General features: G+C 38.4%; 19 protein-coding genes across 35 annotated transcripts; 11 read left to right on the forward strand and 8 right to left on the reverse strand.

The window, feature by feature from the left end:
- Nucleotides 1-752: 752 nt before the first annotated feature.
- Nucleotides 753-3,718, reverse strand: LOC307126379 (heat shock 70 kDa protein). The gene is made up of 2 exons (XM_079816860.1): nt 3,578-3,718; nt 753-3,159 (listed from the first exon to the last, which is right to left on the reverse strand). The coding sequence occupies exon 2, from the start codon at nt 3,141-3,143 to the stop codon at nt 1,212-1,214; it is 1,932 nt and encodes a 643-aa protein (XP_079672986.1). The 5' UTR covers nt 3,144-3,159; nt 3,578-3,718; the 3' UTR covers nt 753-1,211.
- Nucleotides 3,719-5,100: 1,382 nt separating this feature from the next.
- LOC307126838 (heat shock 70 kDa protein) lies at nt 5,101-8,612 on the forward strand. Its single transcript, XM_079817626.1, has 2 exons — nt 5,101-5,234; nt 5,695-8,612. Exon 2 carries the CDS (start codon nt 5,718-5,720, stop codon nt 7,647-7,649), a length of 1,932 nt encoding a protein of 643 aa, XP_079673752.1. The 5' UTR covers nt 5,101-5,234; nt 5,695-5,717; the 3' UTR covers nt 7,650-8,612.
- Nucleotides 8,613-10,255: 1,643 nt separating this feature from the next.
- Nucleotides 10,256-13,119, forward strand: LOC307126839 (heat shock 70 kDa protein-like). The gene is made up of 2 exons (XM_079817627.1): nt 10,256-10,345; nt 10,818-13,119. The coding sequence occupies exon 2, from the start codon at nt 10,841-10,843 to the stop codon at nt 12,770-12,772; it is 1,932 nt and encodes a 643-aa protein (XP_079673753.1). The 5' UTR covers nt 10,256-10,345; nt 10,818-10,840; the 3' UTR covers nt 12,773-13,119.
- Nucleotides 13,120-15,287: 2,168 nt separating this feature from the next.
- On the forward strand, nt 15,288-18,209 carry LOC307133832 (heat shock 70 kDa protein). Its single transcript, XM_079829133.1, has 2 exons — nt 15,288-15,446; nt 15,907-18,209. The coding sequence occupies exon 2, from the start codon at nt 15,930-15,932 to the stop codon at nt 17,859-17,861; it is 1,932 nt and encodes a 643-aa protein (XP_079685259.1). The 5' UTR covers nt 15,288-15,446; nt 15,907-15,929; the 3' UTR covers nt 17,862-18,209.
- Nucleotides 18,210-30,237: 12,028 nt separating this feature from the next.
- On the forward strand, nt 30,238-42,555 carry atp2a1 (ATPase sarcoplasmic/endoplasmic reticulum Ca2+ transporting 1). Of its 2 annotated transcripts, XM_079822608.1 has the most exons (25): nt 30,238-30,348; nt 30,532-30,670; nt 31,319-31,336; nt 31,473-31,555; nt 32,681-32,785; nt 33,314-33,452; nt 34,781-34,861; nt 34,961-35,046; nt 35,136-35,433; nt 35,565-35,731; nt 35,847-35,935; nt 36,016-36,118; nt 36,207-36,338; nt 36,611-36,736; nt 36,810-37,028; nt 37,114-37,225; nt 37,481-37,704; nt 37,914-38,134; nt 38,233-38,435; nt 38,561-38,646; nt 38,926-39,059; nt 39,158-39,275; nt 39,581-39,698; nt 41,731-41,770; nt 42,269-42,537. In XM_079822608.1, the coding sequence occupies exons 2-24, from the start codon at nt 30,553-30,555 to the stop codon at nt 41,733-41,735; spliced, it is 2,985 nt and encodes a 994-aa protein (XP_079678734.1). In that variant the 5' UTR covers nt 30,238-30,348; nt 30,532-30,552; the 3' UTR covers nt 41,736-41,770; nt 42,269-42,537. The 2 variants fall into 2 exon arrangements, with proteins under 2 accessions (XP_079678734.1, XP_079678733.1); XM_079822607.1 differs by lacking the exon at nt 41,731-41,770 and having other exon boundaries at nt 42,269-42,555.
- Nucleotides 42,550-53,953, reverse strand: rabep2 (rabaptin, RAB GTPase binding effector protein 2). 2 transcript variants are annotated; one of them, XM_079822631.1, is made up of 12 exons: nt 53,602-53,953; nt 52,972-53,121; nt 49,838-49,926; nt 49,246-49,614; nt 48,809-48,904; nt 47,132-47,230; nt 46,917-47,027; nt 45,947-46,029; nt 45,526-45,581; nt 45,004-45,102; nt 44,806-44,922; nt 42,550-44,140 (listed from the first exon to the last, which is right to left on the reverse strand). In XM_079822631.1, exons 1-10 carry the CDS (start codon nt 53,645-53,647, stop codon nt 45,092-45,094), a joined length of 1,110 nt encoding a protein of 369 aa, XP_079678757.1. In that variant the 5' UTR covers nt 53,648-53,953; the 3' UTR covers nt 42,550-44,140; nt 44,806-44,922; nt 45,004-45,091. The 2 variants fall into 2 exon arrangements, with proteins under 2 accessions (XP_079678757.1, XP_079678756.1); XM_079822630.1 differs by lacking the exons at nt 42,550-44,140; nt 44,806-44,922; nt 45,004-45,102 and having other exon boundaries at nt 45,551-45,581; nt 45,720-46,029; nt 53,602-53,790.
- Nucleotides 53,954-54,672: 719 nt separating this feature from the next.
- On the reverse strand, nt 54,673-59,213 carry LOC307133899 (uncharacterized protein). Its single transcript, XM_079829229.1, has 13 exons — nt 59,153-59,213; nt 58,925-59,061; nt 58,459-58,570; nt 58,249-58,342; nt 58,080-58,134; nt 57,827-57,967; nt 57,551-57,711; nt 57,017-57,115; nt 56,768-56,913; nt 56,486-56,657; nt 56,288-56,400; nt 55,358-55,442; nt 54,673-55,278 (listed from the first exon to the last, which is right to left on the reverse strand). Exons 2-13 carry the CDS (start codon nt 59,040-59,042, stop codon nt 55,222-55,224), a joined length of 1,353 nt encoding a protein of 450 aa, XP_079685355.1. The 5' UTR covers nt 59,043-59,061; nt 59,153-59,213; the 3' UTR covers nt 54,673-55,221.
- Nucleotides 59,214-59,674: 461 nt separating this feature from the next.
- ypel3 (yippee-like 3) lies at nt 59,675-62,793 on the reverse strand. 3 transcript variants are annotated; one of them, XM_079829238.1, is made up of 5 exons: nt 62,412-62,793; nt 61,081-61,199; nt 60,938-60,981; nt 60,733-60,841; nt 59,675-60,630 (listed from the first exon to the last, which is right to left on the reverse strand). In XM_079829238.1, the coding sequence occupies exons 2-5, from the start codon at nt 61,195-61,197 to the stop codon at nt 60,541-60,543; spliced, it is 360 nt and encodes a 119-aa protein (XP_079685364.1). In that variant the 5' UTR covers nt 61,198-61,199; nt 62,412-62,793; the 3' UTR covers nt 59,675-60,540. The 3 variants fall into 3 exon arrangements, with proteins under 3 accessions (XP_079685364.1, XP_079685366.1, XP_079685365.1); XM_079829240.1 differs by having other exon boundaries at nt 61,081-61,200; nt 62,415-62,549; XM_079829239.1 differs by lacking the exon at nt 62,412-62,793 and adding an exon at nt 61,578-62,071.
- A 780-nt stretch (nt 62,794-63,573) lies between these two features.
- On the reverse strand, nt 63,574-69,447 carry gdpd3a (glycerophosphodiester phosphodiesterase domain containing 3a). The gene is made up of 11 exons (XM_079836336.1): nt 69,009-69,447; nt 67,634-67,839; nt 67,179-67,221; nt 66,142-66,277; nt 65,187-65,232; nt 64,985-65,103; nt 64,729-64,818; nt 64,484-64,617; nt 64,345-64,404; nt 64,223-64,274; nt 63,574-63,899 (listed from the first exon to the last, which is right to left on the reverse strand). Exons 2-11 carry the CDS (start codon nt 67,770-67,772, stop codon nt 63,771-63,773), a joined length of 948 nt encoding a protein of 315 aa, XP_079692462.1. The 5' UTR covers nt 67,773-67,839; nt 69,009-69,447; the 3' UTR covers nt 63,574-63,770.
- A 6,275-nt stretch (nt 69,448-75,722) lies between these two features.
- On the reverse strand, nt 75,723-83,628 carry mapk3 (mitogen-activated protein kinase 3). The gene is made up of 9 exons (XM_079836034.1): nt 83,191-83,628; nt 81,573-81,755; nt 81,254-81,443; nt 80,597-80,713; nt 80,403-80,517; nt 79,521-79,652; nt 77,468-77,577; nt 77,204-77,332; nt 75,723-76,358 (listed from the first exon to the last, which is right to left on the reverse strand). Exons 1-8 carry the CDS (start codon nt 83,400-83,402, stop codon nt 77,213-77,215), a joined length of 1,179 nt encoding a protein of 392 aa, XP_079692160.1. The 5' UTR covers nt 83,403-83,628; the 3' UTR covers nt 75,723-76,358; nt 77,204-77,212.
- nudt9 (nudix (nucleoside diphosphate linked moiety X)-type motif 9) lies at nt 83,217-86,967 on the forward strand. Its single transcript, XM_079836044.1, has 8 exons — nt 83,217-84,241; nt 84,464-84,697; nt 84,919-85,008; nt 85,399-85,485; nt 85,645-85,756; nt 85,951-86,097; nt 86,271-86,355; nt 86,472-86,967. Exons 1-8 carry the CDS (start codon nt 84,150-84,152, stop codon nt 86,615-86,617), a joined length of 993 nt encoding a protein of 330 aa, XP_079692170.1. The 5' UTR covers nt 83,217-84,149; the 3' UTR covers nt 86,618-86,967.
- A 1,112-nt stretch (nt 86,968-88,079) lies between these two features.
- Nucleotides 88,080-93,500, reverse strand: ppp4ca (protein phosphatase 4, catalytic subunit a). 3 transcript variants are annotated; one of them, XM_079822349.1, is made up of 9 exons: nt 93,459-93,500; nt 92,215-92,493; nt 91,987-92,038; nt 91,848-91,898; nt 91,612-91,713; nt 91,328-91,501; nt 88,951-89,077; nt 88,666-88,855; nt 88,080-88,544 (listed from the first exon to the last, which is right to left on the reverse strand). In XM_079822349.1, exons 2-9 carry the CDS (start codon nt 92,322-92,324, stop codon nt 88,415-88,417), a joined length of 936 nt encoding a protein of 311 aa, XP_079678475.1. In that variant the 5' UTR covers nt 92,325-92,493; nt 93,459-93,500; the 3' UTR covers nt 88,080-88,414. The 3 variants fall into 3 exon arrangements, with proteins under 3 accessions (XP_079678475.1, XP_079678474.1, XP_079678473.1); XM_079822348.1 differs by lacking the exon at nt 93,459-93,500 and adding an exon at nt 93,040-93,146 and having other exon boundaries at nt 92,215-92,430; XM_079822347.1 differs by lacking the exon at nt 93,459-93,500 and adding an exon at nt 93,040-93,139.
- Nucleotides 93,501-93,559: 59 nt separating this feature from the next.
- atad5a (ATPase family AAA domain containing 5a) lies at nt 93,560-110,429 on the forward strand. Its single transcript, XM_079821880.1, has 23 exons — nt 93,560-93,896; nt 94,105-94,178; nt 94,281-95,956; nt 96,045-96,123; nt 96,371-96,529; nt 97,005-97,146; nt 97,264-97,342; nt 97,459-97,640; nt 97,734-97,882; nt 99,247-99,397; nt 99,547-99,897; nt 100,345-100,441; nt 100,563-100,645; nt 100,749-100,879; nt 100,985-101,156; nt 101,248-101,424; nt 101,963-102,196; nt 102,279-102,343; nt 102,445-102,625; nt 102,732-102,889; nt 107,082-107,935; nt 108,974-109,132; nt 110,068-110,429. Exons 2-23 carry the CDS (start codon nt 94,128-94,130, stop codon nt 110,144-110,146), a joined length of 5,409 nt encoding a protein of 1,802 aa, XP_079678006.1. The 5' UTR covers nt 93,560-93,896; nt 94,105-94,127; the 3' UTR covers nt 110,147-110,429.
- On the forward strand, nt 110,068-118,030 carry adap2 (ArfGAP with dual PH domains 2). 2 transcript variants are annotated; one of them, XM_079821892.1, is made up of 12 exons: nt 110,068-110,794; nt 110,908-110,977; nt 111,580-111,710; nt 111,880-111,971; nt 112,414-112,496; nt 112,786-112,895; nt 113,149-113,298; nt 113,474-113,557; nt 114,756-114,818; nt 116,775-116,852; nt 117,012-117,240; nt 117,335-118,030. In XM_079821892.1, exons 1-12 carry the CDS (start codon nt 110,789-110,791, stop codon nt 117,361-117,363), a joined length of 1,125 nt encoding a protein of 374 aa, XP_079678018.1. In that variant the 5' UTR covers nt 110,068-110,788; the 3' UTR covers nt 117,364-118,030. The 2 variants fall into 2 exon arrangements, with proteins under 2 accessions (XP_079678018.1, XP_079678017.1); XM_079821891.1 differs by having other exon boundaries at nt 110,739-110,977.
- Nucleotides 118,031-118,352: 322 nt separating this feature from the next.
- Nucleotides 118,353-141,813, forward strand: rhot1a (ras homolog family member T1a). 5 transcript variants are annotated; one of them, XM_079835891.1, is made up of 21 exons: nt 118,353-118,786; nt 120,066-120,124; nt 120,214-120,295; nt 120,445-120,488; nt 120,583-120,636; nt 120,758-120,810; nt 121,323-121,431; nt 123,852-123,953; nt 124,122-124,220; nt 124,397-124,505; nt 125,236-125,356; nt 129,022-129,106; nt 129,209-129,354; nt 129,459-129,559; nt 129,646-129,776; nt 129,856-129,939; nt 130,027-130,149; nt 133,135-133,337; nt 134,180-134,302; nt 139,010-139,156; nt 140,442-141,510. In XM_079835891.1, exons 1-21 carry the CDS (start codon nt 118,750-118,752, stop codon nt 140,557-140,559), a joined length of 2,130 nt encoding a protein of 709 aa, XP_079692017.1. In that variant the 5' UTR covers nt 118,353-118,749; the 3' UTR covers nt 140,560-141,510. The 5 variants fall into 5 exon arrangements, 4 of the variants coding, with proteins under 4 accessions (XP_079692017.1, XP_079692020.1, XP_079692018.1 ...); XR_013817967.1 differs by having other exon boundaries at nt 118,443-118,786; nt 139,080-139,156; nt 140,442-141,502; XM_079835892.1 differs by lacking the exon at nt 139,010-139,156 and having other exon boundaries at nt 118,437-118,786; nt 140,442-141,506.
- Nucleotides 141,814-141,912: 99 nt separating this feature from the next.
- Nucleotides 141,913-148,535, forward strand: LOC307137943 (uncharacterized protein). The gene is made up of 10 exons (XM_079835982.1): nt 141,913-142,082; nt 142,287-142,364; nt 142,606-142,638; nt 142,746-142,832; nt 143,057-143,154; nt 143,255-143,385; nt 144,998-145,105; nt 145,293-145,355; nt 145,445-145,510; nt 147,240-148,535. Exons 1-10 carry the CDS (start codon nt 141,972-141,974, stop codon nt 147,344-147,346), a joined length of 882 nt encoding a protein of 293 aa, XP_079692108.1. The 5' UTR covers nt 141,913-141,971; the 3' UTR covers nt 147,347-148,535.
- LOC307137914 (sterile alpha motif domain-containing protein 9-like) lies at nt 148,003-155,585 on the forward strand. Of its 5 annotated transcripts, none has more exons than XM_079835928.1 (4): nt 148,003-148,107; nt 148,896-148,989; nt 149,995-150,045; nt 150,352-155,585. In XM_079835928.1, the coding sequence occupies exons 3-4, from the start codon at nt 150,042-150,044 to the stop codon at nt 154,938-154,940; spliced, it is 4,593 nt and encodes a 1,530-aa protein (XP_079692054.1). In that variant the 5' UTR covers nt 148,003-148,107; nt 148,896-148,989; nt 149,995-150,041; the 3' UTR covers nt 154,941-155,585. The 5 variants fall into 5 exon arrangements, with proteins under 5 accessions (XP_079692054.1, XP_079692056.1, XP_079692057.1 ...); XM_079835930.1 differs by having other exon boundaries at nt 148,003-148,103; XM_079835931.1 differs by lacking the exon at nt 148,896-148,989 and having other exon boundaries at nt 148,005-148,107.
- A 27-nt stretch (nt 155,586-155,612) lies between these two features.
- Nucleotides 155,613-160,786, reverse strand: cUnh17orf75 (chromosome Un C17orf75 homolog). Of its 2 annotated transcripts, XM_079836000.1 has the most exons (10): nt 160,441-160,786; nt 159,812-159,886; nt 159,381-159,506; nt 158,947-159,077; nt 158,451-158,506; nt 158,202-158,321; nt 158,027-158,091; nt 157,799-157,938; nt 157,578-157,681; nt 155,613-156,754 (listed from the first exon to the last, which is right to left on the reverse strand). In XM_079836000.1, the coding sequence occupies exons 1-10, from the start codon at nt 160,587-160,589 to the stop codon at nt 156,539-156,541; spliced, it is 1,182 nt and encodes a 393-aa protein (XP_079692126.1). In that variant the 5' UTR covers nt 160,590-160,786; the 3' UTR covers nt 155,613-156,538. The 2 variants fall into 2 exon arrangements, with proteins under 2 accessions (XP_079692126.1, XP_079692127.1); XM_079836001.1 differs by lacking the exon at nt 159,812-159,886 and having other exon boundaries at nt 158,451-158,508; nt 158,949-159,077.
- Nucleotides 160,787-163,797: 3,011 nt separating this feature from the next.
- Nucleotides 163,798-170,957, forward strand: rps15a (ribosomal protein S15a). Its single transcript, XM_079812226.1, has 5 exons — nt 163,798-163,851; nt 164,447-164,584; nt 164,674-164,753; nt 167,061-167,146; nt 170,824-170,957. The coding sequence occupies exons 2-5, from the start codon at nt 164,452-164,454 to the stop codon at nt 170,915-170,917; spliced, it is 393 nt and encodes a 130-aa protein (XP_079668352.1). The 5' UTR covers nt 163,798-163,851; nt 164,447-164,451; the 3' UTR covers nt 170,918-170,957.
- The last annotated feature ends 40,598 nt before the right edge of the window (nt 170,958-211,555 follow it).

A 211,555-nucleotide genomic window follows, 5' to 3' on the forward strand; every position in this document is an offset into this window, starting at 1 on the left:
CCAGCTGTGGTAAAAAATATGAAAAACCAATCATTTAAAGATTTTATTTGATGCCACAAAAACATGATTTTTGGTTGGTTAGCAACTTACTTCATTAGACACATTCACTGTGTGGGTCAATATTTAAGCCCTTTTCCCATTCTTCTCCAAAAATATTTTGGTAATAACCAAATCATTGTTTTTTTTATTTGTTTATTTAAATAAATGTTTCCTAAAGAAGCATTTTCTTGGTGTTTTGACAGCTGAAGACAGATAAAATGTTAACAGCACTGTAAAAATATTTTATGAGGTTGTAAATAAAACAAGATTATTTGAGTATATTTGAATATGAGAGAATTTGAATATGAGAGAATACCCTTACAAGAACTATTTCAGTCTGTCTACTTCAAATTTTCACATTTAATTGAATGGGTTACTTGCCGTTCCTCTAATTGTGAAATTTGCTAGCATTTCTGAGTGAGAATTGTTTTACACCTATTTTTTTTCAGTGAGTTTCTTTTTAACTGTATACTGTGTTGATCGTCAACTTTGTTGAGTGTTGACATCCGTGTCTGACTTGCATGAAGCTGTCATACTTATCTACTCACCTGTGCTATATTTCATCTCACTAGTCCCTCTTTAAGATTTATTTTTGACACATTCTGCTGAATATTTTCATTAACACGATCTGTCTTGGAGTCTGTAGTTTAGAGTGAGATTGGATACATTTCTACCACTTCATCCAACACCTCAAAAAAGGCCCAAGTTTTTTTAAACACAATACATAATTTATTAATTTCCTTCACAATTAAAACTCTTCTCAGGAACACAAAACGCCAAGTTCAGTAAACTTATTTGAAATCTGTTTAGGAACAGCTACACCTTAAAAAGTAGAATAAACAGTCAAAATAAATAACATCAACAGAACAAAATAACTTGAATATAAAAATATTACACATAACCAGAAAAAAAAACCCCAGCAGACCTACTAAATGAGTACACATTTCATATTTAATTAAAAAAACTTGAACAATGTTCATTATCCATAAAAGATAATCATGGTTGTATTATTTACATCGTTACAGTATATACAAAATGAGTACACAAAATACAGTGCTTTATGGATAATAAATAACAAAACAGGACTGTTAGAGCAGCAATGTCATTAAAAAAATCCTTGCTCAAAGTTTTAAGTGAGTTCTAACTGACACGACATATGTTAGTCCATAACTTTAATCCACCTCTTCAATAGTTGGTCCCTGGGAAGCGGCCCCTGATCCGCCACGTGCCTGAGCTCCACAGCCTCCAGCTGGCATCTCTCCCTGATAAAGCTTAGTGATGATTGGGTTGCAGACTTTCTCCAGCTCCTTCAGCTGATGTTCATACTCCTCCTTATCAGCCAGCTGGTTGTTCTCTAGCCAGCTGATAGTCTGGTTGCACTTCTCTGTGACTTTCTTCTTGTCATCCTCACTGATCTTGCCTTTCAGGTTCTCATCTTCCACACTGCTCTTCATGTTGAAGGCGTAAGACTCCAGGGAGTTTTTAGCAGCAATCTTCTCTCTTTGCAGATCATCTTCAGCTTTATACTCGTCTGCCTCCTGCACCATTCTCTCAATGTCCTCTTTGCTCAGTCTGCCCTTGTCATTGGTGATGGTGATCTTGTTCTCTTTTCCAGTGCTTTTGTCCGCCGCTGACACGTTTAGGATTCCGTTGGCGTCAATGTCAAAGGTCACTTCAATCTGCGGGACTCCACGCGGTGCAGGTGGAATTCCTGTGAGCTCAAATTTACCCAGCAGGTTGTTGTCTTTTGTCATGGCCCTCTCTCCCTCATACACCTGGATCAGGACCCCGGGCTGGTTGTCTGAGTAGGTGGTGAAGGTCTGGGTCTGTTTGGTGGGGATGGTGGTGTTGCGTTTGATGAGGGCCGTCATGACTCCACCTGCGGTTTCAATACCCAGGGACAGTGGAGCCACATCCAGCAGCAGCAGGTCCTGGACATTTCCAGATGTGTCACCCATGAGGATGGCGGCTTGCACCGCTGCACCATAAGCCACTGCCTCATCAGGGTTGATGCTCTTGTTCAAGTCCCTGCCGTTGAAGAAATCCTGCAGAAGCTTCTGGATCTTTGGGATTCTTGTTGATCCACCAACCAGAACGACGTCATGGATCTGAGACTTGTCCATCTTGGCGTCTCTCAGGGCTTTCTCCACAGGCTCGAGTGTTCCCCTGAAGAGGTCTGAGCACATCTCTTCAAAGCGGGCTCTGGTGATGGACGTGTAGAAGTCGATGCCCTCGTACAGCGAGTCGATCTCAATGCTGGCCTGAGAGCTGGAGGACAGGGTTCTCTTGGCTCGCTCACACGCTGTACGCAGCCTCCTCAGTGCCCTCTTGTTCTGACTGATGTCCTTCTTGTGCTTCCTCTTGAATTCCTCTACAAAGTGATTCACCATGCGGTTGTCAAAGTCCTCGCCACCCAGATGAGTGTCTCCGGCTGTTGACTTGACCTCAAAGATGCCGTCTTCAATGGTCAGGATGGACACATCAAAGGTGCCTCCGCCCAGGTCAAAGATCAGGACATTGCGCTCTCTTCCTTTGCCTTTGTCCAGGCCGTAGGCGATGGCTGCAGCTGTGGGCTCGTTGATGATTCGGAGGACATTGAGCCCAGCGATTACTCCAGCGTCTTTAGTGGCTTGCCTCTGGGAGTCATTGAAATAGGCAGGAACTGTGATAACTGCATTTGTCACCTTCTGCCCCAGATAAGCTTCAGCAATCTCCTTCATCTTCACCAGGACCATAGAGGAAATCTCTTCGGGATTAAATGTCTTGTTTTCTCCTTTGTATTCGACTTGAACCTTTGGTTTTCCACCATCACTGACGACTTGGAAGGACCAGTGCTTCATGTCAGACTGCACTACTGGGTCATCAAACTTCCTGCCAATCAGCCTCTTGGCATCAAACACGGTGTTGTTGGGGTTCATGGCCACCTGGTTTTTAGCTGCATCTCCAATGAGCCTCTCTGTGTCTGTGAAGGCAACATAGCTGGGTGTTGTTCTGTTCCCCTGGTCATTGGCGATGATCTCCACTTTTCCATGCTGAAACACCCCCACACAGGAGTAGGTGGTGCCCAGGTCAATCCCAATAGCTACTCCTTTTGCTGATGACATGTTTGGTTTCAAGTAACTAAAACACAAAAAAGAACAATCAGATTATTTCTACATGTATACAAATTAGTGCGCAAAAGCAAAGTCTTGTGATCACATAGTTTAATAATAACAAAAAGTAAACAACATAATCTTCTATTTTACAGTGAATACAGTGGCTAGCTGCTATAAGCAGTTAATCTAAAAAAAATTCTTCAAGACAGGATTTAGATCAGTCTAATTTTAATTAGAAAATTAAGAATGATTACCACGTGGTTAACTGCTAGTTGGTCAAATTAAACACAGTTTAAACAACCCTGCCGGTTTATTTAGGAGAATATGTATATGTGTCTGCATGTAATAAAATAGTGTAATATTGAAAAAAGCTAATATGTAAACATATTAAGTACACAATGCATTTTGCCTAACCTCTACAGTAAAATAAAAGGCAGACTTACCATAGAGTGGATCCTTCAATTGAATTTACACCTCGGAAAAAGTCCGGTTAGACTGGGGTTTTTATCGTTTGCTTTACAGGTCGCTCCTCTGCAGATGAGTTTCGTCAGTGTATGACTTCAACTCTTTAAATACACCAGAGCGCGCACCCGTTCAAATTCTTGACAGTTCTGGAAAAGTCCAGTGAATCAGACCAATCAAAACACCGCGTCACGTCAGCGTCACGTCAGCTGTCACTAAGACAACTGAGAGGAAGTTTCTGGACGCTTCCAGAACTATCCAGAATTTACGCCAAAAAAAAATTCGCTATCATATTTGAGTGCATTGATACACAAATTACGTGAAATATGGCAAGTCTGGCATGGCTATTCAAAAGTTTATTAAAAATATAAACTTTATGGTTTCAGTTTGTAATATTGTAAATCGCGTAAGGATGCTCACGTTGGTGTGGCCTGTCTATGGTGTAGCCCGAGTAAACAATGTTCACTTCAAATGGAACTTTTTTTGTTGGGTAGTTACACAAACCTAAATTTCAAGTTATTTGAATAAAACAATTTGTGTTCACTATAATTATTCCAATTTGGAGTAAAGCTTCAAGGCTATTGGTTAATTTCCCACAATTTCAGTATTGTATTGTATTACCGGAAGTCTGAAATACCAAATACAACTACATCTAGGATTAATATACACCATTTGAACATGCTTGGAACATACCCAGCTATTTTATTTTGGCTACTGATGCATTTCACAGCCCAAAGTTCATTCAGTAGCTTTAGATGAACTGTGCGTTTATAAATTCATCAAGAGACACATGACGTCTTGTGTGCCACAATCGCTCAACATTTGAGAAAGAATAATGATGGGTGAAATGGGAGAACGAAATAATAAGCCCTGAATGCAGTTAACAGTGACCTCTGTTGACAATAGAGCAGAATGACAAAACGTGCCACAGTCACCAATGTTCCAGAATCATCTCTTTATTGTAAATCAAATAACTCATTCCCACAGTCCTACCGAAACGTAAACCTTAGGGTAAATAACAAAAAGAAACATGCAAGGAATGCAGGAACTGAAAAGCACAGTTGTATCCCACAAAAATACTTTGTTATCGCTATATTATCAAAGGAATGTAATAAATGAATTTGCATAGACACACATTTCTTTTGAGACTTTGTTTCACTGCAAAACACAAATATTATTGATTATTTCTAAACATTTAAATGTATTTTGGCATACGAACATGAGTGCTTATAAATAATCAAAGAGTGTTGTTTGTATTACTGCATTTCTGTATAAATACACAGATAAAACTGTTCAGCGTTCACGAGAAATAGTCTGAATGTTGAAAAAATAACATCATCACAGACTACGAGGTTCACTAAAAATCTGTTTAATATCACAGAAAGCTCCAGAAATAGCTAGAACTGCACTGTATACAATGACGCAGCGTAGTGGGTGGAGCCATTCCGCTGTGCTGGTTTTTGATTGGTCGAACTCGCTGGCGCTTTCGAGAAACTTCAACAGCACTGTACTGGAGAATATAAAACAGGACTGGTTCCAGTGCTCAGTTATAGACTTCGGGATAGTTGAGAAAACAGCGGAGAGAGCGAGACAGCGAAGCCACAATACGCCTGTCAGAAAACATCTAAATCATAAAAGGTACGTGCAAAATTAAAACTACCGCTGTTCTTTTTCTATTGAGTTTATATATGCCATAAATCTGTACATTTACAGCTAGCTTTATATCAGACACGAATTGCTTACAGTAAATTGTTTTGTCCTATAGCCTACTCCTCTGTTTCATGGTTAAATATTAACACTAATATGTGATGAAGAGCCACCTAATGAATTAAATAGGAATTTATTTACGTTTGTTAACAAATAATTATATTTGACTGTTTATTATACATAGTCCTATTAAACATTATTCATAATAATAATAATAATAATATGGTCTTCTCATTTTTTAAATCATTAGTGTGAACATGCAACAAATGAAAACTTTTTTTTATAAAAAGACAACTATTGTTTGACTACAAAAATAATATTAATTTTGTGAATGAGTAAAGTGAGTGGTTTTACATTGCAGTTTCCTATTTCTTTTGCTTGTTAAATACAGGTAGACATTAAAAGAAATCCAACATGTCATCAGCAAAAGGAGTAGCTATTGGGATTGACCTGGGCACCACCTACTCCTGTGTGGGGGTGTTTCAGCATGGAAAAGTGGAGATCATCGCCAATGACCAGGGGAACAGAACAACACCCAGCTATGTTGCCTTCACAGACACAGAGAGGCTCATTGGAGATGCAGCTAAAAACCAGGTGGCCATGAACCCCAACAACACCGTGTTTGATGCCAAGAGGCTGATTGGCAGGAAGTTTGATGACCCAGTAGTGCAGTCTGACATGAAGCACTGGTCCTTCCAAGTCGTCAGTGATGGTGGAAAACCAAAGGTTCAAGTCGAATACAAAGGAGAAAACAAGACATTTAATCCCGAAGAGATTTCCTCTATGGTCCTGGTGAAGATGAAGGAGATTGCTGAAGCTTATCTGGGGCAGAAGGTGACAAATGCAGTTATCACAGTTCCTGCCTATTTCAATGACTCCCAGAGGCAAGCCACTAAAGACGCTGGAGTAATCGCTGGGCTCAATGTCCTCCGAATCATCAACGAGCCCACAGCTGCAGCCATCGCCTACGGCCTGGACAAAGGCAAAGGAAGAGAGCGCAATGTCCTGATCTTTGACCTGGGCGGAGGCACCTTTGATGTGTCCATCCTGACCATTGAAGACGGCATCTTTGAGGTCAAGTCAACAGCCGGAGACACTCATCTGGGTGGCGAGGACTTTGACAACCGCATGGTGAATCACTTTGTAGAGGAATTCAAGAGGAAGCACAAGAAGGACATCAGTCAGAACAAGAGGGCACTGAGGAGGCTGCGTACAGCGTGTGAGCGAGCCAAGAGAACCCTGTCCTCCAGCTCTCAGGCCAGCATTGAGATCGACTCGCTGTACGAGGGCATCGACTTCTACACGTCCATCACCAGAGCCCGCTTTGAAGAGATGTGCTCAGACCTCTTCAGGGGAACACTCGAGCCTGTGGAGAAAGCCCTGAGAGACGCCAAGATGGACAAGTCTCAGATCCATGACGTCGTTCTGGTTGGTGGATCAACAAGAATCCCAAAGATCCAGAAGCTTCTGCAGGATTTCTTCAACGGCAGGGACTTGAACAAGAGCATCAACCCTGATGAGGCAGTGGCTTATGGTGCAGCGGTGCAAGCCGCCATCCTCATGGGTGACACATCTGGAAATGTCCAGGACCTGCTGCTGCTGGATGTGGCTCCACTGTCCCTGGGTATTGAAACCGCAGGTGGAGTCATGACGGCCCTCATCAAACGCAACACCACCATCCCCACCAAACAGACCCAGACCTTCACCACCTACTCAGACAACCAGCCCGGGGTCCTGATCCAGGTGTATGAGGGAGAGAGGGCCATGACAAAAGACAACAACCTGCTGGGTAAATTTGAGCTCACAGGAATTCCACCTGCACCGCGTGGAGTCCCGCAGATTGAAGTGACCTTTGACATTGACGCCAACGGAATCCTAAACGTGTCAGCGGCGGACAAAAGCACTGGAAAAGAGAACAAGATCACCATCACCAATGACAAGGGCAGACTGAGCAAAGAGGACATTGAGAGAATGGTGCAGGAGGCAGACGAGTATAAAGCTGAAGATGATCTGCAAAGAGAGAAGATTGCTGCTAAAAACTCCCTGGAGTCTTACGCCTTCAACATGAAGAGCAGTGTGGAAGATGAGAACCTGAAAGGCAAGATCAGTGAGGATGACAAGAAGAAAGTCACAGAGAAGTGCAACCAGACTATCAGCTGGCTAGAGAACAACCAGCTGGCTGATAAGGAGGAGTATGAACATCAGCTGAAGGAGCTGGAGAAAGTCTGCAACCCAATCATCACTAAGCTTTATCAGGGAGAGATGCCAGCTGGAGGCTGTGGAGCTCAGGCACGTGGTGGATCAGGGGCCGCTTCCCAGGGACCAACTATTGAAGAGGTGGATTAAAGCACCTCATGAACTGAATGGTGCAGGGACTGATATAAATCTTTTCTTTTTGGTTGTTCCATTTTTTTTCAGGCCTCATTACATTATGAATCTTTTTTACCCCCCTAATGCTCACACCTTTCTTCAGTTCAAAAATGATATGTAAACCAAGAGATCTCATTGCACAGTATATTAGTTAACTCCATCTGCTCTTGAAAACATTTTGCTACTAATGTCAATATGTTTTGTTTTGAAAATAAGCTTGAAATTTCTAAGAGTTGATTTTACATCATGTTTTATTAATGGATTTTTTTACTGTTACTTGTTGATACATTTTGTAAAACTATGTAAATAAAATGTTTAATATTTATTTCAAATTGTATTTTTTTAAGTATTCTAAAACTAAATCTAAGCAGTTGCCTTATATTTCTTCAAATAAATAGACCAGTAGATGGTATCCTCTAACATGAGTCAGGCAGTCTCCATTGCATATATTAAATAAATATCTCAAAATAACTACAGGCCATAAAGACTAGTGGTGTCAACAATAATCGATTCGGCAATGCGGGGCATGCACGATTCAGCATCGATGCGGCTAAGTGCCATAATCGATTATGTCATCGTTTATTTTCTGGCCTTGAGTTGGACAATAAAGTTGTGAAGTTTCAATTACTTCCGGGGTCATAACAACAACAACAATCAAGATGGCTGAGGCGGAGGGAGATTACTGATTAATTAAAACACTTATGTTCACTGCTGGAAAAAGTTGGCTGTTATTATTGCTCTATTTAATTTCAAATGGTTATAAAGCAGAGAAGAGAAACATTTCTCATTCAAAGCAGTGATTTATGTTTTCTTTTTTAGGTTTGAAAATGCCATATCCAATACCCTGTACCATTCAATTTTATTTTATTTAATGACATTTATGTCAAAGATACAGGAGAGTGATAATACACACATAGCAGCCAATAAAATCTGTTGTTCAATATCTGACTGCTTGTATTGACTCATGACTGATTAAAAATTTGCCTTGTTGTGTGCAGTAGAATTGTGATGCATCGCAATGCATCGTAGAATCGAATTGAATCGAATCGTTACCTGGTGAATCGTAATCTAATCGAATTGTGAGGGCAGTCCCAATGCACACCCCTAATAAAGACTGACATAATAACACAAAAGGCACCAAGAATATAACCAGACAGCGGTTTTGAGTCAACAGTGCAGATTCACTAATGACTTGGGGCTAAAATCTTTCTACACATTTATGCTGTAGTTACTGCCATAAGCAGCAGGGGTCAGTATGTCCTGACTGTAAAACAGACAACCACAAATCCCTGTGTCTAGTGAAGCTAATCCTGGAAGGCTTTTTAGCTGAACCCTAATATGAGCACAGCAAAAAAGAGTCTATGACATAATCTTCCTCAACTTTAGATGCTGATTCCTCATCCCAACACCAATTAACTGGCTTCTTCATATGGAACACATAGTCCCTCACACATACACACACATACTATGTTTAATTACCAATAGTAGAATTATGTCATTCATCTGGAGTGCGACACCATCTGGAGTTACTAAAGGAATATCGAATGTCAAACTGTAGAACACACTGCAAAGATGCACAAAAGTACATGAGGTGACACTTTACTGATCATATCCTATTTCAATGATTCAGTGTCAGATGTGTGAAGTTATTTTGACGTTCAATACATCCTCAAGATTAAAACAAGACAAGGACCACAGGTGACACTGTTCATCATGGCTATGTGACTGCAAACATGTATATTCTGAGGAAACACCTGTGTGAAGTTATCTCTCTCTCTCTCTCTCTCTCTCTCTCTCTCTCTCTCTCTCTCTCTCTCTCTCTCTCTCGTTAAAGAAAAAATTCCAAATGATGGATAAATGCACTGTTTAAAAAAGTGATGGCAAATAACCTTTCAGTGAACAGTTCTTGAAAGAACCTTTTTAGTGTGATGATCATTTTAATAATCTTAATAGTCTTTTACACTATAGAACCTTTTGGGTTATGTAAAGTTTTTATAGATTTTAAAGGGTAACCATAGATTCCAATAAATAGCTTTCATTTTTAAAAGTGTAGCAGTTAAAGAAATATTCTACGTTCTATATAAGTTAAGTTCAATTTACAGCATAGCATATGTTGATTATAACATAATCATACATCAAAGTATTACCATTATATAAAATATAAACTATACTATGATGCAATTATTTATTGATTATTTCTAAATATTTAAATTTGTTTTGACATACGAACATAATTGAAACAAACGTTTCTACACGAGCGCTTATAAATAATCAAAACTGTATTTGTATATTACTGCATTCCCGTATAAATAAACAGCTAAAACTGTTCAGCGTTCACGAGAAATAGTCTGAATGTTGAAAAAATAACAGCATCACAGACTACGAGGTTCACTAAAAATCTGTTTAATATCACAGAAAGCTCCAGAAATAGCTAGAACTGCACTGTATACAATGACGCAGCGTAGTGGGTGGAGCCATTCCGCTGTGCTGGTTTTTGATTGGTCGAACTCGCTGGCGCTTTCGAGAAACTTCAACAGCACTGTACTGGAGAATATAAAACAGGACTGGTTCCAGTGCTCAGTTATAGACTTCGGGATAGTTGAGAAAACAGCGGAGAGAGCGAGACAGCGAAGCCACAATACGCCTGTCAGAAAACATCTAAATCATAAAAGGTACGTGCAAAATTAAAACTACCGCTGTTCTTTTTCTATTGAGTTTATATATGCCATAAATCTGTACATTTACAGCTAGCTTTATATCAGACACGAATTGCTTACAGTAAATTGTTTTGTCCTATAGCCTACTCCTCTGTTTCATGGTTAAATATTAACACAAATATGTGATGAAGAGCCACCTAATGAATTAAATAGGAATTTATTTACGTTTGTTAACAAATAATTATATTTGACTGTTTATTATACATAGTCCTATTAAACATTATTCATAATAATAATAATAATAATAATAATAATAATATGGTCTTCTCATTTTTTAAATCATTAGTGTGAATAGGCAACAAATGAAATTTTTTTTTTATAAAGAGACAACTATTGTTTGACTACAAAAATAATATTAATTTTGTGAATGAGTAAAGTGAGTGGTTTTACATTGCAGTTTCCTATTTCTTTTGCTTGTTAAATACAGGTAGACATTAAAAGAAACCAAACATGTCATCAACAAAAGGAGTAGCTATTGGGATTGACCTGGGCACCACCTACTCCTGTGTGGGGGTGTTTCAGCATGGAAAAGTGGAGATCATCGCCAATGACCAGGGGAACAGAACAACACCCAGCTATGTTGCCTTCACAGACACAGAGAGGCTCATTGGAGATGCAGCTAAAAACCAGGTGGCCATGAACCCCAACAACACCGTGTTTGATGCCAAGAGGCTGATTGGCAGGAAGTTTGATGACCCAGTAGTGCAGTCTGACATGAAGCACTGGTCCTTCCAAGTCGTCAGTGATGGTGGAAAACCAAAGGTTCAAGTCGAATACAAAGGAGAAAACAAGACATTTAATCCCGAAGAGATTTCCTCTATGGTACTGGTGAAGATGAAGGAGATTGCTGAAGCTTATCTGGGGCAGAAGGTGACAAATGCAGTTATCACAGTTCCTGCCTATTTCAATGACTCCCAGAGGCAAGCCACTAAAGACGCTGGAGTAATCGCTGGGCTCAATGTCCTCCGAATCATCAACGAGCCCACAGCTGCAGCCATCGCCTACGGCCTGGACAAAGGCAAAGGAAGAGAGCGCAATGTCCTGATCTTTGACCTGGGCGGAGGCACCTTTGATGTGTCCATCCTGACCATTGAAGACGGCATCTTTGAGGTCAAGTCCACAGCCGGAGACACTCATCTGGGTGGCGAGGACTTTGACAACCGCATGGTGAATCACTTTGTAGAAGAATTCAAGAGGAAGCACAAGAAGGACATCAGTCAGAACAAGAGGGCACTGAGGAGGCTGCGTACAGCGTGTGAGCGAGCCAAGAGAACCCTGTCCTCCAGCTCTCAGGCCAGCATTGAGATCGACTCGCTGTACGAGGGCATCGACTTCTACACGTCCATCACCAGAGCCCGCTTTGAAGAGATGTGCTCAGACCTCTTCAGGGGAACACTCGAGCCTGTGGAGAAAGCCCTGAGAGACGCCAAGATGGACAAGTCTCAGATCCATGACGTCGTTCTGGTTGGTGGATCAACAAGAATCCAAAAGATCCAGAAGCTTCTGCAGGATTTCTTCAACGGCAGGGACTTGAACAAGAGCATCAACCCTGATGAGGCAGTGGCTTATGGTGCAGCGGTGCAAGCCGCCATCCTCATGGGTGACACATCTGGAAATGTCCAGGACCTGCTGCTGCTGGATGTGGCTCCACTGTCCCTGGGTATTGAAACCGCAGGTGGAGTCATGACGGCCCTCATCAAACGCAACACCACCATCCCCACCAAACAGACCCAGACCTTCACCACCTACTCAGACAACCAGCCCGGTGTCCTGATCCAGGTGTATGAGGGAGAGAGGGCCATGACAAAAGACAACAACCTGCTGGGTAAATTTGAGCTCACAGGAATTCCACCTGCGCCGCGTGGAGTCCCGCAGATTGAAGTGACCTTTGACATTGATGCCAACGGAATCCTAAACGTGTCAGCGGCGGACAAAAGCACTGGAAAAGAGAACAAGATCACCATCACCAATGACAAGGGCAGACTGAGCAAAGAGGACATTGAGAGAATGGTGCAGGAGGCAGACGAGTATAAAGCTGAAGATGATCTGCAAAGAGAGAAGATTGCTGCTAAAAACTCCCTGGAGTCTTACGCCTTCAACATGAAGAGCAGTGTGGAAGATGAGAACCTGAAAGGCAAGATCAGTGAGGATGACAAGAAGAAAGTCACAGAGAAGTGCAACCAGACTATCAGCTGGCTAGAGAACAACCAGCTGGCTGATAAGGAGGAGTATGAACATCAGCTGAAGGAGCTGGAGAAAGTCTGCAACCCAATCATCACTAAGCTTTATCAGGGAGAGATGCCAGCTGGAGGCTGTGGAGCTCAGGCACGTGGTGGATCAGGGGCCGCTTCCCAGGGACCAACTATTGAAGAGGTGGATTAAAGCACCTCATGAACTGAATGGTGCAGGGACTGACATAAATCTTTTCTCTTTGGTTCTTCCATTTTTTCAGGCCTCATTACATTATGAATCTTTTTTACCCCCCTAATGCTCACACCTTTCTTCAGTTCAAAAATGATATGTAAACCAAGAGATCTCATTGCACAGTATATTAGTTTACTCCATCTGCTCTTGAAAACATTTTGCTACTAATGTCAATATGTTTTGTTTTGAAAATAAGCTTGAAATTTCTAAGAGGTGATTTTACATCATGTTTTATTAATGGATTTTTTTACTGTTACTTGTTGATACATTTTGTAAAACTATGTAAATAAAATGTTTAATATTTATTTCAAATTGTATTTTTTTAAGTATTCTAAAACTAAATCTAAGCAGTTGCCTTATATTTCTTCAAATAAATAGACCAGTAGATGGTATCCTCTAACAAGAGTCAGGCAGTCTCCATGTATTATGGACTTGTCACATTGCATATATTAAATACATATCTCAAAATAACTACAGGCCATAAAGACTAGTGGTGTCAACAATAATCGATTCGTCAATGCGGGGCATGCACGATTCAGCATCGATGCGGCTAAGTGCCATAATCGATTATGTCATCGTTTATTTTCTGGCCTTGAGTTGGACAATAAAGTTGTGAAGTTTCAATTACTTCCGGGGTCATAACAACAACAATCAAGATGGCTGAGGCGGAGGGAGATTACTGATTAATTAAAACACTTATGTTCACTTCTGGAAAAAGTTGGCTGTTATTATTGCTCTATTTAATTTCAAATGGTTATAAAGCAGAGAAGAGAAACATTTCTCATTCAAAGCACTGAAAGCAGTGATTTATGTTTTCTTTTTCAGGTTTGAAAATGCCATATCCAATACCCTGTACCATTCAATTTTATTTTATTTAATGACATTTATGTCAAAGATACAGGAGAGTGATAATACACACATAGCAGCCAATAAAATCTGTTGTTCAATATCTGACTGCTTGTATTGACTCATGACTGATTAAAAATTTGCCTTGTTGTGTGCAGTAGAATTGTGATGCATCGCAATGCATCGTAGAATCGAATTGAATCGAATCGTTACCTGGTGAATCGTAATCTAATCGAATTGTGAGGGCAGTCCCAATGCACACCCCTAATAAAGACTGACATAATAACACAAAAGGCACCAAGAATATAACCAGACAGCGGTTTTGAGTCAACAGTGCAGATTCACTAATGACTTGGGGCTAAAATCTTTCTACACATTTATGCTGTAGTTACTGCCATAAGCAGCAGGGGTCAGTATGTCCTGACTGTAAAACAGACAACCACAAATCCCTGTGTCTAGTGAAGCTAATCCTGGAAGGCTTTTTAGCTGAACCCTAATATGAGCACAGCAAAAAAGAGTCTATGACATAATCTTCCTCAACTTTAGATGCTGATTCCTCATCCCAACACCAATTAACTGGCTTCTTCATATGGAACACATAGTCCCTCACACATACACACACATACTATGTTTAATTACCAATAGTAGAATTATGTCATTCATCTGGAGTGCGACACCATCTGGAGTTACTAAAGGAATATCGAATGTCAAACTGTAGAACACACTGCAAAGATGCACAAAAGTACATGAGGTGACACTTTACTGATCATATCCTATTTCAATGATTCAGTGTCAGATGTGTGAAGTTATTTTGACGTTCAATACATCCTCAAGATTAAAACAAGACAAGGACCACAGGTGACACTGTTCATCATGGCTATGTGACTGCAAACATGTATATTCTGAGGAAACACCTGTGTGAAGTTATCTCTCTCTCTCTCGTTAAAGAAAAATTTCCAAATGATGGATAAATGCACTGTTTAAAAAAGTGATGGCAAATAACCTTTCAGTGAACAGTTCTTGAAAGAACCTTTTTAGTGTGATGATCATTTTAATAATCTTAATAGTCTTTTACACTATAGAAACTTTTGGGTTATGGAAAGTTTTTATAGATTTTAAAGGGTAACCATAGATTCCAATAAATAGCTTTCATTTTTAAAAGTGTAGCAGTTAAAGAAATATTCTACGTTCTATACAAGTTAAGTTCAATTTACAGCATAGCATATGTTGATTATAACATAATCATACATCAAAGTATTACCATTATATAAAATATAAACTATACTATGATGCAATTATTTATTGATTATTTCTAAATATTTAAATTTGTTTTGACATACGAACATAATTGAAACAAACGTTTCTACACGAGCGCTTATAAATAATCAAAACTGTATTTGTATATTACTGCATTCCCGTATAAATAAACAGCTAAAACTGTTCAGCGTTCACGAGAAATAGTCTGAATGTTGAAAAAATAACAGCATCACAGACTACGAGGTTCACTAAAAATCTGTTTAATATCACAGAAAGCTCCAGAAATAGCTAGAACTGCACTGTATACAATGACGCAGCGTAGTGGGTGGAGCCATTCCGCTGTGCTGGTTTTTGATTGGTCGAACTCGCTGGCGCTTTCGAGAAACTTCAACAGCACTGTACTGGAGAATATAAAACAGGACTGGTTCCAGTGCTCGGTTATAGACTTCGGGATAGTTGAGAAAACAGCGGAGAGAGCGAGACAGCGAAGCCACAATACGCCTGTCAGAAAACATCTAAATCATAAAAGGTACGTGCAAAATTAAAACTACCGCTGTTCTTTTTCTATTGAGTTTATATATGCCATAAATCTGTACATTTACAGCTAGCTTTATATCAGACACGAATTGCTTACAGTAAATTGTTTTGTCCTATAGCCTACTCCTCTGTTTCATGGTTAAATATTAACACAAATATGTGATGAAGAGCCACCTAATGAATTAAATAGGAATTTATTTACGTTTGTTAACAAATAATTATATTTGACTGTTTATTATACATAGTCCTATTAAACATTATTCATAATAATAATAATAATAATATGGTCTTCTCATTTTTTAAATCATTAGTGTGAACATGCAACAAATGAAAACTTTTTTTTATAAAAAGACAACTATTGTTTGACTACAAAAATAATATTAATTTTGTGAATGAGTAAAGTGAGTGGTTTTACATTGCAGTTTCCTATTTCTTTTGCTTGTTAAATACAGGTAGACATTAAAAGAAATCCAACATGTCATCAGCAAAAGGAGTAGCTATTGGGATTGACCTGGGCACCACCTACTCCTGTGTGGGGGTGTTTCAGCATGGAAAAGTGGAGATCATCGCCAATGACCAGGGGAACAGAACAACACCCAGCTATGTTGCCTTCACAGACACAGAGAGGCTCATTGGAGATGCAGCTAAAAACCAGGTGGCCATGAACCCCAACAACACCGTGTTTGATGCCAAGAGGCTGATTGGCAGGAAGTTTGATGACCCAGTAGTGCAGTCTGACATGAAGCACTGGTCCTTCCAAGTCGTCAGTGATGGTGGAAAACCAAAGGTTCAAGTCGAATACAAAGGAGAAAACAAGACATTTAATCCCGAAGAGATTTCCTCTATGGTCCTGGTGAAGATGAAGGAGATTGCTGAAGCTTATCTGGGGCAGAAGGTGACAAATGCAGTTATCACAGTTCCTGCCTATTTCAATGACTCCCAGAGGCAAGCCACTAAAGACGCTGGAGTAATCGCTGGGCTCAATGTCCTCCGAATCATCAACGAGCCCACAGCTGCAGCCATCGCCTACGGCCTGGACAAAGGCAAAGGAAGAGAGCGCAATGTCCTGATCTTTGACCTGGGCGGAGGCACCTTTGATGTGTCCATCCTGACCATTGAAGACGGCATCTTTGAGGTCAAGTCAACAGCCGGAGACACTCATCTGGGTGGCGAGGACTTTGACAACCGCATGGTGAATCACTTTGTAGAGGAATTCAAGAGGAAGCACAAGAAGGACATCAGTCAGAACAAGAGGGCACTGAGGAGGCTGCGTACAGCGTGTGAGCGAGCCAAGAGAACCCTGTCCTCCAGCTCTCAGGCCAGCATTGAGATCGACTCGCTGTACGAGGGCATCGACTTCTACACGTCCATCACCAGAGCCCGCTTTGAAGAGATGTGCTCAGACCTCTTCAGGGGAACACTCGAGCCTGTGGAGAAAGCCCTGAGAGACGCCAAGATGGACAAGTCTCAGATCCATGACGTCGTTCTGGTTGGTGGATCAACAAGAATCCCAAAGATCCAGAAGCTTCTGCAGGATTTCTTCAACGGCAGGGACTTGAACAAGAGCATCAACCCTGATGAGGCAGTGGCTTATGGTGCAGCGGTGCAAGCCGCCATCCTCATGGGTGACACATCTGGAAATGTCCAGGACCTGCTGCTGCTGGATGTGGCTCCACTGTCCCTGGGTATTGAAACCGCAGGTGGAGTCATGACGGCCCTCATCAAACGCAACACCACCATCCCCACCAAACAGACCCAGACCTTCACCACCTACTCAGACAACCAGCCCGGGGTCCTGATCCAGGTGTATGAGGGAGAGAGGGCCATGACAAAAGACAACAACCTGCTGGGTAAATTTGAGCTCACAGGAATTCCACCTGCACCGCGTGGAGTCCCGCAGATTGAAGTGACCTTTGACATTGACGCCAACGGAATCCTAAACGTGTCAGCGGCGGACAAAAGCACTGGAAAAGAGAACAAGATCACCATCACCAATGACAAGGGCAGACTGAGCAAAGAGGACATTGAGAGAATGGTGCAGGAGGCAGACGAGTATAAAGCTGAAGATGATCTGCAAAGAGAGAAGATTGCTGCTAAAAACTCCCTGGAGTCTTACGCCTTCAACATGAAGAGCAGTGTGGAAGATGAGAACCTGAAAGGCAAGATCAGTGAGGATGACAAGAAGAAAGTCACAGAGAAGTGCAACCAGACTATCAGCTGGCTAGAGAACAACCAGCTGGCTGATAAGGAGGAGTATGAACATCAGCTGAAGGAGCTGGAGAAAGTCTGCAACCCAATCATCACTAAGCTTTATCAGGGAGAGATGCCAGCTGGAGGCTGTGGAGCTCAGGCACGTGGTGGATCAGGGGCCGCTTCCCAGGGACCAACTATTGAAGAGGTGGATTAAAGCACCTCATGAACTGAATGGTGCAGGGACTGACATAAATCTTTTCTCTTTGGTTCTTCCATTTTTTTCAGGCCTCATTACATTATGAATCTTTTTTACCCCCCTAATGCTCACACCTTTCTTCAGTTCAAAAATGATATGTAAACCAAGAGATCTCACTGCACAGTATATTAGTTTACTCCATCTGCTCTTGAAAACATTTTGCTGCTGATGTCAATATGTTTTGTTTTGAAAATAAGCTTGAAATTTCTAAGAGGTGATTTTACATCATGTTTTATTAATGGATTTTTTTTACTGTTACTTGTTGATAAATGTTGTAAAACTATGTAAATAAAATGTTTAATATTTATTTCAAATTGTATTTTTTTAAGTATTCTAAAACTAAATCTAAGCAGTTGCCTTATATTTCTTCAAATAAATAGACCAGTAGATGGTATCCTCTAACAAGAGTCAGGCAGTCTCCATTGCATATATTAAATAAATATCTCAAAATAACTACAGGCCATAAAGACTGACATAATAACACAAAAGGCACCAAGAATATAACCAGACAGCGGTTTTGAGTCAACAGTGCAGATTCACTATCACTAATGACTTGGGGCTAAAATCTTTCTACACATTTATGCTGTAGTTACTGCCATAAGCAGCAGGGGTCAGTATGTCCTGACTGTAAAACAGACAACCACAAATCCCTGTGTCTAGTGAAGCTAATCCTGGAAGGCTTTTTAGCTGAACCCTAATATGAGCACAGCAAAAAAGAGTCTATGACATAATCTTCCTCAACTTTAGATGCTGATTCCTCATCCCAACACCAATTTACTGGCTTCTTCATATGGAACACATAGTCCCTCACACATACACACACATACTATGTTTAATTACCAATAGTAGAACTATGTCATTCATCTGGAGTGCGACACCATCTGGAGTTACTAAAGGAATATCGAATGTCAAACTGTAGAACACACTGCAAAGATGCACAAAAGTACATGAGGTGACACTTTACTGATCATATCCTATTTCACTGATTCAGTGTCAGATGTGTGAAGTTATTTTGACGTTCAATACATCCTCAAGATTAAAACAAGACAAGGACCACAGGTGACACTGTTCATCATGGCTATGTGACTGCAAACATGTATATTCGGAGAAAACACCTGTGTGAAGTTATAGAAAAACGTCCTAATGATGGATAAATACACTGTTTACAGTTCTTGAAAGAACCTTTTTAGTGTGATGATCATTTTTATAATCTTAATAGTCTTTTACACTATAGAACCTTTTGGGTTATGGAAAGTTTTTATAGATTTTAAAGGGTAACGATAGATTCAAATAAATAACTTATTTTTAAAACTGAAGCAGTTAAAGAAATATTCTACGTTCTATAAAAGTTAAGTTCAATTTACAGCTTGGCATAATGTTGATTATAACAATAATAAATCAAATTATTTCCATTATTTCAAATATAAACTATGCTATGGTGTGGCAGTTACAATGGAAGCAAATGAGGCCAATTTGTGAAGGATTTAAAAGCAGATATGTGAAGCTCATAATTTTATAAAATAACTTACATTCATTCTTCTGTTAAAACGTGTATTATTTGAGCTGTTTTTCACACTAAAATCATGTCTTGTGGTGATACTATTGAAACATATTTGAACATTTATGGATTGGTCTCATTCACTCTACTTGTAACTGACTCACAACCTAGACTTAAAGGAGGAAAACGTTTTTTGTTATTTTTTGTTGTGGAAATCAACATTATGCCAAATGCTTTCAATTGAGCTTAACTTGCAACTGAAGCTATTAGTTTTAGTCCTCAGTAGTGTTGTAGTCAAATCCGAGACCAAGACCAATGTGTGTTGAGACCAAGACAAGACCAAGGCAGGGCGAGACCAGTACTCCTTAAATTCATAAAGATCCATATTACCGCCTAAGAAAGGACTTATTTTTAATCAATAAATATACTTATAATAAGACACTATATAGAGCGGTTACCAATCAAATGAAATTACCTAATTATATTAATGATGTTAATAAATAAATCAGACAATGCACTGGCAATTTATTAATATTTGGATTTATACAGTTGTGGTCTTGACTCTTGAAACAAAATCCAGAGTCCTCTAAGTCTGAGGCCGAGTACAAATGTGTTTGAGACCCGAGACAAGACCAAGACACTAGTCTTCAGTGACACATTCGACCGTCATTGTAACAGCTGATGAGGAGTTATAATGAGCACTGTAGGGCAATTACGTTGGCATCAGGGATGTGTGTCTCTGCTGTGACTGGAGCCATAAGCCATGGCATGTGCATGAATGTGAGTGTCAGGAAGAGTGTGAGACCACCACGTGTGAAATACAGCATTTCAGAGCCTTTGCCAATCAGTGTCCCTGGCATGACAAGGACAGTCCTTTTGGGCAGAGCATGCCAAACAAAACATTCTCCACCACAGAAAGAACAACCTCAAGAATGAAGGGACAATAAAAACAACAACAAAAAAAACACCTCATAAAACCAGAGCGGGACAGTAAAGAGATCCATATAGCATTGACATATGACATGCTCTTAAAAACATCCTGGTACAGCTCCACGATCCTCACACATATACGGTTTGTTTTTTTGTTCCATAGTAACCCTAAATCTCATCCTAATTGTATGGGAACAAATATCATAACTCTATAGTGGACAACCGCACCTTGTAATTTATTATCAGACAAACAGATACCCATCACAACCACATGCTGTAAAACTGAATAAGTTGGCAAAACAAAAAAAATGGGGGCAATCAGTTACATAATTTTTTTTAAGTCAAGAAATGTAAAGTTTAAGTAAGCAGAACGTTTTATTTTGTACTCATACATTTTAATTGCTCTTGACTTCAATTATTTGAGTAAGCTAATTCATACATTTAACCCTAAAACGTGTAGTACGAGATAGATAAACTCTTCAGGGTCTTGTTTGGGGCATAAGAAATATTTTTTCATCAAATCCTTTTATCATTTATCATAGCCTGGTCTGTCTTGAGTATGCTGGTCACATGATTTGTTTCAAGTTTTCGGTGATCAATTAGTCAGCCTGACCTAAACACAACATGGGCGCCAATGGTGCAGGACATTCAGATTTTGTGATGATAAGTAAATATACATTGATTTAACTTTCAGCAAAAAAGGCAAAACAACTGCTAATATTAATTGTCAACATTGTTTTAAGACGTTGAAAAAGAAAATTAAGTTGCTCATGCTGTTATTTACCGCATTTTGAAAAGTATGTATCTCCCAGTACACGTTGCCTGTTTAGGGTATAAAAAAAGGATTATCCACAGTATTGACAATGAATGGTGTTTCAAGGTAAACTGGGTTCCCTGTACTGGTCATTGCATTATTGCAAATTCCGGGGTGACTAGTGAGGGGTCGGTTGTGGGTGGTGGGAGGGCCAGTAGAAATCTCGTTCCAGGACCGGGGCCCTTAGGGAAGACCCTTATAGGCCCTCCAGGCCCACCTCTACACAGCCCCCATTCTCAGTCTATGTATTTTGAGCTGAATGTTTTTTTGCAAATGTTAATATTCACATTTAAAACTGATATTATTACTTTTTGTTGAGGACATCTTTGCAATACTGCAATGACCAGTACAGGGAGCCCAGTTTACCTTAACACCATTCATTGTCAATACTGTGGACAATCCTTTTTTTATACCCTTAACAGGCAACGTGAACTGGGAGATACAACTCATAAAATCCAAACTACATAAAATATTTCAAAACATTCCTTTGGATATGTTTTACTTAAGTCCAGATGATATAAAAAATGTCATGAAATAATTTTTACTGATCATTTTCCAGTCGTGCCTGTTTAAGGGTTAAATTAAAATACATCAACTAAATATTTTTTTGTTTTGTTTTTTGTTCATATTTTTTGAAACTTGTCTAGCTTTAACTAGCTAATTCAATAAATGCTACCTTGCTAATTGGCAACACAATGCTTTGATGGCATTAGCCTAGCATAGCATAGTACTTGCTGAATGAGTACAGCAATATAGAATATTTAACATACTGTACATCTGTTCTCAAACTAAACTCAAGCTCCACTCATCACCATGATGGTATAACCCCCTTAACAGTTTTTTACATAACAGTAAAAAACCTCACATAACGGAAACCCTTCTAAATAGCATAGCAAAACATTAAACACCGCTAAATCTATTAAAAAAAACCAACAACCATTAATCCTATAAAAAACACACACAAAAAAACCCCATATAATTTTTATTTTAAATTTAATTTACTTTTTAGCATTTACTATCCCTGAGTGTCATGGCAAAGCACACTGGGAAATCCCAGCCCAGTTTCAGATAAATTTAAGTCTAAATGAAAAATAACAAGTTCATAAAACTCAAAACAATGAAACAATTCAGATTACTTAAATTCTGTCAGTATTGTGAACTCAAAAGAAAATTCTAAATACTCATAAAAGTTAATTTGATTGAACCAATTTGTTTAATTTAAGTTGGCTCTACTCAAGCCAATGAATTATTTTGAGCGTTAGGATTTACAGTATAGGTGCACATGCTCAATTCTGCTGCTGCTGATGGTGATGCTTATAGGATGATTAGCTGCTACTGTAGCACATTGGTGGACCCGTCCACTTAAGTGAAAACATCAAGTGTTGCTAAGAAACGGTACTTGTGGTTGGGCCTTGTAAGGCTACAGCTTGCAGCAGAGCAAGAGGTCGACACCCCTAAAGCCGAGCTAAATATAACCTGGAGGGAAGAGAGAGAGAGTGAGAGAGGTTTTTGAGTTAGAGTGTTGGGCTTTCTTTGGGATATCCTCTGCCCTCTCCTCTTTCAAGAATACCCAAGGACAACCCTCGCTATAATTAATAGCGGTCAAAAGCTGTTCCCACAGAAATGTTCCTTCACTGTAAAAGCTGATAACTGTTTTTTTTTTTTTCACAGCTGTGACATCTGATGTACACAACCACCCATATAGACAATGTTTGTCCCTGTCATTATGAAGGTCGGTACGTCTATTATTTCACAGAGTGCGATGTGTCAAACCACATTAAATCATAATGGTTTAAAATGTGCTATTATTATTTTCAACTTAAATAACAAAGGAACAGGATTTATTACATTAGCTGCTAAGATACGTTGTGAATAAAATGTACAGTATAACACTGGCAAAATGTAATAGAAGTTGCCACATGATGCACATTTTTGCTTTAGGGGCAGAACATTTTCAAAGCAAGCAATACATCGCTTACTAACGTAAATGTACAAAACATCATGGTTAAATAACAATTAATTGCAAAAAGTGCTTTTCCATGTCCATCCAGATGTATCCACGCGCCATCTGCGTGTGTATATAGAGGCGTTAGTCATTAAAGACTGGATTACGGCACCATACTTTGGAGCCAGAGATTCAAATAACCAGGAATAGGGACAGTGCTGAGAATTTAACACCATTCCTGTCCAACACCTGTCACACACTTGTTTGGCACACACACATGTACACAACATACTGTACACGTGTGTAAAATTACATTGGCCTCTGCATATGTTTCACTCTTAAAAATAAAAGTTCCAAAAGGGGGTTTACGCAGCGATGCCATTGAAGAACCATTTTTGGTTCCCCAAAGAACTTTTCAGTGAAAAATTCTTAAAAGAACTGTTTTCTTAGTTTGAATAAACTAAAGAACCTTTTGTGGAATGGATAAGTTCCACGGATGCTAAAGGTTCTTTATAGAACCATTGATGCCAATAAAGAACGCTTATATTTAATGAAGTGAAAGTAAAAAATGAAGTGAAAAAGTGACTGACAGAGAAAAGCCACAGTAATTACTTCATATACAAGCATTTTTTTCTTGCAGTTCACACTTTATAAGCTATTTGGCAAACAATCTCTATGACTCCATTCCCTTTGTGGATTATTCATTTATTATATTGATATTGATATAGATATTGAATTTGCCAGTGGCAGTTAACTAAAACTATAACAGCTGAACCACTGTCAAATCTTCTCATGCAGTTGTTCCCCTAAATTACTTTCTTAATTCCCCAAGTGCATATTTTTTTACCCTTTCACTCCAAATCTTTTTCTTCATATTAGTTTCATATATCCATTCTACACTCCTCTCACGCGTCACTGTATATATTTAACCTTCAATTCATCCCTGCATCTTGGCTTTCCTGAGTCCCTCTTCTCTTACCCTTGATCCGTCTTCCTGTCATCAGCAGTGCCTCTGTGTCATTGTGTATGTCTTCCCATTTAGGACTACACTTACCCTGCGGAACATACAGTTATAGAAGGATAAATATATTCATAAAATGAGGGAATGTACTAACCTGTCAGATCCATGTGTCCCATCTCTTTCCAGTACAACATCAGATGTCCTGCTGTCCCATCAAACTGAATGAACCCATTTCTATCTAACTGTCCTTTTCTTTCACATCTAGCAGTTGGTTTACCGATAAAATGTAATGATATTTCATAAATATAATTTATTTCAGTAATTCATTTTAAAAGGTGAAGCTAATACATTATATAGACTTATTACATGCAAAATGAGATATTTCAAGCCTTTATTTGTTATAATTTTGATGATTGTGGTTTACAGCTTATGAAATCCCCAAACTCAAAATCTCAGAAAATTTGAATATTACATGAAATAAATAAAAAAAGGATTTTAAATACAGAAATGTCAGCCCTCTGAAAAGTATAACCATGCATATGTACTCAGTACTTGGTTTGGGCCCCTTTTGCATGAATTACTGCCTCAATGCGGCGTGGCATGGATGCTATCAGCCTGTGGCATGGCTGAGGTGTTATGGAAGACCAGGATGCTTCAATAGTGGCCTTCAGCTCTTCTGCATTGTTTGGTCTCATGTCTCTCATATTTCTCTTGGCAATGCCCCATAGATTCTCTATGGGGTTCAAGTCAGGCGAGTTTGTTGGCCAATCAGGCAATCCCATGGTCATTGTACCAGGTTTTGGTACTTTTGGCAGTGTGGGCAGGTGCCAAGTCCTGCTGGAAAATGAAGTCAGCATCTCCATAAAGCTTGTCTGCTGAAGGAAGCATGAAGTGCTTTAAAATGTCCTGGTAGACAGGTGCGTTGACTCTGGACTTAATAAAGGACAGGGGACCAACACCAGCCGATGACATGGCTCGCCAAACCAACACAGTTATTTTTTTCTTTAGCCCAGGAAAGACGCTTCTGACCACATTTGAAGCCCATGTCCAGGATCCGTCTGTGTGTGGTGGCTCTTGATGCAGTAACTCCAGCCTCAGTCCACTACTTGTGAAGCTCCCCCACACATTTGAATGGCCTTTTCCTGACAATCCTCTCCAGGCTGTGGTCATCCCTGCAGCTTGTGCACCTGTTTCTTCCACACTTTTCCTTTCCACTTAACTTTCTATGAATGTGCTTTGATTACAGCACTTTGAGAACATACAACTTCTTTTGCAATTCCCTTTTGAGGCTTTCCCTCCTTGTGGGGGATGTCAATGATGGTTTTCTGTACAACTGTCAGGTCAGCAGTCTTCCCCATGATTGAATTCTCCTGAACCAGACTGAGAGACCATTTAACCCTCTGGTGCTCTTTGTTTGGGGGTTCCTTTGGTTGTCTTCCCGGTCATAAGTGACCGGACACCTACAAATTAAACTAGCTCCACCCCAGTAAAACCAATGTAATATATTTTTCAATTTTCTTTAGTATTTTGAGATGACTTGATGGTACTTATTAATATTTATGCAATAATTATGGTCTATTTTTGCCATTGAAAATAATAAAAAAAAAAAAATAATTATTTTCAGTGGTTCATAGATGTGTGCGTGTGTTTAAGTGTGTGTGTGTGTGCGCTGGTGTGTAAGTGGATGTGTCAATATCACACTCTTTTAGAGTGTCACCCCTTTACTGCTGTGTACTTTTTTCAGCATTGTGGCCGATTTGAAGATTATGCAGACAAATATTCTGTGAATTTTTGTGTTTTTACCGATTTCCCATTAATTTCCTATGGCCGGTCATTTGGGACCTAAGATAATGAGAGGTAAACCTTAAACCAATTAGCATGCTTGAATCATGCCCTCATTTTTTGTGTGTGTTCACATACCTAATGCCAATAAAGTCACCAAGTTTCATATCATTCCGATGAAGCTGTGAATTTTAGAATTTCAAAACCGAAAATGTTCCAGTCAGAAATGACCGAAGAGCACCAGAGGGTTAAAGGCTCAGGAACACTTTGTTTTGGAAACACCCAGATGTTTTGGATTAATTAGCTGAAGAGAGTGACACTTTGAGCCTACAATACTGAACCTTTTCACAATATTTCTGAGATTTTCATAAGCTGTAAGCAATAATCATCAAAATTATAACAAATAAAGGCTTGAAATATCTCACTTTGCATGTAAAGAGTCTGTATAACATACTAGTTTCACCTTTTAAGCTGAATTACTGAAATTAACTTTTGCACTATGTATGTATATATGCTTTTGCATATATCAAAATTTTGGGGTAGATTTTTTTAAAAGACATTTGAAAGACATGTTTTCACCACGGCTGTGTTTATTTAATAAAAAATAAAGTAAAATCATATTTTTGCACAATATTGCTAGAATTTAAAATAACTTTCCTATTTTAATATATTTTTAAAATGTAATTTATTCCTGTGATGGTAAAGCAGAATCTTCAGCAGCCATTATTCCAGTCTAAATACATTTTTGCTGAATAAAAGTATTTTTTTCTTGAAAAATATATTAAGTGATTTGTACTTTTACTTCAGAACAATTTAAATTACAATTAAAGCTGCAAGCAGCAATGAAAGGGCCCTCACACCTGGGACCACCACCACCCGGTGGCCTCAGGAAAACAGCAAATAGTGGGTGGCATGCATTTAAGCGGGTGAATATAGAAGAAAAATGGCAAAGTCACTTCAATGTGCCACACTTCCTTCTGCCAGCAGGTGGCGCTTTGACTGTAACTGAATATTGTCATGTAGAGTCTTCAGGCCAGGACTATTATCAAACATGTGAAGTTTGGGGCAGATCGGACATTGTATGCCTGAGTTACAGCAACTTCCTGTTTCGTGGCGTAAATCGCATACATTAGCACTTGAATTGACTTGAATGTGTTTCTAGCATGTTTTGGACTTGATGGCATATCTTAATGTGTTTCTGGGAGTGAATTACAGTGTAATGCATGCCATTTCCTGTTGCCAGCAGGTGGCGCTATGACTAACTGAATATTGACATGTAGATGTTCTCAGGCCAGGACTCTTATCAAACATGTGAAGTTTGGGGCAGATCGGACATTGTGTGCCTGACTTACAACAGCTTCCTGTTTCATGGCGAAATAACAGATTTTGTCAGGCCACCACGGACACGCCCTTCAGGCAAAACTCAAGATCTTCACAGTTTAACATCACCAAGGCCTTAAGATTAGACTGACCTAATATGATGTTGATCTGGTTAAATCTCAATGAGGAGTTAATCACAGTGTGAAACATGCCACATCTCAAAGGCCTTTAGATTAGACTGGCCAAATAAGATATTCATCTGATTAAATCTCTAGTTGATTAAAGTACAATGTCTGGAAATGGCAAAATTTACAACAAAATATCTCACTTCCTGTTGGTTTTCAGATTTCGTACCAGGAGACCTTTTTTAAAGGTATTGGGCTGTTACATGTGTCTACTGAATTTGTCTAATTTGTTACATGTGTCTACCTGTACATGAAATGTGGCGGGAGGGGCACTTCATTGAAATTTTGTAGGTGGTGCAATCGAGCCATTTTGCCACACCTAATTCTGAATCCCATAACAGAGACGTAAATTTTCGCCACTTCTGGCACGTGTGCAAAGTTTCCGAGCGTGTTTAGGCCCTCAAAAATGTGATTCATTTGGGAGAAGAAGAATAATAGGCTGAGCAATTCCAATAGGGTCCTCACACCATGGGTGCTCAGGCCCTAATATTTAAATTAAATTGCATTTAAATTAACATATGTAAATAATTTTAAACAGCACTGTTTTGTCCCCCAAAATATTGAATTTAGACTTGTATCCTTCATATATCAGGGTCAGTGAGTACTATAAATCTTTATATACAGATTATTTTGTAATTTTGAATGTAAGAAATAGCACAAGTCCAATGACTCTGAATGGTAAGAAATGGTCTACCGCTTTTTTTTTGGAAGCAATGTGACACATGTTGCAACATGAGCACATACATGCCAGCAGCACCGGGACACATTCTGCGGGACGACAGGGAGGGACGTCAGAATAATGACACACAAGCACACCTGATGGGGCCCGGGTCATAGAGGGAGCAAGAGGTGAGAGTTGAAAAGTCACAGAGAGTCAGTGGTGAAAAATATATAAAGTACTTTGAAAAAAATGAAATAACAGGGGAGAAAGACAAATGAAACAAAACAGGATGTATGAGACCTGTAAGAATGCCTAAATATCAGCTGTACCCCTCATGCTTTCCATCTCTTCAGCGGCACTGGAGCAAAAATCCAACAATTGGGTTGAGCTGCTGCTGGTCCACATCACTCAGATCTATTTATACAGGACACACACAACTGCGGTTCAATCTACAGTTACACAAGTACCAAAAGAACCACCAGCCCCCACCGACACAGACAAGAGGGTCTTGTTCCACTGTAACACCTAAATAACAATAGTTGAAATAGGAGAACAAATCTTCACACATATATTACAGCGGGGAGAGGCAGAGACTACTATAGAGTACCAGCATGAACATACGGTGTTAAATAAAGCAAAATTGATAGACGGGAAGTCATTTTTAATGTGGGCAGTATTATTTATATACTATTTTGAATATTCATATTTTTATATTTTCAGTTTTCATTTTTAGTCAAGTTTTCAAGTTTTAGTTGTTATTTTTCTATGTAGCTGTAATTCATATTTATCTCAGTTTATTTAGTTTTTAGTCATTTTAATACTTAAACTTAGCAGTATTTCTAATTTTCAAGTTGTACAACACTCCACAAAGGGAAGGAGTCAGAGATTGTTTGTCAAATAGCATACAAAGTGTGAACTGCAAGAAAAGAAATTATGAATGAAAACATTATCATAAATTATCATGAATATTATTATTTATAATAGACATTTACTTACCCGCCTGACAATCTTACAATACTCTGGTATGCTTGTAGATGTCATGCACAATGGACTGCATGACCAAGTGCCAAAACATATGGTAAAACTTTGCATTACAAAACCTATGCAAATACATGTAGCCAATAAAACTGAATAAATATATTACACATTGTGAATTTTTAAAATTGATCATGTCATGTTGGCTAAAGGTACGGATTTATTTTCAGCCTTCATGATGATGATAGGATGAAAATATGAATCCAAATGTCTTAAACCACTCATACAATAGTATTTTAAACAACTAAAGATCTCCACTACACAATACAGAGGGGGAAAAATTATAAATATTAAATGCAAAAACATGTTTGTCCTACTTTACCTATTGCTTTACTTTACTTACAGTATGTTTACCCTAATTATCAATTTTATAGTAATTAATTGAAATTGCATTTGAAAGAAGAAGAAATAATGGACATTAAATGGACTAAAATCACATGTTGGTTTCTTCCTGTCCCTGATTTGGTTTGGCAAAAAATATTTAACCCATCCATCTCTGTCTATTCATCCAAACAATCTGTCAACAAGATAAAGGATCTTCCTTAACGGTCCTCCTTCCTACTTACTTCACCTCTTTCTTTCACTCTTTATATACTCTTGCTATTAATCCCCCCCCTCAGACTGTTTTACAGCACATTTGCCATGCCTGAAGTGTTGCTTTACCCTCACACACTTTTTCCATTACTGTTCATCCCAGGTGCTAATCCTCTCTGAGGATGGAGACTTGACAGTCTTCATATATTTTCAAACGTACCCTCACATTATAGTTCTTATAGAATGGATAGATATTTTAATCTCATACCACATAATTATAACAGAGCCATGTGAGTTTTTAATCCCCACAAAAAGCCAAGCCATTGGCCATGCATATCAACATCCCAAAACCATTTGAGCAATCATTCTTCCAACCCCCTACCGCCATCATCCCAACACCACAATTCCCCATTCACTGTCTCCATCCTCCTGTTGGTGCATGTTCCAAAAACAGATCCCAATTTCAACCCCGCTTTCAAGGCTGCTCACCCCTGCTGCAGTTGTCACCCAATTGCTCCAATCACACCTCTTCATCTCTCTTTCCAAGGCCATGCCCCTTCCCCACCATATTTGTCTTGTTTTAGCCAATAGGGGGGCTCCTCTGGGTGTAACCTGGGTGGTGGTTTGCCTGGTGTCTTTATAAAACTCTACGGAGATGAGTGAAAGTTTGCACTTTCTGTCAGACCTGCGCTCCAGAGGAAGGAGGAGAGAAAGAGAGAGGGGAGAGAGAATCAAGGGGCCATCTGTTTTGTCCCTATCCTACACTTTTAAAAAGTGTTGGTGCGTACTCTCTTTTGCTCTCAATCTTTTTTTCTTTTCTTTTAATAATTAAGGGATTCATTAGTTTCTCAATGACCTGTAAAAAAAGTGTTAAAACCGGACTTTTCTCAATATTTCTGAGTGGAAATCCTTATCTACTTAAGGTGGAAAACTTATCTACATCTTTGTGTTGTTTTTGTGAAGTCCCCCCTTTGAGCAGACAGGATGGAGAACGCACACAGCAAGGAAACAGCAGAATGCCTGGCCTACTTCGGCGTGAGTGAGAGCACAGGCCTCGCTCTAGAACAGGTCAAGAAAAGCCAAGCCAAGTACGGATTCAACGGTGAGGAAAGCATGGACAAGTGGATGGAGGCTTCTTAAAAATATGAATGGATGTTTGATTACAATGAAACAATGATGAAGTGAATTAACAGAACAAGGAATTTTGAAGCAAGAATTCCCAATTTAGTATTGAGAACATGTTTTTCGTGTAGAAAGATTATTTGTGATTAGTCAGTTGAGAACAGACATCAGACTTAATGGAGTAACACTGTATCTTAAGACTTATTCAAATGCATTCAAAATTGAGAGAACACAATTCACATTTTCTTGCCAGAACTTTACATGCTGTATTTAGCCCTCAGCCTGAACAGATGCACTGATCCATGCTGCACAATAACATTAAATTGCAAAAGCAAGATTAGAAGATAAAGAAGGCAAAATGACAGCTGAGCCACAGGAACCATTCCAGGCCTACAGGGACTTCAGTAGAAGGTCAAACAGAAGGACACATTGCTAGACTACTAATAGAATAGTTTTATATTTCTGAGCTCATTTAATTTCAGAATGAACCATATTATACACAATCATTAAATATGCTATGTTAAGGTGATTGTTGATGGGAACGATATTGATGGCTAATTCTAACGGTTCTGTTTTGACCACCTCCCCCCATTCATTTTGCCAACTGGACCAAATCAACCAATCACAGAGCTGCCCGCTGAAGAAGGTACGTTTTCAGTTTACTGTATTTTACGCATACTGAAAATCGAATACTTTGAAAAAACGTACAAAGATCATGCTTACGGATTGTCAAATTGATTGCCTGAATTGTCATATATATTTAACATTACCTTCTCTCTCAGGTAAGACCATCTGGGAGCTTGTGGTTGAGCAGTTTGAAGATCTCTTGGTCAGGATCCTGCTGTTGGCTGCCTGCATCTCTTTCGTAAGTAAATAGAAACGGCATAACATCATAATGTAGTTTAAATCTTCAGAAACCTCACTTTCCACAGGTAGTGCTTCAGTAATTCACTAATTTCATTGCCTGGGTTACGCTGACTTAGGTTAAGTCTATAGTCACAGAGCTGTAACATTTTAATGAATGAACGGGCTTTCATTTATGGGTGCAGACAACGATTAATAATGTACATGAGAAGGACAGGGACACATTTCCCACATTCCCATCCGTTCCTGTCAATCAAGTTAAGCGCTAACCCTTCAGCCCTGTGTATATAACGGGTAGACCATAATCCAGCTGTTTATCTGTGCTGGGTAGTATGGAAACCTTATGGCTGCATGAAACAACACCACTAGCATGAGGTGCTATAGGCCTCTTTTCTTAGTCCCAGATGCACATATGCCCTCGCTCTTGAAATTTGAGTACATGCCGTCCTGATAATGAAACAGTGTCGGCACATAGAACTGCCTTTCTTTCTTCCAAATCTGTTTTGGAATAAATGAAGCAGGCAGCATTAGTTCTGCTGTTTCGTTCAGGCCCGTGACATCACAGCTGTCATTATGGCCTTAGAAGGCCAGGAAAGAAGCTTTGAAGAGAATCAAGGACAGAGAAACAAAGGAGAGACAAAAAGAAAAGAGAGAGAGAGTGTGTGAGTGAGGAAGAGAGTGTTATTTTAAGGTGGTCTTAAGCCAGTCCAAGAAACTGAATCCACCCACAAAGGTCAGAGATGGAAGGAATGAAAGACAGATCAGTGGAGAGACTGTAAAGGTGAAGCAAAGAAAGACAGACAGCAGGTGCTAACGTGCCGTAAATCGAGTAAAGCATGCACACGCGTGAGAATAACTGGAAGAGGATCAGCTGTACACTTCAACCATAACTCAATGTGCAAATTAAGTGTGTGCGCGTGTGTGTGTTTGTGGGGGGGTCACTTAACTGAGAAAAAATTTCAGAGGGTATGCACACACACACACACATTCACAATTTCACATAAACCCACTGGCTCTTTAATTAGACTCTAATGAAGTGGATAGTTGATCTTAAATTAATTTCTTTTCTACCTCTCGTATGGATCTTGGATGTCTCTCTCACACTCCAACTCTCTCTGTTCATCAGGTACTGGCCTTGTTTGAGGAAGGTGAGGAAACCGTCACCGCCTTCGTCGAGCCTTTAGTCATTCTCCTCATCCTTATCGCCAATGCTGTGGTTGGAGTATGGCAGGTGAATATGCACATGGTTTTTACATTCCCCGTACAGTGGCCCCAAATGGTATTTGGACTCTAAAGGTAACCTCAAAACAAAATAATTAAATCATTCTATAACAAAATGTCAAAACAAGAGGCACTTATTTTTGAATAAAGAAAATCAAAAATGGCTAAAACTAATCTTTAGTTTTAGACATTTTCACTGAGATGCCACTTGGTTCGATATTTTGTTATCTAATACAATAAAATACATACATTTCAAGAGAAACTTAAGAGCCTAAAACTATAGAACTCAAAGTGGTGTAATTGACATCAGGGGTTAAAGGTTAGGCACAGCTGTATTCACCCTAAGGGCCACAGGAACACGAATGACGACAAAGGTCCAATGGTAAAAATACTAAAGGCTGGTCAGATTTCATCAAGAGTCCATGGGGCTGACACAACAGTCATTTGGAAAGTATGCGCACACCCTTGGAAGGAGAGGACTGTCAAGGTGTAAAATCCTAAGGGGAGAAAGAGCTGATCTGGATGTTTGTTTTCACAGGAGCGGAATGCGGAGAGCGCCATCGAGGCTCTGAAGGAGTATGAGCCAGAAATGGGCAAAGTCTACCGTGCTGACAGAAAGAGTGTACAGATGATCAAAGCCAGAGAGATCGTTCCTGGAGACATTGTGGAAGTGTCAGGTATACCAATAGATCGGATGCATCTGACAGCAGAGCATCGGTAGCACAGAACAATCCCATAACTCTCACATACACACATCAGAATAGCACAAACGTCTGAAAATAGATATGCAAAGTAAGCAACACCTTCAAGCCAACTGTTACACTGTGTAGCCACAACAATGTCACGTAATGTCAAGGGGACAGGACTATATGGGACTCATGCCCTTGAGAAAGTATGACCATCCTTTTAAGGCAATTACAGGGTGTGTGTGACAGCGGGAGGAAGAATATAGAGTAATGGGATCAGAAAAGGCTGAAAGAACCCGCGAGAGCACAGGCAAAGAAAAGGCCTGTATATAAATACATCCCAGCACCTGTTGCTCTACTTGCCCTCTCTCGATCCCCAGCCCCTTCTCTTTCCCTCTTCCACCTGTTCCTTCCTCATCACTCATTTTTCTCTCCAGGCCACTTGTTTGCACCACTATGAAAGTCAACTTGTCCTTGCCATTGTTTTTCATTCATTTGCCCCCTGATCCTCCTTTTGGAGTTTGAATCTTTCAACAAAAGATCTGCAAACATTATTGACAGTGACATCGTTGACAAACGTTTTTAATAATCCTAAAGACCTTGGTTAGCTGGTTCATGTGTGTTTTAGTAGGGTTGTAGCTAAACTCTGTAAGAAGGTAAACCTCCAAGAACAGGATAGGACAGCCCTGGACTAGAAAAAATTAATCATTGTCAAACCATTAATCAGATAGATATACTAGAGAAGCTTAGAATATACATAATTTTAGAAACTTTTATAATAAAATATTTAAAGAAAGATACCTTAACCCCTAACACTAAGGGCCAGATTTACTCAACTTTTACTAAACAAATTAGTGTGAGAGCGCAATTCCAAAAAAGTGCAGATGGGAGTGGAAAATTCTGCGGGTGATCTACTGACGACACGCAAATTAAAGCACACAGACGCAGCCGGATCATTTCCATAATAACCAACACAATCAACCAGTTAGTGTCTGGTTTAAGACATGCTTTTTTTGGGCGGTAAATAATGGTGCAAACACAAGGAAATTGACAAGCGCAAACCTTTGTATATACTCTCTTCCCATAAATTTAGCATCTGAACAGGAAGTTCAGCCACAAAAATAACTGTCCACGCCTTTTGAACGATCTTTAGTAAATCAATAACAGTTGTTGTTAACGCCAAAAGAGGGCTTTCGCTGGCCCAAGCCGTTATCAAATCATGTAATGCCTAAATGTCACTAAGCCTTTCTATTACTTTGTTAGTATTAGTTAAGCATGTATTGTTCTTCATATACAATTCTCAACTTTTTCCTGTGTAGTTGGTGACAAAGTCCCTGCTGATATCAGAATCACCGCCATCCGCTCCACAACCCTGCGTGTGGACCAATCTATCCTCACTGGTTAGTCTCTGATTTACAATAGCTGGCCTCCCAAAACTCACAAAAACTTTGCTTACATCTTTTGCCCTTCTCTGACCTCCTTTATCACTTTATTCTCAGGCGAGTCTGTAAGTGTGATTAAACACACAGATTCTGTTCCTGACCTCAGGGCTGTCAACCAGGACAAGAAGAACATGCTTTTCTCAGTCGGTGGACCTTTCTTAAGCCTTTTGTTGCTCCTCACCTATGTCTCCAGCACTAGCCCTGAAACATGTTCTCCCTCTCGTTTTTCCAGGGCACCAACATCGCTGCTGGCAAGGCTATCGGAGTTGTGATTGCCACCGGTGTCTCAACTGAGATCGGTAAGATCCGTGATCAGATGGCTGCCACTGAGCAGGAGAAGACCCCCTTGCAGCAGAAGCTGGATGAGTTTGGTGAGCAGCTCTCCAAAGTCATCTCCCTCATCTGTGTGGCTGTCTGGCTCATCAATATTGGCCACTTCAACGACCCCGTCCATGGCGGCTCCTGGATCCGTGGTGCTGTCTACTACTTCAAGATCGCTGTTGCTCTTGCCGTAGCTGCCATCCCCGAAGGTAAGATACAGGAGTCATTGTGAAATCAAGAGTAAAATGCAGGCAAGATTCAGGACTCACCTTTTCAATGCAGACTTTGTAAGTTGAGCAAATCCAACAGCACGTATTTGACTCTTTTCTTTTCCGAGCAGGTCTGCCTGCTGTCATCACTACCTGCTTGGCTCTGGGAACCCGCCGCATGGCTAAGAAGAATGCCATCGTCCGTTCTCTCCCCTCTGTTGAGACTCTGGGCTGCACATCTGTCATTTGCTCAGACAAGACTGGCACCCTTACCACCAACCAGATGTGCGTTACAAAGGTTTGTAAGAGTCTTACTCCAAAAGCAATCCCCAACATACCAGTCATCTCGCTACAACCACAAAACCCTTCTCCTTCGTTCACATTGTTTTAAGCTTCGTTCTCTTCGTATTTAGATGTTCGTCATTGACAAGGTGGAGGGTGAATCTGTGTCTCTTGACCAGTATGACATTTCTGGATCCAAGTACACACCTGAGGGAGAAGTGTAAGGGATTTTATTACTATGAAGTGACACTCACGCACAAGCACACACAGACTCACCATTCTTCTCAATTTACTTTGCAGTACTAAGGGTGGACTTCCTGTCAAGTGTGGCCAATACGATGGGCTTGTTGAGCTGGCAACAATCTGCGCCTTGTGCAATGACTCTTCTCTGGACTACAATGAGGTAAACAAACCTTTATTCTGTCTCCATCTCATCTATTCCAGTTGTGGAGCAATAATCAAGCTTAACTCTCACTCTCTTTGTTTTACAGTCTAAGGGAATCTATGAGAAAGTGGGTGAGGCTACAGAGACTGCCCTGTGCTGCCTGGTTGAAAAGATGAACGTGTTCAACACTGATGTCCGTGGTCTGTCTAAGGTTGAGAGAGCCAACACATGCTGCGCTGTAAGTATCTCAGTCTCTTCAGAGCCCTTTAAGTTCATGTTGGCCAGCTGTTTTGAGTCCTTTCGAATTTTTTGCAGTTCTAAGTTAAAATCTTTAGTCTTAATTTCATGACTGAAATATCACTAGGACAGCTATGATAGTGGTATTTATTTCTACACATTTCATTGGTTGGAGTTTTGTACTGGTTCAAATGTCATGTGCCAAGATTTAAGTTTCATTAAATTCCATATCGGACATTATATCAATGTAGTTTGCTGCTTTTGGTTTCCTAGGTGATCAAACAGCTTATGAAGAAGGACTTTACTCTTGAGTTCTCCCGTGACAGGAAGTCCATGTCCGCCTATTGCTCTCCTGCAAAGGCCTCCAAGGCCGCTGTTGGAAACAAGATGTTTGTCAAGGTAAGACAATTCCTTAAAATTAACTAGTAAAAATTAATACCTGAAAAATAATCTAAAATCATTATCGTTGTAGGGTGCTCCTGAGGGTGTGATTGACAGATGTGCCTATGTGCGTGTTGGCACCACCCGTGTGCCCCTGACTGGTCCAGTTAAGGATAAGATCATGGCTGTGATCAAGGAATGGGGAACTGGCCGTGATACCCTGCGCTGCCTGGCTCTGGCAACCCGCGACAACCCTCTGAGACGGGAGGAAATGAACCTGGAAGACTCTACCAAGTTTGGTGAATACGAGGTATTTTTGTTAGAGAGATAAACATGGACATTATTTGTATTCCATCAAACATGATTTAACCACCCCTTTTTTGCTTTCCTCACAGACTGATCTCACCTTTGTGGGTTGTGTTGGTATGTTGGATCCTCCTCGTAAAGAGGTTGTCGGATCCATTGAGCTGTGCAGGGCTGCTGGCATCCGTGTGATCATGATCACAGGTAAATCATTTTCAAAATCAATAATTTTCGAATGTCAGAGGTGACATTCCTTAAAACATTTTCTGAAAAAAAAAAGCTGGTCATATTGTGTACAATAGTACACTTGCTTGTGATGTTAACTTCATAAATTAGCATTCAATCACCCACAATGATACTTGACTGACACAGAACATGTGAAAAAATGCATACTAGTTTAATATAATGCAGTAATCCTGAAAATATCAATACTCAATTCTCAACTTTTCTACTTCCCAGGTGATAACAAGGGTACCGCTGTTGCTATCTGCCGCCGAATTGGCATCTTCGGTGAGGATGAGGATGTGACAGGCCGTGCTTTCACTGGCCGTGAGTTTGATGACCTGCCACTTGCCCAGCAGAGAGAAGCTGTGCGTAAGGCCTGCTGTTATGCTCGTGTCGAGCCCTCCCACAAGAGCAAGATCGTGGAGTTCCTTCAAGGTTTTGATGAGATCACTGCCATGGTAAGTGAACTGAATGGAGCAAATGAAATAGGACAAAAGACCAAAGACCTTATTTTACCAGACAGGATCTTGGTCACTTCCTTAAGTTGAAGACCTACCTGTGGACTGCATAGTAGTTTAGAATCCACTAAACTTAACATGCTTGGTTTACTTTACTATAAAATGTCTTACCTTTTTAATATCCCCTTCCCCCACTAAACATACTCCAGACTGGTGATGGTGTGAATGATGCTCCTGCCCTGAAGAAGGCAGAGATTGGCATTGCCATGGGCTCTGGCACCGCTGTTGCCAAGTCAGCCTCCGAGATGGTCCTGGCCGATGACAACTTCTCCAGCATTGTGGCTGCTGTTGAGGAGGGCAGAGCCATTTACAACAACATGAAGCAGTTTATTCGCTACCTCATCTCCTCTAACGTCGGTGAGGTCGTCTGGTGGGTGACAGTCTCTTGTTCTCAAACACGCATAAATCTATTTACCTTCCGAAATCAGGCATAGGTTTCTAAATCCTTATTTTCGCCGCCTTCTTCAGTATCTTCCTGACAGCTGCTCTTGGTCTTCCTGAGGCTCTGATCCCAGTTCAGCTTCTGTGGGTGAACCTGGTGACTGACGGCCTCCCTGCCACCGCTCTGGGCTTCAACCCCCCTGACTTGGACATCATGGGCAAGGCTCCCCGCTCCCCCAAAGAGCCCCTCATCTCTGGCTGGCTGTTCTTCAGATATCTGGCCATTGGAGGTACGCTACTTTCCACTCTTCTGATTTATTCTTGATCCATTATAGGTCACCATGCATTAATTGCTATTGTACCTACCCTGATTACTTCAGATTGCATTACATATTCTGTTCAATCTCTCTCTCAGGTTATGTTGGTGCTGCAACCGTTGCTGCTGCTGGCTGGTGGTTCATCTACTGCGATGAGGGCCCCATGGTCTCCTTCTACCAGCTGGTGAGAGTCTAGCATTATCTTAACTAATGCTACTGCAGGCAGTGTTGCAGTACTCAAGACAGAGTCCAAGACCATATTTTCTATGACAAGTAGAGATCAGCTCTTTTGAGTCAGAGTGTAGGCTGAGTCCAAATGCCCCTAAAAATATGGTCTTGGACTTGAGTACTTCAGCACTGGCTACAGGGATACAATAGTCTCTGAATGTTGAGAATTAAGCAAGCAACAACGTGGTACATTTCACAGTAAAATAATAATGCTGTACCCATTCTCTGTCCCCAGTCCCACTTCATGCAGTGCACTGCTGACAACGAGGACTTTGCCGGCATTGAATGCGAGGTGTTTGAGGCCGCTCCACCCATGACAATGGCTCTGTCTGTGCTGGTCACCATTGAGATGTGCAACGCTCTGAACAGGTCAGAACTTACCTACTCCAAATCCAAACATCACAAAGCAGCTCAACACAAGTTTTTTTTTTGCCGATTGTAACATACATTGGTGCATGTTTTTGTAGCTTGTCAGAGAATCAGTCTCTGCTGCGTATGCCTCCATGGAGCAATTTGTGGTTGGTGGGAGCCATGTCTCTCTCTATGTCTCTGCACTTCATGATCATCTATGTGGACCCTCTGCCTGTAAGTACTGCCTCCATTCAGCATGTCAAATTTTGTTAAGCAGTATCGCAGGTTAAAGGGTCTGCCATTAGGGGGCGACCAAAGACATATGCTTCCAGGAGCCTCTGGAGAGACCATGATCAGGCCCGGCCCATAAGACACTTACATTTCCCAAACACTGCTCGATTCAATTGCAAATGCATAAAAGTGCCAATATTTTATATTCTTTAATTAATTTTACGTGTATTACATCATTCAGCTTCAATCCAATTGCTTTTTATCAGCTGTCATTTTTCATTTGCTAATCTCTGCCTTTTTTCAAACAGATGATCTTCAAGCTAACCCATCTCAACGTCGAACAGTGGCTCGTTGTACTGAAGCTTTCTTTCCCCGTCATCCTCATTGACGAGCTGCTCAAGTTTGTTGCTCGCAACTACCTGGAGCGTGAGTAACCATTTAACAAACAAAAAAACTATACTGCCAAATGTTCCTACATTTTAATATTTATAAACTAAACACTAAGCATATTTAAAAAGTAACATACAAAAACAAAACTAAATGTTAGTTAAAACAAATTGATGCATGTAATAGGGATGCAACGATACATCGTATGTCGAGATATCGTGATATAAAAATGCGACGATATGTATCGTCGATGTAAACGATATGATTCGCGCTATAGTTCATTTTATCCAAGGCTCAACTTACTGTATTTATAAAATATAAATCATTCAAAAATGTAAATTCTGTCATCATGTACTCACCCTCATGTTGTTTCAAACCGATAAGATTTTCATTTAAATTAAAAAAACAAATGAAGATATTTTTCAAGAAACCAGAGAAAGATTTCTGTACCTCCATGCAAAGTCCATTCCTCTCAAACTTAAAAGATCCAAAAAATGTCATAAAGGCATAGTAGAAAATAAATAAATAAATCGAGTGGTCTAATCCAAATCCAAATCTTCTGAAGAGACACGATGGCTTTATATGATGAACAGATTTACAACGTCGCATGGGCCTACTGTAGTCGGACGTTCAAATGATTGTTTGAAAATAACATGAGTGAGTAAATGCAGAACTAACCATTTACAGTTTAGGAATAGTTATTTTGACACGCTTTCTTGCAATTAGAACTGTGACTGATTGCATTGATCATCTAAAGCTCACGCACTGCCGGAATGACACTCCTCCATTTAAAGCGGCACTCCTTATAGTGAAAGTGCAAACATCATTTAAATCACCATCTCACATTTAGTTTTAGTAGTATGATTATTCAAAGCATTTTAGATGGTTTATTCTTATATGTATAGTGCATTAATAGCAGGAGAGGCAGAACATAGAAAGCACTGGGAGAGTCTGTGTGCACGGCGCAAGGACTGCATGAGAAAAAAAACTTTCAGTTTCAGTGACATAACTACATTAAACTACTATATATCATTTTAAATATCATGTCTAGTAATGTAATGGGGGAATATTTGCAGGGTTCGTACAGATACTGTAAAATGAAATTCCAGGAGTACTACTATTCCACTACTACTTTTTTAGTAGTGACTATAATCAGAGATCACACTTATCAAAATAAACAATGTCTTTATTATCTTTCAAATTCTAAAAAAGGTCCACAGATAAATAAAATGTACTAATAAAATAAAATGGTACAAGTGCAGCACATGCAAAGTACGCAATGACTGTGACAACTTTAATCATTAAAAGGTTACTATGACAAAGATATCGCTTTTCTTTTTCAAACTGATTTTCGTGAATACATGATGGATCTAAAGAACGAAAGCTGTATCATATACTTGGATATTTATGAGCAATATTACTCACAGTCAATGGAAATTTCTTTATATCTATGCAGCATTAAATTTGCATGAAAAAATTTGTTTCGTCGGAAAAATTAAACGCTAAGTTTCACATATATTGTCTTTCAATAATTCAAGCACTTTGCAAGTACCTCTTCATAAATATGGCTGTTTTCAAGGGTTTTCCAGGTCTTAAATTTCAGAGTCAAATTTAAGTACTTCAAGCACTTTAAGCACCTTGTACGAGCCCTGTATTTGTGTGTCCCTAATAATAATAATAATAATAATAATAATAATATTTAAATAATAATAAAAAACACCTTTATTTTGGCTTAAAATAATCACAATAAATATCGTATTGTGAGTTTAGTATCGTGATACTATCGAATCGTGATAGCATAGTGATTAGTGTTGTATCGTTACACCCCTAGTTTGTAATGAAGACCTGATTTACTAATTGAATATTAATAATAAGCGAATATAAATTCCTATGATGATTTATTAATTTCCCACTTAAAATTGTATTTTCCTATACTTATCACTTGTCCTATTTTTTAAACCCTCCTCTCTGCACCCCATTTTTTTCCACGGGTGTGAATATTCCTCCTCATTTTCCCTTCTTCTTACTCTCTATACTCAATCCCCTGTAACTCCTCTTCATCTCATTCCAGCCTAATCCTGTTCCCCTCCATATTCCTGTAACAAAGCAAGGTATCCCACAATCCTCTCCGCCTCTGCCTGCCTGCGTCCCTGTGTCTGTTTGTGTATGGACAAATTGTGCCATGTTCTTTTTGTTATGTTCTTTGGCTTGTTGATTGACGTATTTATATGATACTGTCAGTCATGGAGATCCTCAGATCTGAATCAGTGATGTGACTGTACAGCAATGCTCCATATAGCAATAGATGCCATTGTAGATGCTTAAATGGATAATAAATGCTAAATTTATCCTCATATATGTAGCTTTGTCTGGTTAAAAAAAAGTACAGATTCTGTTCCATTGAAGCAATTAGTTTAAATAATATTTGAATAATTAATTATGACTGTAAAGACATTTAGGATTACGATTTGAAGCACATAATCCCAAATGTCTTTACAGTCATAATTAAATTGTCATTGTGTGCCTAGATTATTTAAACTTTACAAATGGTGATGTTGTGGACTAATCTTTAAGCCATCCTGCCTCACATAACTGATTTACTTCAACAGTGAAAGATGAGAATCTAGTGTCCAAAAAGTGGGACTGAAAAAGAGAAGAAGAACTGAGAAAAACAGCACTCCAACGCGGAAAATTCGCCAGGAGTGAAAAAGAGAACACTGTGAACCAGTGAAAATCACCCAAAAAATGTTAAACCTTATAGAACAAAGAAAAAAAATATTTAAGTAAAAAGTGTTATGTATATGTATTAAGACTTAATATATATATTGTTATGAACAGTATATTCCAATGAAAATGCTATTCTTAAAATAAAGATGTGAAAAACAAGTGTGGTCTGATACCGGTTTTTTTTGTTGTTTATTGTTAATTTTTCATATGCAATGCAGTCAGATTTGTTACTAACATTGTGCTAGATTTACATTAAAATGTATTAGCCCCATTCAAACCGATTTAGTGTTTTATCATACATTATTAACATATCATTGATCTTCCACTGCTCATTGGCTCAGGCACCAGATACATCATAAATGAAATGATATTTCTTTCCAGTAAAGTGACTTTGGCCATTAACAATGCACAAATCATTATAGTAGGGTAGATAGTACTACAGTAGGGGGGAACAGACAAAATGTATGCAGTCAGTTTTCAGCATACGCTTTACCTGAAAACAATAAGTATGAACATTTTAATTTGAGACAAAGTTTCAACAAACCTTTTGAGGTATAAAAATATTTTTGAGTTATAATATTTTATGCTGTTTAAAGTTTTAATGTATTCACTTTAAAGTGAGATATATTTTATATTTTGGTTTTAAGTTAAGAAGGAATATGCTAACACTGTTGCTGGTGGTAATCATAAAAGATTTCATCATGGCCGGGGGCAATTGTAACTAGTTATAAATAAAAATGGTAGGAATTGAATGATTTAAAAATCACACAAATAAGCATGATTTCACTAGTAATTTCACTAAACATCAGTAGCCTCGTATCTAGTCAAAAACTAGTTACACTTATATTAAATAATAAGATATTTTAGCAAAAAAGGATGCATCTAATTTCCAACCATAATAATTAATTACCCACTAAGACTTTTTTACACAAGTAATAAAAAAGATTAGCACCATGTAAAGGAGAAAAATATTCAGTAATTAAAGCCATAAGTAATAATATTTTATATATTATTATAGTCTTTTTTATCAATACATGTTTTATAACTGTACTGTTACTTTGGCACATAGATTTTTTTTCTTGTAGCAAAAGATTGCAGGTAGATCTATAGTAGCTTATTATAAAGGAAATAAAATATTTGAAAAAGTTACAATTGCCCCCAGTCTCCATCGCCAGCATGTTTTTGGCTTTGATTTTGCTGGTGACAGGTGCTGATATACATATATATATATGTGGAAAAAATTAAGAGACCACTTAACATTGATTTCTCAATGTTAAGAGGTCTCTTCATTTTTCCATATCTGTCAGTGTCTATTAGGAAAGAAGGATTAGGCCAACAAGATAAAACTTACACTGCCGTAGCACTAAATCTGGTACAGACAGTAGTTAGCATTTCACAAAATTCAAGTATTAGCAATTGCAATTTGTCCAGATTGATAAGGAATCATGTTTAGCCCATATGTTTTGAGATCATTAGAGGAATTGTGAACCCATGTGTCAGGAGCAGCTGTTTAGTCTTCATATCAATGCAGTTTCTTTTTAAATGTAGGCAGCCCACCTCAGCTTGGCCTTTTCTGAGGACCACCTCTTTGCCCGCAGCCTCTTCCTTTTGGACTGCCCAAAAAGTCACCTGTTCTTATATGTATGGTTTCATGTGGCATCTGCTGGAAAATCAGTGTATTCTTCAATCTCCTCCCCCAGAATCTGCTTGACTTGGTTCAATGATTCTGCTTGCCGAATCTGCTCCAATTTCACCTGAGAATGCAGAGAGGAAATAAAAACAAAAACTGTTTAAAAACCATGTGAACTTTTATACAAAATCAACAAGCTAAAAAACACAAAGGTCACACAGTTATAAAGTAAAGACTTGTGATTTCACTACACAACTCTCAGAGTCAAAATTCCCTACAAAAGGGCAATTTTAGCATAATTTTGTATTTTTGTACTTTTATGAGGGCACAATGTTTTGATATATAAGTTTGGAATGTTTTTTTTTTTTTTTTCGGCCGAAAGTTTACTTGATAAAGTTTTAAATATGGATATTTTTCTTACACAAACGCATCGATTCGCTTCAGAAGGCCTTTATTAACACCCCGGAGCCGCGTGGAGCATGTTATTTGATGGGCAGATGCACTTTTTATGGACTTCAAAAACAGAACAACTATGAATCCAATTCTAATGCTTGGATTAGCCTGGACTTTTGTAATATAACTCAGATTTTATTTGTCTGAAAGAAGAATGTCATATACACCTCGGATGACTTGAGGGTGAGTAAATGATGGGCTAATTTTCATTTTTGGGTGAACTATCCCTTTAAGTGTATCATCAACAATTGATTATGTCAACAGAGACTGCAGTGTTTATGCAGAATAGATAAAGAAGAGCAAGAACTTCATGCTGATCCTAAATCTGTGTAGTACCTGCAGCGATTGTGACAGCTGCACAAAATCCTTCTGCACAGCCTGACTAGTGTCTAGTTGAGAGCGCAGACTGATCACCTGACTGCGAAACTCTAAACACTGCTGCTGTAACACCCCCTGAAAGATGTAGAGAGAGGTGAACTACTATATAATCAAATTCAATCACATTCAACTATATACACCAAGATGCAGGTCTACCTTCTCCTGGACGTGAGATTTGTTCTCTTTCTGAAGGTGAGCAAGCGCCACCCGCAGACCCTGCACCTCCATGCGACACTCCTGCAGCTCAGCCTCCAGCTGCACACACAGATGGAATAATGGCTACGTTCGTTCTCACTGGAATACTGGCATACCTCATAGTATGACAGTGAATAGCATTTGAAACAGTTATGTATTATACAACAAACATTATCAACAGCACTATGCTACATTGTTGTCACATGGCCTCATTATGTGAATGTTTTATTTTGTGAGTGCATCCAATTATAAGGGATGAAAGGGATTATTTTTCCATTTCGTAATCTTGTAAATCGTGTAAAAATGTCTTAACTCTTCGTAGTGCGAATAAATAATGAGACAAGCATGTTATAAATGTGTGCGTGTGTGTTATATAACACACAACAACAAAAACACAAAGATGATATTACAATGGCACTGAAAAAATGTGAATATCAGCTGGTCCCACAAGAAATAACAGCTAAGAATGAAAGGCAGGCATACCTTTTCCCTTTGGATCTGTATGCGGTCCGTCTCTACTGTCAGGCTGGCAAGTTTGACTGAGGGAGAGAGATTTTTATCACAAGGTGATGCTGGGCAAACAGTTTCATGGTAATACACTAAAATGTCAACACCTACCCTACAATAACCACTGGGATCTACACCACTTGCTAAAAGACAAAGTATATATGACTTACCTTCTAAAATCTCTGGAGGAGCAGATGTGACGAGAAAGATGAGGAGAGGATGCGAGAGAGGAGAACACATGCGTCAATGCAGAGAAAACACAAACAAAAGCTTCAACAAACAGGATAAATGGTAAAGCACACGCGATTCAAACGTAAATGTGTAGCTTGAATGCGATGCAGGTAACTTTGGATAAAAGCATCTGCCAAATGCATAAATGTAATAATATGTAAAAGACAGACCGCTCTCCTCTGTGCGTGTCTCCAGCTGTTCCTGTAGGTTGACTATTTCAATACGAAGCCTCTCCTCACAGTGAGCTGCCTATGTATAGAGATATACATTGACTTAAAGACTCATTAAGACACATACACACACAACATTCAGTTCTTCCAGACCTCAGGGGGGTATTCCAGAAAGCAGGTTATGTGGCATACCTGGGTATAAAGTAAGCGGATAACCTCAACTTTCGGTTCCAAAAACGGAGGTAACTTTCAGGGTATGTAAGTACCATTGCATTGCAACTCACTCTCTGAACATAACCTGCTCCGGAGCAGCTCATGTTCAGGGTTAGTTTGAAACAGAGGTATTCAGATGTGTTTTATATAATTAATAGTTATATTAATATAACTTAATGGATTATATGGTTACAGTTATAATATACAACAATATCATTTATTAAGTCTAAAGTACTATTATAACAAGGTAATGTTTAAATGTTAATTCGATTTAAATATATGTATTATTTATATATTGTCATCTCACACATGGATCTGCATTCGATTAATTAGCATCAAACAAACAATATAATCCTTATTATCAGTGAATAAAGATTACTTATTATATGAAAAGATTTTAAAAAATGATTGCACAACCAACAAATAGGTGGCAATGTGCACTAAATAGGTTCTATAAATCTCCATTAAATAAAAGAAGAAGGAAGTAGTATGGCATACTTGTTTGTTTCCATGGTGACTCGACGATTCGTTGCTCTGTTGAGAAGGTCTTGTGCGTTCACGGTTAACATACTCTGGGTTGTCTGAACTTACTTGAGGTATGCTGGTTCCAAAAATGTGTCAGAGAGTAAGCAAGGTTTGGGTTAATCAACCAGGAGTTCAGGGTATATGTGACGGTAAGTTAACCTTGCTTTCTGGAATACCCCACTGGTCTCCTTTAGTCAAATCTGCTTGTAAACATACACACTCGCATACCTCTAGTGTTGGACTGTGGGGTGGAATGCTATTTTCATCCACATCAGTTTCTTCACCTTTCAACTTGGAGAGTTCATTACAGACTCTCTTCTGAGAGTAAGACAGCTCTGCCTGGGTGAAAAAAAAATACATCTCATGTATTTGTCATCTCATTAGGATTTTGGCTCATGGAGTCCTGCTAATGTTGCCATTTGATTGGACAACCTGCTACTCACCAATCTGCTCTGAACGGCATTTTGTGACTGGCTAAAAGATTTCTGTAGGTCTTGAAGGAGGGCCTCGGAAGTCTGCACCTGAGACTGAAGCAATGACAACTGCAAAAAACAAAAACACCAAGATATCATTACATGAGAATTTGTTTTGCATGTCATCATCTGCAGACATGCTATATCAGGGTAGAGAAATTAAACCACATTAGAATAATTATCATATTATATTATATTAGTTCAAAAGTTTGGGGTCAGTAAGATTGTTTTTTTTAATGTATACTTTTATTAAGCAAGAATACATAAAATTGATCAAAAGTGACAGTAAAAACTTTTATAATGTTAAGAAATTATTTCAATGAAATTATGTTCTTTTGAACTTTCTATTAATCAAAGAATATTTAGTTTCCATAAGAATATTAAGCAGCTGTGGGATTACAAATTTAAGTATCTGTTTTATCAGTCTCTGATCTTCCTACTGAGAGCCAATCCGTGTGTGAATGTTGACAGTCTTAGTTCTCATGACCAGGTGCTGTTTATACCATTTGGGGGTACTATTATCTTCACAGTCGGGGGTAAATGCCTGTATTGTCTTTAGATGCTTTTGTTTTAGTAATCACCTTTCCAAATACCTTGCGGTCTTTGCACTTGACCACTTGTCTACTTACATGACGTATTTCCTGTATTTGGCCCATATGTTCAAGTAGGCATGAAGACTGCAAGTGTGTGTAGAACTTTTGATTACCCAATGGGACACACTTATAGTGTTGCAAATTTAAATTTTAAATATAAAAACAAAATACACTTCTAAATGTCTGTTCAGTAGTCGCTATGTAACTAACAGAAGACACAATTTTAAAATTGTGGTGCTTCTAATTAAGTGATGAAAAAAAGCAGTTGCAAATGTTGTACAAAATACAAACAATAGCCTACTCTTTGCACCAATAAAATGTGCAACAATTTATGTTTGACTACCAAATTATATGTAATATCTAATTAATTTAACTTACAGCGGAATGTTTTCCTCTACATATCGCGATTTCGGCGCACAAGAGTTCCCGAACAATGCATGATGGGATACGCTTAGCCAGTGTATAGTGTGGGTTTAGTGTGCATTAAGGGCACTGCACTTAGGCACTTTTAAGACATGGGACAGCCTGCACACTCACTTCCTGTCGCGTACACACGCTCTCAAGTGGCCAAGACAGCCGCAAGTGTGTGTATTTGCTCAGTACGTGTGTAAGGTCAACACCTTTAAGGGCTGCCAACGGAATGCCTATAAAATACAATGTACAGCTCCCTTAGTCAGACTTGATGAATGCAGCGACCAACAGCACATTCTCAAAGAATCCTGCTGAAGATACAGCCGAGTCTCCTGCTCTTCGCTTCTGAGTTTCCTACACAGCACAACTGTTCTCAGCATGAAATAAGGAATTGAGCAGCAAATCATCATGATTTCTGAAGGATCGTGTGACACTTAAGACCGGAAAAATTATGCTGAAAATTCAGCGTTGCCATTACAGGAATAAATTACATTTTAAAATAGACTAAAGTTAAATCTTACCGACCCTAAAGTTTTGAACAGTAGTGTATTTTATAAAGCTGTATCTCAGACCATTTCTGTATCTTACAAAGAGTCTTGTCTCTTGATCTGTGGCGAAAGATGGGAACTGAGAGTTTCTGTACCTGTTTTTGTGTCTCTGTGCTTTGCACATCCAGTTCTCTCTCGAGATCAGCTTTCTGCTTTCGAAGCTCTGTGACCTCCTCTTGAAGCTCTACTAGCTAAAAATGGTATGGTAAAAGATTCAACAAGTTAGTTGAGAGATGGTGGCATCACGCATTGACATCAATGATCTCTAATGCACTGATTAACGAACAACAAGATAGAAATGTCCCACACTTTTTGAACGATAAATGTCCATTATGTTTTAAACCGTTTGCAAATTACTGGATAAGGACTGCACTCATGAGGAGCAATTTCTAGTTGATAAAAGTGTAACTACAAAAACTTTCCATTACTTTTTAGTATTTTGTAAATTGCCAGGCCTGGTAACTGCGGTTTTAAAATTTTCTGATACAGTTGTCCATAGGAAACCTGCTAGAAAGACTAGGAATATACTGACTTGTCCTTGCAATTTGTCCCAGTCGGCATGCATGACCAGCCTGTGTCCTGGTGGTGGCAGGTAGATTGCTTCAGGCACCAGCGTTCCAGTGGACACCAGGGAGGCGGTGTCATCTTGAGGAGGTGGATGTCGGGGCATGGAGGGAGTGTCCAGAGAGAAAGAAGACATGGAGGCAGAGTCACAGTGCTGAGGAAAGTAGTCCATCATAAGGGCTGTTGTTTCTGTATCTGACGCCTCTGCCAACAGCTCCAGTGGATCAGAATCTGACCCTGAGCCCTCATGGTCAGAACCTCGCGGAGGAGAGGAGTAACCCTGTACTCCCTCACTGGGGGGAGAGGTACCCTCTAGCTTGCCCTTTTTAAAGATGCCCTACATGCACAATGAGAAGTGGAAAAGAATGTGCAAGAGGGACATTGTGCATTATAGAAGAAGTGCATTGTAATACATAAACTGAAAGGAGTTATATAAATAAAATGACTAGAGAAAAAAGACTTGTTTCCCTTTTTGAGACGTATAACATGTCAAAAAACCCCAGTACTTATGTCCTTGGATAACAGAGGGAAAAAAAGAAAAAGAGGAGGGACACACTAACCTTAGTGTCATGGGGCAGAGCAGCTCTCCTCCACTGTGCTCGCTCTGACTGCAAAGTAGATATTCTGGCCTCATACTGAGCAGCTGTTTCTAAGATGGGAAAATAACAGAAGAACTGGATGTGAAGGAAATGGAATCAGTCATAGAGTAATAATGAAACATTTCCTGTCGCTTCTAGCTCTTTGGGTAAAATTCCACTTCATGACATTCAAGTTAGCAAATTAAATAGAAAATGCAACCGACTTGTGAATTGTGACATACATCTGAATGCGACGGCTTATCAAACAAAATTGCATTTACATTTATGCATTTGGCAGATGCTTTTATCCAAAGTGACTTACATTACATTCAAGGTATACATTTTTCATCAGTTCAGTTCCATGCTCCACTGCTCCTGAGCAACAGGAATGCAGTTGTTAATCGGATTGTGGAAAGCGAGTGTTGCATACAGGAATGGAGACAGAATTAGAGCCACTGGCTTTAAATACGTCAGCAGCACATTTTGATTGAAGATAACAAGGTCATTCTGATGCCAATGCAAAAGGCTCTACCTTTTACAATTTCATTTAAAGTGGAAACACACCCTACTCTTAATATATGGATTTAAGTGGGGGCTGAAGAAAATTAGATTCTCACTCACAGGATCAATAATGGCTTCTTTAATATAGCCTATATTTACATTATGTGTTTTATCTAATATTCTGTTCTAATTTTATTTGTTTGCAAGTTATTTTACATACTTTATTGCACATAATGGGTCGGGTTTATTTTAATAATATTGTAGAGTCTCAACTTGTGGTGACTGAGTGAATGGGCTTGTTATCTGTGCACTTGATATTCTGCGTAAAAAATAAAAAAAGATAATGAGGTCATAAAATAAGTATATGCACATTTCACAATAAAACCAAAAAACTGCATCGAGAAAAGACCAAAAAAATAAAGGAATTGTTCACCCAAAAAATGCATACTCTCTAATCATTTACTCTCCCTTATTTCAAACCTGCATGCTGTTATTTGTCTGTGAAACACTAAAGTAACTTAAGTAGTCCAAATGACTTGTGTCAGAAGTCTTCTGATGTATTATAACAGCATTGTGATGAACAGACAAAAATGCAAGACATTTTTCGATTACATTGACTGGCTCGCAAAGAAGAACTGCTATAAACCAGAAGACGGAGAATACAGTTCCAAATTCTACAGACTCCTTTAAAGACACCATAAAACCAAAACTGACCATTCTTATTTTTCCGTCTGTCTCAAAACATGTTTCCGTTATATTTGTCATTTTCCGGCACTTTGCAAAAACACAACCTTGTTTCTGAAGCGACTTTCAGCATGTTTCCTATAGGCTAATTATAGGTTTGTAAACATTCGCGCGTGCATAATGGTTGCAGAAAACCAGATCGCCACTGGGTATACAATATAGTTAAGATTTAAAAAGATTATAGTTTATATTGATTAGATCAGTTTTTCCCAACCACGCTCCTGGAGGCACACCAACACTGCACATTTTGCATGTCTCCTTTATCTGCCACGCCCATTTCAGGTCTTTGTGTCTCCACTAATAAGATGATCATTTGAATCAGGTGTGTTTGATTAGGGACATATGCAAAATGTGCGGTGTTGTTGTGCCTCCAGGATCGTGGATGTGAAACACTGGATTAGATGTTATTTTCAAAATATTCTCCACATATTACAACAGCTTGTCACCCAGCGATAAGCACTGTTATTCAACTAAATTAACGTTAGTGAGTGGGATACGTCTGACAGATCCGTTTGCCATTGCACCTTGACAATGGCTAAACGCTGAAACAGAATGGCCAAGCACCCAGTGGCCAGAGATATATAATTACCTGATCGACACTCCAAGTGTATAGACCTATTCTGTGTTTGCAAACAGCAATGACTTTTTTTCTCACAAATCCGAGTTTATATCTCACAATTCTTGGAAGGAAAAACAGAATTGTACTGTGATTTTGTCTTTTCCCTCAGAATTGAGAGTTTATATCCCGCAATTCTGACTTTCCCCCTCTCACAATTGCGAGTTATAAAATCAGAACTGGGAGATATAAACATGCAAATGCAAGAAAAAAACTTATAGGTTATGTTTAAAAGTTATATATGCAAAATGTTAAAATAATGTTTTATATTATTTCATGCTGTAACTGCATATGTGAATATTATGTAGACTTACTGTTTAGATCAAATTCATGTTTTAATAGTAGACTAATCATTGCAGGTTGCATCAGTCCAGTCTGTGACTTGCAACATAATTAAACGCCTGCGTTTAGTCTTCAACAACTGTATTCTATAAAAATTAAGACTATATTTTTGCATTCCGATTCCGAATGAAAAAAAAGTATCTTATTCTGTGGGTTTTGTCCATTTTCCTCCACTTGTTACCGCTATTTGTCTGCCACCACTATGCGCACGCAGATGCAAGTGATGTAACTGCGAGGTCTGCTCCAAATTGGTCTATATCAACATTTGAAGTTTACGCTTTCCGTGGCGTGAGTAAGTCATTTCAAAGGATTTCAAACCACATATGAATGTAGCTTGAAACGGATTTGTTAAAAATGGCATTTCATGTGATTTTAGCAGTTCACACTTGCTAAATCTGATCGGATTTCAATCAGTTTGGCGCAAAAATTGGATTTGGACTGACAGTCTGAACATAGCCAAAATCAAGTCCTGTCCTACATGTTGTCTTGATCGAGAAGCTGCTTCACTCAGATATAAGTTTATGATTTATGATTGTTTATTCTGACTAAACGTAACTGTGACCTTATATTTTTTATACTATTTTTCATATTTTTATTCTTAGAATTTGTATTACTATGTTCTTGTTGTATTTGTATTTGTATTGTATATGTGCACTGGAAGCTTCAGCACCAAGAAAAATTCCCTGTGTGTGCACAACACAACTTTCCAATAAAGCTCTTTCTGATTCTGATATATACGTCACCATAGAGTAGAAAAGACTATCACAAATTCCATTTCATGCTGACTTTAAAGCCAGTCTGAGTTTGACACATACACAAGCTCCACTTAGCCAATCAACAATCCCCAAACAGACTTGTGCTTTCCCTCCACCTTAGGTATACTCCATAGGCCATCCTCCTTCTCACCCCTCACCTCTCAGAGCCTCCTGCAAGGACTGAATCTCCTGGTCGCATTGTTTTTGCAGGTCCTGCAGCTCCTCCTGTTTGCTAAGCTCACAGATCTTCGCCACACCCTGCCAGTGCTCCAGCTGAGCTCGGCAGTCGATTAGCTCCGTCTGTAGGTCTGCAGGGAAACAATACAGAAGGGCTTCTGAAACTCTTCTAAATAGCATTTGTTCCCTTTCAGTCTCATTTTTAAATGATTGTTCAAAACAGGTGCATAATATGAAAACAGGTGCGTGACAGAGAAGTGACACACATAAAGGAGCTCTACTTCATTACCAAGAGCAGATTAACCCTAAGAGTACTTGATTTGATTTGCCCAATGCCTGACGCGACATGTCAGTGAGTCTCATGTTGATTCTAGTCGTAAACACCTGTTGAGTTATGCTGCACCGCTTTACTGTTGTTATTCTTCTTATCAATAGAAAACTGTCCACAATTAAATACACATAATATAATGAGGTCTGTACGCTTTATTTAAGAGCATCGGCAACATGATTACTTGCGGATTTAATCGCAAAAATCTTGTCAACAATGTTTAAATCGACACAACCGTTTATATTTAGACTGTATGTATCTAACATGTACTGGTCGTTCATACCATCATTCTCCTCACTGCGCGACGCTGCTGTGCCCGACACTTCCATGGTTTCACGTCATTTGTCTCGATGTTTTCTTTTCGTTTCGATCTTTTTCCCTTCGTCCGCATCCGTCTTCCCTTTCCTGTGTGAAGTGCAGCAGGGCCGGGCTTCAACAAACTGCACCAAGAGTTCAGGAAACAACTTTCCCCGGTTCAATCCTGCGGATATTACCTAAGCATCCTCCCTAGAGCCACACACGCGCGGGTTGTCTTCAAATCTAGTGAGCCGGCTACACAGAGCGCGCTTCTGGGCCTCATAGGCGTCTGAAGACTGGGGGCGCGCCTGTGATGCTGTCTAGATAGGCAGCTCACTAGATTTTGAGACGGATCCAGAGGGGATGTGGACGATCCAAGCGATCCCATGCGGTTTTCGTTGAAAAAAATATGCAAATTCATGACGTTGAATGTTTTTCAAATCTCATTTTATGGTGGAAAACGAATGAGAAAAAAAAATAAGTCAACCGCATGTTGTCGATTACAGACGGTTGGTTTTTATATATAAATAGCCATGGTAACAATTTTCCGCTATAAATATTACGTATAATTTACAAATTAATATAATGTTTATTTATACAGCGCCTTTCCAACACCCACGGTTGCTTTACAACAGTGAGATTATTATCGAGACGGTTTTACTATTATAAGTGGCAACCGTTTTACTATATTTGGCTGATTAATTATTCTTAGAGCTGAGAAATATATTCACTATAGAAATTTCCATGATAAAATACTTCATTTTAAACACTAAAGGCCTGGCTAAGAAATTTAACTCCACCATTTGTGCTCATTACAATGATGGGCACGTGATTTTGTTTTTTAAAAAAAACATTCTGATTTCATAAGATCTAAATTATATACAAATTACAGCAAAAAGACTGTGTTTGTGTATATATATATATATATATATATATATATATATATATATACACAATCCATAATGAAACATGGATTTCAGGGAGGATTTGGCTGTTGAATTTGACCTAGTTAGGAGTCTTTCAAGTCTTTGCTTTTAAATGTTCCTGAATGGCAATTAAAGCAAATACACATACATTTATTATATTTTATTAGCGTAACAGCAAGACGTTGACATAAAAATGTAGGAAACCATGGTATACAAAAGTCATCTTCAATATTTCTATTAAAATTGACAATGATGTGAAAAAATACCAAATGTTGATATAATCTCATGCCATTTATGAAGGGCTCCTCACTCTTCAGTCATTGTGGTAATTTACCATTAAGTACACATTATTTTAGGTACAAGGCAGAGAAGAGGATGACTTTAAAAATGCTAATTCACAACAATATGATATTTCAGAGCATTTGGCCCAATCTCATAATATGTGGCCCTTCAATTAACATTTACAGTACAATTGTATTGCAATGAGACTTATTGGTCCACAGCTCCATCATTATTTAAGGCTGGAAGACAGAGCTTACAGGGAGCAGCAGTGTGTAACTAAGTGCCCATAAAATAGCTTATCTGCGTCAACTACATTAGATGAATGATTAGATGCAGTTTAGTGGTACTTCTGGGTGTTGTGTTCTTCCTATCCAAATCCTTGATGTGTAGATTCCCTCTCAGTTCATGTCCTGATCACCCACACTCTGACGCAGGTACTCCTCATAGAGATTTTTCTGCAAAAACATACAAGCGAATCATTAGATTCGTAGTCAGTCCCCACTGTAGCCATCTTTGCAAAAATGCACACTATACCTTTTTGGTCTTGACCACCTCCTGGACATACTGCAGTTTTTCCTGAAGCTGTCTCTTTTGTTTCCCAGAGAGTGTTGTTTTAGTCCTAAAAGTGGAATGAAAAGAAAAAGAACATGCACACACTTAGCAAAATGCTGAAGCTGCTCTTTTCAACACAATAAAAGTATATGGTGTACAGAGGCATACATTAGAATTAGAGGGACAGAAAAACAGACCATACAACTTGTACACTATATTCCAAAAGTCATGTAATAACTGAAATTAGATTTTTATTTATTTTCCCCCACAACATTATTGCTGCAGTTCTAAAATAATTATATAAAAAGCTTCTGCACCATATTCCAAGACTCGCAAAATTATTCACTAATATTTCCCTCTGCTGCAGGTAATTAAATAAATATATAAATAGCTAGGATCATTTTTGTACCCCAACAAAATTCACTAAAAAAAACATTATTATACAAGTCCATAAAACATCTGCACTATATTCCAAGAGCCACAAAATGAGTCTTCCCCTCTTTTGCACACATTTATATAAATAACTAAACTTAAACTCTGCTGAAGGTCTTTAATAATAAATTATAATTATTATTATTATGTAATAGTCCATAAAAACTCTGCACTATATTCCAAGGCTCACAAAATTATAAAAAATAAAAATAAATAAACCATCATCAAACTAAACAATCACAATATTGAAATTATTAATTCCCTTCTGCTGCAGCTCAAACAAAAGAAAAGAAAAAGAAAATTAATAATAAAACTGCTTTTTGGAGCTTGACTCACATTCTGATAAATAAATCACATTTTGGGCACCACAGAAAAAGCAAAACTTAATGAGTAAATGAGGCCATTTTTATTTTTGGCTGAACTACGCATATCCCTTTAAACTACAAGTGTCTGCGTGTATAAGTTTATGATTTTTTTCACCTGAAAGAGAAGCGTGCAAGGAGGAGAAAGATGAAGGACAACAGCACCAGTCCAGCACAACTGTACAGCTGCACTTCCCCTGACAGGGTCTCAAACGCCTTCACTGCAGGAGCCTGAACACACAAACCCACACTTACATCAGTATCTACAGAGAGAGATCACAAACACACGTACACATGAATGCACATACATACTAACCACATATAGTGAGAGTGCCTCTGTGCCTTTATCACCCAGCATGAGCTCCAGTATTTCTTTGGAGAGGCTGCCAAGCACCAGGGCGCCAAGCAGCAGCAGGGGCACAGTGAAACCCAGCATGCCCAAGAAACAACCCTTAAAACGTGCTCGACGGTTCTCTATACTGCATTGCCTATAGAAAGTAAAACGCACAACGGCAACTGTAATAGTACACATTTGCAATCTAATAAACATTATACCCATTGAAATTGCATAGGAAAATCCCATCTGAGAATGCACTACCTGTCATTATCAAGTGTCTCAGTGATGGCCTCAGTGATGAGATTACAGTCCTTCTCCAATGAGTTAAGCGTGTTCTGCACAGTCTGATTAATGGTCTTTTCTATAGTCCGACACACCTCTTCAATCTGATTGACACATCGGCTGGGCTGATGGAGACAGTGAGCAAAGGTACTTTAATGTTATTTAATTACAAAATAAGATAAAGCTGTTGTTGCATAAAATGACGAGGAGCCGAAAGGTTTATGATACCTTATTAGGGTTGGGAACGTAGATGGTGGGCATGTCAAAGCCACACTTGTTGAGTCCCGGACGCTTGCAAAGCTCCTGCACAATCTGCATCATAACTCTCTGAAATAACCAATAACAACCATTAATGTGCCATAATCAAGCAGTCAAACAAAGACTTTTTCCCTTAAAGGATATTCTCCTTTACAGTCCCTTAAAACAGTCACATGCAGTACCTTTCAAAAGTTACATGTCCGTAAGATTTGTTTTTAAATAAAATTAGCTTATTCAGCGAAGACATTTTAAACAGGTGGAAATTATAGTAAAGACATTTATAGTGCTTCTATCAAAAAATATATATATTTCAAATAAACACTGTTTATTCAGTGTCTAGACTAGAATCTAGACTTTCAGCTTTGCCATCACAAGAATAAATTACTTATATATATATATATATTAAAAATATGAGCATTGGTGAGCAGTAAAGAATGGCGATGGTAGTGAACATGCAAAAATAAAACACAACAGTGAAGATTAGTGTGTATAAGAGCAGTTTACTTGTCGATCAGACTCTCCTCCAGCCTCATCCGCTTTACTGAGATAAAAACGGAGACGGTCCCCTTGCTTCTCATTCAGTTTCTCTACAATGCTGAGTGTGCGCTTGCATAAAGCCTGTCCCATTGGGTCAAAGAAGACCAGGATCAGGTCACAGAGCTCACCTAGTGTAGACGGGTAGAATCGTAATACAAAGACATGTATTAGGATCATAAACATACATTTAGAATGCTAAATATATAGACGTGCATAAAACAATGTCAATTCCTAAACACACACCGAGCCACAGAATAGCTTGCTCCACGTCAAAGGGGTACTTCATATCCCCATCCACCAGACCAGGAGTATCAACAAAAGTCACCAAGCTGAAACGTTTCTGTCGTGAAGTGCAAATCTCAGTGCCGAGGTATTCTGACACCCCTGAAATTGAGAGAAAGTTGTGTTTTAGACACGGATTCACGCACATATGCAACGTAAACCTAAAAGCTTGTAGCCCTGCTTTTAACACACTGTCCAAAATTCAACAACAAACCTTTAAACTCTTGCAGTGGTTTGAAGTGCGGATAAAGATGGAGCGTTGCATTTCCCTAAAACCAAGACAACAGTTGTTATACAATAAAAGGTGAAATACACTTATATCAATGATGCCATTTTCATGGCCACGCCACGTCACACAAAATGTATGGGAGGGTCGAACTTACTGTGAGCGACTCCCTCTTTCGCCCACTGGTAACAAAGCTGAAGCCCTGCGTCTCTATAGCGACCCCAGTCCTTTGTATATGCTCCTCAACATACCTGCAAAAGCAATAAAAATATGGGCTACTGCTTGAAAACTAAAAGTGTGAACACACTACACACTACCAGACACACTAATCTGAGTACATGGTTGTAAGGCATGTATATTAGCCTACCAATTGATAAAGCTGCTCTTTCCAGCTGAGTGGTTCCCCATCAACATCACAGTGATCTTTTTCCGGGGAGGCAGCAACGTCACCCCAACAGTTTGAGCGATTGTTATTAGTCCTATAGGACAACATAATTAGTGGTTAGAGAAACTGGACTGGAAACGAAAGTTTATTTTAATCCAGGTTCAGGGGCTGAGTAAATGGAAATTTCAGAAGAGAACTTTATACAATGAATTAAAAATAAATGTTATATAGTACCGCTTGCTTGGGCTGCAGGGCAATGAATTTAAATCAAAGCAAACAGGTGTTTCTGGCACTAATAAACGTTACATGTCAAACCAACAGGCGTTTTAGCTATCCGGCTACCGTTAGCACCTCTCATTCACGCCTGGAGATATATCTAATTCCTTAATACCTGACTAAACCACATAAATGAGAGAGAAATAGTCGTTAAAAATGTTTTTTTTCTAACCGCTCTCCGGATGGATGTACATCTGATGACAGTCCCGTAAGATGCGCTCGTCGCAGGACACACTGCCAGATATTGAGTCGGCATTTGCAGCACTCCTGCTTTTGATTTTCCCGGACATCTTGATGTTAAATTGTGGGCTGTAATAAAGCACCGTGTTTTATCGTATACCACGTAAAATCGACAGGCAAAATGTATGAAATGTAAGAAACGACAGATTATATTACTCACATCCAAATGAAGTTCAAATCGCCCCGGTCTGCTGGGTAACGTTGGCCACGTCACCGGTGTCCGCGTAGCATTGTGGGAGTTGTAGTCTTTATTATTCCGTTTCGCTCGCGCTGTTTCTGATAATTAGGGCATAAAGGCGGTTTCTTGTTTCCGTCTCCCTAGGCTATTTCTAAACCACGTCGCCTGTAGACCATTAAATAACTGTTAATCATTTGGGAGTTGAGCCCTTTGTACTTCAAGAAGCTTGTGAAGAGTCATTCCATTATTTGAAAAAGTTATTTCATTACAACTGTAGTATGAATGTGCCACGTTTACACACACACGTCAATATATGTGTAAATATACCAGTAAACATGTTTCCTTATAAAAATAAATAAATACATCATACTTGTGATCACTGCACACTATTTATTGCACCTTAATTGTTAAAAATGCTAAAACGTTCTAACCTAATTTCAAAAGAAAGTTTAAAATAATTAAGTGATTATCAAGTAGGGGAAAAAAAGAACAAGACAAAAGTTTCATTTATACCCCATACTTTAATGTAAAGAATTCAGGTTAATGTAATACACATTAATGGTTTAGCATTCAAAGAAATACATTGCTACACAATCATAAACATTTACATGGCATGTCTGCTCTAGCATGATCAGATCAGTGTCTCTGTACATGCTCCTCAAATGTTAGATTATACTTACAACATTTCTCAGACAAAATGCATGAAACAAGACACACATAAAAATGAATTATATCTTATAAGCAAAGTGTCTTAAGAATGTCAGACAACTGTGGAGCATCTCTATTCTACAGCCAATAAGCCTGACGTTCACTCTCTCTCACACACACACACACACGTTCATTTGTTGGGATTCCTCAGTGACTTAAATTAAACTTTTAAATTAAAAGATGAATTCAACCGAAATGACTGAATTTGGAGGCATGAATCATCCTTTATGCAAACTCTCACACGCATATTGCACATAATCCTCTCTAAGCCACACACACACATACAAAACACATAGTAAAATAATTTCACTCACACTACCTCGTTCACATAGACCTCGTTCTTTAAAGTAAAAATGAATTAAATAAAAAGTCATTGGATCTTGGCATTTTGATCACACTTTGTTTAAACCTCATGAATTGCACTTAATTGGGAGAATTTGAGGGCTTGTCAAAATCCCAAAAAAATCAAGAATTCGTTGAAACTGGATTTAAGTGGTTGATAAGAATTTTAGCACAGTTTCTCCTAAGCCCGCACCTCCAAACACATAAAAACACACACACACACACACACACACACACACACACCCAAGATATATATAAAAGAAAACATGTCTCATGCTGTTGCAAGTGGTGACAGCAAGTAAAAGCAAAGTCTGAAGGCTTCAGTCCCAGCCATTATCCTTAATCATGTGAGATAATTCAATAATAAACTTCCCCTCCTTATACTTCTGACTTAACTCAAAAGCCTGCTCCTGTAGAGGAAGGGAGAAAGAGCACACACACAAAAAAAATTTTTTTAATTGTGGTCAGACAGTAGGGCAAGGATAAGAAATTTAAGCATGCGTCATACTTACATATTTCCAGCCCAGTGTGGTGTGGCAATTCTCACAGTAAATATCAGCCACAGCATGAAGACCGGTCAGCAGCAGCCTTTCCTCTGCTGGACCACAACCTACGTTCACCCTGAAATCACAAAGTGACAGTTAAACAAAATAATTCCTCTATCGCAATGGGAGCTAATTTCCGTGAAGGTTTTCTTCTTCCAGAAGTGATACTCACACAGAATTGAACAGGTAGGCACGTCCTTGACTGCCTTGAAATGACTGAAATGGACAAACAACAAACATGCGAGTCTAACGCAAACAGCATCACGATTCACAAACCTAGCTGTAAATGTCCCACAAAGTCACAGTAACTCTCACCTTTGAAATGAGGTCATCATGGTTAGCCAGGTGTGCGCGGCAGTGGACGCAGCTGTAGCGACGGTGACAGGAGTCCAGATAGGCCTGGAAAGTTTTGGCCTTGGTCTGCTTCACCATGTCTTGAAGAACACACACACAGACAAAAACAATGTCAGATCATACCTGTCCTGCAAGGATAAAAACCAAACAAAAATCCCGCTGCCCTTTCTTGTCTGAATCTGTCCATGAAAACTTGAAGGCAAATGCTACAAAACAGCTTTGACTGCCAAAACATTTCATGGCGAGGTTGCCAAATAGTCTTGCGTAGCTAGGAAGCATGGCATTGACATCAACCAGTAATGTTGTGAACATGAAAGCAGACTAAATGCTTTGAGATTGATTTTATGGACGTGACATTTACAGCTATTTTGTCTAGACAATCGAAAAGCGTTTTAATCTCATCTTATATCCTTCTTCAGAGATATACCAGGAAAAAAGGAAACATCCACATGACCTACTTTGCTTGGCTGCCCACACTGTAGTTACCCCATATATGGCCCGTCAGGCACGAGGATAAACAGGAGTGAGAGGCAATGGAGAACTATGACATGCTGTAATAAGGCAGCTTTTGATAAAATATCGGGTTATAAAATCTTTAAAAAGTTATGCTAACGATTTTAGTTTCGTTTATGGACTTCAATGCTACAGCCTGGCCCACAATGCAGCTGAAAAATAGATGCAAGAGTCATGAACGAATCGTTCATACGAGTCGGGTGCTTTCAACGATTTGGTTGAACCGGTGTACAAAACCGATTCGTAATGAGCCGAATTTGACTGATGGGGCAAAAGTGATTTTGCAAATCGCAAAAATGACAAATAAAGAAATAAATGACATATTAAAAAAATTATTTGCGTCATAAAACATGGCAAACTTAAATGCAAATTATTATTATTATTATATCCCAAATATTAGTTTATTAGATGAATCACCGCTGCAACAAAATTAAGACATGAAATTACAATAATAACAACAACATTCTATACATGACACATTTAGGAGGGAACCCGCTTAAAAGAACCAATGAATTGTTTTTTTTTTAACGAACTGTTCGAAAGAACCGAATCCAGGAATTAATTCGGAGTTCCAATCGCTACTGGAAAATCTCTCCAGCTCGCGCGGCTAGATGCCCGCTAAATTAACCTTTCGATCGAACCTCCTCTAAATATTCAAGTAATAGTCTCTTCACAATTTCAGCATAGTATACAGCTTCTTAGCCCATGAATGGAGCCGTTTTACATTAGAACCGTTCTCGCTCCATTTGCAATGCTACGCAACAATAAAAAGGACCCACCTATATATATGAATGCTTTCTTCAAGACAAACGCTGTTCGCAGTATTGTCAGCACAAGAGAAGCGTGCTCAACTCAACGACATGAAGCCTGGGCATTCACGGAGCTCACTTTGAGCGCACTCAACCAAACAAACGTGCGGCACGCTGCGCTTTTCCTACAGTTCCTTCCTTTGTGTCCCTCCTGTCGACCTGCTCTATTGCCCAAACCGTGCGATATTAACCGAAAGCCTCGTAGTTTCCAAAACTCAAACAAGCCACCGTGCAGAATATGTCGCAGCCGAATATAATCCGTAGATTTGTTTACTGTATTTTTTGAGGAAGTGTCTTATACGTCATATGGCGCAAAACAAACCGCAGTCGACCAATCACAATCCAGAAAGGGACGTCCAGAATATAGGTCAGCCAATCGCATGCGCTCTTCCCGTGCGTTTGAAGTCACCTGAACTATACAGTTGCGTTGAGACTGAGAACGTCTCAACGAGCAAAAACAACAAAGACCTCGTGTTTTCGTTATCTTATCGCTTTTTTTGGGAAGTGGCGATTTTTGTGTCCTCTGACAATTAATAAGTCACGTAGACTATTTGAAATTAATTACATGTTTTATGAACCTCGGCCGACGTTTTGCATGACAAAAATGTTTCACTTAAAAAGATAATGTAGGCCTATTTTTGGATGTAAATCAGGACAGGGCAGCCTTTGTTGTCGACTGATCCTATGTTGGGCACAGCTGGGTGGACTTTCCCTCACAAAAGTCGGTAATGTTTGTTTGCAAACATGGACAGGGAGGCGCTAAACTTACACGGACTCACTGAAAACCACACACATGAAATGGACACGGGGTAACACTTTACAATAAGGTTCATTAGTTAACATGAACTAATAATGAACTGCACTTATAAAGCATTTATTTATCTTTGTTAATGTTCATTTCAACATTTACTAACTAATGCATTATTAAAATCTTAACATTAGATAATGCACTGTGAACTAACATGAACAGCTGGATTTATATTAACTAACGTTAACAAAAAAACAGTAACAAATGTACTGCTCATGGTTAGTTAATACACTAATGTTAACTAATGAGATCTTATTGTAAAGTGTTACTGGACATGGTTATATAATAATGCAAGAAGCAAAGAATACGCCCTCAAAACAGTACAATTGTAGAATATACGAGTTCCATTTATTGTTATATGTTCACACAAATTGTCCCAAGAAGATTGCGTAAAGCCAGTTTCATCTGTAGACTGTGCTTTATTGCCAGTGTTGATAAAGTAAAAGTGGCATTAAAGTAAACTTTAAAGGCAAACAGCATTTGTTTTGTACAGTGTTTGACTAGACAAAGGTACACTTTGATCATGTGGCTTGTTTGCACCTTCTGATATAGTTTGATAACAGGGTGGGATAGTCAGACATGACTCCAGTTGCTCCTGCGGCAAATGCAGCCTCAATATCCTGTTCCGCATTACAAACAAAGAGATGAATCTAAAGAGAAACAGAAAGAAAAACATGCTGTTTGTAATTTTGACGCATGTTCCAGTTGCATGAACACAGCCATTATGTTAAGACTGTATTTAGAGCTAGTCTAGTAATAAGTCTTACTTTTTGGATTCAAATAAGACCAATGTACTTTTTCATGTAACTGACAAAAAAAGTTAAAGAAAAAAAAAAATAGACGACTAGCTTGTAAGACAAGTCTAAGTAGTTTATGCAACCAGACAGTTTCCCATGAAAACCGGTTACTCAATATACTATATGCTGTTTCTTAATATTACAAAAACGGGACATGATATAGCATGGCCACAAACCTGAATTCCTCTGTCTCTGAGGTGCTTGAACATCCCTTTTCTCAATGTCAGCCTGCAACAGAAACATGTAAAACACTGCATTTTTCAAGGTTTATTTTGACACCACAACTAAGATAAGTTACCTTTCAATTAAAAAGATGATCAGACTGCTTCTCAAAATCCCCATATCAGGTATATACTCTCTGTAAGAAAGAGTTTGGTTAATATGCATCTGCGGGATTACCAAGCACACAACATTGGACATTTTTAGTGAATACAGACTTGTTGAAGATTTGTGGCAAGTAGAACTGCAGGAAACTCTCTCCGAGGGGAACAAATGGCAGAAGACCGGTGTAGTACAGCAGGAGCAGCTGTAAACCTCGCTTTACAGTGAACATATAGGGCATAGAGGAGTTCTGCCATTGTCAAAAAAAGGAGACAAAGATGTAGGAAAGAGTAACGTATGTGGAGTGGACTATTTATTATTTAAACAAAACAGGTAGAGTGGGACATGAATGCACACGCACTGTTTTGCAACAATTTTTCATGATGGTGTTATCAAAAGAAGCCCAAACTGAGTTGCCTTCTCTGTTGTATTTTTTCACAAGATCAGAAATCTGAAAGAGAGAGAAAGAGTGCATAAAACCCTAATGTTATTGGAATAAATGAAAATAGGGCGGTTTAGTAAATAGATGTAGTTAAATATGGTTGAAAAGTTGAAAAAAACATTAGGAGCCATTATGTGGCTCAAAGTATTGAAGTATGTATCGATCCTGCTCTTGCCTTCTCAATCAGCATGGAGTTATTTTCTTTCACTTCGATGTTCACAGCTGTATGAGGAAATTTGCGGAAAACATCCTCTAATAACGCAAATTTTCTATCTGATCCAGTGCTGAAGTAGCCTGTGCAAGGGGAATTAATATGAGTCATTATGCATTAATAAAGATGTTAATGTGTGTTGGTAATTTCATTGCTAAAAACACACCTGTCTTGAAGGTGACCTCGAGTGTCTCTTTATAAGGTGGCAACTCCTGAAGAGGAAAAAAAAGGAAAATAGAAAACATAACTTAACCAAAAAGTTTGGTTTATAAATGTAACGCTGGTGAGAACTCGACAAGGGAGGGTGGGATCAAAATGCAGTTTATTTGAACAAACAACAATCCCAGGAAAAGGAGCAGAAACCAGGAAACACAGGAGCAGAACTGAGGACACCAACACCACATCCAATAATGGACAAGACCCAACAGGGAACACAGGGGTTTATGTACACACGGGGCAATTGACAAACATGACACGCATAGGAACAATCAGGGAACTAATCAACATGAAAACTACAAACAGAAACAGGAAACAAGAAAAGAAACGGGCAGAATACAACCTAAAAGTCCAAAAAATAGACACACAAGGTCCACAAAACAACAATGGAATATCATTCAAAATTTCATAACAATTTGAAATGTCTTTGAAAGAAGTCTCTTGTTCTCACCAGGCTGCAATTATTTGATTATAAATACAGTAAAACAATAATATTGTGACAGTTTAAAATAATTAAAAATATATTTTAAACTATTTCATTCCTGAATTTTCAGCATCATTACTCCAGTCTTCAGTGTCAGCTTTCAGAAATCATTCTAATATGATGATTTGATGCTTAATAAACATTTCTTATTATTATCAGTTGAAAACAGTACTGCTCAATCCTGGGAAAAGTCATTGTTTTCAGGATTCTTTAATGAATAGAGAAAAAAAAGATTTATTTGAATAAATCTTTTGTAACATGATAAATGTATTTAATGTAACGTTTGATCAATTTAATGCGTTTTTGCTGAATAAAAGTTTTTTTTTCATTTATGACAAAGTGTAATTAAAGAATTATTTGTAATAACACAGTATAGAGCAGCACAGTGTATCAGGAGAAAATGTTAACCTTGACCTCTGACCTCCAGGTTTAAAGAGGAGACGGTGACATCTTGTCCAGTCTGTCTCAGGAGGTCCTCATCATGTGACACAATCACATGACCATCTTTAGTCAAGTGACAGTCCAACTCCAGCATCTCTGTGCCCACTTCAACAGCACTGAGAGGTAAACAGAGAGGAAATTTAATCAATGCGGCAAGAACAGTTGGGGCAGATGTTTTCAGTGAATAATGACTTCATGGGAACACTTTAGGGTCCAATTCTCATTAAGAACTAGTTGCTTATTAGCATGCATATTACTAGGATATTGGCTGTTTATTAGTACTTATAAAGCACATATTAATGCCTTATTCTGCATGACCATATTTTACATCCTTAATCCTACCCAATGCCTAAATTTAACTACCATACTAAATGAATAAGCAGTAATTAGGAATTTATTGAGGCAAAAAGGTTTCTAGTTAGTTAATAGCGAGAACTGGACCCTAAAATAAAGTGTGAGCGGCTTTATTTATATTTTATTCTGTTCCTCACACAAAGCTATCATATGACTTTAGACCAGTGTTCTCAAACATTTTGACTCCAAGGCCCATCCTTTTGTCCAATATTCAACAAAGCCCCCCTATGTAAGCTGATATGTCATGTTGTACATATTTATTTGTAATGTGTGTGTTTTTTTTTTAGCATTTCATTTAAGATTATGTTAATATAACTACATTTAAATAATTCTAAAACTTTTTGGGCCCCCTTGTTGAAAAAACACTGCTTTAGATTACTTTAAATATAATGAAAAATTTGTATAAACCATACTTGATACTTTTGAGGCACTTTTTGTCATCTTGGAGCACGTGTTCTAATAAAATCATACACGTTTGGAAAAACATAAGGATGAGTAAATAGTGAGAGAATGTTCTTTTCAGGGAGACTTATTCCCCTAAAAGGATTGTGAAAAGACAAGCATTAGAAGGACTGACCAGTCATACAAATATAAGATATTGATCTAATGTTCAGTCCGAGAGCATTGAGGCATAGGCTTCCATAAGACCAGCTTCCCACTCACTGTGTAAAGGCCTCCATAGTGTTCTCAATTCTTTCACCACAGCCTGAGGACAGAAAACAGGAGGTCAGAAACTGTACACACAAAGATAAAAATTCCTCAAAGAGTTAATCACTCACTCAGTCACATATTAACTAGCACTTTAAATACAAACCCCATGAGGAAAACATTCGCACATGCTGTCACAAACACAGAATCTTATCTAATGCTGTTCATTGACAGGTTTATGAAATAGTCACAAGATTTCTCTAAAAGGTTTATATAATTTTCGATGCTGTATAATAGGCCATCTGTCAGAATTTGGCTGTGACATGCACAGAGCAACAAGTGCAGTCAGAAACGTTTTGGTTCATTTTAGTAAACTGCAGCAATATTACAATTAGATTTAATGTTGCTTACAGTTTAAACACAAGCAAGGGCAAGAATCTCAAGCCCCAGGCATGAGGTGGATACTGTACCTCCCCTGTGAGAGATGTGGGTGCAACAGAAGGCTGTCTGCTTCTTCTTGTGCAGAATATGAGGGTTCTTCAGAAAGTACAGTGACGTGAGAGCGTAGCCCCCTACTGCTGGGAGCAGGTAGTACAGGTAGCTCGCCATATTCCCAAGATAAATGGAAAGATGAGGTCTCAGGGACAGCAGGTGAATGCAAAAATGGAAATCTGATCTTTGAAGGAAAGGTGGGACATTTTATTATTTGATTTTATTAAATTAAAATGTGAATATTGCACAATAATAACATTACATAAATGCTGTTATATTCAGGCCCAGTTTCACAGACAGGGTTTAAGATTAAGACAGGATCAGGCCTCAGTTCAATTAGGAGATGCAAGTCTTTTATAAATGTGCCCAAGAAAAAAACATTGGCTGCATGCGAAATCGCATACTTCCCTACTATATAGTAGGCAACAGTATGTGACAAAATAAGTATGTCTTTCTTCACAGTACTTAAAGAGTTGGCAAAAAGCAGAGCCGTCGTACCCGGATGACCTACTACTTCTTATGAATGGCAGTGAAGCGACATAACTGACGCTGGTATGTCACATGACAACATGGCACATGTACAGTAATATACTACGTTTAGCGGTCGTGAAGTGATTACATATTCAAAACAATTATCTACTCAACAGAGTATACGATTTCGGACGCAGCCTTCACTGGTTTGCATCTTGGGACAAACCAATGGCAGTGACATATTTTAAGATTATAAAATTATGTCAGTGAAAGTTGCTTTGAATTAAAACAGCTCAAACATGCATTTTAGTCTAGGACTAGGCTTAAGCCTGGGCTATGATACCGGGGTTAAGTATTACAAATATACTCATCAAAGCAAAAGTGTCAATTAAATATTTTAATGTATGCTTGCGTAGGCCTATATATTGAATATTACACAATAATAGTATTAAGTATTATATATACTCATCAAAACAAAAGTGTAAAAAGAAATATTTTTATGTATGCATGTGTAGGCCTATATATTGAATATTACACAATAATAATATTAAGTATTATATATACTCATCAAAACAAAAGTGTAAAATAAATATTTTTATGTATGCCTGTGTAGGCCTATATGTTGAATATTTATATTGAATATTACACAATAATAATATTAAGTATTATACATACTCATCAAAACAAAAGTGTAAAATAAATATTTTTATGTATGCATGTATATAAAAATCTAAAATGTAGAAATGTGAAAATGTATATATACGTGTGTGTGTGTGTGTATCACATACAGACTAGTAGTCCATCATTTTTGGAGAAAAAGTACAATTATATAATAAAAACAACAAATTATGGACCCTTAATTATCATGGGAAAAAAACTTACCAGGACTATTTGTTCCTTCAACGCCTTAATTGAGATATCCTGGTGTATCTGATCCAAGTACACAGCAACTCCCACAAGCACCTGTCTTCATTGCTGATGTCAATATGACTGTCCTTATCTTTCCTTTTCCTCCCCTTGTTTCTCTCACTGCTATATTACTACGGTTTCACAGCCACTCCCGTTTTCAATTTCTCACCTTGCCTACCGCTCATATTATTTTGCAAGATATGTTGCCCAATGTGCTCCACAGCAAAGCGTAACTACACAGCAAAAGGTCCCTCCTTTTTTCTTAATTTCTGCTAATATCAATGTAACTGCACCAGAGAAACAGACCTAAACAATGAAATGTTTCTCTTTAGGTGGGTTTTTTTCAGTAATCAGTCAGTCATGGTAGTTACACTCTTTGTGACTCCAAATTCCCTCCTCCTTTTTTGTGTCTGTCATTTGGCTACGAGTGTTTTGGAATGACTTTTTGAGTGTATGTTGGAAAGCGCAGGTTGTCCGTGTTTTTTTATTCTACCATGTCAATGAGTTTTTATACTAACAGGTGATTAATCAAGGATCACATGAGCTATTATCTCCTTTGTTGAGCATCCGACTCGAGCATTTTTTTGGTCCCGTTTCTGTTTAGTAGTAAACATATACAACACATTCTCACTAGTGAAAATTATGCAAGATTTGAAGGGAGAAACAACAAAATGGGGATGCAAAGCACAAGGGGCTTCAGTCGCTTCTGTATCATTGGAACAGTTGGTAGAAAGTATAGTGGAGGACACAAGTTGATGTTTGGCCAGTGTTCATGTTTTCACACATTTCAGTGTTTAACAAAGGCTTACGGTGGGACAAATGCGAACTCACAGTAAATGTACACACTCTGCTGGTTCTGCCTGTCAGCAGAACATTTTTGTTTTCTATTGTTCTGAATTTGTATAGAATTGCTGAGAGATTGACACTCAAAAAACAAAGGGAGTCAGAGACAGATGGCAGAGACGGAATAATCCATTCCTAATTTGTACCAGCATTGATTCATCTTTGTCTTGTGTAACAAATTGCAATGAATCAGTATTAGGTCACAGTTTTGTATTCGAATCAGTGGTAGAAAAGAATGCAAGCACACCCTTAACCTAAACAGCTTGATCGTTCTTCAAGAGCAGAACGCCTCGCAGCAGAATTCTCAAGCCATGCCGAAACATGTTGAAGCAGAGGAGTGGCCCAACTGGACAGTCAACTTGGCGCATTTGAAAGCAGAAAAAGGTAAGAGCTCCCAGAAAACAAGGAGTGGAATTTGGGGGAAAATATTAATTCAATCATTAGCCATGAATGAATTAAACATTAACTTCCAATAAAGTTTACATTTGCTTGGTTTTAACATCAATGCTTTGTTTTTCCCTAGCTAAGGACAATTAAGTAGCTTTTGATAGCCATAATGCCACTCCCTTCTCAGGAAACCATATAACGTCCATCTTGCATCATGGCAATATGACTAAAGGCAAATGTAACCATGGCTGTCAAATTGCAATTTATTCTCAATACATGATAACGTTTGGAACAAACCCTCTAGCCATTCACAAGGAGGAAACAAGGTCATAAATACATTATTAATACATTTGAGTGGTAATAAAAAAAGAACTGAGCCAATAAAAATACTTTTGCCATAAGTGCATGAGCGGAGCAGTTGATTTTAATTTGACATGGATAATTGGGTTTTAAACAAAACATAAAAACAAAACAAAAAAACCTGAATTAAAAGGAGAATATGTAAATTCACTTTTTAAAGGATCATTTGCAAATATATTTAACTTTCAAAAGATTTGTTCATGTTTAGGGTTGGGCATCGTTTTGATTTGAACGATTCTGATTCCGATTCCGATTCTTAGTTTCGATTCCGGTTCTTTTCGATTCTCGATTCCGATTCTTTGAGGGGTGGAGTCACAACATGTCACAGGCTCATTTCACAGAGGAAAATTGTATTTTGATTCAATAATGAGTTTTAGTTTTGGGACTTTCTCCGCTGGCATTTTCACTTGCTTTGCTGCAAAGGTGAATGGAGTTTCACATGAGTCCCGGTTTAGCAATAGCATTAACAGCAGTCATATTAGGACTGCTACTAGCGTGGGCAATTTGCGTATAGCTACATTTATCTACGAGGGGGAAAAATAATTGCAGTAACGTTGTTGTTCACCACAATTCGCAATTTGGTCAAGGGCTTTGTTATTACACTACCTGATTATGACGAGGTGGGATAATGTTAGTTCTAGGGCTGTAATCTCCCAGTCGATTAGTCGATTATTGGTCGATACGTTCTGGCTCGACCAAAATTTTGATTGGTCGATTTTTTTGCAGCGTTCATTTAATTAGTTTTTGCCGCGTTCATTTAATCAGTTTTGCTGCGCCGCGTTCATTTAATCAGGTGGAAAGCACTAATTGCTAATGGGGGTGTTTTCAGAGCACCCCTGTTTCACAGGTATCAGTCTGCCTTCAGAACACCCCCATTATGTTTTCACTTCTTTTGGATTAGCCCAACCAACTGGCGAAGAGAAGTCTCTCGCCCGTCCTTTGTTTTTCATTCCCCGCTGGCTCAAACGCACGCCCATAGCGGTAAACTTGAGGAACGCCCATCAACATACACATGAGGGGAAGCGTCACAACACCACGCTTCAGTCGTGCCGCAAAAGTGGATCTGTACTGTCCGTTTTGCAGCGTTCATTTCATCAGTTTTGCCGCGTTCATTTCATCAGTTTTGCCGCGCCGCGTTCATTTCATCAGGTGGAAAGCACTAATTGCTAATGGGGGTGTTTTCAGAGCACCCCTGTTTCACAGGTAACAGTCTGTCTTCAAAACACCCCCATTGTTTTCACTTTTGGATTAGCCCAACCCACTGGAGAAGAGAGACAGATTGAAGGCTAGTTTTCTGTAACTTATATTATTTATTTAATTGTGAGAGCGTTTTTTCTGCTCTTGATCTGGCTTGTTTAATAAATATTCATTTTTTTATTAAAGTGGACGTGCCTTTTGTGTTTAAGAGTAAAAACTTTAAGTTAATAGTCTATTCGTGTCTCAGCCGCGAAGCTGAGCTCAGCTCCTGTTCGAGCTGCACAGAGCGGCTGAAATTATACTGTCTGTCAGTTATTATAATAGATATGACAAAAACAATTGTCTAAATTATGTTGCATATTCCTCAAAAGTTCTTGTGATGATATCTAGCTGACAATAGTACTATATTTTGGGAAATCATAGGCTATGATATTGCGCAGGTGCACGTGATGCAACGCTGTCAGAGCTGACACAGACTCGTGTGTCAGACTCATTTCAGCGCAAAATAATCAGCTCAAAAACTATTTAATATACTGCAAATAGCCTACTAGTTTTTTATGTTTATTTATAATTCATTTATGCAGACAACAAGGCTACCAAGTACTGCGCACAGTGCGCAGCTAATTAATTTAACGTTTTTTTCCCTAACGTCATTTTTAGTCGATTTTTAGTCGAAAATTTCAGGACTTCAGTCGACCAAGATTTTCTTTGGTTGATTACAGCCCTAGTTAGTTCACCCTGAAATGAAAATAAAGCCATCTTTTACTCACCCAGCTGTTGTTCAAATGCGCGTGTTCATGTGTGTGCGCACTCCAAGCCGCAGTAGCCTCGTGCAATATTGTCATGACAACCGGTACACAATATTCACTTAAGGAGGTTATATTATTAGTATTATTTCTTATCATATACGTTATAGAAAAGACGAGAATCGCGTTTTTTTCTATTGAGCTTGATTTCTCCAAATGGTGCGTGTGTGTGTGTGTGCTTATCCTGGGTGCAATGACAACAGTGCGAGTTATTATAGTAGGCATGAGCGCCGGCGGCTGCTGACGGCTCTGTACACAGAGGAGCGCGCTCAGAATAACGGCTGAGCTCAGTGTTTTTACTGAATAATACGGTTTCTTTCTCGCAAAACCTTATAGTGTGCCCCCTGAACACTTTCCATATGGCGCGCGTCTCCCTGTATCGTTGCGTGATACATTTGTTTATTTTTTGTAATGTTTTAGCTGATCGCCATTCACTGCCATTCCATAATAGGAAGGAGCGCGTGCAGGAACAGTATTTTAAATGTCATAGGACATAGGGCACTGGGACAACATCAGGGTAAGTAAAAGAAGGCTTTATTTTCATTCCAGGGTGAACTATCCCTTTAGTAAAGTTGGTTAGCGCAGGGTTGCCCTAGCAGGACAGACCTGCGCAGCATTTTAAACACGCTACACTCGTTAATTTATACACCACATATTTGTAGTGCATCCTCCCGTGCACGAAATAAGTTTGTGATATGTGTTGCACTGTGCCGACCCAGGCTTTTTTTTTTAAAGTGAAATAAATCCACACTTTTGAGCGCCGATTACCGTGCTCCATGGCTGCAACAGAACAAACGGGCGTGGCAAGCACTTCCGAAAACTTGCGCGTTTGGAACCGATGATCGGAATCGAAAACAAAATTTCTAAACGATTCCAATGGCATCGTTATTTTTTAAACGGTTCCAAGTTGGAACCGGTTCTCGATGCCCAACCCTATTCATGTTAATATATGCAAGATATTATTGATACGATAATGATAAGTGATGTATGTCCATTTCATTTCCATGTTTGTTGAAAAAACTTTTTAGTAAAAATCTGTCAAGCAGGATTAAAGGTTCTCTTTTGTTAATTAAAAAAAAAAAAACACGACAAGGACTTACAGTATCAGGAATTTTATTTAATATATGTATATAATTCTGTTTTTGTTAATTGTTTAATTTATTATACCCATAAGCATATACATAGAATATAACCATCCATAACTCATATCTCTTGACAATCTACCCATATCGTTTAATCTTCTTTTAAAATAATTCCTTTTAAGATTCAGGGAAAAATAGACTTCAGAAAGAGTGAACAGCCAATTATTTTTCACACCCAAAGCGAACAAAATGAAAGAAATGCAAAACATACTTTAAAAAGGACAAAAGTTTTTAAATCCCTTTTCAGTTTTTAAAATAAAAAAAGACCTCACCAATATAACACCAGCAATAATCATTATAACAGCCATTAAAAGGACATTATGATATCTGCCTCCTTTGCAGGCTTTTGAAATCATATACAGTATGCGTGCAGGTTTATATGTGAGAAATACATCCTTAAGTGTGTGTGTGTGTGTGTGTGTGTGTGTGTGTGTGTGTGTGTGTGTGTAAGACTGTTGACAGTCCCCATGGTCCCATTCACAAGAAGCATATCATTGCCATTGACAATACAGTAATATAAATAACCTTTTTCTTGGTAATGAATTGTTTCCCTCAGATCACAGAGCGAAATGATCTCCCCTCCTCATGAGGAAGCAGAGAAGAGCAGCTTCTGGTTGGAAAAGACAGACAAAGACATGGGACACGACCAACCGTCATTGCCTGTTACATTTGATTTTACCCCAAGTGTTGGATTAAGAAAAAAGATGATGACTAAAGCATAGAAAGAAAACGGATAGAAACAAGTAAACTTTTGTCACAGGAATAAGATATAACAGAACAAAATTGCACTAAAAATAGAAACAAAACAAAACATTTGGTCATAAGACACAAAGTGCAGGTGCACCGATTGAGAAATGTTACGCGATTGACGTGCAGGGTGAATTTCTTCTGCGGTTGGGGCTCGTCTCAATGGGGTTTTACACAGGGGGGAGGGGGGGGGGGGGGGGTATGGGGTATTAATTTATGCACATCACACCCTGTATTTATGCAAAACAGCTACACACTGTGCCATTTTAACTCTTCCCACTTGAACATGCTTTCCTCATCCATGATTGGCCAAAAGCAATGACGGTTTCTTTAAAAACAGTTTTTTTCCCTCCACTGAAAACATGTAATAAAGGCAGGTTGTTACGTCTTAGATGCAATGCATGCAGAGTAAGTCGTTCGAGACTAGATAAACACAAGGTGAGCCAATCACAGGCAGGAGAGGCATGAGGTCAGCAAGCCCTGTGGAAAAGCCCTTTGAAAAGTTCTGACATCACAGGGAGGGAATGAGGAAAAAATGTGCTATGGCTCTGAAAGTGTTAAGCTTGGCTATGATTCCTCAATCACTCCAGGACAAGTGAAGAAAAGCAAAACAAAAGAGAACAAGGATGATGCTGCGAGAGAAAAGAAGAAGAAAAAAAGAAAATGGTAAGGGACCAATATCTGCTAGCAAGAAATCCAGAATGTGCGACTTATCAGAAAGGAATCATGGCAACAGTAGTCATGGACATGGTAACCAATGACAACTATTGTTATTCACAAAGAAATCAGTATCAACCCCCCATATAAAAAAAAAAACCAAAAGAACGCACGATGAAGGTCTGCTGCATGCCACAGAAACTCCATGAAATGAACAGACAAGCGAGAGGAGGAGAAGAGAAGGAGGGAAAGGAAGCCAGCATTTAAAAAAAAGAAAAGATGATACTGATGGCTTAATTTTCCCAAGAACATTGGCAAGAAATAGTCTCAGTTCTCAACAGTAGAACATGATATTTTACAGCAGATGATACTATTCCATCTTGCTCTCTTTCCTCCGTTCATCCTGCCTGTCGCCGTTTCTCTTTTACACAATATTTCTCAAGAATCAAAACAAGACCTTTTTCCTCACGACAGAAAACTAAATAAAAGTCTAAGCTCATTAAATGTAACATCATTTGTCTTTGAATGAATTAAAAAAAGGAAAGAAACACAAGCAATGACTTTATATTTCAAAAAGATATTCAAATATAAATCCCCAACATTACAAAACATGATTTGTAACTGATCTTAACGTTCAAATTACAGTGTACATACAGATCGCCAACTTACAATACTCCAATGAAACTCAAAACCACTTCTATATACACACACCAGTCAGTGCCCATCGTAGAGATTCTCTTTCTCTCTCTCTCTCTCAATCTCTGTTGGAATGGGAAAGAAAACACCCAGAACAACACAGACCAGTAAAGAGACACCCTCGAGAGAGACATAAAGAGAAAGAGACGGATACGAACAGAGAGAGAAGCAGGGTATTGATAGAAAGTGTGAAAGATGCAATTGTTTCAGAGAGCAGGAGCTGTGTGCGGTATGCCATGAGAAAAGCGATTCTGGCAGCCCCCATTAATGGCGTTATGATAAGATGTTACAAGCCCAAACTAGCGCACAGCTTTATAGCAAGAAAGAGAGAGATGGACAGATAAAACAAAGCTGAAGTTTTTAAATGTACATTTTTCCTCTTTTTATCTTATTTTTTTAAATGTATATATGCATGTATATGTTTTCGCAGGTTGTCTGGAGTTATCTTTATCGGAGACTCCACGCTGCTCCATTATTCTCAATGACGGCTGCAAAAAAGAATTACCGACCATCAGTGGACATCAACAGGTTTAAACGGGTAATTCTTTCAAACACAGTTTTGAAATATAAACAAATAAATAATATTTAAATACCATCCATTATTTTTTTAAACACAAAAATAAAATCTTAATTTTTTTTGGTCTGTTCAGTATATTAACATAGATGCATCAAGAATTATTTTGAAGGTTAAATCGTTTAAATTTATCTTTTATTGAAAGCAATTACACTATTTAAAGGAGAATATAAAATTGCTTTCATTAAAAGATCATTTGAAATTATATTACTTACAAATTCATCCTGGATACATTTTAATATACTGAACAAAAAAAAAACATGATTAAGATTTCGTTTTTTTTTTGGAAAACAAATTAACATTACATTGAGTTACCCAAGTTCACCCAAGAATAGACAGCAGTAGTTTTCAAATCTCATTTGTACATGTACATTGAGATGCATTACACAAGGTTTGACAGCCTGCCAAATATGAATATGCACAGGCCGAAATTACATTTAAGGATAACCATTGTTTTTTTTTTTTGCAGCTTGACAACCTCTGTTCAGCAACCATATGCATTTTCTGGAAAAGTACGTCTTTTTTTGTGTTTGATGGAAGAAAGTCAGTCATATATGAGGGCGAGTAAAATCGTCATCAAATCATTTTTGGGTGAACTTTAATTGCTCATGCTCATATGACTTCCTCTAAACTTATTTTAGTCAATTTTCTTGAAATATGTTTCTTTCTTGCATGCATTAAACTAAATGTTAGTGTATATATATATATTAAGTGAAATGTTTCACTTGACATTTTTGACATGCGTTTGCGTTTTTGTACCTGTCCCTCTCAAGAGCCCTGGTAGTTGGCCTGGAAGCGTGCCGTCTCCTCAAAGATGAGCTCTTTCAGCTTCTCTTTAGGAAGGTCGTCCAGCTCCATGTTGAAAGTGAAGGGCTCCTCAGCCACTGGCTACATTTGCAAACAATGTGAAATGCTGTTAGGCTTAACTAACTAAATATGGGATTGTACAGATGACAGATTGAAGGGGAGTGAGGAATGCAAACAACAGAAATGGACGCAGCTGGAGAGGGGAAAGAGAGGTACCTCATCAGAGGGGTCATAGTACTGCTCCAGGTAGGGGTGGGCCAGTGCTTCCTCCACGGTTATACGTTTGATGGGGTTAAAGGTTAGCATGCGGTCCAATAAATCCAGAGCTGAAACGCAAAGGTAGAAGTACATAAAGAAGTTCCACACTAGTATGTTAAATCTATGATTACAAAAGCACTTATTCATTAGTACTACTAATATAGAAGCCTATAAATCATAAACGACTAACAAAACACAAACCGACAATCACAGAGAAAAGGCATACCAGGATGTAAATGTACAAATACAGTTTTCGTTTTTCTTTTTTTGTCTCCCCTGCCAATGTTTCATTAAACATACTTGCACAATGCAGCCAGACCATCAAAAGACCATTTGTTGACACCCACATTTGTTCAGTACTCCCACATGGACACACGCACACACTTGTATATGTGGTTTACGGGGACTCTCCATAGGCGTAATGGTTTTTATACTGTACAACCTGTATATTCTATCCCCTAACACAGTGCCTGCAACTGGTGTTGTCGTGTTGCATCGTGCTGCAACATCCCATCCAATGTAGACAGTATTACTGATTATAATGGGTTCTATTTGGGTTGCTCTCACATCGCACAGCTTGCGTTTGAATAATAAAAAAAAAAACACAAAAAAAAAAAACACCATTTCGTTTTACATATTTTCCCCCCGCCATTGACAGAATTTTCAGTCATTTATGAGACAATGCTTCCCCGCCATTGACAGAATTTTCCTGCATTCCCCTTTTTCAAGGTTATACAGTAGGGACACTATTACACATCTTCTGAAAGAGTAGAGAATATCCGGAGCAAAACACAGGCAAAAGAGGAGTAGAAAGCGAATAAAAGCATTGCTTATGCACTAGGGTTGGGTACCGAACTCAGTACTTTTAAGGGCACCGACCGAATTACGTTGGTACTACCGAGTACCGATTCACATTAAATCAATCGGTACCATATTTCGGTACCTGAGAACGCATCTGGTGATATAGACTAATGTCTGTGAATATTAAACCGCAAAAAGACTATTTAAATACGATCCCTGCGTGTCACTGTGCGAATGAATGCTGTATACGCGCAGTTTACCTCACACACACTCACTCACTCAGAATCGCTGTGACGGTCGCATGTTTCCATCTCTGCAGTCTCATATGAGGACATGAACGTCATCTCCAGAGACAGAGAGTCACTTTATGAGCATTTTACTGTTTCATTTGAGAAAAACTACCGTCATGTCATAAGAAACTCAAAGGTATTCACGGCAACCCGTCAAAATAAACGTTCGCTAACTTGACAAATACATTACTGTTGTACAGTAGAATTTAGATACGCCTCAATTAATAATAATACTAACACTAAAGTATTAATAATAAATTATAATTTTTTTAACTAATAAATAAAAAAAATGTCTTCATGTTTTAATTTTAACCGTATAAAGCCAAGTTGTGCAGCACATTATTTTACAAAAAAGTTAAATTAAATTAAAAGAAATTAAATGAATGTCTTTTGTCTTCATTTGATTACAAGAAAATACACAACACATAATTTGTGGGAAATCTTTTCATAAAAATGTAATTAAATAATAATAATAATAATATGTTTGTTTTTATGAATTAACTTAAGCCTACTATTTACTAGTAAATATTACAATATACAAAAATCACAGACAATGGTAGACAGCGACCAGGGCAGCTCTGGCATAATGTCAATAACACTTCTATAAACTACTTAAACATCCCTAAAGTACCGAAAAAAGGTACCGTTGGGTACCGATACCGGTTAAAATGTGAACGGTACCCAACCCTATTATGCACATTGTAATATTTTGGGGGGGGGGGGGGGGGTTCTCAGCTTTTTGTTCAAAATGATGCTTTTTTTTTTTAAAGAAAAGTGGAAGTGTCCTCATAAACCCATGTCATTACACACATTTGTGTCCTCATAAACCATATATACAAGAACACACTTGAAACAGCTACTGACAGATCTCTCTTACACTCTACACATCATTCACTAAACATCCTAATGTGTGAGCTGACCTTTGTTGTCTGCTTTGGGGAACAGCTTGGTCCATGGGATTTTCGGTTTCTGGGGTAAAGACTGGAGGTAGTTCCTGGCCTTCATGTTGATGATGCAGTTTAGATCATCTTGAGAGGGGGAGCCCAAAATACCTGGTCGATGGGACAGGAAAATGAACACAATAAGCGAGCTAAAAATGCTTGCATGCCCAAATGACTCAAACAACAACAATACAGTGGTTGTCAACTGAAAATCAATGTTTCTATGATCTCCTTGGGCTTGCTTTTGATCCACTGCTTTAGTATATGGGCTTAACAAAAAATTAAATGTATTCCTATGAAGGCAAAGCAGTTTTTTTTCAGCATCATTACTTCAGTCTTCAGTGTCACATGATCCTTCAGAAATCATTCTAATATGATGATTTGCTGCCCAAGAAACATTTCTGATTATTATCAAAGTTGAAAACAGTTGTGCTGCTTAATATTTTAGTCTAAACTGTGAAACACTTTTTTCAGGATTCTTTGATGAATAGAAAGTTGGAAAGAACAGCGTTTACTTTTTTTGTAACAATGCACAAGTCTTTACTTTCACTTTTGAGCAATTAAATTAGTTATTTCATAAAAGTATTAATTCAATCTTCCTGACCCAAAACTCTTGAACGATAGTGTACTTTTATATTATTTCTTAACTTAAGCCCAGGGAAGTTAGCTGATAGCATTGCACCCTGTTCAGAAGCTGATAGTCTATTCTCGTCAGTGTTTCCTGCCCTCACATTGTGTCACTGTGTCATAATGCAGGGTTCTCCTTGCTACATACAGTTGATACATAAAATGTCCCTTTTTTATGTTATGCTTCAGGTAGTGCAGATTTGAGAATTAAAGAGATTATCCATCATATCTTACCCAATATGTGGTTGAGCTGGTCCAGATAGTGCTTTCCAGGGAAGATGGGTCTGTTGGACAACATCTCAGCCAGGATGCAACCCACAGACCAAATATCAATGGACATGGTGTAGCCCTGAAAGATAGAGAGATCATGTCAAAATATGCATCCAGTTCATATCTTAAATGCTAAAGACAAACACACATGGACATACCTTGGAGTTGAGCATGATCTCAGGGGCACGGTACCAGCGAGTAGCCACATACTCCGTGAGGAATCCGGTGTGGTCATGTTCTGGGTCAGCTATCCGTGCCAGCCCAAAGTCACAGATCTATGGGTGAGGAAATATAATTATCCTCTATACAACCCTGCAACATGCAATTTTGCTTAAAAAAAGCCCCTCATTTCTATATTTAGCTTCACTAGGATAATTGCCTTCATTTTAAACAAAGCACAAGAGCTACATTACTAAATTTGGTCCTGCGTTCCTCAAAAATATCTGCACCAAAATAGATCTATTACAAAATAATTTCCACTCATTAAAAATCACATTTGTTTTTATATTAGATTAAATGTTTGTATTAGTCTGGTTAAAGCTACAGTGTTACCACCAATGGTTTACAAAACACTACTTCTTATATTAAGCATTAGAGTTTAATGTTTGGCGTTTTTTTTGTTTGTTTGTTTAACAATTTTTATTGGATTTTTTTCTTTAAAGTAGCATTTTCAACAGCACAGTGAATCATAAGCATACAAAAATGTTATGGCTCTATAATACAAATGTTAACCAATATGAAAGATACCCCACCAACCCAACCATCCCAGTTGTTTGGAGTTTTTTAATCAGGAAAATCAGTTTGGCTGTTCTGACCTTGAGGTCACAGGTGGTGTTGATGAGAAGGTTTGAAGGCTTCAGGTCTCTGTGCAGGACATTGGCAGAGTGAATGTATTTCAGCCCTCGCAGGATCTGGTACAGAAAGTAGCAGATATGGTCGTTGCTGAGTTGCTGTGTCTTCAGCAATTTGTAAAGATCGGTCTCCATCAGGTCCTGTACAATATAGCTGAAATGCAGTTAAAGAACTACAACACATTTGATTATATACACGCTATATTCAAAATACAATGAATGATGTGTAGAACAATTTGGCCAAGTGCATTGTGAGCCTGTTGACGTGCATGTTTAAGGATACACATCCCTCATATATTCGATGCGGCGCGCTCTCAGGATGTCGTTGATGCCTATGATGTTCTCATGACGGAACCGCAGGAGGATTTTGATCTCCCTCAGGGTGCGCTGGCAGTAGGTCTGGTGTTCAAATGGACTTATCTTCTTAATGGCCACTCGGATCTTATTCACATTATCAAAAGCTGAGCTGCAGGCGGCAGGAAAAGAGATGGTGGGAAGAGAAGCGAGAGAGAGAGAGAGAAAAAAAAATCAGCATACAAGTTTGTGCACGTATTTCACTCGTATAGAATGTGAAATGTAAAAAAACCTGCATATTTAGTGGCACATTTGACATTAAATGGAGGTTAATTTAAAATAAATATTGTGTCAACCTCAGAACATGCTAAATATTATATGAGATCTGTGTGTTTTAGGAGGTTCATATATATATATATATATATATATATATATATATATATATATATATATATATATATATATATATATATATATATATATAAAATAAGAGACAACATTTAGACATTTAAAAATGTTTACCAAAATGAACATCATGATAAAATTTGTATATGATTTGAAATTGCTTTGATTGCACAGGCCAAAATATAACATTTTACACACAAAAACCATTTTAAATGCATCGAACTAAACATTTAAACCACTGTATTTGTGGAAAATACCTAGTATCTAGATTCCTTATATATATTTTTTCTTCTTATGCAGCTGTACCATAGCCTTAACCACAGAAATCCATAGCAGGACTTAGTGTTTTATTACAGGGGGTTTGTTTACATCCTCCTGCAAAACTTGACAGTCATTTTGAGGATGGAGAGCAGACCAACGCGCTCAGCTCTGAATTCTGCACCTTATCTAATTTGTTTACCATCATTGTATGACATGTTATCAGCAGTTGACATTATATCTCAAAAATGGTGGGTATGTATTTCTACAAAAACCGCTAAAATATTTCCTAAAACACTTCATCCACATTTGGCCGCATCGTAACCACGCCTGTTTTACGAGCTCAGAGTGAGATGTCAGATTGTTAGCTGTGGCGCTAATAGACCTAGCGTGCAGATTCAGACTTCAAACAAAACAACTAATCAGACTCCTAAAATCACGAGTGACAAGTTACATTCAGCATCTGAACTAAACGACTGTTCCCAATAACAGATTCACGTACAGCGAGACACCGTTTGCGCCTTTAAACCTAGTGAGCTGCATACCTAGATATGATTTTTTTTAACGTTTTAAACGTGCCTATGATGCAAAAAAAAAAGATGTTTATGTAGGCAGTTCGATGTGATTTGAAACACAGCCAGTGTTGAAGAAATGGGATTTAATCCAATACATTACTAGAAATCTATTGTTAGCCATGACATGATTCTGAGAAGGATATGCAGAAACTTGTTGAGCCAAACAAATTATTCTGTTAAACACCTTTAATATCTGCTTATCTGTCCATGAAATGGGAATGCGGAATAGAATTTGCTTTCTGCGAATCAACACCCTTTTTTCTTTACTACGAAGAGCTTATCAGTAGTACCAGCCCACTAATTCTCGCCCCGATCCAACAGTATCTCCACCGAAGTGTGCGACTGCAAAAACGAGCGATTTCCGCTTACCAGACCATTCCATAGGCCCCCTCCCCGATGTACTGGAGATCGGTGTATCGGGGGCCAACGTCAAAATTTTGTCCCTTCACCGACTCTAGGCCAGGTTTGGATCCCGCCGCTCCATTCGCTCCCCCGGGCGCGACGGCTCCTCCAGCCCCGGCGGCGCTGCTATTCGAGCCCGCGGCTCCGGCCGCCGCCGCGCTGCTGCCCGATTCCGCCATCGTTTCGGTCAACAAATCAGTCGCCTTCGCTCAGTCTTTGGCGGGATGGGGGGCTCGTATTTGCCTTAAGATCAAAGACAGGTTTATTGGATAGCAAAGGCTGCCGTTATACGGTGCGCTTTCTTGACAGTCGAAGAGGAGTCGGTCAAGGCCCCCTGTGGATGCAAGTGCGGAACGAGCGTGCATCTAAACGGATCGTGAGCGCGAACGCGCATTTCTCCTGTACAACAAACGGGGGCGCGCGCTGCGCGTGAAAAGCCACAGCAGACGCATTTACATAGTGCTCGAGTGGGTGTGCAGAATGCCTCCCACGGATTCGTTTAGTAGGCTCTCCGGCGTGATTTACAGTTTGTGGTTGGAAAAAACAAAGGGAAAGAAAAAGTGTATCTTAACGTGCAAGAGAAATATATGTACTCGTCACATTTTCCATCATTTATATTATATTAAGGCCCTATTTGTTTTCACACTGGCGACGCACTTGATTATTATTTATAATATGATGGGTTTAAAACTGTCCCAAGAGGAATTATTTATATCCATTATATTGGGTAGACTACAATGTACGACTGTATATGTCCCTGTATATGATGTATAAATCTATTATAGAGATTTTACTGATCATACAGCAGAGCGCCCTTTAGTGCTCGTGATCATTACAGCAAGTCGCATGAATTGCGTCACTAAAAGGCTGGGCTGATCTCTCACTTCCTGGTTACTGCAGCTCTGGGTTTCATATATTGATTTGGAATGAAATCAGTTTCCCGTAACTGGGTTGCTTCGGTTCATGTAGCACTCAGTCTCATTGGGCTTCCATACTCTGCTGGTACAAGTGGAATCTGGTATGTAAATAACTAATAATTCAAGCTGAAGCCAGTTGTAAAACAATTGTTGACAGGTCTATTATCGACAGCTTTTCCTCTTCTTAATTAATAATGTACGTTCTCTTGTAGTACCTTGTAATTTTTCTTGTGCGTATTTTTTTTTCTTTTAAAGAAACATCGCTAACATGTTAAATTTAAACTTCAATTTTAAATTAATAGTTTCTTTTATCTCATTTTCAGCAGGAAGAACACCATTAGCAGCATTCCCAGTCTCTGTTCATCAACATCAGTCTACATGTCTCCTGCCGGGCACATTAAGGCTCGTTGTCCAGTATATCCTGGCTCAGACACAAGCCGCTTTCCTGTCCCAGATGACAAAGTTGACTGGGAGACAGAGTGGCCCCAGTACAACCCTGTTAACTATACGGCCCCGGCTGTGCAGAAAAAACCTGTTTGGGCAGACCAAGAGATAGGGTGAGTAACAACATATGTAAAACACACCATGAGCAATATATATCATTTTTTATTTAAAGAAAAATCTATTAAAATTAAATTCCAAATGTTACACTACAAATTTCCCTTACTGATTTAAAAGTGCACAAGATAATTATAGTGGTTAAATTGATACCTGATAATGTTAATTATATATATTAAAGTTTATTTTAATTAATTTATACTATGTACACTTCCTTTAGCACATTTTCACCAAAGTTCAATTCCTTGGATGGATCTGTGGACAGGACAAGCCACGAGGGCCAATATCGTATCCAGAATGGAAATCCACTGTGAGTCAAAGTCAAGTCACCTTTATTTATAAATAGGAAAATAACAGAATTAATGATGCAAACAAATTCTCCTCTACAAAAGACAATTGTGTCATTATTCAGTGCAAGTCAGTTCAGTGTTAATTCAGTTCAGTTCAATAACTGTGTATTATGAGTTCAGTTCAGCTATTCTGTATAGCTCTACAGAAGACAATAATGTAGTTATTCAGCTCAAATCAGTTAAATGTTGATTCAATCCAGTTCAATAACTGTGTCTATGTTGCAAAATTCATTAATGATGAAATTTTAAATGTTAAAATACAAGGTCATCCAAAATATTTAAATATTTGTAATATTTACAAGGCTTGATTTCCTGCTTATTAATATCTACTTGCTGTAAATCATCCTCAGTAATCCACATGGAAGAACTGGACTGGAGGGCAGAGGTTTACTGGGACGATGGGGTCCAAACCACGCTGCTGATCCAATAGTTACCAGGTACTAGAATGTGTGTTGTAATAAATGGTAACCAACCTTTCAATTGCCGTCTTTCTCTCGGTTTAACAAAACAATGCATGCAAGGTATTTTCTGTTCAATTAGGCAGAGTTCACACGCTTAAAAAAACAACAACTCATTCCTGTGGCTGCTTCATACAGGTGGAAAAAAGACTCGACAGGACAACCTGTCCTCCACACTAACTCGCAACTACCCATGCTGCAATTTGTGTCCATCAAGAGGTTGGACTGCGGCGAATGGGCCATCCCAGGGGTGAGTATAAACTGCGATGCTTGTTTATCTATTATATATTTTTAACAGGGACCAAAGTCAAATTTTCTGAATGTTTTTTTTGAGTGTGCACCATGTGTGGGCCGATTTTAAAGGTTTTTTTTATTTTATTATTTTTATAAATCATTCTGCTAATGTGCTAACATATGATTATAAAAATGTTTGTTTGTGTTCAGGGTATGGTGGACCCCGGGGAGCGCATTTCTCAAACACTGCAGCGCGAGTTCTCAGAAGAGGCATTGAACTCTCTGCAAGCATCTCCAAGTGAGAGGGAAAATATCCAAAAGCGAATCACTGAGCTTTTCAGCTCAGAAGGTCTTCAGGTGAGACCATGCGCTTATGTGTAATTTTCAATGTTTAAAGGTAGAGCCAGATTTCACACTCCACTGTCAATAGTGTAGTGATGCACGAATCACAGCTCACAATGAACAATGGTAAATGTGACCACACCTTAAGCGTTGCAGTGCTATATCACACAGCAACTTTTTTCCTTTAGGTGTATAAAGGTTATGTGGATGATCCAAGAAACACGGATAATGCTTGGATGGAGACAGTTGCTGTCAATTTCCATGATGGATCAGGTAAAAACAGTATATTAATGAAACAATAATATTCTGAAGGTATCTTATTGAGTAAAGTACATTATTCTAATCCCACACGTTTAATTCAGTTAGTTTTGTGTTTTTTTTTTATCTAGGCAATAGTGTAAGTGAGCTTCCATTGCAAGCAGGCGATGATGCTGGTCAAGTGAGTTGGATTGATATGGACTCCTCCGTGGCCCTTTATGCGAGTCACTCAGATTTTCTAAAGACAGTTGCTGAGAAAATGAATGCCCATTGGTAACAGAAAATGGTTTAAAAAGTGCCTTTCTGCTGTGAAATAAATGAAGAAGCATAAGAACTGTAGCTTGGATCAGTTCTGGTTCTGGTGCTGGCACATATTAATATGAAGTGTGACCTATTTACTGCCAAAACTTGCATTCCAATTTACAAAATGTTAACTCATTTATCTGTGCACTTTCTTAATATCCAGTATAAAGCATGGCTACTGAAAATGAAGGCTGACTGATTATTTAATTTAAGTTATTCTTGTTACACTGAACTGAACACCATTACCTGAATAAGAACTTAGGTCAGCTTATGCATGATGGTCTCTGTAATAACCAAATGAATAAATCTCATATTGTACACTTACTCTGTGTGTTGTTTTACCTTTTGTCTGTTCCTTATTGTCTGCTCTAGAGTAACAAAATTCTATGATTAGGGGACAGAGTTGTTGATGAGTTGGAAAGATTTGCTGATATTTATCATGGCTTTAGTTTTAAATGATTCCATGGTGACAAAATCATGGCTTTGCTATTACACCCTCCTTCAAGTTTTTCTGTAAAGATCTTAAAATAATTTATGAAGTATTCCAATTACTGTATTAAAACAGCTCATGCTGAAAAAAGTGATTTGTAGAATTTACTGTTTTACCCTCTACGATATAAGATCTGTTGTTTGTATCCCCCAAATTCTGTTTAATATTAAATGTCACTGTATGTTTTTGTGAAAGCTGAATTTAAAAAATCAAGGCTTTAATGATGGCCTCTTATGCCAATTGGTTGACTGTGGCACATATGATGGCATCGCTGTCAATTGATTGTAAGTCGTAAGCTATCCATTTCAGTGATAATTGATCTTCTAAGTAAGAGAGAAGAAACATCTAGTATGGAGAGGACAGGAGATCTTGTCCCTTTTATAGGGATTGTGGCAGCAATGAAGGTATACCTGCAGAATTAATTCTTCAGACCGTAAGTTTACATTTTGAACGGACAAGAGCATAGTTCAAGCACAATTTAAAACATTAAATTACACGAGTAAAACATTGTCCAGTTTCTCCTCACACATCTTTGGTCCATTTAGGTTGGGCACTTACAGTGACATGAAAAACTTTCAGTCACCAGTCAGCAATTTAGTACAACAATTATAAAATCACCAAACATCTTACCTGGTAGGAATAAATGAATTGGAAATGGCAAATTCAAAGATCACAGTATTTTAAACATTAGGACAAAATAGAAACGAATCTGAACCAAATCAGCTCACATTTTTTAAACGTATTTGTGTATATATATATATGTATGTGTGTGTGCACATCAATGAGAATCCATTACCATATGAACCCAGTGACTCGACAAAATATAAAACATAGTAACTCAAGTTCAGAGCACCTGAAAGTTGTTAAAGAGTCATCTCTTGTAATATAATTACAAGCAGCAACATATATAGGCTATAAATACATTTAAAAAACGAACCACAATATGCTCATTTCTGTACAGATTTATATAATACCCACTCGCTTTATTCTTTTTGTTGGAAAAAATATCACCAGTTTGAAAATACAAAACTACCACATACTTAGGGACAGTCAAAACAGTTTCAAATACATTTGACAAGATGTAAGAAAAAAAGTTTGTAACAAGGAAGGAATGTGAAAGTTTATGAAAAACAGGCAGTAAATGCTGTAACTGGTCCATTCACTGAAGTACTCATGTTGTGTAGATAAAAGTTGGCCAGCACACACAAAAAAAGCATTTAAAAAGCCAGTCTATACAGGTGTTGTTTCTGATGCTTCCAAATTTTCTCCTGGACTGGAAAGTCAAAGGAAGTAGTCAGCCACAGGTTTCTTAGAGGGGAGGCCTCTGGTTTCCTGAGGTGCAGCTTCAAATATGATAAACTCCTTCTGAAGATGCTCATCAAGCTCCAAAATGGCTGCCACATTACCACACCTAAGAAAAAATTACAAAGGAGGGAAATAAAAACAAAAACAGTTCCTGGTGAGACCTCTCTTATGAGCAGTAATAATGCACACAAGTTATGGAACCACTGTAAGATAGAAGAAGAACACACCTATAACAGTAGTTTGGCGCAGACCACACAGTTAACACAGTATCATTGAAATGCCACTTGTAGCCCTCCATCACCAGCTGATGAGCTCTGCAGATCATGCTGATGTCATTGGCAGCATTAAACTGTGCCACAACATCACTACCAAACAGATATCCAGCTCCTCTTGGACTCACACCCCACCCTGTGGTATCTAGACAAGAAAGGGAGCAAACAATCTAAGGTCTTTAAGTCTTTCTTTAAATATTAAAGGTCTTTCCATTTTGTTGCATAATATTAGCCTCTCACCCTCAGGGTCAGACCACAGTAGGTCACACATGGGTCCATCATGAGGAACTTCCTGCTTTCTGTCAATAGTTCTGATTTGATCCAAAGTTTGAATAGATGGAGAAAGTCCACCATGCACACAAAATATCTGCGAAGCAAAAAAACAGTATATACACACACAGTGCCATTACAAATCAGTCAGTCATTTTATTTGAAAGAAATCACTTTTATTCAGCAAATATGCATTAAATTGATCAAAAGTGGCACAAAAAAAAAAGTGCTGTTTCTTTTTAAACTTTTTCAAAATAAATCCTGAAAACTGATGACTGAAGGCTGGAGTAAGGAGTAACTGAACTGGAGTAAAAGCTTTGCCATTACAAGTATAGTTAAATTTTTTTTCAATTTCATATTACAGCTTTTACAGTATATTTGATCAAACAAATGCCGATTTGGTGAGCATAAGAGACTGTGTGACAAAGGTGTGTGTGTGTGTACTAAAGATGCATCAATGTATCGACCGCCAATATTTATTGGCCGATTTTTTATTCATTTAAAAACCATCGGATTACATCTTGCTCAATGCTCACAGAAGCCTTTTAGTCCTGTAAGTTGTGAGGTGGGGCCTCCATGGATTGGACTTGTTTGTTCAGCACATCCCACAGATGCTCGATTGGATTGAGATCTGGGGAATTTGGAGGCCAAGTCAACACCTCAACTCGTTGTTGTGCTCCTCAAATCATTCCTGAACCATTTTTGCTTTGTGGCAGGGCGTATTATCCTGCTGAAAGAGGTCACAGCTACCAGGGAATACCGTTTAAAGGGTGTATGTGGTCTGCAACAATGCTTAGGTAGGTGGTACGTGTCAAAGTAACATCCACATGGATGTCAGGATCCAAGGTTTCCCAGCAGAACATTGCCCAAAGTATCACACTGCCTCCGCCGGCTTGCCTTCTTCCCATAGTGCATCCTGGTGCCATGTGTTCTCCAGATAAGCCACACACACGCACCCGGCCATCCACGTGATGTAAAAGAAAACAACATGATTCATCAGACCAGGCCAACTTCTTCCATTGCTGTGGTCAAGCTCTGATCCTCACATGCCCACTGTTGGCGCTTTCGGTGTTGAACAGGGGTCAGCATGGGCAGTTGGGCACCCTGACTGGTCTGCGGCTATGCAGCCCCATACGCAACAAACTGTGATGCACAGTGTATTCTGACACCTTTCTATCAGAACCAGCATTAAAGGTCCCGTTTTTCGTGTTTTTTTGAAGCTTTGATTGTGTTTACAGTGTGCAATATAACATGTGTTCATGTTTCATGTGTAAAAAAACACAGTATTTTTCACACAATGTACTTATCTGTATACCGCTGCTTTCACTGTCCTCAAAACGGCCTGAGAATTTCCTCGTTCTATGAAGTCCCTCCTCCAGAAATACGTAACGAGTTCTGATTGTGCCAGCGGTTCCTGTGTTGTGAATCGACAGCAGCTTAGCTCACGTTGCCCGGGAAGGTCACGCCTCTTACCATAACGGGGAGATGAACGCGCTCAAACTACAGCTCCTGAAGGCCAAACAACGGTGATTTGACTCCGGGATGAAAATAACAGCGTCTTGACGACATGACGACAAACGCAACACTTCCTCTTCTCCACGAGGGAGCAACAAGACCACGCATTCTTGTGGGCGGAGGTTAGTCAACAAACTGCTCAATTGACGTCATTAAAGCAGGAAGTACCAGGATGTAGTCCAGACCGGCCGTTCGCTGTAGGCTTTGAAAGGGAACTTCTGTTAAATAAAATCTCGCTTGGCATTGAACTTTGAGCTTTATAATTGTACAGGTATTATTTATGCTCTAACAGCAACATTACACACTAACTAAAGTTTGAAAAATGGGATCACGAAGAACAGGACCTTTAACTTCTTGAGCAATTTAAGCTACAGTAGCTCGTCTGTTTGATCGGACCACACAGGCCAGCCTTCGCTCCCCATGTGCATCAATGAGCCCTGGCCGCCCATGACCCTGTCACCAGTTCACCACTGTTCCTTCCTTGGACCACTTTTGATAGATATTGACCACTGCAGACCGGGAACACCCCACAAGAGCTGCAGTTTTGGAGATGCTCTGACCCAGTCATCTAGCCTTCACAATTTGGCCCTTGTCAAACTCGCTCAAATCCTTAAACTTGCCAATTTTTCCTGCTTCGAACACATCAACTTTCAGGACAAAATGATGACTTACTGCCTAATATATCCCACCCACTAACAGGTGCCGTGATGAAGAGAGAATCAGTTCACCTGTCAGTGGTCATAATGTTATGCCTGATCGGTGTGTATATTTCTGTATATAAAATGTTAAAGTTATAGAGAGTAGAAAGATAATGAAATAAAATAGGACCTACCTTGCCATCAACGATGGCAGAGAGGGATAGGTAGTCAAATATCTCTGTGCAATACCTCCAGACTGTAACAGAGCCATATTTTCTAAGACACTCGTCATAAAAGCCATACACTTGTGTGATCTGCCTCGACTCGTGATTCCCTCTGATCAGTGTTATTCGGTCAGGGTATCGAACCTAAAAGGCATAAATAAAAAGAATAAGAACAGACTGAGAATGTTGAACGACTTTAATGCAGCTATAACATTACAAAGCAAACAAGATTAACTTCTGGACAGATATTGCACCTTTAATGCTAGCAGCAATAGAAAAGTCTCCACGCTATAGAACCCTCGGTCCACAAAGTCTCCCATGAAGAGGTAGTTTGTCTCTGGAACTTCACCCCCCACCTGAAAACCAAGAGGACAACAATCAGAATCAAACACATACACTGGTTTAAAATGAAAAAAAAAAAAAAAAAAAAATACAATACAATACAAATTTGAAAGTTAATGTATTGTTGGTTGTATTCTCAATTGCTTACCCTAAATAGCTCTTTTAAATCATAAAACTGCCCATGTATATCTCCACAGACCTGCAAACAAAATGGTGGGTTGGTTTCAATTGCATAATCCTATAAAAAGTAAGTTAGTTATATAGTAAATGTATAAAGAAATACTCACTGTGACGGGAGAATCTACCCTCTGAACATTACTCTCCTCCACAAGAATCTCCCTATAAAGCAAAACAATGACATTAATTCAAAATCAACTCTATACTGATACACAACTTAAGAAATATCAGCAATAACCATTTAGGTGCATATGGGTTGTGCATAGCTTTGCAAAAAAACTAATAAGGCATGCATAATGAGATATCTGGTCTCTTGAACACCTAAGTGTAGTCATTACCTCGCTTTGGCACACAGCGCCTTGACTTCATTTTCCTTGATAAGTTCACAACGTCTGAGTTGCTCGATCTGTCTGTCCAAGTCAATGACGTCGCCCATGATGACACACATGCATACACTCACAGATACACTCCTCAATGTGAGGCTGATAAAATCCCTGTAACTGGCTCTCCAGTCCTCTATTAGTCTCACAGAGACCACAAACACACTCACCCTCCTGGGAAATTAAGAGACTATGAGGTTGTGCACATAATTACACACACACACACACGAGATGATCCTGAAAAATGCCAAGATGAGTAAATAACTACAAAACAGAGGTACTACAAAAAAACAACAACAGAAATGCTAAACAATCACATGTAGCCTATGCTTGAAAATCAGACAAATATGTGCTTTAGTTAGTATAATAATATTATTATATAGCAGTAATAAAATAGTTGCATCCAAAGATTTAAATTTTTTGTAATTTATATTAAAAATATATAATTATATTTTAATGCTTTTAATATACAGTTGTTTTTATCAGTTACATCAAATCTACACTTTAATTGCGTGGTATTAGTTTTAATTATGCATTATCATCACTTAAAACTTTAAATCTAAAATCAAATGTAACATGTCTGTTTTTTCTGCGTGCTCTGCTTAGTTAAAAAAATGCATTTCTAATACATTTGCAAAGCCTGGTCAACAAAAATAGTGTACAAACAAAGCGGTTAACGTTAGCATAAATTCTAGTCATGCTCTGCTATGTTTTATAGTTTTTTGTTAAAATAAGAATCGCATTTCACACGCTTAAATGTGCGTATAAATGCATATAAAATACCTTGGACGTTGGATTAAACTCGTTTAGGCATCCGCCGTTCCTTTTGAAGATGCTAAGTTGAAAAAGCGGCGTATGCAAGTGTGACCATCGCATCAACAACAAGCCGCAGCGGGAGCTCGGATAAACTTTCAAAATAAAGGTGCCGATCACCTCTTATACATGACAGCATACATGAGTTCTTCTAATTAATGACATATATTGAACTTATATAAAAGAGAGAGAGAGTGAAAGAGAGACAGGGAAACCCCTTAATCTGACAGAAAATGTTAACATACCTAATGTTTTTGTCATAATACACATATACGTTTAATCCTTAAATGTGGGATATGTGAGGATATACGACATAATTTAACCCATGGTTAAAGTTAATTACATTTAAGGGGACAATATAACTATATTAATGGAAATTAAACCAATACCTTTTTGTCGTTGTGTTGCTATTTTGAAATCGGATGTCGTTTGAAAACGCGCTTTTCCTGTTTGAGAATCTATGACGACGCGGACTGTGATTGGCTGACCCGGCGCGGCGAAAGACATCCATGATATTTGGCGCCATTTGTCGAAAACAATCAAACTACACTAAAACCTACATTACGGCAGAATATGGGCTCTCATTATTAGCGTCAAATGCACTTCTGATTTTAGAGATTTACACGTAGGGCGGGTTTCGGGTTGGTAAATACCACGTGTTATGTTTGTTTTTCGCCGGTTTGGGAATGTATATCGATGTTTGGAAAATGTGTAGATAGATAGGCTTTGTGTTTACTTAAACTCGTTGTTGTATTCATAGTTTATGCACTGTGTATTGTAATTTTGGAGTATGTATCAACGTATAACTAAAGGAAGAAAAAGAACCGGTGAGTGTCTGCAATGTTTATGATTTTTTTTACAAACACATAATTGACAGGTAAACATTTAATACATGCAATTATGGAGGCATTGTTGAAATATATTATGTAAATATATGTAAATAAACTTTGAACACTTGATTCATGTGGCTTTGTTTTGTGTATTTGTCTTTAAAATATTCTACAACCGTTGGCTTTGTCTCTTAAATCCATACAGATTTTTAGTTTGGGGGTGAAACGATGGCTGGGGCCGTTGCTATGGCAGCTGTCATGGAGGATTTTGAGGGTCAGGTATGTGTCATAAAAAGTTTATATGCTGATATGGCTCTAAATTTATATTCAAAAGACACTGGAGGATTTCCAATACTTGATGTTATTGCTCTGTTTCTCCAGCCATGCAAGAAATTGAGGAAGGATGGCGATGCACCATCATCTGTCAAAACTATTACTAACTACTTTATGCCCAAGCCAGTGGAGAAACCATTCTCACCACCACGGTCTAACAACATTATGGACTACTTTAAGAGAACGTCACCTGCACAAGAAATAAAAAGCTGCTCTCTGGTAGCTAAAGAGAATTCCCCTCAACCTTCAGAGCAAGTAAGTCGAGAAGTCCCTGCAAAACCCATAAGAGGACAGGGACAGAAGCGAACCAGGAAGGGCAAGGACAACAAGAAGCCCAAAGAGGAGGATGCACAGATGGTCACAGATGATGTTGTCTTGATAGAGAGTCCCAGTGAATCGGCTGTAAAGGAAAGTGATACTGTTGTTGTTCCAGCTCAAACCTGTAATGATGTCTTGTCCAATAAAGAATCTGCTGTGAGGAAAAACACCACAGAGGCTGATCCAGATGTTCTGATGGTTAAGAATTCTGGGGAAAGTTCTGAGCAAAAACCCTCTTTAAACCAAAGCAGGAAGAAAGATTGTGGGAACAGAAAATCTGCTGTGAGGAAAAACCGAAAGGCGAAAGGGGCCTGTGAAGAGACTAAGGAATGTGATGCTGATACTCAAGAGCCTGTATGTGATGCTACATTGGAGGAAAGTGCGGATAAGAAAAGTAGCACCGTCACAATCTCATTTGTAGACTTCCTACAAAATCAGAACCAAGGGCAGGAGGAGAGCAATGCGATTCCCAAGACTGACACCACTGAGCTGTCAAATGAAGGCAACACTTGTAATGGTCAGAGTGATTCTGCAAACACTCCTCTGCAGGTGTCGCCCCGAACGCTCACCATCCAGGCCGAGGTGCATCCCATTTCCCCCGATCATAACGAGTCTGTCAAAGCTGCCTATGAGTTAAAAGTCGCATCCATTTTTAGTAGAAATAAAAAAAGTCAATCAAAGGAAGACAAGAGTTTGTCTGTTTCAATCCCAGAGGTTAAACAGGACGTATTGCCTGACCTCAAAAGGAAGTCTAACGTTGTTGTTCTCGAGGAAGATCTTGAACTTGATGTGATGGAGTCCAGCTACAATCCTCCTAAAAGCACTGAGGCGGAGAGAAAGCAGTTTATGAATGCCTTTAAGCAGCCTAGTCTTGATGGTTTTAAAAACAAAACCAGCAAGGGTCAGAGCAAGCAGAACCAGGTTCAAGAGAAGGATCCAGAGACAACAGACAAGGAACATGAAGAAAAATCTCTTGAGAACAAAGCAGAGACCAGCTCCGAGCAGAATGAAGAACAGAAGAGCTGTCCTAGTGATAAAAAGAAGCGAGTTAGGAAGGCTGGAAAAAAGGGACAGGCTAAGAAAGCTGAAGATGCACAAGCTGCAACGCCGAAACCTGAAGAACCTCCCACAGACATGGAGGTTGACAATGAGAGTGGGCCAGCTGATAATAACAACAGTGAGCCGGCTGGCAGAGAGCTGAGGAGGTCGACCAGAGAGATCTCACGCAAGCAATCAGTCGCTGTGTCGCAAAAGAAAGAGAGGCAAGAGAACACTGTAAAAGAGGATGAGACCCAAAATACACCCTCACCCTCTTTGTCCTCCACCCCAAAACCACACAGGGCCAAAAAGGGCGTTTATAGAGCTGAAATGCTCTACCCACCAGACATGAAAGGCAGCCCTATCAGGTGAGATTCACTTTTTAATTTCCTAGAATTTCTTAGATTTTTTCTTGTATCATTTATTGTCTCATGTCTTTGACATTTTGTTTGATAGGATGAGAATCACCAGAGTAATTCCATCCTCTGCTACAAAAGCTGGTGATTTTGAAATATCAAGTCCTCTCTCCAAACGGGTAACTAACACTTATGATTTATGTATGTTGCAAAAAATAATGCTAAATAACATGTTAAACATTATTATTATTATTCAATATTTATATTTTGTATTTATAAAAGTGTTATAGTTTTTTTAATAAAAAAAATACTATACAATAACAAAAATAATAAATGTATATAATAAGTAAAAATACATTATTTAATAATTGTCATTGGCAGATGTTTTGAGATTGAAGATGACTCACAAAAACTATTATTTGTTAGGAATTAAATGCAGTTAAAAAAAGAAAACAAGCTAGAAAGCTGGTGCAGAAAGCCAAAGCTCTTCAGCAAAGTAAAAAGGACACTAGGAGAAAGGAGAAAGACACCGTACGACGCTCTACAAGAAGCAAAGAGTCCATCGTAAATTACTGTGAAGATGAGGTGAGCTAGTGGCTGTGTCTTAAAGGAGTAGTTCACTTCAGAATGAAAATTTCCTGATAATTTACTCACCCTCACGTCATCCAAGATGTTCATGTCTTTCTTTCTTCAGTCGAAAAGAGAGGTTTTTGAGGAAGGAAATTAAGGTTTTTTAGGAAAACATTCCAGGATTTTTCTCCATATAGTGGACTTCAATGGGGTACAACGGTTTGAAGGTCCAAATTCCAGTTTCAATGCAGCTTCAAAGGGCATTGAAGTCCACTATATGGAGAACAATCCTGGAATGTTTGCCTAAAAAACCTTAATTTCTTTTCGACTGGAGAAAGAAAGACATGAACATCTTGGATGACGTGGGGGTGAGTAAATTAAAAGGAAATTTTCATTCTGAAGTGAATTCTTTTAGCATGCAGGCGTAAATGTTTTATACTTGCAATAAATGCTGCTAATAATTGCTCAAGTTATTCTCTCATCTTTTTAGGACTCAGTAGTTTTTTTGGATGAAAGCAAAAGCACCCCAGTCCCCTCGCAGGAAAGTGACAAAAGCCAAAAGAAGCTTCGTAGTTTGAACGAGGTTTTGGGTAGAAATACAACTCAAAACAAAACATCCAAGACTCCTGCAGGTAACTTACACTGACACACATAGTTAAAATTAAGTCAAAACCTCCTTTAATATCTGAAGTGGGGTTTTTTCCCAAATAAAAAAATGCATTCATGTATTTTTACGATTTTCTTTTCAGCTTCTAAACTGGCTCCTCTGTTTGTTGACAAGAAAGCGCAAAGAACATCTGTTGTCATCTCCATTTTTGACGACAGCAGGTATTACGCTAATAAAAACAGACAGTACTTGAATTGGCAAATTCTCTTTAATGCCCTTATTTTCTCGTTAGTATAAAAATGTAATAAATGCTTGTTCCCAAACTCAACTCTATCAGTCGAGAGGCATCCGAGAACTCGCAAGATGATGAACAGTTCAGAGCAAAGAGAGAGTTTCTGAAGAGCGGCCTTCCGGAGTCTTTTAAAAAGCAGATCGCAAAAACAGCAGCCAGCCGAGAGGCTTACAGTCAGGCCTGTGCTTCCTTCCAGACAGTCGTGCATGTTCAGCAGAGGGCTGCAGGTAAGATGACAGGTGTTCTGTTCTCTTGGTTAGAACATTACATTGATTTGCTTGTGTGTTTGAGACTAATGTGCTCATTTCTTTCAATGTTAGATTGTTCTGTTTGGAAACTTCAGTGGCCTACAAATCCCTTCCTTATTTGCATAAAGGAGTCCTATAATTTACCAGCTCTACAACTGGTGTCTTTGGAGAAATCTTTAGGTTATACTACAGTTCCTGCTAAGAGAACATTTTGCCAGAAGGTTGGTAATCTTTTGGTGACAATTATTAGATTTAAACGTTTCACTTTCTTTTTTTTCAAATGGCAGATTTTGTTCTCGAAAGAAATAAGTACTTTTATTGAGCAAGGATGCATTACATTGATCAAAAGTGACTGTAAAGATTAGTAAAGATTTATATTGTTATAAAAGGATTCTATTTAAAATAAATGCTGTTATTTTGAAGTTTTTATTAATCAAAGGCAAAGCATCAAGAACAAAACTATCAAGGATTCCTCAAAAATATTAAAGGGTTAGTTCACCCAAAAATGAAAATTCTGTCATTAATTACTTACCCTCATGTCGTTCGACACCGTAAGACCTCCGTTCATCTTCGGAACACAAATTAAGATATTTTAGTTGAAATCCGATGGCTCAGAAAGGCCTCCATTGGCACAATGTACTTTACACTCTCAAGACCCATAAAAGGTACTAAAGACGTCGTTACAAAGTCCATCTCACTACAGTGGTTCTACAATAACTTTATGAATCGACGAGAATAGTTTTTGTGCGCAAAAAAACCCTAAATAACGACTTGTATAGTGATGACCGATTACAAAACATTGCATCATGAAGCTTCGAAGCGTTATGAATCGGTGAGTCGATTCAGCGGTTTGGATCGCCAAAGTCACGTGATTTCAGCAGTTTGGCGGTTTGACACGTGATCCGAATCATGATTTGCCTCGCTGATCATAACGCTTTGAAGCTTCATGATGCTGTGTTTTGAAATCGTCATCACTATATGTCGTTATTTAGGTTTTTTTGCGCACAAACTATTCTCGTCGCTTCATAAAGTTATTGTAGAACCACTGTAGTGAGATAGACTTTGTAACAACGTCTTTAGTACCTTTTATGGGTCTTGAGAGCGTAAAGTACATTGTGCATATGGAGGCCTTTCTGAGCCATCGGATTTCAACTAAAATATCTTCATTTGTGTTCCGAAGATGAACGGAGCTCTTACGGGTGTTGAACGACACGAGGGTAAGTAATTAATGACAGAATTTTAATTTTTGAGTGAACTAACCCTTTAAGCAGCTCAACTGTTTTCAACATTGATAATAATAATAAATGTTTCTTGAGCATCAAATCATCACATTAGACTGATTTCTGAAGGATCACGTGACACTGAAGACTAGAGAAATTATGCTGAAAATTCAGCTTTGACATTACAGGAATAAATTAGTTATTAAACACGTATTCATTTAAATTGTAATGATATTTCTCAATAGCACTGTTTTTACTGTATATTTATTCAAACTAATGCAGCCTTGGTGAGCAAAGGAGACTTTATGCATCCTGTATTTATGTAAAGCAACAAATTTAACTAGTTTTTGTTTTCTATTTTTTAGATTTCTTATCGGAATTTTGAGTTTTCAGAGCCAATCAGACAGCATCTTTTCGAGGAGATGAGAATCTCCAATCCCTCCTTCCCTCATCAACGTTTCTTTATGCGGTTTGTTAAGAGACGTGAAGACTACATCCTCCAAGCCTCTACCTCAGGTGACTGAAAAATACAATTAATCATTTTGTTTTTGATTGTTTTGTTTCATTGCCCACAGGAGCATATAATACTTAAGCGGACATGGATTTATAATGAAGCATGTAACAATATTATTCACAGATTTTATTGATTATGTGATTATTTGTAGAACCTGAAGGTGAGTCTAAGGGTTCCTGCCCTGCTGGATCATCTGATGGTGTCGGAAGGAAACGAAAGCGTGTAGATGAAGGAGAGACAACAGGCAAAGTGGGTAAAAAACCAAAGCCCAGTCACTCAAAAGGGGATGTCATAGTGATTGAAGAAAGTCCACCATCAGGAGGTCAGGCAGCTCAAAATGTCTCTGACACAGTGCCATCTGGCAGAAGTCGAAGAGGACGATCACAGAGGCAAAAGCGGAAAGAAGAACCCAAGCCAGCAGAGTTAATCTCACCTGTGGGGAACCAGAATGATGTTCACATTATTGTAGATTCCTCTGTCCCAGAAAATTCAAGCACAGAAGGTGAAATTAAAGTTTATAGGGGATCTTTTCACATCATTAGTTGTCTTCCTCTCAAAGTCTGCATGAAAAGTTTGATAACCGTTTACAATAATTTTCAATTCATTAGCATCAGAACTTTCTACTTGCACATTTGTACATTTTTATGTTGTATAAATTAACATTTGTTTATGTTTTATATACAAACATGAATTAACAATAAGCAATAATAAAAACATTTTCTATTTTTATACACTTTCCTGTGATGGAAAAAACTGATCTCAACCCTTTGAACAGTAGTGTATTTATAAACTAACAGTAATCTAGAATACTACATGCTGTACAACATGGATGGTAATTGTTAGTCCATGATACCTAATGAACTGAACCTAAGGTATTACCAAATATTTATGATTATTAAACTGGTTTGCACTGTGTTTTGAATTTGGTTGTTCATGTTTTCATTTCTAGATGGAGTGAAAGAGGATGTGCTTTGGACAGAGAAATATCAGCCTCAGCACTCCAGTGAAATAATCGGGAATATGGAGTCAGTCCGGAGACTACACAGGTTGTTATCCTGCCATATTTAATCAAAGATGGTGAAAGTTTCCATTTACTAATCAACAAGTCGGTAATGACTATTTTGTTTGATACATTTCTTTTCATTTCATTTTGATTGTTACCGTTAGCTGGCTGAAAGAGTGGAAATTGAGAGCTGACCGGGAAGAGAAGAGGAAACAGCAGGAAAAAAAACAAGAGGAGGACAGTAATGGTATGAAAATATCCTAAATGACAGAACTTGCTGTTTTGCTTGCCATATTCAGATGTACCAATATTCATATTCTTGTCATTGTCTCAATTTTATTTCTATGCAGACTCCTGGCTCATAGGTGAAGACCTGGATGAAACAGAAGATTATCTGTGTAACACACTTCTTATCACTGGACCCACTGGAGTGGGAAAGACTGCTGCAGTCTATGCCTGTGCGCAAGAACTGGGATTCAAGGTCTGGTTCATTTTTCATTTCACTTTACTATGTTGAGACTGTCTAGTGTCATTTAAAAAAGGAAAGTGTTTCTACTCACCCTGTTGTTGTTTTTTCCCCATCAAGGTATTTGAGGTAAACTCCTCCTCTCAAAGGAGTGGTCGTCAGATCTTATCCCAGCTGAAGGAAGCCACTCAGTCCCACCAAGTGGACATCCAAGGTGTCAACGCTCACAAACCGTCCTACTTCAGCAGTTATAGCAGCAACAGCACCACCATCAAACCTGGCACCTCTCCCAGTATGAATTTACTTTTCCTTAATGATTGCACTACAATATTTAGTGTGCATGACTATTCGTATAGAGTTCTAAGTGTCTCTTCTAATCACAGGAAAGGTGAACTCCCCCAGGAGGGTTGTATCATCGCCCAGGAAGCCTCCTCAGTCACCTCGAAGTGCTCCATCCAGAAAAGGTGGCTTGGCTCCAACATCTCTGGCCAATTTCTTTAAAGCAGGTGGAAAACCCACAGGCAAAGAGGCAGAGAGTCAAGACAAGAAAACACAACCTGGTAATAATTCAAAATCCAGTGATCTAAATCAGTGGTTCTCAAAGTGTGGTACAAGTACCACTAGTGGTACTCATGCTGCCTCTAGTGGTACGCAGAGGAATCACTAAATAAATTAATGTTAAAATGTTTTGTTTGATTTTTGTTTACATTTAAGTACAGTACAGTTTTAATTTAATCATGTTTTAATTTTATTTACTTGTATGTAAGCACAGTGCAGTGTTAATGCACAAACTGTATTTAAAATGTTAAAGTGGCTGACAACAATAAATATTCCTATTAGGAATAAACTGCCTCGTTTTTTTAACTGTGCAGAGCTGTAGCTGAATAGTTAGGCCTACTATGCTACTGTATTTTAATGTTGGTCATTATGGTGGTACTAGGAGAGCCAAATATTTTCTGAGGTGGTACTTGGTATAAAAAGTTTGAGAACCACTGATCTAAGTCAAATGTTACCAAATATTGAATTGATATTTATTGCAAGCTATATTTAGGGAATAGTTTTCAAGCTTTCTAATGGCATTTTATGTTTTCTTATAAGCATGTCCGAAAAAGTCTGCCAAAGCAAAAGCGACCAACAGCAAAAGCAAAGAGTGCCCCAGTGGAACACCAGCCAGCACCAAGATCTCAGCTGAAGACCAGGGCAAGAAAACTGCCACATCCCTCATCTTATTCGAGGAGGTGGACATAATTTTTGATGATGACACTGGATTCCTGGCTGCAATAAAAACCTTCATGACCACAACCAAGAGACCAGTTATTTTGACAACCAGTGGTGAGTAAATTTGGCAGTGAAAAGAAATGTACTGTGTAAGATTTGTGAAATAAGTTGTCATTGGACTTTTTTTTTTGTTCAGATCCGACCTTTGGTGCTACATTTGACGGGTTCTTTGAGGAAATCCGTTTCAAATCTCCTTCAGTGGTAAGTGCACTTAATTTATTTTCTCCTTTTCTAATTATTTTCTCCTATATTTTCTTATATTGTGTTTGGTTTGTGATGGTCAACACTTTGCCTTTTTCCAGGCGGATGTGTCCAGCTACCTCCAGCTGCTGTGTCTGGTAGAAAACGTGAGAACAGACACTAAGGATGTGTCCTGTCTGCTAGACTGGAACAGCTGTGATATTCGGCAAAGCCTCCTGTACCTGCAATTCTGGGCATGCAGTGGTGGTGGACAGCAGTTGCAGAGACCTTTGGCTTCATCAGGTAAATATATGTTTAATTGATTTTAAAAAAGGTCCACTAAGAACTCTTGGATGTATATCATAACATCTGTATATAGTTATGAAAAACTTCTTGTTTCACACTATAGAGCTCAAAGGAGACGTCAAGGGTGACGTTCACCAACAGTCTATCAAAGCTCAGGATGTAAATGAGGATAAACTACCTCCTTGCCAAACTGCATGCACAGAGACTTTGCTAGGGATCCACAGTATGCAGACCAAAAATATTGCAGATTTGCTCCTAAAGGTGAGTATTGAATTTGTGATCTTGTGATCTTTTCAAATTAAGAATGCAATGATATTGAAATTCTGTCCGCAAGTTAAGCAGTTATTTTGTTATTGGCAACAACCAAAAAAGTGTGTGTGTGTGTGTGTGTGTGTGTGTGTGTGTGTGTGTGTGTGTGTGTGTGTGTGTGTGTGTGTGTGTGTGTGTGTGTGTGTGTGTGTGTGTGTGTGTGTGTGTGTGTGTGTGTGTGTGTGTGTGTGTGTGTGTGTGTGTGTGTGTGTGTGTGTGTGTGTGTGTGTGTGTGTGTGTGTGTGTGTGTGTGTGTGTGTGTGTGTGTGTGTGTGTGTGTGTGTGTGTGTGTGTGTGTGTGTGTGTGTGTGTGTGTGTGTGTGTGTGTGTGTGTGTGTGTGTGTAATGGAAATTAATTTTTTTTGTCCACCGGCCACTTTGGCTGGTGGATTTCAAAATCTACCAGCCACTCAATGTTTTTACCAGCCATTTCTTGTTTTTAACCGACAATGTATAACTGCATGTGAAAATTAATACTACAAGCTGTGTACGTTTATTAGTTACCGAACGGTCCGGAATGCAATATTTAACAGTCTGCTTGTTTTACGTGCTGAGCTTACTTTAATCTGAGTTCCACACAACATATTAAGTATTCTGGCCATTTTATCATGAAATTCAAACAAATGGCGTTTTGAAGCTCTTTAATGTGACGTGACAGATCAATGTATAGGCGCATCAGTTTGGCGCGCGAGTGAACGTGATCATCTCTTTCTAGTCAAAGAATAAACATGAATCAACATCTGAAGGTATGTTGAGGATACATTACAACTTACTGAAATGTATCATGTCGTATAATCGCATCACAGTGGGATATGTCAATAAAACAGCTTGTAAACTATCACGTAGCATTACATTTACCTCAGGTGAGTCAGTCAGTGTCCACAACTTGTTAGTTCACTAGAAAAACTCTTTCGCTAAATATATGCACCATATATTGGCCTATATATTTATTATATAACTATAAACTATATTATATACTTAACCTGTTAGTGTGTGTGTGTGTGTGTGTGTGTGTATGTGTGTATATATATATATATATATATATATATATATATATGTGTATATACTGTGTGTATACCTAAATAAATATGTAAATAAATACTTTACTTTGTCTAAAGATCTAATGAAAAACACTTATCCCCTGTTTTTGAAATGCTTGTAACACTAACGTTAATGTGTTGTTGAAAAGACTGTTTGTGAAGCTGCTTCATGCTGTACGTTTACATGACCACTGCACTCTCCGGATTAGTGGCAGCACGAACACAGATTTGAATGTTGCAGTGTGATGATCGTACTTTCAAAGGTTAACCAAAGTGCCTAATGTGGTTGGTTTAAACAGTTTCACCTCGCAAGTGTCACCGTAGCGTGAGCAGCACGTGTTTTGTCGCTGCCCATATCAATGAATGAGAGTGTTCACATCGGAAGCATGATGGCCGACCATCTTATTTATTAACATGGGCAGCAACAAAATATGCATAACAAACATAACATACGCTTGCAATGTGAAACGGGCGTAAAAGACATACTGCATTATTGTCGTTTAGGAATAAGATTGTGTGGGTGTTTGAATCCAGATTGCGATCTTTTACCGAATAATCGTGCTGCTCTAATCAATACCAAAAATAAAAATAAAAAGTTTATTGGCCAATAAGAGCTATAGTAACCATATATTGTGTATGTTTATAATTATTTTTTTTATTTTTACAGTGAAAATATAATTATTTAACCCTGTGAGGGCTCTTCGGTAATTTCTGACCTGAATGTTTTAAAATATTTTTTTTTTTAAATCGTAGCTTCATCGGAATGGTCCTTTATTGGTACTTGGTATATGAACACCCAAAAAAATTGGGGACAGGATTTGAAAAGTCTAAGTGGTCGTAAAAAAAATTGTCACACTAGGGACCTTCGGGTCAAAAATGACCCCCATAGGAAATGAATGGGATATTGGCAAAAATATGAAAATGCAGAGTTTTTTGTGCATACAATCTACAAATCAGCCAGGATGCAGAAAAAAAGGAATCAACAGTGAAGGGGTGAATCTCTAAAACATCAAGACTGCAAAATAGACAAAAAAAACTCACACACACACAAAAACACAATTCGCTTTTGGAATGGCACGCGTTAATTTGTGTGCGCGTGTGTTTTTGTGTGTATAAGTGTGTGTGTGAGTTTTTTTGTCTGTTTTGCACTCTTGATGTTTTAGAGATTCACCCCTTCACTGTTGAGTCCTTTTTTTCTGCATCCTGATTTGTAGATTGTATGCACAAAAAACTAATTTCCCATTCATTTCCTATGGGGGTTATTTTTGATCGGAAGGTCCTGAGTGTGACTATTTTTTCTAGACTTTTCAAATCCTGTCCCCAATTATTTTGGGTGTTCATATACCAAGTACCAATAAAGTCACCAAGTTTCGGACCATTTCCATGAAGCTACGATTTAATTAAAAAAAAAAATAAAATACAAGATCCACTATAGTGGTAAAAATGTGCTATTGTGTGATAAAAATGCTTAATGTGTCCACCGGATGGCACCGATCTCATTAAAAAATTGCTTTCATGAGGCCTAGGCTTGACTCTAAAAGGAAATACAGCTTTATTAAACATTTTTTAAAAAAAATGTATATATAGATAAACACTTTTTATTATATTCAATTTTATTTATTAGTTTATTTGACAGGGACAATGCAGAAAAGACATTGCTACAATTTCAAGCAGCCGTTGCTCCACATATAGACTTCTAGCCAAAGGCTAATTTGCAGCCCCAGTCCCTGGTTAGGCTTTTTTAACAACAATAAAACGATCGCACAAACAACAAAAAAATGTATGTATAAAAAACAATGATAAAATAAATCTAAGAGTGTGTATAACCATCAATGTTCACAAACCTGCTTTTGTTTGAACCACTTTTTTGTATTTTTTTGAAAGATGTTTAACTCAGTTTGCATTTTTAGTTCAGCTGGCAGGCTGTTCCAAAGCAGTGTACCTTGAACCGAAAATGTGGATTGTGCAAATTTAGTTTTCCTCTTCGGTACTTTGCAATTCCGATTGTATGCACCTCTTGTGATCATCCCCTTACTATGTTGTTTTGTTACTAATTGGCATATGATCTCTGGAAAAAGATTGTTTATACATTTAAAAAACATTTTAATAAGAGAAAAATTTATACAATTTTGAAAGATAAGCAGATTATACTTTTGTAAAATATTACAATGATGCCATCTAACTGGTTTCTTGTCCAAGATTTTTAGCGTTTGTTTATATAGAGATGTAACCGGTTTGATAGTCGTTTGAGAAACCTGACTCCAGACAGTCACACAATAAGATAACAAAATAAGATCATTGCATGCATGTATAACTTAGCTGCCTTTAGGGGTATATACAGCCTAATCAAATAAAAACAATTCAAGTTTGTTCTGATGGTCCTACACAACCTTTTTACATGCAGATCAAATTTTAATTGAGAATCTAGAATAACACCTAAATATTTAAAATCATTAACTGTCTCTATTGCTTTTTTGATTGATATTAATTATAAAACCATTAATTTCCTTCCTTCTTCTAATTGAAAAACACATTGAGACAGTTTTTGAACAATTCAAGATCAAACAGTTGTTTTGCAGCCACTGTGACACACCAGTCATTTCATGTGTTAATATATCTGCAGCCAAGCGTGGAGTCTGTGCTGATACATAAATGACTGTTATCTGCATATAACTGACATTTAGTTTCTGTACAACAATTTGGGAAATCATTGACATACAAGGAAAACAACAGTGGACCTAAGATTGACCCTTGAGGGAGACCCATCTCATTGTTTTGTAAAGATCTTGAATTATTTATCTTAACACACTGATCTCGAGATTCTAAATATGATCGAACCAATTGATTGCCTGCTGAGAATGGGAAAATATGGGTCATAATTATTGCATAAATATTAATTATAAATCAAAAAATTATCTCAAAACACCAAAAAAGAAAAGAAAAAATATTATTGAACAAAAATATATTTCATTGATTTTACTCAAATCTTTTTTTATCTTAATCCCGCCCTGGTCCTGAGTGTGACCCATAAATGAAGAACCCCAGAGGGTTAAACATGTTAATATCCAGAATTTGTTCCTGATCAAACTGTTCTTATTTTACAGCACGAGTCTTCAATACTAGAGAGCATTAAGTGCTGGGATCTTCTCTCAAAGGTCCACAGAATGGGAGTGGATCTTCTTTACTCCAATATGGAGAGTCTGCTTCCTCTGCCAACTTGTCCTTTACCGCAGTCCACCTTCAAATCACAATCAGCATCAAACCCACAGTCCCAACCTGAGCAAGTACCTCATAGTGTGAGGTTAGAAGTTTTGGAAGAGCCCTCTGATGACGGAAGTCCCCTTAAATTGTCCTCCAGAATGAGGGGGCGCAAGAAGATGGGCAATAAAGACGTTTTCCAATCTGATTCGGAGTCGGAGGAAGACTTCCTATCACTGCCAAAAACCACCAGAGATCCTGCTCAAAGCACTAATGCGGAAGTAGCCAATCTGTCCGTAAATGTGCCTGAAGCTGCACCGATAAAACGGAGGCACATTGTGTTATCTGAAGCCGAAAGAAAGAAGAGCATGCCAGTGACACATTGCTTAAGCAGTTTAGCAGAATATATGGACCACATGTCCTTCCTGGACTCCTCATTGCACTATCAGCCTTTGCAGGCAGAAGGTTCCTGCCGACCGCAGGACTTTGGCTGGACCGGTGCAAAGGTCAAGAGCGGGTTGACCGATGACATTCGGTTAGAGTGTGTCAGCCGGTTAAATAGTGTAAGTGTCGATGAAATCCACGCTGCATTGGGGCATTTGAGTTTTAGGAAGTGCAAGGCTGTTGTCTCTGAGGCCTGGGACAGAGCACAGCAACTAGAGGAGGAGATCAGAAGAGAGGCAGAGGAGGAGCTCACCCTCCCTGTGGCTCCACACATAGATGGCTTCAGCCTTGCTCAAGTTACACCTTGTGAACCAAGGTGAGAATTCAGCTTCTGTTTTTTTTTTTTGTAATATATATATATATATTTTTTTTTTTTCTACTTATACTTCATATAATCCACGGCTAGGTCATGTATCAAACCCTCAATAATACATTGTAACAAGAATCAATATTAACCTACATGTTTTACTGCATCATACACACATATATATATATATATATATATATATTTATTTTATTTTTTATTAATGTTGGTTAATAAAACTACAACTGTTCATGTTAGTTCACAGTGCATTAACTAATAATAACAAATACAACATTTGATTATAATAATGTGTTTGTAAATGTTAAAATGAACATTTAAAGGGATAGTTCACCAAAATGAAAATTAGCCCATGATTTACTCATCCTCAAGTCATCCTAGGTGTAAATGCCATTCTTCTTTCAGACAAATCAAATCATAGTTGTATTAAAAAAGTCCTGGCTAATCCAAGCTTTATAAAGGCAGTGAATTGTTGTCTCGTTTATGAAGTCCATAAAAGTGCATCTATCCATCATATAACTGCTCCACACGGCTGCAGGGGTTAATAAAGGCCTTCTGAAGCGAAGTGGCATGTTTGTGTAAGAAAAATATCCATATTTAAGACCTAGAATGACTTGAGGGTGAGTAAGTCATGGGATCATTTTCATTTTTGGGTGAACTAACCCTTTAACTGAGATTAGTTAATGTTAAATAAAGTAAACTAATGAAACCTTATTGTAAAGTGTTGACAAAATAATATATAAATTGCCATGCCAAAACTTTCCTGATAGTTTTTTTCACTAAAGTTTAAATCCGACATGCTATTATGTATTAATGCTCTTAAACCTGAAGGTTGGGAGACGAGGATTGTGAAACTAGTGTAATGACAGTCTTTGGAAAACCCAAAAAAATCACTGTAAATATAACACAAATTATTCAATATACCCGTTCCTAGTCTCAAAATGTTTTTACGTATCCACTGACCTCTCTTTAGCCTGTGAGGCGGTTTATACACAATATACTGTAAGATTGTGTCCATTTTGTTTTATACAGGCTGATGGAGAGGAGAAGTGAGGTGATGAACTCGGTGCTCTCCACCATGTCAGCTGGTATGCTGGGAAACCGGGCAGCAGTGGCTCTGGACTACCTCCCCTCTCTACGCACCATCTGTAGGTCAGAGAGACTGAAGGAGCAGGGAAAGATCAAACGCAGGTAAGAGTTATTAGATACTTTTAGACCATCTACAGTGCACTCATGTCATTAGTGGTTACAAAATTACACATTTAAAAGAACTGTGTGACTAAAATAAAAGGACTAAAAAGTGATGGAAATTGATTATTTAAGTTGTATGGGAACCCTGTGACAAGTTAAGAGAGAAATGTTTTGGTTCAAAATAGTTAGTTCTGTATACTATTGACCACCAGTGCGATCACTTTATGATGCCCGCGGTGGTGCGGCAGTTGGAAAATTTGTTTAGGGGGGGTGTAGAGAGATCATTTTCTTGTGGTGCCCCCCTGAGCACTTGGTGCCCTACGCGCAGCGTGTGGTTGGAGCGGCAGCACTGTTGACCACCCTGAAAGCCTGAAATGTCTCTAATGCATGACACACCAAATGTGAGATCATTTCCAGTTATTCAGATACCACACTGAGTTGACCTGTGACAAGGGAAATGCCCTTGACACACTGGGCACATTTCACAAGTTAAGATTATTATCACCCTATATTTACAATAGGCAAAAGAGTCACAAAGAAACCACCTTTGGTTTTGATATCCTAATATTTGATATCCTAACATGGTAATCACAGTTTTACTGCCTCAACTTGCATCTCATAAATATAGCGTTTAGTACCTGATGCATTTGTTTTTTGCTGGGCTGTCAATGAGATGTGAAAATTTCATTTGGTTATAGTGCACAGGTCTAAAAAAAAATGCTGTGAAGGGACAGGATGTGGCTTTTGCAAAGCTTAAATACGGCACGGGGTCACAATTTAACAGAGGAGGTTTTGTTTCTCTTGTTCATGTTAAATATGTTAAATATTTGTCAACATTTTGTTTTGTGGACTTGTTTTAAATGATCACATTTACTTGTAAAGATCCACGTTTTAACACAATGATCATAGTGTTGTTTTCCCTCCCACTTTTACAGGTTCTTGCACTATTTGGATGGTATACACTTCACTCTTCCTAAAAGCACAGTGGATTTCCTGGCCTCCGAGTTCCCTTAAATTACATGCATTTTTTGGCAGCCGCTTAAGGGCTGCTGGTAAATATGCATTTGTACAGTAATATATACTCAGAAGGAGTGTGGGTTTTTATGTTGTTGTAGACCTCACATATTTGTACTGATATTTTAAATTTGCTGATCATTTATGTTTTGTATTTTGTCATGCATCTTCCAAAATCTTTTATCAAGTAATAAATGTGCATTTGCTATTTGCCAGCAAACATGTTTTTTTCAAAATATGTATGTAAATTGCAAGAGCTCTGTAAACATGATGGTGCTATTGGAATATGTGTACAGGTTGTGTATGATTTTTTTTTTCCCCCTCTATCATATTTCATATTTTATCATGAGACGTAGACCTTACATTGTTTTTCGTGAAACCGAGTCATGAAGCACTTTTTCACTTCCACATCTCTTAAACGGGACGGTTTTAGTCCACTTGAATCCAGGAAGATATCTGTGTACCTGTTAAACCTGAAAATGCAACATTTTTGGTTTTGTATGCAGTCTTAAGTGTATGACTGAAGTAAATGTACCAGCTTGCAAGAATATTGTAGCTGTTGGCACCTGTTGACCGCCGCGCTGAAGCGCAAATGAGTTTCGAGTCAGACGCGACCGGAGCGCAACACGTTTAGGTGACTGAATGAAGGTAAAATGAAACCGCACCCTCCTGGATAAACTTGTCGTACAACTCAGATTATAGGTAAAACTACAGCCTATATGTTTTTTTAAATTATTTCGCTTATGGCAAATCGGGAAAAGAACAAGAAGACCCTTCTAGAATTGGTGAAGCTGCCAGAGAATAGCTACTGTGCTGACTGTGGAGCTGCAGGTACAGTAAAAGCTATTGTCAACACTAAACTGTATTCGCTCACGGCTAGTATTTATTTGTGTAATTTTATTGGGAATGCAAGTAATTAGAAAGTTCTCACAATATTTTGACGCACTAATCATAGTTTAAAGTTACAGTTCTGTAGGAAGGCTATTCATAGGCTACTGAAAGCCATGACTCATGAGTAGGCTTATTGTCATGGTTCTGTGGCTTCTATAAACAAACAACATTTGTTTCGAAGTCAGTAGCATTTAGAATCTATTCATACCGTAGTTTTATTTATATAAAACATTCTTTAGAATGTTTTGACAAAGAATGGTTGGCAGGGTTCCTACACACATTTAACCCAAGCATTTCCATGTATTGTTGTGACTTTTCAATATGGTCATTTAGGGTTTCTAAATAATAATAAAAGTTATTACTCTTAAAAAAAGTCATTTTCTAGCTGATAATATATGGAATGAAAAATATGTTGTATGTAAAATATTAATATTTAATTTTCATGGCCTTTCCTGGAAATCACCATTTTAAAATTACTTGACATTTCATGTTTTCCATGAACGTGTGTTATTTATCTATTGTATGATTCACTAACTTAATAGATCCAGACTGGGCTTCATATACACTGGGAATATTTGTGTGTCTAAACTGTTCTGGAACTCATCGCAATCTTCCTGCAATAAGTCGTATCAAGTCCATACGCTTGGACTTCTGGGATGATGAGCTTGTACAGGTAAAAATGAGCTTGTGAACTCAAAGTTTGAATGATAAGATATTGATTATTACATGTTACATTTTGCATACTCACTGTATAACATTTCAGAATCTAGTGGTTACATTAAGTCATGAATGTGAACTCTAACAACATTGTGTTTCCTTTCAATGCGCTTTCGGACGAGAAGTTCATGAAGTCCAATGGAAACCGTCCTGCCAAAAACTTCTATGAGAAATTTGTCCCTGTCTTTTATTATCAGCCCCAAACAGATGATTGCGAGTGAGTAGTACAGGCTCTTCTATTTGACTGAAAAGCCAACCTAACACATACAATTATTTACATCTGAAACACTTTAAACACCTAATGGAACAGATATCTAATTTGGGAAGTTTAAAAAAAGGGCTGATCAAGCGAATATCTTACTGGCAAGAAAAACGCTGTGTACTATTGTTAATCACAGTAAGAGGAACTACTGATTCCACTAAAATAACCATTCCTTTGATTCTGTCAGTTGTGTTCTCGATTCTCAATATGCTACATTGCACATGTATTTGTTGAATATATGCTTATATTCAACTAAAACAGTACAATCTGCAAACATTATAAAATAATATTGCAAGTGTACTATAAACTGTTATATACTGTATATATGTATGACATTTATAGATCAACTAACTCCAGCATGTAGTACAACAAAATGCATCATATGTACACTTTATAGGGTCCTTAGAGAACAATGGATTCGAGCCAAATACGAAAGAATGGAGTTTACAGAGAAAAACGCAGAAAGACCCTACACAGCAGGTAATCCATTTCTGTTTCCAAATGTTTTCTTTTTAAAACTCTGTACTTTTTATGTATCATTATAGTGTAATAAAGTGTATTATTGAAGAAAATCAGCTCAGATTGACTGAGAAGCAGGTGACTCGTTCCAAATGACCCACACTTGAATCCTAAAAATGACAGATTAATAACTCATATTATACTTAATGCATTCAGCTTGCATCTTAGTTTGTTTACTTAAGTCTGTTCTATAATTTTAACAATGAATAACATTAATCTTTCAACAAAATTGTTTTGCCTGGCTATATAGGTGTCTTTGAGGGCATGCTGTGGAAGAAAGGAAAGGATAATGGACAGTTTCTCGAGAGGAAGTTTGTTCTTTCAGTGTGCGATTTTACCCTCAAATACTACAAGGAGGATGTGAGAAAAGACTTTTTATTAAGCTGTGAAGTTTGTGCACCATTTAGAAATTATGTGTTTAGTCAAGGCATTTGTTGTAAAACAGCACAGACTGTTTGACTTTTAAGACAAAGCTATGCATTAATCATATCTTTTTAACACAATATTTGCTCTATTTTACATTATTTGCCTTTGTTTGGAAAATTTATCAAATGAAGTATTGGGTGCACAAATGAGTTGTAGACATTTATTAAATAATGTCTGTGCTTGTCAGGAATCTAAGGGGCCAAAGGCTGTCATTTCTGTGAAGGACCTGAATGCAACCTTCCAGCCTGAGAAGATAGGACATGCTTACGGCCTTCAGATCACCTACTGCGTGGATGATCACACCCGAAACCTTTTTGTTTACCATAAAAATGGAAAGGTATTGGCTTTATTCCAAAGAATTGTGCAACTGTAGTGTCCCTCATGTTTGAACTTAACAAGTTTCAAAGGCAGCTTATACACAAAAGAGTACACTAAACTACGCTTAGAGTATGCTAAAGAGTACACTACTTGTAAACTTGTACACTATCTGCTCTGTAATTCCTCCATTTTAGGAAATCGTCAATTGGTTTAATGCCATTAGAGCTATTCGCCTCGTCTACCTGAAAACAGCCTTTCCTACAGCTAATGATAGAGATGTAAGTACATTTTGTATACTTGGTTTTGACTTACTAAAGTACCATGTGTCTCCTCAATTTGCATTACATAGCAAACTGTGTAGAGCCTTCTCCTGTTGTAGCTGCGCTAACATTGCCACATAAAAGGAAGTTCTGTAAGTTTCCCCTTTTCCAAGTGATTTTACTTCCTAAAACCAGCAACAGATAAATGCCTGCCTTCTCTCCAATTTCACAACACGAATGATGGTCAAATAAACACCCTCCCACTACAATGCTAACAGGAAATGTGGTTTTGTTTTTTTGTGAGTTGCTGCATCTCTAAAGAAGAAAAGCATTTATTGTATTTGGTTAGCTAACAGAATGCAATATGTGTAGTCAAAGTTTCAATTTGTGGCTTATTGGTGAGTCATCCAAAATAAAATAGTACAAAATAATAATAATATCTATTCTAGTCTACTAGAAACATGATTGAAATTTAATCTTAATATAACCGGCGCCATGAAGAGTGCTGAATCCAGTAGCTGATACCATCTGCATTGGAATCCAGCCGAGTAAACATCAGCCTCCAACAAGTATTACCTTTGTCATGGAAGGAGAAAGACCTCAGGTGAAGCGAAGGGCCTCAGCTGCCTCAGATCTAGGGGAGCAGTTGAAGTTTTCGGAACACATTGCAAAGACAACACTCAGATCAGATTTGGACTAAACACCTGACTGTTCTAAGCAAGTGGTTATGGAACTCACTGTCCCCGGGAAAGACCGGTTGGTGGAAGCCCATGAGTGAAAAAGGGGAAAAATCCTCGAGCTGGTAGAGGAATTTTGGAGACATGGTCGGAGGGCCTTTGCAGGGCAGTCATTACATCAGGCATTCAGTGTCTGAGGCATAGGAGAGTTGCAGAAAAGGAGAGCCACCAAGAACATAATCAAGGCTGCAGAAAAAGGATCGAGGTGGTTGTGGATTTAGAAGGGTTAGCCATGGTGTAGTGCGCCACTTAGACACAAGCCGGGGAGATCGGGTGAGGGTGTCTGATGATCTAAGACCCGAAACACCCCACGACCCTGAGTTCATCACCTATGATGTGTCCAAGAAGCAGAAGTTGGTCTCAATAAACTAACCAAAGCACTGTGAAACATTTGTTTAAAAAAAATTAACCAGCTAGGGTTAATAATTTCTTTATTATTATATTGATTGTAAAACTCTTTGCCATTGTTTTGTCTTAAGCTAATACCATGGATAACCAGAAACTACCTGAAAGAGGGTTACATGGAGAAGACTGGCCCTCTGGTAAGTTTTCCGTCCCACAAATGTTCTCTCTATTTTCATTATTTGCATATTTTAAAAAAATCTAGATTTTCCATTATAGCAAGGTATTTGTAGTTGACTTTAAATTGCACAAACATTTAAGGATAAATCATGCTATTCTTGTAAAACACTCCTCAAACATCACTACATGCATGCCACTGTGTATACATATCTGTATATTTTCAACATCTGTATAGTTCTGCGTATTCTGTGTATTACAGGTGCTGGTCATATAATTAGAATATCATCAAAAAGTTGATTTATTTCACTAATTCCATTCAAAAAGTGAAACTTGTATATTATATTCATTCATTACACACAGACTGATATATTTCAAATGTTTATTTCTTTTAATTTTGATGATTATAACTGACAACTAAGGAAAATCCCAACTTCAGTATCTCTGAAAATTAGAATATTGTGAAAAGGTTCAATATTGAAGACACCTGGTGCCACACTTTAATCAGCTAATTAACTCAAAACACCTGCAAAGGCCTTTAAATGGTCTCTCAGACTAGTTATGTAGGCTACACAATCATGGGGAAGATTGCTGACTTGACAGTTGTCCAAAAGACGACCATTGACACCTTGCACAAGGAGGGCAAGACACAAAAGCTCACTGCAAAAGAGGCTCGCTGTTCACAGAGCTCTAATGTCCAAGCACATTAATAGAGAGGCAAAGGGAAGGAAAAAATATGGTAGAAAAAAGTGTACAATCAATAGGGATAACCGTATCCTGGAGAGGATTGTGAAACATAACATATTCAAATATGTGGGGGAGATTCACAAAGAGTGGACTGGAGCTGGAGTTAGTGCTTCAAGAACCACTACGCACAGACGTATGCAAGACATGGGTTTCAGCTGTCGCATTCCTTGTGTCAAGCCACTCTTGAACAGCAGACAGCGTCAGAAGCGTCTCCCCTGGGCTAAAGACAAAAAGGACTGGACTGCTGCTGAGTGGTCCAAAGTTATGTTCTCTGATGAAAGTACATTTTGCATTTCCTTTGGAAATCAGAAGAGAGGAGAGGCACACAATCCACGTTGCTTGAGGTCCAGTGTAAAGTTTCAACAGTCAGTGATGGTTTGGGGTGTCATGTCATCCGCTGGTGTTGGTCCACTGTGTTTTCTGTGGTCCAAGGTCAACGCAGCCATATACCAGAAAGTTTTAGAGCACTTCATGCTTCCTGCTGCTGACCAACTTTATGGAGATGCAGATTTCATTTTCCAACAGGACTTGGCACCTGCACACAGTGCCAAAGCAACCAGTACCTGGTTTAAGGACCATGGTATCCCTGTTCTTAATTGGCCAGCAGAAAATCTATGGGGTATTGTGAAGAGGAAGATGCGATATGCCAGACCCAACAATGCAGAAGAGCTGAAGGCCACTATCAGAGCAACCTGGGCTCTCATAACACCTGAGCAGTGCCACAGACTGATCGACTCCATGCCACGCCGCATTGCTGCAGTGATTCAGGCAAAAGGAGCCCCAACTAAGTATTGAGTGCTGTACATGCTCATACTTTTCATGTTCATACTTTTCAGTTGGCCAAGATTTCTAAAAATCCTTTCTTTGTATTGGTCTTAAGTAATATTCTAATTTTATGAGATACTGAATTTGGGATTTTCCTTAGTTGTCTGTTATAATCATCAAAATTAAAAGAAATAAACATTTGAAATATATCAGTCTGTGTGAAAATAATATAAGAGTTTCACTTTTTTAATGGAATTAGTGAAATAAATCAACTTTTTGATGATATTCTAATTATATGACCAGAACCTGTATGTAACTAATGTTTCTGGATTGGGTTTTATTGTGCTGCTGTCTAAAGGAAAGTGTGGTATAACTTGTAGGAGAAATGTGACAAATACGTTTTGGACTTTAAACCTTTGAAATGAATTTAGTCAACACATCTCTGACTGTTTGTTTATGTTGAACAGCAGCGAGAGCCATTCAAGAAAAGATGGTTTATCTTGGATTCCCTGGACAGGAAACTACTCTATTTTAAAACACAGCTGGTATGTATTGCATTACTTCTTTCCTTTGTTGGCTGTTTTGTCAGTTTCATGTGTCTTAAAACTTGAAACACATGATAAGTGTCTAATACATTTAAAATTATTACTTCTACATACATTTTTGGGTTTTAATATTGTGAATTTTTTATTTTATTTATTTAGGATGCCATTGAGCTTGGGGTTGTTTTTATTGGCTCAGAGAATCATGGGTATTCAGTGAGAGAGTGTGTCCCTAAAGGGACAAGAGGCAACAAATGGAAGTGCGGGGTAATTGTGGAGACGCCAGATCGGCAGTTCGTCTTCATGTGCGAGCAGGAGCGCGATCAAAGGGAGTGGGTGGAGGCCTTGAAAACAGTCATCTCGAAACCTATGATGCCCCAAGATTACACCAGTAAGATTACACCACTCTCTATCAAATGTGTTAATTAAATATAACAAAACATATCTGAGTTGCTAAAAAATAATAATACTCTACCTCTTTTCAGCCGAAGCCAATATCCGTAGACGGCGGTGAACACACTGGCTGGATGGGATAATAAGCTCAGAGCACAACACTCTAGACACATGGACTCTGTCACCAAATCTTAATAAAATTAAACCAGATATCCTGGATGAATCAAAGGTTAACATTTGAGTCCCAGAAATGATTTACTCAAAGGGAACCTTGGAAGAATGTCACTTTTGGGCATTGTTTCTAACAAGCAGTTAAAAAAAAAACATATTCCCACTTGGTGCATTTTGGGATGTGAAACCAATCTGAGAAGATTGCAGGTCAGATGTGGATGGACTAACTGGTTGAGCTCTCTGAGGAGCAGAAAGGATATGAAGATGGATAAGATCTTGACTCAATACAAGACCTTCTGAGCCTTGACCAAGTAGTGAATCTCATCTTAGGCCTATGAGGGAGAACTAAACTAGACGCACATTTGACAATGAGTCCACATGCAGGATCTGCCTGAGACACAAAATAGAAGCTAAAAATAAGGAATTATGACTTTGCATAAATGGATAAATGCAAGTGACATAAATGTGTGATGAAAATGATAATTGTAGAACAGCTAGGTTTCATTAAACTGACATTTGGACACTTTTTGTTTTTCTGATATATATATAATGGGCGACTGAACAAAGCTGAATTATGTTGATGTTCATATTAAAATATATCTTCTATGATCAATACTATGTTTTTAATACCCATGTTTTCTTTTTTGTTTTATTCAATTTTAATTTTCTTCACAGACTTGTAACTTTAGCAGTAGGCCTATGTTGCTAATGGTATTGTAGTATGTATTTATTAATCAATTATATATTATATTTAAAATAGGATGCATAATAAGTCTATTATTTATGGTAAAGTAGTAGAAGATAATAATGACTCTAGAAGCCATCGGTCTCAGCAAAGTACTGTGGAATATTTTTTGCTTAGCAAGCAGGCTCGAAAGCTGGGCCTGTTTTTTCTTTCAGCGGGGGAAAGGTGACACGCGTTTCCTCTCCAGTCCTACAGGAGGCGGTATAACATTATAACGGTGAATGGTAATCAGAAAATGTCAGCGCAAGGAGATCCGCGGTTGTCCGAAGCTGCATTCCGTAGTTGCCGGTTATTGGAGGTCAGCCGCCTCTGGCGTGAGCTTGAAATGTGAACCCAGAAATGTCATGAAGTGAATCTGAAGAAAGCAAGCAGTGCCTTCATATACGCGGCAACGCTTTGACTCAATCGCGTGCCTCTCATCTGTGTGTTAAAATGGTGCGAACAGCAGTTTAATACAGACTGAGACAGACAGAAGTTGATCCGTCCGTTTTGTCCTACACAGGCCTGCGCTACTACATATAGCGGCAGGATCAATGATCTACGACAAAGGACTTGTTCAATTTTTATTTCGATCACATTAAAGTTGCAACGATGAGAAAGGACGTGAGGATATTACTAGTCGGAGAACGTAAGTGAATTGATTCAATGTTTTCCAGTTTTATTATTTGTGTCTAACTTACTGGCTGCAGTTGCTGAATTGATTCGCCTGTCTCTAGTTAGTCAACACGAGCTGATTTTCACTATTATTATGTGCACAATAAACTCATTCCATTCTATGTTTGTTTTTTTTATTTTTCACGAAAACATTTTCAGCCATATTGGACAATAAATTGGCAAGTGACATAATGAAAGGGTTTGACCCAGAGATGAAATAATGGCTCTGTACATGCTTTTAAATGTTGTCTAAACTGATTACAGTCTTCCAACAAGTTATATTAATCTACATGCATGTCCATTGAAAGAACTACAATTTTTAATTATAATTGACCAGATCAGCAAATCCTGATGACGCTCCCATCATTAATGTTTTGTTGTTCATTTTAGTTAGTTTCACCCTTGTTTATCAGGGTTATTTATAGCAGTTTTAGGAGCATCTCTCACAGGCCTCTAGACAGTAGGAGCTGCCAAACTTTAGATGGGTCAGCCAGAATAGTACGTGTCCATGTAAACGTACTGCTCACCAATGCCAAACTATCAAGCTTCAGAGCCAAGACAGCTCCAGTCATAATTGATATTTTGACATTTCAGCATCTTACAAGAATTAATATTCAGGTGGTAACACCAACACTTTGAGAACATAACATACTGGTCATGATATCAGTACATTTGTTGGTTAAACATTATTTTAAGGTGTCATTGTTACAGTGTAATTATACATTTAAGTACTGAGTTAATTAACTACATGTACTTACTATAAGGTTAGGGTAGGATTAGTGTTTGGTTGACTGTTAGTTGCATGTTATTATGCGTAATTTACTGTTAATACCATGATACACACAGAGGAAAAGGTGTCACAATTGTACCTTTAGAGGTACAACAGCGTGTCACTGGGGCAGTACCCCTAAAATTACATATTTGTACCTTTTTTACCACAGAAAGGTTCATAGGGGTAACGTTTTATAATTTACATAAATATGTATCCCCTTTTTAACCACCTTTTTGTTGTTTGCTAGTTCATTTTAAATGGTCCTGTGTTTTGACATGAATTTTTGGAAGTAGTCTTGCAATATGATGCCGTAAAAGCTGCGTGATTGATATTAAAATAGAACAATTCGGCTTTAACCTTGTCATCTGCCTCTTTATAAGGGCACTCAAATCTTGACACTACAGGCATGTTTCTGGAAATCATTTAGTGCTATGAATAGATGTAGAACCCAGCGGTGACTTTGGAATCCTTTTCTTCACAGCCAAAGTGGGGAAGACCTCCCTGATCATGTCACTCGTCAGTGAGGAATTCCCTGATGAGGTACTCATTAAACTAACTCAGTCAAAGGGACAATTTTATGCATTGCATTAGTGTGGCGTTTCTCACTTGTATTGTGTATCTTGTTGAAGGTTCCTCCTAGAGCCGAAGAGATCACTATTCCTGCTGATGTCACACCTGAGAGAGTGCCCACTCATATAGTGGACTATTCAGGTAATGATGCATGACCACTTATCTCTGTATGATGAGATTCATATAGCCTGCATCACTTATGTAAATAACAATTTGCAACTTTCTACTGACAAGGTTAATCCTCTGGTGTTTTATTCTGTGCTTTCATGTTTTATTTTTTGATTCTACAGAAGCAGAACAGTCAGATGAGCAGCTTTACCAAGAAATATCAAAGGTAGGGCTGGTTTTAGTCTCTTTGAAAACACAATTTAATTTGATTTTATTATTTGGTTTTATTCACCTCCCTAGAGTTTTCTCTCTCTGCACAGGCCAATGTTATATGCATCGTATATTCAGTAAACAACAAGAAATCGATCGAAAAGGTAAGTGTTTTTTCCTTGTATGCCAGACACATTTTTTTCCCAAGCCAAATACATTTTTTGATATTTAACTTCTGATTGTTTCTGAAAGGTTCTGTTTTGTGTTTTATTGGCTTCCCTGTAGGTGACAAGTCATTGGATTCCCCTCATCAATGAAAGAACGGATAAGGACAGCAGGTGTGTGGCTTCCTGCCAGGTTCTTGGAGGCATCGGGTCTCTTGAATGCGCTTTATCGCTCTTTATTCTCTCTGCCACAGAAAGATGTGCCTTTTGATCGATTATAACATAATATAATGTAACGGAGTATAATTTAACATAATATAACAATATATAATCAGTATTGAGATGTCATGTACAGAAATTATTATATAATTATGCAAATATTAGATAACCATATGCTAAATAAATACATGTAAATAATTATTTGACAGGCTGTTATTGTCAGTACAGCAAATACATCAACAATAACAATATTTCCATGTATTCACTGTTCTTTATTCATTTTAAGACTTTATTTCGTCTTCCCCATGAAGATTGTCCTCCTGCTGGTTGGCAATAAAAAAATAATAATCCACGTACTTCCCACGTAACAATTACTGCTTGTTCGGAATTCTGTTTGATGCCACAATGCCCCACAGAAATTTACCTTCAAGCTGTCAAATATTTTTAATCCGTTTTTCTTGTCACAGAGTACCATTGATCCTGGTGGGGAATAAATCTGACCTAGTGGAGCACAGCAGCATGGAGACCATCCTACCCATCATGAACCAGTACTCTGAGATTGAGACCTGCGTGGAGGTAAGAGATGCTCTCAGTCTGAAAATGTGCTTCTGGTCTAAACGTATGTGATGACGTGCTGGACATGCCTCTCCAGTCTAAAGGCCTGTACACAACGGGACGAATATTGTGCGCACTTATCGGCAGCGTTTTTCGTGACGTTTTTCGGCACGTCTTGAGTGTTCACACCCAAGTGATTTTCACTGGCAATGCGCCGAGTGAACGTGCAAATTCAGTAGATAGCGCTCCTGGTACACAAGGTGGTGCTGCGGTACTTTACACTTCTGACACTCGCTTGTCACACACAAGAAGAAGAGAGATAGTATTTACGGGCTTGCCAAAACCATAGACATATTAACCATAGGCTTTTAAAAAAAAATTACGCTTTTATGCCTGCCGTTTTGCTCGTCGGTGTGCACACTCACATTGGCGCCCTTTGTTTAGTCACGAGGCTTTAAACGTCGGCGATAAACGTGCGTGAAAATAGTCCCGGTGTGAACAGGCCTTAAAGCCCTGCACGGGCCTCAAATCTAGGCCCTGGCTCGAGACACTCAGGCCCTAGCCCCGTGTCCGACAGCTTATCAAAATTCTCGGCCCGAGTCCGACTGGAGCCCTTTTAAAAAAAAATGTACTACTGTTGCAGCTATTAAAATAGTTCAGTTTTGTTTTTAATATCAGTAGTTATATTTTGTTTCTTTATTAAGTTACAGTAATTTAGAAAAATGTTTAGAGCATTTTTTTGTTTGTTTTGTTTAGTTTACTCTCACCACCACAGTAAAAAGGCATTTCTGACAAGCTGAGGCAGGCCTGATGCTGCTCACAACGGCGCCTGCAAGCGAAACGGGCTATACAATCTAAACAAATAAACTAAATAAAAAAACATGCAGGTTGTCTTACTCCTCTCCGCAAAACGAATATAAATCCGATCTTCAATTCCCGCGCTATATGCACATTTAACGGAGTTCACGCCAACGAAAGCGACAGATATGAGCTGCATTTTATTCATTCTAATTTAAAAATCAATGACCGCTATAGGAGCGACCTAAGCACTGGTAAGGTCATTTAGTCTTAATTGTTTTAATGAAGATGATTGTGTTTTTGAGCATCTAAGACTTAGCCTATTTTCAGTTTCACTTGCGGCCATTTGCATGTTGGCTTGCTTTACACATTTGCGGCGATGCGTGTTGCAGTAGTCCTCTCAAATCTGACTACAACATGTCACATGTTTATTTTTTTTAACAATTGGCCTGGAGGAAAATTCACATATGCACAAAATGTTAAAGGGATAGTTCACCCAAAAATTTAATTGATCCCTTAATTTACTCCACCCTCAAGTCAAGCATTGAGAACTTTGTAAGTGTACAAACAGTTTAATAAGAAGATACTTTATAAAGACAGAATATTACGCGTATACAGACAGGAGCCATCTTGGAAAACAGTCTCGACAAGTCGAGCCACGAATGCTGTGCTAAGGGAGCTGGTCGATAGGAATATTACTAACAAGGCTATTTTGAGCCTTGTTAGTGGTATTAACTAGCGATTTAATTTTACTTACTCTATGCCCCATAGACTAGCATCATAAGCTAATCTGTTTTTAGAGATAAAACTCTTTACATTCGATTTTCATGAAAACGCATCCCAGAGAACGATCTACTCGGTAACCATGTGTTAATTACCCCTAGGTTCATTTTTCACCAGAGTTGTCCTTTAAAGGGATAGTTCACCCAAAAAATAAAATTCTGTCATAATTTACTCACCCTCAAGTTGTTCCAAAACTGTATGAGTTTCTTTGTTCTGCTGAACACAAAAGATGATATTTTAATGAATGTTTGTAACCAAGCAGAGAGAGCAACCATTGACTACAAAACAAATGCTATGGTAGTCAATGGTTGCTCTATCTGCTTTATTACACACATTCTTCAAAATATCATCTTTTGTGTTCAGCAGAACAAAGAAACTCATACAGTTTTGGAACAACTTGAGGGTGAGTAAATTATGACAGAATTTTATTTTTTGGGTGAACTATCCCTTTAATAAAGGCTTTCTGAAGCAAAGCGATGTGTTTTTGTAAGAAAAATATCCCTGTTTATAATTTCATAAACTTTATAACTGGCTTCCAGGAACGGCCGTAAGCAAGTTGAGTTCTGGTGGAAGAGTGACCTCTGACCCGATGCATGATGTAAAATATGGCTGGGCAAAAACTTTTATCCTCTGACATTTCTCTTTAAAAATTCTTGATTTAGACTTCTAATTGACTGTTGTTTTGTTTTGCTCTATCCTCTGCGCTTCATCAGTATGTCATGCATCAGGTCAGAGTTCACTCAAACGCCAGAACTAGACTCGTGTACAGCCGGCACTGGAAGCCAGTGATTATAGTTTATAAAGTTAAAAAGCACATCATGGTTTAATGTACATTTTATGACTTAATTACTCTTCTTTAGTGTTCAGCCAAAAACCTGAAGAATATCTCAGAGTTGTTCTACTACGCCCAGAAGGCTGTTCTGCACCCAACAGGACCTCTGTACACTCCAGAAGAAAAAGAGGTAAGAGATTTAGCACCTCATTTTACTTCTGTTGGACTGCTGGACCTTATTCTAGCCCCTTTGTATTGCAAAGAAGCACATTAGTGGATTGGATCCTTAAATAAATAAAACAATTCAAATGATCTGTTATGTTTTGTAGTAATGAGTATCTTTCTGTTTATTCTCCAGATGAAACCATCTTGCATCAAAGCACTTACTCGCATTTTCAAAATATCAGACCTTGACAATGATGGCGTTCTGAATGATAATGAGCTTAATTTCTTCCAGGTGAGAGCAGTTTTCTTCAGCACTCAAATTGCTGTGGAATTTCTATACTTCACTAGATAAATGACAGGAGAGGTTATTTACGCACACAGCTGCATAAACCACCATAATGAGAGTGAAAGAAAATGGTCTGATTTTCTCAAGCAACATTGTTGATGATTGCTGGTCCTACCTTGCAGAGAACTTGTTTTAACATACCCCTGGCACCTCAAGCCCTGGAGGATGTGAAGAATGTTGTGCGCAAAAATATGTCAGATGGGGTAAAAGACGACGGCCTCACACTGAAGGGTGAGCTGAGTAGAAAGGCAAATGCCACTGGCTTTTTATATATATAATATATATATACACACTACTGGTCAAAAGTTTTTGGATGGTACGATTTTTAAAATGTTTTTAAAGGCTGCATTTATTTTATTAAATATACAAAAAAATATATATATTGTGAAATATTAATAAAATGTAATTTATTTCTGTGATGCAAAGCTGAATTTTCAGCATCATTACTCCAGTCTTCAGTGTCACATGATCCTTCAGAAATCATTCTAATATGATGGTTTGCTGCTCAAGAAACATTTGATTATTTTCAATGTTAAAAACGGTTGTTTTTTTGGATTCTTTGATTATTAGAAAGTTCAAAAGAACAGTATTTATCAGAAATAGAAAGCTTTTGCAACATTGTACTACCGTTCAGAAGTTATGGGTCGGTAAGAATTTTTTATATATGTTTTTTTTTGGAAAAGAACTTAAAGAAATTAATACATTTATTCATCAAGGATGCATTTAATTTTATCAAAAGTGTCAGTATAGACATTTTATTCTGTTGCAAAAGCTTTATATATAAAAACTTTTGACCGGTTATATATATATTTATATTAAATTATTAATAATAATTAATAATTTAATATCATTATAGTATATAATAATTTATAGTGAATAAAAATATAAATGCTATAAATCCATTCATTCATCAAGATTTGTTTGTGTCTGATGTGTAATTTTTTTTGTTTTGTTTTTTTAGGTTTCCTGTTCCTTCATACACTCTTCATTCAGCGGGGAAGGCATGAGACCACATGGACCGTGCTCAGGAGGTTTGGCTATGATGATGATCTGGAGCTGACACAAGAATACCTGTTTCCACTGTGAGTCCCTCCCCAAATCCAGTACTTCAACTTTAAAGTGTCACACTTGTGGTATTTTAAAGGTTCCTAACTTAGTTAGACAAAGGTCAAAAAACACTTTCTTTTTCTTATCAGTCCTTCCAGAAAAATGCGGGGGGTTTTTTGTTTGTTGCGGGCAAAAATCATTGATTATGCGGCACGTTTTCTTAAAAAATGCTATTTTAAGCAACTGCGGTTTGATGAAAAAGAGAAAAAAAGAAAGTCACAAAGTTCTGGGAATATTTAAGTTCTCATCTTGTTTTTTTTTGAAGACCTTAAGTCAAACAACTTCTGTAGCTTTACAAAATTAATATGCTACAACTTCTGAAAAAATGTATAAATAACTTGTTTCACAGAGGTATCTATACAAAACAGACATTTGAGTGCTTCCAATGCACAAAGTGCAATCTCTTAAAGGGTTAGTTCACCCAAAAATGAAAATTCTGTCATTAATTACTTACCCTCATGTCGTTCGACACCCGTAAGACCTCCGTTCATCTTCGGAACACAAATGAAGATATTTTAGTTGAAATCTGATGGCTCTGAAAGGCCTCCATTGGCACAATGCACGGTTCACTCTCAAGACCCTTAAAAGGTACTAAAGACGTCGTTACAAAGTCCATCTCACTACAGTGGTTGTACAATAACTTTATGAATCGGCGAGAATAGTTTTTGTGCGCAAAAAAACCCTAAATAACGACCTATATAGTGATGACGATTTCAAAACACGGCCTCATGAAGCTTCGAAACGTTATGAATCAGTGAGTCGAATCATGATTCAGATCGCGTGTCAAACCGTCAAACTGCTGAAATTTGGCGATGCAAACCGCTGAGTCAACTCACTGATTCATAATGCTTCAAAGCTTCATGATGCCGTGTTTGGAAATCGGTCAACACACCGGGAAACTGCTCTGCACTGTCTTTTGCTGTTATTTTTGTTGGCAAATGGGAATTTGCGTGCTTCATCATGGTTTCACCGATATCTATGGTTTCACCACAGGGTTTGCAGCTTTTCGATGACGTTCACGTCGGGTAATTAAGTCACTTCAAAACGTTCTCATGGCAATAGGGGGAAATGGCGGCTCTTGTGTGAAGTAAACGAAAAATTTTCAACTTTCTGCATATATATGACTTTTTTGCAACGAAAATGCGTGGATTATGAAATCATGCTAGCCCTGCATATTTTGCACGCGGAAATAGGCAATTTGCGTGGCGAAAGTGTGGCGTATTTGAAAAAATGCGGCCCCCGCATAAATATGCGGACTTTGGCTGATTATGCATTAAATCATGCAATCGCATAAACGCGTTTTTCTGGGTGGACTGTCTTATGTACATTGCACATAACCACAGTGTTCAATGATTCTCAAACGACTTGACGGATGAATCAGTCTCTCTAAAACCCTCCTTTAAATGGCCTACTCTACTCTGATTGGCCAGATGACCCCATCTGTTGTGATTGGTCTACCTCTTACAGTGCACGTCGTTAGCTAAACACTAATAACCATAACTGAACTTTAGCTCCGGAGGCTTCCAGAAGCGTAGCGATTTTTACACTAATAACCATAACTGAACTTTAGCTCCGGAGGCTTCCAGAAGCGTAGCGATTTTTACACACTGTAAAGACCGTAACGATGGCGTCGATTATAGCACATCAGTCTGAGTTCGAGTCTGATGATGAAACATTGGAAGAACTAGTTATTCAACCCAAACCTCCATCACAAGGATGACTTGAGCTGACATGTTTCTCAGTGATGCGTCGCTCAACTGTAATCAGCATTAACAAGAGTATGTCCATCAACAAAACGATGTGTATATTTCTAATTTATTGCGGTGCACATGCGGGAACTGTATCAATAACAGCACATATGTTAGCCAAGCACTAACGTGAATGACTGATGTAACATTAAAGTTTGCAAAACAAATCTTGCTCCACCCTTTATCTTTACTCAAAGTAGAAAGAACGACAGACAATCTGCATTAACAGACACAGTTTTAGGTAATAGTGGCAGACAGTAATAGGAGTTAGCCGGTTAGCTGGAAACGTACACAAGATAAAACACAAAACTATGTATTTTGAACACCCGGTAGAAAATATATACATCAATAATTATTCATACTTACAGGTTGTGATTCTGGTCCAAATAAACTGGGTACTAACCCATTTTTCAAGTTGAGCATCAGTAAAATCCCTCATTGAATGCCGGCATTATGCAAATGTCTTATCTAGTGACGTAGAACGGTCTCACAGGTAGATTCGAATTCCTGACGACTCGTTTAGGCGGTTCAGAGTTGATTTGGGAGATAATAACTTTATTTATTGTGCACTTTCGACTTTAAAACTTTCCAGAACGTTTACATTCACAAACAGCTACATTACACACTGCATCAAAGGGAATATTCGAAAAACCGTAATAGGGGCACTTTAAATGAATCATGCCACATTAAGTAGCTCATAATCTCTGGTTGGATCACATTTTTTGCAGATCTGTTGCGCTGCCCTGGTTTTGTAAAGAAACAAAGAAATGTTTTCTAATCAGGGGTCCGTTCTTCGTACCTCGCAAACTCAGTTAGCTGTATTTGATTGTTGATGATTTGGCATGATCTTGGATTGGTTGGTTCTTCGATGCTCGTCCTGGACTTGCTGTCATAGCAACAGGTCCGTAAGCTTAAAACTGCTCGCGAGAAGTTTACATGAAGTTTATTTCATGTAAACAGGATTAGATTGCATCTTGAGGTTGTACTTAAAATCTGTCCCAGCCACTGCTACTTTATTACAAGAGTTAATTACTGAACCAGGGGCAATAATAATAATTTTAAATAAAAATAATATACAAATTTTAAATTGTATATGTATATGAGAATGTATATAATATTATAATGTTGTGTATAATACTATTGACACTGCCACTTGATTGAGCGATTTATTTGTGATGGAATAATTACTTTATAATTTTATTGGAGGTTTACACACATGTTGTACAATTAATCTGAGCCATGCATTAATTTAAGTGATGACGGATATTATGGGAGTGGCTTGATGCAGCGCCAAAAGATGCAGATAATTTGATCTTGACCCTTAGGAAACTTTAATACTGTCACGTTACAAATCTGCTTCAAATTGAATTAAAAATGTAATTACAACATTGAAATAAAAATGTAAAGGGTGAACAAATACTGTATAAAATCGTGAATATAATTGGTAATCATGTTAAAAAAAACATTTATCATTGATCTATTATAACTTTTATGTTGGTTTGGTCGTTTAGCTGTTTCCTTATAAAGGTCCAGATATTAGTGGGGTTTTTTTGTGTAATTTGCCAAGTTTTTTGCCAGGTGGCTTTTTTAATTATATGATGCCATTACGTTGCTGTCTTGACGCCAGCCAATCGCTGCATTGCTGATCGTGGTTTCGAGTATCGATGCATCTGCCCTCTTCAGGGAAAACAAGAAAGCGCAGTAATCTTAGATAATTTAATCCAGATATTTAAATCCAATCCGCAAATTTGTTTGAAGAACCAAATTAGCCAGACATCAGTTATCACGATTAAAAGATCTGGGATCTGTCAAATCATCTCGGATGTATTAAGCGAGGTACGAAGAACGGACCCCAGGTCGGTTGAATTTTCTAACCTCAGTTGTTTTTCTAGGATAAAAATACCCCCAGACTGCACCACAGAGCTGAACCACAATGCCTACCTCTTCCTCCAGAGTGTCTTTGACAAGCATGACAAGGTGAGTTAAAGATACAATATGGCACTTATTTTATGTAAAAAAGTGTAGAAATAGTGTAATTAATCACTATTTTGTTTCCCACCCTAAATGTTTGTGTGTCAGGATCGAGACTGTGCACTGTCTCCAGATGAGCTGAAGGATTTGTTCAAGGTCTTTCCCTACATGCCCTGGGGTCCTGATGTCAACAACACGGTCTGCACCAATGAGCAGGGCTGGATCACTTACCAAGGCTACCTTTCCCAGTGGACGTGAGTACCATCACTCAGTACTTGAAGGTTGAAACAATGATTCTTTTGATATTTGCTGCAGTCATTCATTCAAATGTTGAACACATGATTTATCTCCATCTCAGGCTAACAACATACCTAGATGTGCAGCGATGTTTGGAGTACCTAGGTTATCTTGGTTACTCTATTATCCAAGAACAGGAGTCACAGGCAGCCGCTATGACAGGTAGGTGTGTTTAAGCATGTATGTTCATTCGTTCATTTATCTGTGAGGCTGATTTATAAACCATTAATGTGTCCTTCCTTGTGCAGTCACCAGGAATAAGCGCATCGACCTGCAAAAGAAACAGACCCAGCGTAGTGTTTTCCGCTGCAATGTTCTAGGGGCTCGGGGCAGCGGTAAAAGTGGCTTTCTGCAGGCTTTCCTGGGCAGGAACCTTGCGGTGAGTAAAAAATGCCCCACAGGAGCATCTAGTGTTTTGACTTTGACTGATTTTGACTTTCTCCCTCTTCATATTACAGCGTCAGAAGAAGATAAGAGAAGACCACAAGTCTTACTATGCCATTAGCACCACTTATGTTTATGGACAAGAGAAATATCTGCTTGTGAGTCAAAGTTCTTTTGCTTTTTACACTAATGTATAGTCCTCTTCATGTCTGTCCAGTGCTGATAAACGGTACTTTCTCTCTCAGCTGCACGAGGTGCTGCCAGATTTTGAGTTCCTGTCTGAGGCTGATCTGGCTTGTGATGTTGTTTGCCTGGTGTATGACATCAGCAACCCGTGCTCCTTTGAGTACTGCGCTAAAGTTTACAAGGTCAGTATATTTATAAATTATGTTTACTGGCAAGACTTCATTCAATGTGTTATGGTGGTTTCAGTAGAATAAGGGTGTTTTCACACTTGGTCCTTTTCAGGGGTTTGGGTGCGGTTTGCGTGATTTTTGGCCCATATGTGAGCACTCCAAACGATCTCGGACCCCTTTAAAGCGAACCGAACCGAGACCATCTTGGGAGGTGGTCTGGGTAGGGTCCGATCTCATCTTATGGTACATTTAGCTAGAACCGCAATCTGACCACAAACCGCTCTGGGCTTACTTGATTTTTCTTTTCGCAAATTCCAATGTAGTTTGGTTCTCAGATGCCTCAGCTGTTCATCATGGCTGCTTCTTCTGGAAAATCTTATTCGTTCACAATTAACACTTGTTTATTGCAATTTCAACTGCTTCTGAACTGTGTAAGAGAGACACGGCTGCTAGTTTAAAAGGCTGTTACGAGCACACACACACCCTAAGCGCATGCACAGAAGCCAGCTTTAGAAATCTTTAGCGTTTCTTTAGCGTCTTATTGCATTTATTTTAAAGCAGGGTTCCTCAAACTCGGTCCTGGAGGGCCACTGTCCTGCAGAGTTTAGCTCCAACCCTGATCACACTGTGATGGTAAAGCTGAATTTTCAGCATCATTACTCCAGTCTTCAGTGTCACATGATCCTTCAGAAATCAGTCTAATATGATGATTTGCTGCTTTAGAAACATTTATTATTATTATCAATGTAAAAACTGCATTTTAAAATAGAAATCTTTTATAACAATATAAATCTTTACTGTCACTTTTTTATCAATTTAATGTGTTCTTGCTGAATAAAAATATTATTAAAAATAAAATTGTTCTGTGTAGTGTAGTGTATGTGTATAGATCAAGGATAACAGCTTATATTTTAGTCTTATTGTGGAGCCAAAAAAAAAGTTAACCCCTTAAGCCCTGAAGGTATTTTTAGAGTTTTTTTTGTCTGAGTGACATGTACAACTTTAAAGACAAAAAGATACAATTCTGTGGTGATTTGCATGAAGTATTCAAAGGTTACAGCATTTAGAACAAAGGTAGCCTTTTTTTTCAGTCCTTGACACCCAGAAAGAAATTATAAAACTGTTGTTTTCTGAGTGACATACACAAATTTAAAGACTCATAAAAACTTATAGCAAGGAGAGTTAAATGGTATCATTTGTTAGAACACTTTTTATATTTTTAGAAAATATAAATGTTATTATATTTGGACAATCTATTGCTGAGAAACTGCTGATAAAAGGCATTTTCTTTGAATATTTTTTAAATTACTTTACAAATATTTCTTATTTAACATTGAATAACTCAGGAAGGAAGCAGGGCAGCAGAATTTTTTTTTTGTGGTGATGTTTCATTATATGTGGTCTGCATCTGGGTCAAACAACAAAGGTAGCCTTTTTGTTCAGTCCCTGCCATTTGAGTGACATACACAAATTTAAAGACTCATAACTCAAACTATTGCAAGGAGAGTCAAAAAGTATGTATCATTTGTTAAAACACTTATAATGTTTTTAGAAAATATACATTTTTATTACATTTGGACAATCTAATGCCGTGAAACTGCTGATAAAAGACATATTGTATTGTTACAATATTATTTATATTATATATATTATATAATAACACATAATGGGTATCATTTTAAAGCTTAGAATCTCAGATAGACTCAACGAGTGCTGAGTTATTCATCTAAACCTGAGTGTACTGCCCGCGGGCGCCACCTAGCTGCTATGCAAATGAATTACCATAAATTTTAAAAACTGCACTGATCAACACAACATTGTGAGGAATATCTCGTGATCAACCCAATGGATTATGTTGATTTTGGACTCATTTCAATCAGGAGCATCAACTGTAAGTACTGATGTGCCATTTTCAACAATCGGAGCATTTTTCATGAAGGGTACAAGCGTAAACGTGACTTTAAAGCTGCTGTTTATTAGCTTATGTGCTCCTGTCAGGTTATGTTTTATAATTCCATGAGTAATAACTTCTGATACGAGTGATGACCTTGGTCTCTTTTTAATCGTGAGAATCTGCTGTAAATAAGGGAATAAATGTTTCAGGAAGTTATCAGCGAAAAAGGCAAGTCTAAGCAACTGTTATTTTTAGGGGTGCGAAAATGTTCGGCCGAAAATGGCATTATCAGTTTCGGGCTGAAATAAAAAAAACAGCCGAAAACTTATACCGAAAATGAATGTCACCCGCCCCTCCCATCCGTGCGCAAGCGCTTAGGTTTCACTCACGGTCGAGCCGTTATCACGCGACGCTTCTGGCTATCATAGATTAAGCATGTCAGCGGTATGAGAACAAATAGAGACGTATCCAGCTGAACTACCCATTGCCAGAAGCAACAATCCCCTTGACTACTGGCACGCGAACGAAGGCAACTTTCCATTGCTTGCGCGGATTGCACGCAGGCAGTGTTGCCAAGTCCACGGTTTTCCCACGGGATGTTTTTCCAATTTTTTTCCCCAATTATGTGATATTTAGACCCAGGAATGTGAATTTTTGCAGGCAACCCTGCCAAAAAAACACACATTTTACCCGCCAAATGCCATTTTTCCCATAGAACAGTGACAGACAGTGAGAGACTATTCAGTGCAGCATCTCATGTTCTTAATGAGAACCATTCTGTGATTTTTGTGTGCAGATATTCAGATAATTGTGAAATAATACCCTTGTTTCTCCAAGTGGTGATCGTGAAACTTGCCAATTTTATTGTGAATCAGATTAAGTTAAAGCTTGATGGGCAGGGTCAACAATCTATTGGCTGGAATGACATCTGCATGGACTCGTGTAGCTTCTTTCCTACTGTTTAAGATGAGATTTTTGGGGAAAATTGTGGTTTTGCTTGCACCCTTTTTTTTACGCTCAATAAAAAAAGACAGAAATAACTCCAAATATATGTCGTTATGCTGGTTAAGGATTTATTTTAACACCATGATGTCTTTTCACAGAAACACTATATGGACAGCAAGACACCCTGTGTGATTATTGCCGCCAAGTCAGACCTGCATGAAACGCGTCAGTACTACAGCCTGACCCCGTTGGATTTCTGCCGGAAACACAAGCTTCACCCGCCACAGCTGTTCACCTGCAACTCAGCCGAAGCACCCAGCAAAGACACCTACACCAAACTCACCACCATGGCCATGTATCCGTGAGTATATCCTGTAGCCCCTTCTTTAACCTGACCAATCTGCCCCACTGTCTGCTACTCCTGTTAAATTATGATCGGCTCCTCTGGCTCCCCCTGCTCTCCTCTTTTGTGCTTGTCTATCTATCTAGTTATCATCTCCTTGTGCTTTTAAAGCTGTTAGGAAGGTGTCATAGCAGTATCTTAGAAAGCTGTTTCATTGGTGCGGTTTCGGAGGCATTCAAGTATCATTTGTTCATTGGTCTTTTACTATACTGCATAATATCAGGTAAAATGGTTCTGTAGAGGCTGGTGGTGATGGTAGTTATGTTCTTTCCTAAGGCTGTAAATAAACTTTTTTTGTTTTGTTTTTGTTTGTTTCTTTGTTTGTTATTTGGGAGGGCTGCACAGTTTGGCCAAAAAAGCTGCTTACATGTAAATGAAAACGGTGGGCTTCGCTCTGAAACATTCCGTGATAATATTTATAGCATTAAATTGCAGCGTATGTGATTTGATAATCACAATTTCAGTTTTATTTCACTTAATTGTTCGGCACTACTTGAGCTTTTTCCTTGCTTGTTTTGCTAAGTTGTATAAATCTTTCCTTTTAAATGTTTGGATTATGATGTTTCAAGCCTTCCCTGTGTGCTCTTTCTTTCCCTGTTTTTTTCCTTTTGCGTAACTTATCAATAGATTGCCGTTTTCCCCCACAATTCTCTTCTCCCAGCAATTGAATAGTTTCTTTTTTCTTTTTTAACCGTGCTTACCTCCTTGCACTACTTCATGCCCATTCCCAAGTGGAGGCTCCGGCTCTCTTGGAACTTCGTCACATGATACTGATTCTTCCTGTCTGTGTGTTTCTGCAGCCACGCCAAGTTACGCTGCATGTGCAGCTGCAACAGGTGCACCTTTTGCATCAGTCACAACCTCCTGAACTCTGAGCTGGTGCGCTCGGTAAAGGCTAAGCTCTACAGTGCAGTTCTGAACAGGTCTCTGAGTACAGCTCCATATACCCCCACTCTCTTTCTTCGCTAGGCGATCTCTAACCATGGCTTCTTAACGCACCTTTACTTGCTGTTGGCCTGACAGGTTTACATTGCATATCCACAGAGGGATGTTGGGAAATTTTCTGGCTATATGTTAAATTGACTTAGCCTATGTTATTTTAAGTTTGTGTCATTGAAAGGGATGGCTCGCCCAAAGATGAAAATTGTCATCCTTTACTCACCCTCAAGTTGTTCCAAAACTGTACTTTGTAATTTCTTTGTTCTGCTGAACACAAAATTATCAGAACACAAAAAAATATATATGTTTGGAATAACTTGAGGGCGAGTAAATGATGGCAAAATTTTCTCTTTTGGGTAAAATATCCCTTGAATTTGTTATAGACCGGGTGGCCCAAATATATGGCGTTATAGCACCTCCTATTGATTAACATTGTATTTCAATATAACATTTTCTATACAAGTGATTCATATGAGGCATGGTATTGCACTTTCATTTCTGCTTCAGCCTGTGATGCATCTTACCAACCATATCTTAACCCAGTTTGCAAAGTGCCGACTGAATCCTGCGTGTATGCTTGAGCTTAATATTAATGTTAAGGAAAACTAGAGATGGGAATCATTTTTTACTTTAACATTTTTTTTTATTAAGACATTACTCATTTTATTCAGCAAAGACACATTAAATTGATCAAAAGTGACAGAAAAGACTTTACTTTGTCTTTTGAAACACATTGAAACACTTCCTATTAAAAAATCTAAGCAGCACAACTGCTTTCAACATTTATAAGAAATGTTTCATGAGCATCAAATCAGCATCACATAATAATTTCTGAAGGATCAGGTGACACTGAAGACTGGAGCAATGATCCTGAAAATTTAGCTTTGGCCACAGGCATAAATCACATTTTATAATGTATTATTACAATAGAAAACAGTTATTTTAAATTGTAATATTTGACACTTTTTTTTAAATCAAATAAATGCAGCATAACCGTTAAATTACTTATGATTTCCATTTCTAGTTCAAATGTTCTCAGTCTTGCAGCCTTGTTTCCTTTTATGCCTGCAAATGGATACGGTTGTTCTCAAACATGCCATAAACATTAAAACTACATGTTTATTAAGGCATCCTTTGGATTTTAGACAGAATAAGACCGATTTGCATTTATCCTCATGTTGTGGTGATGCTTAACCCTTTTCTCTAGTCAGTTGAGGTGGATATGCAAGAAGTAAATCTGCACTAATTCACTCATCCTTGCTCCAGGGACAAATGTGGCCGCAAGGTTCATATAAGCCTTTCATTTTTGGTTGCATTTCTTCCTGAGTTTTTTTTTTTTCTTCATACTGAGCAGTTGCTCTCTTAGATTTGGTAGATCTGCTAATCGTTTTTACTGCCTATAAAACACCAGGTGAAATGCATGGGTGTGAGTTGAATTTCCTTATTCACATAGTAAAGAATATGTGATCATTCATGTCTAAAGTTAGTGCAAGACTAAAACAGTTTTATTTTATATAATTTTCTTAAAAGCATGTGCCTTATGTGCCTTTCTTACACCTCTATGGTTTTTAATCTCATGCTCATAGTGCACAATTCATTTGGTCAAACCTTTTTTTTTTATATCAAAATCCTTTTGTCTATTGAATTTAATCTTGTGAAATTTGTTTTGTTCTGTCCCTCCATAGGTGTACCTTTTCATTTTTTTGGCTGGCCCTTTTTGTCTTTGTTTTGCATCTCTTAACATCATGTTAGCAGTCCCTAATGGGACATCTGTCCCTCTCTCTCTAACCATGGCATGTTCCTCAGAACTAGTTAAGAAAGCTTCCTCGGGACTAACTGTTCATATGCAGAGATTTGACATCTCTAAGGGGCTTAGTTTGTTTTTTTTGCATTGTTTCCATATTTGAATGGCTAGCATGTCTAACCTGTTGCTGCTAATATAGTGTTGCATCTATAACACAAGCTTCTCTTGCCATTATTTTTTGGTGTTTTGACGGATAGTATTTTTTTTTGCCTATTTGGTTTAATCAGTGTTTTATAGTCAGTCTGATGTTTAAGATGTGTATGGTCTTTATATTCAGGTTATTGATTGGTTGTCCGCACCGCCAGCGCTCAGGAGATTTCAGAGTTAAATTTTATAAAAAGACTTGATAATTTTTTTACCATGCATATATATATATATATATAATACACAGAGGGTTGGAAAATGAAACTGAAAAACTTGCCAAAATAGTGTTGTAAGTTTCCCACCTACATATGCGCAGCCTGCTGGCCAGTCTTCAATGATTTTACATTTCATCAGTAAGAGCAGAGTGTGAAGGTTGAATTAATAGCACAGCTGTACATAAAATATTGCAATCCACACAACATAATGGAGACATATCAGAGTTCAAAAGAGGACAAATTGTTGGTGCGTGTCTCGCTGGCTCATCTATGACCAGGACAGCCAGTCTTTGTGGTGTATGGAGAGTAGGGTTGGAAAGTTTCCAGAAACTTTCCAGGATTTTTCAGAAATTATTGGAAACGTTTGGAAAGTTTCTGGAAATTTACCAGAAATGTTCAGCCCCTTGCAACCCTAATGGAGAGCTATGGTATCCAGGGTAAAGTCGGCATTGCACATCCAACAGGATTAACTAGAGAAGACTGTCTGAAAGGGATGTCTAGGAACTAACCCAGATTGTATCCCAAAAAACATCAAACCACAGCTTCCCAACTCACTGCGGAATTAAATGCGCACCTCCACTCTTATTTCCACCAAAACTGTTTGTCAGTTGTCAATATTCATGGTCGGGCTTCTATGGCCAAAACTTTGGTCACCAAATGTTGGTTTCCTTAGTGTCAACAGTGCAAATCTTGGGCTGTGGACAATGTGAAACATGCATTGCACTCTGATGAGTCCATCTTCACTGTCTTTCCCACATCCGTGGGAGTTATGGTGTGGAGAAGCCCCAAAGAGGCTTAACACCTGGACTGTTGCTGCCCAGAGTGAAGCATGGGGTGGATCAGTGATGGTTTGGGCTGCACTATCATGGCATTCCCTACTGTGCTTGATGGACACGTCACGGCCAAGGACTACCGAATCATTCTGGAGGACCATGTGCACCTAACGATTCAAACATTTAAGGAGGTGTCATGTATCAGCATGATAATGCACCAATACACACAGTAAGACTTGTGACAGATGTGTAAGGATCGGTTTTGGTGCTAAGACAAAAGCTGAGATGCACACCCCAGCAATAGAACAATAAAAGTCACTAATCTCGAGAGAAGATCTCAGAAACTGTGTGACACCACCCTGACAAACATTTTCCCCCCTCCCCATTTTGCCCTCTCCTTGCCCTGTTTTCAAGTCACCAAATCCAGATATACCAGTGATGATGTATCTTGTAAATCTATTGTTTTATCCCTTTCATGTTTGATGTCTTTTTAAATGTCTCGGTGCGAATTGTAAAATGGTCTCAGTTTCACTGCAGTCACTAGTAGTATTAGAAAGCAGCGTGCGCGATATTCCGATTTCTGACTATCGCTGGATTAGCAAGTTGTAGTCCGTGGATATGACTAAAAAATACGCTTTTTGTTGAGTGAGCATGTGCAACCACTTAAAGGTAACATATCCACTCTGCACCCTCTGACTAATATCAGAAGTAACCATTTTGTGTCCGTGAACGCGCGTCCGGACGCGTCTGTTTCTTTGCGATTTTGGGTCTCTCGATGAACGAATATGAAAACTAGGACGATACAAAGAAAATCAATGATCTAAATTAAATCGCAACTAATCGTAAAATCAGCTGATAAACTCTAAATGTACCACACTTTATGGAGTCACTTAGAATTGGAGTCAGATAAAATTATTAATGGAGTCAGATTTAAAATGAGATATCAATAAATTAAGAGAACTTCACCAAAATGCTGAAAAGGCTTACACGCAGAATTCCTTTTGACCAAGCCGTTAGCATCCGGTTTTTGGGCTAAATGGATGGAAGTTTACAGATGTGTTTTGTTGAACATGAAAGTGAAGTTGAACCTCTCACATGGCCTGCACAGTCACCAGATCGAAATATTTTTGAGCCACTTTGGGGTATTTTGGAGGAGCGAGTCAATTTTTTCTTCCATCGGCACCACTGTTCTGGAAGAGGAATGGGTCATAATACCTCTGGTCACTGTGAAGGACTTGTATCTGTCATATCCAAGATGAATTGATGCTGTATTGGCTGCAAAAGGAGGCTCTACACCAGGGTTCCTCAAACTCGGTCCTGGAGGGCCACTTTCCTGCAGAGTTTAGCTCCAACCCTGATCAAACTCATCAGGGTTGGAGTTAAAATCAGGCCCTCCAGTACCGAGTGAGGAATACACCATACTAATACATTTCTGTGGTCTAAAACCAGGTGTTTCAGTTTCATTGTCCAACCCCTTTGTGTGTGTACATAATTAAAAATATGTATAATAGTAAAATTACATTTAAAGTGGCATGTATTGCCAAGCTTTAAAACTCCTAAAAAGTAATTTGGTAAAATGGACAAAAGCGTTCAGAATTCCCAATATGTTAGTGACAGCTGCTATTTCTCAGTAATAAATATAGTGGTGTATAAGAGTGTATGTTTACAGCATGCGGTGAGCAGTGGGTTGTGTTGGGGTGGTCCTGCCGGCTGTGTGGTTGTTGAACTGCCATGCTGTGTGCATGTGTGTATAAGGTTGAGATCTTTTATACAAGATGTGGGCACGTTTCTGTTGGCTGACGAGGAGTCCGGCCTCACCCATCAGGTTCATGCAGTCAGCTTTGTAGAGGACTCAGTCTACATGGAGTCGTCTGTCGACCCGTTTGTCCCCATTTGTGACAGGTAAAGACCCCCTTCCTGGGGTACAGGGTGCCACAATGGGATTTTAAATGGGATTTTAAGTTCATAGAAGAAATCTTCTTGACCGGTTTACAGTGAGGTGGTTAAATAGTTAATTTCTTCTTCACTTTTATTTTTTCCCCCCATCATATCCTTAAGGTATCTGCAGATGGCTGGATTGAATTCTGCAAATTACTCTTTTGCTTTTGTGAAAGCCATATCATCTTTGTTGTTTTGATGGGCTTTCTTCCTTCAGCTACGTAATATTTTTCATAGGTTTTTTCACACAAAAAGCATTGCCCTTATAAACCTTTTGAAGTTTTGTGTCTGAATCTGTAATTTGGATGGGTAGTGTTGAGCTTTTTAAACTGTCTAGATGTGTTTTGGATGAGTTTAATCTCACAAGAAACCTCTGGTTCCAGTAGTGTTTCTCTCTTTCACCCTGTCTTTACCATCTGAGCAGTGTGCTTTAAACATGTTTAGCTTTTTGCCCCTGAAAACATTAGCCGATTGTCTCGTGCTTTCCTCTGCTTTCCCATGCTGCATCTTTTGCAGTTTCAGCAGCTCCTCTGTCTTTGTATATGTCCAAAAGCAAAACAATGCAATTTTACTAAGTATAAATCCTACTATATCCTTAAATGCCTATAAATTAAATAATAAAAAATGATAAAATAATTGTTTAACACAGTGACTTTTCATGAAATATCATACCCTTTGCCATGAATTGTAATAATCCAGTGAGATTTTTGTATGCACAAGAAGTCTGACAACAGCCGGTATTATCCACACGGAGATCTGATCTCACCATCATCAAGTCTCCAAGACGCTTGAAGAAACCTACCTGCAAAGCTACTGTGTGCAAGTGTATCTAGGACAAACTTTTTTTTTTAAATGCGAAGGGTGGTCACACCAAATATTGATTTGATTTAGGCAATAGAAGTTCATTAATAAACAAAATCTATTTATGACATTATTTTTTGAAAGCATGGCCTAAAATTTTTCACAGTACTGTGGCTTTGCAGGTCGGTTTCTTCTAACGTCTTAGAGACATTGCCACAGTTCTTCTGGATTTAGTCTGTCTCAGTTTTTTCTGTTTCTTCATGTAATCACAGACAGACTCGATGATGGTGGAATCAGATCTCTGTGTGGAGCATGTTAGATGAAAATCTAGCACTACTTTTATTCGGACATTTTGTCATTTGTCATATATCACAAACCGTATGAACAGGCCCATTAAGTATGTCTTAACAATCCTGTTGTTTCTCTTTCCTTTGCTTTTTTTTTACAGACACATGACCCAAGCTGACCTGAAAAACTCTACGTTTTGGCTGAGGGCAAGTGTCGGTGCCACCGTGTTTGCTGTTCTTGGCTTTGCCATGTACAAAGCTCTCCTCAAGCAGCGGTGATCAGTGCATCCGGCAACCCAGGCCCTCTAAAGAAACTACAAAACCCATGACCCCTCATTCCATCCTTATTTCATTTAGGACAGAAGATTCCTAGAAATAGTTAGCTACATTTTGTATCGTTAACTGCCTTTCCCAAACCAAGTGTTATAGGAACTCGCCTCATCAGCCATGTGCTGGAACGGGACATCTAAAGTATGGCAGGAGCTGTAATCGCTTCCTCTGCTTATCCGACGTGAGGTTTTTATTGATGCACACTGATGTTTTCCTCAGGTCAGTATAATTGGTGTGACCTATATTGAAAAGAGACAGCAGAGAGTCAGGATGTACTCTGATAGGTGATTGAACTCTATGTTTATATATGTATATATCTTACTGGACATTATAAGATTGTCTCTAGCTAGTGAACAAACCATATTTGAACCGTATCACATAGAGATACACTCGTGCTTGAGGGAGAAGCACCGAACAAAGCCATTTCTCACATGTAAAGGTCATTTTTCTCTTCGCACATCACAGCTGTTTATTAATTTATTAGCCTTTTCTATGTTGTTTTGGCATTGCTTGAAACATGCATAGAACAATGGATTATGGATTATTTTATGCAATATTTTGTTTTTATTTTGATAAGTTATATATATATTTTTTCTTTCCATACAAACTCATTGCCTTTATAAAGATCATGCACAGGAAAACCCCTTTTTATTTTCTGTAATATGGCATAACTAGGTTTGTTTCAAACCAGATCAAATGGGTCATTCTTACTACATTACAAGGACTGTATGAAAATCTTCCCAACTAACAATCATGTAGAGACAAAGTTGTTTTGTTTGTCTAATGTTTTAGCTCTTATGCATATGTAACTTTCAATGCAATTTTCTCTATTCAAAACCATGGGATTGTTGCACTTGTGGGTTTTCAAATACTGACAATAAATAATGGTGTGAATAAATCAGTCTGTTGTGTTTACTCCAGAGACACTGTGCCTATTTTAATTTGACTTCATATATTTTTTTTTTTCAATAATGGGAAATGTATTACTGTATGCTCAAATAGTTAATAATAATAATTTTGCATTAAAAAAATAAGACAATTTAATTACCTTTAATTGACTATGTTCATGTCAGTTAAATACATTACTGTATTTGCTCAAATAAAATTTCAGTATTTTTTGTTTTTGAAAGCAGTGAAACATTTTAGTTTATACATAATGTATAGTTTGTCTTGCTATTATCACATTATAAACGCTTACTGTGTAAAAAAAAGAAGAAAAAAAAAGAAATTGAGAACTGCAAAGCAAATGAACAAGAACCTCCCCCATATTTCGGCATTTGACCGAGGACAGCATCTCTTTATTATACAAAAATCTGAAGTGAGGATGTAACTGTTTCAGGGGGAAGTCATAATGTTGATTTATGTTTATGGTGAAGTGTGAACTTTCAAAACTAAGCATGAGCATGTCGACTGGAAGAGGAGTGCCGGCTCCGCTCTGCCAGGGCTTTCTGAAGAAACGGAAAGACAAAATGGTATGAATATAATGTACATATTTCTAGTGTTCCATGTCTATCATTGGCAGAAATGTTTACGTTTTTCAGACAGTCTTATTTATTATATTTAACTTATTTATTGCAGTAGTTGCATTTTTATACAGTATTATCTAATTTATACTACTTGCATAATATAAGTACCTAAGGGAATCTCTGCTAAGTAATTCAATATATTTTCCTCAGAGACTTCGGTGGGTGACATACTGGTTCAGACTTTACAATACAACACTTTTTTTCTACACCAAAAAACATGGGAGTGCTGTAAGTATTTAACTGTTTGATTTAATATTTTAATTATTTATGGTGCATTTTAAATGGACCTCAGAGGCCAGACTTTGGTTGAAGATATAGTTTTTTTGTGTAATGTGTTTGAGATTAAACACAATTATGGACCACCTGTTGAAGAACCCTGCTTTAAATAAAAAATGCAGTGTACTGGCGTTTTGCAGAATATTCTTATTGCTAAGGTTATTAATCCATTGTTTTTCTTTAACCCAAACAGTTAGACCTCAGGGGACAATATTACATATACGAGGTGAAGTGGATTTGTAATATTATCTGAGTGTCATTGTGTAGATGCTGGTAAACTTATTATTAGAAGGCCAAATAAGTTCTTCTCATGTTAACAACCTGGCTTAACAGGTTCAGTCTGTGCGGGAGGTCAACAGATCGGAGAACAATCGCTATCTATTTGAGATCACAATGAAAAATGGGAAGAAGAAAATGCTGGTGAGTTTATGTTGATCAAAGAGTGTCTGTAATGTGTTTGAGGATGTGGTCCGCCATCAACCATCTGTGAATAATGTTGTTTTGTTGAGACTAAGACAGGACTGTCATAATAGTTTCAAAAAGGAACATGCATTGCACTGTGACCGAAGGAGTTATGAATGCTCTCTTTATGCCTATTTTGTCCATAAACATTTGCAATCCATTTGTGAATTGTGTGCTAACAGGCTGCAAATACAGCTGATGTCAGGCAGGAGTGGATGGACCAGCTCTGGAAAGCCATGCTGCTCAATGGGCCCGACAAAACTGAATCTGTCTCCAATGGGTACCGCTGCACTTTAAGACGCTTTCATGTCAGTGGTTGTATTTGTATGAGATTTATAATGCTCTGAATGTGTTGTGTGTGTGTGTGTTATTGAGATTAGGGAGCTGGTGCCAGATAACAACCCTGAAGCTCGGTCTAGCCAGTGTGAAGAATCAAATACTGAGACCGGCAGCACTTCCGTGGACAGCAGATGTCTCTCCATTGGTCAAGAATCATTCCAGTCCTTCACTGGTATGTCCCGCATTCGTGATGCGACTTTCTCCTGATTACTTTTTTTTAAATGCGTTTCTGTAATACAGAACTGTCACTCTTAAAGAAGTCGACATGAAACCGATTTTGCGATTGTATTGAATTTCCTATTGTGACTTATAATAAAGTTAAACGGCTGACAGGTGACACGCTGTCCCAGCCTCACATCGAGAGAATGTTGAAGTACATAATATTGTACTTTTTACTACACTATGTTTCATATTGAATATCATTTAATACTTAATTACATTAAAAATGTACTCAAGTAAAAGTAATTCAAAGTTTTACTTGAGTGCAAGTAAGAAAGTACACATTTTTTATGTAATTAAGTATGAAAGGTAAAAAAAACCCCCTTCAATTTATGAAATGTAGTGCAGTAAAAAGTACGACATATAGTGAAGAAAAAGTGATAAAGTACATATACTTGACAAATGCTTTACTACTGTCTGCCTCTGCTTATTATAAGTGTACCATAATGATTCAGGATAAGACAAAAACACGGTTTGGAAAATGGATTCATGATGTACCCACTCATATACATTTTGAGCAAAAAAAAATTACAGTGTTGCTTTAAGAATTGTACATTTTGGTTTCATGGTGACTTTAAAGGGATAGTTCACCCAAAAATGAAAATTCTGTCATCATTACTTACCCTCAAGTTGTTCCAAACCTGTATGAGTTTCTTTGTTCTGCTCAACACAAAAGAAGATATTTTGAAGAATGTTTGTAACCAAGCAGAGAGAGCAACCATTGACTACCATAGTCTTTTTCCCCCCTACTATGGTAGTCAATGGTTGCTCTCTCTGCTTGGTTACAAACATTCTTCAAAATATCTTATTTTGTATTCAGCAGAACAAAGAAACTCATACAGGTTTGAAACAACTTGAGGGTGAGTAAATGATGACATAATTTTCATTTTTGGGTGAACTATCCCTTTAAGTGTAATAATAAAATGCCTTTATTATATTGTGAAAAACATGTTAAAAGCTTAAAGTGTTAGTTCACCCAATAATGAATCATTTCATTTAGGCTTTTATTCACATACAAACATTGATCAGTGCACATACATAGAGCACATCAAATATGATGAAGGGAAGATCAAATGTGCTTGCTTGCAACGAGTTGATCATCCGTTGACCATATTTGATGTGCTCTATGTATGTGCACTGATCAATATTTATACAGTATGTGAATAAAAGCCTTAATTATATCTGTTCATATGAAGCGATTGTGTCTCTTCAGATGGCTTGGATTAAACTGTTTGATTCCTTTCACAATCTCTTTATGAACTTTCAAGCGTCAAAGTTTTGGTGTATTGGACTTTCAATGGAGAGACTGGAATCTCTAAGGTTTCATTAAAATAACTTAATTTGTGTTTTGAAGATTAACAAAAGTGGAGTAAATTTGAGTAAATTATGACTTTTCAATTTTTTTTGGTGAACTATCACTTTAAGATATTCTATTTAGCAGATGAATATCCATGTCAACCTTTTGTCTAGGAAACGTCACAGGCAAAAAAAAAAAAAAATAATAATAATAATTGAAATCCATTCATGGATGTCTGTAAAGACTCTACAAGAATTTGTGTCCTCAGATGCTGATGAGACTCAAGAAAGTCTGCACACAGACAATGAAATGGAGCAAAGTACTGAGGAGTTTATACTGACTGACTATGAATATGATGTTCTACCATCTCAAAAACGTGTGTATAATGAACTTTTTTCAAAAATGCTTTGTGAAATATAATATAGTATTCTAACAAAGAATGTTCAAATGTTTGCATTTAGGTTTGCCTTGCCTGCTTTATAATACTTATTCATTGGCAAAATTATTTATTTTAATACCTTACTCTTGATAATTGGTTGATGATTTCTAATGGTTGATTGCAGTGCCTGAGGAAGCCATCTATGACACTCCCCCTTCCAAATGGTCAACCAATGAGGGAGAGCATGGCAAGTCTCCACCCACTCAAATGATAAATGTACAATGTAAACTATGATATATTCCGCACAGTGTGCTGTGATTGTTCTTAATTTTACAGAGGTGACCGAAAGCATATATGATGTCCCAAGCTCCTTGATTAGGAAACTGACTGAACATACAATTGGTAAGATCTTTAAAAAAATTACAGGATGATGGGCATTTTTACAATATTTGTGCTGACTCCAATGTAGGGGTGTCCCTGAATAAGGATTTACATAGTCCAATCAGAATTGTCGTCTTGCCGTTGACTGATAGTTGAATCGTGTGTGTGTTTTGTGTGTGTTAGGAATAAACATTTGTACAAACAAATATAACAACATTTTAAAGCCACAATGTACAGAACATCACACAAAGATATAGAAGAGAATGTATAAAAACATTTTGGATCAATAAACGTAAAAAAATTTTTTTTTTAAAAAGAACTGCAGAAAGGCCACACTGCAGACAGAATTTGCATTTCCACATGTCTGCAAATCGTATGCCGCGTTCCAGGCCGTAACCCGTGTTTTTCCAACCTTCTACCCTAGAATTGATGTACTAAATCTATTTTGTACTAAATTGATGTACTCCCAGTTACAAGTTTTGACGTCACATAGCCCGCGAAGCAACAATGGCAGCCCCTTACGGATGCGGTGTTTATAAAACAAATATACAAATAACGTAAAATAAAAGGTATAACAACAATCCGTGTATCATTCGTTCAGTCGATTTTTGATTTAATATTGAAAGTTGAAAAATTAGAAAACTGCTTGTTTTTTGTTTTTTTCTTTGTTTTTCTTCAGAAAAACGAAAAACGAGATTTCGACTTGATTTTTCGTTTTTTGTTCAGAGGTAGAATAATGAATAAACAGTTTGAATATTCGATTTCTACACGTGGGCGGGAATTATACGCCCCTTTCTGCTGATTGGTCAGCCGTAGATCAAACTATTTCGTCATCGGTTCTTCCTCAGTCCGGCACAGCAGAATAAAAGTCCTGCGCTTCTGCAGCTGTACGGATTCTTAACGCGTTGATTGCAGCTACATTATTTTTCTCATCAAACAACCAGACTAACGAATGTCTCGACACAACCCATACCGGGGCGGGGCAGAGCCTAGACAGGGCTTTGTGTAGATATTATTCACCAGTATATGACGGCTGTCATATATATATATATATATATTAAACACTAATGCAAAAAGGAAAGAATAATGCGTTGGAACCAGAAAAACAGGAGAACGACAGATATTAAAATACAAAGCCTACTCTTCTTTTTCAATTTTAATAAAACATAAAAAAAATTATGTTTTATTAAAATTGATCTCAAAAGATTTTCATAAAAGTCTGTAATAACTTGCCATTTCGGTTTGTTTCTCAAACCAGTAGCCTATACCTTCAGAGCGCTTGGAATATATAGCACGAGTTGCATATTTGCATATAACTAGCACACAATTCCTTGCGCTCAGGCAGTTTGGCGTGACTTTGCCTGGAACACTACAAAGTCGTGAGTCGTGGTTTGAAGTTGTAATTTACGGGCTCAAAAACCTGCCTGGAATGCAGAGAGTGCTCGCACAGGCAATTCAGCCGATTAGGATATAGGCCTAGGTGCAACATCGATGCACCAAAAAACAATAAAAATTAATTTACAGAATTAAATTAGAACAGAATAATAAATTAATAAATAATATAATATGAAAAAATAAAAAGAAATGTCCAAATCATATGGAAGGATTTTAGTATCAAAATGATTAATAAATGCACGCACAATTATCAATGTAGAAGGGTAGAAATGTACTTACCAAACCAGTGGATGTATGATGTGTTTTGTGTGTGTGTGTGTGTGTGTGTGTGTGTGATTTTTTTGTTTTTTTGCAGAATCTCACAGCAGTAGTGAGAGTCCTGAGGGTGATGATCTTCTGAATGACATGATAGCCTGTTTGGACAGTGAATCTGCTGCCTGGGTCAAAACTGCTCCTCTGTGAACCTCATGGGTCCCTTGAGCAAGACTGAGATGATAAATGTTTATTCATGATAGATCCAAATTGTTATCACACATGTAGACCAAAGACCTATTAATTTAGAACGGTTTATAATCATCTGTCGTTATTCAAAATAAAAGTTTTTTCAAAATAAATGTTTTCTCAAACAAGTTAACCAAGCTAATTAGTTCTAATTATTCATGGACTTAAAGTTGTTCAAAAGACGACAGATTTCCCTGTTATATACTGTTCAGTTTTCAGTCCATGTTCACTGTCCAATGTAAATGCAAATGTTTTCATGTTTTGTTTAGTTTTTCTCCAGTAACCGCAATTTTCTCTCATTTTATTAAATTTCACTAAATCATAACTGTAGAAATGATTATTTGAAAAAACTAATTCCCTTACCCCCATCACTGTCCTAATGGTACAGCCCACATTAATTCAAATAATAATGTCTGATGTTACAATTTATTACAAATAAAATTAACTAAAAGTTGAGAAAATTTTCCATTGCAGAATGGAAATTAAATAGAAATGAAACACAAGAAACTAAAAATGATGAGTCACCCGTGTTCATGTGTTTCTTTTCTTCACCTTGAGCCTGCAAAGTATTTGGTTTATACCCGCCCACAAAAAGGGTAGAATAAGCCTTCAGCGGCTCATTACTTCAGCAGAGAGAACAGTTGAGTTGCACCGTTTCACATCTGTGTATGGGAGACGTTTCAGAGCTGCAGAACAGAGTCTGTGTTCATTTGCACTTGTACGTAAGTGTGTTTTTTGCCTTTTTTTTATGTAGTTGTTTATGTTTAAGATTAAATGGGGAATTTCACAAATCAAGTTATTGCTTTTGATGGTTAAAATTGGAGAGTAGCCTACGTCAAGAGTATAATAAATAACATCACAAGTGTTGTGCCTAAAGTGAGGTTGTAAAAGTTACTAGAATTTTCTAAAGAGACCTCATTTTAATATATGCTATTAGCTATTTTTTTGGTCTAAATAAAAGGTTGTTTTTGTTATTTGTGTGAATTACACACGCAAGAAGCACACACACAACATCCACTGTTAAACTCTCTGTATAAGTACAACAGTGTCAGCAATTATATTCTGTCATATATAAATATTAAGTATTTACCCACTTTTATCAGGCTATGTCAGATATGTCTATTAAATCACTGAAATAAATTTTCAGTCTAAGAAAATTATGGCTGTTGGGTGTTTTTTTTTCACTTTGTTTCATTTTTTTTTTAATGTATTTATTATTATTAGAACAAGACACTGATTATATATCTGTCTGCTATGGTAATAAACCTAGAACAGATTATTATTAAATAAATCAAATGTTTGATAGTTAGATAAACTAACTTCTGGTGGCTGTTTTTATGTCCATTTGGTAATAAAATCATGAAGGACGTTAGTGATGTGTTCATGTAGCCTAACATAGGCCTACTATTCTAAGAAGCAAGATCTTGCTTAATCAAGTCATATATTATTGTAGACATTTTACACAATTGATCGAAGTTTTGTTTTCTATGAACATTTTGTTTTCAATCAGCCACTCCCTCGGGTAACACACAAAGCAGGATATAACTCAGTCATATAGCCTGAACCTTTCTCAACTAATGCTCTTCAAAGCAAACATATTTAAGGTGTGTTTCCTTTTATGTTATATATAGCAAATATATTTTATTGTTTATTTTTATTCCATTCATAGAGGCAGAGCGTATTTAGGCCAAGCCCACACCAGGGGTGACTTTGCATTGACTTTGCATTGCGTGAGGCTGCCTCCTTGTCATTTCGGACTTATGACAAAAAAAAAACAGAACAATGTCTAAAAGCTGATATGTGACAAGTTGTACAGCAAACAAGCTAAACAAAACCTAGAACCAAAAACCCAGAAGTTTTTTATAAGCTGTCGACCCCAAAAAACGAACGTTTAAGGAGACAAAAGTGGATACAGGCAATAAGATGTGGAGCATCAGCAGGAAGAATGGGTCAATGCATATGTGCAGTAAATATTTTGTCACTGTTGAGTCAAATATCCAAATATCAGTTTTATATATTATATTTCCTGTCGCTGATTACATTCCCCTCCAGTGGGCGTAGTTCTCAGTGTCGCGCTGTCTCAATTACCTGTATCCACTTTTGTGTCCTTAAACGCTCGTTTTTGGGTCAACAGCTTATAAAAACTTATGGGTTTTGGTTCTGGGTTTTGTTTAGCTTGTTTTCTGTACACTTTGTCACATATAAGCTTTTAGACATTGTTCTGTTTTTTGTTATAAGTCCGAAATGACCGCTTCACTCAACACAATGACCGTTGGATTGCCCCCCCCCCCCCCCCCCCCGGTGGACGTGGTCTTCAGATTATGATGCGTGTCGCTCTGTCTCTATGGTAACTTAACTCAAGTTTGAATTTGCATTATTTTGTTTACTTTAGGTGAACTGTCCCTTTTACAGCAGGCTCAGTATTTGTATTGGACTTTGCCCTCATTGTTAGCGTCAATATTTGAATAACTTAGAATAGCCTACTAAAGGAAGATAAACAACTTCTGAATGTAATGATGATGTTCAAAGTTTGCTTACAAACTTTTAAGTAGTGTAAAAGCATTTAAATAGCCTATATACAAATAGTAAATTTATTTTCTTTGTTTCAGCATTCATGGCACAAAAACTTTGAAAAGATCTCCTTGAATATTCCCTAATGGGTGAGTATTTATAATAAAAACATCATTAGAAAAGCTAATTCTTTTCAATTTAGAACAATAGAGCATATTATGCAGTTTTGGTTTAGTGTACAATGTAGGCCTATTATTATGTATAACAAATAACAGTAGCCTATACATTTGTCTGCTGATAGCCAGATTTCCATGCTCATACACTTTTTTTGAGATAGACCTTTTAAAAATTGAATTTGCACATGCTGTAAATGATTTGTTTATGATGAATTGTTTCAACTTATGTGGTATTTTTATGCCCCTTTATATAAATTGCCTTTACTTTGCTCTTTTTAGACTACAGTTCTATACCATGTTCAGACTGGAATGAAAACCATGTTAGCTCATGGTTACAGGTTATTGGGATTAAACCAGAGCACATTCAGAAACTTGAGAAAGAAGAGGTAACAGGACCTGTTCTTCTACATGTCGTTACAAAATCATATTTAAAAGAATTAGGTTTGGGAGGTGGCCAAATACAACTTTTGCTGAGTAAAAGAGATGAACTTTTACAACCAGACAAGTCAAAAACAAAAAAGAAACCTTGCTTTGACGGAGAACAAAGAGAGGAAGCAAAACAGGAAATTGTGTCTTCCAGTGATGTCATTAGTCACGAACAAAACCTTTCTACAAGTGATATTCTTGAATCAACTGTGTGTTTGCCGCAAAGTAGGTTTCGGAAATTTAATGATAATGACGGACACTTCAGCTACATAAAACATGCCATACTCCCACCAGAGACAGGAATAGACAATCTGATCACTCCATGTCATGAGTATAAATCACTGGAAATTGCCTGTAAATTAGAACCAAGAAAGCTAAAGATCAAATTTGCCAGTGAAGTCATTCGATTTGCATGTGCATGCATGAATATGCGTGCAAATGGCACAATCCACTTTGGGGTCATGGACAAGACAAAAACCTCGTACAAACATGGCGAGATAATTGGAATTCCCATTGAAGACAAAGAGGACTTTGAAGATGCTTTAGACTATATTGAAAATTGTTTTCCAACACAGCACTCTGATGCCAGAAAATGTATCAAGCCTCCAAAATTAATTCCGGTAATTGACAAAGACAGTCAGTCCCAAAACTGGATTGTAGAAGTTGATGTAGTTCCCATGGTGAATGTTGTGAGGGGAAAACTGTATGGTGCTCGTATTCCAAAGTTCAACGAAAAAGCTAATAAAGTTGAATATGAGCAAAAAGCTTATTATCAAAGAGTCGGACCTAATACACCACGTGTTACTGAAGATGAACTTGTCAGTTTCATTCAAGCGCTCAAAGACCTTGACCAAAAAAGAGAATGGGAAGAAAACAACCAGAATCAGATACAGACTCATTTTAAAGAGGACTTAGGAAGAAAACTCTTAGTCCTTCTGACACATGGGAAGAAATACATGGACAAAACATTGCGTTACATTATTGTTTCAAATCGTTTTGATGAAGAAAACCTACAAAACATCAAGTTCCTTGCCCACATGAATATCTTCTCTGTTTTTGATTATGACCCTGACTCAAAATTATCTGGACTTTGTCACAATTACCAAGAGCACCATGCCGTAAACCTTCACTTCCTGCGTGATTATGATCATAGGGAGAGCACTGCTGACTTAATCAAGAAGTTACAGCTCTATGACAGAACAAGCTGGATATTCTGCAATGGTCGAAATGATTACATTGGAAGTGAGTGTCCATGCGATGAAAAAACCTGGATCAAAAACAAGAAAAAACTGTTGAAAAGAGCTATATCTGTGATCTGCAATGAGATTCTCCCTAAAAGATCATTTGTGGTGCTTTTCATTCTCACGTCTGACGTTGAACAACCCCTTGTTGACACATTTCATGAATTCTATGCAGAAATGAGTGGCCATGAAGACATATTCATAATCTCAGAGTCAAGGGAGAATTATAAGAAATGGTCAAGCCTTGCCCAAGTGTCATGCTCGATGGATGTGCTTGAACAAATCAGTATTGTTGGTATGCCAATGAGTCATGTAGATGCGACAATTCAAAGCATTCAGCTCACCAGTGTTCAGGCCACAAGGCGTTTGCCTGTGTCAAACAATGGAGTATGCTTTTTAAAACCTGTGGATGAAGATAGTATGCTCTCCTTAGATGTAGTCCGTGTTGACCAGTGTGACGAAACAAATGTAAATGTCATGGAACAAGAGCAAATACATAAAATTGAACAGTACTTCTATCAAGGAGGGAAAATTGACTGGATGAATTTGTGGCTGGCTGACAGAAATCAATGCGGGGAAGTCATCAAACGTGATGCATATGCAGAAATTAACAAAATTTTGGAAGACCTTGAGCGTACCGACTCATTAAAACGGTCCATTGAAAATATCAACATATATCATCAACCTGGCAGTGGTGGAAGCACGGTGGCACGACAGATCCTCTGGAACTGGAGGACAAAAATGCGATGTGCTGTTGTTAAGCAATCGTACCAGGCTGCAACTGTCTGTGAGCATGCTGTAAAGCTTTGGAATTACGAGGAGGTTGACAAGAATGCCTGTTTACCTGTGCTTCTGTTGCTGGAGGATTGCAATGTAGACTATCAGGATGACATCAGACGAGAATTAAGCAATGCAGTCACAACAATGAAAATAAGTTCATCAAAACTGTGTTTCATAATTCTCTGCTGCAAAAGGTCTCTTGATCCAGAAAGAATGTGTAAAACATTGCCTTTACGCACTGTCGGTGTTACACACAAACTGTCCCCGGCAGAAAAGAAGCTCTTCTCAAAGAAAGCAGAGAGTCTCAAGCTGAAGTTTGAAGCAGAATTTATACTTACTTTGGTGCTAATGAGTGAAGAGTTTGAACAGTCTTACGTCACAGACTGTGTTAAGAATCTGCTAAAGGAAATTGATCATTCATCTCTTCAGACACATTTGATCAAATTTGTGGCCCTTCTGAACAGCCATATTGAGAACTCCTACCTGTCTGTATCACACTGTGAGGCATTCTTAGGTTTAGGAATCCACTTGGACAAATTGGATAAAATGGCCAAACGTCCAGAGTCCACATGGATGGATGAAGTTCGACACCAAACATTTGAAAATTCCTTAAGTGAGCAAGCTAGGTTTTTTTTCATACAGCTGAAATCTAGCGAGACACACATCTCCTCTGTGAGAATAATTCACCATTTGATAGCCAAGGAGATTCTGAAGCAGCTCTCCAGCTACCAGAGCCAAAGTGAAATAGCAATGAGTCTCCTTAAGGACAAAGTGCTGTTCGACCACAGATTTGGACGGGATGACTTTAGAAAATTTGTCAGAGATCTGTTTATCAAACGGACAAAAAAAAGCAAAGGAGATCCAAAAAACAGCTGGTTTTCACCTTTAATAGAGCATGTTAGCGAGACAGAAGACCTGGAGAAAGCCATTGACCTTTTAACGGTAGCTTGCACTCGTTTTGATGAGGATGCCTTTGTTGCTCAACAACTTGCACGACTGCTTTATGAAAACAAAAGGTTTGAGGAAGCTGAGATTTGGGCTAAAAGAGCCAAGTCTCGTCCCCCACAACACACATATATACTTGACACACTGGGACAAGTATACAAAAAGTGGTTCTATGACAAATATGAAGACATAAACAAGAAAAACGCTATTCACCCAGTAGATGTCACTGATATCATCGATACTGCTCTGAAAGGAATCACTGCTTTTAGAGAATCTGAAAAATTTTCACAGGCAGTCTACGTAAATAATTCTTATTTTGGAGAAGTTGATATTGGATGTCGATTGCTCGACCTCCTGCCATTCGTAGACGTATTTGCTACCAAAGAGGGAAAGAGGAAGTTGATGGATTACCTGCTCGCTGACTACATTCCAGAGGAAGTACAGAAACCTTGGCAAATGTTTCATGGCCTCTTAAAAGGATTAAAAAACAGCATTAGAAATGCCCTGGAACGTATTTGTGAGGATCTTGCTCGCTTTCAGAATTATAGTTCAGAAGAAGAGGAGGAGTTAGATGAAGGGGAGCCTGACAAAGTAAATAATCCTAGAAAATGGCTCCTAAGGAAAAGTTCTGTGTATGCCAAATTTTTTTCCATTGACATTCAAGAAGACGAGGCTGTTGACACAAAGACAGTTTCTCCATTTATGAGACATATGAAAATTTTCCAACTCGGAGGTTGGAATGTTACAACAATACTTTACCTGCTCTCTGATAACAAGAAACATAGAGCTGGAGCAAAGCTTGAGGAAATAATTAGCCTTTATCCAACTGACCTGAAAAAGGATCTTGACCAGACGGAGCTCATAAACTTCATCTTCTGTCAAATAGCGCTCTCCTGTGCTTCACCTGGTTCTGGAAAACTTCTTTCCATTGAAATACTTCAAGATCTCAGCAAGCGGTTTTACAGTGAAAAGAGAACAGCATTACCAGAAACTGCGTACTTTCTACTTTCACTCTTATTTTGGCCAGAGGACTCTATGGGCAAAATGCCATCCAGTACAAGAAGTGACATTTGCACAAAAGCAATAAATCAACTCCACAGATATTCTGAGGTAAAATCTACTGCCTCAGGAAAGGGTAGGATTTTCACTCACTTCCTCCTTGGAAAAGCACAGGGTCTCAATAAAATTGTGCACAAGACCACAATTGAAAAATTCTGCATGGGAACCCTCAGTGAGAGACGCCTCAAGTGGCAAGGCGGTGAAGTGTGGATGAACCCAGATGTTGTTCGACTTCTTAAACGTGTCACTGGATACACTGAAAATGGAAATCTGTTTGTTCGAGTATCCGATCAAAGGAACATCAGAGTCATTCCACTTTTTTCTGCCTCCTTGCCAAATTCAAATGAGAATGTGACCTTCTACCTGGGGTTTTCTCTTCATGGAGTAGTAGCTTTTGACATCAAGGTGGCAGAGTGAAACCAAACCTGAAACTACTACTGCGATTTTCCATAAATTCAAATCACTGCAAGGGAGCTGAATAATATGAATTTGTATAGACAAATATGCATCTGGATTTGTTTGAATTTGTATATTCATTTTGTGCTCTTTGACATTTTGTTGAATGTTTTTGAATTGTAATTCGGGTAGAAATCAAACATTGCAGTGTTACTGTTGCTGTATACAGTAAATAATGTTTTTAAAATGTTGTTTTTATTTAACCATCCTATAGTTAAATCCTATATTTTTTCAAGGCATGATTTTGTTCACTTTGTTGGCACATATAAAAAAATGATAATGTCATAACCAACTATTACAAGATACATTGTTGTTATTTAGTGATATTTCTTTGAATTAGTGTCAATATGTAGATGTTTAGGATGTAACAATATATTTAACTACTTGGGTAGTGACTTTTTAAGTGAAAATTCAATGTATATATACCTTTGTACAAATAAGCTTTGGAAATGTATGTAGAAATATGCCTGATATTGCATTACAAAACTGACAGATCGTATTTACCATGTTGAAGTATAGTTCCAGTAGCCTATGCAATTCTTTGTTGTCCTGTGAACATGTCCGGTAATAAATGATTGTACTACTGGCATTAGAAGTGTAAGCAGTTGAATTAAAAAAATGTAAAAACTATTTACAGCTTTGCCAGCCTTCATTTATTGTTATTTTATTTCTTGCATGAATTCAAGAATCAAGGTCAATTATTAACAGTAACTCAATCCACAGAGTGCAGAACATTTCTTGAAAAATGAAATGTTCCTGGAACAAATTATTCACAGTACAGTCATGTCAAATCCACATTATGATAATCATACACATTATTGCCACTTAGTACAGTTGTAGCCTGTTAATATATATTCACATCATGTTTAAGGTATATGTTTTTCCTAACCCTTTTATTTTTGACCATTACATTTACATCTGATTTCTGATTTTATGTTTTTTTTTTCTGTCTTTCGTAAAATTGTGAAATAGCAAACAAGAACAAAAAAGGAATATCAATACCTCAAATTATGCACTTATCTAAAAAATGTAATAATAAAACCGGTAATGCAGGTCATTGTAATGTTTCTACTGAAATGGAGTGAAATAGGCGTTTAGCTTGTGCAGAGCTTCATGATTACGTGATTAACTTCCTATAATGTACAGGAACATCTGACACTACAACCTAGAATCACATTTAACACTATTGTGTTAATATACACACATTATTAAGAAGAATAATTTAAATAAAGTTTAATCACATGTATTTTTCATTGGCCCATTTTATAGGATCTATTTAGATTCTAATTTTGAAACACACACATCAACATACAGCAGCACATCGTAGCAAAACCTTCAATCTTTGCTGTTGAACCTTAAAAGCAAAACCTTCAATCTTTGCTGTTGAACTTCAACACACACAAAAAGATGAACTATATTTAGTGTTTTCAAGTGCCCAAAATGCATATCACACTGCTATGATTATAGGGGCTGAATAGCAATTCAGGGACAACTCCTTTAAAGGTGCTCTGAGATAGGTGAGTGAAACTTTGTGGCCCCCTGCAGATGCGGAGTTGTCATTACAGCGTGCCCTGCGCCTGCTCACCAAGGAACTCCTCCAGCACGTTTATGATTCCACAGGCCTCGGGAAAGCTGCTGTGCTCGGCGCGTGCGTTCTGCAGCAGCACGTCCCCGTTTCCACAGCTTTGCAAGAACAGACAGCAGCGGAACAGAGCGTAGTGGCTCATTTCAGCCTGACGGATGAAGCGCTTCAGGTTGTTCATGTCCTGGATGGCCTGCATGGAGAAAGAATGTGCATGTTGAAGACAAGCATATTGATGTAATTGGCATTTCTGAATGTGATCACTCTTAAATCAGGTTGGTTAATATACATTTTTTTTTTCATTTAATAATAATTTAACTGTTTATTGATAATTATTATAAGTTACTTTTTAAATTTAAGTGAATACTTTTTAATATTTCTAAAATGTAATAATTCCTTTTCTGATATTACATTTATATTTAACATACCCTCATAAATTATACTGCGAGCAAATGTAAAACAAAAAAATAAATAAAAATGAGAAAGTAATTCAAATGAATCTCCTGCATTTAAAGGCATAGTCCACCCAAAGACATAAATTCTGTCATCATTTACTCATTACTTACTTGTATGACTTTTCTTCATCCACAGAACACAATATATTTTATATTACACAATATAAGATATTTTGAAAAATGTTGGTTGCCAGATGGTTTTGGATCCCACTAACTTCCATTTTATAGACAAAAAAAAATACAATGGAGGTCAATAGGAACTGAAACTGTTTGGTTATCAACTTTACTCAAAATATCTTTGTGTTCAGGAGAAGAACATTTTGGAATGACATGAAGAATTTTCAATTTGGGTGGACTATCCCTTCAACTATTTGCTACCAATAGCATGTTAGCATGCTAAATGTAACTTTTTCAGCAATTCTATGTTAATGCCAATTAAAATGATTGATGTGCCCCCATTTTGATTAAGTAAATTGAGCAAGCAACAAAAATCAGTGAACAGCATGCAATGTATTATCAAGATACCAGGTTACTATTATGCACAATCAGAAGCACATTAACCTTAAGTTTAAAGTTCTCCAGGATCTGACGGAGGAGGAAAGGGTTAAAGCGCTCTGCAGCATTGAGGAAGGCCTGGATCCAGTCATCACAGAACCGGTTACTGACTGCAGAGTTTAAAATACAAACACAACATTATCAACATAACCTGTGTATGGAATGAGAAAGCATGTAGATTTAGTAGAGATGATGATGATGATGATGATGATGACGCTGCTGCTGACCTTCATTAGTTAGTGTGGGAGGGCTGGTTGAGCAGTCGATGATCAGATTGGTGTGAGAGTCCTCTGAAATGGCCTTACAGAGGGAGGCTGTAGTGGTGTCCTCCTGGACTAGACCCTGCAGGCTTGCTGCTTTGATAAATCTAATCAAGACAATTGATCAAGCTGCAGTTGCTATCAGAACTTTAAACTACTGGGTACTGAATAAAAAGACCATGTTGTTTTGCTTACCTTGCTACATCTGCTTTTGTCTTCTCATCCGTTCCTGTGACCTCTACAAGCTTGTGACTCAAAGCCTGCAGTAGAGACGTGATGTAACGCTCATTTACCCTTTCATTTAATACAGTATATTATTGTATTCAGATGTAAAATGTATATGAAGATCTAGACAGCAGTGGTTTCTTACAGCGTGCAGAATGTACCCGACGTTCGCCTGCAACAGCTGAACCACTCTGTGAATGTGCATTACTGACTCTTCATACCACTGGTTCAGGTAGGGCCTGACATCTGTCTCCAAGTTCTGCATCTGTAACCAGAGGTTACCAACAATGTTTACAGCAAATGGATATCAAAAGCAGTGTGCCAGCAAATATAACTTCAACAAAACAGACCGATTTCAACAGGTATGTTATGTCTATCGCTTCTTTGTCCTCACCTCTGGAGTCAAACAGCCCTGCAAACCCTGGACGTACTTGTCCAGCTCAATTCTGAATGTTTGTATGGTTAAGCAAAATTAATTATCCTATTAAGAGAGAACAGTGTTTGAATGCAATGGTAAAACCTGATATCACTTCAGTCCTTAAAGCACAATGCTGCATTTCCTAAATTTTAAAGTTTGCCATGAAATTAAAATGGATTTATCTGTGCACATAATTTTTTTAATTCACATGCATTCATAATATTTAATCAAAACAACTTCCCCTCCCTCTTGTGGTGACATTTCATCTCTTCTCTGATGACGTGTTAGTGACGCGAGGTCACTCAGATGACATTAGAGCAATAGCAAACCACAATCATCCAATTAATTCATAATTTTTCTACTTGTTCAAGAAGCCGTTTCACTCTGATATATGGCACAACAGGGAAGAAAAGACTATCACAACGTCCATTTCATGGCTACTTTAATGGTCAGTCATTTGTGATTTGAGGATATGAATTCAGGCCCTTCTCTGATCCTCCGAGAAGACACACCACCCAGCCGTTGCCATCAGCCTCGGGCTGTTCTGGAGATTTCTCTTGCTCAAGCAGACAGCAGTAACAGCCCACCGCTTGCTCAGGGATGCTTGAACACAAAAATGTAGTCAGTTAAAAACGAAAATACATGGTGATATTATACTGAATGACAATGAGATATGGTTCTGGATATTTAGCACTGAAGGATAATTAAAAACTAGTCATTTCAGTACTTCAGTTTAATCTTGCCAGAGTAACATTTATAATTTTTGTTTACATTACATTGAATATTTTTACGTTTTCAAAGTTCAAGTTTACCATTTAATATTTGTATTTTATTTCAGCTTCGTTACAATTAACAAAAACAATTTTATAGAGTGATAGTTAATATACCAACACTGATATGACGTACCTTAGTTCCACAGTGGCAATGTTACCCATACCCCCCAGCAAAGCGCCCTTGCTCAGCCTGCGGGAGATGTAGCTTCGTAGTTCTGGTTCCGCGTCAGATGGCAAGCTGGCGTCCAGCAGGATGAGACTTCAAGAGTGAAAAATATGTGTTAAAACACTATGATACCAAACAAGAAAGGGCAAAGTGAACAAGCGAACAGACAAGCAGTTAATGAAGCATAGGTGTTCACGGAATCACCAACGGCACCTAGCAGAGACACATACTAAGAGAGTGTGGTGTTGAATGAGATGAGCAAGTCAACACGATGACAAGCCAGCCAGACGCATAATCCTGTGGGTATTTTTTGACTGAAGCCATGATTTTTTTCTTCCATCACAACACTGAAAGCCACTGGACTGATGACTGAGAGATGATGGATGGACCCTCTTTACCTAAAGTCCTCCTGACTTGTGGTTGAGTCTGATCTCCACTGGCTCCAGGCCACACTCTCTCCAGAAGCCTCAGATCTGGGTAGTTTGATAATGCATTTAACACTTTATAAGCATTAATATGTTAAGATCTCCTGGGTTATAACTTGGCCAACGTGTTCATGTGTGTTTATTTACAATGTTGTGTGTGTGTGTGTGTGTATATATATATATATATATATATATATATATATATATATATATATATATATATATATATATATATATATATATATATATATATATATATATATATATATATATATAAGGGTCCATATTCTGTGTATAACTCATCCATGATAGTCATTTGATTTCATAAGACTAACTGACTATTGTGAACAGTAAGATATTGCTCTTCATGTCATGCAACTGAAAGCTTAATTCATATTAAGTACATAAATAGTGAATTTTAACTCATACACGTTTCAAATAAGAAATAGATTGGCTAGACATAACTACAAATGCATACATCTCATATACTATTAAACATGAGGCATAAAAGGGAAAAATATTTCTAAGACAACTAGCATTTTGCAAAGCTCTCTGCATTTGGAAAACCTCCTTGGCACAAATGGCAAGCAAAACCACCGTACCTTGTGTTTTGGTAGTAATATATGGCATAGTAGCTGTTAATCAGTTGTATTTTCTGGCTGTATCCGGCGAGCTCTTCGTTATCGTAGTCTCCATCCCGTTCATCCACGTCTATGGACTCCTGGAAGGAAGAGGTCTGGGATGTAAACATGTCTCTGCAAAGCCAAGAAGACTAGCGACACCGCGGATTGCGTGCAATTCCGTTAACTAGTAAATTTCAGTCGTCCTAAAGATGTCAATGCATCAAAGCCATGTCATTATTTTGTTTAAAAATCCATTTAAATTCTACGTGGCATTTGACTCGAGTCGCAGGAGTGAAAGGCGATATTTGTACGCATGCGCTGTAGTGGTGTTACGTTCGTGAACGAATCGGCGTCTTTGAATGAATCTTGTAAGTGAAAGAGCCGATTCGTTCTCGTTCACTTCTGCGCTCATATTTTCATCATTATTTCATCCTATCTTCTGATTATTATAGCACAAACAATATAATTGTATGGACATACTTAACGTATACGCCCCTTTCACTGAACAAATGTACGTGTTAATTTCTGATCAATTAATGTTCATTTTGGCAAGTAAATCTTATTCATATCAAGATAAGAAAGGGAACGGAAGAATTCTTGTATACTACTGATGACAACACAATGAAAATAAAATAATGTAACAAGTATGAAACTATTTTATTGAGGCTGTTATTGTATTTTTATAGTTGCCTACTGTTGACTGAAGGGGGGATTATAGATGTGCTTTGTTGTCATTTGTGAGGAAAACGTATGGTAATTAAATATTATCTTAACGATTATTAATAATTGTGTTCTGGTGAAGTACAATAAGGTAAGTACAGCTTTTTTTTAACTAATCGTGTTTTTAACGTAACCTTAAATGAATGACTGTAACATGATGTCTCGGATTTGTTTTTCTTCGTGAACAGATCAAAAGAATCGAATCACTTGGATGAATCAATAGCGTCATCACCTACTTGCACATGCGCTATAAAGGTTTGTGTGTAAAAGCGCGCCAAAGCAACGAGAGCACTTGGATCTACGAGATACCGAAAACAAACTGTAGTGCACTATTATCTAAAGCATATTTTTTGAAGATGCCGTCAAATGTAGAAATAAAAGCAGTTTTGCGTGACCTGCGTTCCCTCACACAGCGTGCCAAGGAGCTGAGTGGTACAGACGGGACTGTGATCCGGCAGCAGGACACGTTTTTCAAAGTGCCCGCAGGACGGCTGAAACTAAGGGACTTGCAGGATGGCACCGGGCAGTTGATCTTCTATGAGAGGCCAGATACAGAAGGACCCAAGCTGTCAAACTACTCCATAACCCCTACTAACGACCCACAGGGGCTTGTCAAGGTTCTGACGGATGCGTTGGGGCAAGTGGGGCAGGTGAAGAAGGAGAGGAGGCTGTATATGGTGGGACAGACCAGGGTGCATGTTGATTCTGTGGAGGGCCTGGGGGACTTCATGGAGCTGGAGGTGGTGATGAAAGAAAACCAGAGCAGAGAAGAAGGAGTGACCATCGCAAATCAGCTGATGCTGGAGCTGGGAGTGAAGGAGGAGGATCTGCTAGACGGCGCCTACATGGACCTCTTACTGAAGAACCAGCAAAATGGACATGCACCACAGACTCTGACCAGATGTGGTCCACTGTGTAGCACTTAAAGCCAACTATCAAAGATGATATGGCTCACCTAAAAAATGCTTCCTCTGACATTAGCATTTAAGAGTCTCTGTATGTTTTTGTTTTACCTTTAAGCGTAGCTGCTCCTTTTGTAATGCTTTACTAAATAAAATCGCCGTCTGTTGAGTTATAAAGCATTATCTGAAATGTTCAACAGAATAAACAATGTGCATGAATTGTGTTTGGTCTGTTTTTATTGTATACATATAAATGTAACCTTTGTGATCAAATATTTTTGTCTTTCCAATGTCTGGTAGATGATCCAGGTCCATAAAAATATCAGGGCAAGAAATTAATACAATTTAAAAAAATAGTCAAATTTAGAGGGCTAGCTATTGATTTGATTTTGATTTCATTCATTGTATATGTATATATATATATAGATAGACACACAGACAGACAGACAGACAGACAGACAGACAGACGTCTATTAGTCTGGTGTGCTAAAGAAAATGAATGGGCATATACTTCAGATATATTTTACTCATAAGAATTTCTAGGGGTGCCAATAATTGTGGCCATCATTCATTATTTCAATTTATGTATAAAGCACATTTAAAAACAACCATAGGTTGATCCAAGTGCTGTAAATAAAGTTAAGATATTATAAACAAAATGTAATATAGAATAGAATAGAAAAACTTTATTAAGCCCCAAAGGGAAATTGCGGTGTTGCAGCAGCAAAATTGACACAAAATACAGACCAGACATATTACACAAACTGACATATACTGTAATGTAATCTGCAAATTTTCTTTAAAATTTAAATTAAAAGATTAAAATAAGATAATATAAATAAATACAACAGTGTGCAAGGATGTTCAGTTTAGTATCATATGCAAATATTAAAAATGTTGAGTGTAATATTATTATTATTATATGATGTGCTATTGTTGGCAAATATAATGAAAGCTACTGAGTACTGCATTACAGTTCAGTCAAGTGACAACAAAAATATACAAAAATAATCATGTGTTTAGATTAAAGAGGCAGGGTCTTAAGCCCCCATGTGCACCACTGTTGTTAGGGAGCCATATTAAAATCATTGTGAGACTACTCAATTCGGTTACTTGAAAATTACTTCATTCCATTATGTTGAAATCATGTGAACAAATTATGTTTGTTTAACTTAATTGATTCATGTGGAACTGATGAACATGATTAAATCATGTAAATCCAACACACCATTTTTTTCAGTGTAGTTTGTTGAACATGCATTGGAGAAAAACATTTCATAATGTGAGTTCTACTTCAATGAAAGGTTAGAATTTGTTTTGTTTTTTTGAATGAAAGATCAAAAGGATAAACCCTGCAGATTCGTTTTCACAGCCGCCATTGCTCATATTTACCAAGGGTGCCAGTATTAGTGGAGGGCACTGTAAATATGTATATCACTGCATGTATAGTTAATAGCACTAGCTTAGATAGCAGAACATAATATACAGACAGTTGTGTACAAAAGATCTGAATACTGGTATAAGATTGCAATAAGACTATAAAGAGAAAAAGCAAACAAGAAAACGATGCAAATATTCTTGTTAATGTAGTCTATGTAAAAAACTAAAAACGTTTCTACTGGCAAAGAGGCGCTCCAAACAAGTAGGTGGCAGTCATGACGATGATGGTTCAACTCGCGCAGTTCTTCTGTGCTCGCGAGAGTACATTTTTTCCCAAATCGCACCGCGAGCCTCTCTTCCTTCCTCTTTCCGCCATATTGCAGAACTGGTAAGGTTCAGGATTCCTACAATGCTTGAATAATCTGTTTAAAATCACAGACATCGTTGTATATCAAACACAGCTAGACTGAAATATGTGTTTATGAGCAGCCTAAAAGGCAGATTTGTGAGTCATTTGGTCAGTCGTGTCTGTATGAACGGATATATTTCCCTGATAATCATGATTCGCCAACCTCCACCTTTCAGTAGTGCTTCTGGGGGACAGACACGAATAACCCGAGTCAAACCGAAGTCCTCAAGCAGTCCGGCGCCTTATTTACAATCACAAATGTACGCTGTTATAAAGTTGAAATGTTTAAGTTGGAGACGAACCAAGATAGCTTAATTTGCTAACTAATTCACCCACTACCAAAGTGTTAAACACTGCGCATAATGCCGGTGAAAATGTATATACACAGTTTTCACTTCCAGCTATATAACATAACTAAAACGAAATTAGTCGTTTTGTCTTTAACCTTCTTTGTCGACATGTACCCGGTTTTAAAGCAGCGGTTTTGGCTTGTGACGATGGCAATGAAGATGAGGCTGTGTGACGGATATATTAATTGAATGTCGGATAAATGACCCGTTTTGTGTCTCCACAGGCATCATGGTGCGCATGAACGTTCTCGCGGATGCGCTCAAAAGCATCAACAATGCTGAGAAACGTGGGAAACGCCAGGTTCTCATCAGGCCCTGCTCTAAAGTTATAGTGCGCTTTCTTACTGTGATGATGAAGCATGGTAAGTAAGCTCATGAGCTCTTCAGTGTCGTTTAAAGCAGATTCGGAAGTTATGTCCGTGAAACAAGCTGGTTTTTGTGATTTCTGCAGGTTACATTGGTGAATTTGAGATCATCGATGATCATAGAGCTGGGAAAATTGTTGTCAATCTCACAGGGAGGCTGAACAAGGTAAGTGGCGTTTAATAAACCTTCACTAGATGGTCACAAATGTCTAAAATGACTCTTAGGTTTGAGTTTCTTGTACAGTGTTGCATGTTTAGTGACAACCGTAGAATTTAATTGAGTGGAGAGATCACAATCTACTCTATTCACTAGGGGTGTAACGTACAGAAAACTGACGGTTCGGTACGTACCTCGGTTTTGAAGTCATTGTTCGTACGGATTCGGTACAGCAGTTTTACAAAATTGCTTTTTATTAATTTTTAATGAGAAAAAAATAGTGTCTGTCCTTAAATGAATTCAGTTATAATTAAAAGTTTCTTAAAGATAATGCTGTAAACTATATAGGAAGCCCTTACTTACATATTGCTATTAAAGATTAACAACAGAGCCCAAACTATTAGCCTAAATTAATTTGCTATTTATTTTTAGATATAATAATCAACACTCATAAGCTTCACATAAGGCAGTTTTTGCATTAACATCTAAATCTTATTATTATTTCTCCAATTTGTTGTTGAAATATATTTAGTGGCTGTAATTTTCATGACAGGTTTACTTAAATAAACAAGACATCACTAACAGGCTAAGTAGTATATAATGAATATATATATATATATATATATATATATATATATATATGCGCTAATATAGTGCATGTATTCAGTGAAAGAGTTCATCTCTCAAGTGAACTAACAGCTGTGGACACTGAATGACTTCTGAGGTAAACGTGATTCTACATGACATCGTTTACAAGCTGTTTTATTGTCTTTCCGTGGTTGAAACGCCGATGGAGCGAAGATTACACAACATATGATACATTACAGCTTACTGAAACATATCCTCAACATACCTTAAGATATTAATTTCTTTAGGAAGAGATGATCGCGTTCACTCTCGTGCTGCTGCTTGAAGTTGAACTGATACGCGTCTATCAGTCACGTCACATTATTGAGCGTTAAAACGGCATTTATTGTTTGACTTTCGTGATCAAATGGACTGAATACTCAATATGTTCGTGTGGGAACTCGGATTGAAGTGTGTTCCGCGCTTTAAACAAGCCGAATGTGAAATGTTAAAGATTGCATTCATAACCGTTCGGTACGCGCGCACCGAAAGCCCTGTACCGAAACGGTTCAATACGAATACGTGTACCGTTACACCCCTAATATTCACCGTATAACTTGAGTTGCATGATTGGTTTTATTAAACATTTACTGTGAAATTAAAATCTTAAGAATGTAACTTTTCACAAACAGTGAATTTAAGAGCTTTTCTGTTAGAAGAGAGAGTTCCTGACATGTAGGTGTACCTTGTGCTAAGATTAATAGAGTCTGTGTTCTGCCCAGTGAAATGGACAGCAACTAGGTAAATGGGTGTTTTGCGTCATCACTAGCTACATTTCCATGGACACCTTTTGCTTCGATCTGAATTCATTAATTCCGAACGTAGTTTACATTGAACGCTAAATAAAGTGATCGGGTTGATGTGCACATTTCTCACAAGCTTCTGATTGGATTTAATCTCTTGACATGCACGCACTACATATACAGAGTGTACTGTTGTTGCATACTAACCATCCTCATTTTCTTTGTTCTAAAAAGCAGACTCAATATTGATCAATTTCGGGCGCTAATTAGGCGACGAGCTGTGCTGCTTGTATTTGTCAAGCAGTAAAAAATGCCCCATCCGCGCCCTAAACCCTGTGGATGAGATTCCGAAACAAGGACTGGTGGGATGTTGTCCTGCTCCACTTAACAGATGATGAGTGGAAAGCGAATTTGAGAATGACAGGACACTCGTTTATAACACTTTATTCAACAGGAAGAACAGCTTGTTCCGCACGTCATGCGTCATTACGCTATTTCTACGTCACTGTACATGCGTCGTACTCTCCAGTTTCAATATTCATTCTAATCAACTGTTTACATGTCCTCTCGATCAGATTAAAAAAGGAATAAACCGATCCGATACAATCCGAATGACATTTTAATTTGATCTGGCCAATTCATTCCGATTGAATGATCGGATTAGGGTCCATGTAAACGCAGCTACTGTTACTATATTTAAGCAATATGGTAGACGATATTGTGATTTTTATAGTTTCGGCTAACTTGCATTATTAGGTGAAAACCACAGCTTGTTTTAAAATGTGAAAAATATTTGATAGGACATCATGACAAGCCTTGTTGAATTGTTTCTATGGGTTCTGTATCATAAATGGGTTACTTGCAGATGTACTCCCTTTTGCTACTGATGTTGTAAGTAAATGAGTATGGGTTGTACCACTTTCTGAACAATTTATCTGTAATGCAGTGTGGCGTCATCAGCCCACGGTTCGATGTGCAGTTGAAGGATCTGGAGAAGTGGCAGAACAACCTTCTCCCTTCCAGACAGTTCGGGTGAGTAAATACTTTTTTACTGTTTTATATTAGCTTTATGCTGTTTTTCACAAGCTATGCTTCCATACACACACGTGCATAAATTCCAAAAATGCGCTCAATTTAAAAACTTGTGCTCAATTTAGTCTGATTAATTTTATTTATCAAATAAATAAAAATATCCGATAACGCAACTACAATAGAAACGTATTTACAGAATAAATTCCTCTATGCACATCAAAAAAGTAATGTGACTGTGCGATGGGAAGGCATAACTGGACCAGCGGACCGATCTCGTTGCACAGAATCTGAAATGCTGTTTGTCATTCTGAAATGTCTGAGCAAAGTCTGTCGGGAAAGTGGTTCTGTATAATTACCTCCCAGAACCATCTTACACAAGTGTTCCCAAACAGCAGGTATCCGCCTCAGAAAGCAAGATAACATGACCCCGTTTGTTTCATCTGCATCCTCTGAGGTGCAGGGAATTTATTATAGGCTTAATGAAAATTATTATATAAAGTGGCTTCTATTGCAGCAACTTAAATTTCTTTTTCCAGTTTATCAGGAAGTGACGGTGGAAGGAAGCGCTGCTTTATTCGCAAATATACTGAATTTTCAGAGATTTTAGAATTTTAACTTTAAGTGTCAGACATTTGCATTCAAACATCGTTGAATGTATTGTACAGCTACTGATCTCTGTTTGCTAAAACCAAATCTGGAGAGGCATAGATTTTATGAAATATCAAAATGGTAGATTATTATTTTTATTTTTTTGCCATCACATTAAGCATTTGAGTAACAGCATTCATGGGAGAAGTCAGATGCTGCTGAACTTTTCTTCCATGATTATTTGATTGGATTTAAGATTATGGATAGTTAAATGTAGAGTTTTCACAAAGAGAACTTTAGCTGGAAATTTAATACATGGTATAGTAACCTAGTATCAGGCTATGTGACTTTCGTTCGCATCAGAGCAGACTAGGGCTGCAACAAACGATTATTTTAATAATTGATTAATCTAACGATTATTAGAACGATTAATCGACTAATCATCGATTATTGTCATTGCCATCAACGACTAATCTGTAAAAAAAAAAAAAATCGGATTATTCAGCTTTTTAATTAGTTAAAACGTTGAGTTATACATATTCTAACTAATATATAAAGAATCACTTCAGCTTTTGAAATGGTTGTTTTAATTAACTTTGAGCCAAGTTCTCAGAACTCAAATCACACACAAATGCTCTCTAAGCATTGTTTAAATATTCTGTGCTCTTTCAATTGAAAAAAATGATAATAATAATAAACAAAAATTGGCTGCATTACAACAACAAAAAAATAGATGTTTGAATGTAAACATCTCTTGGCAGCAGTATTAAGAGATTCATTTGTAAAACAATAGGCCCAATGCTTTTCTTAGAACTGAAACAGAAAAAGAGGACATTTACTTCAGGACACAAAGAATTGTAAAAATATTAATCTGCAAATGACATCGCAGACAAAATGACAATATTAATCTCTTACATGACAATTGAGCTGACAGATTCTCATTCACCTTTTAATTAACAATATGAAAAAGTAACAGACAATATTCTTCCTAACATCGCCTTTTGTAAGTCTTCATGCATATGGAACAAAATACAGGCAAGTGATGAGACTATAATACCTAATAGTGTTATAATAATAAAAACAGTCCTGACTCCAAGCTCGATCTAACTTTATTCAATGCTAAATAAATCATCACATTACTGTAATATTATTGTTAATATTACAATTATTAGTAGTATTGCATTCTCTAATAAAGAGATTTACCGCTAGTTTGTTGTTTCCTCTATAAGTGCTCCAACATGCACGTTGTGCTCTCGTGAAAAGTTTCGCCTTGCACGTCTCAATCAGCTCCTGGTTTAGTAGTCAGGGCACTGATCAGGACAAGAGTCAATGGGCTGACTCCCTGATCAGTGCCCTGACTACTGAACTAGGGAGCTGATTGAGACGCAGCCTTAGTTTGAAGTTTTGTGAAACTTTCCCACATCTTGCTAGTTCAGATTTGTTTGCACTGTCATTCGCGCTGTTTTTTTCTACCGCAACATTTGTAAGGGCTGCATTACACTCAAGCGCTACAGCGCCGTAGCGGTCAAATCGCGATATTGCAGGCCCTTACATTAGGTCACATGAGATCAAACGGCTACTCGACAACAAAGATATTTGTCGACAAATCGTTTCAGCCCTAGAGCAGACTTATGCTGCCAAGTTGTGATTACGAGCTTGTGTTCAAGTGCTTTGTTGTTGGAAAGGACAGGAAGCATGAAGGACACCAGGTTTATTGCCCATTTCTTGGGGAAATATTATTAAAGACAAAATATATTAAATGCATGTCATTTTTAATAAAATATTGTCCCATTCGTTGAGAAGCATTTAAACATTCACTTTGCTGTCAAGATGGGCAGCTTGCTGTTCATTCTGAAGTTTCAGTCAAATACATGCTGTGTATACATTTTCGCTGTGCATAAAACATACAATATGCTTTGATTATTCATATGTGTAAATATGCACTACTTTAATGGCAAGACAAGGAGATGTAGGTGTTAAGGAAAATACTAATAAAGAACACAAGTCACGAAATACACTTGTAGTTTTAAAATTCTACTTGTGGTTGGACTTCATTTCCAACTAATATTTTGGCAAAATACATGTCAGAATTATTGCTCTCCTATTCTATTGCATAAGGCTTGTCCACTCCTGACAGCAAAATGGAAATATTTGCAAATCTTTCTAACACTTACAGATAGAGAATATCTTTATCTTATAATTAACTATCTTACGAGTTATAGTTTTTGAAGCTCTAAATAAAAAGCATGGGTCTTGTTGAGGAGAAATTGGATTATGCACTTGGATTATGCAGCAGCTCACACTGTCCTATTTTTCAGATGCCCTCGTAATATCAAACTACTGTGTATCGATATAAACGTTGTTGCCTCATCTTATATAGTTAATAAATATATATTGTGCAAAATCTATGTACTCCCCAGCCCTGTTTAAAGTTTATGGCACACCTAACTATCAAAATTATTACAGCGTTTCCCAGTAGTAGATGCGACTTGAAAGAGTTTGTTCAAATAGGAAACTCGTATTTACGATAATTCTGAGAGCATGTGAATTAAGCTTTGTCAATTACTGTATGTTGGGTGCTTTCTGGCTGTGCGCTAGAATAAAAAAAACCCCGAAAAGCGGTAGTTTTCTTATCTCAGTCTTGTCAATAGTTTGAAAAAAGTTCTTAAACTTTTTGGTAAATGAGTAACTATTGTGAACAAAATCATTTGCTTAATTGATAGTCGTTATACTGGCCTTTGGCCACTTTGCAAGAGTCGGCCATTGAAAAATCCACATTGGTCAACCCTTTAATAGTCATGTTTGATCAAATTTTGTTGACATTGCTCAATATTTGTACCTGAATTGTCATCTTGAACAACTAAAGACTTGGTTTGCCCAAATTTGCCTTTGCATGCATATCTGCTATATTTTTCACAAATGATCCCTTTTCATTGCTTTTTTCATTGCTGTGTTTATAATAAGATCTTGCAAATGTCAGTAATGCAGTGTAGAATCATCTAACAACATCTGCCTAGGGCGAGATGTATTCAAAGGGCAGCACCATCCTGGACAGTCTGGTAATATTTTTGTCTCTTAATTCTCTGCAGATTCATTGTTTTGACAACCTCAGCTGGCATCATGGACCACGAGGAGGCCAGACGGAAACGCACAGGAGGAAAAATCCTTGGGTTCTTTTTCTAAACATGTAAAGTCGGCAACAAATAAACACAGTGGAAGATAAGTTGTGTGTGCTTTGCTTTCTTGATGCATAACACGCCATGTTCTCTAACACCAGGAACAAAAAAAGAACACGGGTAAACTGTAGGAAAGACATGATGCACACCACAAGTGAAACCAATTGTTCTGCCAATTGTGTTTTGACTGACACACCTTGCATTTGGCTGGAAGTACAGTATTTAAGTGTCTAAACGGATCTAGTAGAAAGGCTTTCGTTCACTCCGTTTATAGTTAAAAAGCTTTAAAATGTCCCTGCTGGATTTTTAAGTTTGAGACTGAGTGTTTAATGTCTGTTTTTCTAGGACCAGCACATTTGTGTGAAACTGACGTTTTAACAGAAAAGATGCAGTGACTTCAATCACTGGCTTTCAGTTTAACTTGAGTGGCAATATTTCATGACTAGCAACTGCAAGTGGAATGAAATGAGTGTGTTAATGGGGTTCACATTGAAATGCACAGTCTAATCTTGACTAGACTGATTTGGAGAGATGCTCAACTGAGCCGGTCCAAGAGGGAAAAACTCATACTTTGAGCATGTGGCACAATTGGCACTTTAGAGTCAGGCTGTTTGGAGTTTAACAATCTCTAAATAGGTGTGGGGCTTCTGATGTTATGACTTATACATATTAAAATAAACAATAGATTTTCAAAGCTTATTCCAGTTTTTCGTAGTAATTGTGTTGGAGGATAGAAAAAAGTTCTAAAATGTATCAAGAAAGTCACTTTTGAATTTCTGACTGACTTTACATTAGTAGCTTGAAGTATAGTTTCATGATTTTATCAGAGAAAAATATTTAATTTAATGAGCAACTTCATAAGCTAACTTCATTAAACTCCCCACTGCTTACTGCTTGAATGATTTTCCGCACCCTTCTCAATCTGAATTGGTGAGCATCAGTGATGCGCGGGTTGATCCAAAATGAGCGGGTGCCCGCGGCCACCCGCGGTTACGAGTCATCCAAAAATATTTTTAATGATATTCGGGTCACGGTCGGTCGGATCGTCAATAAATCCTTATTTACCTTTTGAATGTTGAGCGTTATTAACTTTTGAATAAATGCTGACGCGGGACAAAATGCCCGATTTCCCAAAACGTTGAACTGAGCAATGCCATTGTACCATTTTAATAGGCTACTTTTAAACGCATTTAAAGTCAGTTTTATGTATTTTCTGAGAGGGGGCGGGATTTTTGTTGGGAAAGTCGGGGGAGAGACGCACACTTCGATTAGACTGGATAAACACATGCAGCATCTTAATTGTTAAGAAAATTAAACGAAATAAATGAATAAATCAAGCCTGTATTACATAACACTAGGCTATATCATACAGCATTCAGAAAAATAACAGTTTGCGCTCCTAAGGGCTTTCACACTTTTCCAAATGTGGGCTGATGAATTCTTCAAGCCGGGTCGAAACATAAACATCGCGTTCATCAATAATATGCATCTGGAGCTGAAATGGAAAATGATGGGCCGCCTCAAGAACTGCCTGCTCTCGCCGCTGCACCTCTGAGCACCACGCCAGGGCCTGAAACATTTTCTCAATGGCCCAATGAGCTACGATGAGCATTTACTACTTTTAAAAAATGCGGGTCAGGAAGCGGGTCGGGTACAATATTTTCTTCTTTTTTTTTGCGGTCCGAGTTGCGGGCGGGTTGTTTATACATTGACCCGCGCATCACTGGTGAGCATGGTCTTGTACATTTGCTCATATCTACCAGCAGAAGGTGCTGTGCAGCTTTGTTGCTTGATACATGGGACTGTCCATGGTTGTGTCCAAAAGGTAGGTGGTCCTCATTTCATGACAGTCTCACTGTTTATTTGGAGTCTTTCAGCAAGAAGCATTTGCTGCTCATTCTCTTTTCTATAAACCCAGTTTGTTGCTGTTTTTATGTTTGACAGTTTTCAAGAATTTTACATGAATGTAATTAGTCAAAGCCTTGGTTGGACTAGCACATAAAAAAATAAAAAAAGGAATGTCAAGCACTGGTCTAATCAGTTAGCATTAAGTAATCAGATTTGTTATCTGGGGAAAGAATAGCAAATACAAAATACTATTTTAACATTACTTTAGGTATAGAAATACACCTTTAATTAAGGGATATTAAATAGATTTCCAGGTTTAAAAAAAAAAAAAAATTCCTTTAGGCTATAAGAGCAAATGTTTCTCTAATCTTATTAAATTTGTGGCTTAATAAAACCGTTTAAATGCATATCATTAAAAAGACTATATTGCATTTTCATAATGCAAGGTTAATGTTTGTGTAAATTTTGTATGAATGAAGTAAAATAAATGGTAGATTACTTTTTAAACTAATTTGTATGTCTTAAAGCCACAATATGTAATTTTTCCCTGCTGGAGGTTGCTTATTCAAAACAAAGGTATAGCATGGTCACTCCTGGGGCCCGTTTCAGAAAGGAGGTTAAGTGAAAACTCTTGAGTATGTTAACCCTGAAATAAGGGAAAACTCTTGGTTTTCTGTTTCAGAATGGGAGGTATGTCAAACCCGAGAAAGCAGGGTAAGTCAAGCCCATTTCTAAAAGAGAGGTAACCTATACTCAGAGTCAGTTACCAGGGTAACTTATTCTGTGAACCTAACCTGGTCAGGAGCAGGTTTTCTTTGGTAAACCCAGAGTTTCTTTCAGTCTCCTCCCCTTTTTTAAAGCGCCAGCTGTGTTTAAATAGTTTATTCATTCAAACTGCACAAATGCTTTTTTTTACTGAGTATTTTGGTCGTATTTCAAGTCCAAATATCAACAAATTATAAATTGAATCTAAATCTAAAGTAAGCGAAGTTTACTTAAAACAAATTAAATTATCTGCCACTTGACAAAAATACATAGTGAGAAAAGCATTCTTTGCATTGGAGGTACATTCATTCATTGCTTATATTTTCATCATGAGGACACTGTCAAAGTGACAAAAATGGCATGTCCTTTTATACAGGAAGGATCCTGACGTTCACTTGATTAACCTCTAGAAGTATCCTGATAACTGGAATTTCCTTTAGGATTTCCAGTGGTTGGATGCATTGATGACACTCATATTCCCATCATCACACTTTCTGAAAACGGATTACTGTATGGAATGGAAGGATGCTGCCAGATGGTAGTACAAGATATATGCCATAACCACCACCACAGCTGTTAAATACATTTATTTACAATTTTTATGGTCATCTTTATTTCCTACAAATACTTTATTCTTTTTCCTGTTGGATGTTAATATTCTTCCTCCATCTCCTCTTCATCTGTCAGTGGTGCTGGTGTTTGGCTGGCCTGAGTAGAAGTCAAATGTTTAATGTCATTACCCTGATTAATAAATGTAACAAGTGGGATCAGAGAACATTTCATTATGTGAAAAGAGCATAGACCCTTTTCACATTTCTGGGTTTCTCAGAGCGGAAGTCGTCATAGGGTTAATGAAAGAATAAATTAAATATATATTTTTTTGTGTCCAACATTTGCTCAAATAGCAAAAGAAAAACTCCACAATAGTGATTTAACAACTTTGATAACGGAAGTGGAAAGAGAGAAATTTTTCACCATCACTCCCATAGACACTGTATTAGAAACACCCTCACAGCAGCGGTAACTTGTTTTTTGTAATTTGATGCAAAAGTAATATAATACAAAGTATTAGCGTTATAAATGTACATACATTTAAAAAAATAAATATACAAAAAACGTTGCAGGATTTACAATATTGATGACCATTAAAACACGTCATCACTGTGAAAAGGGTATATGTGGGAAAAGTCACATTGGAGACTGAATGATATTTAGTTAATATGTCAAATGTTTGTAAAGTCATTAAACCAACACCCATGAACATTTTATGCTTAAAGCTTTACCTGATTGAATTATGTTTTTATTGTTCATTTTTAGCTGCTGCCACATTCTTTTTTTGCCTTTTGGATACCATGAAAATTAAACTTAATTAAAATAAAAACTTACATATTAAACCGTAATTAAATATGTTACATATTTAATATCTTAATATTTAATAATATTTAATATTAAATATCTTACATATTAAATATGTAATTAAACTTACATATTGACCCGGAAGTATGCAAACATCTTTTTGTTGGGTGCTGTTGCCATGGTGAATCGTAATTTCGGAGCTCCATTGATCGTGGCTTTTCATAGTTGGAGCGCATGTGCTTAACTCAGAGTCAGTCTACTCAGAGTTGATTGAACTACCTCAATTCAGCTGTTCTGAAACCCAAAAACTCAGAGTTTCCCATCTCAGAGTAAGTCAACTCAGAGTTCAGGTTTAAACTCAGAGTTGGTTGAACCTCCTTACTGAAACGGGCCCCTGGATTTCGCAGAGCTTTTATTATGCCGCAGACGACCATATCTGCTTTTTTTCGGGTCGTGTACGCAGCGCTGTTTTATCATATGATTAGATACATTATTTGGGTGTGTTGAAAGTTATATTGCTTCTATGTACATTTGCTCGGTGGCCACTATGAGACACTTGTTGCACACTGCAGTAAGCTAGATCAATATTATGCATGGTAAATGAAAAAGATTTAAACAATACGACTAACTGTTGAGCTGTGTAACAGTGATTCGTTTTCTGTCGAAAAATTTATCTAAACAGTTGCTCATCTGTCATTAATCAAAGCGTATTTGGTGTTTCCATGCTTTCTACAAAATAAAACTGGAAATTGATGGTAACGCGGGTATGTCGTCATTGATAGGTGACGCATGGACACGGTCCGTGTCCTGGTTAAATCGTTTATTTCTCTGGATTTAAACATTCTTTGAAACATTTAGGATAATTTAAGTACACAACTCAACAAAATATATAACATTGTTCTAGTGTTTTTTTTATATATATATTTTAATTCAAAAATGTTATATAGTGCCTTTAATTAGTCATTCAATTGAATCTTTGAATCGTTCATTAAATGAAATCGTTCAAAACGGTTGATTCATTTGAAACGAAACCACTCGGTTGCTTTTGAAACTCTTTTTTGTTGGCAAAACAGAAAACATCTATATATCTATACAACAAACATAAACTCATACAGGGGCATGTTTGCCCTCTATATCTTGGATTTTGGGAGCATTTTTATTTATTTTAGTTTTTGCCCAACCACCTGAAAAATCTCCACTTGTTTTTGCCTCATACTACATGAATCTTTAAAGCCTGGTTTCACACACAGGGTTTAGATTAATCCAGGATTAGGCCTTAGTTCAATTAGGGCATTTAATTAGCTTTTATAAACATGCCTTGGGAAAAAATTACTTGTGTAGTACTTGGAAAAAAAAAATGGCACTGACATATTTTTAAGATATGTCAGTGCAAGATTCTTTCAGTTAAAACAGCTCAAACATGCATTTTAGTCTGGGACTAGCTTGAGCCTTGTCTGTGAAACCGGGGGTAAGAGACAGTTTCCTTAGATTAACATTAGTGAACAGTAATGACGTAGCAATGCTCAAGAAATTAACAGGACAAGGCTTCCCATTTAGACATGAGCACCCATCACTAAGCATCCGTCTGTCTAGCAGCTGGATTACTTCCTGACAACCAGTTTACCGGAGATGAGTTTAAAGAGAAGGCATGTCTGTTGTTGTTTCTGTCTTTTTTCTATACCTCTCACCTGCCTTTGCTGTGAGAACTGTTCTTCTCCGGAGTAAGCTATGTTGGAAGCAAGTGCTTATTTTCTAACACTCAGAGTATATAATTAATACCGACTGAATTTATCTCTTGAGTCTGGAGTAGGCTTAACTTGTAAATCAAATTGAGGAGGTATTCATGGTTTACTGGGGAAACAGCAGCAGGTCAGAATCTACATCTACATTTCTTTTTGGAAACTGAATATTTTGAGGAAAAAGTTTGATTTGAAGAGGTTTCAGCTCTGCATTACTGAAAATGTACGGTTTCAAAGTCGCTGACTTAAAATGCAACAAAACAGCCAGTTTATATTAAAAGAGCTGCCACCATTTCTTCCTCCTGGGCATCTATAATAACTTTTCTATCAAGTATGGAAGCTGTAATATCAGATGTGCGTTTGCTGCTGAAGACAGTAATCAGGTCCAGGCCATTGCCCCTGCTGGCTAAGGGCTTCTGTGATGACTGTAGATGTGGGGGGTTCAGGCCCATTTGGCCGTGCGTCTCTGTGTGACGGGACCTTCTCTGTGGGCTGATGGGGTATTGCGTTGAATCTCACAGATGCCACTGCTGTAATGAGCACCAGCCTACAGTATATGGTTATTCTTTTGACTGGGCTCTTCTTCAGTGCCTTAATGGTTTTTCACAATGCCCTGCTGATGTAGAAGTGAATAGTCGGCCCAAAACACGTCAGTCACCATTTAACACCCATAATTACATCATTAATCAAACTTAATGCTCTGATTAAAGTGACATTTCCCTGATTAATATCCTCTGTGCAGATATTAGATGTAATGCTTAAAAAAAAAGCATAGCTTATATAGTTCACTTCTGAACCAGAGGACCTCTGTAGCATGAGAGTCCGTTGCTTAAGTAAATGTTTACATGAATTTAAAAGTTTGCTTATGCTATTAACAGAGAGTAAAGCCTTCATTTGTTTTAAGGAAGTTAGTTGCCTGTCCTTCATAGTATACCTTAAAGAAAATTCATAGTAGTTTACATTCTACCAGCAAGTAAATAAAAAACATTTTGCTTAAAGGTGCACTATGTAACTTTTCCGTCCACTAGAGGTTGCCTGTTCAAAACAAAGGCGTAGTTTGATGACGCCACGTTTGAGCGCAGAATCTTGGGACATGTGTTCTTCATCTCACAGCCGGTGAATCGGGATAGGACTCGGGCAGAAATCATGTTCATGGATGCGATTATTAACGTTACTGTAGTGTGAAGCAGAGCAGGGCCGAGTGTTGTGGAGCTGAGCAAGGCCGCTGGAGCGATTGTTAATGTGAAGAGCGGCGACTTTTATTATGCTACAGTCGCCACTTCCGCTTTTCTGGTCTTGAGTATGAGGTAACGCAGCTCACTTTATCATTTTAGATACATCTGAGTGTGTTGAAAAGGATGTTATGACGTCACTCTGTGCGTTCGCTCGGCAGCTGCTATGACACTTGTTCGCACTGCAGTGAGAGTAAAGAGTTTCTGCAAAATAAAACCAAGGGTAACGCAGATATGACGCAATTGACAGGTGACTCCCTCACACGTCCCAGTTCCTTGGTTAAAATAGCAATTTCTCATGATTTTCAAATAGTTGGAAACATTTGGGATATTGTTGGAAACATTTGGGATATTGTAAGTACTCTACTGAACAAAATATATAACACTGGCCTAGTGGTTTTTGGATATTTCACTCGAAGATATTTCTTTCGCATGTGAAAAGTTAAAAAACTAATCACTTATGAATGGGCGATTCACATCAAGAGTGCCAGTGTATATGGACTATACAATTATTAAAAGTTATTCTTTTATTTTGTATTTATTGCAATTGTATTTTTTTCTTTTTATTTGAAAAAGTCAGATATTATACAATCAATTATTTTAATGATCAATAAATGAAAAGTTTTTATTTAATTTCATAGCTGTTCTATTCACCTTTACAAATAAAAAAATACATAAAAAGCATATACAATTAAATATATAAAATATAATACATTTATAAAAGGTTATGCTTTTAAAATCATTTATTGTCATAATAGTATGGTACAATAATACCAAGTAATCTTTTAAGATAAAATGATCATAATCATTATAATTCTATTAGTAGTGCCTCATTATATGCGCCTTCTGAAGTTTTCAGCCCGTAATCACTGGCCAAACGTCATATAACTATAGGGTGGATGGCTGTTGAATGGATGATAAAATAGCTCATTTGCAGAGTAGATGCAACTGCTCCTTTCAAATGACTTAGTAACATATAATCTTATACATTTTATACTGTATGTCTTGCTGAGCTGGACGATGACATCAATGTTTTATTATAAATAAACTAAATTAATAACTAATGATTTTTACAATGGAAATGAATCAATACTGAATTTACTTATGCTGGACAATGCCACTATTTTCTTCTAGAGCTGCTGTACAGCCAAAACAAACTTTGTTGCATTATTTTCCTGTTATCCCTGTAAAGCTGCTTTGTAGAATTGTAAAAAGTGCTATATAAATAAAGGTGACAACTTGATTGACTAGTGCAGAAAGCACATTTGTTGCTTTCGTCCCTATAGAATGGAAATGATAAGTTCTCAATGTGGTGTATTTTCAAGGAAAACTCAGACAAAGGAGAAGATTGTAGCAGACAGAGTCTGCTGACAAGGACAACACAACTAGTAATTAAAACGATGCAACAGAGAGGAAGAAACAGAAAGTGGTGGGCAGCCTGGGGCTCGAGCACAAACAGGCGCTGTAAATAGATGACTTTGCTATATCGCTCACCCCATCTCAGACTTCCTAATAGGTGCTTTTCAGCAACAGTGAAGAACTTACCAAGAAATGTTATCAAAACACTCTATCAAGGAAACTGACTTGATCAGTGTTGCCCTGCCTGACTCCTCCATTGTAGAACCTGACCTTGTACCACAATTCACTGTGTCCTAAATTGGGAGAAGAGGTTTAGGAAGGCCGCAGACCATATCTGGTGCATGCAGCTTTTATTTTTCAAAATTCCTAAATTTTGCATTGTGGCAATGAAATGAAAGTAGCGACAGACCTTCCCCCCCCCCATATTGTGATATACATGCGATTGTAATGGATAATGTTGTAGTACATTAAACAATGTAGGGTGTGACTTGGTTCTATTGGTTGTTGATTGGAGGAAGGCAGATCTGAATGTGATCTTGCAAGTCGATTGAAAGAAAGTGGCTGGGTTTATATGAAAAAATGTTTGGAGAAGTCTGTCATTCAAAATGTACATCCTCAAAAACATGCATGAATGAAGTATTCACAATAAGATAAATAGCAGAAATGAATTTTCATCCCATTCAGACTTGAATACACAAACGTTATTTATTACACTTTATGTTGTTCCAAACCCGCGTTACTTTCGTTCTGGAAAGCAAAAGGACAATGTATTTTCTTCTCAGGTTCTGTTTTCTAGTACAGATCTGTTCGCTGAGGTGTACTCTTAAGTATTTAGTCATTATTCACATTTTTGGTCTGTTCCATTACACACAGTTACTACAGCATGACTTCATAAGACTGCTTTTATGATCATTTTACCCTAATTTTAGGTCCTTTTTGAAGCTTAATATGGAAAAAACTGGCATGTACATTATTCAGTATTTCTGCATATAGTGTTCCACAGAAGAAAAGAAAGTCATATGAGTTTATAAATCATGAATTTTCATTCTCGGTTCAGTAAAGGTTTAGTCAATCAATGTTTTCTCTTTATACCATTTAGCATAGCAGTAACGGCCTCTCTCAGAGCGTGATGAGTGAGCAGACGTCCTGTAGAGACCAAGCAGAGTACAGAAGGCCGGCCCTCCTGCCTGTCAGAGAACCATATTGTCGGCATTAGCTGAAATGGCCGGTTTGGCCGGGCCAAGCACGGAGCTGATGAGTCAATTAGCGCAATGGCAGTGGAAGGGCAGCCGACCCTCCTGTTCATCTCAGAGAGGTTGAAACCAAACCAGGGGCTAATCATCATCATTTATGAATGAATCCAGATGAGGTGACATTTTGTATGATGCTGGAGGTAAGAATGAATGAGCGAGCTGGGCTGAGCTGTGAGGAGAGCTGTTTACAGAGGCAGAGGGCCCGTCTGGACCCAAGGTGATGTTCAGGACGTGGGCAGACTGCGAGGGCTGAACAGAGTGTGCTCTGTGGACTTCAGAAAACGCTGGTAAGGAGCTGTTTTTCTGAGAGAGGCGTGTGAGTAAACAACCTCTTGCCTCAAACACTTTGACAGTTTGTTTCAAATGAATTTTTGTCTTGAAGAAGGTATTTGTGGTCCATAGTTGTGAAAAACAGGCTTCAAGGGACTGAGAACAAGAGGATTCTGTTGAGTAGGTCCCAGCATTACAAAACTCCCTTCATCTCTTAAGACTCTGATCATACTCTCCCTAAATCAAACATCATCATCCACTGAAAAACAAAATGGCTGAATCACTCTTTTAAAGGGATAGTTCAAAATGATGTCATCATTTACTCACTCTTGTGTGTTTCCAAACCCGTATGACGTTCTTTATTTTGCAGGACGCAAAATAAGCCATTTCAAAGAACATTAAACAAACAGTATTTGACCCCATTGACTTTCAGTCTATGGACAAAAAAACATTGACTTTTCCTTTTAGAATATCTTGTTTTTCAAGAAGATAAGTCATACAGGTTTGTAGCCTATCAGCATGAAGGTGAGTAAATCATGACAAAATGTTATTTTTGAGTGAACTATCCCTTTACAAATCCTCCACAACAAAACTTGGCATTGGTAAGTAACGTTAAATGCTAGCAAGCTAATATAGTTCAATTAAATATTAGCGATTAGTTTCTTGCAAAAAAATAAATTCTGTTATCTTTTCAGTACCCATTAATGGACAAATAGTGTTTCGCTACTACATCTAACAGCAAGAAATAGATGGAACATACTGACTATAGCCAAACGCAGACCCCTTGGTTTGATCCATGCTGTGAGGCAGTATTTTTTGTGCTTTTCATGGCGTATATCCAAAGAATGCAGTTCTTCAAATGAGAGCTTGGGGGCAGTAGCGGCTTTCCTGATATTAACAGCAGTGTGACACAAGGCCAGCTCATGTATCAGTGTTCTCTAGCCATGTTTGAAAGGCTTAAAACCCCAATTAAGATTGGTCTGGCTGATAACAGAATTAGCTTTGTAATGTTGGAATGGGCCAAAGTGAGTCTTGAGAGTGTTGATCAAATGCTTTCGTTATCAAACCATCTGCTGCTCTTAGATTCCGATGAATAAATAAATATTGATTAAAATGTCAATCAGGTGCCCCTAGATATCTGTTTAAATGCTTATTAAATGCTGCATCGATAGGAAACTGCATCCGCACTGCTTTGGCATAATGTATGGCTGAGGGTGGAATGGGTCGATTAGCTGTAATTTTAACTTTCTATACATTTTCTGAATTATTGCTGCAATAGTGGACTGCACTGGACACCCACTGACATCTGATTGGCCACCCCGGGTCCCACCCTAAAATTTAATTCACTACTTCCATTTCACCTCATTGTCAATAATGATTTTCTCCACTTAGATTTTCCACTATAATTTTGTCTCAAATCGTTGTTAATGGATCTACATAATGACTTCACCCTCGGCTGGAAGAGTGTGTATAGACCTTTTTCAATATTTTTCTTTCTGTGTATTTAATAAAGTCTGCTCTTATGGAGAGATATAATATAGATTGTCTTTTCTGTTTCCATTTACTCAGATTTTACAGCAAAACACATCAACGCCACTTTTTTCATTCTTGAAATGAACTCTTTGATTAGGTGATTATATTCACTGTTTTTCACTGCCGCCTTGAACTTGAGAACACGACGCATCTGGGGCCAGTTGCAACTTAGCCACTGTTAGGACTGTGTCTAGTTTGACCAACTAGCAGTTAGTTCAGAGGTAATCAGTCTTACTTTTCCCATTCAAATTAGACCAATCTACATTTTTATGTAATTTACTTTAAAAAGTTATAACTAGTCTTGAAGAAAAAAACTTAATGACTAACTTTTAAGACTAGTCAAAGCAGTTTATGCAACTGGCCCCTCATTCATATAGCGCGCACACAGAGAGCGCACAAATACACATAAAAGTATAGCAAAATAGCCATCTTGGCGAGTATCATAGTAAACACAGTTGGTTTTGTCTAAACCGAATCTAAACAGTTTATGTGTGTGCGTGTCAATATATTGGATTCAGAGTTAAAGTGACAGCAGCCTAAAATAGCCTACCTGCTGCCATCTGTGTCATTAAAGTCAATCAAAAAAATCACTCACTGATCTTGACTGAATAACTTTTGTAGCTTTAACAATGATTAATCTATATTTAATTTATACAGTGAATATTATGTTGGTTTTTTTTACGTTTTATTATTCAATTTCTGTACCTGAAAAACTTCAAGCACTTAATTATTTGTACTGTTCTTATTTTATTACTGGCTGTTCACTTGTATTCAATAACGTTTTAAATGTATATTAGTTAGACTTGTAGTTTTTGCTGTGGTTGGAATCGAGAATTGTGAAATTGTATCTACAATCTTGGTAGCTTATTTATTAGAATACAATGTTACATGGGTCAAAACAATGAAAACAAGTACAGTTGTAATCAGAATTATTGGCACCCCTGGTAAAAATGAACAAAGATGGCTGTAAAAATAAATCTGCATTGTTTATCCTTTTAAAGGGGTCATGAACTGCATTTTTATTTTATTGTTTTATGATGTTTCCTGGGGTGCACTTATAATGTTAGAATGCTTTTTACATTAAAAATTGTCATAATTTATAAATAAAAGGCATTTTTCCCACCCTGATTTTAGCCCTCTGCTCTGAACGCTCTGTTTTAAGGGGCATGTCTGCTGTGAGAGTTCAGTGTAAACGCCCACTGCTGTGAACGTCTTTCCATTTGAAATAGTATTACTCTCTCTTTTAGCGCGTTTTTACAATTACAGCTCTCATGGTTAACTAATTTTGAAAAGTGTTGCAGTACATTTAGATCTATGGCATATTAAGATTGTGGCATGAAAGGCTGCAGTGATGATCATTTTAGCCGATCACAGACATGTAGAGCGCATGAAAGCAGTAATCTCGTTATTGCAACTCAGTTTCTGTACATTAATGAATGCTTTCATTAGTTAACCATAAGAGCTGTAATTGTAAAAACACGCTAAAAGAGAGAGTAATACTATTTCAAATGGAAAGACATTCACAGCAGGACATTCACTAACAGTGTAAACGTGATATAGTTAAGAGATTAGTTGAATAAAACAGGAGTCACTGATAAACTCTCATTGTTTGATTGACAGGTTCAGCGCGTGCTGCTCAAACGATTGCAAAGGGAGCTTTCTTTGATCACTTTATTGAATTTAATCACCATTAAATAACAGATTATTTTCATTCTACTAAGAGAAACAACGCAAGTTGATGTTAAGTTACTGGTCTGATTTACTCAAACACAGACAAAGAAAATCTGACTACATGAATCATTACATTTCAGATCAGGCATTAAAATGAACACAGTTACTTACATGTTGCATTACTGTTGAACCCAGTCACTGCACAATATTTTGTAATCTTCAACGGCATGTTTATTGCTTTGTAGCTTGATGGTTTAACACTAGGCCTATGTTACATGTGTGAATCGGTGGGCGGGGCTAAACAGGCAGTGATGAAGTAGGTGTTGATTTTCTTCTGCAGAGGCAGTGTTTCACCACACGATGACGTCAAGGTGTGGCATGTTCTGAAATCGATCATTTGTTGGGCCTGGTGTCTATAAAAGCTTTTCTTAGACTAACAAGGAAGTTTTCAGCTCTGAAACTTACTGGATATTCTTATATTACCATGACCTTTTTATATATCAAAAGCTTAAGGGAAAATTGATTTCTCAATTCATGACTCCTTTAAAGCTGCAATATGTAATTTTTCCGTCCATTAGAGGTCGCCAATTCAAAACAAAGGTGTAGTTTGATGACGGCAATTTTGAGCGCAGAATCCTGGGACATGTGGTCCCCACCTCACAGCCGGTGGAAAAGAATGGGGATAGGACTCGGCATGGATGTTCATGGATGTGATTATTAACGTTACTGTAGTATGAAGCAAAAGCAGGAGCGATTGTTAATAAGAAGAGCGCAACACAAGCCTCACGAGCAGCGGGACCTTTATTATGGCATAGCCATTTCCGCTTTTTCCGGTCATGAGTATGAGGTAATGCAGCTCTGTTTATCATATTAGATACATCTGAGTGTGTTGAAAAGGATGTTATGACGTTACTCTGTGCGTTCGCTCGGCAGCTGCTATGCCACTTGTTCACACTGCAGTAGAGGAAAGCGTTTCTGCAAAATAAAACTGGAAACCGACAGAGGGTAACGCAGATATGATGCCATCGACAGGTGACTCCCTCACATGTCCTGGTTCCTTGGTTAAAATAGCAATTTTCTCACGATTTACAAATAGTTGGAAACATTTGGGATATTGTAAGTACTCAACTGAACAAAATATATAACCCTGGCCTAGTGGTTTTTGGACATTTTACTGAAAACATTTTACATAGTGCAACTTTAATCTTTCATTCAAAAATGTGCAAAAATCTAACCTTTCATTGAAGTAAACTAATTCACATTTTGAAATAAATGTTTTTCTCCAAAACATGTTGACCACAATTATTGACACCCCTAGAAATGTTTAGGAGTAAAATATCTCTGAAGTATATTCCCATTATTATTATTATTATTATTGTTTTAGCACACCAGGGTGACTAGGAACATGAACTACTTCTTGTTGAACAGCAGTATAAATATGAGGAAACACAAAGGCCAAAATTAATCATTCATCACAATGAGTAAAACCAAAGAATATAGTTCTGATGTGCAGCAAAAGATTATTGAGCTTAACAAAATAGAAAGTGGCTGTAAGAAAAAAGCTAAAGAATTGAAAATCCTCATTTCCACCATCAGGGCAATACTTAAGAAGTTTCAATCAACGAAAGATGTTACGAATCTGCCTGGAACACGTGTCACGTGTTTATAAGACACGTGTCTATATCGTCCTAATGTACTCTCCAAAGATCACAGATGGAGAATTGCTGAGATTAATTGAGTCTTGGGCTCAGAAAGCCTAAAAAAAAATAAAAAAAATAAAAATAAAAACCAAACACCTACATCAACACATGTTGTTTGAGAGGGTTTCAAGAAAAATCCTCCTTGCTCATTCAAAAACTACGGAGCCCCGAACATGACGTGCAAGAAAAAAAAAATATATTTAGTTCCCTCGATTTGCTAAATCGTGCGGACGATTTACTACTTCGTTCCCTAGACTTGCTCAACCGTCCACACGATTTACTAATTTGTTCCTTCAATTAATAAATTGTGTGCACGATTTAGCTGTAATGCCAAGCCAGCAGAGGGAGCCATCACCCGAGTACTGACTGAGCGCTCCCTCTGCTGCTTCTACAATTACTTCCTGTTTGGGACTACTTAAGCTGTGACCATGTGCTTTCACATCGCGAAGTATTGCCAGTTAATCCTGCCTTACCAAGCGTTTTTCCTGATATTCTGATTGTTTGCATGTGTATGATTCTGCCTCGTTCTCTGACCATAGATTTTACGGATTTCCCTTTCTGGATTGTTTGCTTGTGTGGACTGATCTCAAGGTTTGACTTCTCTTTCTGGTTTCTCTCTAACGTCTCTTGGATTATCCCTTGGATTGTCGAAAGATCGGACTGCTTTGCTGTTATCGACCCTCTGCCTGTTTTCACGTGTCTGTTGTTTGATATTTGCAATAAACTTCCGCAGATGGATTCTAATGCCGCATCTATGGCTTACCTGAGGACATTGTCAGTGACAGAGGAACACAATTCACCTCCCAAGTCTGGAAAACGTTCTGCAAACAATTGGATATTAACGTTAGCCTCACGTCTGGATACCATCCTCAGAGCAACGGCCAGGTGGAGAGACTCAACCAGGAGATTGGCCGTTATCTACGAACCTATTGTAGTAGGGAACAACATAGGTGGTCAGAGTTTCTTCCCTGGGCCGAATATGCCCAGAATTCACTCTCTCATGCATCTACAGGCCTCACCCCCTTTCAGTGTGTCCTGGGGTATCAGCCCCCTATGTTCCCGTGGTCGGGTGAACCTTCCTCGGTTCCGGCAGTTGACGACTGGATTAAACGTAGTGAGAGGGTGTGGGACAGTGCTCATGTGCGTCTTCAACGGGCTGTAAGGAATCAGGAGATCCAGGCCAACAGACGCCGACGTCCACACCCTCCCTACGAACCTGGACAGCGGGTCTGGCTCTCTACGAGGGACATCAAGCTGCGGCTGCCCAGCAGGAAGCTCAGCCCAAGGTACGTAGGCCCTTTCAAAATTCTCAGACGAATTAATGAGGTAACGTACCAGCTGGAGCTTCCTGCTAACTACCGTATCTCTCCCTCTTTCCATGTGTCCCTTCTCAAACCGGTCCACCCGGAGGCTGACCCTGGCCAGATGACCCCAGAACCACCGCCACCCCTGGATGTAGGTGGTATGCCCGCCTACCAGGTAAAGGAGTTACTGGACTCTCAGCGTAGAGGGGGTCAGCTCCAATATCTGGTGGACTGGGAGGGCTATGGACCTGAGGAGAGGTCATGGGTGGCCGCCAACGACATACTGGATCCATCGCTTACGGAGGAGTTCCATCGAGCCAGACCTGACCGTCCAGCACCCCGACCGCGGGGACGTCCTCGCCGAGCTCCAGGAGTCGCTCCTAGAGGGAGGGGTTCTGTAATGCCAAGCCAGCAGAGGGAGCCATCACCCGAGTACTGACTGAGCGCTCCCTCTGCTGCTTCTACAATTACTTCCTGTTTGGGACTACTTAAGCTGTGACCATGTGCTTTCACATCGCGAAGTATTGCCAGTTAATCCTGCCTTACCAAGCGTTTTTCCTGATATTCTGATTGTTTGCATGTGTATGATTCTGCCTCGTTCTCTGACCATAGATTTTACGGATTTCCCTTTCTGGATTGTTTGCTTGTGTGGACTGATCTCAAGGTTTGACTTCTCTGTCTGGTTTCTCTCTAACGTCTCTTGGATTATCCCTTAGATTGTCGAAAGATCGGACTGCTTTGCTGTTATCGACCCTCTGCCTGTTTTCACGTGTCTGTTGTTTGATATTTGCAATAAACTTCCGCAGATGGATTCTAATGCCGCATCAGCGTCCTCATTACATTAGCAAATTGAGGGAACAAATTAATAAATCGTGCGCACTTTAGCCTACTAGTTTTTTCCTGCATGTCATGTGTGGGGCTCCGTAAAAAACAATCTCCAGCATATTCATTTGTCAGACACGACTGGAAAAGGGACCTGGTTCTGTGGTCAGATGAAACTAAAAAAAGAGCTTTTTGGCAGCTAACCCACCAGATGGGTTTGGTGCAAACAGGGATAAAAAGTACCCCATGCCCATGATTAAATATACTGCTGAATCTTTAATGTTGTGGGCCTATTTTTTTGCTGGAGGTCCTGGACATCTTGTTCAGATACATGGTATCATGGATTCGAGCAAATATCAACAGATAAAAAATCAAAACTTGACTGCTTCTAGAAATCTTATGTGCCGTGGTTGGCCCTTACATCAAGACAACGATCCAAAACAAACATCCAAATCAACACAAAAATGGGTCAATGGCAATCCCAGTCCCCTGACCTGAACCCTATAGAAAATGAGTGTGGAGTGAACTGAAGAGAAGCACCAACATGGATCTGGGAATTTGAAGGATCTGGAGAGATCCTGTATGGAGGAATTATCTCTGATCTCTTGTCAGATGTTCTCCAAACTCATCAGGCATTATAGAAAAAGACTCAGAGCTGTTATCTTGGGAAAAGGAGGTTAAAAAGTATTTAATAAAAGGGTGCCAATAATTATGGCCAATGTGTTTTGGAGAAAAGCATTTATTTCATAATGAGATTTTCCACCACTTTCAATTCTTTTACTTCAATGAAAGGTTAGACGTTTGTGAATTTCTTTAATAAAAGATCAAAAGGATTAACAATGCAGATTAAGGATTAACAACCAGGGGTGCCAATAATTCTGACCATAACTGTAAGAACTGATATTGTTTCATGGTCTATGGACGCCATAAATTAGCCTTGCCACCCCGTGTATAAAAGTTCCGCCACTGGGTAGAACTTAATTGTGACATAATTGTGAGAAAACACATAAGGAATAATATACAGTATGTTAAACTAGTCATGATAAGAATTAGACCCAGAAACATAATCCAGCAAAATCACTGGTTTGCTGTTAATTATTCCTCTTATTACTAGTCATAGTGATAGTTATAACCAACTTTTGGAAAAGAAGAAAAAAAAAACATGGAAAAATAGATGTAGAGTTGTTCTTCCGTGATGCAAATGGAATGCGATAAAATACGCTCACAAATGTTTCCAAGTTTACTATTTAGCACAATGTCACTACTGAATTTACAGCATGAAACAGCGACCAGAGTAGTCTGATTTCCGAACAAATCACTTGTATGAACCAGATCTTTTTGAGTTACTTTTTATCAAGACTCTGCAAAAAGATCCAGTCTGTTGTCAATAGTGTCACAATGTAGGCCTATGAAGCACAGCTCTCACAGAGGTCACCGAAAAACGTTAAACTTTAAAAGGTTTCACCTACGAAAATTTGCCACAGCAGTAGGCCACAGCACCATAAATGACTGGATTTCGCCAGTAATTTACAGTACTTTTCGCAAAAGAACTACCATTAAAGAACCAGAATCATTAAGAGGAAGCAGAATCGCAAAACAGGAATGCTACTATTCTCATGCCCCAAATAATTGTATTATGTAAAAGAAAAAGATATGTGAGACAAAAATCTACCAAAGCTATCCGATTGTTAAGTCCCATGTCACCGTTTTAAGGTCCAAATGCAATAAGAATCCCAAAAGAAAAAAAAACAAATGGTGCTAATATACACTCACGGTGTGCTAGTACAATAAATCTTGATAAAATAACCTTTATCTCTGTAGCCTACTGATATCTCAGTTGGCCAGACAGTGATTCATCTTTCTGAATCGTTAAAGTATTGGTTAGGACGTTGTGAGCCTGGAGACTAGGGTACACTGAAAGTTTTTAAGGTTGCTATAAATGAATTTATCATAAACGGCTGTTGAGAAAGTCAAAAATGTTTGACCTCAGTTTGTGACTGACCAATAAAAAGGAAGGTATTTTTTTCATTCTTGTATTTAGTAATGTATTTCCTCCTTACTTGATCACTACCCAATTCTTTCTCATTTAAAGGTCCCCTCCAGACTAGCCGAATTCACTGTACACAATTTTCCTGCTTGCATGAGTGAGAGCTGAATGATTGAAGGGAAGATTGTGTTCACGCAGTGTCAGATGTATCTCCTGGGGGCTGTTTGTGTATTTGTGTTTACTCTCTCAGGCAGCTGCTCTGACTTCACTTCCCCTATCGGTGCCCCTGCGTTCAGACAGTAGAGCGACTCTAAGCTCTTTCTGTTCTGTACAGCCGATACACTGGAGATCACGTTTCACTAATGCCGTCTAAGGCCCAAGTAATTAACGTAATCTAAACCCACGCTGCCAAAGGAGAGGAGTCTGTAAATATTACCGCTGCATTGGAAAAAAGGACGTAGCTTTGTGTGTGTAGGCCATAGCCAGCCCGCTTCTCATTGGTGAGTTCTGTATTGACTTGATTAGTTACTAATTAAAAAGTTGACTGGCTGGCTGGGCCGAGGGAGATGACTTCATTAGCAGGGTCTCAGAGAGTGTAATTTTCCCTGTTCGTTCACACATCTCCTTGGCAGCAGGGAAAACAGGAGAAAGACGGCTCTCTCCAACAGGTTCAACCAAGGGCACACTGAAAGAGCAGCCTAAATGATTTATATGGTCTAAGCTAATAGATTATTGTTCTTATTTTCAGAAAAATGTGATTGGTTCTTGCTTGGTCAAGTTACAATAAAAAAATATAGGGTGTTTTGTGCAGTTTTTAGTAGTTGCTTTGCAAATGATAAGGTGTTCTGGATGGTTACTTACAAGCCCAAGTCCAAAGATCCACCTTCAAGTCCAGATACGGCAAGAAAAAGTAGTAAATTAAATACAAATCAGAAAAAAAGGAAAAATACAAAAAAATACGAAAATACTAAAAGGAAGTCACCAAAACATCTCCGGTTACGTATGTAACCTAGGTTCCCTGAGAACAGGGAACGAGACGCTGCGTCAGCTTGACGCTACGGGAACGCCTCCAGCGTGACAGGTGTCTGAGCTACAATCGAATCACATCAGTCCTACTGACCGGCGACAGCCGATGATGTCATCAGGGTGCGACCAGGAAGTATATAAGGGCGCCTCTGCCAACATGACACCGCCCTTCGTCTTCAGGGACTGTCCGGCAGGCAAACCCTGAGGCATGGCAAAGCGACGCAGCGTCTCGTTCCCTGTTCTCAGGGAACCTAGGTTACATACGTAACCGGAGACGTTCCCTTTCGAAAGGGAACTCGCGCTGCGTCAGCTTGACGCTACGGGGAACGAAATACCAACACCGCCATGCCGAGGGGAGTGCATGCCTACTGGCAGTGACCACTGTCAGAACAAACAAATTCAACTGAAATGCCTGAACCACTCCCCCTCTGGTCACATAAGGCTGTCAGTGACAGCATTCCCTACGGTCATAGCCCAAGCTATAAGCCAGAGTAGGAAGCTTCGAACACTTAGAGAAGTTCTACCCAGGCCGCTCAAAGGCCCGGATCCAACCCATTCGAAAGAAGGGGGCTCCTTTAAGGGAATGTGGCTAGGGGGCCCTAGGGCGCCCCAGCCAGCCACTACCGCCACCAAGGAGGCCTAGCTTGGTGCCTTTTTCAACGGGCACTTCAGCCGGGCCATCCCTGTCTGTTCGATAACAGAGCCTCTGGACACTCGCCTCCTGAAGAGGCATCCAGTCCCAGGGACTGCAGAATGGCAGTGGCCTCCTCGGACCGGATCTCAGAGACGGGAATCCCGGAGAGCAGCACTCAGCACAGCGCTTTCTACCCTTGCCAGCGAGGGGAGTAATCTGCTCAATCCTAGGATCTACTGAGCTATTATCAGATAGAAACACTCAGGAGGCCAGACTGGCCTAAAAACTGATCTAATTGGGAGGCCACCCTAGGGGCCTACGACCACCCGATCAGGCCCAGGCAGCTTTGGCTCACATATGACCCTTCCGAAAGGAGGGGAGCTTAAAGGGGGCTGCCCGGTAGGTAAACCAGGTTGCAGGCTGAAATCCCCTCCTTGGGGACCAAGTAGCAGGAGCGACACCAGTCGCGCTAGGGTGACCACTAGCTGTCAGCATCATGCCAGTAAAAAGTCTTTGAACTGAGATCCAAAGCCCCATTAGGGAGGCCTAGTGAGGCCCAGTGTATGCCAGAGAAGCCTGAGAGGTCATGCTCAGGAACTCGCTTAGAGGGAGGCCTGGCGAGGCCTGCTACCTGATAGCAGTTGAAGCCGACTGTCAAAGTAGCTGGAAAACGGAGACTCGTTTTCTCAGGGAGGCCTAGTGAAGGCCTACTACCTGAAGGTCAAGCTACACCAGCTAGCCGAGTATCCTGCCTCGGGAACTCGCCCTCAGGGAGGCCTAGTGAGGCCTACTACCTGATAGCAAGCCTCAGGGAGGCCTAGTGAGGCCTACTACCTGATAGCGACCCGTGCTAGCTGTTTCTCAGGTGACTGGAGCCCAGGAACATGCCGTTAGGGAGGCCCGGTGAGGCCTACTACCTTACGACCAGTCTTAGGGAGGCCTGATGCGGCCTACCACCCAACAACAGCTTAGCAGCCCATGCTAGCTGAACAGCGACTGGCGAATGGGAGCCTGCTTCCAGGGAGGCCTAATGGGGCCTACCACCTCACAGCAGGCCTGCAGGGACAGCTTCCTGGTGACAGGAGTGAAAAACTGCAATGTTATAACCTTGGGCTGACAGTAGCTTCTCTGCTGGCTGACAAAAATAAACATCCAACTGCTGACAAGGGTTATAGTTGGGAACTGCTACTTGAAACCGACATCGTTGGGGAGTAATATATATAGTGTACACAAGGGGCCGAACTTTGCAGAGGCCTACCAAGGCTGACTACCTATGTTCAAGGTTGCAGCTAGTAATTGCCAACCTCCCCAAACGTCGGGACTCACTCGCAAGGAGGCCTAACTCTGAGGCCTACCACCTGACCTGGAGTCTACTGCCAAGACTGCCCCAGCTGGCTACTCACAGCCAGCTGGCCTAAAAATCATCCCAGCCTACCCATGGTGACCCATCCCGAAGGCCTCCAATTCCTTCTGGAGCCAACTGTACAATGGTGCAATCTTGTCGGCAGCGCCTACAAACACTGGAACCTAATCACATTGTCCATAGCAGGGTACTCGGCAAACCAAATGCCCTGTACCCCCTAAACGGGGGGAGTACCACATACGCCACCCACCTCATGAAGGTCCTAGCTTTAATAGCGCCTATCATACCATGTGAGGGCGTCAGCCATGGAAATGCTCTGGCTACAAGGGAGCTCACAACCAAACCTACATAAACAAAAAGGTTGTGAAGTGCTGCTCAACCCGAGCCATGGGTGAGGCAGAATGATACAGAGCTGGATGTGGAGGTACTCAAATCTACCCTGCTTTGTCAGGGGAGTACAACCAACTGGCCATGAAAATTTATATTAAAAAGGCCAGCGCCTGCCAAAAAACTGGCGGCCTCTAAACACTAGCTCTGGAGGGCCGGGTTGAATATGCATACGGAATTTTCGTACTTGCATGAAAAAACGCCTTAACCCTGCCCCACGACTACTGGCTAAGTCGCTATCAATTCTGCACAGCACCAACCTGCATTACTAGCAAAGGCCCCAGAACGCAGGCAAGGGGGCGGGCCTTGGCCGGACTACTCTGCGTAAGAGGAGGCTGCATTAGGGACAAATAATAAAGCTAAGTTCAAAAAAGGAACAGCTACCCGGAGCGCTAGCGCTTCTTGGCGCGCGACTCCGTAATCCCTAGAAAGCCTAGGCCAATCTAGATCTATACCCGAGATCCCGAACAGGGCCACTATTATTGCATTATAGCAAAAAGGGCACTTGAGTAAAGTGCCAGTCATTACATAGATCTGGCCCTAGATCTAACTGTAGTTCTAGCATAGTCTGATCCTGCATTCTCCAGAAATTTATACTGAGAGAAAAAACAGACCGCCTTACCCTGAGGCCGCTACCAGATAGTAGTTTAATACTAGGAGAAAAAATGCCTAGCCTTTCCTCAGAAAAACAAGCCCCTCTTTTTTTTTTTTTTTTTTTTTCGCTACAAACCCTCAGGAAAAAGCAGCAAACCCAGCGTTAATTCTAACGCATTTTTAGAACTGGGAAAAATAAAGAGGTGTACAGCACACACAGCGTGTAGCATATATAGTATTTGCTGGCCTCCACTAGCACTACTAGCTCAATTATACCAATCTTAAGCAACTGGTAATCGTTCTAGCCAACCTAACAGGGGAACTACAGGCCCTTTTAGAAATATCCAGCGATCCCCGAAGCCCTCAGCAGGGAGCATAAGTCAGAAATATATGAAATAATTTCCCATTTATAGGGGACTTACCCATTCTCCTGCGGCACACCATGATATCGACCCACAAGCTTTATTCCCATATGAATGCTTAGGTGTAATACTACCACGGGGCTGAGGGAGGCGCACTCACGCACCAAGCCAGGCAGGCCGTCAGAGTCTGACGGATTCTCCGCTCATCATGGGCCCGCCCGGCCTGGTGTAAAAGCGCCTGGGGAGAAAGAACTAGGAGAAGGACGCCTCCCTAGTCTCAGCGCGCCCTAGGGGGAGGAGACCTGTCCCAGCGTGGTCTTCTTCGCTGGAACCGACCTCGCTCTCCAGCGTCCTTCCGACTCCTAGTGCGGGAGTCCCGCCTCTTTTGCGCCCTACTCCGCCACTGAGGGGGCGCACGAGAGGCGACACTGGCTCGCTGGTCCTGTCGCTGGTCCTCGGGCCATGACGGACCAGGGCCTCCCGCCTGCCTGGGTGCGGCCCCGGATCTCCGCGGAATGCATGATTTAAATGCAGCTGAGCGCGCCTTCGCCTCCCTGAATCTTTCCACCACCGCCTCGACGGAGGTGCCAAAGAGTTCAGAGGGCGAAACCGGGGCATCGAGGAGAAAGGCCTTCTCTTTCACCCCGATGTCCGCAAGGTTCAGCCACAGATGCCTCTCCGTAGCTACCATAGCCGCCATTGAGCGCCCAATGGCGACCGCCGTTTGTTTGGAAGCACGGAGAGCCAGATCTGTGGTGAGGCGGAGCTCAGCCATCGCGTCAGGGGGTAGGCCCTCCCCCTGATCAAGATCCTTCAGCAGGTCGGCCTGGTATGCCTGCAGCACCGCAGTGGTGTGCAGTGCTGCAGCGGCCTGACCCGCTGACGTGTACGCCCTGCCATTCAAGCGCGAGGTGTTTCTCATCGCTTTAGACGGCAGGGTGGGAGCTCTAAGTGTCGATGGCCTCCCCGATGCGAGATAGTTCGCAAACGTCTCATCGATAGGAGGCATCGACACGTACCCAGACTCGGCCAATCCTTCGACATCAGCGAAGCTTCCACGCTGATGCCGAATTATCCTGGCCGAGTATGGGTTCTTCCATGCCCCCACGATCTGCCCGTGCAGATCGGGGAGGAATGGAAGGCTCCCCAGAGGTGATGGGTTATGGCCAGAGAGAAAGCGATCATCCAGTCGACCTGGACGCTCGGGTTCTCTCCTAGCACGCCGCCAATGTAACTCCAGCCTGTTGGTGGCGCGCTCCATAACATCCATCAACTCCGCATACACGGGGCAAGATGGCTGAGAGGGTTCGGCCTCAACCGATTCATCACCACCCTGCCCAGCCATCCTCTGCTCGATTGGAAGAGCATCAGCTGACGAGGAGGAGAGATCCGACTCCTCCTCCGCCAGCCGCCCCTCGCGACCTGGCTGATCGTCTGTGAGGACCACACCCTCCTCCAGGCGACGAGCCAGGTCCGTCTGGGAACCCCAGGACCTACGTCGCCGCTCAGCCTCAGCATGAGCAGGACCGTCCCCAGACGCTGGCCCCTCTTCCCTCGAGAAGAGGGCCAGGCGAGAGCGGAGCGTTCGGATGGGAAAACGCTCGCAATTCGCGCAAGAGGCTCCCTCGAGAACCTCCCGCGCGTGCTCTTCCCCCAGACAGTACACACAGAGATTATGCGTGTCTTCAGGCGTCAGATACCTCGGACACGGATCCGCGCACTTTCTAAAGTGCCGCGTCTTCTGTGCGCACTTCATCCTTCAACTAACGTGATTCTTTTCTATGTAGTACACCAGACAAGACAGTCACTGAAGACGAAGAAGCGGTGTCATGTTGGCAGAGGCGCCCTTATATACTTCCTGGTCGCACCCTGATGACATCATCGGCTGTCGCCGGTCAGTAGGACTGATGTGATTCGATTGTAGCTCAGACACCTGTCACGCTGGAGGCGTTCCCGTAGCGTCAAGCTGACGCAGCGCGAGTTCCCTTTCGAAAGGGAACTATATATATATATATATATATATATATATATATATATATATAGTTTAGCTTATACAAACAAAGTTTGTCAATCCAAAAAACTTTGAAATACACACAGTCCAAAAAAAAAGGATGTAGGAAATACTATTATTAAATTGAGCAAGTTTATAATTAACTGGGTAGCAATTGTAAATAATTTTAAGAGACTTCAACAACTTTATTAAACATTTTCAGAAACAGACAGAAATCTTCCCATATTATAAAACAGTTTTTATTCCAAAAACTTACACAAGCAGGTAAAAAAAAAATCTGAGCTCTGTTAAGAATTGAGCTAATTTTTTAGTTTGACAAGCTGCTGAGAGGACATTGATTAAGATTAGTGCTGTCAAAAAATAGGAGGAGAGCATAAAGGACCTTTACGGCCTGGTTTGGCTAAAGGTTTGACACAAACAGGAATTGCTCCAAAAACAATGGCATACTCTCTTGGAGGGACTGGGAAAGAGAGTTCTTACATAAAGTTTTCATTAGAGAGCAAGACACCCCTGTCATCTAAAAAGTTGACTCACTAAAAGTATATTTTTATCCAACCAATTATTTAGAAAAGGATAATTATTTTTATATCTAATATTTTGGTTGTTCCAGATAAAATAGCTGTGGAGAAAAATTATAATGATATATTAGGGACCAGCATATTAAAGCCTGTTTATGAAAACTAGAAAGACTTAAGGGTATGTCATAGTTTCAGAAAAAATTTAACAGAAAATGTAAACCTTCAAATGAACTGAAAATATGATTTGGGATAATATTCCAAAAAGACATGGAATTCTTAAGAAAAGACTTGATCCATTTAACTTTGAAATAATTATTAAGAGTGGAGTCCCCTAATTCAAAGCCACCCATTGTCCGATTAGCTATTATAACACTTTTTTTTTTTAAATTAAAGGGTTACTTCAGCGATTTAGCATTAAGCTTTGAATCAGAAGAAACCCAGTAGTTTATTCAAATGATGGTACTTTCCCCCCTCATGTCCCCCTGAGATGAGAGAATTATGCATTTTATTTCTGGAAAAAATCCTTCGAAAAAATATTGTCATTGGAGGATTTTTTTGGCCAGAGGCTATAGACTACAGCCAGTAGTAGGAGCTAGTTCTACATGTTTTCAACCCGCCCATAAGGGTGGGAACTCATAGAATGTAAATGCGCACGGCCGCTCGGATCGGGCATTCATAGCGAGGCGGGGCGGTGCGGAGCAAAGTGAGTGTTTTAACTTTTCAATGAATTCCTATGACAGTTAAGCTTCCATATGGGATCTGAAAACACACCAGACTGGACACACCGTGTTTAAATGACTGCCGCGCTTACCTCAGCTCTGCTCAGCTCTTCGCTCTCGTGATGAATTAAATCTCACTCCTGCTGCGTTTGTGCCGTGCCTTTCGTTCGGTTCACTCACATATTATTGAAAAGACACGTTCAGTTTTTAATTGTAAGGTTTATTCTCTAACTGAACGAAATAATTGTATTACTATGAAAATCAAAACAAGTGATAACCAGTCTTTCATCCACATGAGACAAAAATACATTTTCTGTCTTTTCTCAGTCTAGAAGGCACTAAATTCAAAAATAATTTCACATTTCTACTGCATAAATGACCCAGTTTAAATACACATTCATCTTCCCAGTGCTGAAGTGCCCCTTTAAGTGATTTTTAGAATTACAAACAAAGTCTACTATAATTTTGTCCAGCGTTCTGCAAATCTGCACAGAAACATCCAGAGCCATTGCTGGATAGATAACCAAAGATTGGGTCTGGGAACACACCATTGGCAGGGCTCAATCTGAGGGGCGGGATAAACGGTTGTCTTTTAAATTCCCTCTGCACGCAATAGGATAGCGCTACAACCAACCAGAGCAAAGAAGAAGGTGAAGTGGAGCTAGTTGATAGATTAAACTGTTGCCGTATCCGGTCGGCAAAAGTTGCTAGACGCCCTGGCTGCAAATTATATTTCTAGGCTAGTTTATGGATTTATCTCTGGAAAAAACTTAAAATTTTTTAATTCAATAGAAACACATTTAGAGTATTTTACATCTAAATATTCTAATTTGCTTATTCTCTTGGGTGGAGACTTTAACCAAACTATAAACCACCTAGATTATCTAGTGGATCATTGGGCCTTTATGACTTGATCTCGCGTTTTGGTCTAACTGACATTTGGAGGGAAAAACAACAAATGTACGCACGCTCACGAGAGACTGCCGTTCCAGCGTATGGAGTAGGACACTCCAGTGAGAATATGCTAGTTCTCGCGAGAACCAAGTTTTGTTTTGCTCTATCGTTTGCGCTTCCTCGTTCGTCACTGGAACTTACGCTACGCCTACATCCTACGTCACACGCGTACGACAGTTAGCGGAAGTTAGAGATTACAGTTTGTAAGGTTTTAAATATGGATATTTACTCACATAAACACATCGATTTGCTTCAGAAGGTCTTTATTAACCCCCCGGAGCCGTGTGGAGCACTTTTATGATGGATAGATGCACTTTTATGGGCTTCAAACAGAAACAGCCATTCACTGCCATTATAAAGCTTGGAAGAGCCAGGACATTTTTTTATATAACTCAGATTGATTTCGTCTGAAAGAAGAATGTCATATACACCAAGGATGACTTGAGGGTGAGTAAATCATGGGCTAATTAAAATTTTTGAGTGAACTATATCTTTAAGCCACAACACAATCAATATCCTCATGACCACTAGGAGCAGTTGCTCTGCTTATCAAAGAATTTCATAAACCTGAACTTTTGGTGAGTTCAATTACTCCTGGGAAGCTCGTATTTAGTTATAATTACGATGTCAGGTATGTTCAAATCACTTCGGTTGGAGCAAGATGGTGATGTTGTTATTTTTCTAAAAAAATAAACAGCAAGGTTTTTAACTCTACTTCTACAAAATGACAAATAAAGTACGCTCATCAGGAGTGTTTAATTTATGAAGGTGCTGTAAGCGAAATCATAATATATTATATCGCAAGTATACAATACTATTATATTTTGTATATGCAACTTAGCGAGTTTTATTGTTTATGAAAAAAATATTAATTCAACATTCATTTCAACAAATTACAGCAATTGAGATGATGCTTCCATTGCGTCCGCCATGTTTTCTCATGGATGTGCCCCCAACTCAGAAACTCGAGCTCCAAGAAAGTTTCCCACTCGTAATTACAATATTGTGGTGGCTTCCATGCATACGATCTTTCTGACATGATTTGAACCCACTATTAGCATGGCACAAACACATTTTGTTACCTTAAATCTATTACAGACATTCAGTTTGCTCACATTGTGAATCTTTTGCTGTGCAAAGGTCCCAATGCCTTGACTGCATGCTGTATTGACCAGGTACAGTTCTTTTAACATCTCTCTGCAGCACATTGAGTCCATAAGCCTGCTTGACTGCGCAGATCTGGCTTTTCTGGGAGAGAGATGAGCCCAAAGTAGGATCTTTGTTTCAGCAGCTGGTTCTGTTATCTCTGTACTGCTCACTCCCTCAATGCTGCCCCTGGCATCTCTACATCTCTGCAGATGACACTGCTGGGAATTGCTATCAAAGCTCCCAGATGCCAGCGTGTTTATCATTAGCTTGAGTTGGGAAAGTGAGACTATTGTCGTGGAACTGTTTCACATGAGGAGGTATAAGAGCAGCTGCTAAAGGCATAGCCAGACGTGCAGACACTCTCCCTTCCAGCCCATTTGTATCCATTCTACAGCGTGAGTTTGCAGCTGTAGCGAATGATTTTAGTGTGTGTGTGTATATTTGAGGCAAATATAGGCCTCCCTCAACAAACATGTAGAAGTGCTTTTATGCTTGGATGAGCATCCTCACATATTTGACTTCCATATTGAATTTCATTTAACCTGATGAAAAAACAATGCATAAGCAAACAATGGGGTGCACACTCTTCAAACAGCTGGGTGGGTACACTGAGGCCTCAGAGGGGATCCTATATGATCACACTGTAGAACAAGGGCAGCCATTAATTTAGTTGAGGATTGTTGGATTAATTCAATTCAATTTCCTTGCTAATGGTAAAAGAATTTTTTTGTAAAAAAAAATACAGAGAGAATGACACTGTTCCAAAATTGTTACAGTATAAGCAAAACACATATATGAAAATATATACACTGCCTTTCCAAGTTTGGGGTCAGTATACTTAAAATAAATAAATAAATAAATACAGTAAAACAATAATATTGTAAAATTGTATTACAATTTAAAACTTAATTTTAAAACTTTTTTTTTTTTGTTAAAATAAATGTAACATTCCTATGTGGGCTAAAAAAGAATTAATTTGACCAATTTAATGCATCCTTATTGAATAAAAATATTTATTTTATGCAATATCTTTATTTATTATGCAAGTGACGTATTTCAGTACAATAAACATTCCGATTTTAGTTTGTTTTATTTCTCCATACCTTTTTAGATAACTGGTATCAATCTCAGACAGGTTTGTTAAATAGTTTCATAGGTTTACTTAGATAAATGGAAACCCTACTTAAAGGGTTAGTTCACCCAAAAATGAAAATTCTGTCATTAATTCCTCACCCTTGTGTCGTTCCAAACCCGTAAGACCTTTGTTCATCTTTGGAACACAAATGAAGATATTTTTGATGAAATCCGAGAGCTTTCTGATCCGTCCATAGACCACTTTTTAATTACCACTTTCAAGGCCCAGAAAGGTATTAAAGACATCATTAAAATAGTCCATGTGACTCCAGTGGTTCAACCTTAATGTTATGAAGTGAAGAGAAAAAACAAATGCTGTTGCTGGAGATGCACTGTTTTTACAACAGAAACTATGTAAGAGACTGGCACAGGCAATAACAAAGTTGTTGAATAAAGTCGTTATTTTTGTTTTTCCGCACAAAAATTCTTGTCGCCTTATAACATTAAGGTTGAATGTTATGCAAAAGGCATGAAAACTACTAATATTGTGTAACTGAAGGGAGATTTTCAAACGATCATACGATTTGTGAGTAATTTACAGCACAAGAGAACTCAGTCAGCCTGCATGGAGAGGTTCTTGAGACTCCAGTGACACCAGCAGCTGCTCAACACTGGCTTTTTTTAATAGCGGTTGTTTTAACACAATTCATTTTTTGACAGAAACTTCCCTTGATAAGCCTTTATCTGAACGAATTCTCTTGTGCTGTAAATTACTCACAAATCTTATAATGGTTCGATAATCTCCATTCAGTTTTCACACAATATAAATTGTTTTTATGCATAACATTGCACCATTTCATGCTTTTCATCTTCAGACAGATCTTTCTTCCTCCTCATATTGCATGAGAACTGTTTAATAATGTGGAACAACCTCTTTAAGTAGGGTTTCCATTTACCTAAGTAGACCTGGTAAACTATTTAACAAACCTGTCTGAGATTGATACCAGTTATCTAAAAAGATATATGGAAAAATAAAACAAACAAACACTTTCTTTGAAAAACTAAAATCTGAATGTTTATTGTACTGAAATCCTACACTCTAAAAAAAAAAAGGTTCTATATTGCACCAAAAATGGTTCTTGGCTCGTAATCATAGGGGAACCTTTTTTAGTGCTATATAGCACCAATTTTGGTGCTTCAGTGGTTCTTCAGCGGTTCTTCAGAGGTTCTTCAGCGGTTCTTCAGAGGTTCTTCACCGGTTCTTTGACTAAGGTGCTATATAGCACCTCTGAAGAACCGCTGAAGAACCACTGAAGCACCAAAATTGGTGCTATATAGCACTAAAAAAGGTTCCCCTATGATTACGAGCCTTTTTTTTTAGAGTGTACTGATATGTCACTTGCATAATAATTTGGAACACAGTGTATGAATACATCTATCCATTCTAAAGTACTGGCCCTGGCTTTAACCGTTTTCAATTTCTTATCATATTGTCCCATCTATCAAAATAAATATTTCCCAGATGTGTTATTTCATATGTGAAGTAAAGCACTTGAACAGCCATGCTAAATCACTCTTCATGCTGCAGGTCATACTGGGTTCACCAATAAGTTATGTATTATGTGGTCACCCTCCTGGTCAATATTTGAGTGGTTTGGCTTTAATCATAGAAAGAAAATGCATGTAATTATTTAAAGCTGCAGTCCGTAAGTTTTGCCTCTGTGTTATCATCTGTACGCGAGTTGTGCATCGGCAGCACTTCAGCGCGGATTAATCTAATGTTTTGAGCGACTGTCAGTCACCGCACCGGTGTGGATACTGTACTTCTTGGAGTATAACCTAAAGAAGAATTTTTACCGGAAAATGTCATCTGAACAAGTAAGCAACAAGTCTGCCACTTTTGGGAACAAAACATTGCAAATAAATCGTGCTACCAGCGGTGAAATCTACCGATCACTAATATAACATCAAACCGTGCAAATAATTATTATTGTTATACTTTGTTCTCAAATTGTTAATGTTAACAGCAGCATTGTATGACTGTGTATTTAGTGTGTATTAGCGTTACCTGAAGATTCTGTACAGTCTAATCTTTTGCTTTTGACCACGGGTGAATCTCCAGTTGTCACTGATGATGTCATTTGGGCCTTTCTGGATTACAATCCGCCGTCAAAATGATCAATTTAATTATTCCAGGTGCTGTGAGAAAAGGCTATAAATGATCTGCTGAAGAACATGCGGCCCGCTCCTCACGTGCGTTACTACTACTAGCCGGACTCTTTCTTTATGTGTACAGATGTGACCTAATAACGCAAAGACATGCTTGAATTTCCCTCGGAAATCCACCATACAACTCTAATTATAACATATTATTACAAGTTTACCGTTGTGAATGGGGCTAAGGTAAGAAGATATAGTTTTGAATACTGGCTTGTTGTGTACTTGCTCAAAAATTGATTTTGGATAATTGTTAACCAAAAAAAAAGTTACGGACTGCCGCTTTAAGTAGAGTCCCTTTGGCTCCAACAGTGATCAGCAGGGCTTCTTTTCCTGTTGTTATGCTGATGAGGTGGCTTCCCTGGACTGCTGTTCCCGCATTTAATGCAGGTCTGAGATTGAGTCAGTCAGAGTCATGGTTATCTCAGCCACCTGTCTCATAACGACACTGAGGGGAGCCTCATATGAAGCCCTGGCACAGCAGCAAGTAATTATGCTGCCATAACAGGTGACTTATAGCAGATTGCGGCAGTGATGTGCTGTGTGTGCGCGTGCATGCATGTGCAAATCTGCTTTTTCCCCCTCTTCAGTTCACTGCAGGGCAGGTGTTACAGTGGATCCTGGTAATGCCAAGCAAGCATTTTCCTTATAGACAGAAGTCTGAAATAACTGGACATTATACTATGCCTTTTGTAGCAAAGCTACCTCTCTGTATTTATTTTAAAAGACCGCAACTTTTTTTTTTTGGTTAAAAATAATCCAAAATAAATTTTTGAGCAAGTACATAACCAGTATTCAAAACTATCTCCTTACCTTAGCCTGATTCACAACGGTAAACTTGTACTAATGTGTTATAATTTGAGTGGTACTGATGGATTTCCGTGGGAATTTTGAGCACGGGTCATTTACGTCACATCTGTATACATAAAGAAGGAGTCCGGCTAGTAGTAGTATCGTATGTAAGGATGCTGCAGGTGGCGGATCATTTATAGCCTTTTCTCACAGCAGCTGGAATAATTAAATTTATCATTTTGATGGCGGATTGTAATCCAGAAAGGCCCAAATTACATCTTGAGTGATGACTGGAGATTCACCCGTAGTCAAAAGCAAATGATTAGTCTAATCTTTTGCTTTTGACCACGGGTGAATCTCGGAAATTGAAATCTACTGGTAACGCTAATAAACACTAAATACACGTAGTCACAAAATGATGACATTGTGAACATTAACAATTTGAGAACATAGTAAAACAATAATAATCATCTGCACAGTTTTATGTAATGTGAGCTAAGCAATCGTTAGATTTAATCACCGTTGGTAGCATGATTTATTGTAATGTTTTTCTTCTCAGTTGGTCAGAAAAAAAGTGGGAGACATGTTACTTACTTCAGATTACATTTTCCAGTGAAATATCTTATTTTGGTCATACTTCCAAGACGTAGATCCTGTGATTCTGAAGTACAGCATCCACATCGGTGCGGTGACTGACAGCAAAGCCACACATACTAGTCAAAACATTAGATTCATCCGCGCTGAGGTGCCGCCGATGCACAACCCACGTAAAGATAATAATTTAGCTAATAACTGCAATTGCAGGTTTCAAACAGAGATGGCAACAAAGAGGCAAAACTTATGGACTGCAGCTTTAAAATAATACCAATATAATATGGTCATAGTTAGATTAATACACACTTTAAAACTTTAAAGAATTTAAAAACAAGTTTTTAAACTTTGAAAAAAAATATTTTACCCCTACTTTTGATAAACATGAGATAAAGCTAATTTATTTCTAGTGGCCAAGAGTGGAGGTTTTCAAATTGGGGTCCGGGTGCCTGAGAGGGGTCCAAATAAGGTTAAAATAAGTAAAAATGTGAATAAAAAAGACAAATAAATGAGTAAATACATAAAAAAAATCTAATAATACATAACATGGTATACAGTACTATAATAAGTAGAAAAAAACAATGTCCCTTGAAAGAAACTGTAAAATAATAAAAAATTAATTATTAAATTAGCATTAAACAAAAAAAAACTAAAATAAATTATTAAATTATATAAATATTATATAATAATACAGTATAATAATTATTAAATAACATGGAATAAAAATGATTAAAACAATAATTAAATAGTTAGATAAATAATTAATAAATAAAATTTGAAAGAGTAAATAAAAACAATTATTAAAAGGAAAAAAGATTAAAGCAAAATTTAAAGTGTTGAAATAAAAAATATATATATATATATTAAAAAATATAAAAATAAATGCTACATAAATCATTTTATTGTTTGTATAAAGCTGCAGTTCTGTTTTAGTTTGCTGATGCATTGCGCTACTGCTTTGCTTATGTGCTGCTTATACGCATGCGGTGTAAAACAGGCCTAAGTGCCAGCACATAAATATGAAATCTCTTTAAGCATATTCACAATGATTAATTTTGTAGAAGTGCTATTCCTGGAATAGTTTTGCCTTCTGACACACAATGTCTACAAGCAGAGACAGATGGAAGCTGATCCTAAATGTCTCAGGGCTCCTGCTGTCTGGCACTATGGGACTGTAGGCAGGCAAAGGCCGTGATAGATTCCAGGCATGGGCTCAGCTGCTGCAGTCTGTGTTGTGTATTGATCATGGCTTTAATGGTTCTCCATCTGCCAGGTGATGATGGAGGTCCAGGGTGAAGGCAGCCGCAGTATGGGGCTATTTCTGCTGGATCCGAGTCCGCTGACGTCCCTCTCTAACCGCACCAGCCGTGTCCCAACATGCTCCCTTCCAAACTGACTGTGTGTGCCGCGCAGGATAGGCTGCCCTTGTTCTTATTAAGGGAGTCGATGTGTTTTTTGTGTTTGTTAGACTGCTGAGTCAATGGGATCTGTGGTTAGCCTGCGCTGCTTGATCCTGCTGTCTGGTTTGGAGAAGTGGAGTGTCACATATCCGTGTAGTGTAGGCGGTGTGGTTGGAAAACTGGCAACACTGAGGATCTATTGTAAAGCAATTGAAAAGCACTGTATATTCAGCTGCCTGAACTGTAACATTATTAACCATCAAGGACAAGTTTAAGAATGGGGGAAGGTGTCCCGAGCTATCTTTTTCTCATTATTGTTTACATTTGAATAATAGTAACTGTCAAGGTGACTGTCTTTTCTCCGAGGAGCCTATTAAATTTTCTGATGGACCGCCAAGATTGCAGACTGTTCAATATGCATATTCCCGCTTATAGAATAAAGGTGAACTTGTGGATTTAAAAAGAAAAGACCTAGAATCGTTCCCTGGGGCCCTGCGAATTGATGTCTTGTCCTTTCTTTTAATGATTAATACTTGATTAATTTAAAAGACTGTCACACCTGCCCTTCACTGAGGTGCCACAACATACCCACCCTCCTGTGCTACCACCAGGTTAACATTAATCAGGGGCATGTAGCTAAAGCTCTGGTGTTTACGACGCCACTTTTAATTGGCAATCGATTTAATATGCAATAACTCCACATATACACTTAAAGCATTTTGTCTTTTTTAAATCTTGTAAATATTGTTGTTAATTTTCCTAATTTCAGATGCACACACCTATAACTACACATTTGTTTTACCTGAATATTAGCTAAAACAACATACATTTGATTCTGGACTTTATTAGCTCCAGAAAAGAATATGTACATTGCATAATGTCAAACTGTTCAAAGGTTTGGGGTAAGAATTTTTTTAAGAAATTACTTTTTATTTTAGTTTTATTTAGCAAGGACAATCAGCAAGGGCTTTCTGCATTTTTACATAAAAAAAAAAAAAAAAAAACTCATTCTGTATAATTTATAAGTTAGTTTCCTCATGTGGGGATCAATCTATCTATCCTAAAAAAAATAAAAGTTCTCACAGTGATGCCGTAGAAGAACCATTTTGGTTCCCCAAATAACTTTTCAGTGAACAGAAACCATTTTTTCCCCATTACTGTGAACAAAATTTTAATAATCTAAAGAACCTTTTTTCCACTATAAAGAATATTATGTGGAATGGATGTTATATTTTCAGTGTATCTACATTTCTTAACCTGCAGATTTGTACAATGTACAAATTGTATAAAATACTTAATTTAACAGGGTTGGAGATGCACACTGCTTGATTTAACCACGCTAATTTAACCAGGTCATTATATTTCTAATGTCTAAAATTAACCTACACCATGATTTCATGGTCTTTGTTTTGGGTCCATTTGCATGTCTTCTTGTCCTTGAATCGTTTCCCCCTGAGATCAGTTGAGCCCAATTAAAAACAGGATACAAAATAGTCTCATGTTGAACCTAATAACCACTGTGTTGCCTGTCTAGGTGGCCAGAACAGGCCCCACAGGCTATCAATAAGACTTCTATCAATATTGATTTTAGCACCTCAGTCTTTGCCTGTATCTCTGCTTGAAGTCGCTCAGGAGCAGGCAGATGTCTGAACGTGGTCATGCCGTCCCCTCAGTCTCAGAGGCTGATGATGGAGTGGGCCCAGGTTCTGTACGAGCCCCAGGGACACCAGACTAATTCTGTGAGTCCCTCTGAATAATGACTGCGGGCACACAGGGTTGACTGAGAGGAATTGGAACATTTGCCAGTACTAGTTATATAGTACTGGGGCTGCACACTTCTACAAGGAGGGTTAATTACAAGCACATAGATAAAAGCTAATAAATCCAGCAACATAATGGAAGGAGCAAGGGACCAATCCCACTCCTCATTCATCTCCTGCCATTTAAAGAGGCTCGAGTCCACGCCGTGAGAGTGAGAGACCATATAGCGGCTTTATGAGTTCAAAGGCGGGTTTGAAATAATCGTGACAGCGTGCACAACTTCAAGGGCATTTTCTGTCAATCAGCTGCAGCTCGAAACATAATAAACCATTGACTATGACGGCTTTCAAGTCGCAGACCAAAACTTGTATCAGCTTGAATCAATAAATCAGCCGTTGTCCAGTAAATCCTTCAGCGGCTGAATTAAGGGCTGTAACTTATGAATGCTTCATACTGACCCAACTGATGGAGCTGTGCTAACCAGATAAACACTGCAGCAGGTCAGTGCAAATCAAATGTCATTACAGTCCAGATTGCTGGAGGCTGAGGTACTGCTCACATTTGGGTTCCCAGCCACTGGTGTTTGTTATAAAAAGGCCACTGCTCACTGGTTTTGACAAGAGATATCACACCACAGGTGAGAGAGGGAAACACCGGCAGTGTGTGATATGTGCTGCACATTTAGACATTAATGATGCAGAGATTCCAAAATATAAAGACACATCGGTGAGAAAGAAATATTTAAATATTTAAAGAAAGAAATATTTAGAAAATAATAGCCTATATTATTAAATATATCAAATATTATACAGACATACACCTTAAAATTAATTTAGCTAGTTAGTTAGAAAAAAAAAGTCCAAGGCTGTGTTTATTTGATCAAATATACAGTAAAAACAGTAATATTGTGAAAAAATATTACAATTTAAAATAATGTTTGTTTTCTATTATAATATACACTCACCTAAAGGATTATTAGGAACACCTGTTCAATTTCTCATTAATGCAATTATCTAATCAACCAATCACATGGCAGTTGCTTCAATGCATTTAGGGGTGTGGTCCTGGTCAAGACAATCTCCTGAACTCCAAACTGAATGTCAGAATGGGAAAGAAAGGTGATTTAAGCAATTTTGAGCGTGGCATGGTTGTTGGTGCCAGACGGGCCGGTCTGAGTATTCCACAATCTGCTCAGTTACTGGGATTTTCACGCACAACCATTTTTAGGGTTTACAAAGAATGGTGTGAAAAAGGAAAAACATCCAGTATGCGGCAGTCCTGTGGGCGAAAATGCCTTGTTGATGCTAGAGGTCAGAGGAGAATGGGCCGACTGATTCAAGCTGATAGAAGAGCAACTTTGACTGAAATAACCACTCGTTACAACCGAGGTATGCAGCAAAGCATTTGTGAAGCCACAACACGCACAACCTTGAGGCGGATGGGCTACAACAGCAGAAGACCCCACCGGGTATCACTCATCTCCACTACAAATAGGAAAAAGAGCCTACAATTTGCACAAGCTCACCAAAATTGGACAGTTGAAGACTGGAAAAATGTTGCCTGGTTTGATAAGTCTCAATTTCTGTTGAGACATTCAGATGGTAGAGTCAGAATTTGGCGTAAACAGAATGAGAACATGGATCCATCAAGCCTTGTTACCACTGTGCAGGCTGGTGGTGGTGGTGTAATGGTGTGGGGGATGTTTTCTTGGCACACTTTAGGCCCCTTAGTGCCAATTGGGCATCGTTTAAATGCCACGGCCTACCTGAGCATTGTTTCTGACCATGTCCATCCCTTTATGACCACCATGTACCCATCCTCTGATGGCTACTTCCAGCAGGATAATGCACCATGTCACAAAGCTCGAATCATTTCAAATTGGTTTCTTGAACATGACAAGGAGTTCACTGTACTAAAATGGCCTCCACAGTCACCAGATCTCCACCCAATAGAGCATCTTTGGGATGTGGTGGAACGGGAGCTTCGTGCCCTGGATGTGCATCCCACAAATCTCCATCAACTGCAAGATGCTATCCTATCAATATGGGCCAACATTTCTAAAGAATGCTTTCAGCACCTTGTTAAATCAATGCCACGTAGAATTAAGGCAGTTCTGAAGGCGAAAGGGGGTCAAACACAGTATTAGTATGGTGTTCCTAATAATCCTTTAGGTGAGTGCATTTCAAAATGTATTCCTGTGATGGTAGAGTTGAATTTTCAGTAGTCGTTACTCCAGTCTTCAGTGTCCTATGATCCTTCAGAAATCATATGCAGATATATTAGGGTTGCACGAAATATCGGCCACCATATCATTATCGACTGATATTTGTTCATTTTTAATGTTATCGTTATCGGCCCGAAAATAAAATTTGCCAATATATTGCAGCCAATAAATAATGGATTATTTTCAGCTGAGACACTTTAGATGTGCCATGGTGGTTTTGAATTGCTTGAAATATGATTGAAATCCCTTCAAAAAGGAAAATACAGTTAAGTCCAACATGTGCAGTGCAAGTCTATCATATAGGTTATACATAAAATTATAATGAGAACATTATATACAAATTTGGATTTAGATTTATCGGCTAATATATCGATTATCGGCTTTCAAATATAAAGAATTATCGGTTATCGATATCGTCCCAAAATGTTCATATCAGTGCATCCCTAGACAATATAAACATAAGTTAACAGCACTTATATAATATATAGATATACTAGTTTTATTCACAATACTATTCATGTGCTGTCAAAAGAATAATCAAAATCGAACCACAGAATACAATTAGCAAATTTAATGAATGAATGAAAAAATATATATTACATTAGACGTATCATATATATCTTAAGGGAATGTCAATCTAGTAATTTTTTTAAAAGAATTTTCAACATTTTTTGCTTTTCTTGTCCCTCTGTGACCCCTCCAGGGTTGGAGGATCTAAGTGGCACCCCTCCATCACAGGTCCTGATGACACAAGACACATTTACATCTCACGTCATAAAGTGGAACACTTCCCAAGGACATACATTAAAATGTATATATGGAAAATGCATTTTACAGCCGTTATGCCATACTGAGACATCTGGCTGCAGGCTTTGTGACTCCATGGGGAGGTGCTGCCAGGCCTCGTGTGAGAAACAGCAGAGCTTTTCCCGTTTTCCTACAGTAATGAGCATTTCCGCACTTTCACTTTGAAAGTAGCAATTCGGCTTTGGCAGTTAGGCACCTACAAATGCCACGACGTCATTTTCAAACTAGTGCCACTGAGTGACAAAATGCAGAGACTTACAGAACAAGCTGCTTTTGTTGTTGTTTCTAGAATATATCGGCATGGTTTGCCGCCTTAACGCTTGTCTTTAGGTGCCATGAGATAAACAGGGAACCGTTCTCAATGTTGCTTCTCAGGGTTGGCAGAGCGAGGCATTGTGGTTAATACCTTATTTAATATGCCAGCGCACCAATGTGTGCCCTGATATCACTCTAATTGATGCTGCCGTGTGATGCCACATTTGTTCTGTTGATAAATTGTTAAATAAGCAGGGCTCTCCATTGCCCCCACCTCTCTCATCTCGGGCTTTGTTTGAGTGCCAAGTGAACGCTCTGCTCTGACAGGCGTTCTGTTGGGGGATTTGAGTTTGTGCATGGCTGGTCAACCTTATTTGTATTGTTTGTCACGAAGACACTGTTGTTCTACGGCTCTGCAGGGAGTTTGCTCGGCCTCTATCTCCTCTCAGTCCTTTATCTCTCTATTCGCACACTTCCACAGAGCACGCAGCCAGAGCTGAGATCCACTGTCTGTTGGCTCTGTGATGATATTGTTAGGGATTGTGGAATCGCGAATCCTAGAGCTGTGACTTTCATTCAAACCCTGAAAAAGGAGCGGGCCATGGAGATGCTGAACACGGAGTCGGGGTGAATACCGTCTCAATGCACTTCGTTTTTTTTGGTCGAGGTGGAAAGAGCCTCATTGTCCTTCCCTTAAGTGTTGGCTCAGTAAAGGGGATTACAGGGTTGCTCTGTCTTCCTGTTGGTCCCTGAATGAAGTGAGCCTGATTTATCTGCCAGCTCTCTCGGTGTCTGTGCACTTTGTTAGGATGGTAGGTTAGTCACATGATTACGGATTCAACAATGAACTAACCTGTGGCTTTTTGTTGGTCAATTATATCAGAGATTCTCAAAAGACTCACAAATACGAAAGGGAAATCCTTACTCCTTCCTAAAATATAAAGAATTGGAAAAGCACTTCTTGTCAC

This window comes from Gobio gobio, assembly GCF_949357685.1.
Source record: "Gobio gobio genome assembly, chromosome: 1".
NCBI classification, from domain to species: domain Eukaryota; kingdom Metazoa; phylum Chordata; class Actinopteri; order Cypriniformes; family Gobionidae; genus Gobio; species Gobio gobio.

Excerpts from the sequence above, each read along its gene's own strand:
- LOC307126379 (XM_079816860.1), bottom strand. The coding sequence starts at position 3,143 with ATGTCATCAGCAAAAGGAGTAGCTATTGGGATTGACCTGGGCACCACC.
- LOC307126838 (XM_079817626.1), top strand. The coding sequence starts at position 5,718 with ATGTCATCAGCAAAAGGAGTAGCTATTGGGATTGACCTGGGCACCACC.
- LOC307126839 (XM_079817627.1), top strand. The coding sequence starts at position 10,841 with ATGTCATCAACAAAAGGAGTAGCTATTGGGATTGACCTGGGCACCACC.
- LOC307133832 (XM_079829133.1), top strand. The coding sequence starts at position 15,930 with ATGTCATCAGCAAAAGGAGTAGCTATTGGGATTGACCTGGGCACCACC.
- atp2a1 (XM_079822607.1), top strand. The coding sequence starts at position 30,553 with ATGGAGAACGCACACAGCAAGGAAACAGCAGAATGCCTGGCCTACTTC. Across the intron at positions 34,862-34,960 it reads GGACCAATCTATCCTCACTG|GCGAGTCTGTAAGTGTGATT; the intron begins GTTAGTCTCTGA and ends CTTTATTCTCAG. Across the intron at positions 35,936-36,015 it reads TACACACCTGAGGGAGAAGT|TACTAAGGGTGGACTTCCTG; the intron begins GTAAGGGATTTT and ends TTTACTTTGCAG.
- rabep2 (XM_079822630.1), bottom strand. The coding sequence starts at position 53,647 with ATGGAAGTGTCGGGCACAGCAGCGTCGCGCAGTGAGGAGAATGATG. Across the intron at positions 47,028-47,131 it reads ATGCCGTTCAGAGCAGATTG|GCAGAGCTGTCTTACTCTCA; the intron begins GTGAGTAGCAGG and ends TTTTTCACCCAG. Across the intron at positions 46,030-46,916 it reads CCCACAGTCCAACACTAGAG|GCAGCTCACTGTGAGGAGAG; the intron begins GTATGCGAGTGT and ends CTCTATACATAG.
- LOC307133899 (XM_079829229.1), bottom strand. The coding sequence starts at position 59,042 with ATGTCCGGGAAAATCAAAAGCAGGAGTGCTGCAAATGCCGACTCAATA. Across the intron at positions 58,571-58,924 it reads GTACATCCATCCGGAGAGCG|GACTAATAACAATCGCTCAA; the intron begins GTTAGAAAAAAA and ends GTTGTCCTATAG. Across the intron at positions 57,116-57,550 it reads GAGGAGAGTCTGATCGACAA|AGAGTTATGATGCAGATTGT; the intron begins GTAAACTGCTCT and ends TGGTTATTTCAG.
- ypel3 (XM_079829238.1), bottom strand. The coding sequence starts at position 61,197 with ATGGTGAAGCAGACCAAGGCCAAAACTTTCCAGGCCTATCTGGACTCC. Across the intron at positions 60,842-60,937 it reads GCCTACCTGTTCAATTCTGT|GGTGAACGTAGGTTGTGGTC; the intron begins GTGAGTATCACT and ends TTGTGATTTCAG. Across the intron at positions 60,631-60,732 it reads CCACACTGGGCTGGAAATAT|GAGCAGGCTTTTGAGTTAAG; the intron begins GTAAGTATGACG and ends CTTCCTCTACAG.
- gdpd3a (XM_079836336.1), bottom strand. The coding sequence starts at position 67,772 with ATGGCGAGCTACCTGTACTACCTGCTCCCAGCAGTAGGGGGCTACGCT. Across the intron at positions 67,222-67,633 it reads CCACATCTCTCACAGGGGAG|GCTGTGGTGAAAGAATTGAG; the intron begins GTACAGTATCCA and ends TTCTGTCCTCAG. Across the intron at positions 65,104-65,186 it reads CGAGGTCACCTTCAAGACAG|GCTACTTCAGCACTGGATCA; the intron begins GTGTGTTTTTAG and ends CCCCTTGCACAG.
- mapk3 (XM_079836034.1), bottom strand. The coding sequence starts at position 83,402 with ATGGCGGAATCGGGCAGCAGCGCGGCGGCGGCCGGAGCCGCGGGCTCG. Across the intron at positions 79,653-80,402 it reads CCAGCTCAACCACATATTGG|GTATTTTGGGCTCCCCCTCT; the intron begins GTAAGATATGAT and ends CCCATCGACCAG. Across the intron at positions 77,333-77,467 it reads ACTATGACCCCTCTGATGAG|CCAGTGGCTGAGGAGCCCTT; the intron begins GTACCTCTCTTT and ends TTGCAAATGTAG.
- nudt9 (XM_079836044.1), top strand. The coding sequence starts at position 84,150 with ATGAAATCAGTTTCCCGTAACTGGGTTGCTTCGGTTCATGTAGCACTC. Across the intron at positions 86,098-86,270 it reads TCAGCTCAGAAGGTCTTCAG|GTGTATAAAGGTTATGTGGA; the intron begins GTGAGACCATGC and ends TTTTTCCTTTAG. Across the intron at positions 86,356-86,471 it reads CAATTTCCATGATGGATCAG|GCAATAGTGTAAGTGAGCTT; the intron begins GTAAAAACAGTA and ends TTTTTTATCTAG.
- ppp4ca (XM_079822349.1), bottom strand. The coding sequence starts at position 92,324 with ATGTGTGTCATCATGGGCGACGTCATTGACTTGGACAGACAGATCGAG. Across the intron at positions 92,039-92,214 it reads GCGCTGTGTGCCAAAGCGAG|GGAGATTCTTGTGGAGGAGA; the intron begins GTAATGACTACA and ends TTTGCTTTATAG. Across the intron at positions 91,714-91,847 it reads ATTTAAAAGAGCTATTTAGG|GTGGGGGGTGAAGTTCCAGA; the intron begins GTAAGCAATTGA and ends CTTGGTTTTCAG.
- atad5a (XM_079821880.1), top strand. The coding sequence starts at position 94,128 with ATGGCTGGGGCCGTTGCTATGGCAGCTGTCATGGAGGATTTTGAGGGT. Across the intron at positions 97,343-97,458 it reads TCCATTTTTGACGACAGCAG|TCGAGAGGCATCCGAGAACT; the intron begins GTATTACGCTAA and ends CAACTCTATCAG. Across the intron at positions 99,398-99,546 it reads CCTCCAAGCCTCTACCTCAG|AACCTGAAGGTGAGTCTAAG; the intron begins GTGACTGAAAAA and ends GATTATTTGTAG.
- adap2 (XM_079821891.1), top strand. The coding sequence starts at position 110,890 with ATGGCAAATCGGGAAAAGAACAAGAAGACCCTTCTAGAATTGGTGAAG. Across the intron at positions 111,972-112,413 it reads CCCCAAACAGATGATTGCGA|GGTCCTTAGAGAACAATGGA; the intron begins GTGAGTAGTACA and ends TACACTTTATAG. Across the intron at positions 112,896-113,148 it reads TCAAATACTACAAGGAGGAT|GAATCTAAGGGGCCAAAGGC; the intron begins GTGAGAAAAGAC and ends TGTGCTTGTCAG.
- rhot1a (XM_079835891.1), top strand. The coding sequence starts at position 118,750 with ATGAGAAAGGACGTGAGGATATTACTAGTCGGAGAAC. Across the intron at positions 129,777-129,855 it reads TCCTGGGCAGGAACCTTGCG|CGTCAGAAGAAGATAAGAGA; the intron begins GTGAGTAAAAAA and ends TTCATATTACAG. Across the intron at positions 139,157-140,441 it reads TTTGTCCCCATTTGTGACAG|ACACATGACCCAAGCTGACC; the intron begins GTAAAGACCCCC and ends TTTTTTTTACAG.
- LOC307137943 (XM_079835982.1), top strand. The coding sequence starts at position 141,972 with ATGTTTATGGTGAAGTGTGAACTTTCAAAACTAAGCATGAGCATGTCG. Across the intron at positions 143,386-144,997 it reads ATCATTCCAGTCCTTCACTG|ATGCTGATGAGACTCAAGAA; the intron begins GTATGTCCCGCA and ends TTGTGTCCTCAG. Across the intron at positions 145,356-145,444 it reads AACCAATGAGGGAGAGCATG|AGGTGACCGAAAGCATATAT; the intron begins GCAAGTCTCCAC and ends TTAATTTTACAG.
- cUnh17orf75 (XM_079836000.1), bottom strand. The coding sequence starts at position 160,589 with ATGTTTACATCCCAGACCTCTTCCTTCCAGGAGTCCATAGACGTGGAT. Across the intron at positions 158,322-158,450 it reads AGGGCTGTTTGACTCCAGAG|ATGCAGAACTTGGAGACAGA; the intron begins GTGAGGACAAAG and ends CTCTGGTTACAG. Across the intron at positions 157,682-157,798 it reads TCCCACACTAACTAATGAAG|TCAGTAACCGGTTCTGTGAT; the intron begins GTCAGCAGCAGC and ends TAAACTCTGCAG.
- rps15a (XM_079812226.1), top strand. The coding sequence starts at position 164,452 with ATGGTGCGCATGAACGTTCTCGCGGATGCGCTCAAAAGCATCAACAAT. Across the intron at positions 164,585-164,673 it reads TACTGTGATGATGAAGCATG|GTTACATTGGTGAATTTGAG; the intron begins GTAAGTAAGCTC and ends TGATTTCTGCAG. Across the intron at positions 164,754-167,060 it reads TCACAGGGAGGCTGAACAAG|TGTGGCGTCATCAGCCCACG; the intron begins GTAAGTGGCGTT and ends TCTGTAATGCAG.